Source organism: Gopherus flavomarginatus, assembly GCF_025201925.1.
Source record: "Gopherus flavomarginatus isolate rGopFla2 chromosome 13 unlocalized genomic scaffold, rGopFla2.mat.asm SUPER_13_unloc_6, whole genome shotgun sequence".
NCBI classification, from domain to species: Eukaryota; Metazoa; Chordata; order Testudines; family Testudinidae; genus Gopherus; species Gopherus flavomarginatus.
This window is the reverse complement of record NW_026114614.1, coordinates 366,078-620,924: the sequence shown is the minus strand read 5'-3', so window position 1 is coordinate 620,924 and position 254,847 is coordinate 366,078. Positions and strand designations below refer to the sequence as shown.

Sequence of the window (254,847 nt, the reverse complement as noted above, 5' to 3'; positions counted from 1 at the left end):
ATTATAGTTAAAAGATGAGGATATCTGTGGCTGAGTGGACAAGTTCATGAAGTCCCAGTATCGGAACTGATTCTGCTGGTTTTAATATGATCATCACCGCTGAATCCTACAATGTGGTTTCTGAAAACCCTTGGTATTAATGGTATCAGTAGATAAGCCTAGATTATTCCTGAAGTCCATAAGTTGAGGAAAGGACTTGTCAGAGAACCTGGCTCAGACACTCCCCTTTGAGCAAAACAGTTGACATTAACCCTTGAGGAGAATAGATCTACAGTCAGGTGACTTCACTTACAGAAAAATGTTCTGGATGACAGAGTCCATGACAGTCCATCTGTGGTCTGCTTGTGAACTGTCTGTGGAGATGGTCCTAGAACACTTTATAATTCTGGCAGAAGCAGAGCTACTGAAATGATTTGATGACAAATGCACCGGTTCCAAAAACAGTTTCCTAGTGAAGAGGAAATGATCATGTTCCTCTCTGTCTTACAAAACATTACTACATTGCTGTTGTATTGAGTGGGAAGGGATAGCTGTGAATGCTAGACCAATAGCTCTGATTTCTAATCTATATAATAAGATTCCAGCATTTTAACTCTGAAGCCTACGTCTTGAGTCAGCATGAAGTGATGAACAGCAACAGCATACTTGAGAGCTTTTTGTTTAGAATATCATAAGGTGCAATCATTACTGGGATTCACTGTCTGTTACCATCTACTTTAAGTTCTCAGTCATTTTTGGCTTTTTTAAAAACAAAACACAGCTTTATGAATGACAATTGTATGACAGGATAGGTTATCAGCAAGTGTATTTATATGAAGGTGAGTCTCACGGGAAAACCAGAGGTCTTGGGTCTGAAGATGTCCCAGGGGAGTTCCCCATCCGAACACAGAAGCATGTACCATGAGCATCTTGGTAGGAAGCTATGGGCAAAACAGTGCTCCCTTCTTGCACATCTGGAAAGGGTGCTTCCGTCAATCTAAATAAGAAAGCTTCTCAAGAAACCTATACTTGAAGTTTTGAGGGGAAGGATGGAAGGAAGGAAAGAAGGAGTGGCCTTTGTATTTAAGGGTGCATATTTTGCCATCCCTGTGAAAAACTGCCCAAATGTGGCCAAGTTTTAAGTCTCTGGGGGGAAGAGTCAAAGCTCCTCATACATGTCCAGAAGAAACTTCAGATTTTTGCAGCTAAAATCCCCACAATTTCATCCACATTGGGTATGCTCAACAGTGTTGATGAACCACATGTGTATCGACATGATGCCAAGAGATGGAATTTGTTTTTCCAGTTTGCTTTTTAAAAATCTGGGAAATTATATATACAAAAAGCCATTTTAAAAGAACATTAAGGTTACAAAGTCAAGAGCTCAAAAGAAAGGAAACACCAGAATTAAAGGTGGCTTTTGCAATTTTAATTTAGTCCTACTGTATATATGTATCATAACAGTCCTTATTTATGATCACATACCATTTTGCCTCACAGGATTCTTTCTTCATTCAATGCAGAGTGGACCTGCTCTAAGGATACAGAGCTGCACAGTAAAGGAGACTGTCTTGTCCATGAAACCATCTCTGTGCAGAAGTCCCAGGAGCTTTGGGCAAAGACTGACTGATGTCTCCTGGTTCCATGACACTGTGGAAGTCAGTCTCCGCGTCTTGTCACAGCTTTCCTTATATTAGCTCCAAAGACTGGGATGCTAGCAGAGAACAACACACAGAAGAAATCTGGCACAAGGGTAGAAGAGGTATAGCTAAAACCCAGAGCTTCATGCGCAAGTCAGAACTGCCTCGATTTTCAGGAAGAGAACCAGCCCAAATGTCATGGACATGGGAGAGGACAAGGTCCAAAATATAGCTTAAATAACCCATAGTGTATGTGTTAGGTAAGAAGAGAATTTTTTTTATTGCCGTCAGTCTTTACTTAATTGCTGGGAAGTTTACAGCCGGCATTGAAATTATTTACAGAATGGATGGAAAGCTGTTCACGCTTAGCAGGCTGAAAGCCAAGAATAAGATTTCTACAACATCTATTGTGGAACTTCAGTATGCTGATAACAATGCAATCTTTCCCCCACTCTGAGAAAGATCTTCAAACTATCTTGAATGTGATTGCCGATGCTTACGTATGTCTTAGTTTCACTCTTAATATCAAGAAAACTAAATTACTCTATCAGCCCTCTCCAAATGAGGTATTACATGCCTCATCTATCAACAAAAATCAATGGAGCAGCACTGGAGAATGTTGGTCACTTCCTCTACCTTGGAAGTGATCTTTCATCCCAGGCAGATATTGATGCAGAAACTCAACATTGCCTGAGATGTGCCACTGTAGCTTTTTCTCATTTACGGCACAGGGTTTTTGAAGATCACAACATTTGAACAGACACCAAGCTTCTTGTTTATCAAGCCATTATTCTCCCAACCCTGTTGTATGGTCCGAAAATTGGACAACCGATAGACACCTCTTGAAAGTCCTTGAGAGGCACCATCAATGCTGCCTTCGTAAGATCCTGACGATCAAATGGGAAGAGGGGTGCACCAATATTAGTGTTCTGGAAGAGGCAAAGACCACAAGTATCAAGGCAATGGTCATCCATCAGCAATTCCACTGGACTGGTCACATTGTCCAGATGACAGACCATCGCCTCCCAAAACAGGTCCTTTTCTCTCAGCTGAAAGAAGGATACGGTAACATGGGTGGACAATAGAAGTGTTATAAGGACTTGCTGAAGGAAAACCTAAAAAAGCATAATACTGATATTGACACTTGGGAGACACTTGCCAGGATCACTTAAAATGGAGCGAAGTCCTACGTGATGGTCCTCTGCATTTTGAACTTGCTCGCCGACAAGCTGAATAGGACAAGAGATGCAGGAGGAAGGAGAGACTGGCTCCCAGTCATGGTCAACAGCCTCCTGCTGAGCCTGAAAGCATCTGCCCTCATTGTAATAGAGCTTGTGGTTCAAGGATTGGCCTTATTAGCCACCTGAGGCCCATAACTCCCACGGAAAATAATCATACTTGGTCATGAGTGACTGCCCATCATGTGGTAGGTGTATGAGGATAGAGCACCGGTTTGAGATCTCAGTATAAATTTTCAAGTAAAAATGAATTTGGTGGACTCATTCCAGATAGCAAATTAACACTTGTCCAAACACTACAGCCACCAAGCAGTCTAAAATGATTAGAAATCTGTAAAGGTCCAAAGAAAAAATATTTCACGAATGCTTCAGCATTAGGTGAGATGTGTGGGTGACAGTATGTTATATGATGGGCAAATTAGCTGGTGTTTTTTGAGATTTAACAAGCACTGCTTGGAGAAGGTTCTACTGTCTAGCCTGCTCTGGGTGGCACATCTTCCATGAGTGGAAATATGCAGAGGCCAAAATTCTCTAATAATTTTTGACAAATTTTCAATTACCACATTTACTTACTCATGCTAACACTTTCAACACTTGCATATTTTTCTATCACAAGCTTCACGAAACCAAAACTTTGAATCACTAATAGTTTTAATTGAATCATTAGTAGGCATACAATTCTGTCATGGTGGTCACCATTGTCATGGAACCCAGGAATTCTGCCATTTACTTCAACTCCACCATGAAAGCTCACCACCATTACAGGCCACGAATTATGACATTTATCCTGCTGCCATGCATTAACACCTCATTAGTTCATTTTGATCTAGTCCTCTTTGAATGCCCGCCACCAGTAATTCCATTATCCCTCAACCCTCTTGATCTCTGATCCCATTCTGGGCCCAGTTCCCCCTATCCCGGCTTGTCACAGGAGGAAGAATGATCAGGATGAGATGCAGCGGGCTTGGGCTGATCTCTGCAGAGCAACTGGCCAGAGCAGTGCTTTTCCTGCTAGGACGAAGGGGCTTCTCCAGACTAGGCCCTTGGAGACCGGGACCTGCCAAGTGAAGCACCAAGTGCAGGTAGCAGGTCCCAGCAACCAGCTAGGGAGGGAGATAGGAAAAGGGGGGAGAAATTGAGGTCCAGGGGACCTACAATAAGGAAGAAAATGGGAGCTGCCACCACAGGGAACCCAGCCCTGCCCTTCTAGGAGCTCTATGTTGAGTGATAGAGAGGACAGGGTATCCCCCTCCCTCACATTCAAGCGCTGATTAAGTTCGCTGGATCAATTTGATCTAGTCCTGTTTCAAAGAGGAAACAGGACTAGATCAAATTGAACCAACTAACTGTTAATCAGTGATTGAATTTTCAAAACAAGCTAACTGCTAATGCATGGCAGTGGGTGCACAAGGTTGCCATGATCATATGGTGAAGTTATCTATTTTTTACTGTGACTATGTGATGAATTATGTGTAATTGTACCATGACAACATCATATAATCATTATAAAAGGAATGATACCAAACTACCCTTGCATTATTATCTTTTTACAAAATGTTGTAGTAACTGCAATTATAGCATGCCACTAAAAACAGTGATTTAATTGACAACTGTTCATTTTAAATACAACCTTTGCTCACCCAACTAGCTGTTAGAAGTTAAAAAGAAATACTCACACAGGGAGGAAACAGTTCAATGTCTTTGTGGAGTGGTTTAATCCAATCTAGTGGAGCATTTTCTCCATTGCCATAATCGATATATAACACTTGTGCTTTCTTCTGTAAGATATCCACCTTTTTCACCAGTACTCTGTTCCAGGTCTACATGTGAACAAATGATATCCTGGATGTAAAAACACAACTACACACTCATTATATTCGCCACAAAAGGAATAAGTTCAGGAATTACTTTTATTCCACCACGTTGGCAACAAACTAAAAAATATTGATCAGTTCTGAAGTAACAACTGAACAAAAGATTCCTCGTATAGCAATAGTTTTAGGCAAAAGCCACCTGAAAACAAATTAGTTCTGTCACTAAGACAAGGTTCATTTCAAAGCAAAAACACATTCAGGATTCACAGCAAATCTGTGCCAAAGAAATTTCCACCTCCTTCCCCCAAGACAGACACCACGTATCATTACAATGCTTCTAACAGCCTAAGAGTCTGGTAGCATTGAGAAAAAGAAGAAGGAGGAGGAAAGAAGAAAGTGTAGAAGATGACGAAGGGGAGGAATAAGTTCTTTTACTAACAACAGAATTGCTGTCAGGCAAGTCAGGCCACACACCAGCTAAGACTCAGAAGTAAATGGGGAGGGTCAAATGACTTGCACAAAGGTTAAAAAAAATTGAGGTATAGCCTTTATTTGCAGGTTGTCCCTTTGTACTAATAGCAAGATAGTCCATCCTGGTAAGTATTTTGACTTGCTTAGGGTCTGTTTAAAAGAAAAAAAATTAAAAAAGAACTTTAAAAAAATACATGAAAATGATCTGCTCTTGGACAAAGAAAACTCTCTCAAAAGACAAGAATTTCTACAAAGCTGGAATTCAGAATGTCCAAGAGTACAGTATAAGCTACACCCACTTTCCAAATGCTACAACAGATTCATCACTCGAGGCAAGTGCTGATAACAATGGGAGTTACATGCAACATGAAACAGAGTATATAAAACTGAGTGAACACACACAACTTAAAAGGTATTTAAAACATTTAAATATTTACAGTCCCACATTCTTTTAAAAATGTTTACCAGGCCCCAAATAAAAGAAAGTTACCTGATCCAGAGAATATTTTGCAACACAAACTTCCCCTTTGATAGGAATATATTCCTCTTGGTTAACAATATTTGCATAACAATCTTTCAGTTTCACAGTAAGTTTGCTGATATGTTCTACAACTTCCGAAGAATAGACCTGTATGTAAAATTCACTTGGGTTCCTGAATTCTGTGACTGTACCCTGAAAAGAAAAGCCATACTAATAAAGTATCTAACATCAATAACTTACCATGTTTACTATTTAATGGACACACGAAGAGCATCTATATACTATAAATATTCTGTATCAGTTAGAGCTGTTAAGATGTATACTACTGATGCCAGGAATACCCAATTCTAGAATACCACCCACATCCCTTTTATAGCAGTTCCATCTACAGATGGAACAACTCTTAAAAAGATGGGCCAGGATTGCTATCCACATTTCACAGGTGAGGAAACAGGCATACAGTGGTCAAGTGACTTGTCCAAGAAATAGATATGAACAACACAGAAGATGCTGACAGTGAAATGTATCTATTTTCCAAAAATAAATTTAATCATGCAATGAGTGGCAAGGAGAAAGTACCTGTATTTCCATATCTTTTTTGAGCCCTAGATTTTGCAGGTCAGAAAGCATTATTTTCTTGATATCATCTTCTATCTTGTGTGCATCAACAGGTGTCACACTGCCCTATTTAGAAACGAATATAGGTGACTTCTAAATTGGAATTGTCTACATATTACCCACTTGAGGACAGCCATTTAAAGCATTTATGCTTAATTAATTTTCAAAAGTACTCAAGTCCAACTTTCAAAAGTTACTTAGGTACTGAAGAATTTAAGTCTCAGAGAAAATCAACTTAGCTGCTTTTGAAAATTTTATGCCTAAACACTATAAAGAGCACAAAGACGCTATCTTCCTTCAACTCTTCACCGCTTCCTCAGAATAGCAACTCTTCTGACAAGAGTAAGCACCGTTCTATACACAGTTGTTTGAAAGCACCAGGTACAGGCATACAGTTTTGAAGTCTAAGCCCTGGTCTACACTATGAGTTTAGGTCGAATTTAGCAGCATTAGATCGATTTAACCCTGCACCCGTCCACATGACGAAGCCATTTTTGTTGACTTAAAGGGATCTTCAATTCTATTTCTGTACTCCTCCCCAACGAGGGGATTAGCACTGAAATCGACATTGCCAGGTCAAATTTGGGGTAGTATGGACACAATTTGATGGTATTGGCCTCCGGGAGCTATTCCAGGGTGCTCCATTGTGACCGTTCTGTCTGGACAGCAATCTCAACTCAGATGCACTGGCCAGATAGACAGGAAAAGCCCCATGAACTTTTGAATTTCATTTCCTGTTTGACCAGCATGGCAAGCTGATCAGCACAGGTGACCATGCAGTCCCAGAATCGCAAAAGAGCTCCAGCATGGTCAGAACAGGAGGCACTGGATCTGATCGCTGTTTGGGGAGACGAATCCATGCTATCAGAACTCCATTCCAAAAGACAAAAATGCCAAAATATTTGAAAAAATTTCCAAGGGCATAATGGACAGAGACTACAACAGGGACCCACAGCAGTGCCGTGTGAAAATTAAGGCGCTCAGGCAAGCCTACCAAAAGACCAAAGAGGCAAACGGTCACTCCAGGTCAGAGCCCCAGATAATGTCGCTTCTGTGATGAGCTGCATGCAATCGAGGGGGGGGGAGCCCTATCACTACCCCACCCCTGTCCATGGACACCTGCAAGGAGGGAGTCTCATGCAACAGAGAGGAGGATTTTGGGGATGTGGAAGATGAGGATAGTGCATAGCATGCAAGTGGAGAAACCATTCTCCCCAACAGCCAGGAACTGTTTATCACCCTGGAGCCAATACGCTCCCTACCTTCCCAAAGCAGGCTCACGGACCATGAAGCCAGAGAAGGCACCTCTGGTGCCTTTGTAAATATAATGCATGATTTAAAAGCAAACGTGTTTAATGATTCATTTGCCCTGAAGACTTGGGATGCATTCGCAGCCAGTACAGCCCCTCCTTTTAAATGGCCAACCCAATGAGTGCTTGGTATGGGAAAGGAGGGCGCTGCTTTTGAAACCAATCCCACATGTTATGAAAGTTGAAGAAGCCAAAAGACTATGCCTTACCAGGGCTGCCAGCAAGCTAAATTCTGTTGCCCGGCCCCGTGTGTGTGATCTCTCACACCAAACAAGCAGGCCCTCAATATAAGAGGCAAAATGCCACCTTGTACCAAAAGTACATGTGCTATGTAAACAGCTCGGTTCACCGTGAAAGTGTCTACTCATTGTTCTCTAAAATCTGTCTTTTTAAATACTACTCTCTCTTTTTTCCTCCCACAGCTGCAAATGTTTCACTGCTCCCCCATCATCTCCACCCCAGAGGCTAGTGCAGATAAGGCAGCAAAAAAACCCACACTAGTGATGAAATGTTCTAAGCTCATGCAGTCCTCCTGCACTGAAAGAGCTCAGAAAAATGCGTTGAGGCAACCAATGTCAGAGTCCAGGAAAGCAGAAAATGAATGCGAGGACAGGAGGGATAAGCGAGATGAGAGGTAAAGGATGCGATATTGAGGCTACAGGGGGGATCAAACTGATATGCTCCAGCATCTGGTGGAGCTGCAGGAAAGGCAGCAGCACAGACCACTGCTGCTGCCCCTGTATAACCACCCATCCTCCTCCTCAAGTTCCATAGCCTCCTCACCCAGATGTCCAAGAATGCGGGGGCGCTCCATGCACCCAACTACTCCACCTCAGAGGATTGCCCAAGCAACAGAAGGCTGGCATTCAATAAGTTTTGAAGTGCAGTGTGACCTTGTCCTTCCCTCCTTCACCATCCCACCCGGTGCTGCCCTCCTCCCCAACCCTTCCCAGGCTACCTTGGCTGTTCCCCCCCCCATTTGTGTGATGAATTAATAAAGAATGCATAAATTTGAAACAATAATGACTTTATTGCCTCTGCAAGCAGTGATAAAAGGGGGGGAAGGGAGGGCAGCTGGCTTATAGGGAAGTAGAGTGAACCAAGGGGGCAGGTTTTCATCAAGGAGAAACAAACAGAACTTTCACACCGTAGCCTGGCCAGTCATGAAACCGGTTTTCAAAGCGTCTCTGATGTGCAACATGCCCTGCTGTGCTCTTCTGATTGCCCTGGTGTCTGGCTGCGCATAATCAGTGGCCAGACGATTTGACTCAACCTCCCACCCCGCCATAACTGTCTCCACCTTACTCTCACAGATATTGTGGAGCACACAGCAGTGGCAACAACAATTGGAATATTGGTTTCGCTGAGGTCTAAACGAATCAGTAAACTGCACCAGTGCGCTTTTAAGCATCCAAATGCACATTCTACCACCATTCAGTTGAACAGCTCCTTACTACTGTCCAGGCTGTACCCCTTAATGCCATGAGCCATGGCATTAAGGGGTAAGCTGGGTCCCAGAGGATAACTATAAGCATTTCAACATCTCCAACAGTTATTTTCTGGTCTGGGAAGAAAGTCCCTTCATGCAGCTGTTCAAACAGACCAGAGTTCCTGAAGATGCGAGCATCACGGACCTTTCCCGGCCAACCCAAGTTGATGTCAGTGAAATGACCCTTATGATCCGCCAGTGCTTGCAGCACCATTGAGAAGTACCCCTTGCAGTTTATGCACTGGCTGCCAGGGTGGTCCAGTCCCAAGATAGGGATATGAGTTCCGTCTATCGCCCCACCACACTTAGGGAATCCCATTGCAGCAAAGCTACCCACTATGACCTGCACATTTCCCAGAGTCACTACCCTTGATAGCAGCAGCTCAGTGATTGCCTTGGTTACTTGGATCACAGCAGCCCCCACAGTAGATTTACCCACTCCAAACTGATTCCCGACTGACCGGTAGCTGCAAGCTTCCAGAGGGCTATCATCACTCACTTGTGAACTGTGAGGGCTGCTCTCATCTTGGTATTCTTGCACTTCAGGGCATGGGAAAACAAGTTAAAGTTCCATGAAAGTGCCCTTACGCATGCAAAAATTTCGCAGCCACTGGGAATCACACCAGACCTGCAACACTATGCGGTCGCACCAGTCTGTGCTTGTTTCCTGGGCCCAGAGCCAGCATTCCACAGCATGAACGTACCCTATTACCACCATGATGTTCAAATTGCCAGAGCCCGCGCTTTGAGAGAAGTCTGTGTCCATGTCCTCATGATTATCGTGATCGCATTGTCGTCATCTCACTTGCTTTTGCAGGTTCTGGTTCTGCACATAACGCGCAAGGTGTTTACAATGCTCACAACAGCAGCGGTGAGCTGAGCGGGCTCCATGCTTGCCATGGTATGGCATCTGCAGGAGAGCAGAGTTGCAGCGGAAGCAGTGGATAACAACGGATGCCACAAGAATAGATATTTATACCAAACGACAAGAAGACCTGCGAGGTGGATTCATGGTACTAGGAGAGCAGCAGAAGCAATGGTTGGATGACAATGATTAGCAGTCTTACTGCACCGTCTGCTGAAAGCAGCATGGCATCTGCACGGAAAAAAGGCGCGAAACGATTGTCTTCCTTTGCTTTCATGGAGCGAGGGGCGGCTGACGACATGTACCCAAAACCACCCACGACAATGTTTTTTGCCCCATCAGGTAGTGGGAGCTCAACCCAGAATTCCTATGGGCAGCGGAGACTGTGGGAACTGTGGAATAGCTACCCACAGCGCAAAGCTCTGGAAGTCGACACTAGCCATGGTACTGTGGAGCACTCTGCCAACTTAGCGGGGACACACACAATCGACTGTATAAAAATCGCTTCCTAAAAATTGACTTCCATAAATTCAACTTAATTTCGTAGTGTAGACATACCCTACAAGAGCAGCAATTGCCTTTGGTATTGGATAACTTACCAATTTAAAAAAAAAGTAGGGCTGCTTTGCTTAAGAATTGAACATGACCTGCAAATCTAAATGAAATTAAATGCGACTTGGTCTTCCTGCAGCATTAGAAATGTAAGCAGAGTCAAGATGAGTGCTACCCTGACATCTGGTGGTGAATTGTAGAGAGTGTGGAAAGAATTTCAAGAATTTGCATTGGCATCCACCCCCCATTTAGCATAACCCCACAGTAGCCTGGGATGGTTATTTTAACAGCTCTGGGATCCCCAATTTCTTTGTTATTGGGGCAGGAGGAAAGAAAAGTTTGTCACCTTGATTGTGTGAATGTGGAGCTGTGGGACTGCTTTGTGACAGAAATGACTCAACCTCAGTTGGATGGTACTTGCTAAATATGAGACATGGGTTCCAAAACCCCATGAATTGAGAGAGATTGGGGACTGGTGTGTGTACCTAATGGTATGGGCCCCTTTTGAGGGCCTGGAAAACCAATTGCACATCCTCCTCTCTCCAATATTAAAGATCAGAGGGGTAGCCATGTTAATCTGGATCTGTAAAAGCAGCAAAGAATCCTGTGGCACCTTATAGACTAACAGATGTTTTGGAGCATGAGCTTTCGTGGGTGAATACTCGCTTTGTCAGATGCATGTCATGCTAAGAGTAGAGCTAAATTTTGATTCTATTAGGAGTCCATCTAGAGACTGCTGAGCTGAATTCATGTTGGGCCAATGGTGCACTAGCACCAGGGCTCCCCTACTAAGAGCTGAAATCACTGAAAGAGCTGAATTGAGATCACGGAGTGCTGTGTTAACGAGTGGGGGAGCCTGAAGACCTATCGTTAAGCAGCTGGCAGAGCAGAGCAGTTTGCAGCGTGTTGGAGCAGCCCATGGAACAGTGAGTGGAGTGAAGCGGTTTGCAGGGACAGCTGGAGGAGCGGCACAGCTGGTGTGGTGGAGCTGGTCATGGTGAAGGCTGCAGCAGAACTCCATGGAGAGGCAGAGCAGTTGGCCCTGGCCCATGTAAGGTGCCTCTTAACACCCTGTGTGGACTTCTCCCCCCTTTCCACCCAGGCTAGGGGGGGAGTAAAACTCTGTAGATAAACTCTTGAATTCTGGGGTGGCACTGACCAGAGACTTTCGGGTTGTTCGACTTTGGGGTGATTGGGCTTAAGACCCTAAGGGGGAAAGGACAGTGCCAAACGTACCTGGGGGTGGGTTTTTCTTGTTTATGGTTTGTGTTATAATCCTGTTTGTGATATTTCTCCAGTGGGATGCCGCACTGTTTCCTTCCTTTATTAAGAAGATTTTGCTACACTCAGACTCTGTGCTTGCAAGAGGGGAAGTATTGCCTCCTAGAGGCGCCCAGGGGTGTGTGGTATGTAAGTGTCCCAGGTCACTGAGTGGGGACTCGAACCGCTTATGCATTGTGTTATTGAAACGGAACCCCTGGATACTGAACCCGGCCCTTGTTGCTGCCAATTCAGAGGGGCAGAAGGGTTAAAGAAATAACATAAAAATAGGACTTGAAAGCTGCTAAAGCTCCAGTACAGTATGACCACATATGCCTTCTTTCCAAGTAGTTTCAAAAGGCCACATCGTCAAAAAGGTATATTAACTCCCACTGATTTCAATATAGATATCTAATTTGCTCAGACCATAACAAAATGGCACCATATTTAATTTGTACCTTTCTATAATATCATAAAATACTCTCTCTTCTGTACACGAGAAAAGGGAATCCAATAATAGCTTATCAGCCTACCCATATACTGGGATCCACATCTACTAAAGCTTTTCTTTGACATCCTATATTGTAAGATGCATTTTTGAATGCAAGAATAAAATGTATTAAATTTCCTTTGCTGTATTAGCTGGTAGTGCATATAGGATTTAAAGTAGAAAAAGTAAACAGAAAGCTAATCTTACTGGGAAGCGCAGATATATTTATACCCAATAGTTTGTACAGACTAGTTTCCCTCCATTTACCTTCCAAACAGGAAAAAAGTTATGATGGAAATTGGGTGAAACCTTGATGAAGCTGATGGCCATGACAGTGCTGTTCATTAATGATAAACTTATTTTTACAGTAAGATAACTGAAATAATAGGAGCAACTGCCCAAAACACAGACAATGTGCAAGGCCAGCTGAAATCTGAAATACTGGAGATGGAATACAAACACAAGGACTGGGTATTGTCTGCTGACAGAAGCAGCAGAAGAGAAAGCTAAGAGAGGGCTTTTTGACAAGAGTGCTAGCTGGAAAGAATCCTGAAACTACAAGGAAAGAAAATGCCTCCTATTTTCTTACTTTGGGTAGCAGGACTATGTGTACATTCTAAAGCAACAGTATTGCATCAAAGAAATACCAGACTCATCAATTTCTCTTCCTAGTGGAAACAACGCACACGTTCCCAAATAATGGCTAACCGCCTAGGCTAAAAAGGGTAACAATATACACTGTGTTAGGAAACATCAACATGTACGTAATGTTTCAGATTTAGACATTTTATATTTGTCTCCCCTCCAATCAGAACCTCCACTACCTATGCCATCTATCATGCTCTCTCCTGACACAGGTAAGGTCCAGCAATAACTGAACTCTACTTTTGTAAAAAACTTCAGTTTTAACAAATATTTTGGAATGCTGTTTAGACTAGCTTGTTTGATTTGAAGCAACGGTGTATTTTGAAGCAATCAAAATTTCTTAACTTCCTATTCTCTTCACTATAGTGAGTTGAGCATTAGTGTTTAAAAAATGTTACAGTAACACATTAAATTTAAATACATCTTTACTATATCCAACCTGCAGTGGGCTTCTCCAAAAACCAGAGCCAATTAAAATAAACGTTAACATTCTGTACCTTAAAATCAATGTTATTCTTAATTTCACCAGGCAACTTGGCATTATCTTCACTTTTCTTTAAACTGAAATAAAGCAGTTGATTAAACTATTAAAGAATGTCACAACAGTATTCAAGAACAAGAAAATAAAGAATCAAGCCATTTTAGTAATAGGTACTTACAGCAAAGTGAGTTAAGTGTTGTAAACATATGAGTATCACTCTGCATCCTAGATCCTCAATAAAGACTGCTTAATAAAGTAAGGTAAAGGCCATCTTACTTTATTTTTTTAAACCATACTGCACAACTGGTACCTAGCAGTAACAGTTCTTGCATCTGAAATCAACTGGGGGAGGTTTTTAAATGCATATTTAATATACACACATGCTGAGGTGTGTCTCACTTTTTGTAGTGATACATTTTTAAAAAAAAAATTTGATTATTTTACTTTCTTGACATGAAAATTAATGCAACATCACTGCTAATTATTAAAGAAAGGATATAAACTTAAAACAAATAATCTGGGTCAAAAAGTTCTGATTACACTGAAAAGCAGCAGTGTGGTGTACCAGCTCCTCTATGAAACTTGTCTTCTCCAGAATCTCAGCTCTCTTTCTTCTTTAAGTCTCTAGTTATGGTTGTAAAAAACCTCAAAACACTAAATGAGAGTATAGACTTGACCTCAAGTTAATTGGCAATTAACAGGTTTGTAAAGGTTAGTGTGGATGCTCCCCAAAGGTCTGTTCCAGGGTACAAATCTTTGTTCTTTACCTTGACTGAATCCCAAAGTAAAGGGCAAATGTTTGCATCCATGGAACTCAGTGGTGAGCTGGAGTCGGTTCACACCGGTTCGCAGAAACCGGTTGTTAAATTTAGAAGCCCTTTTAGAACCGGTTGTCCTGCGCAGGACAACCGGTTCTAAAAGGGTTTCTAAATTTAACAGCTGGTAAGCTGAAGTGATCCAGGAGCATAGCTAGCGGGGGAGCTTCCTGCCCAGCTCACTTCTGCTCTGCCGCTGCCTCCCTGGGCCTGAGCACGAAGCCGCCACTTGCTTCTCAGTCCTCCCAGGCTTCCCACGCAAACAGCTAATTCGCAGGAAGCAGGGGGGGCCTGTGAGCTCAGGCTGACCCAGTGCTCCAGGCGCTGTGCGGCGGCAGGGCAGGGATTCCAGGGGGCCATCAGGAATGAGAGGAGGGGTTGGATGGGGCAGTGGGGGGCAGTCAGCGGACAGGGAAGGAGGGTGGATGGGGCAGGAGTCCCGGGGGGCGGGCCATGACCCCCTTGCAGGGTGAGGGAACCAGTTGTTAAGATTTTTGCAGTTCATCACTGATGGAACCCCTCCCCTCTCACAAGACAGCAAACATCATTCTTGGATGAAATTCTATCCCTACTGAAGTCAATGGCAAAACTCCCATGATTTAAATAGGGCAGGATTTCATTCCATGTAACCACAGTTATTGCACATACCGAAGAGTAGAATAAAGCAAGCATGTAATAGATTTGAACTTCTTCTAACACTATGTAGCAGCTGAAAATAGAGGTAGCACCATAGTGACATGTACGCTCTGGCTGCAAAAATTTATATTAATCAGGTAACAAGAGGCAGAAAAAAAATTCAGCTTGACTCTTCCCACCCCAAATTAATTTGCAGTGCTGTAACCTACAAGAGAGAAGTTTTCACTTGTAAACTCAGCAAATTTTATATTTAGCCATTCAGGGACAGTATAAAGCTGTAAGAGGTCATTTTCAGTCACCTTTCTGAGCTCTTTTATTTTAAAAAAAAATTCCAGCCCTCTCCTGCCTCATTTTCTTATGATGTTCTTTTTTACAATGATGTGGAATATCTTTCAGTATAAGACCAAGCAACATAGATCTTCTAAAAGTATTTGAATTATAGTTAAAAAAAATTAGATTTAAATCAAGAGTAATTCTCATTTGCCTATTTTTAAGATTCTCTGAGTTACAAGATATTGCTTTAACATCGTAAACTTACTTTTGTTTAATTGGCTTGCATACAATACCATGTACAGACCAATCTTTCTTCTGGCAGTCTGTAGAGCAATAATATGTCTGTTTACATTGAGAACATCTCAGGTCTCCTAAAATTAACAACAATAACAAAAAGTCAGTATTGTGCCTAACTTAATGAAGGGAAGAGGCACAATGTCAACAAAAAAAAGTCGTTTGCAGTGCTGTATCTGTGTTGGACCCAGAATATGAGAGGGACAAGATATATGAGGTAATATCTTTTATTGAACCAACTTGTGTTGGTGAAAAGGACAAGCTTTCAAGGCTCGAAAGCCTGTCCCTTTCATCCACACAAGTTGGTCCAATAAAAGATTATCTCATCCACCTTCTCCCTCTCTCAAAAAGAGCTGTCAAGTTATAGAATACGCATTTATTATTAACTTAATACACCATTATCTTTTTGTTTTAGAAGACCAGCCTGTACTTTGTTAATTTTTCACTTAAGCATTTGCTTTTTCATCTGTGTGGTATCACTGAGGATTTTTCAAAGCATGGACTCATTGATTGATTTGCCTGATTAATAGCTTTGTCTGATGCTTTTGAAATCCTTGCTATTTATATGTTTTACAGAATTACTATGCCAATTTAAAATTTCACTTTCTTTCAAAGTGAAAGTCTGGGGAAGATGGCTTAATATCTACATTTTTATAAGAGCGTTTTGCACATATATACTTGATAGCCTAGTCCAACTTGAGTACTGTGTGTGCAGGCCTAAAGGATAGTAATAAAGGCTTACCATACAGACCACAATGATGACAAGTAATCATCCGAGGGGTCAGCATTAACGAATTAAATAGTTTTGAATCATAGCTTATAGATAAAATATTCTCAGGGGAATTCTGTATCTTTTTGTGCTTTGTGTGAAGCAAGTCAGAATTGGAGCTCTGTAAGAGAACACAAATCTCAAATAATATTTTTTAACAGGAACTCAAAGCCCTAAAGCAGTAATAGTCCAATACAGAATACCTACAATTCTAGAACTGCTTACCCTAGTACAGAAAAGTTCTCAAAATCCCAAAGCACATATTATTTTCTTTACAAATAACTGCAGACAAAGCTACCAAATTAAGTAAGTTTTATTCTGTTAAGGTCCTGATCACACTTTAAAATTGCTACGAAAATTGAGACATTTAAAGCCGATTCTTAATTTTTTTAAACTAACACAGAGCTGTTTCACTTAAGCAAACTGTGGATCACGATCATTTAGGGGTACCATTTGATTAACAAGAGAAGATGCCAGGATCAACAGAGAAATTGAATAATTCTTTTCATAGTACAAATTTATCTACCTCCTAAATGCTTTAATCCAGTAAGAAATCTCAACCCTTTAAAATGTAAACAGTTTTATTCCTTCAGTAAAACAATTTATCTGTTTATAAACTTAAATAATTATGCCAGCACATCTGTTATGCTGCAATTGGGTTACAGCAATATTTTGGATTATCTATATAATAAGATTCACTCATTTTGACCCTAAGGGAGATACACTTACAATAAGCGGCATACAGTAACTCCTCACTTAATGTTTATTTTCCACTACATGCATCTGATGAAATGGGCTGTAGCCCATGAAAACTTATGCTCAAATAAATTTGCTAGTTACTAAGGTGCCACAAGTACTTCTGTCCTTTTCACTTAACGTTGTAGTTATGTTCCTGAAAAATGCAACTTTAAGTGAAACGATGTTAAACAAATCCAATTTTCCCATAAGATTTAATGGGAAAGCAGGGGCTTAGGTTCCAAGGAATTTTTTTTTTTGGGGGGGGTAAACAAAAGGCATTATATACTGCACAGTACTGTACTATGGTTGGGAAGTGCCCCTGGCATACCCGACACAGGAACAGCCCACTGCAGGCAAGGATGCTAGGAAACACCTTTGCAGCAGCAGCTTCCCCAGAGAAGAACAGGCGCTGACTTTGCCAGGGGATGCTCCAGGCCCACCTCTTCTGATCCCCGCTCCACTCCAGGCCCACCTCTTCCGGTCCCCGTTCCATCTCCTCTCCCAAGCACGCCGCATCCCCGCCCCTCCCCACCTGCCCCAAAGTTCTAACTGCCACCAAACAGCTGTTTGGTGGCAGTTAGAACTTTCTGGGAGGGAGGGAGAGGAGTGGAGATGCAGCGCTTCCCCACTCCTCCCTCCCTCCCAGAAAGTCCTAAGCACCGCCAGACAGTTGATGCTGGTGGGGGAAGAGGCAGAGAAGAGGAACTTGTGCAATACTCTCTTGTAAAGTCACTGCTTTTCCACAGAATCTTACAAGCAGTGGACAGAGCAGGCAGCCAAACAATGTTATAAGGGAGCATTGCACAACTTTAAGCAAGTATGTTCCTTAATTGAGCAGTGATGTAACTTTGAAACAACGTTAAGCGGGAGGACATTAAATAAGGAGTTACTGTATCTGTGCCATGCCAAGAGTGAGTCCTACACTATTGTGATATCAGAGAGAACAACTAATCATCACCCTTACTCTATAATTAATTTTCATGCTCTCATACAACCAATAAGATTGTTGCATGAGAGAGACTACAGAGATGGTATATTACTTGTCCTAACTAACACTTGCACAAAACACAACCCTCAAACACAAGTCTACACAAATAATATACACAATAACCCCAAATACACACAGGCCCCCACTGCAGCAAACACTCATTCTCCATGCACACAAACTCCTACCACAACCCTGCCCCAGATACAAAACAACTCCAAATATCACTCTGAAGCCAAGAATGCCTGTTGAGTCAGTATGCAGTGATAGAAACAGCTGCAAGCATATTTGAAAACTTTTTTTAATTTGGAATATCACTGGGATTCACAGTCTGTTACTGTCCAATTTTTAAGTTCTCAACCATTTTTGGCTCCCCCCGCCCAAAAACAAAAATTATGCCTATGCAACAGCATGGCTTTCATCTACTAGATTTATTTACGATTCTGTAATTAGACCATTTAATAATAATGTATCAGCAAATAATTTTACATTTCATTCTTACATCTAATTAGATAACAATTCAAACAAAATAGAGAGTAACAATAAGGGTCATGCAAAAGCAAACAAGTTCTCAAACTGCAACTTTGCCAGCTACTATCAGTATTGCGACAGAGTAAAGAGTAGGGGATTTCAGCTATGTCTACACTACAGACCTTACAGCTGCATCACCGTTAAGTTCTCCCGTGTAGCCGCTCTATGCCGACAGAAGAGCTCTCTCCGTCGGCATAATAAAACCATCCCCAACAAGCAGTGGTAGCTATGTTGGCAGAAGAGTGTCTCCTGCCGACATAGTGCTGTCCTTGCTGGTACTTCTGTCAGTGAAATGTTTTTTTCACACCCGGACCAACAAAAATTTTAGCAAGAAAAGTGCTATTGTAGACACAGCCTTCATATGCTATTTAATAACTCCTTATGAAAAAAGGTACGTACACAGCATTAGTTCTGAAAAAATGTCAGTTTCAGGTCTCACATGTGCAGGCCTCATGCACATTTTAGACATTTAAAATCAAAGACTTTACCTCACTGTAGCATGAAGGCTGGCCTACATACAGTTTTTTCAACAATGTAACTAAAATAGGTTGGTGGCAGTTTAACTTAAATCAGTACAAACCCTAGTGTGAACACTCAGATCAGTGAAGAACCAAATTAAGCTAAATCGAATAAAGACATTTTAAAAATCTTATTGAGAAAATGCTTTTAGCAAATTGATATTTGTCAATAAGTTAGGGAACATTGATTGTTCAGTGTGCCAGTGACTATGGAGAGAAAAAAAAAGATATATATTATAAGGAGAAGACAACCAATAAAAAGCAGAGCAAGACAACAGCTAGAAAAGAAGATCTACAGAGCACAAATTTTGAAAAATTAATAGAAGTGAGAAATAACATAACTAGCCCAGAAAGAAGGAATTTACAACAGACATGTACATTTAAAAGTAGGTATATCAAAACTTCTAATATTTGTCAGTTTTTCTTTTTTCAAAATTTCTACACTTTATTTCATGTGAATACAATAGTCATCTGACTGAATGGCCAAATGTTAATAGTTACTTACCTGCGTTAAGTTTGGACCAGCAACCTAGAGAGAAAACAAGATAGAGAAACTGGGTAATTCAGTTTTCCTACATTTCATGCACCTCAAAAACTTAACATTTATGACCTCTTCAAGAGTCTTAACATTTATGACCTCTTCGAGAGTCTTAACATTTTAGGACTCACATCAGTCTTACATTCTTACAAATTCAAAGATTATATTTAGTCCAGGATCTTTCTAGACCACTAGCCAGTGAAGAAATCAATTTATTGTCTTAGTGGAAAACAGATGGCCTTTAACAAAACAAGGGTCTTTTAAATTTCCATCTTTGTCAAGTCAGTGATTTTCAGAGGCATATTCAAGAAGCTACATTATAAGACAAATATTGATGGGGAGGGAGTTAAAGTGAAGCTCTCAAATTATGGCTTTAATTTTGACCAGCACACTGTATCTGATACTGTTAGAGAATCACTGTTCCAATGCCATTTTTTAAATTTGAGCCAGAGGTACCTTCTCATTAAAACGCTTAATATTTTTTCTGATATTTACTTGGCAGTTTATCGACTACCCGTAAATAACAGTGAAAATTTTGCTGAACTACTGGGCATTTATGTTTTAATTTATTTTTAATGTGAATTTTAAGTTTATATTTTATAAAGTACACAAATAAGGTCACTTGTAAGCAAGAATATTGCCTCTGCAAACAAAAACAAATGGTTAATTGTAAACTGAAATGTGATGCCAACAGGAAAAAATGAAGCAAAAATAAACACAAATGCAAATATTCTAGAAAGGCATAAAATATGGTGATCATTTGTTAGCATTATACAAGCTACCAATTTGGCACAAAACCCCAACTCACAGCATTTTCCTCCTTAGCTGAAGGTGTTAACAGCAAACTACTTCTATCGCTTATGCTTTCCACTGACTTTCCTAAAAACAAAGAATTGTTTACAAAATGGTCTGATTTCATAAAACCAAAGACAGGTGTAGTATTAACAGATTGTTTACAAAAAGTATGAGAAAGTTTCAAATAACATTTTGTCTAAGAAAACTGAAGATCTTCCATTTCTACAAATTAAGAGCAAACGAATATGAAAACACAAGTGCCACAGCTTTTTGTTTTACAGTTGACTAACAATTTTTGACACAAATCATTCTTACCAAAGATATCACTGAAACTCCTCATGTAATAAAAATGAGATCAGTCTATCACTTGAAACAAGACTTTGGATGAGTAATTAACAAAATCATGCACCCTTATCAATACAAATTATACTACTTAAGTCCATGGGTGTGACTTTAAAAGAGTATGACCCCAAACACAAGATTTAAAGAGAGACCAACTAAACATTCTGAAATGCCATTAGATGACCCATTATTGGAATAGAAATAATAGCTAAAATAACTGTTTCTAGTTTTACTGCACAGTTAGCCTAGGTGATTGGCACCCAGGTCTGAACATTCAGGTTAGTCTAGTCTGGATGTGAATGTCCTCACAGCAAAGCTATACCTGCATTACTGTTTCACACTATGTCTGCACTCACTCATATGCCTAGGAGGGGTATATCCCATGGTTCTTTGTGTTGAGACACTCAAGAATTATTTCCTAGGGCTTTCAATAATGGGAGAAGCCATTTATCCTTGTGGCCCGGGGGGTGAGAGAAGAAGATTGAAGGAAAAGCACTGGAAGATTATCAGCACTCAAATGATTTTGCCTGCATCCTCACTGCTCTGCCAGGTCTAAAAGCCTCCAGCAGCTCTGCAGGGCCAATTTTGCAGGGGAAAAATAAAATTCTGCACAAAACATTCCGTGCAAATTCTCAGTTACGCAGTGGTACAGAATTCTCCCAGGAGTATTGTACGCTTGTTGCTGTTTGAAAGACTTACACAAGCAAGGGGAAACCTCTAGTTATCAAGACATAAGCGGTCCCTGAAATTAACAACTTTTTAAAGTGACTAGATAACAATTTGATAGTTTCCCTTTAATGGATTTTATTCCTTAGTCAGATACATTTACAATTGTTGTGCATAATTTTTACATATATACATGCGTATGGCAAATTAATGTTATCCCATTACCAGGTACTCTATCTGTATTCAGACTGATGACCTTTATCAAATTGGAATTTTAGATTAGTGAGGAAGTTTACGAAATTAGTCTTTTCCCTCCCACCTGCACACTACATATATGGGCATGTTGTATAGTGCTACAAAAAGGTAACCCTTCACATAGCTTACCCTATTTAAAAGATGTTTTCTCTCACCTGTTAGTGTTCCCTTGCTCATCTTTGATCCAAACTCTTCCTTGTTAAAGTCATTTGCCACTCCACTCTTGCAATGAGAGCTAGCATCTCCTAAACCATTCTCATGACTATTAAAGAACTGTTTAGCTTGCTCACAAAATAAGAAGTTTTTGTTGGATAATCCAGAAGTTCTACCTCCAAGCACAGGGCTTTTCACCCAGAAGTTGGGGTAGATGTGAGGGCTTCTTAAGGATTCGTTTGGGGCTTTGATCTCCTTGCTCTTTATATGACATCGTCTGTTTATCTTGTAAACATTCACACCCAAATCATTCCCCGACATCCTACAAAGTTACTATTCTGTAATTACAAAAACCTAGAGGGGAAAAAAAGTAGTTGAAATGTGTTAAACTGAATATAGCATTCAATTCTGACTTCTAAAATACTTAAATATAGCTTAATTTTAAGGAAAAATTTAACAATGCTTATTAAACTAAGAAAATAAAGTATAAATGATTATCCTAAAAGAAAGGTGTATTAAGTTTCTTCCTTAAAATTTCACCATTTTTGTCATTCCTGACTGAGAATTTGTTAGTAAAGAACTCTCAAAGGGGTAGTGATGATGGACGGAACTAAATCTCTCTCTCACTGAGCTGTCCATATTTTTAGTAAATCCATGTCTATGTTAAGCTAATACTAACAGCATAATTCTGAGAAAAAAATGGAGACGTAACACTTAATTGTCATACTCCTCTGTTCTTAAAGGACTAGAGATAAACAACTGAAGGCAAGGGTTCTGAAGTATTACAAGTCGAAATATTAGGAAGAAAATCCAAATTCAATTTGGCAAGGATTATCTTGGGAGTATACTATACCAGACTCTGCTTTTCAATGATTTTTTTGGCATTTGGGGCTGGTCTCCATTAGAAAGTTAGGCTGACCTAAGTCACCTTATATGATCCTAGAAGTGCATGTGTCTGCACTCAAATTTATCTCCAGATGCCATAAACACACTGTTACAGCGACGCAGTATCACCACCTCCCTGAATGGCATTGAGCCATGGCCAACATACTGAGATTGACACAGAACAAGTGTAGACACTGCATGATCTATGTCGACCGTTACAGGCCTCCAGCAGCTGTCTCACAATGCCCAACAGTGACTGCTCTGGTCACAACTGTGAACTCCACTGCCCACGAGTCATGGAGACCAGAACCCACTCCTCAAATGTTTATTTTTTAAATGTTTTTTCCCAACTGTCCAGCTAGCAGCTCTCCCTTGTTGTGTGCAACTGCCCAACTGGTCACGCCACTTACACATTCTAGACACTCCTGTCTGGAGGCACTATGGTCTGAGGAAAAGAGGCTGTGCAGCCATAGCCACAGAGCAGTTGTAGAAATGTGATCATCTATGAAAAACTGAATAGGGGAGGCGGGCAAAGGGAAACAACAGGGATCAGCAACAGTACCACATGAAAATGAAGTAACTGTGGCAGGCATCCCACAAGGCCAGGAAGGTCACCAGTTAATCTAGTGTCTAGCCGCAAACTTACTTTTACAACTAACTACTTGACATACTTAGTGGAGATCCCACCAGCACCTTGCACAGCACTGCTAATACTTCGGAGGAGCCTAATGGAGACACCTGGTGCTAACAGCAAGCAGGAGGAGTATGGAGAGGGATCTGCAATGTGGCATTGGAGGCATCCAGCTACGTCCCAAGCTAGGACATGTTTGAGACTACACTGCAGTCTAGCCCAGGGGTCGGCAACCTTTCAGAAGTGGTGTGCCAAGTCTTCATTTGCTCCCTCTAATTTAAGGTTTGGCGTGCAAGTAATATATTTTAACGTTTTTAGAAGGTCTCTTTTTACAAATCTATAATATATAACTAAACTATTGTTTATGAAAAGTAAATAAGGTTTTTAAAATGTTTAAGAAGCTTCATTTAAAATTAAATTTAAATGCAGAGCCCCCCGGACCAGTGGCCAGGACCCAGGCAGTGAGAGTGCCACTGAAAATCAGCTCATATGCCGCCTTCTGCACACGTGCCATTGGCTAGACCAGGGCTAGGCAACCTATCTCGTCAGCTGAGCCTGTTGCAAGGGAAGGAACCTTGGGTAAATATGTGAATGCCTTTTCCATTACAATGTAAAAGTACAGATGGTGCCAGAAACCAACTTCACAGGACAAAGGTATGTACTTTTCGTTGTTTTACTTGTACTAGAAGAGGTAGCAATCCAACATTGGCAAGGCGGGGTTGGAGAGAAAGATATGTGGAAATGTTTATGTACACAGGGATATCCCCTGAATCCTCCTGAGAGATCTCAATGAAACTTCCGTGGATGTACTCTGCAATCCTCTCCTGAAGATTTCTGGAGATGGTAGTCTAATTTCTTCCTCTGCAATAGGACACTTTCCTGTGCCAGTCACAATGACTTTGGCAGGCATCATTGCTTTAAACAGGCTAACAGCATGCAGGCCCAGGAGGCTTTGGAATGCCAGCAGAAGCTGTGCTCTCTATGCCTTTGTTACCCTCAGAAGCGAAATATCAGCTGAAAATCACCACCATCTGTGGAAAATGGTGGCACTACTCAGTGCCATTGCCCTGCACTCATACATGGAAACAAGGACCAAAGTTTTATTGTTTCAGGCAATCAAACAATTCCCTCCTTCTCCCCCACATTTCCCTCATAGTGCATACTCACTGGGCCTTGGACCAGAGGGTGGTGCGGTGCCAAAGTGCTCCAAAGCTGGTGTCAATAAGAATGTTTCGTTTAAAACTTTTATGGGATGAGTTCTGAACATTAACTTTCACCTTCTGTTGTAACTAAATACAGTGATGAGTCTTTGTGTTTTATCTGTGGCTATTGCCGTTGCAGCCTTGTGGGACGTCCCCTCCTTATCTGTGAAACACCTGGCTCTGATGAGGAAGAGAAAGTAAAGAACATGGAAGGATATGCTCAACAAGATCCTGCAAGTCAGTGCTGCATCGGATTGTGAACAGAAGGCCTGGAGGGCGAATACTGCTGACAGTATGGAGAAAGAAAGAATGGATAGCAGAAAGGCCCAGGAGACATAGCAGGAAAAGTAGAGGGAAATGCACCCAGACATAATGGGACTTCTCCAGCAGCAAGCACTAACACTGCAGACACTTGCTGACCTAAAAGTTCAACAAGCATGGGCTCTCCTCCCTCTGTAGTCAATGCAGAACTCCATTTTAGCACCTCCCTACACCCTCAATGTTCCATTTGACATCAGAGGCTGCGTTCCTACCCCCACCACTCCATGCCAGGGGACAGTACAAACAGCCACAGCTTCACGTACACGGGCCACAGTTGCTGGATGTGTAGCAAAAATAGACTGAAATGGAGATGAATTTTCTTTTCCCTTGTTAAATCACTAGAGCAGAACTTATTTTATAAGTTTTCATTGCATTTATTTTTAATCAATTTTTGTTGCAAGTGGTTTTGATATACAAAACATTTTTTTTGAATATCTGCCCAAGGCTACTCAAAGCACCCCAATACTTGTGACTGTTCAGAGCAAAGGCTCTCATAGGATCAGTGACAAACAGTGTAATAGACCTCTACACCGATATAACACTGTCCTCCACAGCCAAAAGAATCGTACTGCGTTATAGGTGAAACCGCATTATATTGAACTTGCTTTGATCCGCCGGAGTGGTCCCCCCCGCCCCCTGGAGTACTGCTTTATTGCGTTATATCTGAATTCATGTTATATCGGGGTAGAGGTGTAATTATAAATGTGCAGCAAGCCCTGTATAATTAACAGATGCACTAACTGTATTAGTCATGTAAATGCATACCAAGTAACACATAATTCCTAACAGGCCCCAAAACTTCGTGTCCAGGTAGAGCACAATTCACCACACTACATTATGGTGGCTGAGGGAGTTAAAGTGCTCTTTCAAGGCCTCCCTCAGTCTCATAGCTCTATTTTGTGCTCTTCTAATAGCACTTGTGCCTGCCTGTTCAAACTTATCAGAAAGCTGCTCCACCTCTGCCCTCCACCCAAGCTGCAACTTCTACCCTTTTGCCTCACAGATATTATACAGGACACAACAGGCAGCTATAATCATTGGGATATTATTTTTGCTGAGATCCAGTCTTGGAAGTAAACACCAGAATCACTTCTTTCTACCAAAAGCACATTCAATTGTCATTCTGCTCCTGCCGAGATGGCAGTTGACTCTTTCCGTGGTGCTGTCAAGATGGCTGGTGTATGGATTCATGAACCAGTGAAGCAAGGGATAAACTGGGTCTCCCAGGATCAGTATTGGCATTTCAACATGGCCAGTGGTAATCTGTCAGTAGGGAAAGAATGTTCCTATTTGTAGTTTTCTGAACAGTTCTATGTTCTAAAGATGTTTGTGTCAAGCACCTTCCTTGACCAGCCAACATTGATGTCAGTTGGTGGTGATCCACTAACACTTGCATAACTATAAAAAAGTAGCTCTTTCTATTGATGTACTCTGTGGCAAGGTGGGCTGGAGACAAAATAGGAATGTGTGTGCCTTCTATCACCCCACTGCAGTTTGGGAGCCTCATTGCAGAAAATCTATTCATTTTATCGTGCACATTACCAAGAGCCACATTCCTGTGCAACGTAAGTCTATTAACAGCCCCCACTGTGGATTTTCAAACTCCAAAATGATTGTCCACTGACTGGTAAGAATCTTGCATTACAAGCCTTCACAGTCCAATCACCAACTGTTTCTCAACTGCTTGCAGCTCTTTTTCCACTCTCCACGAGTTGGAGCAAGATCAGCACACAGACAGAGGATCAGCCACTGCTTGCTATCCCAAACCTGCATTATGATCCAATCCCACTGGTCAGTGCTCATTTCTTGTGCCCAGAAGTGGTATTCAAGAATCTGCAGTTGGTCCATGAATGCCACCAACAACCTTGAATTAGTATTTGCTATGTCCCACAGCAAATTGTCCTCCTTGAAATGATTATGTCTCCCCATTGCTGCAGTTCTTCCTGTGGTTCTGAAATTACTGGAGGATCCTGTCATGCGTGTTGCAAACGCAATAGTGCATAACTGTGAGGGCTCCATGCTTCTATCAGAGATGGCAGACAGCAAGAAGTGCCACGTGGATTTACAGGATTTTTTTTTTAAAGATACAAAATGTATGGGATGCGGATAGTAATATGGGATGGAGAAAACTGCATAATGGGAACTTGACCCCTTGCTCCCAGTCATCCCTGCATGACTCGTTTCTATCCCACCATGCATTGTCAACATTTTCCAAAAGACAGTGGATGGAGGCAAGTGGCACAGTGCAATACCTAACCATAGTACACTGAGCATCGACACCAGCACACCTAGTGAGTACACAGTGCTTACACAAAGAGTCAGGTATGAGCACACACACGTGATGTGCTAACAGATGTATACATTCTCCAACAGAACTTATAATGACCAAAAATTTTGTAATCCACACCTGGCCTTGGGTTCCAGAAGTTAAAGTACAATGCAGTACTGCATTATTGTATATGATAAAGAATTTGCTAGTTGGAAATAAATTTGCAAGAAAGCCAAGTACTGTATCTCAGGATATATACAATGAACTACCAACACATGCTACATACAGTCCATACTGTAATTAGGTCTTCAAATAAGTAGTTTCTGAGCAGAAGCTACTGAAAACCCCTTGTCTCTGTAAGAAACAAGCTGCCCATACTAATTTAGCTCACCCTTCTTGTACAGAAGTAAAACTAAACCTATTACCCAAAGTGAGCAGCAAACTAAGCTCAATGGAATCCTAACAAACCAACATAATTTTATTCCTCAAGTATACAGTGTAATGAGACTAAGAACTTGTCAAAAGCCTTGATGGAAGCTATAGAACATTGATAAATACATGCAGAATTATTCATTCTTGTCCCTTTTAATAGCAGGGCTGCCCAGAGGATTCAGGGGGCCTGGGACAAAGCAATTTTGGGGGCCTCTTCCATAAAAATAAATTACAATACCATATTCTCATGGGGGCCCCTCTGGGGCCCGGTGCAAATTGCCCCACTTGCTCCCCACCCGTGGGCGGCCCTAGGAAAAATAAACCTTCTGCATCTCGGCACTAATCCAGTTTTGAGAAAACTTCTTTACAAGGTATCACTGGTTCTCAGCATCAGCTAGTGCTAAAAGGCACTAAAGCTCATTACAAGGGTTGGACAAATATGTGCCGTTAAAACTGTTTCTGGATCGAAAACTAGGGGTTTTTAAAAAGCAGAAAAAAATCATGGACAATGCCTGCTTTCCTTCAAATTTTGTTGTGTTTTTTTAATTGAAAAGCTGAAATTAGTCTGCCATAACCTGAATATGGTTTGGGGTTTCAGAAGTGTGTGGCCAAATATCTGCTGCTTGCTGTGTTTGATTGTTTAAAGAAACAATAAAAAAATTCTGCTTTAAAAAAAATCCAAAACTTTTGAACCAACTCAGCTTGTGACCAAATGCCTGAGCCCATCCAGTCAGAGATTTTTCCAGGTTTCTGATACTCTGTTGGCTTCCTTGACTCATATCTGTCTCCATAACAGCACAAGAAGAAGAATTCCACATGGACTCCTCCTGAGGGTCGAAATGACAGTCTGGACCTCTACATTGAATGCTTCCGCCAACATGCACAGGCAGAAATTGTGGAAAAACAACATCACTTGCCTCATAACCTAAGTCGTGCAGAACGCAATGCCATCCACAGCCTCAGAAACCACCCAGATATTATCATCAAAGAGGCTGATAAAAGAGGTGCTGTTGTCATCATGAACAGGTCTGACTACCAAAAGGAGGTTGCCAGACAACTCTCCAATACCAAATTCTACAGGCCACTTCCCTCAGATCGCACTGAGGAATACACTAAGAAACTGCAACATCTACTCAGGACACTCCCTACACTAACACCGGAACAAATCAACATACCCTTAGAATAACCCTGGTCGGGGCTCTATCTACTACCCAAGATCCACAAACCTGGAAATCCTGGACACCCCATCATCTCGGGCATTGGCACTCTCACTGAAGGACTGTCTGGATATGTGGACTCTCTACTCAGACCCTATGCCACCAGCACTCCCAGCTATCTCCGTGACACCACTGATTTCCTGAGGAAACTACAATGCATTGGTGACCTTCCAGAAAACACCATCCTAGCCACCATGGATGTAGAGACTCTCTACACAAACATCCCACACACAGATGGAATACAAGCTGTCAGGAACAGTATCCCTGATGATGCTACAGCACAACTGGCTGCTGAGCTCTGTGCCTTTATCCTCACACACAACTATTTCAAATTTGATGACAATATATATCTCCAGATCAGTGGCACCGCTATGGGCACTCGCATGGCCCCACAATATGCCAATATTTTTATGGCCGACCTGGAACAACGCTTCCTCAGCTCTCGTCCTCTCATGCCCCTTCTCTACCTACGCTACATTGATGACATCTTCATCATCTGGACCCATGGGAAGGAGTCTCTGGAAAAATTCCACCATGATTTCAACAGCATCCACCCCACCATCAACCTCAGCCTGGACCAATCTACACGGGAGGTCCACTTCCTAGACACCATGGTGCAAATAAGTGATGGTCACATTAACACTACTCTATACCCAAAACCTACCGACCGCTATGCCTACCTTCATGCCTCCAGCTTCCATCCCGGGCACATCACACGATTGTATACAGACAAGCACTGAGGTACAACCGCATCTGCTCTAACCCCTCAGACAGAGACCAACACCTACAAAATCTCCACCAAGCATTCTCAAAACTACAATACCGGCATGAGGAAATAAGGAAACAGATCAACAGAGCCAGACGTGTACCCAGAAGCCTCCTACTGCAAGACAAACCCAAAAAAGAAACCAACAGGACTCCACTGGCCATCACATACAGTCCCCAGCTAAAACCTCTCCAACGCATCATCAGGGACCTACAACCCATCCTGGACAATGATCCCATACTTTCACAGGTCTCGGGTGGCAGGCCAGTCCTCGCCCACAGGCAACCTGCCAACCTGAAACATTCTCACCAGTGACTGCACGCCACACCATAGTAACTCTAGCTCAGGAACCAATCCATGCAACAAACCTCGATGCCAACTCTGCCCACATATCTACACCAGCGACACCATCACAGGACCTAACCAGATCAGACACACCATCACCGGTTCATTCACCTGCTCGTCCATCAATGTAATATACGCCATCATATACCAGCAATGCCCCTCTGCTATGTTCATTGGCCAAACTGGACAGTCGCTACAGACAAGGATAAACGGACACAAAGCAGATATTAGGAATGGCAATACACAAAAACCTGTAGGAGAACACTTCAATCTCCCTGGCCACACTATAGCAGACCTTAAGGTGGCCATCCTGCAGCAAAAAAACTTCAGGACCAGACTTCAAAGAGAAACTGCTGAGCTTCAGTTCATCTGCAAATTTGACACCATCAGCTCAGGATTAAACAAAGACTGTGAATGGCTTGCCAATTACAGAACCAGTTTCTCCTCCCTTGATTTTCACACCTCAACTGCTAGAACAGGGCCTCATCCTCCCTGATTGAACTACTTCATTATCTCTAGCTTGCCTGTATATATATACCTGCCCCTGGAAACTTCCATTACATGCATCTGACGAAGTGGGTATTCACCCACGAAGGCTCATGCTCCAAAAAGTCTGTTAGTCTATAAGGTGCCAGAGGACTCTCTGCTGCTTTTACAGATCCAGACTAACACGGCTACCCCTCTGATACTTGACTCCATAACTTTGGGTTAATTTAGGTTAGAATATAAGAACTGCCATATTGGGTCAAACCAAAGGTCCATCCAGCCCAGTATCCTGTCTACCGACAATGACCAATGCCAAGTGCCTCAGAGGGAGTAAACCTAACAGGCAATGATCAAGTGATCTCTCTCCTGCCATCCATCTCCACCCTCTGACAAACAGAGGCTAGGGACACCATTCTTTACCCATCCTGGCTAATAGCCATTAATGGACTTAACCTCCATGCATTTATCTGTTTCCTACAGACTGGCTCCACAGGGTCCCTCACAAACTGGAGATGGTTACTGTGGGTTTGTCTTTAGTATAGCTTATGTACATACTCCACGAACTGAGCATTTGAGCTTGTTCCAAATCTGGGATGAGCCTATGTTGTGAAAACTGAAATGCTCAAAATAGCACAGGCATGTGAATGGATATAGGGTGTTAAAATTAAATTACCCCAGAGGTTCTCAAACTGGGGGTCGCTACCCCTCAGGGGATCACGAGGTTATTACTGGGGGCCGCGAGCTGTCAGGCTCCATTTCAAACCCCGCTTTGCCTCCAGCATTTATAATAGTGTTAAATATATAAGAAAGTGTTTTTAATTTATAAGGGGGGGGGTCACACTCACAGGTTTGCTATGTGAAAGGGGTCACCAGTACAAAAGTTTGAGAACCACTAAATTAACCCCTCTGGAACTTCAGGAAATGTAGGGGATGGGGGGTGGGGTCTCTCTTGGTAGGGTTGGGAAGGAGGTAGATGGTGTAGGATACTGCTCTTCCCATGTGATCCCTCCCCTAGTGGCTAATTTTAAATGAAGCTACCCTCCCCTGACATGAATCTCCCTATGGCACTGAAATTAAACATAGACTATGATTTGGCATTTGAGAAGTGAAAGGGATGGTAGCTCTAATGGAAAAGCTAACAGCTAGGCTCTTCTGCAAGCCTCAAACTGCTGAATGAGCTTTAGGGTAGGGAAGTTTGTGCCTCCCAAACAGCCTAGCCCTGCCCCCATCCGACTCCCACTCACTTCCTGCCCCCCGACTGCCTGCCCCCCTCAGAAACCCTGACCCATCCTGCTCCTTGCCCCTTCACCGTCCCCCAGAGACCCTCCACTACCACCCCAGGACCCCACCCCTTCTCCCTGTCCCCTGACTGCCTCAACCCCTATCACCCCCTCGCTATGTCCTGACAGACCCCTGGAATGCCCACGATCCAACTCTCCCGTTCCCTGTCCTCTGACAGCCCCCCGCAACCTCTGTCCCCTCCCTGTTCCTGGGACTCCCTGCCCCTTAGCCAGCTCCCCCGGCCCTGGCCCCTTACCCCTGGTTCCCCTCTCACTCAGACCCTCAGTGCACCCAGGAGCTTCGCTCGACAGAGGCAGCATGACTCAGGCGGGGCCTGAGCTCTGCCCTGCTCAGAGCCGCGTGGTCAGGGGGCAGGGCTGGTTGATCCACGCTGAGCTCAGCTTCCTCTGCTCAGCCTGAAGCTCACAGCCCTGCCCCTCACCACGTGGCTCTGAGCGGGGCGGAGGGGTGCTCAGGGGCCCAGCTGGAGCCACGCTGCAGCTGTTCGGGACGCTGCTGGATGGGCTGAAGCTCCGGGAGTGGGGAGGGGAGGAGACAGGGCTGGAGAGGGAGCCTCAGCCATGCTCGTGGGGGGCCCTGTGGAGCCTGGGGCAAATTGCCCCACTTACCCCCCCTCAGGCGGCCCTGCTTAAGTTTCAAAAAGTGTTGCAGTTATGCAAAGCTGAGTTGAACTAGTCTGAGAAACAGCCAATTAACTCTACCTTGCCAATGATTTAATGAGGATTAAGTACTGCATCTTGGATTAAGAAACTTGGAATATAAAAAAAAATTAAGTATTAGATAATTACAGACCCCTGCTTCTATACATTACATAGCATATCACTAAATTAACATAGCAAGGTGAGACGTTATAAATAACAAATATAGCAGCACTGAACAAGTTGTTTGGTTCACTGAAGCTAACATATTATACACAATTCAAATATTTGATCTAGCTATATTACTGACAATTCCTGAAAAGCTGTTTCTCCTACTTAGCCCAATGGTTTCTACTGCTTCACGCGCCTCCAATAAGAATGATATAAGCAAAACACTCCTCCTGCTAAGCATTAACATCCAGCACCCTAAATAAAACTGCCTGGCTTAATATTCACTGAATAGATTATAACACCTCAGTTTAACCTAAATAGAGCACACCCAAGGACATCATTCAGTTGACTTTAACTATAAAACTTTCCACTCTAGAGCAGGGGTAATCAATAGGTGGACCACAGGCCAAATCGAGACCACCAGATGTTTTTGGATGGACTGCAGAATCTTATTTTATCTAGAGTCTAAACCTTGACCAAGAAATTTAGACCTTGACAAAAAGATAATTGATTACCCCTGTTCTAGAGCATCTTTCATCAGAAGCTCAGGAAGCCCTGAAGTGCTAAAGAATGAAGTACCAAGAGATAAAAGTAAATCACGATTTTATAGATGGGAAAGGAATAACAGGAAAATCAACTTGACCAAGTTTACACAGGAAGTTAGTGGCAAAGCCAGAAACAACATTTCCATCAGTAGGAAATAGACACAATACTAGTCTAAAATCTAAAACAGTGTTCTTGATATTTGGCAACAGCACTGAGGGGAAGAGGCTGGTTTCTGGGGCAATGCATACAAATGGGAGACAGCTCTGTGTTCTATTACTACCTTTACTACCAGCTCTCTGTAACTCTTTAGGCAAATCACCTAAACTGGGAATTTCAGAAGGGCCTAAGAGTTTATCTCTGGGGAAAACTGACCAAGACAGCTATCATTACGGTAACCAGACAGCAAGTGTGAAAAATCAAGACGGGGTGGCAGGTAATAGGAGTCTATATAACAGGGGTAGGCAACTGGTGGCACGCAAGTTGATTTTCAGTGGCACTCATGCTGCCCGGGTCCTGGCCATCAGTCTGGGGGGCACTGCATTTTAATTTAATTTTAAATGAAGCTTCTTAAACATTTAAAAAAACCTTATTTACTTTACATACAACAATAGTTCAGTTATATATATTATAGACTTATAGAAAGAGACCTTCTAAAAATGTTAAGATGTGTTACTGGCACGTGAAACCTTAAATCAGAGTGAATAAATGAAGATTCGCACATCGCTTCTGAAAGGTTGCCAACCCCTGCTATATAAGAAAAAGACTCAAAAATCAGGACTGTCCCTATAAAACTGGGACACCTGGTCACCCCAGCTACCACAGAATAAAGCATTCTGCCATAGTGCCCCATATGGAGGCTCTTATTCTGGAATAAGAGCGCCTTTTCCCAATTTACCTTAATCCAGAAATTGAAAAAAGGCACTTGGGTTCTGGTATCCACATAGATGGTTACTCTGTATTAGCCAAAAAGCTTTAAATCTGCACCCCTCCTTGCACCCAAATAACTTCCAAATAAGCCCTACGAGAAGTACACGCCTCCTAATGATTTTCAATGGGAGAAGCATCCCTAACTCCCTTAGGCCCCTGGGAAGTCCCAGCCTCGCCCACAGGCCTCAGTTCCCGGACTGTACAATGGGAAGAACCATGCCCCTGATTCACAGGGTGCTACAGCTGGGGGGGGGTTGGTGCCCCTGTGCCTCCCCCAGGGCCCCACTGCCCAGCAGCCTGTGGGGAAACTGAGCCACGGAGCACCGAGCCAAGGACCCCAGCTGCAACCCTACAGCTCCCGCTCCCACACCCCACTCCTGGCCCTACAGTGCGCCCGAAGCCCGGACCACCGGGCTGCCCCAGCCCTCTGCTCACAGCGTCTCCCCTCGCGCCGGGCCAGCGGACAGAGCAGACCCCGCGCAGCGCCGTGACAGTTCACCAGGTCGGGGGCAGCATCTCCTCCTTCCAGCCTGCGCCCAGCCCACCACGTGCCGCTCCCCAACCGGGCCCCGCCCAGGCACCAGCCTCGCCGCCAGCCAGGCCCAGCCCCGACCCTGCCCGCCGGAGGCTGCCGCGGAGCTCGGGGATCCGGCCTCGGGCTCACCCCGGTGCCTTCTCCCAGGCTTCCGCCGCGTGCTCCGTCACCCAGCTCCCAGGATCCGGCCGCGGGGCTTCGGGGTCCAGCCCCCAGCGGAGCTCCGCTGCTAGTCCCTGGAGTTACACTGAGTTAAAAGTGATGCAAGGGGAGAAGGCAACAGGAGATGCCTTTGATGGAGAGATTAGATCATCATAAGACAGCCTGTGGCAGAACCTCTGGACTCAATTACTCTAGCTCATGTTTTCTTTAAATATTTCCCTCACTGTCACCCTTGGCCCCACAGTAGCCCTAACTCAGCATGTGTTGCCTTGTCAATAAATTGCTGTTCTTTGATGGTATCAAATGTCAGGTGATCTAATGAGCATGGAGGCTGTCTGCATGTAGAAGTGGCCCCGGTTTAACTGAAGGGGTGAATTTAAACTGATTTAGTTAAACCAGTGCAAATCCCAGTTTGGCTGCTCTGATTTCAGTTAAAGGCTATGTGTACACTGCAAAAATGGTGTGTTTTGAGTCCAGGATCAGTGTTGTGATATAACATTGAGTGGGGGGAAGGCACAGGTAGTTCTGACCTTAATGTAGCTGGTAGGGCTAAAACCTAGTTAGATATAGGGGTGACCTCAACTAACTACACTGAAGTATAAACTACAGTGCTTTGTTTCCACTAGGATTTTACATTGAGATAGCAATCTCGAATTCACTACATCTGTGTAAAGCCAGAACTTGTTTGCAGTGAAAACATCTGAGAGCAGCTTTTTCTGTTTAGTTTAAATTGCCTGGGAACAAGTTGAAATTCAACCAAAATAGGCTGCTCAAACTGAAATCAGATTGTCCACAGAGAACAGCTCATGGCTCTGCCCACAGTGGCTTGGGTCCCTGGGCAGCAGCTCTGGCTTCTGGCCTGGCCAGGGCCTCAGGGGATAGGAGAAGCAGGGGGCCCAAATGTTCTTTGTGCCCAGTTTCCTAATGAATCTTAACTTACCTCTAGGCATGCACAGACTGAGCCTAATGGCTTTTCCTACTTAGTGGGCGCAGTGGGTTTGGTGACTGGGTTCACACAAGGCCTGGCTCTGGTATCAAAGCTAACTGATTATTTTACAGCTGATCATAGGTTTGATTTATAATGGGTTCAGATGCAGTTAATAACACTGATGATGGCACCCTCCAGTCATTGTCCCGGCTGCAGTGCAAAAGTCTGTTTTTTGAACTTTTGGTGCCCTTTGTAATGCAACCATTTCTGCACTTTGCACCCTGAACGTTACCCAAGACTGCACTTGCATGTTTAGTCTGCATCCTATCCTATGCTGAATACTGCACACTACACTAGACTGCTGTATAAACTCACTGCATTTTGCTGAATCTTTTTCTCACACTACCACTTTCGCTCTGCAATCACATAACTGTCCTTACAACAGCACCCATCAACACAGCATCTCAGCGCCTTGCAAGAGTCAGCCAAGATCTCAATAGGCCAGTGGACCAATTTACCTGCTTACTTACCCCATGATAAATCAGTTTGCAATTTGCACTCTGCAACTTCAAAGTCCTGTATGCAAAGTAATTAATTGCACCTTCTAATTTATCACATCTCAAATAGTGATATACTGTCCTTGAAACAAGTGCTGGGCAATTTGGTCAAACAGCACTTTATCTTATTTTTTTAATGTATCAGTTGTTTTGCAGAAGAGTCCAGACGCCCCAGTCAAGATCAGAGCCCTATTGTGCTACATGCTGTACAACCGCATACCAATGCATGGTCCCTGCTCCATAAAGTTTACCATCTAAGAAGACAAAAATGTGTCTTCATTTTATATGGCACAATTAATATCATTAGGATGCCTAACTTCCTTGTGCATTTTCACCCCAGCAGTTAGGCATCAAAATAACAATCATGCACATACAATTGATTGTGGAATCACAACGCCATCCACCATTACAAGCATCTGCAAAAGTGAGGGCACAAAAGGGAGAATTGGGCTGAAAATCAGGTCCATAAAACTTACTTTTTAGTGAGGCTTACACAGGTAGCATTCCTACTGTGCTCCAAATAAAATCTGTACATACTGTATAAGGTCATATTTAAACCGTAATTATAACAGCAGAACATAAATATTGACCTAAATTTTCCCTACAAGCCTGGCTGTTCCTACGGTTTTCCACATTGTTAACTGTTTCATTTCTCATGTAAGAAAGAAATGGGTGAATCACAGGTGTGCATCATTTACTGTGAATTAACTCTTATTGTGGTGCCACAAGACAGGGTGGGGTGTGTGGGGGCATGCCTGGAAGTTACCACCATGTATTTTTGTCTTTCTGTCAAGGAGCCAAACCCAACAACTGAAGGGCCTCCTGCCACCAAAATGCCCCGTGAGCCTTGGCCCGGAGGTAGTCTGTGTCTTCAGCGGAGTGGGAGCCTTCAGTGCTGCCGAAGACACAGAGTGACTGAAGGGCCCGCCCCCCCGCCACCGAAATGCCACCGAAGACACGGACCACCTCCAGGTGAGTACAAGCACTGCAGCTCCCTGGCTTTGTCCCAGGCCCCCTGAATCCTCTGCACCACCCTGGTCAGTGCAGCTCTCATTTTGGTGTCACTGAGCTGAAGGGTAGGGGTGAATTCCACACACACATCCAGGAATATTGCCTTGTGCATCCAAAACTTCTGCAGCCACTACTCATCATTCCATACCTGCATAATGATGCGATCCCACCAGTCAGTGCTTGTTTCTTGGGCCCAAAGCTGGCACTCCACCATCTCCAGCTGCTTTGTGAATGATAACAACAACCATGAATTGTTTCTTTCTATGCCACACATCAAGATAGCCTCCACGGAATCGTCATGTTCCCTGTGGCACCTCTGGTGTCTCCGCAGATACTGCAGAATTAGGCATTCATGCTCACAGTGCTCATCACAATAATGCAGCTTCTCACACAGATGGCGGACCTGTGGGGTTTGCAGGGCTTTTGAAAAGAGGTGCAAAACATTATAGGATGCACATAAAATTATGGGACTGAAAAAACTGCATCATGGGGCATTGAAACCAGTGACCCGCGTGTAACCCTTTTGCCCCCATGAAGCATTGCAAAGCCTTCCGAAAACACCTTGTGCCATCGGCCACCAGTAGGGTGACCAGATGTTAAGGGGAAAATATCAGGACTGCCTCGGGGGGGCTTTTATTTTTTTTTTTACACTCACCCGTCCAGGAGTTTGGTGGCAATTTGGGGGAGAGCCCTTCAGTTGTGGATGGTCTTCGACGATATTTCGGTGGGTGTGGTAATAAACCTTGCAGCCAAAGACAGAAGCACTCACTGTCAAAATACCACCGAAGACTGTCTGCGACTGAAGGACTCTCCACCAAATTGCTGCTGAAGACCAGGAAACAAAATATCGGGACAAATGGCATGAAATATCCTTGGACCCAGGGGGCCGGCTCCAGGCCCCAGCACATCAAGTGTGTGCTTGGGGTGGTATGCCGCAGGTGGCACTCTGCCGGTTGCCGGGAGGGTGGCAGGCAGCTCCAGTGGGCCTCCCGCAGGCGTCCCTGTGGAGGGTCTGCTGGTCCCACGGCTCCGGCGGAACATCCGCAGGCACGCCTGTGGGAGGTCCACCGGAGCCATGGGACCAGCGGACCCTCTGCCGCCAGCTCTGCGGGAGAACAACCGGAGCCGCGGGACCGGCAAGTGGCAGAGCTCCCCCTGCGGCTTGCTGCCATGCTTGGGGCAGCAAAATGGCTACAGCCGGCCCTGCTTGCACCCGCCCTGAGCATGTTCCATGAGACCTCACCCATTTGTTCAGCAAAATTATTGCAGTTGTTTTCACTCTGTCCCTCCAGAACATTAGCTGAGTTCTATGAAGGCTAAGGACATTCACTAGCTTCACTATTAGCCTCTTAAGTGCCACACAAAGTGCAGCTGGGATCACATAGGTGCTCTTGACTTTATTGCCAATGGAAGATCAAAGTGATTGCTTTTTCTCAGATGTTGGCTACAGAGAACTTTTTGTACCCGTTTCCCCATAGGCATTAGATTTCAGTTGAATCCGCAAAAGATGCCGTCTCGCTCAAAACATGTTTGGGCAACTTTGGGTTTCTCTTAAATTGGATTTAACTGGCTACACTCCACAGCTGGCAACTCTGTCAGCAGCAGGTGCTAAATGTCACATTTCAGCAGCAGGCTGCAAGCAAGGATGTTCCAATAACTAGAGTTCTGTCTGATAGCACCAATAAAATAAAAAGTGTCAGCATTCCAGGTGCCAACCTCATTTTATATGAATTCAGAACTTTGCTGTAAAAATATGTTTGCAGCATGAAACTTAGGACATAGCGTTTGACCTAGGAGCACATTTTGTTCTGAAACATTTTAAATGGGTTTTGCACTGTGCCTTAGAAAATTTCCTGTTTTGTCTTCTATTTTCAGTTCATTTCCTCTCTTTCCCCCCTTTCCTTTCTTCTTTTCCCCTTTCTTTTACTATGCAGTATTTTTTTTTCCAGCTCAGTTTTTGTTTCCCTTTCTCTAGGCTGTGTCTACACAAGATAATGTTGTACCCGTTTTCCAGCCCCAATGTAGCTTGTCAATGAAAGTGGTGTTAATGGAGAAAGGCTGCAGGTGTTTTCAGCACAGTGTCCTGAAATCCAGGTCTACACATAGTGCTAAGAATGCTTCAGCATAATCTATTTTAGTGTTTACACTCTTTATCATATATGGCACTCTTCACCATAGTATCTGAGCACTTTCCAGTCCTTAATAGATTTTATCCTCACAATACCCCTCTGAGATAGGGAGGTATAATCCTCTTTTACAGACAGGGGATTGAGTCACAGGCTGAATTAAATGATTTGCCTAAAGTCACAGGAAGTCTGTGGCTGAGCCAGAAATTGAATCCAGGTCTTCCGAGTCCTAGTGCAATGTCTACTCTACTAGAACATTCTTCCTTCTCAGTACCTCTATCACGAGTAGATGGTCTAATCCATTCGTGGCTCTGTGGGAACTCAGAGAAGAAGAAGCTTGCGCTGGTAAGCTTCTGCCTGGGGAGTTGATCAAACACAGGCTGAAATCAATGGAAAGACTCCCACTAACTTCAGGGAAGGCTGGATTGCAGCCCTGGATATATGAGCTGCAACCATAGCTGATTGCTTTAGGGGCGGGGCTAGGAACAGGGAGGGAAATTGCATATTATCCAAAGTTGTGGTGAGGGGAAATGGCAGGATCATTCCAGGGTTTCCTTACCCCAGGACAAGCCTAGTGCCCCAAGAGTTTGGGAAGTGCTAACATCAGTGAGGCTTTTAAAAATATTTTCATTTCATACAAGCCTTCACAAACACAAATACTAACCTGAAAATCTTCATTTATGGCCTAAAAAGTACAGGATCTTATCAGTACATCCAGAAGATTAATCATTTCTATCTCCAAGATTTGTATTAATAAAAACAAAGCTGTCAATCTGAACAGCCTTTAAAACTACACTAATTAACACTATAGACTCTAAAATGGAAACATCTGAGAGGATGCAATTAACAAGAAAATTAAGTTCCCCGCTGGGGACATGGAGTTCTATCAGTATGCGAACTAATACAAAGGTCTTTCAGAGCATTCCAAGAGAATAAGGACAGGGCAAGAGGGTTTTTAAAGTGTTGTTAGTTACTAGGGGACTTTCCATAAATTGGATATTAAAGCTGGAAAAGGCAGGAAATGACAGTAATAAAGAGTAATGTTAAAAAGAAAACAGAGTTGGCTGTAGCAATAAAAAAGAGATGTTTGTAAAAGGGTGGGTCAGAGGTTCTCTGAGGGAGTGAGTACAGTGAGAGTACTGGAAAAAAATAAGGGTGATCCAAACAGTATCAGAGTAGCTGCAGGAAACAGAAAGGAACTGTGAAGGCCTGCTGTCTCTTCGAGCCTGTCTACACATGTAGTTTGCAACTCTCACTACATCCATTTATTATTTGTATTACATTACTGCCTAGAAACCCCAGCCATGGACCAAGACCCCATTGCGCTAAGTCAGTGGTTCTCAACCCGCAGGCTGCTCGCAGCACAGAGCTGCAGCCCATGTGATATCCTCAGGCTATATAGGTAGTGTGTTATATATAGGACCTCCCACCAAAGAGCCTCCAAAGACCTGGAGCGAGTGAAGGACCTGCCACCAAAGTGCTGCTGAAGACCCAGTAGGGAACCGGTTATTAAGATTTTGGCAGCTCATCACTATTCAGAGGTGCTGTGGACCTAGAGGTAGTTGTGGGTGGAAATCCATTGGTGGTTATGTGGGAGCTCTGAGAAGAAAAAGCTTGTGCTGGTAAACTTCTGCCTGGGAGGATTGATCCAATGCCATGTCTCGATCAATTTATTCATCAATAAAATAGCGATAATACTTCACTGTAGTTCAAGAAGGGTTCTGAGACGTAGACTATGTCTACACTATAAATAAAAGGTGTTATCTTAACTTAGCTTATAACTTGGGTTAAGTATCAGAGGGGTAGCTGTATTAATCTGGATCTGTAAAAGCAACAAAGAGTCCTGTGGCACCTGATAGACTAACAGACGTTTTGGAGCATGAGCTTTCATGGGTGAAGTGGAGCTCATGCTCCTAAACGTCTGTTAGTCTATAAGGTGCCACAGGACATTTTGCAACTTGGGTTAGTAGCTTGAGTTCAACCACAGGCAGCCCTGTAGGTCTCAATGAGTTAAAAGCTATTTTAACCTGAGTTAGTTAAGCCAGGTGACATAATCTGATTTAAGAACACACCTTTTTTTGTTTTTGCTGTATAGATATATCCCTATTTTTAATGTACTTTGAGTTCCTCTGATAGAAAGATCTGTAGAAATGCAACGTATTATTACTAGTTGTTAGGTAGAGAATGGAATATTGTGTAAACATCTTTTTGGCCTAACCTTTTTTGTTAGTTTGTTTGTTTGTTTCCTTTTGATAATGAAACAATATCTCTGAGCCAAAACCAGCATCATCCAAAAATGATTAAGGGGTAAATCCTGCCTCCTTCCTGCAATACAGAGGGCCTTTGTGTGCTGCAGAACAGATGTGGTTCCATTGCACAGGGAGAGAGCACATGAGTCTTTTACACTGTAAATTCTCTCTATAACTGTTTGTACAGCACCAAGCATAAGCAGTGATATATAAATGTTTTTTAATAATAATAACCTATTGTCCCCTAGTCTAAGGTTCTCATGGGTGATTTGGGAGTTATTCTAGCCCTAAAGATGGAGTAGAAGCCAGAGGGAGCAGCGAGGGTAGGAAGAGAATCCTTTCTGCCCAGTAATCCTACAAGGTGCCTTACTTTGTGCTATATCAGTAAAGGGTCCTAAAATAATTTTGTTCTAAATATCCTTACGTATGTTACAAATGGATCTTGAGATTACTGCAATTTAATAATTTAGGCAAATGTTCTCCTAAACTAAAGGCACTGCCAATGAAGGCAGAGTTGAGAGAGGTGTGAGAGTGAGAAGCAGAACGTAATGGAGCATTTCCTCGTTTCTAGAAGCTTGTGGGTAGAGTTTCTGACAAAGCCAATTTTCAGAGTAGCAGCCATGTTAGTCTATATCTGCAAAAAGAACAGGAGTACTTGTGGCACCTTAGAGACTAAGGGCTTGGCTACACTGGCACTTTACAGCGCTGCAACTTTCGAGCTCAGGGGTGTGAAAAAACACCCCCCTGAGCGCTGCATGATACAGCGCTGTAAAGCCTCAGTGTAATCAGTGCCGCAGCACTGGGAGCGCTGCTCCCAGCGCTGCAAGCTACACCGGTAGAGGATGTGGAGTACATGCAGCGCTGGGAGACGTCTCTCCCAGCGCTGGCACTCCGACCACACTCACACTTTTGGAATGCAGGGAATTCAAAGCGGCAACGCTTTGAAATTTCAAGTGTAGCCATACCCTAACAAATTTATTTGAGCATAAGCTTTCGTGGGCTACACCCCACTTCATCGGATGCACACAAGTACTCCTGTTCTTTTTATAAAGCCAATGTTCTTCTCAGGGATCTGTAAGGAGACCTTTATGGAGCATTTCCTGGTTTTCAAACATTTGAGTTGAGTGTTTTGAAATCCCACTTTCCAGAAAAATATGGGGAGGAAAAAAAACCAGTTCTACCACAGTAACTTTAAGTCTACCCTAATTAATTTTTTTAAAGAAAATGTATATGGTACATTTAATTCCAAAGATTCCTAAAATTGTTCATTTCAGCTTTGAATTACAGGACCTGAGGAGAACCACTGACTTCATAGGTATATAAAAAATGAAGGAACCATCTGTTTTCCTACAAAATTGTGGCAATTTTGCAACAAAAAAACTTCAAAAACAGACTCCAAAGAGAGAGACTGCTGAACTCGAATTAATATGCTAATTAGATACAATTAACTTAGGTTTAAACAGAGACTGGGAATGGTTGGGTCATTACACTAATTGAATCTATTTCCCTATGAAAAAAGAACAGGAGTACTTGTGCGGATACAAACTAACATGGCTGCTACTCTGAAACCTGTCATTATTTCCCTATGTTAAGTTCTCTTCACACCTTCTATGGGTCATCTCAATTATCACTTCAAAAGTTTTTTTTCTCCCGCTGATGATAGCTCATCTCTATTGATTAGACTCTTTCTGTTGGTATGCATACTTCCACCTTTTCATGTTCGCTTTATGTATAAATTTCTCCTGTCTGTGTGTTCCATTCTATGCATCCGAAGAAGTGAGCTGTAGCCCACAAAACCTTATGCTGAAATAAATTTGCTAGTCTCTAAGGTGCCACAAGTACGCCTGTTCTTTTTGTTTTCCTACTGTTACATGAAAGAAATGGATTGTTCTTCCAGCAGAGAAGAAGCAATTGCTTCTTTTGCCAGTTACTCTATTATGGTAAACATAGGTATTTTCCCTTAGGTAGTCAGCCAAGGTCGGTTTTTCAATTTATGTCTTCGTATAATTAATAAGTGCCATTTGTATAATTCCTTGCATTCCAAAAGGCTTTGTGGACCATATAAGAATCATTTTACCTACTACTGAAATGCAGTGCAGGCACATTTAGGACTGAATGCCAAGGCCATTTTATCAATCTATCTATGAACTTAGGGTCCTGTCTCTGATCTTACACCAGTGTAAATTCACTGGATAAAATTCCAGGCCCTCTGAAACCAGTGGCACACTGTCATTGACTTCAATAGGGCCAGGATTTTACCCATCAACTTCAACTAATTTACACTTGATTGACATCAATGTGTGAATCAGGCCTAGACACCAATGAGGGCATAGGGACTGATTGTGGGGAGTGAATGTAATTCTCTTTTGGGGTGAGGATAAGCTACTTTTATTATTTATTACTTGGCACTGATCCTGCAGGGACCTCTGCATGGGTGCCCATGTAGTACCACATCTAAATAAACGAGGGTCTACTCATGCAAAGCTTCTTGCAAGACTGGGGCTTTATACAACACAATAAGTATTTCACACTTTATAGAAAGCGATCGCTTGCCCCAGAAATACAAGTTAAAATGGGAAAAAAGGAAATAATGATGTAACACAGAGGAGCCCTGGTAAGAGACTGATCTTTGCTTTTTAACCCCAAGCACCTGACATGGGCTAGGACTACAAAAAGGTTAAATATGCCAATAGCCACAGACCAGTTACTCTTGGTATTTCAAAATACTACTTCTAATTATTTTTTTTTTTGAAAAGCCTTATGCAAAATTTCTGTAAGCGTGTATACCTATATATGAACAATGTTATCAATGCTTGATATTTGGTGCTTTTCCTAAAGCCCCATTGCTTGAATAAAAATAATTGCATGCAAATCTCAGATTTCTTTATTTTTTTCAAATAAGTTTCTAGCCCTTATGGTTGCAGAGAAAATCTTGATAATGTGAAGTGAGGGTACTCTAATGGCTCAGAAATCAGAAGGCAAATAAAAAGACCTCTGAAGGTTTAAAAAGCATGAGATTTTTTTAAAAAAATCATACAATCCTGTGATTTTTTTGAGCCCTGACTTATGTTTTTCAATGATTGAAGTTGGCAATATTGTACACACACAGGCTTAACTTTCCATATGGGAGTAGTCCAGATAGTGGCGGCTCCAGGCATCAGCGCTCCAAGCGTGTGCCTGGGGCGGCAAGCCACGGGGAGCACCGTGCTGGTCCCTGCAAGGGCAGCAGTCAGGCAGCCTTAGGTGGCTTGCCTGCGGAAGGTCCGCCGGTCCCACAGACTCGGTGACAATTCAGTGGCTGGTACGCCAAAGCTGCAGGACCGGCGGACCTCCCACAGGCAAGCCGCCAAGTCTACAGGACCAGAGACCTTCAACAGACAAGCTGCCGAAGGCTGCCTGCCTGCCTGCCGTGCTTGGGGTGGCAACAAAGCTAGAGCCACCCCTGGTTCCAGAAAACCCAATATGACACTGGCAGACCAGATGTCAGCTCATGCCAAAGCACAGGTCAATTCCCTTGTGTATTAGTATAGATCAAACTAATTGTTAAATGTATATGAATTTTTTTGTTTTTTAAATGTCATGAAAACTAAGGGGATGTTACTTGCATTGTTTGCACTTATCTGTATCCTGTTATAATGTAATAGCAAACATTTACAATGTGTATACCCCTGTAACTAAATAACCCATCAAACAATCCATCAAATGAGAAAAAAGCCTTGTGAAATGCAAATTAAGAACTTTTACAGAAAAATGTTAATTTCAAAGCAAGTGGTCACTGTGAATGATGATCGGCAATCAAAGACTCAAAATCATCAATCAAAATTCCTCACTCTCCATCATCAAAGGAAAAGCCCACATGGATGGTGACACTGTCAGCTTGTTTTCTGTGAGAGAAGCTATAACAATGGATTCAAGGAAAGATCCCTCATCTCTGGATTACAACTAGGAGTCCAGGGGAGCCTTAAATACTAACAGATTTATTTGGGTATAAGCTTTCATGAGTAAAAAAAACCCACTTCTTCAGGTGCATGGAGTGAAAATTACAGATACAGGCATAAATATATTGCACATATATAACTAGTGTGATATATGCCATAATGTGCAGCAATGCCCCTCTGCCATGTATATTGGTCAAACCGGACAGTCTCTATGTAAAAAGAATAAATGGACACAAATCAGACATCAGGAATGATAACATACAAAAGCCAGTAGGAGAATATTCAATCTTCCTGGACATTCAATAACAGATTTAAAAGTAGCCATCTTTCAACAAAAAAACTTCAAAAACAGACTTCAAAGAGAAACTGCCGAGCTACAATTCATTTGCAGATTTAACACTATTAATTTGGGTTTCAATAGGGACTGGGAGTGGCTAGCTCACTACAAAAGCAGTTTTCCCTCTCTTGGTATTGACACCTCCTCATCAGTTATTGGGAGTGGATCACATCCACCCTGACTGAAATGGTTTTGTCAACACTAGTTCTCCCTTGTAAGGTGGTTCTCCCTTCTCTTCATGTGCCAGTATATTTATGCCTATATCTGTAATTTTCATTCCATGAATCTGAAGAAATGGGGTTTTTACCCACGAAAGCTTATGCCCAAATAAATCTGTTAGTCTTTAAAATGCCACCGGACTCTTTGTTGGTTTTTGTGGCTACAGATTAACACGGCTACCCCTCTGATACTTGGCATCCTGGATTGTTTAGATTCTAATAGAGCAGAATGACTGAATGAGGAGACATCCCCAGAGTTATTCTGGGTAGCCTTAACATTGCTGCTACCATTTGGAATTACAAACTGACTCACCTGTGCATATATTTTACCTGCTTTAACTTCTCAGTTACACTCACTTCCTTTTCTTAGCTAATAAATCTTTAGTTAGTTTACTATAGAATTGGCTATCAGTGTTGTCTTTGGTGTAAGAGCTAGAGTGCCAGTTGGTCTGGGGTAAGTCACTGGTCCCTTGGGACTGGAAGCAAGCTAAATGTGATGTGATCTTTGGTGTAAGTGATCATTTATAACTAAGTCCAGTTTGTCTGGGTGGCAGGATAGACTGGAGCATCTAAGAGGACTGTTTGTGATGCCATGCTAAGAATAGCACTGGCTTGGTGAAAACTAATTATAGAACATACCCCCAGTTCGGGGTGTCTACCCTGTTTTCTGGCAGTCTTCCTTGAGCTGAGCCACTCCAGACAGCCTGATACCAGCAGGACTATTTACATTTCTCAAATTATTCACAGGACAGTGTGGGTTTGGGGGCATAGCATGCATGATATAGAGACGAACCATCAACATGTGAACATACACCGCTACCTCGATATAACCCCACCTGATATAATACAAATTTGGATATAATGTGGTAAAGCAGTGCTCGAGGGGTGGGGGTGGGTGGGCTGCGCACTCCAATGGATCAAAGCAAGTTCAGTATAACATGGTTTCACCTATAACAGGGTAAGATTTTTTGGCTCCCAAGGACAGCATTATATTGAGGTAGAGATGTACTAGCTAGCCTTAAGTATCTGAATGATATATTTTTAAGCTTTGTCCATCTCTCCCTCTATTCCTACCCAATTGTTGCTATCACTAGTTGTCTTTGTCTGTATTTTAGGTCCTGATACTGCAAACACATACACGCATGCTTAAATTTATCCAGTAGAACTACATATGTGCATAAAATCAAGCAAATGTGCCAGCATTCTCAGGATTTGAGCCCTTGACTAGAAACCCTTTGAGTCCCTGGGTCTGCATCTCTTTTTATTTTCTGAAATCTGTCCGCATGATGTTAGCTCATCTTTGAGCATTGAGTGTATAAATAATATAAAAAATAATAATCATAACATGCAGAAAAGACAGCGAGAATGAGGACTGAAGGCAAGATGACCACAGAGGCACTTGGGAAGCTAATGGAGGTGACTTGACAGATAAGTTTATCTTTAATGTTGTAGTTATAGAATATATGTATTTTTTTTTTAATTGTGGGCACAAAGTTGCAACCCTAAGCAGGTAAGTATTCCTTGAAGCCAGTGTGATCGCTGTTTAATTAAGAGTTGCAGGTTTGAAATCTTAGTGAGCTTGATTATAAATAATTAGTGGTTAGGGCACTAATCTAGGACTTGGGAGACCTGGGTTAAAGTCCATACGTTGCTATCTGGGTAACTCACTTAGCCATTCTCAGTTCCCTATCTGTAAAATGGGGATAATAATATTTCCCCATATCACAGAGGTGTTGTGAGGATTAATTAATTAAATATTACGAAGTGCTTTGAGATTGATCTATATAAGAGCCAGGTATTATTATTCTTACTAATTTTAGAATGGATATTAAACCTCATGCTTCAGGGCTTGTGCCAATCTCTAATCATAAGACACAAGGGTGAGACCTAATGTATGGGGGCAGGTTTTCCCACATCTGCCTACTGCTGGGTTCTCACACCTTCCTCTGAAGCACCTAGCATAGGCCGCTATTGGAAATAGGGTACTGGACTGGACTAGACTTTAAGTCTGATCTAGTCTGGCAATTCCTATGTTCGTAATACATTTTGTATGCTTTTTAGGCCCTGATTCTGCAAAATACTTTGTATCTGCCCGACACTGAAGTCAATGGGCTTAGTTATAGTTAAGAGTCAGAGGGGTAGCTGTGTAGTCTGGATCTGTAAAAAGTGACAAAGAGTCCTGTGGCACCTTATAGACTAACAGATGTATTGGCGCATGAGCTTTTGTGGGTGAATACCCACTTCGTCAGATGCATGTGATTCACCCATGGAAGCTTATGCTCCAATACGTCTGTTAGTCTATAAGGTACCACAGGACTCTGTCGCTTTTTATAGTTAGGTGTACACTGAAGTAGTTTGCTGAAATGGGGCCTTAGTTTTCACGAGTGCACGTTGGGACTGTGAGATCATATAAACCAATATCGCAGCAAAGGGGACTGAGATACTCAACAGCAATAATGAATAACGCTGTAAAGGAGTACTAAGAAGATACTAAGGCTTGGTCTATGCTACCAACTTATGTCAGTGTAACTGCGCCAGTCAGGGGTGTAGATTTTCCACACCCCGAGCAACATTGTTACACTGACCTAACCCTCAGTACAGACAGCCCTGTGTTGACAGGAGCGCTCCTCCCATACCTACGGCCTCTCCGGGAGGTGGCTAAAGTACACTGAGGCCTTGGCTACACTGGTGTAAGCAAAGTCAGGATGAGCTCTACCCTGACATCTGGTGGTGAATTATGGGAAGTGTGGAAAGAATTTCAGGAAGTGTGAAATCTCAGATATTTGCATGGGCACACCCAGCATAGCCCAAGGCAGCCTGGGATGGTTATTTTGACAGCTCTGGGATCCCAAATTTCTTTGTTATTGGGGCAGGATAAATAAAGTGTTGCCACCTGATTATGTGAATGAGGAACTATGAGACTGCTTTATGACAGAGAAGTCTCAATATCAATTAAGTGACACTTGCTAGACAAGGGACATGGGTTCCAAAACCCAGTGACTTGAGAGAGGTTGAGGATTGGTGTGTGTGCCAGATGGTATGGGCCCCTTTTGAGGGCCTGGAACACCAATTGCACAGCCTCCTCTCTCCACTGTAAAAGAGTAGAGCTAATTTTGCTTTCCATTAAGAGACCATCTAGAGACTGTTGAGCTGAATTCATGTTCAGCCAATGGTGCACCAGCACCAGCGCTTCCCTACTAAGAGCTGAAATCACTGAGTGCTGTGTTAACTAGTGGGGAAGCCTGAAGATCTATAATTAAGCGGCTGGCAGAGCGGAGCAGTTTGCAGCATGTTGGAGCAGCCCATGGAACAGTGAGCGGAGTGAAGTGGTTTGCAGGGACATTTGGAGGAGCGGCACAGCTGGTGTAGTGGAGCTGGTCGTGGTGAAGGCTGCAGCAGAACTCCATGGAGAGGCAGAGCAGTTGGCGCTGGCCCACGTAAGGTGCCCCTTAACAACTTGTGTGGACTTTCCCCCCCGCCATTTCCACCCAGGCTGTGGGGGTAAAATTCTGCAGATAAACTTTTGAATTCTGGGGTGGCACTGACCAGAGACTTTCGGGTTGTTGGTCTTTGGGGTGATTGGGCTTAAGACCCTAAGGGGGAAAGGACATTGCCAAAAGTACTTGGAGGTGGGTTTTTGCTTATAGTTTGTGTTATAATCCTTTTTGTGGTGTTTCTCCAATGGGATGCTACGTTGTTTCCTTCCTTTATTAAAAGGATTTTGCTACACTCAGACGCCGTGCTTGTGAGAGGGGAAGTATTGCCTCCTAGAGGCGCCCAGGGGGGTCTGGTATGTAAGTGTCCCAGTTCACTGGGTGGGTGCTCGAGCCGATTATGCATTGTGTTATTGAAATGGAATCCCTGGATACTGAACCTGGCCCTTGTTGCTGCCAACTCAGAGGGGCAGAAGGGTTACACTGGAGAGTTGCAGCGCTGGTGATGGCTTTACAGCGCTGCAACTTACTCACCGTCCACACTTGCAAGGAACATACAGCGCTGTATCTTCCTGACTACAGCGCTGCATGTACTCCACCTCTGCCGGGGGAATAACGACTGCAGCACTGGTGATGCAGCACTGCTCCACCAGTGTGGCCACCAAAAGCACTGTTATTGGCCTCCAGAGGTATTCAGAGGTATCCCAGAATGCCTGCTCAGCCAATCTGCTCATCAGTTCGAACTCTACTGCCCTGGCCTCAGGTGACCCGCTCTTTAAATTCCCCAGGAATTTTAAAAATCCCCTTCCTGTTTGCTCAGCCAAGTGTGCAGTGCAATCAGTGAATCTTTCCAGGTGACCATGCCTCCACACGCCAAACGAGCCCCAGCATGGAGCAATGGCGAGTTGCTGGACCTCATCAGTGCTTGGGGGGAGGAAGCTGTGCAGTCACAACTGCGCTCCAGCCATAGGAATTACGATATCTATGGGCAGATATCAAGGGCCATGCTGGAAAGGGGCCATGACCAGGACACGGTGCAGTGCAGGGTTAAAGTGAAGGAGCTGCGGAGTGCCTATTGCAAAGCCCGCGAGGGAAACCACCTCTCCGGTGCTGCCCCCACGACCTGCCATTTCTACAAGGAGCTGGACGCAATACTTGGAGGTGACCCCACCGCCAATCCGAGGACCACGATGGACACTTCAGAGCAAAGGGGGGAGGCGGAGGCGGAGGGGGGAAGGAAACCAAGAGTGAGGGTACTGGGGTGGGGGGAGACACCCCAGAGTCCCAGGAGGCATGCAGCCAGGAGGTCTTCTCAAGCCAGGAGGAAGGCAGCCAGTCGCAGCAACCAGTACTTGGTGAAGGACAAGCAGAGGAGCGGGTTCCCAGTAAGCGGCTTTTATTTTCAGGATGGAAATGTTTCGGGAGAGGAGGAAGGGTTAGAGCTGCATGCATGCATGCCTAGATGTAGAATAGCCCATTGATGTGGTCTATCACGTTGCGGTAATCGGCCTCAGTAATCTCTTCAAAAGTTTCAGCCAGAGCGTGGGCAATGGGCTTGCGCAAGTTTACAGGGAGAGCCACTGTGGTCCTTGTCCCAGTAAGGCTAACACGTCCGTGCCACTGTACCGCGAGGGGTAGGGGGACCATTGCTTCACACAGGCAAGCTGCATAGGGACCAGGGCAGAATCCGCATTGTTGTAGAAGACCTTCCCGCTCTTCCCAGGTGACCCACAGCAGCGAGATATCTTCCAGGATTAACTCCTGTGGAAAATGTTGGGAGAGTGTTCAGTATAGGTGCCCCCTGCAGCTGTTTGCTTTCTCCAATGCACAGAAACCCCTGCACAGCCCTGAAGCAATCATTCCCCCTTCCCAGGTGACCCGCAGCAGCGAGATATCTTCCAGGATTAACTCCTGTGGATAATGTTGGGATAGTGTTAAGTGTAGGTGCACCCTGCAGCTGTTTGCTTTCTCCAGTGCACAGAAACCCCTGCACAGCCCTGAAGCAATCAGTCCCCCTTACTCACCATTTCGGGGCTCCTGTGGGTTATGTGCGCTCTCTTTGATATGGGAAAATTATGCTAAAGTGAAGACTATAAACTCCTTCACTGTATGGGAATAACTATCTGAGATATAAACAATGCTGCCTCTGTTAACTGTTGCCTTTTTTGCCTTTCCTCAAGCGACCTTGATTTCTCAGCTGCCCGTGTTATCAACAGCTCAAAGACTCCAAAACCTGTGGAAGAAGCTGCTAAAAAGCAAAGATGACTTGCTGCAAGCAGTTATGGATCACTCTGCCAGAGAGAATAAAAAACTGCAGGACTGGAGGGAGAGGGAAAGGGAAAGCAGGATCCGCCAGAGAAATGCAGCAGCCAGGAAGAAAAGCACAAAGCAGCTGATAAGCATTCTGGCGTGCCAAGTGGACTCTATCCAGGCACTCGCAGCCATGCAGGCAGAGCACTACCGCGCCGACCCCCCCATCCCAAAGCTCTTTCCCTTGTGCCCCAGTGTCAGCTCCAAACCCCCTTCCCCAGCATCCAGGTTCTTACCTCCACCAGCTGCCTCCAACACCTGTACGTTCAGCAACCAGCCCTGAGAACTACGACCCTTACCCTCTGCACTCAACCCCCATCACCATGCAGTATAAGCATCCTGAAGTGCAGCAGTCACTGCACAGCACTCCAGACAGGACATATTCAAACCTGTGACTGTACAGTTCCCCACCAAACCCCCCTGTCCTTTCAGGTTCCCAAAATGTTGTGTGTCTGTCAATAAAGTTATTTTCTTTTCAATAAATGAATTCTTGGCTTTGAAAACAGTCTTTATTATTGCAGAAAGTCAAAGATACCTAAGCCCAGGAAAGAAACAGGCACTACAAATCAGCTTAGGAAAAACAGATTCCTACTAACATTGTAACCACTGCACTTCACTCCCGTGCAAGGCATCAAACATTACTGTTGGTTTTCAGCCTCAAATTCCTCCCTCAAGGCATCCCTAATCCTTGAAGCCCTGTGTTGGGCCTCTCTAGTAGCCCTGCTCTCTGGCTGAGGAAATTCAGCCTCTAGGCATTGAACCTCGGAGGTCCATGCCTGACTGAATGTTTCACCCTTCCCTTCACAAATATTATGGAGGGTACAGCACGCGGATATAACCGCAGGGATGCTGCTTTCCCCCAGGTCTAGCTTCCCCCATACAGAGATCACCAGCGCTCTTTTAAACAGCCAAAAGCACACTCCACAGTCATTCGGCACCGGCTCAGCCTGTAGTTGAACCAGTCCTCGCTCCTGTCAAGCTTTCCTGTATACAGTTTCATGAGCCAAGGCATTAACGGGTAAGCAGGGTCTCCAAGGATCACAATGGGCATTTCAACATCCCCTACTGTGATCTTCCGGTCTGGGGAAAAAGTCCCTGCCTGCATCTTCCAGAACAGGCCAGTGTTCCGAAAGATGGGTGCATCATGCACCTTTCCAGGCCAGCCTGTGTTAATGTCAATGAAATGCCCACAGTGATCCACAAGCGCCTGGAGAATCATAGAGAAATATCCCTTCCGATTAATGTACTCGGATGCTAGGTGGGGTGGTGCCAGAATAGGAATATGCGTCCCATTTATCGCCCCTCCACAATTAGGGAAACCTATTTGTGCAAAGCCATCTACAATGTCCTGCACGTTCCCCAGAGTCACGGTTCTTCTTAGCAGGATGCGATTAATGGCCCTGCAAACTTGCATCAAAACGATCCCAATGGTTGACTTTCCCACTCCAAACTGGTTCCCGACCAATCGGTAGCTGTCTGGAGTTGCCAGCTTCCAGACTGCAATAGCCACCCGCTTCTCCACTGGCAGGGAAGCTCTCAATCTCATGTCCTTGCGCCGCAGGGTGGGGGCGAGCTCCTCACACAGTTCCATGAAAGTGGCTTTTCTCATCCGAAAGTTCTGCAGCCACTGCTCGTCATCCCAGACTTTCATGATGATGTGATCCCACCACTTAGTGCTTGTTTCCCGAGCCCAAAAGTGGCGTTCCACGGTGCTGATCATTTCCGTGAATGCCACAAGCAATGTCGTGTTGTATGCGTCAGGCGACTCGCTATCATCATTGGACTCCTCATCACTTTGGAGCTCAAGGAATAGCTCAACTGCCAAACATGATGTGCTGGCGAGACTCGTTAGCATATTCCTCAGCAGTTTGGGCTCCATTTGCCACAGAAATTGCGCTGCACAGAAACCGTTGGGAGAGTCACAAAGGCGCCAAATGTGCACAGAAAAACAGGGACTGCTGGGATGTGAAGCGAGGCATCATGGGGCATTGGGACAGGAAGCAGAATGACCCGCATCCTTCCATCCCCTTCCCACAACCCACGGCTCCAAAATGGGGTGAGATGCTCTATGGAATAGCTGCCCATAATGCACCATTCCCAACACCGCTGCAAATGTGGTCACGCTGCAGTGCTGGTAGCTGTCAATGCGGCCACACTGCAGTGCTTTCCCTACACAGCTGTACAAAGACAGCTGTAACTCCCAGCGCTGCACACCTGCAAGTGTAGCCAACCCCTGACAGGAGAAGCGATCCTGCAGCACTGTAAATGTAGACAAGCCCTGAGGGGGGTTGTAGTTTCTCCTTCATATGGCACTGGAGCCTGAAACAGTTGCCAGTGGGAGGCATCCCCCAGTCGGATTCGTGCTGCAGTTCAGAATCATCACAGGCCTTTGCTAGCTTCAGGGCTTGTGACTGAGGGTATGGCTACGCGGCACCACTTTGAAGTGTGAGTGTGGTTGGAGCGCTGCACGTAAAAAACATCCTCTACGGGAGTAGCTTGCAGCGCTTGGAGCAGCGCTCCCAGTGCTGCGGCACTGATTACACTGAGGCTTTGCAGCGCTGTATCTTGCAGAGCTCACGGGGGTGTTTTTTCACACCTCTCTGAAGGATCAAATTAACTGCCCTCCCCCTTCCCCCCCCCGGAATTTCCTGGCGGCCCAGAGACAGTTCAACTCCCCCCCCCGCATCCCACTGACCTTTCCCTCCCTCCCAGCTTCTGCCCCCCGCCCAACACCCCCTCCTCCCAAAGGGACCCCCCCATTCTAGCGGGCTGGGGAGGATCCTGCTGCAGCTCCACTGAGGCACAGGTGGCTCCGAGGCTTCTCCGAGGCTCCCCGGGGCAGAGTCACTTTCCCACTCTCCCCCTGGGCTCCCTCACTCCCTAGGGGCTCCGGGCCGGGGCTGGGGCGGGCAGAGCCCGGGGCTGCACAGGGGGTGGGGCCCAGCTGGAGGAAACCCCCCCCCGGCCGGGCCCCCCCGCACAGATCCCGCCCCCCAGGGGAGCAGCAACGACTCAGCCCATTCCCGTCTCACGTGGAGGCGGCAGCACCAGCTTTGTTCTACCGCCCACAGCTGGGCTCGCACGAAGGCCCCAGGGCAGGCCGGGAGATGTAGTTCCTGACTCTCCTGGGAGCGGAAGTGACGTCATCGAGGGAGGCGGAGCCAGGCTGCGAAGACGCATTGGGCGGTGTGGCTTTTCCTGGCTCGCGCGGGGCCGTTGGAGACTCTCCCGGGGCCGGAGAAGGGTTTGTGCCGTTTGAGCTCTGGGCATGCTCAGATCGCGGCGGGAGAGCCCTTCATTAACCCCTGCGTGCCTGGCCTGGGCTCCGCCTCCACTGCGGAGCTGCAGCCTCCACGACCTGGAACGAGCCCCAGGGGCGGGGCTGGGGCGCGACGGTGACTCTGCCCCAGTGTCCAGGGGTGACGTGGCATTTCGCAGAGCTGGGATTTGCTCCCTGGGGGGCCGAGAGGGCAGCGCCCGTGGGGGGGGCTCGGAGCTGTTGTCCCCGCAGGAGCCCAGCGCCCCCCGGCCTGGCCAGACTCTGCCCTCGGGCCCCACGGGGGGTGCCGGGGGGAGGGGCCCAGCCCCACTGGGGTCCCTGCTTAGGGCAGGGCAGGTGCTGCCGGGGGTGTGAGACCGGGCTGGGAAAGGGGTTGGTGGAAAATGTCTGTGCAGTCCGGACATGGCCCGGGGGGGGGGGGGGGGAGAAGAGCAGGTGACCCCCGAGGAGCAGAGAGAGAAAGGGGTGGGGCTGAGATCACCTTGGATTTACCACTGCCCCCTCCCATGGGGACACTCCCTCCTCTCCCGTCCTGCCCCCTTTCTCCCTGGAGAGCAACGAGCAACACTCATGGTGACCCCCCCTTTCCCTCAAATCCCTGAGAAGTTTCCTGTTCCCCTCCCCTGATTGTGCTCCATTTTCTCTGCACTTTGCCAATGGCCAGTTCAAATCTCAGGTTTGGGGTGTTTCCCCCCCATTTTCACCTGCAGTGATTTGTCCTTGTGTAGGTGGGAAATCGTTCCCCCGAGTGATTTCTGAACTGGGCAGAGGGTTAATGGGCAGCGGCTGGGGGAGCCCTGAGACAGGGACACCTCTGGGCTTGGGGGGGGGCCCTCTCTGCTGGCAACAGGGCATGGAAGGGCCAGGAAGGGGAGGGAGGAGCAAGTGTCCCCCATAGAGAGGGTCCAGCCCCAGGCTGCTACCAATAGCACATTCCTACACCAGAGCCGGGGGTGAGGGAGGCTTTCTCCAGCTGAGACATATCTCCTGGGCAGCCCTGGTCTCTGCCCGCACCAGCCCCCCGGGCTGGAGCCCCCTGGTGAGTGAGAGACCCTGGTGGGGGGGAGGAAGCCCTAGGCCCTGGCAGGAAAGTGACTCTCTCCCCTCAGATCTTATTGTTTTTCTCTCATGTTATCAAATACGTGATATTTGATATAGTCATATAAAATACCCTAAACATTTGTCCCGCTTGTCTCTAGTTGTCCATTTCTAATTGAATATGCCTTGAGATTTTCTCATGTCTCTCTAATTATAAAATACTGAAAAAATCTCCGATTTATACCTTTTTTCAGATTCTTGAATATGAATATAAAATGTTTGCAAATGTTGCCCATTTTCTCTTTATTCATTTATCAGATATTCATGTGAAACACTCAAATTTTACCTCCTCTCAACAACTGATATAAAATCCCTCTGATTTTCCACTTTTCTCTCTATAATTTGCATAATGGATCCAAAATCCCTCAGATTTCCACCCTTTCACTTTCATTTCTGAACACTGATCTCAGATCTCAGGTTTTCCCTCTTTCTGTGTCATTATCAAATGTCAATTAAAAATCCTCTTGAGTTTTGGGCTCTTTCCCATGGTTTCTAAATCCTAACAACTTGTTTCTTGAGGGCAGAGCTGAAAGTAAGCCAGTACGGAACACATCGACTTCCATGGCAGCGATTGAAAGATAAACACCAAGGAGGTGTCGGGGCTGGTCCGAGAGGCGCTGATACCGCACCGCCTGGTCCTACTCGAGCTGCTTCGCTGCCTTGGCTGCTGGCCCAGATGAACCAACTGGGCCTGTCCAAGCAGATCACTCCCAGCTGCTTCCGAGCCCTGGCCAAGCGCTGCCTGGAAATGTCCCGTCAGCCCAAGCTGGAGCCCCCTGGCCCTACTTCTGCTCAGCAATATCCTGTTGTTACCACTCTTCAGCCCGGCCCGGCCACCCTGGATTTCTTCTACCCACAGCTGCAGCTGGGGGTGACTGTGCCGGTGCTGGTGACCCAGATCTCCGACCCGCACCACATCTATTGCCAGCTGCAGAGCCTTTCCCAGGAGATCCAGCACCTCTCGGACTCCTTGCACCAGATGTATGAGACGGCGGCCAGGCAGGAGCAGGATCCGCTCCCCAAGCTGGGCTCCCCTTGCGCCGCATGCAGCATAGTGGTACCGCACGCTGTTGCTGGAGATCTTCCCCGAGGAGCAGAGTCGGCTGATGGCCCATGTGATCTGCGTGGACCACGGCAGGAAGGAATTCGTCACCAGGGCTAACCTCTGCTGCCTGCCCGTGGAGTGTTTCTGCATGCCAGTAGTGACCTACCCTTGCGCCCTGCAGGGCATCTCGGACGGGGGCTGCGGCTGGTCCCACTCCCAGCTCAGCGGGCTCAAGGCTCTGCTGCTGGGCAAGGCGGTGAGCGCCCGCATCGAAGCCTACAATCCCTTCGAGCACCTCTACTACGTGAACCTGTATGGGGAGAACGGCCTCAACCTGAACTGCCTCTACGGGGTGCAGACCCACTGTCTGGCCCACAGCCTGCTGCAGGGCAGCCAGGGAGCGCAGGAGCAGCCGGAAGAGGAGGATGCCGCCCCTCCTAAGGAGCCGGGGCCGCTGCCGGACACACTCCCTGCAACTGCGGCTCCGAGGGACCCGGCTACTGCCCACCTGCCAGGCGTGCGGGTGAAGGGGGGAGTGTTCTTCCATGCATGGGTGTCCTTCATCAGAGACCCGTCCGAGTTCTGGCTGCGGCTGAAGGAGAATGCCTACTATCCGGCCGTTATCACCAGTGTGCTGGGGCTCGGGGTGGAGGTGCACCTGGTGGATAGAGGCAACAGGGAGATCTTGAATTCGGATGAGATGAAGGAGCTGCTACCTCAGTTCAGGGAGCTGCCTGCTGTAGCTCTGAAGTGCTGTTTAGCAGATGTCTGTCCTCTGGGAGAGACATGGAGTAAAGAGGCTGTGGCTCACTTTAAAAGGACAGTGCAGAGCAAAGAGCTGGTGATCCGGGTGTTGGGTATGCAGGGTGACAAGCATGTGATTGAAGTTCTTGATCAGTCTCAAACAGGGGAGAAAAATATAAGCAAAATTTTGTCCCAAGGAGACTATGCAAAATTCCAAGGGGCTGATATTCCAGAGACTCTTCAGAAGTTATCTGCTCAGTCTCTGAGGCAGGATCCCAAAGAACATGCTGGCAAGGGGGAGCTAGTGAGTTCAACATCAAGGAAGAGTGGAGTGCAAACCAAAACAGTAAGAGACAATATAGCACTGAATCCCTCTATGCCTTTGACAGTCAAAGACCAGCCTACTGCAGAAACTTGCCATTTATCAAGTGACTCAGTTCCTGATGAAAAAAAAATTAAGGGAAACCTAAATCTGCCCTCCTCTCTTATACAATACAACTTGGAAATAAAACCAGGATCTCCTTATGAAGGTCAGCTGGAAGTTGGTAGTACAGTTCAGGTGGTAATATCGTATGCTGAAAGTCCTGGCTACTTTTGGTGTCAGTTGAGTAGAAACAATCAAGAACTTAAGTCATTAATGGCTGAAATTCAGGATTATTGCAAGACGTCAGCACAGCCACATCATTGGGCAAGTCAAGTGTGTTTAGCCAAGTATTCAGAGGACGAGAAATGGTACAGAGCTTTGATTATTTCTGTAGAGAATCTCCGCTCAATTAATGCAAACTTTCTGAAATTAAAGGCTCAGGCTTTCAGATGCAACCTTTACAATTTAATCCAACCAAATGGTCAGGATCCTTTTGTTTAGGATGAAAAAGCAATCCTAGCTTTTCAGGAGTTTGTTGATCTCAGGGCAGATCATTTGGAACTGAAGTGTACAATATTTGCTCTGGCTGCCATAAACAATAAAGAGCTGTTTAATGTTGTGGATTTAATTACGCCTTTTCAGAGTGTGTGCCATTTTTTAATAGAGAAAGGGTTGGCCAGACCTGTACCACCTCAAAAACCTCTGGTATCCTCCTTTCAGCTACACTCTTACTATTATTCTCCGCATGACATCAAAATTGGAAGTGAAGAAGAGATTTATGTAACACATGTTGACAATCCATTGAAATTTTACTGCCAACTTGCCAGAAGTGCAAATGTCCTAGAACAGCTCACAGATAACATTGGTCGACTAGGAAAAGTACTGCACAGTTTAAAAATGTCACAAAACCCTGGAAACCTATATCTTGCAAGGTATACTGACAATCACTGGTACAGAGGAGCAGTTTTGAAAACCAAGCCTAATAAAGAAGTCTTCTTTGTAGATTTTGGGAATACACAGGTGGTAAAGAAAGAAGACTTGATTCCTATACCCAATGATGCATATGATATCTTGCTTTTGCCAATACAAGCCATAAAATGTTCACTATCTGATATCTCTAATGTACCAAAAGAAGCTACCACATGGTTTGAAACCACTGTCTTGGATAAGCCTTTAAAGATGACAGTGGTAGCAAAAGAATCTGATGGAAAGCTGATAGTTGAACTATATGATGGCAATATTCAAATTAATGCAAAAATGAAAGAGGATTTAAGCTTAGCAAGAAATAGAGAGTCTAACAAATATGTAGAAAATGAAACTCTACACTCTAAAAACATTAATGCCAAAGAAGAGAGGAATGAAAACATGAAGTCATCAGCAACATACATGAGAGAGTCCGAGACTAAAACTTGGAGATCTGAAATCCAAGGAGAAGAGTGCAATACCAAGACCACTTTTGTATGTAAGGATGTAAAACACTTCCAACCTGCTGCAAAAAGAGAGTTGTCAAACAAGTTTCTAGGATCTGTGGAAAGATTTAACAGTAATAACGTTTTTCCATCAGCAAGTACTTCCTTAGTAGGTAAAGAAGTAGGTGAAAATAAATCTTTTCCCTTTATAAAGAAAGAGATAAAATCTGATACTGTTAAACCTGATGCTGTTAAAACTAGAAATCAAGGAGAAAATAGTACACTTTTTCCACTTAAAAGCATATGTGACTTGCCTCCAAGGAACTTAGTGCCTGGTCTGAAAACTTCAGTATACATTTCTCATGTAAATAACCCTTCAGATTTTTATATTCAATTAGCAAGTGATGAGCCTCAACTTAACAATATTTCAGAAGGATTAAACAATGAAACAGGAACAGAGGGTCTCGGTCAACAACAGGTACAAGTAGGAGACTTAATTTGTGCTGTTTTTTCAGAAGACGGCTTGTGGTATCGAGCTGTGGTAAAAGAGAAACTATCTGATGAACAGATAAGTGTACAATATATAGATTATGGCAACACTTTCGTAGTTAATATTTGTGAAACAAGTAGGCTGCTTGAAAAATATTCATCAGTTCCAATGATGAGTATTCATTCCTCATTGTCTGGAGTTCAGTCTAAACAGTTTACAAATTGGACAGAGGAAGCAGTGAGTTATTTTTCAGAAAGAACAAGTGAAGTTCAACTAAACTGTGAATTTGTAGAGAAACTCAAAGACAGATGGGAAATTGTTCTCTATGACGAGAAAGGTATGATAGCAGTGGATTTGATTGATGAAACCTTTGGAGTGAGAGAAGAATCTCAGTCAACAGATGCACTTGACAGAAGAGAGAGTGGTGCTGATGTGTCAAATCAGTGTGAACCTCTGCCTTTTGATGAGAACAATAAAGCTTCTAGTATAACTGACACTAAATCACTCTTCTGGAAGACTCCAGAGGTAGCTCAGACTGTAGAAACCTATGTTACTGTTGTAAAGGGCCCAGAATACTTTTGGTGTCAGATGGCTGACCCTTAAATTATAAACTACTTAGAAAAAAAACTCCAGGAAACTGGAGAACTTGAAGTAAGCAGTGTGGATGAGTTCAGATGTAGTATTAGAAGTGGTGATATTTTCATAGCAAAGTATAGTGAAGATGGAAAATTTTACAGAGCAAAAGTTAGCAGCATAAAAGATAACAACCTAACTGTCAGACATGTGGATTATGGATCTGAGGAACTTGTTGGCAGAGAGATGATTAGACAAATTCCTGATCAGTTGCTTACAATACCTATACAAGCTTTTCCATGCTGTCTATCTGGATTTAATTCCCCAGAGGGTTCATGGAGTAATGAAGCAGAAGACAAGTTCTATGACATGACTGCAGACTATTTACTAGCGGTCACAGTAATGGAAATACAAAAGGATAACTCTTCTGAAATTCCCTTATCTGTTGTTAAAGTGGAATGTAATGAAAAAAACATCAATGAAGAGATGAAATGTTTTTGGAAATATAACACTGACACAGGGCCACCCAGAGCATGCCTGCGGGAGGTCCACAGGAGCCGCGGGACCGGCAAGCAGCAAGGCGCCCCCCGTGCAGTGAAATTCTAGAGCCAGCCCTGTTTGGCGGCGGGGGGCCCTTCCGTTCCGGGACCCACCGCCGAAGTGCCCCGAAGACCCGTGGCGGGGGCCCTCCGCCAGCGAATTAACACCGAAGTGGGACCCGCCACCAAAGTGCAACGCGCTCTTCAGTGGTAATTCAGTGGCGGGGGACCCCTGCCGTGGGTCTTCGGGGCACTTCAGTGGCGGGTCCCGGAATGGAAGGGCCCCCCACTGCTGAATTACCGCCAAAGACCGGGTTGCACTTCAGCGGCAGGTCCCGCTTCGGCGGTAATTCGCTGGCGGGGGGTCCTTCCCCCCGGAGCAGAAGGACCCCCCGCCGGCAAAGACCAGGAGCGGAAGAAGCTCTGGGGCCCGGCCCCGCAAGAGTTTTCCGGGCCCCCTGGAGCAAGTGAGGGACCCCGCTCCAGGGGCCCCAAAAAACTCTCATGGGCGCCCCTGCAGAGCCTGGGGCCTGGGGCAAATTGCCCCTCTTGCGCCCCCCCCCCCGGGCGGCCCTGCACTGACATGACTTTGGCAAACAATCAGAACGATTTCAGTGAAAGAAATGAGGGTCCAGGGACAGATAATACAGATGCTGTTTGCCTTGAAAAAGCTGTGACTTCTACTGGAGATGCCAAGCAGGAAAATAGTGCTCTGCAGGATGCTTTACTTTGTGCGGAACCATTCCACCTGACAGACAAGGGATGTCAAAATACTGCAGAAATTGAAGAAAAAGTGATTCTCAAAACTGCTAATGAGCATCAGACCAATTTTGAAATACTTCATAAAGCAGAGACTCCTTTGTTTTGCTATCACTCTCTTTTTTCCATAAAGATATATGTAGAACCAAAAACATCTGAACCACAGCTTCTTGCCAGTAGTGAAACAAAGGACTTAGATCTTGAACTCAAAGCAGAGATGTTAGAATTATCACTTGAAGTACAGTCTTTCCTGGGTGAAGAAAGAAAAGAGCTGTTGGAACTTCCATCAGCTGAGGTGCAGCCTTCCCTGGATGAGAATGTGAAGCTGTTGGAAATGAAGCAGTTACAAATGCACTCTGTACTTGATGAACTAAAAAAGCTCTTACTGGAACTAGAGTCACTCGAAGGGCACCCTTCCTTGGTGACAAAACAAAAGAAGAGGTACTGGAACTGGAGTCACTAGAAATGCAGACCTCCTTGACTGATGAAACAAAGGAAAAAATGTCAGAACTGGAATCACTTCAAGTACAGCTTTTGGATGATGAAACGAGGGAGCTAATGAACCTGAAATCACTTGAAGTGTCACCTTCATTTAGTAATAGAGAGAAGTGGTTGGAAATGGAGTCATCACTTGAAATACAGCCTGTATGCGGTGATGAAAGAGGGGAACTGTTTGAACTGATACCATGTGAGGTACAGATTTCCTTGGGAGAAGAAACAAAGGAGAGAGTGGATTGGGACTTGGACTTGCTTGAAGTTCATCAAGTGAAAGCTGCACCAACTGAGTTGGAAGTGGAGTCTTCTCTAGTAAAAACTTTACATAGTAATGAAGCCAGGAAGGAGCTGGAACCAGAGATGCACAAACCAGAGATGCACAAAGTCCAGTCTTTGCTTGGTTCGGAAAGAAAAGAGGTATTGGAACTGGTGCCATCGGAAGTGCAGGCTTCTCTTGATGATGAAACAAGGAAGGACCCGTTAGAATTGGAACCATCTAATTTAGAGCTTTCTGTAGATAGTGCAGATCAGCTTTCATTCGCCAAAACCGACTTAAAAAAGCAGGTGTCTACTTGCCCTGTAGAGCTGTATGGTGTAGGAAAAGCTGATAGCAGAGGTGAAAAATGTAAGAAATGGCTAACTTTGCAAGAGAAGAGTTGTGCGGAACAGATGAAACCAGACTTGCATGAATTGTTCGGAGAGTATAAAACTACTCTTGTCATTGGGGAGTCCTTGAGGCATAAACCATCAGATGAAGAAGAAATTGAAATAAGAGAAAAGCAGGATGCAACTTTAGCTGGTCATGGTGCAGGTATGTACCTTTAATTATTTTAAAGAACCATAGACTCAAACTGTACAGCACAGTAACAGTTTGTTTAAAAAAATCAGTTGCACATGCAAAATTTAGCTTAATTTTCTATATAATTATTTGACTTTGGGTGTGTTTTGGAAAAGAAATTAATTGTAATGTTAAGTCTATATTTTAAGATTAGGTGGGGGGAGGGGATTGGGAAATGAGGACTGTGAACAGAGTGTTGTGGTCCATGAGACACTCTTGATTTAGATTTGTTCCACCCTTAAAACCTCTTAAATTCCTGGCTTTTAGTAATGAGTTAGCACTGCAAATGTCTCCTGTAAAATTCATCCATTACTAACTCTGACAAATAGGAGTAGTTTCTTACCTGCAAACAGAGACAGAAAAGGCAGCAGGCGGACAGGCAGCTAAATACGTTGACAGTTTTTAATCAAGTCTAAAACTATTACAGCAAATTTTGGTGACATTTCAAATCTTGTAGAGCAAAGTGAGCATGCCTGTAATCTAGAGGGATTTGCTGTTGGCTCCAATTGTGTGGTGTGGTCATGTCTGAAGTGGTATAAGACTCATATTTTGGAGATATCTGATGAAGGCACCAAGGTAAGTAGGACTTCAAAGCTCCCTCCATGTGTAGAAAAGATTCCATGTATATTAGAATTGCTTTGGTTGCTCCACGTACATCCCATATTCTCCAGACTCAGATTACTAGAGGGGTTCCAGTTACAGAGATTAAAACAGCTACAGTAGAACCTCAGAGTTACGAACACCAATGTTAGGAACTGATCAGTCAGCCACACACCTCTTTTGGCACTGGAAATACACAATCAGGCTGCAGCAGAGACCAAAACGAAAAAACCATAGCAAATACAGAGCAGTACCGGGTTAAACGCAAACTACTAAAAAATAAAGGGAAAGCAACATTTTTCCTCTGCATAGAAAAGCTTCAAAGCTGTATTAAGTCAATGTTCAGTTGTAAACGTTTGAAAGAACCATAACGTTTTTTTCAGAGTTACAAACACAAACGACCTCCATTCTCAGCGTAACTGAGGTTTTACTGTAGTTAGCATTGCTTGCTGCTTCTGGATTTCTAGAATACATAGTTGCAGTTGCCTCTTGTATTGGGAGATTGACTTAATGGAAATTCACTTGGTAAGTGGATGCCAGGAGGTGCCAGTGTAAAGGTTTTCAAGAACTTTCTATTAAATCTTTGTTTCCTAGTTTGATTTTTGAATGGTTTTGAAAAGTAGCTGCAGATGTCTGATTATACACTTTAGATGAATAAATGTCTAAACCAGAAACCGAACACTATATACTCTTTTCTCCCTTTCATTTTACAAGGATTGTCTACTTAGTGTTTTACATGATATGATATGACAGTTGTGGACTTTTTTCCATTAATGTGTTCTGTTGTGTTCTATGTATTCTGTATAACGGGTAATGCCTGCTAGACTAAGGTTAATGTCTTATCTGTGCAGGATTTGAATCTCTCTGCTGGCCATGAGGAGATAGTGAATCCTGAGAATGTTTGGAATGGCATTCCTGAAGTGACTAAGAGTCCATATGAGGTACAGTGTTATAGCTCTTGGTAAATATTTGGGGAAACCTAGTGGAGATAAAATATCGAGTGTCTGGAATTGAGAGTTGTAATCTTTGTGTGACCATGAGGGATGACACCCACACCCATCCAACCTTAATCTGGAAAATCTGAATGTTAAAGTTCATCAAACTGCCTGATACACTGTAGCATCTACGTGACCTCTGTGGCCCTCCTTTTTGAAAACCTGAAGAGTGGAGTATAACTGGCTAGCCCTCAGCTAGTTATTTTGATTAGGAACATTGTTTTGGGTTGTGTGAAATCCAGTTCCAGAAAACAGGTAATATTGAAAGTGAATAAACACAGTCTTAGGCAGAAGAAATATCAGCAAGTGCAGAAACTGCTTATTGCTGTCAGACTTGGCAGTTTTGAGTAATGCTATTGGTGCATCAGTTCTTACAATATAGTGCTAACAAAGAACTTAAAGAAACATTGCACAAGGAACAATGTGAAATATTTCATAACTATTTAGTAATAGAAATGATCTTAAAGAGGTCTTGCATTTGTATTTTGCTTTGAGGACAGTGCTGTTATGGCATTACGTCCAGGAACCTAATCTTGAATTATGCCAGAGTCATTTGTCACAGATGCTGATTATTATGAAGACGGTGGTGGAATCAATTTTCTTCTTCTTCATTCCTGCAATAGAAGCCTGGCTTGAAGAAATAAGATGGACACAAAGCCAATTCTAGTGGGTTGAGATAGGAAAATAATTTTCATACCTCAGCATGAGTGAATACCTGAATGTTAATGTAAAAATGAGTCTACTTTTAAATCAGATGCAGATACAAGAAGTCTTTCAGCAGTTGTGCTTTTGTCCCTTTCAACAGAACCTGTGTTTTTTGTTTTTGTTTTAGGCAGATAGCTTGCACTCCTTATCAGCGGAGGGCTCAGAGTTGAAAGGTAGAACTTCAATTTTACTTTCTAAACTCCTGCCATATGAAGAGTTCATTGTTAGTTGGATGTTAAGTACCTGTCTTTTGATTCAAAAGGCTAAAAGCATGATATTCTAGTATATTATAAACAGAATAATTTCCAGCTGTGAAGTGCAACTGGACTAACCGGTAACAATAGAATAATTTTTTGGGTTCTTCACTAGCAGGTACAGCGCAGGCAGTAACAGTGCAAGACTCTCCATATTGCCTTGTCTGGAAGGACTATCCCTAAGGGGAAATAATAGTTCTGTTTTCATGCCTGGTCAAATCCTTGGCCTTTCTGCTGAGTTGTACCAGTTGTGACTTATCTCTTCAGTACTTTTCCACTTGGAGAGTTGAACTGTGATCACCAAGTCAGGTCTTGTAGGCCCCCAAATCTTTGTAAAGTGGTAGTGACTGTCACATGAAAGTCTTTGTATCCATTACTGATCACCTGAGGCATGTGGTCTCTTTGTAGCTGTTCTCTTATTTTTGTTCGTTCTTACAAAAAAAAGTACAAGAAAATTTATGTTCTGTTTTTTCTCTGAGATGATGGGGTTTAACTTGCCAACCTGTAGACTGATACTAGAAATTAAAAGTTTAGCTGGTGATACTTTCTTCCTGCCTTTTTAAAGTGCCTGAAAAAGCTATTAGCTAATCTGCTTTTCGCATTTGAGTCAAAAGTAATAGACCTTCCTACAAGCAGCACCGGTTTACTTAAGTTTGTCTGGTTTATTGCCAGGATTCTTTTTTTCAGTACTGTAATGTACACATAGAGGATGGCAACCTACTACTGCTATCAGGCACTCCATTAGTTCAAGTGACAGAGATCTGTGGTGGATTGAAAGGTTCCAACACTGCTTATTGACACCTAGATGGATTACATGCCATGTGAAGGCATTTCTGCTTTTTTTTTTTTAGTTTGTTTTCTGAAAACCCAAGAAATTACACATACAACTACATTGAAAAAATTATTGAGGCTGCAGTGTCAAGCCCCCAAAAGTGAGGAAATGCCACGATTAAGGTGCAACCTTAATTTGGCCCCCTTGTGCATATGCATTCTGACAGTCTTTAATTACATGATCACAAATTATTTTTTCCACAGGTCCTTTGCCTCATTCAGTGTACAGGATGGTGTTGCTCTGGGGATGAATTAGGATTGTGTAGTAAAGGAGACTGTTGTCTGTAAGGTCCTGCATTATTTCTTGCAGAAGTTGAAAGGTGTGTAGTGAGAAGCATTGCAGGAAGAGAAAGTGGGTCTGGTGATCGAGGGAAGTGAATGCTACCCTAAAGAACCGGATTCTATCTTTGCCTGTGCCATAGATTTCCTATGTGATGCTGGGATTACACTGGGATGCTCTTAAACCAAACTTTCTGCAGGCAGTCACTAATTGTGGTCCTCATTTTCTGGGTGCCCAAACTGAGGCCCTGGTTTCTCATGTGTTGATTTCAGTAGGAGATGTGAATGCTCAATAGGAGCTATGCTTTCAACTTGTAGAGTGCTATATAATGATAAGTATTCTGAAAAATCAGAACCTAGGTGGCTGAGGGCACCCAAAGCTAGCTAATACCTTTGACCTTATTCTCTGTCTCAACTCCCCATGTGTAAAATGGGGATATTACCACCTCCCCGAGAGTGCCATAGATGAATTAATAATCCTGTCTTCAGAGCAGGTATGAATAGTGTGCATTATATTAGGATAAAATAAAATATTGAATATCCGATCTTTGAGCACCATCCATCCTGTGCATAGAAAGAAGCAAAGGTCCTGTTATCATGTAATTAGATGGTTAGAATGCATATGCACAAGGCGTGCACAGGTAACCATCATGCTGGCATTTGCTGACTTTTGAGTGCTTGACTTTGTAACTGTAATATTCTATTAATCATTTTTCTGTGTTTACAAAAAAATTGTGTGTGTGCATATGAGAGAGCAAGCAAGCTCTCATCAAGATATCTTAGAGTCAGATGTGTATATGTCTGCAAATGGCGGCCGATTCCCTTTCACTCAGTCCTGTTAATGACTGTTTTAACTTCAAAAAACCTTCAGATACAAACTGATCTATCCGCAGAGTGTCACAGTATCTGAATGTCTGCTACAAACTGTACATGTTACCAGAATCAACGTTTTATCAATAAAACACTATCTTAAACTACATTTTAAAAGATCCACTATGACTATCATGTTCCACCTGCAGGTGGAATGGATTAGCTCTTAAACTGAACAATACCACACAAAAATGGAGACTGTCTTGCAAACATTGCACACTTGCATCCAGCTGAATCACTTCACCTTTGACTAAAGTTCCAGCTGCCTTAGTTAATAATTATTCATTGTACACAGTAGTCTTTTGAATGTGTAATCGTTGGGGTAAACTTAGTACAGGACCATGAACTAGACAAAGTTGGTCTGAAATTGTACTACAGTCTTTCAGACTACCAAAAAACGTACAGGTCACACTCTTTCGTGACTGTTACTGCGTAAGTATATTTTTGGATCTTCATGGTGCTATTCTTACATCTGTCTTTCTTTTTCTTCTTTTCCTAGAAAAAAGGGCTAGTTGTGGCTCTGATGTAATGGTCCATATATGTAATTGATCCATATATGTTGTCCAGCAGTCCTGAAAATGCCACTGAGCAAGGCTTCTAGTTCACAAGCATCACGTGTTGGAGAAGAAAAGTCTTATGAACATGACTTTCCTGAGATTACGGAGTTGTACATTGTAGAAGTATTTTGAACATGGTTTTCAAGCAGCTGACCAAATAATGTCTAACTAGTATGCCATATTTCTATAATAGCACTTCACACTTGTATAAGACAACAAAATGCCTACATGGAATCTGTAGATGTTTTCATAGTGCTGGCATCTAGCTTCTTAAAATTGTGCTGCCTTCATTTAAGTGAGTATTTGGGCAGACCTTGACCAGTGGAGTTTCTGGTATTGAATATTTTAGTCTGTTGCACCAATAGTTGCAATAACTAGATTGTTAAACTTTTTGCATATGTAGATTGCTTAAGCTCTTTATTTCTATTGGAACTATAGTTGATTTAAATTTTTGTGTTTACTTAAATGAAGCTTATTCAGATGTATACAAATGGCTGTACATTATGCAACCCTGCTTTCTGATGAACACTGAGATTTCTTTGTTAGAAAAGCTCTCGTAAAAAAAATTAGAGGATATTTTGCACCAGTTGCTTTGAATGTTTTGTCCTCCTTTATGGTAAGTAATATTTACTTCAGTTTGAACTCTGCATTTATACAACTATGCTAACTATGGAACAAGCTGGAATAAAGCTGATGCTGGTTCATTGTTATCTTGTCTTGAACTTTTAGATTTCTCCACTACATTACTTTAGTGTATAAGGGACAATTCCTTAATCTATAATTAATTGACTACAATCTGTTGGGTGAACACCCTTTTTAAAAACAGGACCAATAAGTACAGAGCACTCCAGGAATATTAAACATAAGAACATAAGAATGGCCATATACTGGGTCAGATGAATGAGTCCATCTATACTCCTGGGGCAATGCTGCACTACTGCGTGAATACAGAATTCATGTCCTCTGCAGATTTCTTTGCTTCCCCACAGAAAATGACAGGTAAGCCAAAAGAGTGGTCATGCAACCCTCCTCAGCAGTGCAGACATGTTGTTTTTGCACCTGGAGCAATTAGCGGAGAGGTAAGTCACCTTGGGAAGGGGCTGGGCACACCCCAGCCGCTGGCTCCTACCTTGTGCTGGGCTCAGCTGCTAGTCCTGGCTGGGCTGAGGAGGGGAGGCCAGAACTTCCTCTTCCCTTACAAGGTGCCACTGGGGTCAGGTCAGACTCACCCCCAGAAACTTCCCCTTACTGATTGCAGGAAATTCTGCACCCCCTCTTACTGCTTACTCCTATTGCTCATCCCACATGCATCCAGACCCATCCCTACCTAGAACCCCACCAGAATCCCCTGCACTCAATCCCCCCCCCCGCTGAGCCTCATCCCCTGTATCCAGAGCCCTCCTGCACCTGAACCCTCTTTCGCCACTGCTGAGCTTCACTCCTCACACGTGGGCCCTGCCGTCAAGGTCCCTCCCCCCTGCAACCAGACCCCCACCCCCTGCACCCAGACTATCTCCATTTTCCCCCTGCACCCAGATTATCTCCATTTTCCCCCTGCACCCAGTTGCCCACCCCATTGAGCCCAACCAGCTGCACCTGGACCTCCACCACACTAAACCCCACTCCTCCAGCATCACCTACAGAGTCCCATTCCCTTTGCACTCAGAACCCCTCAACAAGCCCCTGTGTATCCAGATCCCCCACCACGCCACCCACACCCAGATTACCCCGCACCTGCATCCTCTCACACTAAACCCCTCCACATTTGGATCCTTCCGGACTGAGCCTGCTTGCCCCACACCTGGATCAGGGGCCAGGGCTGGGCATATGTGAGAGACTCTCCCTCTTGCTTACTATTTTGGTGCACCTGGCTTGGAGGGACAGGGCCCTAGGGTGTTTGTGGGGCAGGCCTGGCCCCTGCACTGTCAGAGTTGGGTCAACCTCATGGCCAAATCTGTGTTGGGGGTGGGGTGGAGGCAGCACTGCAGGTTGATCTTCTACTTCCATGCAGCACAGTGGACTGTGCTCTGCACTGCCATGCTGGAGCCTCCATGTATGTTTGTTCACAAATAAAATATGCAGAATTTTAAAATATTGTGCACAGAATTTTTAACTTTTTGGTGCAGAATTCTTTCACTATATCTAGCTCAGTATCCTCTTTCAACTTTGGTCGGTGCCAGATGCTGCAGAGGGAGTGAACAGAACAGGACAATTTGGGTGATCCATCCCCCATTATCCAGTTCTAACATCTGGCACTGTTCTAAATGTTTCCAAACACTGCAAATGTGTATGCAAAAGTACTGACTTGCTTGTTCTCACTTTACAAGTAGGAACAAAACCTTCAAATAGAATTGTAAGCACAGTGAGTGAAATACACTTTTTCTGTTGCATGTGTGATAATTGCTATGGAACAGAGCAATTTTCATTAGATATTACCATTTTCTCCTAAAGGCAAAGGCATGCTGCCATGCTATGAGTAATATGTCAGAATTCTCACAAGTTAGATTAAGATGAAAACACGTTTTGTGCCATAATCAGGTAAGGTAGATTCTCCACAAAGCTGTTGGATTTTTCCATGGAATTATGATTTAGGAACACAAATCCCATTGACAGTCACATGATACTGGAATCCGTTTTAAACCTGATGCTTTTCCATTTAGGAGGAGGGGTGGGAACCCAGAAAGACAAAGGATTCCCGCCTTGGGCCAATGCTATAAAAGAGTGTGGAGCAGAACAAGGGAAGCTGCCAGTCATGAGAAATCCCCTAGCACCACCTGAGCTGAAACTAACAAGAACTGTGCCTGGGGAAAGGATTGTGCCCAGACTAGGAAGGAGTCTAGTCTATTAGAGAATCTTATTGGAACCTCTCTAAGGGTGAGATTTGCCTGTATTCAGTTTCCAAATGTAATAGGCTTTGGTTTGTGTGTTTTTGTTTTATATTTCTTGGTAACTTACTTTGTTCTATTATTACTTGAAACCACTTAAATCCTATTTTTATACTTAATAAAATCACTTTTGTTTATTAATAAACCCAGAATAAGTGATTAATACTTTGCAGGGAGCAAACAGCTGTGCATATCTATCAGTGGTGCAGAGAGTGCACAATTTATGTGTTTACCCTGTATAAGCTTTAGACAGAGTAAAACAGATTTATTTGGGGTTTGGATCCCATTGGGAGCTGGGTGTCTGCGTGCTGGAGACAAGAGTATCTGCTGAGCTGTTTTCAGTTAAGTCTGCAGCTTTGGGGTGTGTTGCAGCAGGTTAGTGTGTCTGGCTCAACAAGACAGGGTTCTGGAGTCGCAAGCCATCAGGAAAAACTGGTTCAAAGACAGTTTCAGCACATCAGTTGACAGTTCCAAGGGGGTCTCTGTGACCAAACCCATCACATTCTCCTGCTGGCAAAGAGCGGCTTCATGGGAGACCTTACAGCAACACAGCTGTAGCGGTACAGCAGTGCTGCTGTAAGGTCTGTAGTGTGGACATAGCCTACGAGTACTATAGCTACTCCTTGCCACAGCTATGAAAACAAAACTGTCAGATGATGCTTTCTAGAGAAGATAGAAGGGAAAGGACAGTGGCTGATCATGCAGATAGTATTGTAGCTATAGCATTCTAAATATATCAACCAGGAAGTACGGGGGCCAATTACTGGTGCCAAATAGCAGGGTGGGAGCAAGGGGAAGGTGACAATGCCATGGGCAGAACTGGGAATAGACCATCTCTAGTAGGTGGTAATGTAGCTGGGGAACTCGTGTACATAACACAAATAATGACTGCTTGGCAGTCTCAAAAATGAAATTTTATCACAGCAGTGGGGCTAATGGCCTATCCTAGGTCACTCCACAGATTCTCTACTGAGGGGGAACAGTACTCTATCTGTGCAATAGACATGGTCTTAAAGCTCTCTTCCTCTTACTGCTAATGGCTCTATGAAAGGAGTTCAGTTGTCCTTTGCCAGAATAGTGATTCTGTGAGGGGGGAGATGTTTATTTGGGGGGAATTAAAAAGGAGAGCTCCTGAGGTCTAACAGACACAGAATAATCCCTTGAGGGGAAGGAAGCACACTTTTAAGTTGGAGATAATGTAGCTTAAAAATAAACTTTTCTATTTCCCTTTGTACAGCAAATTCCAGTTCAAGAGCTTGTTTATGGTTGAAAACATAGATTTGTATTGGAGTGGCACGCACAATGTCAGAAAACTGCAACTTGTCCTGGAACTAGGCTACAGTTTTCTTATAACATGTAAAAAAGCATCCCTAATAGTAATAGTGCATGTCACAATATGGTGAGATGGCATTTGTACAAAGCAGGAAAATGTATATAAACACACAAGAATTACTCTTAAAAATGAAGACTATGCTGCCTCAAGAGTTGAGTATCCATGACCCGTAGTAAATTGTTCCAAAGGTTAATTACCCCTGTTGAAAATGCATGCATTATTTCCAGTCCAAATTTGTCTAGGTTCAGCTTCCAGCCACTGGATCATGTTTTATCTTTCTCTGCTGGACTGAAGATCCCATTATCAAATATTTGTTCCACATGTAGATACTTATAGACTGTGATCAAGTTACCTCTTAGCCTTTGTTACGCTAAACAAATTGAGCTCCTTGAGTGGTGGTGGGCAAACTCCGCCCCATCAGCATAAGCTGATTGTGGGCTGCGAGACATTTTCCAGACGTAGACTGTCCGCAGGCACAGCCCCCTGCAGCTCTTAGTGGCCACGGTTTGCCGTTCACTACTTACTGTCCTTGAACCTATCGCTATAAGGCATGTTTTCTAATCTAATCAGTCTTGTGGATCTTCTTTGAACCCTCTCCAGTTTATCAGCATCCTTGTTCTGTGTGTCACTGAAGGAATACCAACCCCTTGTGTGGGCTTCTTATGTTCTTTTCCACCCCATCACCTTTAGGGCCTTCTGTACGAGTGGATGGGTCAGGAATTTTTAGAATTTGTCCTAACTACTGGCTACAGAGGTGTTCTCTGCTTAGGAGAGATGAAGTTCTCAAAAAGGACTCTCTTTTTATGGTCATGGGCAAGTCACATGACCCAGCTCCACAGAAATATTTAAGCACCTAACTTCAATTGAAGTGATTTGTTAGTAGTCCGGGGAAGTGGCTGGGGTATGCAGATCCACTGGTCACAAATCCCACCGGGGTGTTGCACAGTGGGCTGCAGTTGCTACTCTAGCTCCCAGTCTCAAGGCCAGGTTACACAGATACTATGGTGATGGCCACAGGATAAGAACCTATATATATCTTGCATCTTTGGTTGGATTACATGGGAAGTCTGTATTGATTCTGTGCACAAAGCCCTTTGCTATGATGCCAGACTTTTATATGAAGAGATTTCAAAACGAAAATACCTTGCATGGTAAATACTTCTGGTGAGGTTGTAATAACTGGCACCACTACATTCCTACAGGTAAACGACCAACTCTGGTTAGAAGCTGTCATAAACAGATAGTTAAGAGTTAATAGAACAGAAGTACTTCATATCTCTTTTGCCTGTAAAGGGTTAACAAGATCAGTGAGCCTGGCTGTCACCTGACCAGAGGACCAATCAGGGGACAGGATACTTTCACATCTTGAGGGAGGGAAGTTTTTGTGTGTGCTGTTAGATTTTGGTGGTTGTTCTCTCTGGGTTCTGAGAGTGACCAGACGTGCAACCAGGTTTCTTCCAAATCTCTCAGATACAGGCTCTTATAAGTTCAGAATAGTGAGTACTAGGTAGATAAGGCGAGTTAGGCTTATGTTTGTTTTCTTTATTTGCAAATATGTATTTGGCTGGGAGGAGTTCAAATGTGTATTTGGCTGGGAGGAGTTCAAATTGATATTTTGCTGAAAAGATTTTAATTTGTACTTGTATACTTAGGCTGGGAGGGTATTCCCAGTGTCTATAGCTGAAAGACCCTGTACCTATTCCATTTTAAATTTACAAAGATAATTTTTATTGTTTTTCTCTCTTTAATTAAAAGCTTTTCTTGTTTAAGAACTTGATTGTTTTTTATTGTGGTGTGAGACCCCAGGGGACAGAGTCTGGATTCACCAGGGAATTGGTGGGGAAAAATGAGGGAAGGGGGAGAGAAAGGTTAATTTCTCTCTGTGTTAGGATTACTTTCTCTCTCAGGGAGAGTCTGGGAGGAGGAGAGGGAAGGAGTGGGGAAGGTGAATTTTCCCCTCTGTTTAAAGATTCAAGGAGTTTGAATCACAGTGATCTTCCAGGGTAACCCAGGGAGGGGAAGCCTTGGAGAGGCAACAGTGAGGGAAAGGGTTTACTTTCCTTGTGTTAAGATCCAGAGGGACTGGGTCTTGGGGGTCCCCGGGCAAGGTTTTTGGGGGACCAGAGTGTACCAGGCACTGGAATTCCTGGTTGGTGGCAGTGCTACAAGTACTAAGCTGGTAATTGAGCTTAGAGGAATTCATGCTGGTACCCCATCTTTTGGACGCTAAGGTTCAGAGTGGGGAATTATACCATGACATGGTGTGCAGCGGGTGGGAAGATAGATAGATAGAAATCAAAAAGCCAGTGAGGTTTTTATTTCTCTCCCTGCTAGCTATCTGCAGGCAGACTGAGAGGTTTGGGTGTAGAAGCAAAAGCCAGTAGGATTTTTTCTTTCTCTTTCCCTGCTAGCTGTGTGTAAAGCAGACTAGAGGAGATTGTGTTAAAAGCAAAGGTCTGCAAGGTTTTTTTGGTCTCTCCCTTCTGAGTACTCTGAAGGCAGAGGCATTAGGGTTTAACAAGGATCTTTGTTAAACAAAGGGACTCCAGTTGTGAGTCACCATACACCAGCAAAACACATTTGCAAATGAATGGTTTTTCTCTTTCTAACTCTGTTGGGAATAGCTAGGTAGAAGGAGTTAAAAAAGACTCTGTTGCTAAGCAATCCAAAGAAGGCAACAGAAAAGCAGCATTTCAGGCAGTAAACAGCTGAGGGCGCCCCAACACAAGAAAGCAGAAACCATGACTACCAAGGACACCCTGAAACAGGAACGGGCAAAACTGGAGGCAGAGGTACAAATCAAAGACACAGACCACAAGTGAGACATGGAAAAGAAACTACAAGAACTAGAAATAAAACAAAAAGAGATGGAGCTGAGAGAAAGAGAAAGAGAGGCTGCCCACAGGAGAGAGCTGGAGATAAAAGAAAGAGAGGGAAGAGAGAGAAAAAGGGAGAAAGCATGAACTGGAATTAGCGCAGGCTAGGCAGCATGCTCCAGCCAACCCTAACAACCCTTCTCCAGTTACTGTTCCACATCCCAGGAAATTTCCCACCTACAAGGCAGGTGATAACACTGAGGCCTTCCTAGAAAATTTTGAAAGGACCTGCCATGGGTACAGCATCTCTGAAGACCAGTACATGATAGAGCTGAGGCCACTGCTCCGTGGACCCTTAGCAGAGGTGCTGGCTGAAATGCCTAAGGAAAACATGAACGATTATAAACTTTTTCAAACCATGGCCAGAATCAGAATGGGGCTAACACCTGAGTATGCCCGTCGGAGGTTCAGAGCCCTAAGGTGAAAACCAGATGTGTCATTCACCTGACATGCCTACCACATTGGAAAGAATTATAATGCCTGGATATCAGGAGTCAATGTTAAATCTCTGGATGACATGCACCTCCTAATACAATTGGAGCAGTTCTTAGAGGGTGTTCCGGAGGAAATAGAAAGGTACATCCTAGATGGGAAGCCCAAAACTGTCACCGAGGCGGGGGAGATTGGAGCCAGATGGGTGGAAGTGGCAGAAAAGAAAAAAGCTACTATCAAGGGGAGCAAATATCACAGGGGTCATACCGATAATAAACTCTATACCCGAGGGCAACCCAAGACCCCACCTACAACCCAAGGAAAGCCACCGACTCTCTATTCTCTCACCTCACCAATCTCCAGTAACCCATCTCGGCCCACTGACCAGTCAGCTGAGCAATGCTTCAAGTGTAATGAACTGGGACATATAAAGGCCAAGTGTCCCAAGAACCCCAACCGAGTACAGTTCATTATATCTCCATCACTCCAAAGATCCCCAGGCCCAGATGCCTCTCAAATACCCTCGGAGCGAAGGGAAATTTTGAGAGTGGGCGGAAAGAAGGTTATCGCGTGGAGAGACACGGGGGCACAAGTGTCAGCTATCCACCAATCCTTAGTGGACCCCAAATTCATCAACCCAAAGGTCCAAGTAACAATTTACCCCTTCATGTCACAAGTGGTAAACTTGCCTACAGCTAAACTGCCTGTCCAGTACAAAAGCTGGTCAGGAATGTGGACTTTTGCAGTCTAACAATTATCACATCTCCATGCTACTGGGGGAAGACTTGGCCAACCAGGTAAAGTGGGCCAAGAGGGTGGGAATGGTTACACGCAGCCAAGCCAGGCAAGCTTCCAGACCCATCCGTGTTCCTAAGCCGTCCACAGGGGCCCCGTCTGTATTACCAAAGACCCAGATACAGGTAGTGGACCCGGATCCCCTGCCAACGACTGCAACAGCCACAGTACTTCCAGTCCCAGACCCGGACCTGGAAATGCAACCAGCACCAGAACCATTGCCAGCACTTGCAAACGCATCTTCAACCCCAAAGCCAGAGGGCGCCAGCGAGCCTGAACTGGCAAAAGCAGCAGACAACCAGACCCAAGAGGCTCAGCCAGAGCCTGAAACACCACCTGGAGCACCAGCGGAGAGTGGTTCACCAGCCACGGAAACAATCGCATTACCTACATCACTTCCTGAGGGACCAAGCCCAAGTCCACAGTCTAAGGAAGAACTGGTGTCCACAGCCTCCAGGAAACAGTTCCAGACTGAGCAGGAAGCAGATGACAGCCTTCAAAAAGCTTGGGCGGCAGCACGGAGCACCCCACCACATCTCAGCTCTTCTAATCGATCCCGGTTTGTTGTAGAACAAGGGCTTTTATATAAGAAGACTCTTTCTGGTGGACACCGGGAAGACTGGCATCCACAAAAACAGTTGGTGGTTCCAACTAAGTACCGGGGGAAGCTCTTAAGCTTAGTCCATGATCATCCCAGTGGCCATGCTAGGGTGAACAGAAGCAAAGACAGGTTGGGAAAGACCTTCCACTGGGAGGGGATGGACAAAGATGTTGCCAAGTATGTCCGGTCTTGTGAGGTGTGCCAAAGAGTGGGAAAACCCCAAGACCAGGTCAAGGCCCCTCTCCAACCACTCCCCATAATAGATGCCCCATTTCAGCGAGTAGCTGTGGATATTCTGAGTCCTTTCTCAAAAAAGATCCCCAGAGGAAAGCAGTACATACTGACTTTCATGGACTTTGCTACCCGATGGCCAGAAGCAGTAGCTCTAGGCAACACTAGGGCTAAAACTGTGTGCCAGGCCCTAATAGACATTTTTGCCAGGGTAGGTTGGCCCTCTGATATCCTTACCGATTCAGGGACAAATTTCCTGGCAGGGACCATGAAAGAACTGTGGAAAACTCAGGGGGTGAATCACTTGGTTGCCACCCCTTACCACCATCAAACCAATGGCCTGATGGAAAGGTTTAATGGAACTTTGGGGGCCATGATACGTAAATTTGTGAATGAACACTCCAATGACTGGGACCTAGTGTTGCAGCAGTTGCTCTTTGCTTACAGGGCTGTACCACATCCCAGTTTAGGGTTCTCACCATTTGAGCTTGTGTATGGCCACGAGATTAAAGGGCCATTACAGTTGGTGAAGCAGCAATGGGATGGGTTTACATCCTTTCCAGGAACTAACATTCTGGATTTTGTAAGCAACCTACAAACACCCTCCGACACTCTTTAGCCCTTGCTAAAGAAAACTTAAAGGATGGTCAAAAAGAGTAAAAGGCCTGGTATAATAGATATACCAGGGAGCATTCCTTCAAGGTAGGAGATCAGGTTATGGTCTTGAAGGCACAACAGGCCCATAAAATGAAAGCATCATGGGAAGGGCCATTCATGGTCCAAGAGCGCCTGGGAGCTGTTAACTACCTCATAGCATTTCCCAATTCCTTCCTAAAGCCCAGAGTGTACCACGTTAATTCTCTCAAACCCTTTTATTCTAAAGACTTAGAGGTTTGTCAGTTTACAGCCCAGGGAGGAGATGATGCTGAGTGGCCTGACGGTGTCTACAAGGAAGGGAAAAGTGACGGTGGCATGGAAAAGGTGACCCTCTCCACAACCCTGGAACATCTGCAGCGGCAACAAATCAGAAAGTTGAGGCACACTCCCTTGAAAGTTCCCCAGAATCAACTGGTTAAAAATTGTCCTTACAATGTGAAGAATCTTGTAGTTTTACATAATTAGTGGCATATGTAAGGATGCATGTGTTTATTAATCTGTTTATTCTAAAGTTCTAGGGAAAAATCACTGCCAGTGTGGTTCCACACTGTCAGCAATTTGGGGGGCGTGTCATAAACAGATAGTAGGAGTTAATAAAACAGAAGTACTTTATATCTCTTTTGCCTGTAAAGGGTTAACAAGATCAGTAAGCCTGGCTGTCACCTGACCAGAGGACCAATCAGGGGACAGGATACTTTCAAATCTTGAGGAAGGGAAGTTTTTTGTGTGTGCTGTTAGTTTTTGGTGGTTGTTCTCTCTGGGTTCTGAGAGTGACCAGACGTGCAACCAGGTTTCTCTCCAATCTCTCTAATACAGTCTCTTATATGTCCAGAATAGTAAGTACTAGGTAGATAAGGCGAGTTAGGCTTATGTTTGTTTTCTTTATTTGCAAATATGTATTTGGCTGGGAGGAGTTCAAATGTGTATTTGTATGCTTAGGCTGGGAGGGTATTCCCAGTGTCTATAGCTGAAAGACCTTGTACCTGTTCCATCTTAAATTTACAAAGATAATTTTTACTTTTTTTTCTTTCTTTAATTAAAAGCTTTTCTTGTTTAAGAACCTGATTGTTTTTTTATTCTGGTGAGACCCCAGGGGACTGGGTCTGGATCCACCAGGGAATTGGTGGGGAGAAAGGAGGGAACGGGGAGAGAAAGGTTAATTTTCTCTCTGTGTTAGGATTACTTTCTCTCTCAGGTAGAGTCTGGGAGGGGGAGAGAGAAGGAGGGGGGAAGGTGGATTTTCCTCTCTGTTTTAAGATTCAAGGAGTTTGAATCACAGTGATCTTCCAGGGTAACCCAGGGAGGGGAAGCCTGGGAGAGGCAATGGTGAGGGAAAGGGTTTACTTTCCTTGTGTTAAGATCCAGAGGGTCTGGGTCTTGGGGGTCCCCGGGCAAGGTTTTGGGGGGACCAGAGTGTACCAGGCACTAGAATTCCTGGTTGGTAGCAGCGCTACAAGTACTAAGCTGGTAATTGAAACCAGCTAGGGCAGACACAATCTAACTGCATCTGCACTATGGATATTTTCCAGCACCCCTGACCTACAGGGCTGTGGTGGCAGCAGTGTGTAGTGTCGACTTGGCCTCAAACTAAAAATTAACCTTCTTCTTGGGGATTTTTCCAGGCCTCCTACTCGCTCTTGTAGCCTGGCTCTGAACCCCACTGAATTCTGTACTATCCTGTTGCGGGGGTGGGAGCGCGAGCAGGATTGTGCCACGGACAGGAAGGGGTGTTGAGAGGTCTCTAGTCCAATCCCCTGCCCTGAAGCAGCACTTAGTATTATCTAAACCAGGGGTTCTCAAACTGGGGGTTGGGACTCCTCTGGGGGTCTTGAGTTTATTACGGGGGGGTCATGAGCTGTCAGTCTCCACCCCAAGCCCTGCTTTGCCTCCAGTATTTATAATAGTGTTAAATATAAATTAAAACCACTTCTTTTAATATAAGGGGGGGTTGCACTCCAAGGCTTCCTATGTGAAAGGGGTCACCAGTACAAAAGATTGAGAACTACTGAGCTAGCCCGTTCTCAAGAGGTGTTTGTCCAACCTGCTCTTAAACCTCCAGTGAGAAGCACTTTCAGAGGGGTTGCCATGTTAGTCTGTATCAGCCAAAACAACGGCCACCTTAGAGACTAACAAATTTGAGCATAAGGTTTTGTGGGCTAGAACTCACTTCATCAGGTGCATGGAGTGGAAAATACAGGAGCAGGTATAAATACATGAAAAGATGGGAGTTGCCTTATCAAGTGTGAGGTTTTTTTTTCAGTGAGATTCTGTAACTTTCCTAGCTAATTTGTTCTACTTCTCAAGTACTCTGACAGGTAGGAAGTTTTTCCTAATGGTCAACCTAAACCTCTCTTGCTGAAGTTTGAGCTCATTACTGCTTGCTCTGTCAGTGGTTAAGGAAAACAATCTATCACCCTCCTCTTTATGACTGTGTTTTATGTACTTGAAGACTTATGTCCCCCCTCAGTCTTCTCTTCTCCAGACTAAACAAAGCCGGTGTTTTCAATCTTCCCCCACAGCTCATGTCTTCTAGACCTTTCATTATTTTTGTTGCTGATCTTGGCCCCTGTGTGTGTGGGCAATGCCCAGCTCGACGGGGCCCTGATCTCAGCTGCCGGGTGTCTGGGGGCAGTGCCCGGCCCAATGGGGCCCCAATCTCGGCCACCGTGTGTGTGTGTGGGCAACACCCGGCCCGATGAGGAGCCAAACTCAGTCGCCAAGTGTGTGGGGGCAGCACCCGGCCCGACGAAGCGCCGAACTCAGTCGCCAAGTGTGTGGGGGCAGGGTCTGGCATGACGGGGGTGTGTGGGGGCAGTGCCCGGCCCGACAGGGCCCAGAACTTTTTTGCCAGGTGTGCGGGGGCAGCGCCCCGCCCCACGGGCCCCCAATCTTGGCTGCAGACGGGGTTTGGGTCAGCGCCTGGCCCAACGGGGCCTCGATCTTGGCCACCGGGGGTGTGTGGGGGCAGTACCCGGCCCGATGGGGACCCAAACTCAGTTGCCGTTTGTGCATGGGCAGCGCCCAGCCCGGCGGGGCCCCAATCTTGGCCGCCGGGTGTATGTGTGGGGGCAGCACCCGGACCGATGGGGCCTCGATCTCGTCCGCCGGGGGTGTGTGGGGGCAGTAGGTGAACCCCAGCCCCTAGTTCAGCATGCCCCTTCTGCTTCACCCCTGCGCCATATGGCTTGCCCCACAGCGCCCTGGTGGGGTGGCAGACCCCTCCCCCTCAGCTCCGGAGAGCCTGGGGAGCGGCTGGTGTGCTCTTCCCCCCACGTGTGAGCCGGGTGGTGCAAGACCACTCCCACCCCCCTCAGCGTGTCAGCTGGGTGTTGCAGTCCTGCTCCCCCCCAGGGTGTGAGCCGGGTGGTGCAGTCCAGCTCCCCCCCCAACGTGGTGCGGTCTGCCCCCCCCCCCAGCACAGGGCCGGGAAGCAGAACGGAGCCAAATATGTATAGGCCCCGCCCCTTTCCCTGATAACCACACCCCTGTCCCAGCTGCGCTCTGTGAGCGGGTTTCTGGTGCGTGCGGAGCTGCGACATCAGCGACCATGGAGAAGCCGAGGGAGGCCGCCCAGAGCGAGGGGTGAGGGGCAGGGCGATGCGTTCCCCTCCATCCCAGAGCCACCTACGGGTTTCTGCACCCAATAAACCCCGGATGCTCCATGGCACCTTCCAATCCATAGACCCCTGGCCCCCATGGAGCAGCCCAGCCAGGTCCTCCAGTCCCTCCCGGGACCCCCCTCCACCCCATAACCCCCCACATTGCTTATGGGACCCCTTGCACCCAATAGCCCTCCAGTGCCCCATGAGAACCCCCAGCCAAGGAATCGTCAGTCCCTCCTGGGACACCCCCCCAAAACCCCCCAAGTCACCTATGGGACCCCCTGCACCCAATAATGCTCCAGTGCCCCATGAGAACCCTGAGCCAGGGAATCTTCAGTCCCTCTTGGGACCCCCCCACCCCCCCAAGTCATCTATGGGACCCCCTGCACCCAATAATGCTCCAGTGCCCCATGAGAACCCCGAGCCAGGGAATTTTTAGTCCCTACTGGGACCCACCCCAACCCCACAGGTCACCTATGGGATCCCCTGCACCCAATAACCCTCTAGTGCCCCATGAGAACCCCCAGCCAGGGAATCTTCAGTCCCTCCTGGGACACCCCCCCAAACCCCCCCAAGTCACCTATGGGACCCTCTGCACCCAATAACCCTCTAGTGCACAATGAGAACCCCCAGCCAGGGAATCTTCAGTCCCTCCTGGGACCCCGCCCATAACCCCACAGGTCACCTGTGGGATCCCCTGCACCGAATAGTCCTCCAGTGCCCCATGAGAACCCCCAGCCAGGGAATCTTCAGTCCCTCCTGGGACCCCCGCTGTACCCCATAAACCCCCAGTCCCCAACAGGATCCCCTCCTCCACCACATAGACTCCCCCGACCATAGACCACATGACCCCTCTCCAGCCCCATACAGCCCCAGCCAGGAACTCCCTGCCCTTCACAGGACCCCTCTTCCTCCATGCCATAGACCCCTCAACCATGGGCAACCTACTCTCCATGGAACCCTCTCCTCCATCCCCAGAGACATTCTTTCCCTCCATCAGAACCCCCATCCAGCCCCATAGACCCCCTGTCCCACATGGGAACTATCCTTCCAGCTTCATAGACTCTCCTCCTCCATCCTCACCAAGCCAGGCCACCTCCTCCCACAAACACCACATTTGTCAGCCCCTTAGTCAGGACCACCCTCCCCCGCACTCCCCTTAAGGAAACCCATCCTATCCACACAGCCATCTCAAATCCTACACATACTCAGACTCTCACCTTCCCCACAGAGAAAGCCCCCCCTCAAATTCATATGCCCCACAAACCCCCATACAGACCACTGCCCCTTTCTCTACATACACCCATTTCACCCCATAGCCGCAATCCCCCATCTCCAGAATTCCCATTTGTTGGAGGGGGTGATATCGCTCTCTCTATTACCCTCTTTTCTGTTCTCCCCACAGCTCCCTCCAGCCCAGAGAGCCCAGCCCCACAGGGCCACCCACCTCGGACCAGGCCATGGTGGAGATAATGCCCGTTCTGCCCTCCTACCCCATCCCCATCTTTGCCACACTTTGGATCCTGGATCACCCATCCACCAGGGGCCTGTCTTCCATCACAGTGCCTATCCGGCTGGATTCCCTCACCTTCCTGCTCAACCACGCACTCCTGGGGGCCTCCGTGGCCAGGAGCCAGATGCCTCTCTCTGATGGCCAAGGGCTACTGGTCGGAGGGCATGGTGGAACTATGCCACATGCAATAGGCAGCAGGTGCCCGCCACACTACTGCTGCAGCCCCCAGTGGCCTTGTGCCAATCCCCTGCAGCCCAGTGGCACCCAGCCACCTTCGGTGGACTTCTGTGGGTCTGGACCCATGGGGCAGAGCAGCACTCATTCCCAAGAGATATCCCGGCACTGTGCTGATTGGCAGAACTCCTTCCCAAGATGGAATCAGCATGGGTCTGCCTTGGCTATGGGGATAATCGGTGAACAGGGGGGCAGAAAGATTTTATTTGGCCCTTGGGGGGCTGGAATCCATGGGGCAAGGTGGGCTCCACCCCATAGAAGGCAGGATTTGGGGGTTCATGGAATGGTCCAGGGCTCAGGTTATGCACCTAGGAAGCGGAACCAAGATGATCACCCATGGGGCAGCCCACAGACCAAGAGATGGTGTCATGATATAAACCCCCACTCTGAACCTTAGCGTCCAAAAGATGGGGTACCAGCATGAATTCCTCTAAGCTCAATTACCAGCTTAGTACTTGTAGCGCTGCCACCAACCAGGAATTCCAGTGCCTGGTACACTCTGCCCCCCCACAAACCTTGCCCAAAGACCCAGTCCCTCTGGATCTTAACACAAGGAAAGTAAACCCTTTCCCTCACCTCTGCCTCTCCCAGACTTCCCCTCCCTGGGCCACCCTGGAAGATCACTGTGATTCAGACTCCCTGAATCTTAAAACAGAGAGGAAAATTCACCTTCCCCCCTCCTTCTCTCTCCCGCTCCCAGATTCTCCCTGAGAGAGAAAGTAATCCTAACACAGAGAGAAATTAACCTTTCTCTCCCCCTTCCCTCCTTCCTCCCCACCAATTCCCTGGTGGATCCAGACCCAGTCCCCTGGGATCTCACCAGAATAAAAAAAAAACAATCAGGTTCTTAAACAAGAAAAGCTTTTAATTAAAAAAAGAAAAACAGTAAAAATTATATTTGTAAATGTAAAATGGAATGGGTACAGGGTCTTTCAGCTATAGACTCTGGGAATACCCTCCCAGCTTAAGTATTCAAGTACAAATTAAAATCCTTTCAGCAAAATACAAATTTGAACTCCTCCCAGCCAAATACACATTTGCAAATAAAGAAAACAAACATAAGCCTAACTCGCCTTATCACCTAGTACTTACTATTTTAAATCTATAAGAACCTGTATCAGGGAAATTGGAGAGAAACCTGGTTGTAGGTCTGGTCACTCTCAGAACCCAGAGAGAACAACAACCAAAAACTAACAGCACACACAAAAACCTTCCTCCCTTAAGATTTGAAAGTATTCTGTCCCCTGATTGGTCCTCTGGTCAGGTGACAGCCAGGCTCACTGAACTTGTTAAACCTTTATAGGCAAAAGAGACATGAAGTACTCCTGTTCTATTAACACTTAACTATCTGTTTATGACAGATGGTCTAGCGGATGGCCGGAGAGACGGGACTCTGGAGCAGAAGTAACTGAGCCAGCCAAAGCCGCGGGGGAAGATTGGGAGGGGGATTACAAGGGGTCCGCCGCCCGAGGGAGTGTCTTGGAGGAAGCCATGTCTTCCCAACCCAACCTCCCAGCTTCCCAAGGAGAAGAAGACTATGAAATGGAATATAAAGAGTCCAGAGAGCCCCCGAAGTCAGCACCAGCCATTCCCCCTCTTCCAGATGTGGCTTCGAAGGCTCAAACAGCTCCCCTCCAGGAGAAGACAACTCCCGTACCACCTAGCTGTAGAAGCTTGTGTCTTTCCTATCTCGAGAACCTCTTCACTGACCTGTCCAAGAAGTCTAGCACTATCTCAGATCCACGCCTGAAGAGACAGCCCCACGGGGACGCTGCTGAAAATGGGATACGTCCCCCAGAAGAAGGAGGACAACATGGCCAGGTGTCTGCCAAGCTTGGTGATTTTTCCCATCCAGGCATGTGGACCCTTCTGCTCTGCCATGGAGAACGAGGACAGATTGTGAGCCCTGGGCCATGGAAAGGCTCATGTCTGTTCCTAAGCTGGGATCTTGTGGTTCTCCTGTTAAACTGCACATGCGTTGACAGCTCCACCAGCCTGCTGGGCTCAGCCCAAAGGCCACAGCACTGGGCTGGAGACAGTTTCAGCCAAGGGTTGGTTTGTTAATAACCAAGTTCTTTCTCATCCTTCAGACCCTCCATCCATTCCTTGCCTTCTACTCATGATCTTCCATTCCCAACCTCTGTCTTTCTCTGTCCAAAGATTTTGATGTTGAATTAGGTTTAAAACTGGGACGTGCCTAAAACACAAAAACTAGATCCAGATTTCTGTTGTTTGTTTCTCTTAATTTGTTTCATTCCAAGATTTGGTTTAAAAAAAACCCTAAATGCTAAACCCAAATCCCATATATTCTCCCCTAGCAGATGGCCAGTTCATGGGGGTTTGTATCATTTAGTTAGAAACTCGAAAGTTTGCTTTTGTGCTCAGGTTAGAAAATGAAGCTCGAATGAGTGCCCCATATTCTGATAATTTACAATGTGGTTTATGACTTTATAAATCCCCCAGATGGCAAATACTTAGCATGTGCTTAGCGGGCGTGTTACCCAGGGCACTCAAGTTAACTCCTGCCTAAATTTTCAAGATTAGGGCCTACATTTTTAACCTTGGCGATCTGGGGATTAGTCCTAGGTTTAAAACCCGCCCCAAATATCCCATATATTTTTACCAATCTCCCTACCCCATCCCTGATTTTGTGTCATCACATTTGGAATTTCTCAAGATTTGTGGTTTTCTTTCTAGGTTTAAAAAAAAAACACCCAAAGAACCAGGGTGTTTTGAAGTCTTACTACAGTTGCTCACCTGAAAGTGTTAAGTTGTGCTTGTAAATGCTGTTGGATTTTGAGTTGTTTGAATAAGTTGAAATGTTTCTCTGTTTGGCAATGTTTGTCTCTGGGGTGATTTAACACTTTGAATCCAGCTCTCTGTATCAGTCTGTATTGACCTGCTAGCTACACCGGAAATCAGAGCGTAAAGTGGAGGGTTTGACTGATTGCTAAACTATAGATGTTAGACATGCAATACAGTTTCTCTCGACTCTATGAAGATTTAAAAAGTGAATTTAATTTATCACATATGCTGTATATGTCATATCTGCAATGTAACTTCTGTGCACTACAAAGGAAAAAATTGTGAATTTGACTTACTACATTTATGGTTTATCAATCATTCAAATTGCCCATTTTCACATCTGTGTATACCAGAGAAATGTTATTGCACTTAGAACGACATAAAGGTTAAATTTCAATATGATTGGTTGTGTATATGACATACAGATGTAACAATAGAAATTTGCTAGTTTAATCTATATAGCTCAAACGTTATATTGCATATGATAGAGAGAGGGAGCACAGAAAAAGTGTATTGCTATTATCTATATGAAAAATAATTCTACCTAAAACAATTTCTGTGCCATGTGTAGAGATTAAAATAGTGAATTTGAATTATTGCATATATATTTATTTTAGTATTATTGCATATGTACCCCAGACAAATTATATTGCACATAGAACTATATCTTGTGATATGTGTAAATTAAAATGTTAATATGTATGACTTATTGCAAATATGACATAGATGCATTAATGGAAATTCACCATTTTATTCTATCTAGTATATACATTATATCACATATATGATATATCTAGCACTGAAATTATATTGCTATGATCTCAACATATATGCAATATAATTTCTGTGCTATGTAGAGATTAAAAAAGGTGAATTTGACCTATGCATAGACATATTGCATATATTAATTGCATATTATGTCATCATATATCTGCAATCAAGTTTCCCATTTGAATATATAGCACAGAGAAATTATGTGTGATATGTGCATCTTTAGCAATAAGTAAATTCACTGTTTAACTCCTTGTATAGTGAAGAGAAATTATATTGCATATGTGAATATATATTCCGGCAATGGCGTCTGACCTCAAAGAATGATTCATCAAAGATCCATGTGTATGAACACCAGGGAGCATTATTATTGGATTATGGCTTGGGGGGTTATTTTTAACAGAGGCCATGAGGTGTTCAGAGCAAAAGATGCTTTCAGATTCATCATGAAACCTGTCCCTTTGAAATCCAATGAGAGAAGCGTCACCCTTTGGGTACGGTGTTTGGCAATTTTTTTTTTTTTAAAAAGCATTGGGCTCATGCATGTGGTTTGCGTCAAGAAACAGCCTCAGATCTTCAGAGCAAAAGCCCAAGAGTTGAATTGGGTCTTTTATATTGAAAGGGGACCAGTGTTGGATCTCTCAGTATGGGAGACGGCGACCACAGTGGGACCCCCAGGATGTGAATATTGGCTATGTTCCAAGGAGGCTTCATAATAACTGTAACTGAATGTAACTTAGGACCGGTTGGCATTTGTTGAGTTCTCTGCAGTTGTGAATAAAGGTTTTGTTCCTATTTCAGCTGTGTTGTGGTTTGAGGGATTATATTTTGGTGTGACTTTACTTGGAGGATTTGGGAAAGTTAAAGGATTGGAGAATGGGACATGGGGCCTTTCCCCTCTAGGGGGCACTGGCTCTGATCCAGCCCCAGGATGAGGCCTGGCTGGCTCAGGAGTGCCGGAACTGAGGTGAAAAACGGCCTGTATTTTCAACAGGCCAGTTCCTATAGAAGCAGCAATAGACTTTCTTGGAGTGCTGGCTCCTGCATAGCCCATCACTGAGCTGGTCTCTCTGAGTAGCAGGGAGAAGCACAAGTGTTTGGGATCAAATTAGCACCGTACAGAGAAAATTGAAGAGTATCAGGAAGGGCTCTGTGCCCGACTCCAGAGGGGCTGCATCTCAGCACCAGGTGAGGGATCCCAGTGTAAACCGCCTTCACCCCAGGAGTGGCTGCCTCTCAGCACCAAGAGAGAGAACTCTGTATGAAACCTGGACACCTTTCTCCACCACTCTGTCTGGCCACGCAAGGCTCTCAATGGAACTGACTGAGTTGTCAGGTTGTGTTGAGCGTCCCTTGGGGCAGGATTGCTGGAACTGCAGATCCAGGATTTCTCAAACCACCTGCTCCCTGCCATGCCCATCCCCCACCCCCCTCCATATCCATCCCCTGGCGTTAAGTCCTTGTAGTAGGTGATTTACATCAGTGGGAGCTACATTTTAGTGCAGATGCTTACAGAGTTAGGTCGACACCGGGGCGGCTCTAGGCATTTTACCGCTCCAAGCATGGCAGTCAGGCTGCCTTCGGCTGCTTGCCTGCGGAGGGACCACTGGTCCTGCAGCTTCATCCTGGGGTGGTGGTTGTGGGGATGGTGAGGGGACAAGGAGCAGGATGGGTTGGGGATTCTGAGGGGAACAGTCGGGGGGCAGGAAGTGGGTGGGGGTCAGATAGGGGGCAGGTCCGGGCTGTTTGTGGAGGCACAGCCTTCCCTACCCTAAAGCTCATTCAGCAGTTTGAGGCTTGCAGATAGCTATTTAACACAAAGAGCCAAGCTTTTATCTTTTCCCTTAGGGCTACCATCCCTTTCACTTCTCAAATGCCAAATTATAGTCTACATTTAATTTCAGTGCCACAGGGAGATTCATGTCAGGGGAGGGTAGTTTCATTTCAAAGTAGCCACTTTGAATTAACAGTGATAGAGCCAGGAGAGCCACAGGGAGAGATCACGTGAGAAGAGCAATATCCTACACCACGTACCTCCTTCCCAACCCTACCAAGCGAGACCCCCTTCCCCTGCATTCCCCGAGGCTCCAGAGGGGTTAATTCAGTGGTTCTCAAACTTTTGTACTGGTGACCCCTTTCACATAGCAAACCTCTGAGTGCGACCCCCCCTTTATAAATTAAAAACACTTTTTAATATATTTAACACTATTATAAATGCTGCAGGCAAAGTATGGTTTGAGGTGGAGGCTGACAGCTCACAACCCCCAGTAATAACCTCATGACCTCTTGAGGGGTCCTGACCCCCAGTTTGAGAACTTCCGGGTTAATTTAATTTTAGCACCCTGTGTCCATTCGCATGCACGTGCTATTTTGAGCATTTCAGTTTTCACAACATAGGCTCATCCCAGATTCTGGAACAAGCTGAAATGCTCAGTTCATGGATTATGTACATAAGCTATACTAAAGACAAACCCACAGTAACCGTCTCCAGTTTGTGAGGGTCCCCATGGAGCCAGTGTCTAGGAAACAGATAAATGCATGGAGGTAAAGTCTATGAATGGCTATTAGCCAGGCTGGGTAAGGAATGAGGTCCCTAGCCTCTGTTTGTCAGAGGGTGGAGATGGATGGCAGGAGAGAGATCACTTGACCATTACCTGTTAGATTCACTCCCTCTGGGGCACTTGGAATTGGCCACTGTCAGTAGACAGGACACTGGGCTGGATGGACCTTTGGCCTGACCCAGTGTGGCCATTCTTATGTTCTTACATTCTAACCTAAATGAACCCAAAGTTATGGAGAGAGATATCAGTAAAGGAAGCCAGCAGAGTATCTGAAACCTGGGAAAATCTCTGACTGGATAGGCTCAGGTGTTTGGTAACAAGCTGAGGTGGTTCAAAAGTTTTGGATTTTTTTTCAAGCAGATTTTTTTTCATTGTTTCTTTAAACAATCAAACACAGCAAGCAGCAAATATTTGACCACACACTTCTGAAACCCCAAACCATGTTCAGGTTTTGGCAGACTAATTTCAGATTTTCAATTAAAAAAACCACAAAAAATTTTGAAGGAAAGCAGATATTGTCCTTGATTTTTTTTTCTGCTTTTAAAAACCCCCTAGTTTTTGATCCAAAAAAAGTTTTGACGGAAAATATTTGTCCAACCCCTTTAATGAGCTTTAGTACCATTTAGCACTAGCTGATACTGAGAATCAGTGATACTTTGCAAAGGTGACTTGAAAAGAAGTTTTCTCAAAACTGGGTTTGTGCTGAGATGCAGAAGGCTTTTAAATGTTTATTTTTCCCAGGGCCGCCCGGGGGAGGGGAGCAAGTGGGGCAATTTGCCCCGGGGCTGCAGGGGTCCCCACACGAATATATATATATTTCGTTTGAATATGCTACCATGGTACCTCATGGGAGTTGTAGTTTCGTTTCCTCATGTCTCCATTCTCCTCTATGGGCTGTGCTCCTCAGCTGAGCTATATCTTCCATTATGCACCATAGCCAGGGACTCAGGTTATATATTGCCTCTGCTCAACAAGAGGAGAGACTGTAGTGCATTATGAGAGATGTAGTCCAATCCTGAAGCCTAACCTATTTAAATGGAAGCAGGAGGTACCACCACAGCATTTCTGAATCAAAATACTTTGATTTCCCCCTACCCCTCGAAAAGGACACATTTCCACAGAAATCACTTCCATTTTCTATCTAGGCCTAATATTCATGTAAAAAAGGGCTAAACAATAAAGTAGACATGCAACATCTTCTGCTACTGCAAGGACAGGTATCAAGTGACTATTGTTACTAGGGTGACCAGGTGTCCGGAACACCCGGTTGAAAAGGGATCCTGGCTGCTCTGGTCAGCACCACTGACTGGGCCGTTAACTGTCCAGTTGACTGTCCGGTAGCAGGCTCCCTGCTAGCATCTATGCTGTGCGGCTCCAAGGAAGCAGCCGGCATGTCCCAACTCCAGCTCCTAGGCATAGAGTCAGCTAGGGGGCTCTATACACTGCCCCCACCCCAAGTGCCACCCCCAGGGAGCAGCACCTGTGGATGGGGCAGCGTGCAGAGCTGCCTGGCCCTGCCTCCATGTAGGAGCCAGAGGAGTGACATGGAAAGCGCCATCTGGAGAGCCTGCGCCTCTGAATCCCTTGGCACCCCAACCCCCCGCCCCAGCCCTTATCTCCCTCCCACTCTCCGAACCCCTCCATCCCAGCCTGGAACCCTCCTTTACCCCACACCCCTCATTCCTAGCCCCACATCAGAGCCTGCACCTCCACCCAGCGCCCTCACACCAATGCATCCCAACCCCTGCCCCAGCCCAGAAACCTCTCCTGCACCCTGAAGCCCTCATTTCTGGCCCCACCGCAAAACCCGAACCCCCAGCCCAGACCTGTACCTCCTCCCCAACCTCAACTCCCTGCCTCAGCCAGGAGCTCCACCCCCAGCCCGGAGCCCCCTCCTCATCCCTGGCCCCATCCCATAGCCCACACCCCTAGCCAGAGCTCTCATCCCTTCTCACATCCCAGCCCACTGCTTCAGCCTGGATCCCATTCCTGCACTCTGAACTCCTCATTTCTGGCCCCACCCTGGAGCCTGCACCCCCAGCCCTCTGAGCCAGCCCGGTGAAAATGAGTGAGTGAGTGAGGGGGGATGGAGTGAGCGGGGCCTAGGAGAAGGGGTGGGGCAGGGGTGTGGCCTCAGAGGAGAGGCGGGGCAGGGGGCAGGGCAAGGATGTTCAGGTTTGTGTGAGTAGAAAGTTGGCAACCCTAATTGTAGCTGTGACTATGCAAATAAGATAACGGAGAGTTACTATGCTAATACTTGTGTTAAGCATGCCCAACAGTGGCCTGTGCAGAGTCAAGCTGAGAAGAAAGCTCATGTAGTTAATAGAAGTGATGTGCCCCTCTCTGACCAATCTACCTCCTGAGTGCTAACTAAATGTTACAACTACTGTAAAGGGGCCTTTTAGTTCAGTGCACAAACTCCATTATAAGCCTAGATATACAGTACTAACATCTGTTCTGAGTCACACCAGTTTACGTTGGAGTAATTCAAATTCTTTATGTAAAAGCATAATAAAGATCTGCTGTCAGATGTTACCACAGGAAGGTGCAAAGTGCATTGGGACCAATGCCCACCAGGAGAATTCAATGTAGGTGGTATTTCTTCCACTTGGGTCACTAGGGGAGTTCTGCTAGCTAGTGGAGGCAGCTGAGGAGATGTGCTGATTCATAGCATCTCTCCATCCCCAAATGCTTTGGCAATACGCCTTCCCTGGCCTGCAGTGTACATTTTTTGCCGGGTGGCTGAGGGGTTCTGGTGCTATGTGCTGCTGCATTCCTACTCCCATCATTTTACTTTCCATTACAGGAACCTATGCCAGGACTATGTTGGTGGAAGCTGGCACAGGCCCTAGAATAAGTTCCCAGAGAAGACTGTTGAAGCCTAAGGCATAAATTAGTACAAAACGGAGCTAGATTTGTTTCCTTAGAAAAATGGGATTAAGGGTTGCAATTATGCAAGAGAAAAAACCACCTAGACAAGAAGGTACAATTACAATAGGCCAATTAAAAGCATCTATGTGTTTGGAACAGTAGGCTTTTTCCTGTTCCTAAAAGTTCTATACCGTGGGCACAAGTTAGAATGCTGCAAAAGGGACCACAGTTTCTGGGTAATTGCTTAACTGTCTGAATTGACATATTAGTTCTATGTAAAGGACATTTTATAAAATATTTGAGAACATTAGGAACAACTGAGAACATGAAGAGTTGAATTCATCCCTGCTTCATTCCAGTTTTATGTCATTAGTGCTCCAGTGATTTATCATTCAGGACGTGTGTAACATACCTCTGAGAGAGGGTGAACTGGAGTGGGGGGGAGAAATGGTAGTAATAGGAAAAGCAACTGAAAGGAGGATGTATGTTAGAGAGTGGGACATGCTGTATATTGCATGTTCCTGTTAATTTCTGCCTGCTATGCCTCTCATTGCACCCCTTACTGTATACATTACACTTACGTTGCACATCCATTGACTGCCAAGTCACTGCCAATTACTCTAATTTATCCCTTCCATCTACTTACAAATATTTTCTGGCCAGCTGACACCATCATTTATGTTATTTGGCCTAGAGACCGCCCTGAGAGTTGGGTTTACTCCAGAGGGAGGGATGGATAGATTCTCAGCTGGTGTAACTCAGCATAGCTGCACAGAGCTAAGGCTCTAGCCCTGAATTTGACCCTCATATCTTCCTGCATTTAATTTTGCTTTAAAAGTGGGGAAACTAATGCTTGAGCTCATGGACATGTATCTTTTGATAAGCTAGGAAGTGTTTTACTATAAAAGATCAAAAATAGACACTTAGAAATCAGGATATTTAATTTTGGAAGCATAACTTTCTGCTTGAGTAACTTTCTTGCAAAGCTACATAAGGGAAGAGACTGGAAACTTGTCATTATATGCAACACCTACTAAAGCACCTTGCAAATTGTGCTATAATAGGATTGTGGACCAGATGAATTTGGCTGATCTTCTAGGCACAGCAACTCTGAAAAATATCCATTATCAAAATTCTCCATCTGCTGGATACAGGTTGAAAGGCAACCATTGTAACCTTTAGGAACTGTCCAGCATTATTTAAGATACAGAACTTCTGTTATGGTGGCGCTCAGGGGAAGCAGATTTAAAGGAAAACCACAATTAATATAATTACAAAGAAGAAGAAACTTAGAAGCATTCATATATTTATATTTGACACAAACAGTAAGCCACCATCTTGCCAGTCTGCTGATTTACGCCTTGATTATGCCATTAAGAGACAGCATGTAAGAGTGAGTACAGAGGTCCACATTGTGGTGGAAGTCTTGAGAGAATTTTTGGCCAGTTCAAACATTATCCCTTATGGGGCACCATCTGGCTTTCTTTTGGGGGAGCCTAGTGCTAACTGTGACATAAATCTTGTGCAGTACCTGTACCTCCCAGCCTTGCTGTAGCTTGCCCCTCCACAATTTTGCACTTGTGTGCAGAAGTCCCATGCTCATGGCTAATTTTAGAAATATTTATCTCAGTAGGTGAGTCTAGAGCTCCTGCACTTCTAAAATTACCACCTCACTTCATGTCTCTCTGAGCCTGTGTTCTGTCTTTGTTCATAACACACTGTAGAACCCTAACCACAAGATAGAATTAGAATCCACCAAAGCCTAAGATTGCTATTCTTGAAGTAATGTCTTCAAAGGAGTTGCATGGGTGTAAAGGAAGGTAGAATTTGGCCACGAGTTTGAAGTGAGGGAGCCTCCTGTTAACGTCTTTGCAGAAAATACCCATCCAGGTGATAGCAGTCATAGGCATTAGATGTCAATATATCTGAGCACACTTCCATTACATGTTTGAGTACAACACTGCTGCACCTCTCTGGGTTGTAAACTATGGCACTGTTTGCTTTCTCATCACACCCTCTTCTCCTTACCTTCTTGTGTTTGTAGTAGCGAAGGCAGCCATCATGTTTCAGCACAAACCATCTCTTCCTCCAGCCCTTCCGTATCCCTGAATGAGTTCGCTTGTGCAAATATCCTCGACACGTTGGCCTGGGAGTGTTGGGGCAGCGGTTAATGTCTGATCCAACCAAGAGAGTCAAGAAATCAGGGCCCGAAATTTTTCATTACAAATATTTGAGAGTGGAGAAGAAATGGAAATAACAATTAAACTAAACTAAAAAGTGTATCCTCCTTCCTTGTAGAAATATAAAACAAGGAACAGAAAAAAAAATCTGAACTCATTTTGTACTGGAGACAGCACTGTATCTTCAGGACCCAGTTTCCAAAGAAGCTCCTGAAGTTAGGCCTGCACATTTTTCACATGTACCTCAATGAGGTTGCAAAGCCTATATTTGAGGGGAAAAGCTGGTAACTGCATATATACCTGAAGGTGACACTTCTAAGTCCAAATCCAGATTTGTGTACAGAAATGTTAATTCACACAGAAATGTTGTCAGTGCAGCTTAGGAAGCTCCTGTCAAACTTTAGCTTTATATCTCCTTAATATGTTCCCTGGGATTCTTTCTTTGCATGTAGGGATCCTCCTGGATTGCCACAACTTCTGTCTCAACCATCCTCCAGGCTATGGAGTACTGGATAAGAGCTCCATGTGCACTGTCCCTGCCCTCCCACCTGCTCCTTAACTGGGAGATGGGAATTGCTCAAAAGGGATGTTAGACTGCTAGGCTAGCTGAAAATACATTTTCATGATCAGATTCTCCTAAGCTATGCTATGATACTATTTTACAATAATCATAGAATACCTTGATGCTATCAGCACATGCATGTATTTACCCCCCAAAGACCTGAAATCCTTATTACACAGATGGAACTTCTAAGCAGCACCAGGACAGACAGCAATCCCTAAAAAAACCTTGAAAACTATGACTATGACACATTTTCATTTGCAAAATGTTTGCTGTTAAGGCTGCATCTTTTTATGGTGACAGTTGATGTTGGAACTACTGCTGTTAAGCCAAAATTCAGACCATGGAGAGTTTTCTTGGGTGAGTTAAACACCCCTCCACCTCATGAACAGGAATTTATCCAGGAAACAGCTGGTGCACACTTAAATTTTACAGTATGAATCAGTCCTCTATATTGAAAGAACTTGCTATGTGTCAAGATAATTTTGACACTGTTTTGTAAAAACATTTCAATTTCCTGAATTTTCCTTGAGCCTCTGTAAAAATCATATGTGGGAGAATTAAGAAGACTACAGCAGACTGACTATCCACATGCAAACATGGATGTATTTTGATTTTAGTCACTACCGTTACAGGAAAAATATGAATGATGATTATAGACTCATAGACTCTAGGACTGGAAGGGACCTCGAGAGGTCATCGAGTCCAGTCCCCTGCCCTCATGGCAGGACCAAATACTGTCTAGACCATCCCTAATAGACATTTATCTAACCTACTCTTAAATATCTCCAGAGATGGAGATTCCACAACTTCCCTAGGCAATCTATTCCAGTGTTTAACTAACCTGACAGTTAGGAACTTTTTTCCTAATGTCCAACCTAAATCTCCCTTGCTGCAGTTTAAGCTCATTGCTTCTTGTTCTATCATTGGAGGCTAAGGTGAACAAGTTTTCTTCCTCCTCCTGATGACACCCTTTTAGATACCTGAAAACTGCTATCATGTCCCCTTTCAGTCTTCTATTTTCCAAACTAAACAAACCCAATTCCTTCAGCCTTCCTTCATAGGTCATGTTCTCAAGACCTTTAATCATTCTTGTTGCTCTTCTCTGGACCTTCTCCAATTTCTCCACATCTTTCTTGAAATGCAGTGCCCAGAACTGGACACAATACTCCAGTTGAGGCCTAACCAGCGCAGAGTAAAGTGGAAGAATGATTTCTCGTGTCTTGTTTACAACACATCTGTTAATGCATCCCAGAATCACGTTTGCTTTTTTTGCAACAGTATCACATTGTTGACTCATATTAAGCTTGTGGTCTACTATGACTCCTAGATCTCTTTCTGCCATACCCCTTCCTAGATAGTCTCTTCCCATTCTGTATGTGTGAAACTGATTGTTCCTTCCTAAGTGGAGCACTTTGCATTTATCTTTATTGAACTTCATCCTGTTTACCTCAGACCATTTCTCCAATTTGTCCAGATCAATTTGTTTCTGCAAAATGCTGTGCCCTGAAGTCACCTTTCTGTTGTCCATACTATATCTGGGGCACCAGTAACAGAGATATTGCTAATAGGTGCATAGAGCCAGACTGTGAATTTTCCCCATGAGGAAACATCAGCCATAAATAGCATAATGGGGTCTCAGAGGCTGCTGTTAGCAGCCATCTCTCTTTCAGGCAGAGTCCCAGAAGCCATGTCACAGAAAGTGCTCATTGGCACCTGGCATTTTAGCTCAGGTTTTAATGATAGTAGAGGTAGATAATAGCATCATCTAGGGCAGGGGTCGGTAACCTATGGCATGCGTTCCAAACATGGCATGTCAGCCAATTTTGAATGGCACGCGGCTGCCTGCTGGGACTCCACGTGCCATTAAAAATCCCGCCGACGCAGCAAGCTGCGGGGTCCGTGGTCCCGCACCGGAGCGCTGGCTGAGCGCAGCAAGCCGCCGTCCCGTCCCCCACCTTCCCCCAGAGCCCTGCCGCCGCCCACACAGCGCTCTGGGGGCTGGGGCTGTGCGCTCCCGCAGGACAGCGTTTGGCTCCGTGGGGAGGGAAAGATGCTCCCCACTCACCTGGAGCCCTGCTGCCGCGCGCACAGCGCTCTGAGGGGCGGGGCGGAGCAGGGCTCCGGATGAGCTAGGAGCCTCATGGTAAGGGGGCCGGCTCTGGGGCTGCGGGTTGGCTAAGGGGTGGGGGCAGTCAATGGACAGGGAGCAGGATGGGATGGTGGTATACTGGGGGGTGGTTATGGGCGGGGATCACTGGAGGGGGCAGTCAGGGAGCAGGGTGGGTTGGATGGGGGGGTGGTATACTGGGGGCTGTTAGGGGAGGGGATCTGTGGCTGGGGCAGACAGGAAGCGGGGGGTTAGATAGGATGGTGGTATACTGGGGGGTGGTTAGGGGCGGGGGTCTCTGGACGAGGCAGTCAGGGAGCATTGTGGGTTAGGTGGGGGGGTGGTATACTGGGGGGTGATTAGGGGCGGGGATCTCTGGAGGGGGCAGTCAGGGAGCAGGGTGGGTTGGGTGGGGGGTGGAATACTGGGGGGTGGTTAGGGTCAGGGATCTCTGGAGGGGGCAGTCAGGGAGCAGGGAGGTTAGATGGGGGGGTAGTATCCTGGGGGGTGGTTAGGGGTGGGGATCTCTGGAGGGGGCAGTCATGGAGCAGGGTGGGTTGGGTTGGTTGGAGGGGTGGTATACTGGGGAGAGATTGGGGCAGAGATCTCTGGAGGGGGCAGTCAGAGAGCAGGGTGGGTTGGATGGGGCATATGAGTCCCGGGGTCTGTTTGGGGGGTGAATAGGGGTCAGGGCAGTCAGGGGACAGGGAGCAAACAGGGTCCTGGGGGAGCAGTTAAGGTGGTGGGGTCTCTGGAGGGGGTGGCCAGGGGACAAGTATCTGGGAGGGTGGGATGAGTCGGGAGTTCTGGGGAGACTGTCAGGAGGCAGGGGTGTGGAGAGGGGTTGGAGCAGGCAGGGAGCAGGTGGGGGGGTTGTATGCGTCCAGAGTTCTGGGGATCCTGTCAGGGGGCGGGGAGCGATTAGATAGGCACGGGAGTCCAGGGGGTCTGTCTGGGTGTGGGGGTGTGGATAAGGGTTGGGGCAGTCAGGAGACAGGTAGGGGGTAGGGTTCTAGAGGGGGCAGTCAGGAGATAAGGGTCAAGGAGGCTTAGATAAGTGGTGGGGTCCCAGGAGGGGGTTGTTGGGACAAGGAGTGGTGGAGGTTGGGGATTCTAGGGGGGGTGCAGTCACCCAGCCCTGAGCCCTGACCCCCCCACACGCACACCCAGCCCTCTGCCCTGAGCCCTGTACCACCCAGCCCTCTGTTGACTCCTTGACCCCCCCATGACCCCAGCCCTGACTGGCACCCCCACACATTACCAGCCCCCCTACACTGAAACCTGCACCCCCCTCACATGCCCCCAGCCCTCTGCCCTGACTCTAGCACCCCCAGCCCCAGCCCCACCCACATCCCATGCACCCTGCACATCCCCACCCCCACTCTGAGCACCAAATGAGAGCCCCTGCACCCTCACTCACATTCCCACCTGCACCCCTCACACCACATGGGAGCTGCCCAGGTAAGTGCCCCTACACCCCAAACCTCCTGCCCGAACCCTGAGCCCCCGCCTCCATTCCAGCTCCTGGCCAGACCCTCCACCCCAGCCCTGTGCTCGATCCACTCCCATTCTCAGCTCAGTGCAGAGAGAGGAAAAGAATGGGCCAGAATCAGGGAGAACGAAGGTACCCACTGTATGTGGACAGGGCCGGGACTCGGCACACCACTTCTGAAAGGTTGCCGACCCTTGGAGTAAAGGAATGTGCAAACCAATGAAGCCTTAAATGTCATTTGCAGCCTCAAGCCTTGTCCCTGTGACAGGATCTCAAGGACAGACAGAAATGTTACCCAGTGTCAGGAGGAGAGAGGAAAGCACTTCCCCTCGTGTATTTCTCCAGGCTGTTGTACAAAGCAGCAGAGGTGCTTTTTGGCATTTTCTATTACTGATTTTTTTCATGTTGCTGTGGGAGGAAAGACTTAGACCTGCCAACTTTTTTACCTGTGAATGTGAAGTGACCCAATGATGAGTTAACAATGATGCTGTTGCATAGGATCTGACTGGAACTGAAAAACAAAAAGCCCTTAAAGTGGAACTCTTGGGTGAACAGAATGATCTGATTTGTATTCAGCCTCGGAAGGCAATAGATTGTTACATCAGTCAGAACAGCCTGGTTTGTTTTGGTTTGTTTCACTGATTGGTTGTTTTCCCTGATAAATTGCAGAGGGTTCAGAGAAGAGCCACAGGAATGATTAAAGGCTTGAGCAGGGAGAGAAGTTTAAAAAGAAACTGAACGTTTCCTGCTTCTACTGGCTGTAATTGCTAGTGACATTTTCCTTCTCTACTCCAGGGTCTCTCTGCTACCAGGTTTTGAGAAAGTCAGTGCCGCTGCAGACTATTGCAGAGCAGTTTGATTAAGCTGCAGGACTCACAATGCAAGAGTGCACCTGCTGTAGCACCTTGACCGATCATGGGCTAAATCCTGCGGCCCTGGCAGCCCATCATAACCTCCCACTGATGACGATGGGAATTGAGCCTTTGTAACTATCTGCTGGTACCTGAGGTCTCAGATGTGAATTAAACTAGGGGCAGATACAGCTCCAGCCAAACAAGTGAAGGATGTAAGTCAAAGAGCAAAGCTAGCCCTTGGGATCTGCTGCAGTCCCATAACCACAGCTGGAAGGGAGAAGAGGGAAAACGCCTGGAGCAGCCCCGAGAAAAGGAAGTTTGTCAGTGAGATCAGTTGCAATAAATGTGAAATAAAGGAGTGCTTTCTCCTCTGTGCTGACAGGTTTGAATTGTGTTACTTTGAGATAAAGCTTTAAAATATCCTTCTCTAATTTCAGGATGGGTCTGTAACCATAATCAGTCTCTGTAGAAGTGGGACTTTCAAAATTCCTCAGGAATTTAAGGGGTTGGGTTCACAGTTGGTCATCTGAGGCCAGTGCAGTAGAGTTCAAACCAAAGACCAGAGAGGTGAGAACAGGGATTGTGGGACAACTCCCGGAGGCCAGTCACAGCACTGTAATCAACCAGGGGGTCTACACTGGCACCATGGTGCTGTATCCCTGGTGCAGAAAGCTGTACGCCTCTCATTGGGGTGTTTTGTTTACAGTCCTGCAACAGTGCAGTTTCTGTCCACTAAGTGGCTTGGCAGTGTGAACACCTCAGACATTACACCACAGAAATCTGCTTTACTGTGCAGAAACTTGCCAGTGTAGACAAGGCTGTAAAGAGCTTACATAAAAATGAAAACCTGGTCATACTAGGTCAGACCAATGGTCCATCTAGGTCAGTGCGCTGCCTGAGAGTGACCAGTGACAGATGCATCAGAGGGAATGAACAGAACAGGCTTGTTGACCTGCAAGATAAGGGTCTTTCACCCTTACCTATAACTTCACTGTTGTCGATTCCTACTTATCCTATTTCACCACACCTCCCCCGAGGTCTCTGGGCAAATCAGGTGTGACCCACTCCTTTGATACAGACTGTCCCAATCCAGATGAATTGAGGCAGACTTTGGGCCAATGTCAGTTTGGAAAAGGTCCGCTTAACCCAGCAGGTTTCTCAAAGCATCTGTTGTGGTGAACTGCATGTAGTGTGGATGTGTGAACCCCAAAGATATCAAACATGAAAGAAACACAAGACCAGTTCTGAGGAGGTTTCCAGAGCCAGATCTGAGGGTTAAACAGCTGTGCTCAAAAGGACCAGGGGACTCAGCACCTATAAAAATAACTGGTTTCAAAAACAAAACAAAAATTAAATGAAAAAAAAACCCAAAAAAACAATCCAGAAAAGCTCCCATCACACATCCATCACTATTATAGATTTTGACGTCTTTTGCCTGATGTGACATCTTTTCTTTGCAAACAAGAGATCTGGGGACCGCTGTGGCTGTTACCCTCTAACTGGGTAAAAGGTTACACATCTTGTCTTGAGTAATTTTCTTCTTCACAGAAGATTTATTCTAAAATTTATCAAAATAAATTCCATTTGAAATAGTAATAAAATAATTACAGTCTATTCTGAGTCTCTATTCCCACCCCCACTCTAATTCCTTTGGAGTGAGAGTTTAGTTTCACGATTAGTCATCATTTCCTAGATAGTAGGAGGGGGCAGGGAGAGAACTAGAAGAAAACCTGAATTATATTGTAACACTGAAAGTTATCACAGAATCAGCCTATTACGTTACACTAATTAACTTCATGTTTAATTTCATTGTTGCTGGTAACAATTTAGACAATGGTTACAAAATATAAAATACAAAATATATATATAGGGCAGTTCTCTCTTAATTCCCATTTCCACCCACTCAGATTTGTATGAAGTCACATTCTACAATAACCTAGGAGCCTTCCACTTCTGTGAGTTCACTTCTCCCTGGGGCTTCTCCCATGAGTGTGGGTGGAAGGGGTCTCACACTATGTGGGAAGGCTGCATCATGAGAAAAACCACCTGTGCTCTATTTTCACACTTTCTGGTCTTTCAGAGTAGCAGAAGGTGGAGAAGTGACACAAATGCATAAGACTTAAGAGCAAAGCTAAGAGAGCAAACCACAGACTCTGGACTCAGAATTCAAGTATTCTGCAGTCTGAACTTGGAATCTGATACATTCCCTCATTGGCTACCATCATTTGCCCAGCATGGAAGTGCTTCTTGTCCAACAAGGCAGCCAGTTTGGGACCCATAGGCATGGAATGGCTCTGAAGAAATCAGCTGTTTCCCTCTGTGCTTCATGAAACTTTGGATCCAAATGGTAAAAGACAGTTGTGCCCAATTTCATCATGGCACCTTTTAGGAGTGTGACCAATGCCACTTAACTAGGGAGCAGGGTTCTAAAAATAATTGACCTGGGCCACAGGGCCCCGTAGCTTCCATCTCAGGGGTGAAAATAAATCACTAAGTACCTGCAATTTCTACTTGAGTCCTTATCAAACCTTTGACCTTAAGTATAAAATTACTTCAAGTGTCTGGAGTAGAATTTTTCACCAACCACACAACATAGCAGTAGTGATACTGAAGTATAACTCCCCCAAACAGGCCCTTTGATTTCTTTAATCTGGTGGCACAGATTTAAACTAGAGACTAAATTCAGGTGTGGTTTAGAATCCCTGTAAGACAAATGTCAGGTCTCTATTAGAAATAGGTCTCTTTCTGCAGCTATATCACATTCAACACAGATTCCATTTTCTACACATTTGCAGCATCTCCCAGGATGAGCTGAACAGAAATGTCACTTCCATTTTCCCATCTCTACTTAGACAGGGATTTCATTGCCCAAATAATAGACAACATGCAGCTGATTAGGAAGGAGATATCTTCAGGAGCGACCTCCTGCAGGGCCTGGGCCACAACGGCTTTGGGAGCCCAATGCATGGGTATTGTGCTGAGTTACATGCAGGGCCAGCTCTAACATTTCTGTTGCCCCAAACAAACACTGAGCGCTGCCCCCCCCAGCGTGACGTCGCTCTGCTCAAGTCCCCACCCCCCCAGCGTCGCGTTGCCCAAGTCCCCGCCCCCGAGTGTCGTGTCACTCTGCCCATGTCTCCGCCCCCCAAGTCCCCGCCCCCCAAGCGTCGCACCGCCCAAGTCCCCGCCCCCAAGCCTCGCGCCACCGAAGTCCCTGCCCCCTCAGCGTCGTGTCACACCACTCAAGTCTCCGCCCCCCAGCGTCGCGCCACCCAAGTCCCCGCCCCCCCAGTGCCGCCTGTCCAAAACAAAAACAACAAAAACAAACGCTGATCTGTCCCCTCCCAAAGTGCTGCCCCAAGCATGTGCTTGGTAGGCTGGTGCTTGGAGCCGGCCCTGGTTACAAGTCATTTACTAGGGAATCTTTTTCTCAGACCTTTAGAAAAAAGATTGACGTAACCAACTGAACAACACAGGGATTGGGATGGGGAAGGGGAATAAGGGAATCTCTCTGACTTACACTAACTACCTCTGTTGTTACAATGGGTGAAATGACATTTTTCCCTATCCCTGCCCTGTTCCTGCTTTTTGTTATAGTTCAATATATTTTAAGTGTGGAAAATGATAATAAAAATATCCGCTGTCCAGCACAACCTGGAGAACTGGGAATGAAACAATTTGTTCCCAAGGGAGAACTTGATGACTAACAATTGCTTTGAAATGGGAACAGTATAACTGTGATGCTCAGGGTTTGTTTAGACTAGGAAAAGTGATGGAGTTTAGGTCAGGTCAAGGGGAAAGCTAATGCCAACCACTGCACTTGGGCTGCATCTGCACTACAACTTTTTACATTGAGATCACTAACTTGAGCAGCCAACGCCATGTACAGTCCTAGTGGATGGAAGGCACAAGTAGTTTTTGCCTCAGTGTACCTTGTTGGGATTAAACCACTCTCCCCCACCTGGAGCTAATGTACATTCCTGGCAGGAGGGACACACACTCCTGTGACTCAAAAGGAAAGGAGCTGATAGAAAAAATCATAGGACTGACCCCAAAGAAGGATGAACTGCAAAAGGCGGAAGGCAACTTATCTGATGGATCTGAAAGACCATGGTGAAGATGATGCAAAAATCACTATGTGGGAATTAGCAAATGTGATATTTTTTTAAAAAATTTTTGTCCAACCCTAGTCAAGGGATTTATTACAATTATCTCTTATGTGGATTTTCTGATGTCTAATGAGGCTTGAGCGCTGATTGAAGCTTTTCCCGCCCTCAGAGCATGTGCAGGGCTTCTCCCCTGTGTGGATTCTCTGATGTAAGATGAGGCCTGAACGATTAAAGAAACATTTCCCACACTCAGAGCATCCATAAGGTTTCTCACCCATGTGGATTTTCCTATGTCTGATAAGGTTTGAGCTCTGATTAAAGCTTTTCCCACACTCCATGCAAGTGTAGGGCATCTCCCCTGTGTGGATTCTCTGATGTGCGATAAGGTTTGAGCTCTGATTGAAGCTTTTCCCACACAGCGCATGTGTACAGCATCTCCACTGGGTGGATTCTCTGATGTCTGATAAGGTGTGTGCTCTGACTAAAGCATTTCCCACACTTGGCACACGTGTAGGGCCTTTCTCCTGTGTGGATTCTACGATGTGTGTTCAGGGCAGAGCTCTGAATAAAGATTTTCCCGCACTCTGAGCATGTGTGGGGCACTTCTCATGTGTGGATTCGCTGATGTGAGATGAGGCCTGAACTATCGATGAAGATTTCCCACATGCAGTGCATTCATAAGGTTTCTCACCTGTGTGGATTGTCTGATGTCTGATAAGGTGTGAGCTCCGATTGAAGCTTTTCCTACACTCATGGCATGTGTAGCGTGTCTCTTCCAAGTTGATTCTGTTGCTTGTTATAAAGTCTGAGAGGCTACTAAAGTTTCCCTCTGGCCTCCCCTGAGTCTCACAGGCTTTTGTTTTTTTCTGAGAGTGCACAACTCCTGGAAACTTTCCTTTGGATCTTCCTGATAAAGATCCATGTGGTTCTCCTTGCTCAGCATCTTCCTGATGGGGCTTCTCCTCCTCATTCTGACTCACCATCCCATCACCTGAAGGGAGACAGGGAGAATCCAGACACAGGTCACTACCTGCACCAGAAAGAAAAAAAAATCTCAGAGAGAGGAATGGAAAAAGGGATGAACAATCCAAAATATGTGTGGAAGAGATCAAACCTATTAGAAGCTGATTTTCCCCAAACCCTTCCCCAGAGGAGAGAGGAAGGGATCAGTTTTGGTCTGCATCTCACGAGAACACTCAGGAGAAAGTGAGATAGGGGAGCGACCTGCTGCCAGTTGTCACTGATGGCTTCCCTCTTATTCTAACTGACATCTGTCATAATGATTCCACATGTGCAGGGAACAATCATGAACTTGGAGAGCTCACAGGGTCTTTGTAGGGCATCTCAAATGTTTCCTGCATTCCCACACAGTTGTTGAGTTGGTTTAACCAAGTCCTCACCTGGGAAGGCAGCTCTTGGAAGCACTTCTTTCTCAGAGCCCTGGAGGTCTGGGACCCACGGCTCTTCCCCTTGTTCCAGCTGTGAGATCACATCAGGTTTGGAAACTGGAAAACCAGAGAGGTCAGTAGAATTTGGGGGATACTTGTCACAAAGAATAGTCCATGGTTTTAACTCCCAGCTATATTGTTAAGCAATAACATCCCAAGGCCAGCTTCCTTGGCTCAAAGTGGCAGGAGAGTTATGATTATAAATCATATTCATTACCTTAGTGCCTAAGGACCAACTAACAGTGGGTCTCCATTGTGCCAGGACAAGTACAAACACAGAATAGTAGATGGCCTATTCCCTGAAGAATTTACAATCTAAATACACAAGAGAGACACAGAATGAGGGAATGGATAGAACCCCCTGTTAGAATAGAGATATTCAGGCCTGCCTGTAAAGCCTATACTTTAAGAACTTAGGTGTATTTTTATCACTTAGCTACTTATAGGAGTATGAAAACAAAGAATCAAAATCACTCTCTGTATTTTTAAGGGCCTTCTCTTACCGTGACTGTCTGAGGCCTTGTTCTTACACTAAGGCTTTTGGCTAAGCAGCAGGGGCAGCCATAAGCTGGGAAGCGAAGGGTCACATCCTCACATCCCAAACCAGTCACACTGAAATAAGGTGCTATTGGGCTGTTAGGAAGATGATCCTGTCCTGATAGTGCCCATCACCACCAGATAAAGAAACAGATCTTAAGATGTTTAAAGAAAACTTAGTTTGATAGCAGCCTGTTTGGCAAGAAATCACTTCTCAATGCTTGTGGTTGTGAAACCCTCATTTTTGTATTGTTTTATCGTTATGGCCACCACTTTTACAATGTTAATCAGTCTGGTTCTCTAACTGTTTTTCTCTGCTGTATAATTAATTTTGCTGGATGTAAATTAATTGGGGTAGTGGGATACAATTGGTTAGAGAATTATGTTTCAATGTGTTAGGATTGGTTAGTTAAATTTCAGTACAATGATTGGTTATGCAAAGGTATAGCTGAGAATATTATTACATAAACTGAGTCAAACAGGAGGGGGAACAGGAACAGGGAACGAGGACACAGGGCAAATGCTCTGCGGCATCAGAGCTGGTAATGGGGACATGGGGAAAATGCTCTGTGGTGTCAGAGAGGGTAAGGGGGTGTCATAAACAGATAAGTAAGAGTTAATAAAACAAAAGTGCTTCATATTTCTTTGCCTGGAAAGGGGTAACAAGAACAGTGAGCCTGGCTGTCACCTGACCAGAGAACCAATCAGAGGACAGGATACTTTCAAATCTTGAGGGAGGGAAGTTTTGTGTGTGCTGTTAGTTTTTTGATTGTTGTTCACTTTGGGGGCTCAGAGGGACCAGACGTGCAACCAGGTTTCTCTCCAATCTCCCTAATACAGGTTCATATAAGTTTAAAACAGTAACTATTAGGTAAATAAAGCAAGTTAGGCTTATGGTTGTTTTCTTTATTTGCAAATGTGTATTTGGTTGGAAGGAGTTCAAATGTGTATTTGGCTAAATAAAGTTCAAATTGGTATTTTGCTAAAAGGATTTTAATTTGTACTTGTATACTTGTATACCCAGGGAGGGGAAGCCTGGGAGAGGCAACAGTGAGGGAAAGGGTTTACTTTCCTTGTGTTAAGCTCCAGAGGGTCTGGGTCTTGGGGGTCCCCGGGCAAAGTTTTGGGGGAACCAGAGTGTACCAGGCACTGGAATTCCTGGTTGGTGGCAGTGCTACAGCTTCTAAGCTGGTAATTAGCTTAGAGGAATTCATGCTGGTTCCCCATCTTTTGGACGCTAAGGTTCAGAGTGGGGAATTATACCATGACAGGGGGACACAGGGTAAATGCTCTGAGGTGTCAGAGTGGGTAAGGAGGACTCGGGGAAAATGCTCTGCAGTGTCAGAGTGGGTAAGGGGGACACGCCGCTGAAGACCCCAGGCCCCCTGAATCCTCTGGGCAGCCCTGGGTGACAGTCATTCCCTTGTCTCTGTCGGGTATTCCATTGATGTAGGTTACTCCCAGCCAGTCCTTAATGACCCATTCATATCACCCCATGACTGCTACGTGACAAAACACCTCACGTCTCCTGCTCTTTATAATCATAGCAATACCAATCACAGCAGGAAACTGAGGTGTGTATTGGCATCACACAAGTATCACCAAAAGTCCCACCTCTATCTCAGACACACTGCTTACAGCCCCTGGAGAGAAAGCAAAGCACGGGAACTGGACATTAGTTCTGCAAACACAGTGGAGGACAAACTGCAATCTTCACACACTGGTCAAAAAGGAGAGGCATGTGGGTCCCTACCCATAGAGAGGGGCTGGCTAGAGGCCTGATACCTGAGGGGTCATTCCTTGAGCAGACCATGGAGGCAGGTGAAAGGCTTAGCTACCCTGAACTGTGACATTGCAAAAGCACATTTTGGGGCATTAGGAAATCTAGTGACTCAGGTGTAATGGGAGGGAGAATTAAACTCTCCCAGTGGGAGGAGAAGGCTGGGGAATTAAACACTAAAATTCAGGAGCAACAGCCTCTAATTCTTCTGGAAAAGGAGAATGTGAGAAACAAGAACTGGGCCATGCAACCTCAGGAGGGACAGGCTCAAAGATCCAAGGAGCCTGTAGGGAAGACAGTTTGTAACTGCTGGAGATGGGGAGATGGGGACAAGACTCTCTCCAAACTCTCACTTTTCTTGACCCCGACCTGATTTTACGATCTATGACCTAGTCTCACGTCTTGAGGGCAATTTTATACCCGCTAGAGGTTCAGATGTCATGATCAGAGTATTGCTTATTAGCTTGGAACATGTGTGGAGGGGCAAGGAGGTGAACATAAAGAAATGGGTTATTAAGGGCAGGTCAACACGACAGCTGGGATTGACACTCTGAGATCGATCTAGCCATGGTCGATTTAGTGATACAATTTAGTAAACGTAGCCTAAGCTTGCTACAGTTCAGGGCCTTATATTAAGCTGAGGCTTTGTGAGAGTGGTTATGCTGAAGTCTGGGATTTACCTGAGGTTTGGGTAGGGATTCAGGGTTAAAGGTCTGGGATCCCCCACAGCTCTAGATCCCCAAACCTCTCCTCCCTCCCACTGACCCACTCAGCCCATTTCCTGGGTGTCCTTACTCCACACTCCCCGCCCCTTTTCCCATTACTCGCAGCCAGCACCACCTCCCAGCACTTTGGGAGCATCTTCTGTTCCCTCCTCTTCTCTCACTACCTCGTCCCTCCCTGCTAGTCTATGGGAGATAAGGAAAAAAAAGGAGGGCAAAGAAACTTGTCACAACTTGGATGATGAATAAAGGTATAAAGTTATTACTGCTTACGTTCTTTGGAGACCCCACAGCTTTTAATAACTCAAGGGACAGGACTCCTTACCCAGCAAGACCACGTTCTCATAGTTCTCCTGTATGACATCCCTGTAGAGGGCTCTCTGAACAGGGTCCAGCAGAGCCCATTCCTCCTTGGTGAAATACACAGCCATCTCCTCGAAGGTCACCGGTCCCTGAAAGAGAAAGAGTCCAACACTCAGGACCTGCTGCCCCACTCACAACCCCACTATTCACGCAACAGCAGCACCAGGTAAATAGAAGCTCCGGGAGGCACATGTTAACACAGTCCCACCCCACCTTGCCTAGAGCGGCCAAGAGGCATCAGAGGGTGGAAAGAGAGAACCTTTGTGTCTCCCAGCTGACAGACGGAAGCAGGGTTATCTCATTTATCACATAGCTAATAGCCAGAGCTTAATATAGGAGATGGGGCTGCCTTTGGACCCTGCTGGTGGCTCCCTGGTAGGAATCCCAACACTCTCCAAATAAAATATATGGAAGAAAAGGGAAGTCAATAGTAAAGAATCTTAAGTTAGAAGGTCAGAATTGTAGAAAGTTGGCAAGGGAAGCTATCAGAAATCAACCAATGAAAAAAAGAAGGAAGTTTTTAAAAGTACAAAATTAATTCTAACAATGGTAGTGGTAAATTACTAGATGGAAATGGCAGAATTATCAGAAGTGGTAAAAGTGTTCAATAAATATTTCTCTCCTGGATTTGGAGAAAAACAGATGATGTACTCGTATCATAAGATGTTGACGCTGACAGTCTTTCCATTCCAAAAGTAACTCATGAGGACGTTAAACAGCAGCTATTAAAGTTAGATGTGTTTAACTCAGTGGGTCCAGATAACTAGAGTTGTGAAAGACCTGCTGGAGGAGCGTGGCGGACTGTTAATGTTGATTTTAATTAGGACATGAAACACTTGGGAAATTCCAGAAGACTGGAATAAAGCTAATGCTGTGCCAATATTTCAAAAGTATAAAAGAGATGACGCAGCTAATTACAAGTGTGTCAGTCTGAAATCGATACTGGGTAAGAGAATGGAGCAACTGATACTGGATTTCATTAATAAAGAAAGGAGGGTAATATAATTAGTACCCATTAAAAAGGTCTAGACACAATAGATCCTATCAAACTAACTGGATATCCTTACTGGATGAGATCAAAAGTTTGGTTGCAGCTAATAGTACTGATGTAATATATGTAGGCATATGAGTTGGTTCAGCACAATATTTTGACTAGAAAGATACAAAATACACACAGCATACATTAAATAGATTAAAAACTGGGATTTTAAATAGGGACCCATAGTCGAGTGGATTTCTTTCTAGCGGGTTCCCACAAGGATTGGATCTTGGCCCTGTGCTATTTAACATTCTTATCAATGACCTGGAAGAGAATATAAAATCATCACCGATAAAGTTTGCAGTTGCCACAAAGACTGGGGGTGGGGGTAACTAATGAAGTGTCAGTAGGTTCAGGTTTCAGCACTGGGAGTCTGGGAAGTTTTCCTAGCCCTGGATGGAGGCTTATTTCCTGTTCCACAAAGAGGGGAAGTTTCATTCCCAACACTTGTGCCTTGACATTAGAACCTATCTGACACTATAGCCCATATTCAGCATAGTGGCAGGATTATAATATGATTAGGACATGAGGCATTTTGTACAAGATGAGTCATGTGCGGTGCCACTGGAAAAGTTTGATTTGCTGAGTATGATTATCCTACCTGTATGCATGGATCATGTTTGTATCTGAAGTTATGGATATTGACTCTGTATCTGTCTTTCAAATGTGCTTACTCTGGGTAACAGCCACAACTAGCCTTTCAGGTACAACAATGAAGAAGCCAGACAGTGCTGATGGCTCAGCAACAAAGACATGTGACCAGACCACATGACAATGAACTTCATTTTGGTACCTGTATTTTTCCACAAAGTGGACTGGGAACTGAGTTTAGAACAAAAGGTTCCTGCCAGATGGAAAAGCTACATAAGGTGGAGTGTGACATCATCTCTTGGCCTCATTCCCCACACAAGAGAACTCCTGGAAGCACCTGAGGAACAAAGACTGAAGTGGGAGAAGTGCTGGCCCAGGGTAAAGGGATTTCTAGCTTGTGTATGGAAACTTGGTGGACTGCTTGTAGCATCAGTCAGGGTGAGAAATTCCTAATTAAAATTCTATCCATCTAGTATGTTAGGCTTGGTTTGAGTTTTGGTTATTTGCTAAGTAATCTGCTTTGATCTGTTTGCTAACACTTATCGCTGGCAAATTGGCTGTTGTCTTCTCCCTTTCCTTGAGTGGCTTAGGTAAAGCACTCAGGTAGCTTAGTTGGATGTCTGGCGCCACCTGCTGTCATGTTGGGTGATAACAGGCCCTGGAGAGGCTGGCTGAATCTCCAGCAAAGCAGCGAGAGAAGGGCCAGCCCAGCTTGAGGGTTAGAGGGCACGGTGGTTCCCAGAAGTCCTCCAGACTGCACCCCGGGGTGACAACCCATCACACCCTAGAGTACACAAGTCTCAGTAGGTTTGTCACATCCTGTCCCCTCCCTTTCTCCACCCAAGATATTTCCTGCCTCCCACCACCTCTAGCAGCTCCCACCAGTGGTGAGCTCCAGCCAGTTCGCATGAACTGGTTGTTAAATTTAGAAGCCTTTTTAGAACTAGTTTTAGAACGCTCCACCCTCCTTCTCCTCCTCCTCCCCTGCTTCACGCAAATCAAATGTTTGCAGGAAGCCTGAAACAAGCAGCAGGCAAGTAAGCCAGGCCGGGGGGGAGACGGTGCATGCGGCCCAGTCCAGCTCCACCTCAGCGGCTCCCCCTGGCCCCGGCCGAGCTCCCCAGCCGGGTCCCGGCCAAGCACCCCTGGCTTAGGCTGGTCCTGGCCGAGCGGCTCCGACCAGGCCCAGCTCGGGCCTCGCAGCACCGGTCCCAGCCGAGCAGCTCCAGCCCGGCTCGGGGAGTGGGGTCCTGTGGCACCAGTCACGGTCCCAGCACAGCTGACCCGATCCTGGCCCCAGGCAATATGGTAAGGGGGCAGGGAGGGGGTGTTCAGTGGGTTGTGGAGGGATGGATAGGGGTCGAGGCTGTCAGAGGGCAGGGAACAAGGGGGTTGAATGGGGGCAAGGGCCCCAGGGGCCAGTCAGGAAGGAGCAGGGGATGGATGAGGTGGTGGGGGGCAGTCAGGGATAGAGAGAAGGGTTGGTTGGATGGGGCAGGGGTTCCAGGGGGACATCAAGAATGAGAGGAGGGGTTTGATGATGCGGCAGGGGGTAGTCAGGGGACAGGAAAGGGGGGGATGGGTCAGGGGTCCCTGGGGGTTGTCAAGGAGCATGGGGGGGGTTGGATGGGGCATGACCCCTGGGGGGGCATCACCCCCCCCCCATGAGGTGAGGAGGAAGGAATCTGTTGTTAATATTTTGGCAGCTTATCACTGGCTCCCACCCTCCTATACATTTACTGCTTCTCTCCCTCCAAGCAGAACCCACCACCAGCTCCCTGAGAATCCCTTACCTGAGCCAGCTCCATTGAAGCCATTTCCTTCCCCCTGGGAGGATGGGATGATCTGGAGCAAAACGTGGACGTTATTCTGTAGCCTGCCATTGTGAGAAGGGCAATGCGAGAGAATTCAGACAGGGTTTCTCTCCTTTCCACATGTTGATTCCCCTCAGGTTTTTCCCTGCTAATGGACATTCGAGGTTCTGCCACACTGGGAAGCACAGAGTGACCTTATTCCAATATAGGCCTAGCCCCCTCCTACCAGGGTGTAACCCTCTGACACATGGTGAAACCCTCCCAGCAGCTGAGTCTCTGTGTTACACTTATCAAGTTTGCGGGCGATCTGGGAGAGGCTGCAAGGACTTTGGAGGATAGAACTGAAATTCAAAATGATCTGGACAAATCGGAGAAATGGTCTGAAGTAAATAGGATGAAATTCAATAAGGACAAATCCAAAGTGCTTCATTTAGGAAGGAACAATTAGTTGCACACATACAAAATGGGAAATAACTGCTTAGGAAGGAGTGCTGTGGAAAGTGATCTGGGGGTCATAGTGGATCACAAGCTAAATAGGAGTCAACAATGTTGCAAAAAAGCAAGTATCATTTTGGGATGTATGAGAAGGAGTATTGTAAGCAAGACACGAGAAGAAATTCCTCCGCTCTACTCCGTGGTGATTAGGTCTCAACTGGAGTAATGTGTCCAGTTCTGGGTGCCACATTTCAAGAAACATGTGGACAAATTAGAGAAAGTCCAGAGAAAAGCAACAAAAATGATTAAAGATCTAGAAAACATGACCTATGAGGGAAGATTGAAAAAAAACTGGGGAAGGCTCAGAGGGGACATGATCACAGTTTTCAAGTACATAAAAGGTTGTTACAAAGAGGCCGGAGAAAAATTGTTCTTCTTAACCTCTGAGGATAGGACAAGAAGCAATGGATTTAAATTACAGCAAGAGCGGTTTAGGATGGAGATTAGGAAAAAAACTCCCTGTCACAGTGGTTAAGCATTGGAATAAATTCTCTAGGGAGGCTGTGGAATCTCCATCATTGGGGATCTTAAAGAGCGGGTTAGACAAACACCTGTCAGAGATTGTCTAGATAATATTGAGTCCTGCCTTGAGTGCAGGGGACTGGACTAGCTACCTCTCGAGGTACCTTCCAGTTCTATAATTCTAAGAATCAAAGGCCAGAGAAGAGCAGAATCAAAGGCGTCACTCTGGGGGATTCTCCCTGTCACTGTTCCCAAGGCAGATCTCTCAGGTTTACAAAGCTGTTTGATGCTCCAGCCTTTATACAGTCTCTCCTGGCAGTGCCCCTTTCATCAGCAGGGCCTAGTTTTAGCTTTTGGGAAGCGTGACCCCGCGAGCTCTGAGACTGGGCCTCCTTGCCGTAGCACATCTTGTTTCTTTCTGTGGCTCCTCAGTGAGTCCAAATGAATAGATACTCCTCATAGAGACTGTGAACAAAAGAGCGGCCCACTGTGTCAGAGCAATGGTCCATGTAGTTCAGTGGCCAATGCCAGGTGCATCAGAGGGAATGAAGAGACCAGGTAACCATCAAATGATCCATCCCCTGTCACCCATTCCCAGCTTCTGGCAAACAGAGGCCAGAGACACCATCCCTGCCCATCCTGCCTGTGACACTGGCAGATGAGGTGTCCCGCTCTTGCAAAGACCCCCATGTCTTCATTGAACAAGGACAAACACACAGTGGAATCAGTCTGACTCACCTCTGTTAGTATTTTTAAAACAGGTATTAGGATTATAAGAACATATTTAGACTTTATTGAATGCTTTATTGAGTTGCTGCCTGGGTTAATATCTGATTAGTTGCATTGTGAGCCTCTGTGGCTCTGTAAATCACCAGACAGGAGAGAGACTTTACCTAGGTGAAGTGCTGATTGGCAGCCGAATGCATTACACACTGCCTGGCAGGAAAGGTCCATCAACACCAGAGAGACTATTATGGGATGTTAAAGAAGACACAAGGCTGTTGTTGTGCTCTTGACTTCCCATTAGCTGAGTTTGCAGTTCAGAGCACATGGTAGGAAGGGGATGAAAAACTCCATACAGAAGGAACTGATTATCTGTATGCTGCTTGGACTCTGGGGGGCAAAGTTTCTAGGCAGAAGCACAAGATCCCCAGCTGATTAGCCGGGGTTAGTCCTAAAGAATATGTAGAGCTTGCTTATTATAGAAGCTTCTATTACCTTTTGAAATTTAAGACTGGAACTTGTTTGCATCTGGATGATTAGCTGCTGTGACAGGGCAAGGCAGATGGCTCTAGGAAAATAGTGAGAAACAGGTATGTTAGCCCCAGGCTAAACAAATCCCTGTTACCATGGTAACCAAATGACAGTTGTTCCAGGTTAATCGAGACACCTGGGGCCAATTAATATCCTTCCAGAAAGCTGTGGAGACAGCCAGGTTGATTGGGAGACCTGAAGCCAATCAGGGGCTGGCTGAAACTAGTTAAAGACCTCCCAGTTAGGCAGGTGGGGGTGCAGAACAGGAGCAGGGGGAGCGACTGAGCAGTACACACCAGATCAGACACAAGGAAGGAAGCCCTGAGGTAAGGGTGAAGTGGAGCCTGAGGAAGAAGAACAGGGAATTGTATGTGTCCTGTTTCTAAAAGGTCAGATACCACAGCTGATACTATTAGGATCTCTGGGCTGGAGCCTAGAGTAGAGGGGGGTCCTGGGCTCCCCCCTTTGCTCCTCTGATTAATCACTGAGACTGGGAGACAACAGAGACTGTGCAAGGGAGGGGAGCTTTGCCTCCCCTCTCTTGCTGGCTTACGATGAAAATGGCTCAGTGGGCTGTGACACTCTTCCCTAGAGAGAACGGCTACATGGAGGGTCACAGTGAGCCTCTGAGGCTAGTGAAATCAACCAGGAAATGCAGGGCCTATGGAGACAAGGACAGAGCTTTGTCACACTGCTTCAACTTTGTAAGCAACTCTCATTTCCTTTCAAATAAATTTTAATACAGGTTACGACAGGACTGGCTACAAGTGTTGTTTTTGTTGGGTGATCTAAGAGTCATCTGACCTAAGGAAGTGACTGGTCCTTTGGGACTGGCAGAAACCTGAACATTGCTGTTATTCATGGGGTACTCAAATGTGAAGTTGTGGAACTATTAACTAAGGTTTGTAACCTGTCCTTTAAATCGGCTTCGGCACCCAATGACTGGAAGTTAGCTAACGTAACGCCAATATTTAAAAAGGGATATAGAGGTGATCCCGGCAATTACAGACGGGTAAGTCTAACGTTGGTACCAGGCAAATTAGTCGAAACAATAGTTAAGAATAAAATTGTCAGACGCATAGAAAAACAAACTGTTGAGCAATAGTCAACATGGTTTCTGTAAAGGGAAATCATGTCTTATTAATCTATTAGAGTTCTTTGAAGGGGTCAACAAACATGTGGACAAGGGGGATCCAGTGGACATAGTGTACTTAGATTTCCAGAAAGCCTTTGACAAGGTCCCTCACCAAAGGCTCTTACATAAATTAAGCTGTCATGGGATAAAAGGGAAGGTCCTTTCATGGATTGAGAACTAGTTAAAAGACAGGGAACAAAGGGTAGGAATTAATGGTAAATTCTCAGAAGGGAGAGGGGTAACTAGTGGTGTTCCCCAAGGGTCAGGCCTAGGACCAATCCTATTCAATTTATTCATAAATGATATGGAGAAAGGGGTAAACAGTGAGGTGGCAAAGTTTGCAGATGATACTAAACTACTCAAGATAGTTAAGACCAAAGCAGATTGTGAAGAACTTCAGAAAGATCTCACAAATCTAAGTGATTGGGCAACAAAATGGCAAATGAAATGTAAAGTGGATAAATGTAAAGTAATGCACATTGGAAAAAATAACCCCAACTACACATACAATATGATGGGGGCTAATTTAGCTACAAGAAGTCAGGAAAAAGATCTTGGCGTCATCATGGATAGTTCTCTGAAGATGTCCACGTAGTGTGCAAAGGTGGTCAAAAAAGCAAACAGGATGTTAGGAATCATTAAAAAGGGGATAGAAAATAAGACTGAGAATATATTATTGCCCTTATATAAATCCATGGTACGCCCACATCTCGAATACTGTGTACAGATGTGGTCTCCTCACCTCAAAAAAGAGATTCTAGCACTGGAAAAGGTTCAGAAAAGGGCAACTAAAATGAGTAGGGGTTTGGAGAGAGTCCCATACAAGGAAAGATTAAAAAGGCTAGGCCTCTTCAGCTTGGAAAAGAGGAGACTAAGGGGGGATATGATAGAGGTATGTAAAATCATGAGCGATGTGGAGAAAGTGGATAAGGAAAAGTTATTTACTTATTCCCATAATACAAGAACTAGGGGTCACCAAATGAAATTAATAGGTAGCAGGTTTAAAACAAAAAAAAGGAAGTTCTTCTTCACACAGCGCACAGTCAACTTGTGGAACTCCTTGCCTGAGGAGGTTGTCAAGACTGGGACTATAACAATGTTTAAAAGGGAACTAGATAAATTCATGGTGGCTAAGTCCATAAATGGCTATTAGCCAGGAAGGGTAAAGAATGGTGTCTCTAGCCTCTGTACATCAGAGGATGGAGCTGGATGGCAGGAGAGAGATCACTTGATTATTGCCTGTTAGCTTCACTCCCTCTGGGGCACCTGGCATTGGCCACTGTCGGTAGACAGATACTGGGCTAGATAGACCTTTGGTCTGACCTGGTACGGCCATTCTTATGTTCTTATGGGTAAGGCAGGGGTTCTCAACCATGAGTCTGGGGCCCCCTGGGGGGCCATGAGTAGCTTTCAGGGGGCTCCTAAGCAAGGCCAGCATTAGACTCGCTGCGGCCCAGGGCCCAAACTGAAGTCCCAGCGCATGGGGCTGAAGTCTGGGCCCCTGAGCCCCACCACTCAGGGCTGAAGCCGAAGCCTAAGCAATGGAGCTTTGTGAGGGTGTAGGGCCCCAAGAAGTTGTCCTGTTTGCTACCCCCTAACACCAGCCCTGGCTGTGATGTTATTAATATAACCTGTGACTGTACAGTTCATTGGTGCAACCACTGTTTGATATTTGCAGCAAATATTGTACAAAGGTTGTCATGTAAGGTGTCTGTGAAAAGGTTATAATTTGCTGCTGATGGTATACTACCTGTATGGGTGTATCATTTTTGCAGTCAAAGTTATGAATATTGGCTACGTTCTTGCACATCAATGTGTTTTCATTCTGAAGTAACCTTAGTAAAGCATTAGGTCAGCTTCTTCAGAAAGGAATTTGCAAATCAAGTGCCCAATCAGGAAACACTTAAAGGACCTTGGGGAAACACCAATCCACATACCCTGGTGGGCCGGGCCCATTTCTTTACCTGCCACATCCATAGGTCAGCCAACTGCAGCTTCCACTAGCCATGGTCTGCCATCGCAGACCAATGGGGGATGCAGGAAGAGGCGCAGGCTGAAGGATGTGCTGCCTGCCACTTCCCGCCGCCTCTATTGGCCTGGAGTGACAAACTGTGGCTAGTGGGAGCCGCGATCGGCCAAACCTGCCAACATCACAGGTAAACAAACCGGCCCGGCCTGCCAGGGTGCTTACCCTGGTGAGCCACGTGCCAAAGGTTGCCGATCCCTGAGCTAAAATATTGAAGAGACAAGTCAGTTGAAAATATAGTGGTGCAAGAACAAAGTAACATCGCTTCCCATTGCTACACAGCTTCCAGCTGCTGGAGGCTGCAGTCCCCTGTGGTTAACATGGTTATTGGGCTGAAATCTCCCCTTGGCCAGTCAGAGACAGACACGTACCTTTGTCGCTCCCCAGCTCCCATTGCAGCATCTCTAGGGGAAGGAGAAGATGGGAGAGGTGAGAATTCAGGCCCTCGCATTCATGGAGAAATCCCCATTGCTTATTAATGGAACTGCTGTTAACTACGAGATGGTGACAGAGATCAGAGGCCGATAACGCAGCCGCTGCAAACAGAGCCAGCCCCACAGGGCTGCTCCATGGGGAAGGGTGACTTGCTGCGCTGGGCTCTGAGATGGAGCCCAGGATCAGTGACATCACTAGAGTCCCTGACTTCTTCCCAGGGTCAGGGTTGCTCTAACCAGAGGAGACGCCACCTCCAGATTCCAATTCACCTTTGAATCCCAGCAGCACCTCCTGCAGCATGGCACTTTTCAGAGAGAAATCGCTGAGTCTCTTCTCCAGCTCCGCAACCGACGGCTGCTGGGGAAAGGAGGGGTGAGAAATAGGCCTGATCCCCAGACCCTGAGCCCAGGAACCCCCAAACTTTACAAAACCTGGATCTGAGCTTTGTAGCATGAGATAGTCAATGTCAGGGTGAGTCACCTCAGCTCTGTGCTCCCCAGAGAGACAGGAAGTGGGGAGACACTAGAGCAAGGAATGGAGACATTGTTCAGGAGCTTTCTCAGGGACTCTCTGGTTCTGTGGGGGCAGAGCCACCCCCTACGCTGGTTTACTGCAGGAACAAGGGGCACCAGCACGGGGATTACGTGGAAAGGGAGGAGAGACAGACCAAAGAGTAGGCAGGTCCTACGTGCTGACAGTGGCCACAGACAGAGCCCAGGGCTCCAGCAGAGAATGAACGTGGGCCCTTTAATGCCAAAACCCTTGAACCCTTCAGCTGAAGCAGTAACCCTGGGGCATCCAGCTCATTGGGCAGAGATGGCCACATTGCCCTGTCCGTTACGGCCAATGGTCCAGGGCACCAGGTTAGGACTCTGCGCCCTGCTCCATTCACAGCAGAACACCCACTGCTCTCCATGGGACACCCACGTACAAAGAAAAAGGGGGGAATCTGCCCTTCAGATGGGAAATAAAATTTTAGTTCTTAGTATTTTGCCAAGTCTTTGTCTGTAACACTCAGTATCACTCAGGAGGAAAACAGCCCCCTCCTGGACATCCCTGTAGGGCCCTGCTGCTTCTTCCCTGTGTTTCCCTTCCTTTCCCACCTTCCTTTCTCCATTTCTCTCTCGCTTCCTTGTCTTTGTGTCTCTCCTTTGTTCTTCCCTCCCTACAGCAACCCCCTATTCCCACCCCACAAAGGCTTCACTCCTGCCCCCTCCCCATTCCATCTGCTCGAGCGATCCGCCAGGAAACACTCCTGCAATTTCAGTTGAAACCTCGATGACATTAACAGCGGACAGGAGAGTTCACGCTCTCAGAGTTACAGCTTCAGGCCGCTGGCAGCCCCAGCAAGGCAACACTGTCTCTGTTTACACTGGGGAGGTGCTGAGGGCCAGCAACTCATTTTAACGAGATTTTGCACCCTCGGAATACGTGACGTGGCCACATCAGTCCAGGAAACAGGCCTGGTCTGTCCCATCGGCCCTGGCTCTAGCAGCCCTGCTGTGACTTCATGAGCGATCAGACAGTAACTGGCTCTTCTCCTACCCGAGTCAGCCACTAGGGGAGACAGAATCACACGCTCCAAGGGCAGGGGGTAGCTTCCTATTCAGTGCAGTTATCAAACCTAGCAGCCCATGAGAGGGAGCGAAATGGAGCCCAGAACTTACCTACCCTCAGTGCTCCCAGCACCCTAAAGAGGGAGAGAAAGAGGAGGCCATCAGGGGGAGTGTCGCTGTGTGGGGAGGCCTCCTGCTCTGCAGGAGTCACTATTGAAGCCTTGGGTAGTAGGGGAATTTCAGGTTTACATTCCCAGAGCAGCTGCCCCCCACCAGGAACTTTCCCCTACGCAGCCCCAGAAATCCCTGCGGTCACGTCACCACTGTGGAAAACTTCTCCCCGGGCACTTAACAGGCCAAAGATATTTCTCTGCATTGAGAATCAAATTCCTTCCAGTGCTGAGAGACCCAGAAGACCCCTGGCCCCATTAAACCCATTAACCTGCCGTGAGAGGGGCCTTAGGCCTGGCTCGGGACCTCAGCATGGTGGGGGAGGGGATTTCACCCTCCAAGTGCAAATGCAGACAGACATTTCCAGGAGAGAAGGTCTTGGGGCTGAAGCATCCAGGACTCCCAGGGTCCATCCCTAGCGCCGCTGCCAGACTCAGTGTGACCTTGGGCAGGGCTCTGCCTCTCCCTCTGCCTCACTTTCCCCATTTGTCCCAGAGGGATAATGCCCCTGACCCCACTCTGTAAAGTGCTTTGGGGTCTAGGACTCAGAAGCACCTATAGAAACACTGCGTATGATCATTGCAATAACAACCTGACCTGCAGGGATTGGCTCAGCGGCTGCTGCCCCTTCTCTCCTCCCATCTCGCTGAGCAGGGAAATCTCCCACGACAGGTTGCAGATACCCTCATCCCTTCTGTGGACAATGGCTCTCTCTAGCTCCTCCAGCCAAGACAGCAGCCATTGCTCCTGCTCCTCCAGAAACCCTCGCAGCTCCTTCCACTCCCAGACAATCTTCTGCCTCTCGGCTTCCGTCTGTTTCTACAACAGGGAGAGGGAAGCTCAGAAACAGAGGAACACAGAACATAAGAATGGCCAGACTGGGTCAGACCAAAGGCCCATCTAGCCCGGTATCCTGTCTTCTGACAGTGGCCAATGCCAGGGGCCCCAGAGGGAATGAACAGAACAGGGAATCATCAAGTGATCCTTCCCCTGTTGCCCATTCCCAGATTCTGGCAAACAGAGGCTAGAGACACCATCCCTGCCCATCTTGGCTAATAGCCACTGATGGACCTGTCCTCCATGCGCTGCTCTAGTTCTTTTTCTAACCCTGTTAAGTGTCGTGGCCTTCACAACATCCTCTGGCAAGGGGTTCCACAGGTTGACTGTGTGTTGTGTGAAGAAATACTTCCTTTTGTTTGTTTTAAACCTGCTGCCTATTCATTTCACTGGATGACCCCTAGCTCTTGTGTTATGAGGAGGAAATAACACTTCCTTAGTTACTTTCACCACACAAGTCATGATTTTATAGACCTCTACCATAACCCACCCTTAGTCATCTCTTCTCCAAGCTGAACAGTCTCAGGCTTTGTCTACACTGGCACTTCTCTCCTGCCAACAAACAGCAGCTACGCTGTGTGCCTGTTAGCAGCATGGCTGTAGTGGCACAGCTGTGTCGCTAAAAGCTGCGGAGTGTAGCCATAGCCTCAGTCTTATTAATCTCACCTCAAACGGAAGCTGTTTCATATCCTTCATCATTTTTGCTGACCTTCTCTGAACCTTTTCCAATTCCAATGTCTCTTTTTTGAGATGGGGCGATCAGATCTGCACGCAGGATTCAAGATGTGGACATACCATGGATTTATATAGAGGCAATATGATATTTTCTGTATTATTGTCTATCCCTTTCCTAATGATTCCCAATATTCTGTTTGCTTTTTTGACTGCTGCTTAAGATTCAGTGGATGTTTCCAGAGAACTATCCACAGTGACTCCAAAATCTCTTTCTTGAGTGGTAACAGCTAATTTAGACCCTATCATTTTATGGGTATTTGATATTATCTTTGCCAATGTGCATTACTTTGCATTTATCAACATTGAAATTCATCTGCTTGGTAACTGGGGAAAATCATAAAGGCACTTCGAGGTGGGTGGCAGAGTTATTTACCAGAACATGAGATCTCTTGTGGTGAGTGATGGGAAGTTCATCTATCCTGGGAAGGGAGGAGGGTCAGCGCCAGGGTGAGCTGTATATCACCAACAGGAGGGACTTCTCCCCAAAACCTCATCAACTTGCACTGAGCCAAATTCTCCATCTCTGCAGCCCACATTTCATCTCCTCCCCCCACTCCATCCTCCCCAGGAGCTAGAAAGGATCCCTGGTCACTGTGACATCCAGACAGCCTGTGGGTAGGGGCTCCGGGCTAACACAGACTGACCCTCTCCTGCCCAGCAGCTTCCTGCATCCTAAGGGCATCATGTTACCCCTGTGTCTGACCCTGCAGGCTCCCTGGGCTCCAGTGGGGATGGGTCCCTGGCTGAGGCTGGTAGGATGGGCCCTGCATTCACCAGCTCATTCTTATGCCAGGCAAACCTCAGTGGCGGGGGACGGGCTCTGGGCACCTACCAGCAGCTTCTCGCTTTGCTGCTCTTCCTCGGCTTTGGCTGCTTCTCTCTCTTTTTCCAAAGGGACCAGACACTTTTGTGGTACCTCCTGGAAGAAGCAGGGGAGAGAGGGTTAGAAACTGCTGCAGACCTCCCAGCTGCCAGATTTCAGGGCCTATCCTTCCCTGCAGATGCCTGTGCAGGGTCCCTGGGACTCAGCCTGAGAGGAGATGGTGAAAGAGGGAGCAGCTTTTCCAGAAGAAACCGCAGGGCCCCAGGCTGCAGTGACAGGGCTGCAGCCCAACCCCCAGCTCCCTGGGGCCTCACCCACATCCCAAGCAGCCAACTTCAGACAGTCCCTCACTTTCCCCAGCTCCAGCCCCCAAAGCTCCCGCAGGGCCAGATCTGAACATGGAGACCCCCAAACATCCCCAACCCCCAGTCCTGACTTCCCAGCACACCCCAAACTCCCAGCTCCCCCACAGCCCTTATCCCCAGCCGCTCCCCTGCCCCCGGGCCCAGCCTGGGCTCTGAGCTCTGCAGCCGAGCCGCGCTCCGGCCCCTCCTGCAGCTCCCGGCCCAGCCGCTCCCGGGCTCACCCCCCCACAGCCCCGGGCAGCCCCGCTCCAGCCGCGGGGAGCTCGGAGACCCCCGGGCAGGGGGTGAACCAGGCAGCTGGGCCCAGCCCCTCCCAGCCAGGGGTGTCCGCCCCACGCGTGTCCCCGCCCGGCCCCACGGCGCTGCCCTGCGAGCTGCAGGGCTGAAGCAGCCTCCGCGCTCCATTCCCGGCCCCGGCCATTGCCCTGCTGGTGGCACAAAGCGGCGGGGGCCGGGCTGGGGGGCAGGAAGGGACGGCCCCTCCCCGGGCCTGGCCCTAGCTCCGCACCCTTTGCAGGGAGGTTGGGACACATGGGGAAGCGGAGACCCGCCTCAGCCTGGAGGGGGGCAGGAGAGGGGCTGGGGCTCCCCAGGAGAAAAGGAGGAACAGGGGCTGGTGCTGCTGAACCATCAGAATAAAGAGCCCCGGGCTGAGAATGCAGTGAGCACGTGTCAGTTCAGTGCTGGAGATGGGACCCAGCACGTGTTAATCACCTGCCTCTAAAGCGTTTAAAGCCCCTGGGCACAGCTTGCCAGGGCACAGCTTGGGAGCTGCACTGGAAATACATCCTGCAGGAAATCCCTTCCCCTCCCCCTCTGCTAGCTTGTGTTTTGTTACAGCCCTGGAAATAATCCCGCTGCCTGCGTGTGTTGCAGAGAATAGAGGAACAAATTCTCTCCCTGTTCACCCTTCCCCAGCCATGAAAGGAAGGAATAAACCGCCAGCAGCGCCCTGCCCCACAGAGACCACTCCTGTAAGGAGAGAGATGTGCAGTGACTAGGGGTCCAGCTCAGCGTCACCAGGTTTATATAACTTTTGGTGATGCCCATGTGAAAGCTGGCTGATCCCCCTTAATAGATTACAAGCGGCCAGTAGGTGGGGGTGGGGGAGTAAGTACTGCTCATGGACACAGTAGCTTGCATTTTTGCACTCTCTCTTTTCCTCTGCCTCAAGGCAGGAAGATCCTGCTCCTAACCAGTTAGTTCTACTTAGATAAGGAAAACATGAGACTTTACACTTACCAATCAAGTATTAACACGCAAGGGTCTTTGTCTGAATGTGTATAAAAGGTTTGTGAAATTTGTGTAAGACAGAGTCTTTTGTACCAAGGTACAGGCTCTCCTTTTTCTGCAGAATAAAGCATTTATCCTTATCCCTGTCAGGCTGTTAATTGGCTCTCAGCTAGGCAGACCCAATATTTCGGTAACAGTTTCTCGTGACCCAGATGGGACTCTCCTAGCTCGGACATTGGACTCCAGACGGCTGCGGTGAACTAGGAGCTGCGCCACTGGGGTGCTTAACCCCTCTTCTTCACTTCTCCACAGCCCCTGGGGTTCATGATCCGATAAGGTGAGCCCTAATAGGATAAGGAAATACTATCTGGTTCTGGTTAGAGGCGGGCCTCTTATCTGGTTATCTGGTTCTGGTTCTGTTCTATTTAACCAGTTACTGTTGTTTTTCTGCTCTGTATACATTTGGACGTTAGGAGTGTGGGTGGAACTGGTAATTCCTCAGAGTGGAAGCCATGTTTGCGAGGAAGCTCTGAGGTTGTATTGAGATCCTTCTGTCCCGTCCCCTGTAGCGGTCAGTGTAATAGAAGTAGAAAAACCTGGATTAGACTGTAATTCCCTCTGTTCTCTGTGTAATTCTCTTTTCTGTTTGAGTGTCAGCAGACAGATTGATGGGTCTCTGGGTAAACCCTCTAAAGCGGTTTGAATTATATGTTAAGTAAATGGCCTTTACCTGGTGTTCAGAAAGGAATGTCAAGAGGAAATTGAATAGTTAAATGCCAATGGACTATGCGTTTTTGCCCAGGTGGCAAGCCTCACGAGTGAGGACTCGGGTAGTCTTGTAAGTAAGAATGTTTAAGGAAAGACACCAGAAAGGTTGGGGGCTAGTTGAGAAGCCCATCCTCCTAGCTAAACTGGTAGTGGAACAAGTTGGTGCCCATGGAAGGGGCGGTTCAGCGAGAAAAGCAGGATCAGGCCCAGGCGGGCAGGCAACAGACAGAGAGATTGGAAAACAGGTTGGAAATTCTGAGGGTATAGTGGAAGGAAGGAGTAAGTAAGTGTAAGCATGGGGATTTCAAATACCCAGGACAATATCTTGAAATGGTGATTTGAGTTGATAAAAGTGGCTGTTGGGAGACAAACGAGTGATTTAAGGAAGAGTGAGAAGTTAACTCTGTAGTTGCTGGAGGGAACAGCAGTTGAACTTAAAATGCTAAAGAGGAAAGTTCTTGGTGTCTTTGAAATGTTTGTAAATACATTCAGGAAAAGAAATTATTAGATTGCAATCATTTGGCTATGAACAATTTAGCTAAATTAGCTAAAGATATATATATATATATATAGTGCTATGTAATTAAAATTTTATTAGGCTCTAAAGGGCACTATAAGTGGTGATGTTTTCTTTCAATGTTTGGAAGCAGGAGTTAAAAGTAAAAAGCAATCACAATTCTGGTAAAGTTAATTATGTCCCTTTTAAGGTAAGAATATTTAAGCTGTGGATAGCTTTGGATCCAAAAGCAAGCCAGAAAGCATCTGTATTAATGCGAATTATCTAACTAATAAGGTAGAAGCCATTGAAACCTGGGCTGCCTATGAAACTAATACAAGAAAATATGGGGTAATTCCTCTGTTTTGCCTGAAATCAACAAGGCTTTTTGTATATTTAAGTAATGATTGACTGCCCAGAAGGGGCAGACCTCTGTTTTTTTGTCTTTCAGATAATCAGAGAAAACTGATGCCAGCTGAACAGCATTCAACATATCATGCATTTACTGGCACAATAGAAATTATGTTTTATGTTCTATGTTCTGTCTTGTGGTGTTTGTCTCCTCGCTGAAATTGTTGTGTTTAGTGTTTTCATGGGATGGTCTGGTTTGAAATCAGGCAGAGGGGTTGGATTGGAATGCAGATACTTGTTTTATTCAACTTGGGATACAAAGTGTTTGGATAAATCAGGAAAATGTGATATACTAAATTCTAACACATTTGCTTAAGTAAAAAAAACAGAAACTCCATTGGCCAAATCTTTTAATTAAAAATTGTTATTAAAATTTTCATACCAACAGTTTTTGGAAGCAAGGACATGAAAGGTTAACCCACTTCCCATATTGTACATGGGATCCTTCTGGCTACCTCAGATTTCTAGCCAGAGGGCTGGGGATGGTGGGAAGCTATTGGACTAAAGGTTGTACTGAATGAACTCCTCAAAGTGGGTGTGCTTGTCCTGGCTTGTTGCTCCAAACCTCTGTAATAAAGTTATTTTAGTGAAAGGGTATATGTGGCATACATTAAATAATAAGACTAATGTACTGTATAATGGCAATGTTTATGTGTTCGTTGTTGGGAAAAGGTGTATGAGTGAAGAGTGAAAGTTTCCTTTGTAGGTTAAAAGAAGTCAAAAAGGGAAAAGGAAAAAAGAACAGAATGAGTTAACTGGAAAGAAAAAAAAATAGCTAGCAGACTGTAGATAAGACACTGACTCCATTCAAGGACACTGCTCACAGCTAAGACTTGGCTATAAACCAAGAAAAAGGGGGGGCGGGAGGCTTGAATGTGCCCAAGCAGCTATGAGATCTGCAAAACACTGCCAGGCACTAATGAAATGTGTTAGATTTCTTTTCTCACAGGTAAAGAAGCGCTACCCAAAGAAACTAGCAGCCCTGCCACTCCTTGGAATCAGGAGACTGGAATGTAAAGGTCCACCAACGAAAGACTGCTCTGGCTCCATGCTGGAAAGTCCTGATAACTACCAACACCTGTGAAGTGCCAAAGACTGACTGCTTGGACCCATGATTCTTACTGCAAAAAGACCCCTCCACATCGGGAGAATTCTCCTACTGATGATTAGTCTATTTCTCCTTCTAGCTCCACTGTGCCTTCTGGACAGCAGGGAAAAAGTACCAGGTGAAGTGCTAGTAACCTCTCCCTTGTCCATTGACAGATCTACTGTGCCTTTAAATTTTTCTAGAAGAATCGATACCATTGCAGGGTAATGTGCTGGTAACCTCTTCCCTGTAGAACGCTGAACCACGACTGTTTCGGGGAACAAGAAGGAACACTCACTCCACTAAAATTGCCAAAGTCCAGGGATTCCTGACTAGAAAGGACATTAAAAACTGACCCTGGTGAAGAAACAAAAAAATCATACACTGGCAGAAAAAATTTGTGGGACCCATGCTTGGGATTGTGATATTAATTGGATTTTGGGGTTTGTTCTACAGGCTGCGCCCTGTGTTCTGGATAAATCCTTCAGTATGTATTGCTCTCTCTAATTGGATTTAAAATGACAGGTACCACAGGAACCTTGTTGCCCCTGCCATCTCCCCTGTTACTTTGTAATACACCCCCTCCTAGGCTATTAATGTCAATGCCTCTTGAAAGTACCTGAGATTAGTTAAAGGTATACAACCGACAGATGTGATATAGTACTACACCAAAGAGATATGTATTAGGATATCAATGGACTGTGATTAATACAACACTAGGGGCTGCCATTAGATTAGCACAACAGAGGGCCTGGGTTATTTCCTCTGGAAGAAGAGGGACCTGACCGGATCCCTATGGGATGGGGCCAATAGCGCAGCAGCCATTTGGAATATTATTAAAAGCCAAGAACATGATAAGAAATTGGGCCAACTAGAAAAGGCCACTAGCCTTATTTCTGGAGCTCAGTTAACCCAAGTACAGGCTAGAGTTGGTGAGTTACATGTTATTTCCACCCTTAGTTCTTTGACCCAGAAGTTACTAACAGAGATGCTATTGAATATCACTGAGGCTGGGAAGGCATTGCAGTGGGATCTAGTATGTTTAGAAATTCAAGATTTCCTGAATGACCAGCTGATGGCCATTCGGAGTGATCTTAAGCACCAGACTTGGCCCATTGCCCTTACAGACACATCAGGAGTACCATCTGATCTGTGGTCATGGACAAATATTTGAACACTTTCTTAGTGGAAGTGTGGACATTCACAGTGCTTCTTCCAAGCATTTGGACCAGTTGGGGGGAGTGCGCTTCCACATACCGAATCCTGACAGGTCCATGGAAAGGATGCATGTGGGACTGGATTATTCACCAAGACATCTGGGAAATTAGACCACCTGGTATAGCTAACTGATTTATAGTCAGTGCCCCAATCCCTTAGTTGTCAGACAAACAAGATTCCATTCTTTGTCCGTGCGTTCATTCCTGGGTTGGGGTTAGCTGAACTAGAGAAAGCAGTTGCAAATATTTCTGCAGAGCTTAAAAAAGCGGCTAATGCATTAATAGACGCTTTTCAAAATTTACAAAAAGAGATTCATGAAGTAGCAAAACTGGCTTTGCATTCTGGCTTAATTGAACAGGATTTATAGGCTATTAAGAACGCTGCTGTTATTTTTCATGCTGTATCTCTTAATCACACCTTTAATTTTGAGGACCTTCTCCCAGTCCCTGGCTCATGGTTTACTGGCCATTTCCTTACAATTGTTAAATGGATTATTTTCTGCCTGTTCTTCCCATGTATTGTTTGAATAGTAATACAATGTGCAAAATGTCTGTATAATGCTGTAACCAAAGGTTCTGCTGTCCGTAAGACAATTCAGTACCTACCTCTTCAGCTTGATCATAAATTACGTAACGGGCCTGGCAATCTGGGCTTGCCAGGCCCAAAGGGGGGATTGTGAAAGCTGGCTGACCCCCCTTAATAGATTACAAGCTGCCAGTAGGTGCGGGGGAGTAAGTACTGCTCATGGACACAGTAGCTTGCATTTTTACACTATCTCTTTTCCTCTGCCTCAAGGCAGGAAGATCCTGCTCCTAACCAGTTAGTTCTACTTAGATAAGGAAAACATGAGACTTTACACTTACCAATCAAGTATTAACACGCAAGGGTCTTTGTCTGAATGTGTATAAAAGGTTTGTGAAATTTGTGTAAGACAGAGTTTTTGTACCAAGGTACAGGCTCTCCTTTTTCTGCAGAATAAAGCATTTTTCCTTATCCCTGTCAGGCTGTTAATTGGCTCTCAGCTAGGCAGACCCGATATTTCAGTAACACCCAGAACGGGTCCAAGTCCTGCCCTTCCTTCCTCACCCCCCACACCCATAAAGCTCTGGGAGGGAGTTTGAGTACATGAGGTGCAGGCACTGGGATGGGCAGGGGGTTGGGGTGCAGGGGAGGCAGGGGGCGGACCCCGGGAGGGAGTTTGGATGTGGGCCCTGTGCTGGGCCTGGGAGTTGGGGTGCAGAGGGGGCAGTGGCAGCCTGTGGGAGTGAGTTTGGGTGTGGGCAGGGTGGGGGATCTGGGCTGTGGCAGAGGGTTAAGGTGTGGCACCTATCTTGGGCAGCTCCCGAGAGTGACCCACACCCCCATCTGGCAGCATCTCCTACATGGAGGAGGCCTGGGGGGTGTGGGTCTCCTGGAACCACTGCCCGCTAGCACCACCCCTGCAGCTCCCATTGCCGCAGTTCCAATGGCAGAGTTGGCACTTGGGGTGGGGGCAGTGTGCGAGAGACACACCCCACTGGGGCCGCAGGGATGTTCCAGATGCTTCTGGGAGTGGTGCGCTGTGCAGAGATAGGGTGGGCAGGAATCTGCTTTAGTCCCGCTGTGCTGCCGGTAGCGGTGGCAGGAGCCCCCGGGCCCTTTCAAATCACCCAGGGCCAGCTGCTCAGGCTTTCTGACTTTCTGATGGGGAAGCAAAGGGAAGGCACGTGTGCCCCTCATAGGCAGTTCCGGGGAGTCTTTTTGGGGCTCCTGGAGTAGGCAGCAGAGAGGTGCAGCCTCACCACCGAGTCTGTTTCACTGTAGGAGAGTGGAGGCTGCAGGGTGATCTCCCAGCTCCGTGCATCCAGCAGCCTGTGCTCCCCACTGCCATGCTGGAGCCTCCACATTTATTTATTGACAAATAAAATTTGTAGAATATTCAAATATTGTGCAGAATCTCCTCAGAAGTGAGACTGACTCAGGAACCTCCTCGGAGTTTCACTGCCTGGTTAACCACTCAGCCACCACACCAATGCACAGAGAGTGCCAAGCCCTACTGCTATGTGGGGCTTGGGGCTGGGGTCGGGTCATACACATTCAGACTGTCCGCTCCCCCTGCTACAAACTGCCGCTGATTTCCCATTTAGGACATTAGCCATTACTGATAAGGTTTGTTTGTGTCCTTTTTTTTTATCTCATTGTTAGGTATAAGAAGTATAAATTGTTTAATATGTTCAATTAGTTGGTTAATAAGATGTTTATGAAGTAAATCACTAGCTTTAAAATAAGTTCCAATATGGAGCATATGAACTATTGACCCCTGGACTCCATCTCTGAGAGGGGACTTGTTTACCATCAGGACACAGGCTCAAACCAGTCCAAACTGGTTATTCCCGCCAAAACCAGCCCTCAGCGTTCCATCTCCTCAGAACTTTTCCCGCCACAAAAGTGATATAAGGATGTGATCAGTGCCTGCACGGGGCTGTGCACCCCAGTGACGGCCCGTCCACAGTCAGGTCTTCACAGCGCTCCCGAGCTGGAGAGTGAAGAACCCCCTCAGTCCCACCGTGAGACTGAGGAACAGGAGGCCTGTCACCACCATTCCTGCCATCCTGAATTCCTGGTGTCCAGCATCCCAGAGGGCCTCCCTGCCAGCGACGAAACCCAAACGTCGTCCGGACTCCCCAGTGCTCCTCCTCAAGGGCTCTAAATCAGCCGGAGAGTGGAAGGTCCTGGACGTCGCGCCAGCACGTGGGATCCACTGCACCTGAACAGTGGGGAAAGGTGTTTTCCCCCATTTTCACCTGCAGTTATTTGTCCTTGTGTAGGTGGGAAATGATCCCCCTAAGTGATTTCTGAACTGGGCAGAGGGTTAATGGGCAGAAGTTGGGGGGGCCCTGAGACAGGGACACCTCTGGGCTGGGCTGGGGGGGCCACTCTGTGCTGTCAACAGGGCATGGAAAAGCCAGGAAGGGAAGGGAGGAGCAAGTGTCCCCCATAGAGAGGGTCAAGCCCCAGGCTGCTACCAGCAGCACATTCCTACCCTGGCCGGGGGGGACTTTCTCCAGCTGGGACCGGCCTGCTGGGCAGCCCCGGGCTCTGCCCGCACCAGCCATCTGAGCCGGAGCCCCCCAGTGAGTGAGAGACCCCGGGGGGGCACTGGGTCTGGGCAGGAAAGTGACTCTGCCCTGGGGAACCTGGGAGAAACCTCAGAGCTGCCTCAGCCCCAGTGGAGCTGTAGCAGGATCTGCCCCTGGCACCACTGGGATTTGGGGGGCAAAGACTGGGGCTTGGCTGGAAGGATCCACTGTGGTGTGGGGGGAGATGGGGGCTATCAGGTAGAGAGGGGAGTAGCTGGAGTTGTAGGGAGGGGAAGGTCAGTGGGACGCGGGGGGGGGGCAGGTGTTGAACTGTCTCTGTGCAGCCAGGAAATTCCTGGGGAGGGAGGGGGGAGAGGAGTTAATTGGATCTTTCCCCTGTTTGTGCCACTTGTCTCTCACCCCTGATACAAATTATCTGTAGTTCTGCCCCTTTTCTCTCTCAGTATTTCACATGGGGCTATAAAATCTGGGGCAATTTTCCCCCCTTTCCTCTCAAATGATCAGCTCTCCCATCTCCCCTGATTTCCCCCATTCTCCTCATGAGTATCAAATGTCAGTTTAAAATCTTCTCTAATGAAGGGCATTTTCCCACCCATTTTATGTGCAGCAATTTGTCCTTGTTTAGGTGGGAAATTGTTGCCCTGAATCATTCCCCAAAACATGGCTGCCCCTGGAGTGGGGATGGGATAGCTCAGTGGTTTGAGCACTGGCCTGCTAAACCCAGGGCTGGGAGCTGACTCCTTGAGGGGGCCGTTTGGGGATTTAGTTGGGGATTGATCCTGCTTTGAGCATGGGGTTGGACTAGATACCTCCTGAGGTCCCTTCCAACCCTGATATTCTATGAGATGCCTGTTCTCTGCCAGCAGGGAAGGGAGGTGCACGTGTCCCCCATGGGGACTGCCCAGATCCTCGTTTCCCAATCCCAGTTGTTGCCCCCTAACTACCAACACAGTTGCCCCCAACCATCAGTTGCCAATCACCTGTCCATCCCCCACAGCTGCCCCCTTCCTTTATCCAGGGACCTTTCAGTACCCCTTCCCATGCCCTTTTAATCAGCTCCTCAAAGGGCTCCCTGCTGCCCATGGGAATGGTGGGGGTGGGGGTGGGGGGAACCATTACTTTGTGTTTATGTATTGGACAGTCATATAAAATCCAGTCCAACAGTCCCCCTTTTCCACTAGTTCGTTAACAGCAATATAAAATCCCCTCAGATCTTGGTGTTTTTCTCTCATGTTATCAAATACGCAGTTTGTGACACATTTTCAGTGCAAATCTCAAAGATTCATATAAAATAACCTAAATATTTGCCCAACTTCTCTCTAGTTGTCTATTTCTAATTGAATATGCCCTGAGATTTTCCCGTCTCTCTAATTATAAAATACCAAGAAAATCTCAGATTTACACCTTTTCTCAGATTCTTGAACCTGGATATAAAATGTTTGCAAATGTTGCCCATTCATGGGAAACACTCAGATTTTACCTCCTATCAACAACTGATATAAAATCCCGCTGATTTTACACTTTCCTCTCTCTAATTTGCAAAATGGATCCAAAATCTCTCAGATTTCCACCCTTTCTCTTTCATTTCTGAACGTTGCTTTCAAAGCTTAGGTTTTGCCTCTTTCTATGTCATTGTCAAATATCAGCTAAAAATCCTCTCGAATTTGGGGCTGTTCCCTGTGTTTCTAAATCCCAGCAACTTCTTCCTTCGAGGGAACCTGTTACCCTGAGTTCTTCTCCATCCTGGGTGTTGTGGGGGGTTAAATTGCCCAGAGATCATCTTTCCTATCTCCTTTGCGAATCATTTGTTCCCTTCTTTATCTCTGTTAAAATGTTTGGCGAAGAAAGAGACCAGCCAGATATTCAATATATATCAAAGCCAGAGGCCTCCCCCTGTTTGGGGATCAGTGGTTCTCAGCTGGTAACAGGAGAGTTGGCTGGACACTTTTCTTTTCTCCAGCTGGCACGGGATGAGGAGGTCACTCTGAGTGCAGTGTGAGTTGAGAAGTATCCCAAACCCCATGACAAATGGCCTTTGTGCGGGGTTGCTTCCCGCAGTGCTAAGATGTAGCCACCTCTGGGGTGGATCCATGGTGGCCATTACACTGCTCTACAGCCAAAATGCTTCTGAAATAAATGTAGTCCAACTTTACTAATTCTGGGTCACTGAGAAAGAAAATGATGCTTTAAATTGTTGATTGGCTCTAGTTTTCAAGATATGCTATTGGGTCAGTATATACGACCCTTGACTTGGGAATGGGGGAGGATAAGTGAGTTATAAAGGGAAGGGATCTCAATTTAAACCAGAAATGACTAAAATACATCTTTGACTGGATCTATGAATAAATCTATGACTGAGTTTGGACAGTACTTGCTTTTTAGGCAAAACAATGAATGATGCAATCTGAAGCTGATATTGCATCATACATGATATGAATTGCATCATGTTATTCCTAGAAGTCATGGATGATGCAGTCATAACGAAGCTTACATCACTCTGCTGAACAAATTGCCCTATATCAGCTCTAGAAATCATACAGTGCCCTGCTCTCTTATTTGTCAGTGTTTGATTTTGCAAAGGGACACATTTCTGTTTAGCCAAAGTGAGCAGAGATGCCTTGTACTTGTGTGAACAGTGCAGATAACTTCTGCTATGTTTGTGGTGAAGTGACTTTTGCATCACAAAAGTACAGTATAACCACTATGGTTAAGAAAGCCTATCCCCTTTATTTTGGCTGCAAAATTGGAGATCAGGACAAGAGGTGGGCCCCACACATATGCTGCAAAACTTGTGCAACAAATCTTCGCCAGTGGTTGAACAGGAAAAGGAAATCTATGCCTTTTGCAATGCCAATGATTTGGAGAGAGCCAACAGATCATACCAGCAATTGTTACTTCTGCATGGTGCCTTCAGTTGGGAAAGGTGTGTCAAAGAAGAAAAAGTGGACTGTGCATTATTCAAACATTCCATCAGCTATACACCCAGTACCCCACGGAGAAGGACTGCAGGTTCCTGATGCACCAGAATCATTCTCACTTGAGTCAGATGAGGAAGAGGAAGAGGATGAAACTTCTGGTCCTGAACCATCAATGTCACAGGACCAACATTTTCTCCCATCCTCCTCCTCGGAACCACACCTCATAACACAAGGTAAACTGAATGACCTTGTCAGGGATTTGGAACTACTCAAGAGTAAGGCAGAGCTGTTGGGCTCCAGACTACAGCAGTGGAATCTCCTGGCAGGCTATCAGGGCAAATGGAGCCCATCAGTGCTTGCAGACTATTGCTGGACAGTGACAAGAAATGCTCCATTTAATGAATATAAGAGACAAGCCAAGAAGCACCGAGTAGACACTGAATAGGACTAAACTATGTACATAATAGTTTTTTGCCTTTTGTTTCATAATAAATTTTATTTATATAACCCTTTTGCTGATTTTTAAAGTGTTACATAAACAGGACAGGTGAAATATTATCATGTAAAGCAACCATAAACACATGAAAAGATCTAGGTTTACAATTTATGATTAAAACTCTACTATCTACACAATATACATAGACATAAAATGTAAAAACTTAAATATCTTAGAAACAGTAGCCAATCAGTTGTTTTAATTGTCATATTTGAATTCAGCACATCAAAATACATAATATATAGCACATTTTATCTTCCATTCTCCTGTTAAAGAAACACCCACCAGGGGTCCGTCTGCCTGTGTGACTGGCAAGCAGGGGGTGGTGATAACTTTCTATTCACTTATCAGGCACTGTGAGGTAACAGTGTTGCTGAGTGGGAGTGGGGCTTTGTGGGGAGGTAGCAGCTGAAGGGGGATTGTGGTAGGGGGAGGCCTCTGGGTGGCTGGGCAGGGGGTACCCTAGTTAGGTTGGGGGGTTCTGGAGATTTGGGGCTTCAGGGGGTGGTTGTGATGTGCCCAGCCCTGAGGCTATGGGTCCTGGAGGTGGGTATCGCTGGGGGCCTGTTGTCTGCAGAACAGCAGGGATGGGCATCTCTTGCGGAGGCGGGACAGAGGGTTAGAGGGAGCCTGTCGCTGTGCCGGGGGCTTTGTCTGGGCTTCCCTTGCAGACTCCTGGGATTGCTGCCATACCCAGTGCACAGTGTGTGTGTGGGAGAATCCCCGGTGCTAGGCCAGGGGGTGCCACTGTAAAGCATCAAGGGATCCCTCAGGGGGGAGAAGGGGGTGCCAGGCAAAAGGGCAGGGCAGAACCTTCTGAAGTGTAGGGGGGGGATCCTAGGCAGGCAGTGAGAGACTGAGTTCCCAGTGGGGGGGGGTCCCTTTTGGGGAGTCTCTGGCTGTGGGAGTCTCTTGGTGGGGGGAACCCTTTGGGATTCCCAACCTGGCAATGAAGATCTGGTGTGGGTTCTCTGGCCGATTGGGGCTCTGAGGGGTATCTGAGGTCCCTGGTCAGGGACTTTGGGGGCTGGGTCCCAGGAAATATCTGGGGGGCACTGGCTGGGGCTCTGGGGACTGCTCCTGATCCTTCTTCTCTCTAATTAGCTTATGCCAGAATCCTGGCTCCAAGCACTGCCTGATATTCCCCGGCCAGGCCCAGTCACAGTGATAACTTTCTAGCCACTTATCAAACACTGTGAGGTGAAATCACAGATTTTTGCTTTTCTTCCCTCTTGAAAACTGCAGGAACTTCCAGTCCCCTTGAGAAAATGCCACCCCGCCCCCTAGTCCTTGTCCTAGATCTGAGGGTGAGAGAGATGGGAAGGGGGTCAGCACTGCCACACGATGGTCTCTTCCACAGCATTCTGGACTCATTCTTTCTGAACTCTGGTTTCATTGAGACCATTGTTAATCCAGAGTCACTGTATAGAAAGACAAGGAGTGACTCCAGATGGACAGTGGGACAAATGAGATCAGCAATTCTCCCCGTGAGGAGGGGCTCTCATTAGCTGCTCTCCCCAGAGAGCTAAAGGAGAGAAGCGACTCAAACGCTCTGTCCCTCTCTGCTCAGGATATTGGGGTTCAGCTTCTGGGTCAGAGGCTGCAGCTTCCATTGTGATCTGGGAGACCAGACTTAGCAGCTGCTGCTCCCCCAGGTGAGGCTCTGTGCTGGGAGGTGACCTTAATTCAAGCTTCTTCTCTGCCCGGCCCAGGGGATGACTTTCTCCAGCTGGTCCTAGCCCCCTAGGGCAGCCCTGGGCCCTGTTAATACTAAATTCTGAGCCAGTTTCCAGGTAACTGAAAGACCTCAGGGAAAGTGCTGGGGACTGGCAAGAAAGTGACTCTGCACAAACAGCCCCTCCTCATTTCTCCTCCCAGGAGCAATTGCCAGGAGAAGATCCAGCCATGGGAGAACAAAGCCCCCAGGAATGGGACTTTCCCAGCCAGAGGGGCAGGGAGAGAGGACAGGAGAAGGTGAGACTGAAAGGGGCAGTGGGAGAAATGAGTTGGGGGAGAGATTTCCAACTCTCTAGTCCACCCAGAGACATGTATTGCTGCACCCCTGGGCAGAACCACTTTCCAGTGAACAAAACAAGGATCAGACAGAAGAAAAGTCAGTTCCTGACTCCATATTCCCCCAGCTGGGGTGTGGCTGTCGTGGGGTCAGTGTCCGAGGGAATCCCCCACAGTGACTCCTTTGGTTCTGCTCTTTTCTAGCCTTGTGTTCAGAGACTTTGTTACGGGGTGAGGGGAGGGAGAAGGGAGGTTAAAAATGTCTCTGTGGTCTTAGCCTGGCAGGAGAGGCCAGGTCTACACTGTAATAAACAGATTGAGCATTTCCCAGCATGGCAGAATCTAGGGTGTCTGTCTGCAGGGAAAGGGCCTGGGGGAATTGTGATGTGAAATGAACTAAAACTGGTTCTGAAATGCCCACAACTGCCCTTATCCCCCAGACAGGCTGCAGAATGTCGTCCATGTTTTGCTCCAGCTTATCCCAGCCTGGCATGGAACAGAGAAGAGAAATGGCTGCAGTGGAGCCAACTCAGGTAGAGATTATTGGGGGGTTGCTGGTGGGTTCCCGCTGGAGGAGAGGGAGAGCAAATACACTGTAGAGGGGAAGGTTTGCACAGTCTGGTTTGGAGGTTGGAGCGGGGCAGGAAATTCACAGGGTGGAGAAAAGGAGGAGGCCAGAGTGTGGCAAACCTGCTGGAGTTATTTAGTAAGTGGCCTAGATTCTAGGAACAGATCCAAGAGGTTCGGAGGTGGAAATGCCCTAATTTGTGAAGAAAGAAAATAGCTCACCTACATGGGGCTGGTAAAACTGACCAGATTTCTAGTGCTGCAGCCTGACCTCACTAACCAGCAGCTGCTGTGAGATATGAAGGGGGCACCCATGAGTCAGGCTTATTGGAGCTGCCTCTCCCTTCAAATCCAGCTCCTCACAATGAGGAAGGTGTTGGGCTTCCTACCAGAAAGCTGTCCCTGGACCCTGCTAGGGGCTCCATCTCCTGTATTGGTCGGTGGCTAGTAGGTGTGTGATGGACCTGCCGGGAGAGAGAAGCGGTCCTCTCTTCATCCCCTCACCCTGGTATTTGCTGGATACGCTGAGCGGGGTGGGGGTGGGACTCTGTTGACTGCGATCCACCCAGAGCTTCCATTTGTTTCGCTCCTCTCTGCCACAAGCAGTGGAGCTGTGAGTGGGGAAAGAGGTCCTGAGTGTTGGACTCTTGCTATTTCAGGGGCCGGTAACCTTTGAGGAAGTGGCTATGTATTTCACCAGGGAAGAGTGGGATCTGCTGGATCCCGCTCAGAGAGCCCTCTACTGGGACGTCATGCAGGAGAACTATGAGACTGTGACCTCGCTGGGTAAGGGTTCCTGTCTCCTTGGTTCTTGGAAGGGGAAATGAAGAGTTAAGGTTCATGCCAGCCCCACAATGCCATCTCTACTCTGTCCTGTTTCAGCATCACCCCAACATGCCAGTGACACACACACTACCAGAGACCCTCCCCTGCTGCAGAACACTTTGGGAACAGAGAACAGGAGCTGTATTGCACAGTGTCAGATAGCTCCAGTGAAACTGGGGGTTAGGTCTGGCATAACTGTTCCATACCCCTAATCATTTTTGTTGCCCTTTTCTGAACCTTTTCCAATTCCAATATATATTTTTTGAGATGGGGTGACATCTGCATGCAGTATTCAAGATGTGGGTGTATCATGGATTTATTTGCTGTTTTTACAAATATGATATATGATATATTCTGTCGTATCTATCCCTTTCTTAATAATTTCCAATATTGTTTGCTTTTTTTTACTGTTGCTGCACATTGAGTGGATGTTTTCAGAGAACTATCCACAGTGACTCCAAGATCCATCTCTTGAGTGGAAACAGCTAATTTAGACCCCATCATTTTGTATGTATAGTTGGGATTATGTTTTCCAGTGGGCTGCACTATGTGCTATCCTGTCATCTAGTACTGCTGAGATCCTGCATTCAGTAATATCCCTGCCCTTCCTGTTCCTTTTCTCCACTGAACCCCACCATTCCATGCTTCCTGTTCCCAGCTTCCCCAGGACTCTCTCACTGTCTCTGAACCTATCTGTCAGCAAGAAGGGACACTTGATACCCTGCCCGAGCAATGGTTACTTTCCTTGCTGTTGCCTCTGGGAAGCTAAGATCTGACTGATTCCCTCAACTTACAGCATGTTTTAGTGACCATCATACGACACAATTCTCAATAACTTCATTAATGATACACATGTATGGATAGAGAAATGGTTTTCAGCAGATCATAACCTTTCCCTTGATACCTTACAAGGCATGCTTTCTATGTAAGATCACGATTATCTAAAAATGAGGAATATGAGGGTTAGAGTACACTTCCCTCAGGTATAGAATGTCATAGACACCCACACACATTTTAGTGGTGAGCGGCTCTGGAGAGAGAGGAGACCCCAGTGAGTGGGCAGCTGGGTAAATAGACTAAAGTTGGGAGGAGAAACATTGACGTGTCCAAGGTCACCCAGGCTGTCTGTGACCGAGCTAGAAATAGATCCCAGTTCTGGTGCCACTGTACTGCTGTTTTGGGCACTGAAGGTCTCTGCCACATTTGTGTTTTAGGCACTGGTGCAAACCCTTCATATAGACAGAATTTTCACTAGTGCACTCTGATTGGCACTGGTGCACCATGTCCCAGTTTAAAGGTTTGAGGTGAGGTGGGAGAAGCAGTGACCTCCCTGAGGCCTGGGGCTGGTTGAACAGTGCAACTGGTAAGGGAGGGGCAGCAGTGAGTGCTGGAGGTATGAGCCAGGAGCACAGCCCCACAGGATTGGACACTGACTTCTCCTGACCATGACACACACATCCAGCTGTGTGCAGGGACCGCAGCTGAGCTGTCCTGCCAAGACAGCCTGTGCATCCATGGATAAACAACTTCTTCCTGCAGCCTAATACAATGGGGTCTAGGGACGTGCTTGGTGACCTTGGGGAAGTCACAGCCCCTCTCTGTTTTCCTCCTACCCATTGTCTACTTGGATTGCGATCTCTTTGGGGCAAGGACTCTCCCTCTCTGTCTATGCAGTGCCCAGCACAATGGGGCTGCTGATCTCAGTCAGGTTCTCTGCCATGCGCAGCACGATGGGGCCCTGATCTCCATCAGTGTCTGTGCAACGCAAGGCAAAATTTAAAGAATCTCAGACTTTAAGGCCAGAAGGGACCATCATGATCATCTGGTCTGACCTCCGGCACATCGCAGGCCACAGAACCTCACCCACCCACTCCTGTAATAGACCCCTAAGCTCTGTCTGAGTTAATGAAGTTGATCATTATTTGAAGACTTCAAGTTACCAAAAAATCCACCATTTACACTAGTTTAAACCTGATAATGACCCAGGCAATGTTCATTACTGCAGAGGAAGGCAAAAAACCCTCCAAGGTCTCTACCAATCTGAGTCAGGGCAAAATCCCTTCCCATCCTCAAATCTGGCAATCAATTAGACCTTGAGCGTGTGGGCAAGACCCAGCAACCAGACACCTGGGAAAGTATTCTCTGTAGTAACTCAGAGCCCTCCCCATCCAGTGTCCGATCACCGGTCTTTGGAGATATTTGCTGGTAGCAGTTGCAGATCGACTACATGCCATTGTAGGCAGCCCCATCATACCAATCCCTCCAGAAAGGTGTCGAGCTCAGTCTCGAAGCCAGTTTGGTATTTTGCCCTCACTGCTTCCCTTGGGAGGCTGTTCCAAAACATCACTCTGATGGTTAGAAACCTTCGCCTAATTTCAAGCCAAAACTTATCAATGGCCAATAGCCATTTGTTCTAGGGCCAACATTGGAGCTTAACCTAAATAAGTCCTCTCCTTGCCTGGTATTTATCCTTCTGATGTAGGTATAGAGATCAATCATATCTCCCCTCAGCCTTCTTTTGGTTAGGCTACACAAGCCAAGCTCTTTGAGTCTCCTCTCCTAAGGCAAATTTTCCATTCCTTGGATCATTCTAGTACCCCTTCTCGGCACCTGTTCCACTTTGAATTCATCCTTCTTAAACATGGGAAACTGGAATGGGCCACAGTATTTCAGATGAGGTCTCATCAGTGCTTTGTATTACAGTACTAACCTTCCCCTGTGTCTACTGGAAATACCTCGCCTGATGCATCAAAGACTGCATTAACCTATTTCACAGCCGCAGCTTTTTGGCAGCTCATAATTATCCTGTGATCAACCAATACAACTAGGTCTTTCTCCTCCTCTGTCACTTCCAACTGATAAGTCCCCAGCGTATTGCAAAAATTCTTGTCATTAGTCCCTAAGGGCATAATTTTGGAGTATTAATTTTCATCCCATTTCTGTTACTCCAGCTTTCAAGGTCATGCAGATCTTCTTGTTTGATATTCCTGTCCTCCTCCATATTGGCAATACCTCCCAGCTTTGTGTCATACTCCCACTTCTTATGCCAAAGTCACTAAAAAAAGGTTGAATAACATTGGTCCCAAGACTGACCTCTAAGGAACTCCACTAGTAACCTCCCTCCAGCATGACAACTCACCATTCAGTACGTTGTCTCCCCTGCAGCTAATTCTTTTTCGACCCTCCAGTTCTCATATTAATTTCCTTCTTTTCCAATTTAGTGTGAAGTTTGCCGTGTGGAACTGTGTCAAATGCCTTACTGACATCCAGATAGATTAGAGCTACTGCATTTTCTTTTTCCAAAAAAATTAGTTACTTTCGCACAGAAAGAGATCTTGTTTCTCGGACATGATCTACGCAGCTGAGCTCCAATGTGTTTATAAGTGAATGAAAAGTTTCTACATTAAATACATGGCGGGATGGTAAACGGGGAAAATACACAAGGGCCTCTACCCAGTCCTGTTGATTTCTTGTCCCAACCTCCCATGAGTTCTGGCCTCTCAGTCAACTCGACTCCCAGTCAGGGCCAGTGCAACCATTTAAGCAAACTAGGCGGCCGCCTAGCGCACTTAGTGGTTGGGGGTGCCTAAAAGCCCTCTCAGGTGAGGAGGTGGAGTGGAGGTGAGCTGAGTGGGGGCGCGCGTGGGGGGGGCGCACAAGGGAACAGCTCCCCACCCCAGCTCACCTCCACTCTGCCTCCTCCGCTGAGCACACAACCCAGCTCTAAGTCTCCTTCAATCAGTGCCACAAGCCTGGGCCGGGAGGAGAATTAGAGCAGCGCCGGAGTGCTCAGTGGAGGAGGCAGAGCCGAGGTGAGCTGAGGTGGGCTACCCAGGCAGGGTTAGCTGCCATGCTGAGGGGGAAGGGGGAAGTCTTCCCAGGCAGGGTTAGCTGCTGTGGTGGGGGTGGGGAGGAAGGAAGTCTCCCCAGACAGGGTTAGCTGCCATGGCGGGGGTGGGAGTGGGGAAGTCTCCCCAGGCAGGGTTAGCTGCCGTGGTGGGTGGGGGGAGAGGAGGGAAATCTCCCCAGGCAAGGTTAGCTGCCGTGGCGGGGGGGGAGGAAGGAAGTTTCCTCAGACAGGATTAGTTGCCGTGGTGGGCGGGGGGAGAGGAGGGAAGTCTCCCCAGGCAGGGTTAGCTGCCGTGGCGGGGGGTGAGGAGAAGGGGGAAGTCTCCCCAGACAGGGTTAGCTGCTGTGGCGGGGAGGGAGGAGAAGGGGGAAGTCTCCCCAGGCAGGGTTAGCTGCCGTGGCGGAAGGGGAAGGGGGAAGTCTCCCCAGGCAGGGTTAGCTGCCGTGGCGGGGGTGGGGAGGGGAGAACGGGAAAGTCTCCCCAGGCAGGGTTAGCTGCCGTGGCAGGGGTGGGGAGGGGGGAACGGGAAAGTATCCCCAAGCAGGGTTAGCTGCCGTGGCGGGGGGGGGGGGAGGAGAAGAAGGAAGTCTCCCCAGGCAGGGTTAGCTGCCATGGCGGGTGGGGGAGGAGAGGGGAGAAGTCTCCCCAGGCAAGGCTAGCTGCCGTGGTGGGGGAGAAGTCTTTTTTTGTTTTTTTGCAGACAAATTCCACAGTGTGAAGAGAATTTATTATGCGCTTTACTACACAAACCCATACTGAATAATTTTAGATACAGACTGAACAAGAGCACCTGTCTTCTAGCTCCAAGAATGATAAGCAAACGAGTTCTTGCTTCATCCTAGTTTAGGTTTGTACCACTGTCACTAGCAATCTTGTTTTGTTTTTGGAGATGAATTCAGGAATAATTCAATATATCTGTGCTGCACGTGTGACCTATCCTTGGCCAGGCAGGGTTAGCTGCCACGAGGGGACAGGGGAGAGTCTCCCCGGATGGTGTTAGCTGCCATGGGGGGACGGGGGAGAGTCTTCCCGAGTGGGGTTAGCTGCCATGGGGGGATGGGGGTGGAGAGGGTTTAGCTGTCGTTGGGGGGGTAGCTGCTGTGAGGGGGGCTTCCCGGGGGTGCTGAGTTAGCTGCCGAGGGGGGGCCGGGTTAGCTGGGGCAAGCGCAAGGTGGAAGTTTCATCTAGGGCGCGAAATTTCCTTGCACTGGCCCTGCTCCAAGTCACACATCAGCTGTGCCCTCTTCCAGCCTAACCTGTTTCTACTGCAGCTCTTCATCCCCTTCATCCAGGCAGGGGGTTGGCGCTGCAGCCCCTAAGGCACCTGCATTAATCACTATCTCACATACTCGGGCTATTTAGATTTCAAGGAACGGTAGCCCCCATGTTACCTCATCCTCCCCCACGTGTCTCTGCTCATGTGTCAGAGTGCCACCTTCTGATCAGAATGCCACTGGCCTCAGCAGAGCTCCCAGTCAGGAGCTGCATCACGATGGGGTTACGGTATGGAGAGTGAAATACATCACAAGGAGGGTGTAATTATCCTGAAATGAAACATTACAGTCCAGGAAGTGAAAGAATTCAAGTACTTCATTACTTAAAATTATGCTTGAAAGGATTGGGCTGTTATTAATTGCTGTAAATGTTGATTTCACTGTACACAGACACAGATGGAAAAATATTTATATAGGTAATATACAGAAATGCTTCTGGAGAAAGTCGAATTTGATTTAAGGATATTTACACTGTATAATTTGAATGTGACTGACAATTTGTTTGAACAATTATAAAGATTTAGATTTTGGAACCTCAGCAGTTACTGTAATTAAATAATTGTTGTCTGATGACCCCCATAACTTCCCACAGCTCTGAACACTGAAATTCTAAACACTGAAAAAGGGGCTTAAAAATAAATATTGCTCTCTATTGAAATTAAAAGAAAGAAGTAGACAAAATGAATTTTGCCAAACCCACGTAACAGCAATTGCAATACAATAGGGGATGGAAATTCACAGCTAAGGCACCAACCTTAATTCTGCCCTGTAGTGACACCAAGCAATCGCCACAGGGCAACAAATTAGGCATTTTAGTATATAAAGTCCTGGATTCGATTATACCAATTTGTAAAGACACATGAGATCTTTTCCTCAGGATATCACTGTCACTGGGTTGTTTCTTCCATTGGTAATTCCCAAAGTGAACAGATTAATAACATTTTATCAGTTATGAAGTGGCCATTTCAGATTTCTGGGGAATGTCTATTATTTTGCACTAGAGGCCAGGTCCTTGGAGAGACGGAACCTTGGTTTCATTTTAACTTCTCCATGCTCAGCAGCTACTGGAATTTGGTTCAAACTATTTACATGTTTCCCTGCCCTGTTCTTAAAAGTGCTGCTTTAGAAAGTGGGGAAGAGCAGGAACTGACTGCAGGATCAATAGCTGAGCCTCTTAGATATTTATAGCTCACTGGAAGGAGGACGGGGATTGGTGGGTGTCTGGGGATTTAATAATAAACACACAAATATCATTGTTCTTAATGAATTTTCATCTTCTAATTCCCATAACCCACTAATTATCCCTGGCTACCCCTGGGAGCGTGGGGAGGGAGAACTAGTAAACTCCTGTGGCCAGTGTGGAACCAAAGGCACAAGGGTCTTTCTGTGGCCGGCTCAAAGTCACCCAGAGTGAAATTCACTTCACTGGATAAATCCCTAGTTGCTGAGCTCTGCAGAGGGGTGGGGAGGTGAATTCCATCCCCCATTCTTGAGCATGAACCCCCCTCCAATTCTCACCCTGATCTCAGACACTACACCAATCTTCCCTTGCAGTGATGGACCCACTTGATGCTGCCAGAGCCATCTGCCATGGGACCTGGAGAGGGCAGAGAATCAGCTCCAGAACTGCTCCCCTGCCCACAGCCCTCAAGCTGTGCTGGAGTTGCTCTGGCTTTCCAGTCTGCAGATGGTTCTAGCTGTACCCAGCCCGTGCACCCACCACACAAAAACTTTGTCACAACACACTTCCCAGGCTGGGGAAGGACCATTTGGGGCTGGCTGCAGTCTCCCCTTGCTGCTGTGAGGGGAATGGGGTGGTCCCTCATATAGGACACAAACATCCCAGGGGCAGAAAGGATATGTAGTTTCTTCCAGAAGTTTGAAATGTTTGGTTTAGAGTCCTGAGCTCTGTCTTCCTGTTTGTCTCCTTCTGCCACTTTCAGATCTCTTGGAGAGACAAGGTGGCTGAGGTAATTTTTTTTAGAACCAATTAAAAATATCTTTTTACCATCCTGGGACCAACATGGGTACAACAACTTTCCCCTTTGTACCCCTTCCCCATCTCACCTCCCCCTCAGCTGAGACTCTCCCAGGTGTCAGGAAAATAAGGGTTCAGTCCTGTAACTGGATTGGGTCTTGCCAGCACTAACTGGAGTGAAAGCCTGTGTGCATTAATGACAGCAGCAGCTCTGGGACTTGGAGACATAAGGAGAAGAATTGGGAATGAGCAGGTTTAAGTTTGTGCTGGGTGTGAGTTACTCATGTGGGAATTCTGCACCACTGTGTACACACAGAATTCATGTCTGGTGCAGAATTTCTTTTTTTTTTGGCTTGAAGAAGATACATTCTGCCTGAGAAGTGCTGCAGTTCTGCCTTTCACCTATCAGAGGCCCTTGCGGCACCAGAACAACCAGCATTCAGTTGGGTTTATCTTAGTGGTAATTTGTTGCTCTGAGCTATACCCCAAATGGGAAGAGAGTTAGTGGGTGCAACTTGGGAGAGTCCTCAGACATGGCTGCCTCAGGGGGTGGGGACAGAGTGGTCATTCTCTACTTGCAAGAGGGTGTGGAAGGGGCCCAGGAGGAGCAAGTGTCCCTCATGGAGACTGCACAGCCCCAGGTTACCCAGTTCCCGACCATTCTGCCTCCAACCGTACCTCAAACCTCTTCACCCTTCCAACTATCAGCTGCCGGGTGTTCCCTTGCTGCTACCCCTTCCTGACTAGCAGAGACCATCTAAGCTCTAGCTCTTTCTCCTTGCCTCTGAGAGTTGCCTTGCCCAGGGCTTTGCTGCCTGTCATCGGGCAAGGGTGATGCTATGCTGGAGATCCATCACTGAAGCAGTGGCAGCCTTGACCCTCCTTGAAAGTTGCCGGGATGCTGACGTGCACTGGAGGAGAATGGGGCTTAACTGAGTCCACAGACCATTTGGCCCACACTGTGTCACTATAAACCCTGCTCTGCATTGCTGCAAATTGCTGCTGGTGGCGTTGTGCCCGTAAGTCTTGGGGACTCTCCCAAGTTGCACCCACTAACTCTCTTCCCATTTGGGATATAGCTCAGAGCAACAAATTACCACTAAGATAAACTCAACTGAATGCTGGTTGTTCTGGTGCCGCAAGGGCCTCTGATAGGTGAAAGGCAGAACTGCAGCACTTCTCAGGCAGAATGTATCTTCTTCAGCCCTGTGCCCGTAAGTCTCTTTAACGCTGTCTCCAGTGACTCGAAGCACGAGCACCAGCCTCAGGCAGATGGGTAAGCAGCAGGGAACAAACCCCAAACTGGGTATGAGGTCTGTATGGAGATTTCACTAACCAAGTATGCAGTGTAAACGCTTCAGGCTCTGTAACAGCATTAACATGGAATCACAGACAGTCCCCTTGGGTGATCCCATATATCACACCATGCTGGTGAGCTCACCTTTGTGACAGATGGTCCCTTGCACCAGGGGTTCTCAACCTTTTTCTTTCTGAGCTGCTCTCCGAACATGCTATAAAAGCTCCATGGCCCATGTGGGCCACAATAACTGGTTTCTGCATATAAAAGCCCATAATAGTCTCTCTGGTGTGGATGGACCTTCCCTACCAGGCAGGGTGTAATGCATTCGGTTGCCAATCAGCACTTCACCGAGATAAAGTCTCTCTCCTGTCTGGTGATTTAAATAACCACAGAGGCTCACAACGCAACTAGTCAGATATTTACCCAGGCAGCATCTCACAAGCATTCAATGAAGTCTAAACACATTCTTATAATCCTAATACCTGTTTTAACAATACTAACACAGTTGAGCCAGACTGATTCCAGCTATACGTTTGTCCCTGTTCAATGAAGACATGGGGGCTTTTGCAAGAGCTAACACCTTATCTGCCAGTGTCACAGGCAGGATGGGCAGGAATGGTGTCTCTAGCCTCTGTTTCCAGAAGCTGGGAATGGGTGACAGGGGATGGATCAGTTGATGATTAGCTGTTCTGTTCATTCCCTTTGAAGCACCTGGCAATGGCCACTGAGCTAGATGGACCATTTGTCTGACACAGTGGGCCACTCTTATGTTCACAGTCTGTATGAGGAGTATCTATTCATATGGACTCACTGAGGAGACACAGAAAGAAACAAGATATGCTGCAGCAAGAAGGCCCAGTCTCAGAGCCCAGGGTCATGCTTGCCGAAAGCTAAAACTAGGCCCAGCCCATGAAAGGGGCACTCCCAGGAGAGACTGTATAAAGGCTGGAGCATCAAACCACTTTGTAAACCTGAGACAGCTGCCTTGGAGACAATGACAGGGAGAATCCCCCAAAGTGACTCCTTGGATTCTGCTCGTCTCTGGCCTCTGATTGTTCCTTTCAAAGTGGAGTACTTTGCACTTGTCTCTACTGAATTTCATCCTATTTACTTCAGATCATTTCTCCAGTTTGTCCAGATCATTTTGAATTTCAATCTAATCCTCCAAAGCATTTGTAACCCCTCCCAGCTTGGTACTGTCCGCAAACTTGATAAGTGTAACAGAGAGACTGTTACTGGGAGGGATTCACCATTTCACAGAGGTTTACACCCTGGTGGGAGGGCACTAGGCCTGTACTGGAATCAGGTCACTCTGTGATTCACAGTGTGCCAGAACCTAGAATGTCCATTAGCAGGGAAAAACCTGGAGAGATCAGCTTGTGGAATGGACAAAAGCCCAGTCTGAATTCTCACACCTTGCCCTTTTCACCCCAGCAAGCTACAGAATAACGTCCATGTTTTGCTCCAGATCATCCCGTGCTCCCAGGGGGAAGGAAATGGCTGCAATGGAGCTGGCTCAGGTATGGGATTATCGGAGAGCTGGTGGTGGGTTCTGCTTGGAGGGAGAGGAGCAGTAAATGCATATGAGGGTGGGAATTGCTAGAGGTGGTGGGAGGCAGGAAATATCTTGGGTGGAGAAAGGGAGGGGGTAGGATGCGAGAAAGCTGCTGAGACTTGTGTACTCTAGGGTGTGATGGGTTGTCACCCCGGGGTGCAGTCTGGGGGGTTTCTGGGAACCGCTGTGCCCTCTAACCCTCAAGCTGGGCTGGCCCTTCTCACGCTGCTTTGCTGGAGATTGTCAGCCTCTCCAAGCCCTGTTATCACCCAACACGACAGCAGGTGGCGCCATGGATCCAACTAAGCTACCTGAGTGCTTTACCTAAGCCACTCAAGGAGAGAGAGAGAGAGAAGACAGCAGCCAATTTCCCAGCTCCCCAACCCTTCACACTTGCTGTAGTATAAATCCAGAATTATACCATCTTATAGTGCACAGGGATCTCTGTAATGTAAGCTCATTAATATAGTTCCCCTTCCCCTTGATATGGGACAGATGTGCACAACAAGCTTGTGCTAACCAAGCTGAGATTTTCCCCAGACACTTCACTTAAAATACGCTGGTTAAGATAAAGCATAAAACAAGTTTATTAACTGCAGAAAGATAGATTAAGTGATTATAAGTGATAACAAACAGATCAAAGCAGATTATTTAGCAAATGACCAAAACTCAAACTAAGCCTAACATACTAGATAGACAGAATTTGCATTAGCAGTTTCTCACTCTGACTGATGGTACAAGCAATCCCCCAAGTTTCCATACACAAGCTAAAAATCCCTTTATCCTGGGAGCAGCACTTCCCCCACTTCAGTTTTTGTTTCTCAGGTGTTTCCAGGAGTTCTCTTGTCTGGGGAATGAGGCCAAGAGATGATGTCACACCCCACCTTATGTAGCTTTTCCATATGGCAGGAACCATTTGTTCCAAACTCAGTTCCCAGTCCAGTTTGTGGAAAAATACAGGTACTAAAATGGAGTTTAGTGTCATGTGGTCTGGTCAGAAGCTCTGCTGCGTCATAGTACCCATGACTAATAGGCTGGCTGAAACATTCAGAGGAAGGCTAAGCTCTTCCATAGTCCATTGTCTTTGTTGATGAGCCACCAGCACTGTCTGGCTTCTTCATTATTGTACCTGAAAGGCTCGTTGTGGGTGTTACTCAGAGTAAGCACATTTGAAATACAGATACATAGTCAATATCCATAACTTCAGATACAAACACGATCCGTGCACACAAATAGGATAATCATATTCAGCAAATCATAACTTTTCCAGTGATATCACACATCTTGTACAAAATACATCATAATTATGTCCTAATTATATTATAACCATACCACTATGATGAATATGGGGGTGTTGTGTCAGATAGGGCCTATTTTCAAGGCACAGGAGTTGGGAATGGAAATTCCCCTCTTTGTGGAACAGGAAATAACCCTCCAGCCAGGGCTGGGACAACTTCCCAGACTCCCAGTGATGGAGCCTGAATCTACTGGCACTTCAATTAGTTACCACTGTCAGGGACTTTAACCCCGACGGCAAAGTTTGTTGTTTGACCGCGAGAGAGACAGGCAACACCAGCAAGGTTTGATTAAAAGCTTTTTATTGACAAGTGCACGCATCAATAGAGAGCAGCTTGTCTTCAGAGAGAACCAGCCTGCTTTTTACATCTTAGTATAAGCCTATATAGACAGTTTCGTTGCGTTATAAATTATTTACTGGAGCAATTCACCCCCTTCTTTTAACAACTAGAAACTAGACACCTTTAGTATACATGCATGCCTAAAGTTAAAAATGTAGGGGAGTTAAAAACAAAGAACAAAACCAGGGAGTGAAAACAAGGAGGCTGGGAAACTAGGACTCTTATCAGTTCTTCGAAGGAGCTGCCCGAACACAGCACATTTGGTACTATGCCAGGAATGCAGCTTTTTTTTTATCTCACTTTTTCCCAGCGCTTGTAAAACATGCTGCTGCTTCTCAGTGTTTTTCACTCAGGAATTACCCACAAACCTGTTAGCCTGACTTTGGTCAGGTTGGCATACCTGGTTTTGTCTGCTATATCTTTATTCAGGCCTAACACCACCAACCCCAATCTTTGTGGCAACTGCAAACTTTATCAGTGATGATTTTATACTCTCTTCTAGGTCATTGATAAGAATGTTAAATAGCACAGGGCCAAGATCCAATCCTTAATGGAACCCACTAGAAATAAATCCACTCGACCATGGTTCTCCATTTACTATCACAGTTTTTAATCTATTTAATGTATGTCATGTTTATTTTGTATCATTCTAGTTTTATTAGTAAAAATATTGTGCTGATCAAGTCATATCCCTTACAGAAGTTTAGGAATATTACATCAATAGTACTAGCTGCAACCAAACTTTTGATCTCATCCAATAAGGATATCCCATTAGTTTGATAGGCTCTATTTTCTCTAAACCTTTGTTAATGGGCACTAATTCTATTACCCTTCTTCGATTCTTTATTAATGAATGAAATCCAGTATTGGCTGCTCCATTATCTTGATAAGTATAGATGTCAGACTTCAGATCTTTTAGAAAGTCCTGGATACAAGTTATCCAGACCTGCTGATTTAAACATGTCTGACTTTTAATAGCTGCTGTTTAATGTCCTCATGACTTCTTGTCGGAATGGAAAGAGTGTCGTCGTCAACATCTTATGATACGAGTACATCATCTGTTTTTCTCCAAATCCAGGAGAGAAATATTTATTGAGGACTTTTACCTCTTCTGCATTATTTTTGATATTTCTGCCATTTCTATCTAATAAAGTACCATTGTTAGGATTAAGTTTGCACTTACTATACTTTTAAAAACTTCCTTCTTATTGTCATTGATTGGTCATTGATTTCTGGTAGCTTTCTTTACCAGTTTTCTACAATTCTGACCTTCTAACTTCTATTCTTTACTATTGACTTTCCCTTTCTTCCCTATATTTTATTTGGAGAGTGTTGGGATTCCTACCAGGGAGCCACCAGCAGGGTCCAGAGACAGCCCCATCTCCTATATTAAGCTCTGGCTAGTAGCTATGTGATAAATGTGAAGACCCTGCCTCCGTCTGTCAACTGGGAGACACAAAAGTTCTCTCTTTCCACCGTCTGATGCCTCCTGGCTGCTCTAGGCAAAGTGAGGTGGGAGTGTTAACATGTGTCCCCCGGAGCTTCCATTTACCTGGTGCTGCTGTTGCATAAATAGTGGGGTTGTGAGTCAGGCAGCAGGTACTGAGTGTTGGACTCTTTCTTTTTCAGGGGCTGGTTACCTTCGAGGAAGTGACTGTGTACTTCACCAGGGAAGAGTGGGCTCTGCTGGACCCCACTCAGAAAGCCTTCCACAGGGATGTCACGTAGGAGAACTATGAGAATGTGACCTCACTGGGTAAGGATTCCTGCCCCTGTGTTCTTGAAAGGGAAAATGAAGAGTGAAGGTTCATGCCAGCCCACAATGCCACCTCTACTCTGTCCTGTTGCAGCATCACCCCAATATGCCAGTGACACACACACTACCAGAGACCCTTCCATGCTGCAGAACACTTTGGGAACACAGCACAAGAGCAGTATCACATAGTCTCAAATATCTCCTTTACTCAAGTAAAACTGGGGGTTAGGTCCAATATAATGAACAGAAGCTTCCTACCCCCGGCCTTCTCTCAAACACTGAGCCTTCTCTATCATATATCACCAGATATAATAGCAATAACAGGATATAGCAACAGATATAACAACAACAGGAAAGGCCAAATATGGAAAACTGATTGTTCAGCTTGCTTTGATCTGCATCATATTTTGCAATATATTCTAAATAAGGTAATTAACGTGCAACATATGCGTCATTGTTTGTGGGTTTAAGCTTTAAAAGGCTTGTGTGATTTTTAACTCAGGGGGACAGTATTCCAATAGCTGTTGCCCCCTGAGCACCGTTAACCAGGAAAAGAGCCTCAGGCTGAGCTGATTCTTCTTCGTGTGGTTGTTCATGTCCATTCAAAGTAGGTGTGTGCGCACCGCGTGTACACCAGCTGGAAGACTTTCACCTTGCAATGTCCGTAAGGTTGGCCCCGGCGCCCCCTGGAGTGGTGCCACTATGGCGCTCTATAAAGGGGCCCGCTGATCCTCCACTCCCTCAGTTCCCTCTTACCACCGTTGACGGCTAGCTGGAACTTCACTTGCTGAGAGTAAGTTTAGCAGTGTCCCATTCTCATGTATATAGTCCGTGTATATAGTTAGTCTATCTAGATCAGTTGTACATAGTTCTTTGCTGTTGGGCCCCCCTACCTCACCCTCTCGTCGCCCCACCGGGGCATGCTCGGGTCTCCTGGCTTTAAACTCTGCAAGGACTGTGGAAAGTTCATCTCAAAGAGTGACCCGCACTCTGCTTGTCTGCGGTGCCTCGGGGAGAGCCACCAAAGGGACCAGTGCAGTATTTGCAGGGGCTTCCGTCCCAGAACTCAGAGACAGAGCACAAAGACTTACAGTTCTTCTGATGGAGGCTGCCTTGTGGCCACCTTCGGATCTGGAGCCGACCGATGCGGTGCTGAGCATGTCATCGTCTGTGTGGAGCACCCTGGCACCAGCATTAGAACTTAGGACCCAGCCCAAATCCTCCAAAACCCGGCACCGGAGGTAGTCGGCCTCAGTGCGGCACTGCTCGCCCTCCCTGGTGCCCGCTAAGAAGAAGAGGCCGGTGAGGGAGCGATCACCCTCCAGGACCTCCACAGGCCGACGCCGTCCGCTGGTACAAGCGAAAAGGCTGGGCTACAGCCCCCGGCTGCTCCGTCAACTCCTGCACCGGAGAGTGGGCGGTTGAGTCCGGAGCGACCAACATCCCTGGACCTTAGCGGAGATATGTGTCCCCTCTCAACGTGGGAGGCATTTGAGGCAGCCTCAGACTTGCTGAAACTCCTGGTGCTGGCCTCCCCGCATCGTGGCAGGGAGTTGCCAACCATAGCCCGTCCCCCAGTACAGTCAAGGGGTAAGATGGCCATGCTGTTGCCTCCCTCTCTGCCCCGTGCCACCTGGGCGGCACCGGACCAGAAAGACAGCTCCCCACTGCCTCAGCGCCGCTCTCCAGCGATGATGGGTGCTGCTCCCCCCAGGTCCTGTTATTCAGAGACCTCAGAGTCAGAGGTGGTCTCCTACCACTCCAGTCAGTTGCGGAGCAAGAGGTCGACTTCGAGGGTGAGCCACCAAGTCGGCCTCAGTCTCCTCGGCATCGATGGCCCCGGTGCAGTTGCCTCCTCCACCGGAACCGTCGCCGGGCAAGGGTGTGCCACATCTAAGTTCAGCATCCCCTAACCAGGATCGGCACCGGCAGCAACCACAGTTCGGGTTCAGCAGGTGCCGCCAGACATGCCAAGCTGTTCATTGACGACCCTGGTACCAGCCGCAGTGCCGCATTTGGAACTGGCACCAGCCCCGCAACCCCTGTACCGTGTGCTGCCAGACCCTGAAGGGCTGGAAGCGCCAGAGGACAGGCCAATTCAAGTGATTTCCTCCTCTTTTTCCCCGGATGAGGTGGTTGCAGGCACGGCCACGGCACTGGCCCTAGAAGACACTAGGATCCTTCAGCAACTGCTCAGGAGAGCAGCTCAGAGCCTTGCAATCCAGGCTGAGGAAAATGAGGTGGACGTAGATCTGGTAGTGGACATCCTGGCTCCCTCGGGACCATCCAGGGTGGCCCTACCATTGATCAAGACCATAGAGGACATGTCCTGCATCTTATGGCAAATGCCAGCTTCATTGGTCCCTAATGCCACGAAAACAGAGAAGCATTATTTTGTGCCCTGAAGGGGCACGAGCATTTGCACACTCACCCTTCCCTGGACTCCCTGGCGGTGGACGCGGCTCTGGGGTCATCCCCAGTTAGACCTGTTTGCTTCAAAGGAAAACAAGGAGTGTCAGCAGTTTTGCTCCCTCTGGGGCCATAGCCTGGGGTCTCTGTTGGACGCCTTCCTCCTGTCCTGTAGGGAAGGGCTGCTCTACGCCTATCCTCCGATTACCTTGACACAGGGTAATTCTCAAGATCCATAGGGATCACACCCATGTAATCCTGATAGCACCGGCGAGGCCGCGCCAATGTTGGTACACGTCGCTCCTGCACATGTCCACCTGGGCGCCCCTGACGATGCCCTTACTGCCAGACCTGATCACGCAGGACCAGGGCTGCCTCCACCACCCGAACTTGCAGTCACTCCACCTCACAGCCTGGATGCTCCATGGTTGAACCCAGTGGAGACGCAGTGCTCCCAACAGGTCAGACAAGTGCTGCTCGATAGTAGAAAATGTTCGACCAGGGCCACCTACCTGGCCAAATGGAAATGCTTCTCCATCTGGTCCGGTCAGCGTGGGCAGGAGCCATTGCAGGCCCCGATTCCCGTTATCTTAGACTATCTGCTCCACCTGAGACAGTTGGGCCTTTCCCTCTCCTTGGTTCGAGTTCACTTAGCGGCCATCTCGGCTCTCCACCCAGGAGAGAGGGGCACCTCGGTGTTCACAAACCCACTGGTTGGTCATTTCCTCAAGGGCAGGGACAGGCTGTTTCTGCATGTCCGTCAGCCAGCTGCTACCTGGGACCTCAACCTGGTCCTCTCCGCCCTCACGGGGCCTCCCTTAGAGACCCTGGCTTCATGCTCACTGCTGTACCTGTCATACAAGGTTGCTTTCCTCATAGCAATCACCTCGGCCAGGAGAGTATCGAAGCTCAGGGCGCTGACATTCGAACCCCTGTACACTGTCTTCTATAAGGACAAGGTCCAACTTAGACCTCACCCGGCTTTCCTCCCCAAGGTCGTCTCCCAATTCCACATGGGACAAGATAACTTACTACCAGTGTTCTATCCAAAGCCACACTCTTCCAGTAAGGAGCGGAGGCTGCATTCCCTGGACGTCCACAGGGCCTTAGCCTTTTATATTGAATGGACAAAGCCGTTTAGACGGTCGACCCAGTTCTTCATCGAGGTGGCGGAAAGAATGAAGGGGCTCCCGGTCTCCTCTCAGGGGATCTCGTCATGGATTGTGGCTTGCATATGGGAATGCTATTGTATAGCCAAACTCCCAATTCCTCCGGTTACAGCCCACTCTACCAGGGCACTAGCCTCCTTCGTGACATTCCTGGCTCAGATCCCGACTCAGGAGATTTGTAGAGCTGCCACGTGGTCCTCCATCCACATGTTCATGTCGCACTATGCCATCACGCACCAGGCGAGGGATGCCGCCGCCTTCGGTCATGCAGTACTCCAGTTGGCAGTGACCTCCGACCCCACCACCAAAGGTTAGGCTTGTGAGTCACCTACTTTGAATGGGCATGAACAACCACTCGAAGAAGAAAAAATGGTTACCTACCTTTTAGTAACTGTTGTTCATCGAAATGTGTTCTTCATGTCCATTCCAATACCCACCCTCCTGCCCCTCTGTCGGAGTGCCGGCAAGAAGGAACTGAGGGGGTGGAGGGTTGGCAGGCCCCTTTACAGGGCGCCGTAGTGGCACCACTCCAGGGGGCACCAGGGCTGATCCTATGGACGCTGCTAGGGGAAAATCTTCCGACTGGCGTGCACGTGGCACACACACACCTACTTTGAATGGACGTGAACGACACATCTCGAAGAACAACAGTTACTAAAAGGTCGGCAACCGTTTTTTCAAAATCAATCGTGTGGTCGTTTTCCAAAACAGCTTCAAGAGGGCCTTGTGATGAAATGTAAATGTCTTCTTCACACCTTCCCCCTGCAGGAGAATGGCTGTTTGACCAGCTGTTTGCCTTGCTGTCTCTGAGGAACTGGTCTGTGGGTGTTCCCCAGAATTGTAACTTTTTCAGTAATCTCATACTGTCAAATCTCATAATTGTACATACAGTGTTACTACACGTTTTAACAGGAGGATAATATTCAGTAGGTTATGCGTTTTCAAATGACACCTCACAAGCCATACTGTGTACAAAACTAATCATAATTTTCTAGAAGAGTGAACACAGGGGTATAGACTGACAGTGTCTGTGCGTGTGTTCCCAGCAGATATGTGGGTATTTCAATCCCTCATAAGCATAGTGTTTGGCATCTTCAAGGACCTGGGGAACTGGTCCTGGGAATTCACTGGTTTACCAAGTGTGACACTGTATGGAATTGTGAGACACTTTGGTATTAATAATAAAATAATAATATAATCTGATCAAATTAAAATGAATCGTGCTAGATATGCCATGTAAGGTGTCAGTGAAAATGTTATGATTTGCCAAGTATGATAATTAAGTTTCTCTGTTTGTCTCACCTTTGTATTGTGAGTTATAGATCTGTAGGGTATATGTGTATTTCCAGACTTGTGCAGTGTTTCTGGGTGACACCCCCAGACGTATTGGCATCAATACTGCCTAGCCTGTTTGATGGCCCATTGAGGGTCATCAGCTGTACAATGAGCCCATGGAAAGGACCAAGGGGATACACCTATTGAGTGACATGATGATGTGGCTGACCCTTTGGGGTCAGAAGAACACTTTGTTTTTGTGAGCAGAGTTTTTAAATAACCTCTCACTGTACTAGACCTAGCTGCTGATTGGGAGTCAGACAACTGGGATGCAATAAAGGGGGCTGTGTGATTTCTTGTTTCAGCTTCTTGATTACCCACGTGGGGGATCAGAAGCACAGTTTGTGACTGGTTGGTGAATTTAACTTCATTGTTAACCAGCAGTTTTGAGAGCATCTGCTCTCCCTTTTTCAGCCTGCCCTGATCTTGGCATTTTCAGTGAGAATTGCACCTGGCCCACCAGATCACACTAAACACTGAAGTTAAATTAACAGAATGTTGTTGTTTTTTTGACCAAGTCTTATGAACTCAACTGAAGTCCTGTGTTTTCTTTCATCTGAGCAGGGTTTCTAGTTTTCCAACGTGATGTGATCTCCCAGCTGGAACAAGGGAAAGAGCATGGGTCCCAGACCTCCAGGGTTCGGAGGAAAGAGAGATCCTGAGAGCTCCCCCCACAGGTGAGGAAAGATTAAACCACCTCAGAATCTGTAAGTGCCTGAAGGAAACATCTGGGATGCCCAACAAAGCCCTTGGGGAGGTCTCTCAGTTCATTATTGTCCCTAGCAGGGCTCGCATCCACAGGGTAAATATAGTTCATGGCTTCCTGTAGATCCTAGCAGACACCAGGCAGTAGCTTCCTCCCTTCCCCCTGCATATTTGGATGGGATATGAAGGCTGACTTCATCCCCCTCCTCTCTCCTATTTGGGGGAAGAGTTTGTGGGAGTTCAGTGCCTGATTTTTATTTGACCTGTCTTCAGCACTTGTTTTTGTTTGGTCTTCCCCTTTCCACCCGTTTGAGGTTTTTGTCTCTGTCACAGCAGATGATGCAATGGCATGTGAGAAAGAGGAGCAGAATTCTCAGCCTGAAAATGTTGAGCCAGTGGGTAAAAACAGAACATTATCGCTGTAGCAGGGTGGATCCCTGCTCCTGCACTGAAGGGCTTAAAAGCAGCCCTGGGAAGGGTGCCGTAGCTGGAGCCAGAAGCCACGCCCCAAACTGAGCCACAGGCTGTATAAGGCGGCAAGGGAGTCAGAAGCAGAGTCTCTCTCTGACTTGAGAGGGAGACAGGCTTGGCTGCTGGGGAACTCACCCAGGGGACAACAAGTCCCCAGGTTGCAGGGCCTAGTTCTAGGCCTTGCAGGTATTGGGCTTGCAGAGGGGCAGCTGGAGGGTGGGTAAAAGCAGCCAGTCCAAACCCCTTGTTGCCTGTGATGATTGGCTAATACACTGCAGTCTGCCCCAGGGTGCGGGGGCTAAACAGAGACTGGCAGTAGCTACGACTGAGGCAAAGTGGGGATAGTGCGGTGCGGTTCCCTTGAGAGGGGGGAGACCCAGTTAAAGAGGCACCGAGGTCCAGGGAGGGGTCCGGGGCCAGCGGAGAACAGGTGGACCACTGGCCTGCAGAGGGTACTCCGGGCTGGAATCAAGCCAATTCCCTGAAGCAACCAGCAGGAGGCGCCGCGGAGGTGAGTCCACACGTTTACAATCGTAAAGATTGAAAAGGAATGTGTCCAGGAGCCATGAGGAGGGAAAATCCTGGGAGATTCAGCACAGACTAGAAACAGAGCAAGGAAACCAGCCAGGGGAGAAAGCGGATGAATTTATTTCCTCTTGGGGAACTCAGAAGGTCCTCATGGAAACCACAACCCAGCAGGATATCCTCAGGCAAAAGAGAAAAAATACACGCACTGAGCACGGGAAAAACTTCATTCACAGATCAAGTCTTTCTGTTCATCTGAGAATCCACACAGGTGAGAGGCCCTATGAATGCAGTGAGTGTGGAAAAACCCTTCTCTTGGCACTCAGCCCATGTTAGGCATCAGAAAATCTGCAAGGGAGATCAATGCTGTAAAAATCTCTAGGGCTATCACTACTTTACTTTTCCTGATTCACACGTAGTAACTTTTAAAGCTTTTTGAACTTTTTGCAGCACCATTATCCCTCAGCTTGACCAGATGAGTGGCCCATTTTTGCCTTTTACAGTTCACCCTCTTTTGAGATGGACACATTTGTCCTTTCTATTGTCCCACAAGTAATTAGAGTGTGCCCTTCCTATGAGGAACCAGGGAGCATCACATTTATACCATTCCACTTATTGCAAAGTTATTGTTAGAGTCACCAAAGATTGAGATTGTATCATTGCCAGTTGTTCTCACGTTGCTCTGGGTTGTGCTGAAGAGCAGATATATTGGAAACTTTTCAAATTTTATATGTAAATGAAGAGGAGCGGGAAAAAGTGTCCTTTCAGCCTCTGTGACACTGGAAGAATGTGGTGACACACAGAGTCCCTCCTTCCCCATCACCACAGAACTCTTACCTTTTGTCTGAGCCATGCAGAGTTTATCTTCATCACATTCTATCCATTTACTTCTCAAAATGTCATGGGATGAAGCATTCTCCATTGTCTGTGCTTGCAGATGTTTTGACTTCTTTAATCCTATATCAGAGTCGCTATGACTGAAGATGAAAGTGTCAAAGTCCTGGGAGAGGAATTCGAATGGATCCCAAATACAGTGTTATTATTTGGAGTTTAAATCCCAGGTTCCATCTATTGTAAAGCCACTTCTCAGAAGTGGCTGTTTTTCCCTCATTATGGGAATGCTAGGATACTAACAATTTTGTAAATAACATAACTGATTATTGAGACAGGGATGAGAGGAGCAGGTTTGAATGTATCAGAGGACAATGTGGTGGGAGAATATCTTGTCCTGATTCTGAATAATCAGATGTAACCTGCTCTGGAATTTCACTTGACACTTTCTTTGTAATGTATTCTCTCTATGTGATGTGGGTTTCTATCTTTCCTCAAGGCTGTTTGGTCACCCGATTGGATATTAGTTCAGTTTGATAGGATGTAGCTCAGATTTATTGCAGAATTTAAGACAATGACCCTTTGCTAAAGTCCTCATTTATGATTTCAGCTTTGCTTTTTCCCCATCCCTCCATAATGACATGGAGACAGTTGAAGTGCAGTTCTATCAACAGGAGAGAACTCTCCAATTTCCTGGATAGGCTAACAAAGAAACAGCAGTGATTTAAAATCTCCCCTCAGAAATGGTGAACAACAGCAGAACCCCAGCTAACTGAAGGAAGTGCATATGATCACAGTGTATTTCAGTCGTTTAAGGCAATATTGTCTCCGATGATCTGGGAAGAGAATTCCACGGTAAGTGGTTTTGAACTAGGCAAAATGCCCATGGTGTTTGGTTCCCAAAGCATTTGTAACCCAGACCCTACAGAAGATCTCTCCTAGCTAAACCTGTGCCATGGGAAATGCAGCCTTTCATGACACAGATGTTGAGGAAATAGAAGTGGAATTTTTGTCGAATTTATCCTTTGTAGGTGCTAAAGATGTGTATAAAATGAAACCAGTGTTGAAAATGTAATATCTTCAGAAAAATAGCCATTTTTTAATAGAATCTCCAGTTCTGGTAACTAACAAAGATTCTGATCCAGGCCTTTATCCAGTCCCTTTCCTGGACCTGTGCCACTGAATTAAAGAAAAGCTGGGCATGTTTCAGGAAGCCATTCCTCATTAACACTGCTGAGATTTTAAGTGATTTTGTAAAGGATTCTACTTCAGATAAGTGTAAATTTACCCTATCCAAGACCAAGGATTTGGAAAGAGCTGAGGTTGAAAGAGTCCACACCCAGTTCTTGGTTTCCACCCCAGTAAAGGAAGCTATGGTGACCCAAGGACAATTGTTTGTACAACTCCACTTCCTAGTTCAGTGTCACTGATTACACTTCCAAAGTATGCCAGAGTTAGATTGAGAACAGTCATCCTTCACTGTTTGGATGCAAAGAGAGAGTGCTTCATAGGACATTCCTTCCCTGTGGATCCCAAACTGGCTGCCTGAATGGGTATCAAGGACTTTCAGGCTGTAGAAATGATGGTAACCAATGAGGCAATGAATTTGTCAGCCTCCAATTTCAGACTTCCGGATACACGCATGTTGAGTCCTGATACTATGATTTTGTGTCTGACGCTGTGGCTACACAATTAAGCTGATGTTAGCACAGCTGCACCAATGTAGCTGCACTGCTGTTGCACTGCTCTAATAGATGCTCTAAGCCAATGGGAAAGAGTTCTCCCATCAGACTTGATTAGTCTAGCCCCTGCAAGCAGCGGTGGCTATGTTGGCAGGAGAAGCTCTCCCACTCATATAGCACTATCTACACAAGGGGTTAGGGCTGTGTAACTACGTTGCTCAGCTGTGTGGATTTTTCACACCCCTAAGCAATATAGTTATCCCGATAAATGTCTTCAGTGTAGATCAGAGAGGTTGCTCTTGTGTTGTATGCATTTACATTACTTCTCTACCTCCTCCTACTTTGAAAGATTAAAAAGTGTGAAAAGAGAGGTATTTTTCTCCATGATGCAAACATTCTGACATAGAAGACCCCTTCTACCAACACATATGGCAGAAGATCCTGAGATAGATGAACTCACAGAATTGGTTGGGACAAACCACAATAAGAACAAGGGTTCAGTTGTTGGCAATGGGGATTAAAAGAAAACTAACATATGACAAGAATTTGTGATCTTTGAATATGTTATTGTTACCCATTAAAATGAAATTATAGGTGAAGTTATTGGTTAAAGAGTAAGAGACTTTGATAATCTGAATTATTTTGGAAAACTGAAAGTTGTCCTGTTTGTGTTTTGTTAGTCATACAGGAAATGATGGCTAAGCTTGAAAAGTTAATTTGATTTAATTTACCCTGGTTCCTCAACTGTTGCTACAGCTCTAGTACTGATCAATCCAAAGACTGAGAGAAATGGAGAGTTCCAACCATTGTCCTTTTAGTATCTTATTTTTCCTCTGTTTTTTGTGCTGGCCTCTCTCTTCTATCATTTTCTGCCTTTGTTTAGTTGGTAACAGTTGGTTTCCATCACTCACATTTGTTTGTTTAAATCTGTCTGTTTAAATACATTTTTTGCTTGTTCGATAACTGTACTCAAGTGCTGTGTGAGATACAGTAGCAATGGTCCACAGTAAAACTAGTAACCTGAGATACTTCGGGAAGAGAGGATCTGGGATTTCACCAAGTATCTGGTGATCCGGGCTGGACCCCAGAGAGGGACACATTGAAGGAACTCAGGGGTTAGGGTGGCTGCTGTAGCTCAGAAGAGGGTCCTTGAATTCCAGCAGGCTGGTGAGTTTGGTCACTAAAATCCAGCTGCCAAGTGCAAAACTCTCTCTTCCTTGTGGCAGGTGGCAACAAGGAGACTCACAGTCCTCAGTACCCTGAGAAGGGTCACAATGTGTCTTTATGTTGATCCACCTGTCAAATTCACATAGGGAAAGCTCCCGATAGCACAAAACCATGCCCTATGAAATCATGGAACATATGCTTTTCGCTCTGTGAAAGCATGTAAAGAATCCAAGCGCTGGAGGACAGGGTTTGGGTCCAGAGTGACCTAGACAAATTGGGGGATTGAGCCAAAAGAAATCTGAGGAGGTTCAACAAGGAGAAGTGCAGAGTCCTGTACTTAGGACGGAAGAATCCTATGCACTACCACAGACTGGGGACTGACTGAGTGAGTGGGGATTTGATAGCAGCCTTCAACTACCTGAAAGAGCAGCATTGTGGGCTTTCTCCTAGCCACTTTTGTTGGGCTAGGCAGGCGTCCTGGAGGCCTTTCTAGAAGAGACTTGGGAACTGAGTTAGAAAAACTAATGTGAAAACCAGAGTCTCAGGTTTAGATTCATTTTTTATAATATTAAATCTTCAATTCTAGTGTCACAGTCAATACAATTGCTTCAAAGGGAAGTTTTGCCCAAAGAGAGTGGAGAGAAAACACTTTTCAGAGTTCAAGAGAGACAAGGCGAGTGAGGGTAAGAGCTTGTAGAGGACCAACCTCTGTTGGTGAAAGAGAGAAGCTTTGGAGCTAACCTAGCACCCTTCTTCAGTTCTGTATAGCCTGAAAGGTTGTCTCTTTCATAAACGGCAGTTAGAACATAAGAACAGCCAGGAGCGGCATCAGGGTTTCTGGCACCCTAGGCAGAATTTGGGGGTGGGGCAGCATTTTGCACACTCCCCACGTGGTGCACGTGAGCTTCCGGTTCTGCTCTTGTCGCACCTCTGAAAAAGGACCCTCTGCCAAAATGCCGCAGGCGACAGCGGCAGTCACTGAGCTGCTCAATTGCCTGCCACAGTTTTCTGCAGCATGTTGGCAGAAGGTTCTTCTTCGGCAACGCAACAGGAGTGGAACCCAAAGCTCCCGCGCGCCCCGAATCCTGGAGCTCTAGGATTGCTTAATGGAAGCACCAGCCCTGAGAACAGCCATATTGAGTCAGACCAGTTCATCTAGCCCACTGTCCAGTCTTCTGAAAATGACCAATGTCAGGTGCCCCAGAGGACCCCTGGGACCAACATGGATACAACACCACCGCAACCAAGTTTAAAAGTCAATGCACATGGGAGAAGCATCTTGTGTTTCATTCCTTATGTGCTAGTCCCATCGTGTTGCCATCTCCTTTTCTTCCTTTCTGTTAAAAGCTTTGGTGTTTTGCACAGAAACATTATTTCCCCAGGAGAGACCCAGGAGTGGGGGGCTGCATTCCTGTACCAAACAGTCACTAGAAGGGGGCAGACAACGGCCTTTAGGACGAGGCGTCCGTCACTGTCAAAAGATCATCTCCCTCCTGCAGGTCACAGGCAGCCTGAATTTGTTCCTTATCCTCCCAGTCTGGGGGCTGGAATCAGCACTATCCAGCCCCTTCGTATGTAGCAGGAACAAACACAAACCTGGTCTATAAAACAAGCTGTCCCCTTCCTTCTCAGGGAAGATTTTTCTATGAGTGAAGTTGAGCTTCAGTTCCCCTCTCCTGGGGGTGAGGCCAGCTCCCAATGAGCTCTGCTTTCACCTTTGCCCCTTTTCAGTCACTTTGGGATCCTAACTCTGCTCCCAGCTGTCAGTCAGCTTCCAGCCCATCCACCCTGCTCACTAGCTCCATGGTCAGGTGTCACCCCCTTTGCCAGCACACAGAGCTGGCAGGAAAGCTACTCCTGCCAGATGTGTTGGTGGGATAGCGGTGAGCATAGGTGCCTTCCAAGCAGTTGATCTGGGCTTGATTCCAAGCCAATACCATAATGGCTTTTCTCTTCTGTTATTTCCTCATCTGGAAGTTGTTTAATTTCAGTTACAATCACATTATCAACAGAACGAGACAATAAATGTGTCAAAGTCCAGCAGGTCATACAGGATGGAGGCATACAAGGGGCTAGAATGTGTCATTTGAGAAAGACAGAACACTTGGAAACCTGCATCTCCCATCCCCTGGCCTTCCGTGTTACGATTCCAGCTCCGTGAGCTGTTTGTATGATGTTCCTGCATGACAGGGAAATAACGTTTTGAGTCAGTTTTTGCTCCTGCAGATTCCTTTGCAGTTACAATTATAATGACATGAACAAAAGGGAAGCAAAATAAAAATAAACCCCAAATTGCAATACAGGTGGGGAAAGAGAAGATCACGGTTAAGCTAAACACGTCAAAATAAAAATTAATACTAAAAGGGAAGGGGGAAGAGATCAGGTACGTGGAGATCCCCTTGATATTTGAACTCAAATTGTTAGAATCAAAATTCAGACTTGACACTGTGGAAAACCTGCAACTACCCAGCTCTGTGAACACCTGTGATGAGCAGGATAGAGTTGGAACACCTGTTCTGCTTCAATCATTTATTGTCTCTCTTTGTTCTCTCCTACTTCTCCCCCCAATTCCTCTTCTCCTCTTGCTCCCTCTCCCCCTGCCCTTTCCCAGTGGCAGCAGCTCGCAGGGCTTCTCCCCTGGTAGCTGGTGCTCATTATCAATCAAATAAATCAACACGCTTCTACCTGCAAGTGGATTTAGCCCAGGACCCTCAGAGTCAGCAGCTGTTATACCCCCAGTGAACTCTCTGGTCAGGTGTCCTAGTGCTAGAAGCCTCCTGTTTAGATCCTAAAATAGCTTTTTTGCCCTCAGGGGACTGAAATTTTGGACCGGACATTGTAGCTCCACCGCTTTTTATTGAATTGCTTCAAAACAGCAAGTGTAGAAAGCCTCCTAAGTGCCAGGCTCTCTGCCACGGAAACAGCTGCCCCTGCTCTGCAGGAGTCTGCGCGTTCCACACAGCAACGTACAAATGCTCCAAACTGAAGGGGGATCAGACAGTGATGGTAACACAAATCTTCTGAGTATTAACCCAAGTCCCTTCCTTTCTTTAACCCAGGACATGCCAGTCACCTGTCAGCCATGGCGTTATCTTCATCTTCAAATACCTCTCAGGACATTTCACAGAGGAATTGAAACCCCCTCCCCCAAATGTACCGTACCTACCCCTGGACACAGTCTGGTTTTATACTCTTAGAACTTTTTCTCTTCAAACTCCTTATTCCAATCTATGGGCCAATCGCTGCATTTCAGAGTTTAGACTTTACTCTCATCACCCTCGAATGGCACTTTCCATGTGAATTAGACAAAGCAAGTGGGGGAAGCACCATGGCTAATGAAAACCGATGCTTTGGGTGAGGCTTGAACTCATAACTCCAGCAGTGTGCCTCCCTCACTAGGCAGCTGCATCCCTGTAGGTGCTTCATAGACAAGCTTAGGAAGTAGACAGTTACCTGTGTCTGTGATTAACAACATTGGTGGCTAATTAAAAGGCTGATGGTTCAAACCCAGGTGAAGATAGAGGTGTTTGGTTTTTTTGTGAAAAGAATCAAATACATTTTTATGGGCAGGAAAATGCCTCAATTCTGGTCTAGCCTCATTGGACTAGCATAAGTAGTACCTTTGCCAGATGCATTGGTTGTATAGTGGTGAGCATAGCTGCATTCAAGCAGTTGACCTGGGTTCAATTCCCAGCCAATGCAGTGAGGTGCTGTTTTCTCAGCTGGAAATTAGTTTAATTTCAGTCACATTGTATCAGTTTATCAATGGAATGAGAGAATCAATATCCTGCAGGTCATTAAACACCCAGGGGAGGAAGAAAGGGGCAGGACTATACAGTGAGCAGGTGGAGTCATCCTGGTATTACAATGTTTGGTTTATTTTTTTTCCTTTACTTCCCTCTCCTTTTTAGACTCAGAACCTTTAAGGTCAGAAGGAATCAGTGTGATCATGTAGTCTGACCTGCTGCACCTTGCAGGCCAAAAGATCCCATCCACCCATTCCTGTAAGAGACCCGGGAGGGGAGGCAGCTCTGTGCTCTGCCCCTACCCCACGCAGCGCATGGAGGCCCTCTGCTCCCCTCCCCCCATGAGTGTGCAGAGATGTGCCAGCAGCACTGAGGTGGCTCCCTGCCCACTCTGCCTCTGTCCCGCGGTGCTGCTCCCAGAAGTGGCCGGCATGTTCCAGCATCCCCTGGGGCGGGGGGGGAGTGTCTCCATGTGCTGCCTCTGCCCCAAGTACCAACTCCACAGTTCCCATTGGCCAGGAACTGCAGCCAATGGGAGCTCTGGGGGCAGCGCCTGCAGGCAGCAGCACACGGAGACTCACTGGCCCCGCCGACCTGGGAGCTGCTGCCGCAGGGTTGTGTGTACCGGTCACTTTGGGAGCTGCAGTGGCCGGGGTAAGCGCCACCCCTCCTGCACCCCAACCCCCGAGCCTGCACCTCACACCCAAATTTCCTCCCAGAGCTTTGTTTGTCTTACTTTCACTCAGAACCATCCTTCCTCTCCTGGGCTGCAAGTAGCCATCTCTGGGAAGCCAAGAGACAGACACAGGATTCTACCTCCCAGCAGCCAACTGCATCTCCTCAGGCTTTGCAGAACGAAGGGTGGTGCTCTACTAACCCCACTTAGCCGCACTGAGGCACTTAGCTTCTGTCCTGCCTTCCTCAGCTCGACTTTCCTCTTTTGCCCCATTCCTGCCTCACTTCCTCCTTTGGCAAGTCACGTAGAGGAGGCCAGCAGGAAGAGCCGGTTTCCACCGGCCAACCTCCAAGGGCAGAGGAGACCAAGGTACAAGGCTCCAAAAGGTGACTGGCTCAGATCCTCTAGCTTTCCCCTGCTGATGCCAAGGCTGCTTCTCAGCTCATTTCCCCACCCTCTGTCCTGCAGAGGTTGGGTTTATCGCAGGGACACACCAGTGGCAGCAGTAGGTGCTTTGCTAGACAGTCAGGGAAGCTGGGAGAAGTAAGCGATTACGTTTCTGCCTGGTTTCGAGCCAGAGACCTTTTGCGTGTTAGGCAAACGTGATAACCACTACACTACAGAAACTCTGTCACAGGGCTCTGCCCCTCCCTTCATAAGAATGGGCATACTGGGTCAGACCAAAGGTCCATCCAGCCCAGTGTCCAGTCTGCCAACAGTGGCCAATGCCAGGTGCCCCAGAGGGAGTGAACCTAATAGGCAATGATCAAGTAATCTCTCCCCTGCCATCCATCTCCATCCTCTGACAAACAGAAGCTAGGGATACCATTCCTTACCCATCCTGCCTAATAGCCATTCATGGACTTAACCTCTATTAATTTATCTAGTTCTCTTTTAAATCCTGTTACAGTCCTAGCCTTCACAACCTCCTCAGGCAAGGAGTTCAACATGTTGACTGTGCCCTGTGTAAAGAAGAACTTCCTTTTATTTGTTTAAAACCTGCTGCACATTAATTTCATTTGGTGACCTCTAGTTCTTGTATTATGGGAACAAGTAAATAACTTTTCCTTATTCACTTTCTCCACACCACTCATGATTTTATAGACCTCTATCATATCCCCCCTTAGTCTCCTCTTTTCCAAGATGAAAAGTCCTAGTCTCTTTAATCTCCCCTCATATGGTATCCATTCCAAACCTTAATCACTTTAGTTGCCCTTCTCTGAACCTTTTCTAGTGCCAGTAGATCTTTTTTGAAATGAGGAGACCACATCTGTACGCAGTATTCAAGATGTGGGTGTACCATGGATTTATATAAGGGCAATAATATATTCTCTGTCTTATTCTCTACCCCTTTTTTAATGATTCTCAACATCCTGTTTGCGTTTTTGACTGCCGCTGAACACGGCATGGTCATCTTCAGAGAACTATCCACGATGACTCCAAGATAACTTTCCTGATTATCTGTAGCTAAATTAGCCCCCATCATCTTGTATGTATAGTTGGGGTTATTTTTCCCAATATGCATTATATTTATCCACATTAAATTTCATTTGCCATTTTCTTGCCCAATCACTTCATTTCGTGAGGTCTTGTAAGGGTGCCCGGCCGGGGCTCAACCCTCCCAGAGGAGGAGGGGAGCCACACCGGCTCGCTACACACTGTCAGAGTCTGCCCTTTTGGTCAGGGCCAAGCGACGCTGCACAGTTGCTCGGGACTCCGGACTTCTGCTGCAGGGCAGAGTACACAAAGTCAGCTCGGGGCCTCAGGCCCTCAGTCCCGGGGCTGAGGGCTGCCTCGCCCGAGGCTTGGGCAGCTCGAGCCCCTTGCTGCAGGACAGAACAGTGGCACAGTTTAAAGGGGCCCAGCCCTTGGGTCGGGCGGGGCACCAAATACACAGTTATAGAGGCTCAGGCCCTCTTGGCTCAGGGCTGAGCAAACAATACTTCAGGCTGCTCAGGTCCATTGGTGCAGGACCGAGCACTGGTACAGTTTAAGGGGGCTCAGCCCTTGGGTCAGGCGGGGCACCAAACACGGACTAATCTGAGTGGCCTCCTCAGGCCAGGGGGAGGGGAGGTTCTGCCACCCTTCAGAGGGTGGCAGGGGAACGCAGGCCCTCCCACTCCACTGCATTCCAGCCCGGGGCCCTAGTAGCAGCTATCACCGCTAACCGTCAGTGGGGTTCCTGACCGCAACACACTGACATGGGTTCCAGTACACTTGCAGCCTGACTGAGGTTAGCTGCCCCCGGGCCACTTCCAATCTCCTCCTCTGGGCTTACCTGACCGGTGGCGTCGGCCCCTGGGAAGTCCAGTAGCATGGGCCCCTCCCAGCTGGGGCTGGGTGGTAGGTCCAGCAGTACACCTCTGGGAAGTCCGGCCAGACCTGCTCCGGGGGTTCCTCGGGGTAACAGTAGGGAAGGGGCGATTCCAGCAGTCCCTCCTCATAATGGGCACGGGGAAGCTCTGGCAGCTCCTCGTCGTAGCAGGCACGGGGAAGCTCCAGCAGCTCCTTGTTGTAGCGGGTGCAGGGAAGTTCCAGCTAGTCCAGGCAACCACCCTGGGCCTCAGCAGCTTCCCAGTCACGAGCACCCTCTGGCAGGTCTGCTTCTGACGGCGGCTGGGCTTCAACTGAACGCCGCTGGTCGGCTTTTATACTTCCAGGTCGTCTCCTGACCCTCTGAGGGGCAGGTCCAGTACCCTGTGGCCCCGCCCCTTCCGGCAGGGCTCGACTCTCCCGGAGGAGGAGGGGAGACACACCACCTCGCTACAGGTCTCTTTGAAGTTCTTTCACAGTCTGCGTTGGACTTAACTATCTTGAGCAGTTTAGTATCATCTGCAAACTTTGCCACCTCACTGTTTACCCCTTTCTCCAGATCATTTATGACTAACTTGAATAGGATTGGTCCCAGGACTCACCACTGGGGAACACCACTAGTTACCCCTCTCCATTCTGAACATACCAATGGGCGAACCTGGAAAAAGTGGTGGCAGCCCTTTGATGGGTCAGCTGGTAGAGCAAAGGACTGGAGCCAGCACTCAGGAAGTCATCCTTACGTTGCCCTTCTGACTCCAGCTTGAAGGACAGCTTCATTTTCTTCCCCTTGCTGAGAAAGAGCAAGAGAAGAAAGAAAGGTCAGGTGAGCCAACTCTTGTTTCGGAGCCACCCACTGAAAATTGAAAAATTAAAAAGGAGAGCTGGTAAAAGGCTTCAAAGCCCACCAGGCCCAACCTCTCTTCTAATATGGCAGAAAAGCCACACGTCTCCTGTCTAGATAGGGAAGCCTATGGCCTCACAAGAAGTGCAAGGTCATCATGTTCAGCCTCAGCAGCACTCGTGCAGCAGGGGGAAATACATGACTGAGGAAATTCACTGTAGCCAAAAGATAGGTCTTGAGCATCACAGCTTTGTCAGTAATTACAAGGTCCACTTACACCACCAGCTGAGCCATTACTCACAGGCCAGCAACTGCTTCTCCCAATTTTCATTCCCCACCATGTCCCCAACCGAATGCTAGAAGGCCCAGCTCATCAACCTGCCCACTCTTGCAGCCCTCCTCTTCTGCCCTGACTGATAGGGAGGAATATTGAGCCTTCCTCCCTTAGGCCCTTCAGCATTCCTGGGGAACACCAACACTGCCCAAGTGACTTTGGGCCAGTAGGTGAACCAATAAGGCTGCCTCCTAGGCCAGGCTGCAGCCCAGCTTCAGGACTCAGAGGAAATGGAGCTCCCATCCCTACCTACAGGACTCCAGGCATGACCAACCTTTTGGATCAAACGTCCCCTCTTGTGCTCAAGTCACAACAGCTAGCAGGCAAAAGACAGGCTCTCATGGCATTTGAGAGAGCAAGATAGAGCCCTGGAAGACCCAGCAGGGTTAGGTGGCACGTGAATTGCCCTCAGATCCCACCAAGACTTCAACTCAGATTGCAGGATTCAAAGCCCTGAGTTCTGGCCCTTACACCATGGGACTAATAGGAAACCCCCAGACCTGTGCTTAGTTCTGATGTGGGTGACCCTGTGGGGGCAGCTCTGCATTTGCTCACCAAGTTGGCATGCAGCAGTTTGCTGCAGCTCCCAGAGGCTTTTCTTAATCCAGACTGAGAGGCCAGTGGGCATGTGAAGAAGTTGCCCCTTCAGTCTCAGGCAGTACATGACCCTTCCTAGGGGAGGCCAAGTCCTGGGGAGAAAAAAAAAAGTGATTTTAAACAACATCCTAAAGGGATGCCTTTTTCAGAGAATACCACAGGTGGACACGTTCCCTCTCCATCTGACCAGGAACTTGAACCCTGGACCATCAGATTTGTACATTATGGCCTACACTTTGCATCATTACAACAGGACCTCAGAGTTATATTTCATATTTCTAGTTTCAGATACAAGACTCATTGGTTCATACAAATAGGATGAACACACACAGTAGATTATAAGCTTTGTAATGGTACCTTACAAGAGACCTTTTGCACGAAGCATATTCCAGTTACTTTATATTGACACTCATTAGCATATTTTCATAAAATCCTATGGAGTGCAACTTCACAGCAGGGAAAGGGTTTTACTGCGGCAGCTGGAAGCAGTTGAGTTTCATGTTCAGGCTGTGGTATGAGTTCCTTCAGGTTTCTCGTAAGCACCAGGGCCCTTAGCGGGTGCTCTCAATACAGAAATAGCCCAGATACGATAAAGTGATGGGAATTGCATTTTCCTTTTTTATTTCTGTATTTCCAATGACATTTCTGTTTGTGATTTCATTTTGCTTTGTATAACTGTGTTTTCTCCTGGATTTGATATTTAACTACAAAATGAATAAGGCCTCAGGGTGCTGGATGGAGGAGCAGGCTGGGGCTAGGACTGCTAAGAGAGCGAGAGTCTCAGGTTTTCTGTATTGTTTCCTGCCCTTATTTTCTGACTAGTTTCTCTTCTGCATGAAATTTGGCTGTTTTATGTGTATGCCTGGCTAGTCCAGTTGGTAGAGCATCTGACTTTTAACCTAATTGCCATTGATGAACCTATCCTCCATGCACTTCTCTAGCTTTGAACCTTGTTGTTTGCGATGTTGTCATATTCGTGTTGGTCCCTGGATGCAAGATATGGGGCAGGGAGGTGGGGGCTCACATATAATCTTTCAAAAGACCAAGGAAGGGAGTGTTATTTACTCCTCCTCATAACACAGGAACTAGGAGGGGTCACCAAATGAAATGAACAGGCTGCAGGTTTGAAACCAAGTATTTCTTCACACAATGCACAGTTAACCTGGGGAACTCTTTGCCAGAGGGTGTTGTGAAGGCCGAGACTAGAACAGAGCTCAAAAAAGAACTAGAGAAGTGCATGGAGGACAAGTTCATCAATGCCGATTAGCCAGGATGGGCAGGGATGGTATCTCTAGCCATTGTTTGCCAGAAGCTGGGAATGGGCAACAGGAGAACCACAGGGCAATGACAAAGCTGGGGGTAGCCAGGTTGTCACGGGTGAGTAGTTAAGGGGATGCACTAAAAATCCAGAGGAGTCACCCCCCTCCTGTCCATCCCCAAGCAGCTTTGAATCTTGATGACTGATGCTGAGTTTCCACTGCCTCAGCATCCTCAACCCTCACTGGAGGCTGGTGTAGAGTCCTTAGATCCCTGTTCGTATTTCATACCCCAGCTGATGCACCATCCCTGCCCAGCAACTCACCATCTGCCCCAGGAGAACCAGCTGGTGGGCTGCATCCCCAGGCAGACAACTTATACCACTCCCCTCAGAGCAGCAGCCACAGCTGTTGGCAGCTAATCCCCACCTAAGGCTTTGAGGAAGGAGCTGGGGATCACTAGTTATTTCTTCCGTACATTGAGTCTCACTGTGTTTGAACACACTTCTCTCTAAAACTGAATTCAATTTAGAGCCACACCCCCCATTTCTGCTTTGTAAGAGCCTCATTCCTTTACAGAAAACATAAGAACAGCCGTACTGGGTCAGACCAATGGTCCATCTAGCCCAGTGTCCTGTCTTCCAACAGTGATCAATGCTAGGTGCTTCAGAGGAAATCAACAGAACACGTAATCATGAGGTGATCCATCCTGTCACCCATTCCCAGTGTCTTTACAGTTGTGAACACAAAGAAATATTTGGGGACCACTTGCAGCTACTCAGAATCATAGATTAGGGTTGGAAGAAACCTCAGGAGGTATCTAGTCCAACTGCAGGTCCTTTTCTGCAGAACTGCTGCTTAGCCAGTCTGGTCCCAGGCTGTAGCAGTGCAGGGGATTCTTCCTTCCTAAGTGCAGGATTCTGTACTTCTCCTTGTTCAACCTCCTCAGATTTCTTTTGGCTCAATCCTCCAATTTGACTAGGTCACTCTGGACCCAATCCCTCCTCTCCAGGGCTTGGATTCTTTACCTGCTTTCACAGAGTGAAGAGCACATGTTCCATGATTTCATAGGGCAGAGTTTTAGGGCTATTTTGAGTCAGGAAGCTATGCTATAGGGAGCTTTCCCTGTGTGGATCAACATAAATGCACATTATGACCAGTCTAAGGATGCTGAGGGCTGTGAGTCTCCTTGTTGCCACCTGCCACTACTAAGGAGGACTTTTGGCAGCTGGATGTTAGCGACCAAGCTCACCAGCCTGTCAGGTACTCAAGCACCCTCCTCTGCACCACAGCAGCCCTGACAGTTGACAATAGAGGCACCTTAGCCCCTGAGTCCCTTCAATGTGACCCCCTCCGAGGTCCAGCTCCGATCGCCAGATAGTCGGGGTATGTCTATACTACCTGCCGAATAGGTGGGCAGCGAGCGATCCAGCGGGGATCGATATATTGCATCTAGTGTAGATGCAATACATCGAGTGCTCTCCTGTCGACTGCTGTACTCCAGCTCGGTGAAAGGTGCAGGCATAGTCTACCAGGAGCTGCAGCAGTCGACTCACCACAATGAAGATACCACGCTAAGTTGATCTAAGTACATCAGCTTCAGCTACATTATTCATGTAGCTGAAGTTGCATAACTTAGATCGATCCCCTCCCCTAGGGTAGACCAGGGCTCAGAAAAATCCCAGATCCTCTTTGTCCAAAGCAATGGTACCTCCCAGGTTACATTTTACTGTAGCCCATAGCTACTGTATCACACACAATACTTGAGCACAGTTAACAAACGAAAGTTTCTTTACCAAGGAACAGAGATTTAAACAGAAACAAATGCGAGTGATGGAAACCAACCGTTACCAACAAAACAAAATCACAAAATGCAACCTACACTTTTTAATAGCTCCCTTCCCTATCTAAGTAGACTGAAGTCTGAAGTGACAGTCTATTGCAGTGATTGCTAGTCCCTAGGAGCCATGCCTCTGCCTTTCTTGAAGCACCACTGCTCAGTAGTGATCTCCTTGGTGAATGGACCCAGCGTGTTTCTCTCCACCCCGTCATAAACTGAATCAGTCTTTTGTGTGTATTCACAGAATGGACCATTTCCTCATTGTCATATTGTCCTTCTCACTTCCACAGGGTTTCAATGGCTATAATTATCTGATAGTTTTCCATTGGCTTTTCTGGGCTGGTGCAAAGGTTGACAGTGCAGCAATACAGCGCATAACTGGCTAGCAAGGGACGGGTGACAATTCCCTCCCACTTGAATGGGCTGTCCCCAACAAGACCTGTGATTGGGGTGACTCACTTTCATGACAATAGCATATGGGCATAATTTTCCATATACTTACATGACTCCTTCAACAGGACTCACACACACCTCTTGCAGTGATCAGGAGTAACAATAATTCACAAGCTTTCACTAGAGATCTCACTGCTATGCTTCCTGGATAAATATCAAAAAAAAGTAGTGCATTAGACGTGATGAGTTTGTCAGGTCTGAGACAAGAGTGTCTTGTGAATTACTTTGCCCTCTTTGCCAATTGGCACCAAAGAGCTTTTATCACACATGCATTGAGCTACACAGTCACACCCTGATAGAACAGAAAGGCCAACACAAAAAACAGAGAGAGGAACAAGAAGATACTAAAATGACAATGGTTGGAACTCAACATTTCTCTCAGTCTTTGGACAGATGGGTACTAAGAGCTTTTCCCTCAGTTGAACCAGGTGATTGGATACCTGGCTCAGCCCTCCATACTAGCAGCTCTCTCACATACAGGGAGATGGGTCAAAATTGGAATTGATGTCATGACTTGATTCTCAAAGGGGATCAATCTGTTTCAGGCTGTGTCTACCCTTCAAACACTGGAAATATTCTTCTGACAACCTAACACTGTCTACACTGGGACTTAGGTCACATTAACTACTTCTCTCAGAGGAGTGGATTTTTCACATCCCAGAGAGATGTGGCCATGTCAACATAGCTTTTCAGTGTAGACCAGCCTTTGGATGGCTTTTTGATATGAAAGGCAATGGACTTCAGCCTTTTCCTTGATATTGATGGTTGACAACTGCAGCTTTCCTACCTGCTGGACACATCCTATGACAGATGTCAGGCCTCTCCTTTGCAAATTAGAGAAGTGGGGAAGTCAGTGACCCTTACAGTGTAAAGGGGTAAAAACTTATACAATTTGTCTCCTCGAGTAGTTTTCCTTTTAATAGAAATTGACTTTGAAGCTAAACAAAATATGTTCTATTTGATATACAAAAAAATAAAATCCATACAGGCCCAATATTCTCTTACACACTCTAACACCTATTCTCCCACCCCAACCTTTGGAGTGAGGTTTTCTACCAGAACTCCTTACACTACAGGGGGTAAACTAAATCAAATTAACTTTTGAAGATTAGCCATCATTTCCTGTACAACTAAAAAAAGAAAAAAACAAGACAACTTTCAGTTTTCGAAAATAATTCAGATCACCAAACAATTAGTGTCTTACTCTTTAACCAATAACCATCTATAATTTCATTTTCATTGGCAACAATAACATTCAAAAATCACACATTCTTGTCATATATGTTAGTTTTCTTTTAATCTCCATTGCCAATAACTGAACCTTGGCTCAAGTTGTGGTTTGTCCCAACACTTCTGAGAGTTCATATATCTCTGGTTCTTCTGCTATGTGTGTTGGTGGAAGGCGTCTCCTATGTGGGAATGTTTGCATCATGAGGAACTCTTTTCACACTTTAAATCTTTCAAAGTAGTAGGACGTAGGAGAGAAGTGATATAAATACATAAAAACAAGAGAAAACTGTCTGGTCTTCAATACAGACATTTATTGGTATAATTATTGCTCAGGGATGTGAAAAATTGAGACAGCTCACCAACGTAGTTACACAGCTCTAATCCCCTGTGTAGATAGCGCTACATCAGCGGGAGAGCTTCTCCTGCCAACATAGCCATCTAACACAATATTGACTTAAATAACTGAACTACATTGTGCTCATATGCACTTCCCTCAGTTAGTGTTGTTCACCATTTCCAAGTGACAACTTTAGCAAATGCTCATTTGTTTTAAATTCTCCAATAAATCTGAGCTGAACTAATATCTAATTGTGTGACCACACAGCCATCAAGGAAGACAGAAACCCAGATCACAGAGAGATAGAGTACATGACAATGAAGTGTAAATTGAAATTCTAGAGCAGGTTACATCTAATTATTTAGAATCAGGACAAGAGATTCTCCCATCACATTATCCTCTGATTCATTCAAACCTGCTTCACTCAGCACTGTCTCAATAGTCAATTACGTTATTTACAACATGTTTAGTATCCTAGCATCGCCATAATGGGGGGAAAAACAGCCACCTTGCCAGAACTGGCTTTACCAATAGATGGAACCTGGGATTAATCTCAAAATGATAACACTGTATTTAGGATCTATTTGAATTCCCCTTCCAGGCCTTTGATACTTTCATCTCGAGTCATAGCAACTCTGGTATAGGATTAAATAAATCAAACCATCATCTCCAAGCACGGACAACTGACAATACTTCATCACATGACACTTTGAGAAGTGGAGGGGTAGAATGTGATGATGATAAACTCTGCCTGGCTCAGACAAAAGTAACAGTTCTGCAGTGATGGGGAAGGAGGGAATCTCTGTGTCACCCCATCTCCTTCCAAGTCTGGATCTGTAAAACATGACAAAGAGTCCTGTGGCACCTTGTAGACTAACAGACGCATTGGCGCATAAGCTTTCGTGGGTGAATCCCCACTTCGTCAGATGCATGTAGTGGAAATTTCCAGAGGTGGCAATAAACATGCAAGCAACGATCAGGCTAGAGATAACAAGGTTACTTTAATCAGGGAGGATGAGGCTCTCTTCTAGCAGTTGAGGTGTGAACACCAAGGGAGGAGAAACTGCTTTTGTAGTTAGCTATCCATTCACAGTCTTTGTTTAATCCTGAGCTGATGGTGTCAAATTTGCAGATGAACTGGAGCTCAGCAGTTTCTCTTTGAAGTCTGGTCCTGAATTTTTTTTGGCTGCAGGATGGCTATTTTTAAATCTGTGATTGTATGTCCCGGGAGACTGAAGTGTTCTCCTACAGGTTTTTGTATATTGTTTATGCTCCAAAACGTCTTTTAGTCTATAAAGGTGCCACAGGACTCTGCCGCTTTTTATATCTCCTTCCAGTATCACAGAGGCTGAAATGACACTTTTTTCCAGCCCCTCCTCCTCTTCATTTAAATGTAATATGAAAAGTTCCCATGATAACGGCTCTTCAGCACAACCCACAGCAACGTGAGAACAACTGGCAATGATAGAATCACCAGTGATGCAGATTGTAACAATAACCTTGCAATAGGAGGAATGGTATAAATGTGATGCTCCCTTGTTTCTTATGGGAAGGGCACACTCGAATTACTCATGGGACAATGGAGTTGATAGAAAGGACAAATGGGTCCACCTCAAAGAGTCAAACTGCAAAATGCAAAACTGGGCCACTCATCTGGACAAGCTGAGGGATATCGGTGCTGCAAACAGTTCAAATAGCTTTTAAAAGTTACTCTGTGGGAATCAGGAAAAGTATTAAAGTATTGATAGCCCTAGAAGGTTTTATGGTGTTGATCCCCCTTGCAGATTCTCTGATGGCTCACACGGGCTCAGTGGCAAGACAAGGTTTTCCCACACTCACTGCTTCCATTGGGTCTCATACCTGTGTGGATTCTCTGATGGCTCATAAGCTGCTGGCGGTGAATGAAGCTTTTCCCACACTCACTGCATTCATAGGGCCTCTTCCCTGCATGGATTCTCTAATGTCGAGAACGGACTGAGCTGCTAGAGAAGCTTTTTCCACACTTACAGCATGTATTTTTCCTCTTTCCCATGAGGATTTCCTGCTGTGCTGTGGTTTCCCTGAGGCTCTTCTGAGTTCCCCGACAGAAAATAAATGTACCTACTCTCTCTCCTTGCTGGTTTCCCTGCTCTCTTTCTGGTCTGTGCTGAATCTCACAGGAGTTTCCCAGCTCATGACGCCTGGACACATTCCTTTTCGATCTTGGCGATAATTCTCTGTGTTCATCCACTTGCTCGACATTTTCCTGCTGAGAATTCTGCTCCTCTTTCTCATCTACCATTGCATCACTTGCTGCCATAGAGACAGAAACCTCAAACAGGGATGGAAAGGGGAAGGCCAAACCAATACAAGTGCTTGAGAGAGGTCAAATAAAAACAAGAACTGAACTCCTTCAAACTCTTCCCCCAAACAGGAGAGAGGAGGGGATCGATTCAGCCTTCACATCCCATCCAAATTCACAGGGGGAAGAACGGAAGCCACGGCCTGGTGTCTGCTAGGATCTACAGGAAGCCATGAGCTATGTTTACCCTGAGGATACGACCCCTGCTAGGGACAATAATGAACTGAGAGATCTCCCAGGGGCTCTGAAGGGCATCCCAGATGCTTCTTTCAGGCACTTACAGATTCTGAGTTGGTTTAATGTTTCCTCACCTGTGCGAGGAGCTCTCAAGATCCGTCTTTCCTCTGAACCCTGGAGGTCTGGGACCCATGGCTCTTCTTCTTGTTCCAGCTCAGAGATTATATGAGGTTTGGAAACTGGAAACCCTGTTCAGATGAAAGAAAACAAAGGAGTTCAGTTGATTTCATATGACTATGTCATAAAAACACTATTAATTTAACTTCAGTGCTTAGTGTGACCCAGTGTGCCTGGGGCAGTCCTCACTGAAAATGCCAAGATCAGGGCAGGCTGAAAAAGGGAGAGGAGACGCTCCCAAAACTGGTGGTTAACACGGAAGTTAAACTCACCGATCAGTTACCAACTGTGCTTCTGATCCCCCATGCTGGTTACTGAGAAACTGAAAAAGAAATCACATGGCCCCCTTTATTGCATTCCAGTTCTCTGACTCCCAGTCAGCACCTAGTTCCAGCCCAGTGAGAGGTTATTTAAAAACTCTGCTCACATGAACAGTGTTCTTCTGACCCCAGAGTCAGCCACGTTACCAGGTCAGTATAGGTTTGGATCTTACCCAAAATACTATGATGCTGGCCAATCCTTAGCACTTAAACTAAAGGTTTATTATAAAAGAAAAACAAAAAGTCAGTTGTTAAATGGGAAAGCAATCAGATATATATATTTCTGAATGTATCTGGTTCTTAGCAGTATTGGTGAGTTTCTGGCTTGAAAGGTTCTCTGGTACACATCCACATTATTCTGTTCTTTGTTCAAGCCTTCAGTTTGTAGAAAAGTTGCTCCAGAGGTAGGAAGGGGGATGGAAGACAAAATGGAGATGATGCAGCTGCCCTTTATATTCCTTTTGCCAAGTGGCTTCTACTTCCTGTGTCCCAAACATAAGCTTCACAGCACATGGCATGGAAAAGCCTTGGAGGTATCAGTACACAGGCAAACCCTGGCATGTCTTGCTGACTCAATAGATGTATCCCCTTAATCCTTTCAATGGGTTTATTGTATGGCTGATGACCCTGGTTGGGCCATCGAACAGGCTGGGCAGCGCTGATGCCAATATGTCTGGGAATGTCACTCAGAAACACTACACAAGTCTGGAATACAGATATACCCTACATATCTGTAACTCATAATACAAAGATAGAAACAAGATCGTCATACTTGGAAAATCATAACATTTTCATTGACACCTTACATGGCATATCTAGTACAATTTATTTCAATTTAATCATATTGGTATTTATAATAAAATAATAATAATATAAAGTGTCTCTCAATTCTATACAGGGTCACTTTATAAACCAGTCAATTCCCCAGGACCAGTTCCCCGGGTGTTTGAAGATGCCGAACACCTTGCTTGTGAGGGATTGAAATACCCATATATATATGTTGGGAATACAAAGACAATGTGCAAGTCTGTAAAAGCAGCAAAGAATCCTGTGGCACCTTATAGACTAACAGACGTTTTGGAGCATGAGCTTTCGTGGGTGAATCCCACTTCGTCGGATACACGTCCAGACTAACACAGCTACCCCTCTGATACTGTGCAAGTCTGTTCCTCTATGTTCACTCCTCCAGAAAATTATGAGGAATTTTGTTCATAGTATGTGTCTGTCATGGTACAATTCCCCACTCTGAACCTTAGTGTCCAAAAGATGGGGTACCAGCATGAATTCCTCTAAGCTCAATCACCAGCTTAGAACCTGTAGCGCTGCCACCAACCAAGAATTCCATTGCCTGGTACACTCTGGTCCCCCCAAAACCTTGCCCGGGGATGCCCAAAACCCAGTCCCTCTGGATCTCAACACAAGGAAAGTAAACCCTTTCCCTCACCGTTGCCTCTCCCAGCCTTCCCCTCCCTGGGTTACCCTGGAAGATCACTGTGATTCAAACTCCTTGAATCCTGAAACAGAGAGGAAAATGCACCTTCCCCCCTCCTTCTCTCTTCCCCTCCCAGATTCTCCCTGAGAGAGACAGTAATCCTGGCACAGAGAGAAATCAGCCTCTCTCTCCCTTTTCCATCCTTTCTCCCCACCAATTCCCTGGTGAATCCAGACCCAGTCCCCTGGGGTCTCACCAGAATAAAAAAACAATTAGGTTCTTAGACAAGAAAAGCTTTTAATTAAAGAAAGAAAAAACAGTAAAAATTCTCTTTGTAAATTTAAAAAAATGGAATAAGTACAGGGTCTTTCAGCTATAGACACTGGGAATACTCTCCCAGCCTAAGGATTCAAGTACAGATTAAAATCCTTTCAGCAAAATATAAATTTGAACTCCTTCCAGCCAAATACACATTTGCAAATAAAGAAAACAAACATAAGCCTAACTCACTTTATCTACCTAGTACTCACTATTCTGAATCCGTAAGAGCCTGTATCGGAGAGATTGGAGAGAAACCTGGTTGCACGTCTGGTCACTCTCAGAACCCAGAGAGAACAACAACCAAAACTAACAGAACAGCACAAAAACTTCCCCCTCTCAAGATTTGAAAGTATCCTGTCCTCTGGTCAGATGACAGCCAGGCTCACTGTTTTTGTTAACCCTTTCCAGGCCAAGAGATATGAAGCACTTCTGTTCTATTAACTCTTACTTCTCTGTTTATGACAGTGTCAGGGCTGAATCCCCACTCTGTCACTCTGAGTGCAGAAAGTAGGGGCCCGCCAGGATTCTAAAAATTAATTTGTCCCACTCTAGGCTTGTATTAAAGCCCCAAAGTTACAGCTTTTCTCTGACCTTGGCTTGGTAAATACTGCCACCACCCAAATGCAAAAAAAACCCAAACCCTTGGACCCAGGAAGGAGCACTTGAGAATTCTTCCCTCTGGGGCATCCTCAAGCCCTTTCACCTCCCCTCCGGGAAAGAGCTGAGAAAGAAAACAAACGAAATTAGCTGTCGCTCCCAGATAATCAAAGAACATGCACAAACCTCTTCGGACACCAAAAATCCAATCCTGTTCTTAAAAGAGGTAAATTTTATTAAAATTGAAAAGGAAAACAATACATCTGGAACTTAAGCTTTTGCTAGATCTTAAAAGAAACAATGTAAGTCAAAATACCTTTCTTGGGGGGTCAGCTTAAATCTTACAAGCAAACAAAAACATCTGAGATAGCACAGAGGAAATCCGAAAGCCAAAATAAAAAATAAACCTGATTCTGTCTGTCTAAACATTCCCTAGCCAAATCATTTCTTCTAGGTATGGAAGATGAATTTTCATACCTGCTTCAGGCCTTACACAGCATTGCTACTCCGTGTCGCCTTCTCCAGAGAACAGACAAAGGGAAAGTTACTTTCCCATTTAAAAAAGTTCTAGCCTTTCCATAGGCTCTTTTCATCAGGTGCCCAATATTTTTCTTTTACTTGTTGGCTTGTTAACCCTTTAGAGATAAAGCAAGCAGATAACTTGCATCAACAGGGATTTTACAGCCAACTGGCTGGCTGTGTGTTGATAAAAGGGAGATCCCTCCCTTCCCCTTCATTCATCACTGTATGGTTTGTGAGGTAACATTTGAAGAGACAATCTACTGAATATCCTCCTGTTAAAATGTGTGGTGTCACGGAGTCACCGGGCGATGCTCTGGAACTGCTCCCCACCAAGCCAGTCAGGACTTTGGGGAGCCTCCTCTCCCTTGGAGCAGACTTGTTCAGGGCAAGAAGCTCACATGTCTTCACCTCCTGGGTCTCTCCTTGGAGCATTCAGCATCCTCTGCCCCTCCGTGCGCTTCCCACAGCGAGTCCACCCCAGCGGGGTCCTGGGGAAGCCACCGGGTTCTGCACCCCCACTTTGCAGTCAGACGTGACTCTCAGCCAGCCAGTAAAACAGAGGTTTATTCAATGACAGGAACAGGGTCTAAAACAGAGCTTGTAGATACAGCGAACCGGACCCCTCGGCTGGGTCCATTCTGGGGGGCAGTGAGCCAGACCCCCAGGTCTGCCCTCCACCCTTGACCCCAGCCAGCTCCAGACTAACAACCCCTCCCAACCCCTCCTCTCTGCTCAGCCCCTTTCCCGGGCCAGGAGGTCACCTGATCCCTTTGTCTCCAACACCTTCAGCTGGCACCTTTGCAGAGGAGGGGCCCAGGCCATCAGTTGCTAGGAGACAGAGTGCCAGGCATTTAGGTGCACTGGCCCTTTGCTCTGCCAGATACTTAAGAACTGCCATGGGGACACTGAGGCACCAACACAGTATTCAGAACAAACATTAAGAAATTTCCCAGTTCGTCACATCTCTCCCCCCTTCGAGACCGAACTGAGCGAGGTCACTCCTGCCAGTGACCTGGGGAAGTTCGAACCCACCAGCGTTCCCATGGATGCCCCAGCATCTCTCCCGTTCCTCGGTGTGAGTTACACCAGGACAGTCCAGTCTCACGCCCTCCCTTAGGTCGAGTGTGCTTGATGGCACTTGCAGGCCGCATGTGGGAAGGTTTATGCGGCTTGAACCCTTTTGCTACCCCAATACCTCTGGGGTCCAAACTGGGATGGGGTCTTCTCCCAGCACTTAAGAGCCCCCATCTTGGCCTTGGCCAGCTCTGGGCTTGGGCAGCCGCTTCCCACTTTGTGGCCCAGACACAACTCCTCTGCCGTCCCCCCTTACACTTTCCAGCTTTTAACGTCAGTCCCACCTCCTTGAGGCAGCCCAGCCCCCTCTTCACCTGGGACACCTGTTCCTCCCAGGTCTGGCTAAAGATGCACATGTTATCAGTGTCTGCCAGGGCCAAGTTCTCCATCTCCCTCCGCTTGTCTAGAATCTCCCCAGGCCTAGGCATGGGGTGGGCATCGGACACTGTGATGGCTTTAAGCTTCTGATAGCCCCATAAAACCAGATCTTCCTGTCTCCCTTGGGGATCAGCCCCATGGGTGAGGCCCATGGGCTGTAAAATGGCTGGATCCCATCTAAAGCCAGGATGTTCCTGACCTCTCTCTCCAGGATCTGGGTTGCTTTCCCAATGACTCTGAATGGGGAACACCTGATGGGGAGATTGGCTCCCACCTCAGGGAAGAGATCCCCCCGGGGGTCTTCCCCCTTCTCCATCCAATCCTCCCTCTTCAGGTCCAGGGGTCCCCTCACTCTCCTCCCATCCAGCAGCTCAAATGGGAAGAGCCCTGTGGATTCCTGGAGCACCACCAGCTGCCGCCCGATTCCCCCCAGTTCTACTTCCCCTTGGGGAGCCCATTCCCAGTACAGGAATCCCTCCTCCTGCAGGACTCTGTCCCTGCAGCCTTCCCCACGGAGGTTTGCAGCGCTGTGGCCAGCAAGTTCCCTCAGCTTCTCCCAGGAGGGATCCTTTTGCAGCTCGGTCTGGGATTCAGCAGCTGGGGCAGGAAGTGGGACCTGCTCCCTCTTGCTGGCTGGGCCTGGGGTCGCGGCCCCCCTGAGCCCTGTCCCTGGTAGCTCCCTCCCTGCTGTGTAATCACTTCCCAGCAGCACGTCTGGACCAGGCAAACCTGTTTGGCAGCTGACCTGCCCTGCCCGGGTGTCCCCCCACTCAGATGGGATCTCAGCTCCCCCCGTGCTCAGCGCTGCCCTTGCTGTCCCAGTGGGGACAGGCAGCGAGCTCTCTGCTCTGGTCACAGCATCAGAGCCAGTGTGAGCCCCCTCTCCGGTGTGCAGAGGGGCGGGGAGCATCTCTCCCTCCCACTCAGCCCTAGGGGGCTGGTTACAGGTAGGCAGGTATCCTGAGCCCTGCAGCCCCTCCTCCCTGCCAGCAAGGTTATTTGCATTTTCACTGACCATTTCCATCCTAGCCCATTGGTTCCCTGGATTTGAATTCAAACCCTCGGCCGTTACAGGAGCGGGGCCTGGATCCTGTCCCATGGGGAGACAGTCACCTCCCAACAGGGCCTCGCAGCCGATATCCTGGAGAACCCCAACGACCAGCCAGCCCGACCCCTCCTGGGTCTGCACAGGGATCTGGGCCATAGGCAGGGCGAGGGGCTTCACCCCAGGGAACTTCACCCAGGTCCCACAGTCCCTCAGCATCTGGGGCTGCGCCACCACAGTTCTCTCTGTCCCAGGGTCTCGCCCCCACAGGCGTGTTTCCCCACTGACCCCTGGGCAGCCTCTATGTCTCTCTGCTCCACCATCACCAGTCCACGCTGCTGCTGCTTCTCCTGCTCTTGCTCTCTCTCACGGTCCTCTCGCTCTCTCGGGCTCTGCTCCCATCCCATCCATCTCCAATCTCCTGATGGGGAGCCCAATCGTGAAGATCCTCGTCTGATTGGGGACCAGACTCCCGGGGATGCCTGGCTGATGCTCCAGCTGCTCTCAGATCCTCTTGTAGCCCCATCTGGGCCAGGAATCTGCTCCTCAGAGCGGTCCTCCTCCTCCAACTGCACGATTAACTGTGCCTTGGTGAATTTCCCCATGCGTAACCCTCTCTTTGTGCACAGGATCACAATGTCCTTCTCAAGGAGATGGTGATAGGCCATCACTTCACCATTCCCAAGTGGCTCTGGACTCACAGGCCTGTGTGCTCTTGGCCCCCCCATGGTTTCTAGGAAGAACCCCTGGTGTGCCAGCCCTTCTCGTGATCACCACCTCTTTGCCAGGGTCGAGCTGCAGACTCCTCCGCCCCTGGGACTGCTCCTGCAATCCCTAGGGGAACCCTGTTACTGCAAAAATCCTTCTCTCTCCCAGGGTCGAGCGGCAAGCTCCTCCGCCCCTGAGACTGCTCGCTGCAATCCTCAGGGGGACCCTGTTACTCCAACAGTCCTTCTCGCTAGTCACACACTTCCAGAGGTTAACTGCCCCCTGAAACCGTCCCTCTCTGAGCCTTCAGCACGCCTGGTCCTCATTATCCCTCCTTTGTTTTACTGCTCCCCAGTCACTTACTGCAAACAGCGCCATTCCCAGGGTGCAGTACGTCCCGCCGCTGCCACCAGTTGTCACGGAGTCACCGGGCGATGCTCTGGAACTGCTCCCCACCAAACCAGTCAGGACTTTGGGGAGCCTCCTCTCCCTTGGAGCAGACTTGTTCAGGGCAAGAAGCTCACGTCTTCACCTCCTGGGTCTCTCCTTGGAGCATTCAGCATCCTCTGCCCCTCCGTGCGCTTCCCACAGCGAGTCCACCCCAGCGGGGTCCTGGGGAAGCCACCGGGTTCTGCACCCCCACTTTGCAGTCAGACGTGACTCTCAGCCAGCCAGTAAAACAGAGGTTTATTCGATGACAGGAACAGGGTCTAAAACAGAGCTTGTAGATACAGCGAACCGGACCCCTCGGCTGGGTCCATTCTGGGGGGCAGTGAGCCAGACCCCCAGGTCTGCCCTCCACCCTTGACCCCAGCCAGCTCCAGACTAACAACCCCTCCCAACCCCTCCTCTCTGCTCAGCCCCTTTCCCAGGCCAGGAGGTCACCTGATCCCTTTGTCTCCAACACCTTCAGCTGGCACCTTTGCAGAGGAGGGGCCCAGGCCATCAGTTGCTAGGAGACAGAGTGCCAGGCATTTAGGTGCACTGGTCCTTTGCTCTGCCAGATACTTAAGAACTGCCATGGGGACACTGAGGCACCAACACAGTATTCAGAACAAACATTAAGAACTTTCCCAGTTCGTCACATGTGGCAACACTGTATGTAAAGTTATGAGATTTTACAGTATGATGTTACTGAAAATTTGCAACCCTAACCCTAGGTTCCTCAGAGACAGCAAGGCAAACAGCTGGCCAAACAGCCATTCTCCACCAGGGGGAAGATGTGAAGAAGACATTTACATTCCATCACAGGGACCACTTGAAGCTCATATCTATGACAACCTGTCACCATGACTCAGCTGAGAACTGAAGTGGTTTCTAGTACAAAGGACTGAATTATAAAAAGAGATGAGGAAAATGCACAAGACTCTCTCTCTCTCTCTCTCTCCCCCCTTTCCTTCTGCTCATGACAACTCCTGAAGAACTGAACTTGGGCAGCAGGGGCAGATTATTGGGAGTCCTGGCTGAAAGGAAAGCCAGCCTGTCTCAGTAGATGGTGAGAGAAACATTTGTTTTAAATCCCTTTTAGCTCATTAAGTTAAACATTAGTTTGTGATTTATTTTGCATTTCTTTTGTAAACAATTCTGACTTTTGCGCCTCATTACTTGAGGCCACTTAAAATCTTTTTTTTTTTTTTCCAGTAGTTAACAATCTTGGTCTATGGTTTTATTAACCAGTGTGGTTGGATTGAAGTGTGTTGGAAACTCCATTTGGGATAACAAGGCCAGTGCATGTCATTTTCCACTGATGAAATAACAGACTTCATATGAACTTGCGTTGTTCAGTAGCGTGCTGGACAGTGCAAGATGCACACTTCTGGGGGAAGTCTGGGACCAGAGAATTTTCTGGGGTTCTCCGGTGGGGTATTGTAATTCATGCATCCCTGACTAGTAGCACTTAAAACTGTGTAGCTGGGAGCAAGTTACATGCTGTAGACTGTGAGTTAACTGCCCAGGAGTGGCTGCTCTCACAGTAAAGCAGTGTAAGTCACCCCAGCTTGGGGAACTGAGGGGACACAGCTGTTCAACAGTCCAGATTGTACTGTACTTAATGTCACAGACACTCAATTTCAAAGTCTCCTACAACCCACAGAAAGTAAATCCACGTCCCAGAAATAGAAACTCCAGAGAGAGGGCAAGTCTCCCTGGCACTGCGTCTTGCTGACAGACAGATCCAGAGAAAAAGAGAGAGTCCCAGGGAAGCTGGAAACATAAGTGTGAGGCTCAGTGGAGAAAGAGAACAGGAAGGGCAGGGATATTATTGAATGCAGGATCTCAGCAGCACTAAATGTCAGGATAGCACATATTGCAGCCCATTGGAAAACAATCCCAAGTATACATATAAAATGATGGGGTCTAAATTAGTTATTTCCACTGATTTATATAAGGGCAATAAGATACTCTCTGTACTATTGTCTATGCCTTTTGAAATAATTCCTAACATCCTGTTTGCTTTTTTGACTTCCGCTGCACACTGCTGGATGTCTTCAGAGAACTATCCATAATGACAAAAAGATCTTTTTCCTAATTAGCTGTAGCTAAATTAGCCCCCATCATACTGTATGTATAGTTGGGGTTATTTTTTCCAATGTGCATTACTTTACATTTATTCACATTACATTTCACTTGCCATTTTGTTGCCCATTCACTTAGTTTTGTGAGATCTTTTTGAAGTTCTTCACAGTCTGCTTCGGTCTTAACTATCTTGAGCAGCTTAGTATCATCTGCAAACTTTGCCACCTCACTGTTTACACCTTTCTCCAGATCATTTATGAATAAATTGAACAGGATTAGTTCAAGGACTGACCGTTGGGGAACACCACTAGTTACTCCTCTCCATTCTGAAAATTTACTATTTATTCCTATCCTTTGTTCTCTGTCTTTTAACTAGTTCTCAATCCATGAAAAGATCTTCCCTTTTATCCCATGATAACCTAAGTTATGTAAGAGCCTTTGGCAAGGGACCTTGTCAAAGGCTTTCTGGAAATCTAAGTACACTATGTCCACTGGATCCCCCTTGTCCACATGTTTGTTGACCCCTTTACAGAACTCTAATAGATTAGTAAGACACGATTTCCCTTTACAGAAACCATGTTGACTATTGCTCAACAGTTTATGTTTTTCTATGTGCCTGACAATTTTATTCTTTACTATTATTTCAACTAATTTGCCTGGTGCAGACGTTAGACTTACTGGTCTATAATTCCCAGGATCGCCTCTAGAGCCCTTTTTAAATATTGGCATTACATTAGCTATCTTCCAGTCATTGGGTACAGAAGCCGATTTAAAGGACAGGTTACAAACCATAGCTAATAGTTCCCCAATTTCAAATTTGAGTTCCTTCAGAACTCTTGGTAAATACTATCTGGTTCCGGTGACTTGTTACAGTTAAGATTATCAATTAGTTCCAAAACCTCCTCTACTGACACTTCAGTCTGTGGCAATTCCTCAGATTTGTCACCCACAAAAGGTTTGGGACTCTCGCCAACATCCTCAGCCATGAAGACTGAAGCAAAGAATTCATTTAGTTTCTCTGCAATGACTTTATTGTCTTTAAGGGCTCCTTTTGTATCTCAATCTTCCAGTGGCCCCACTGGTTGTTTAGCAGGCTTCCTGCTTTTGATGTACTTAAAAAACATTGTTATTACTTTCTGAGTTTTTGGCTAGCCCTTCTTCACAGTCCTCTTTGGCTTTTCTTATTACATTTTTACATTTAATTTGGCAGTGCTTATGCTCCCTTCTATATAACTCACTAGGATTTGACTTCCACTTTTTAAAAGATGTCTTATCTCTCACTACTTCTCTTAAATGGTGGTTAAGCCACTGAGGCTCTTTTTTAGTTATTATTTTGTGTTTTTTAATTTGGAATATACATTTAAGTTGGGCCTCTAATATTGTGTCTTTGAAAAGTGTCCATGCAGCTTGCAGGGATTTCACTCTAGTCATTGTACCTTTTAATTTCTGTTTAACTAACTAACTCATTTTTGCATAGTTCCCCTTTCTGAAATTAAATGCCACAGTGCTGAGCTGTTGAGGTGCTCGTCGCACCACAGGAATGTTAAATGTTGTTATATTATTGTCACTATTTCCAAGTGGTCCTGTTATAGTTAGCTCTTGGACTAGATCTTCGCTCCACTCAGGACTAAATTGAGAGTTGCTTCTCCCCTTGCGGGTTCTTGTACCAGCTGCTCCAAGAAACAGTCATTTAAAGTATCCAGAAATTTTGTGTCTGCATTTTGTCCTGAGGTGACATGTACCCAGTCGATCTGGGAATAACTGAAATCTCCCACTATTATGGAGTTCTTTATTTTGATAGCCTCTCTAATTTCATCCTCACTATCTCTGTCTTTGACAGGTGGTTGGTTATATTCTTATTAGAGCATGGAATTACTATCCATAGAGATTCTATGGAACAGGCAGTTTCATTTAAGATTTTTACTTAATTTGAGTCTACATTTACTTTAACGCACAGTGCCACTCCCCTCCCAACTCCCACCACATCCCGAATATGACTGCTCTGTCCTTCCGATATATTTTGTACCCTGGAATGATTGTGTCCCATTGATTGTCCTCAGTCCACCAGGTTTCTGTGACGCTCATTATGTCAATATCCTCCTTTAACACGAGGCACTCTAATTCACCCATCTTATTATTTAGACTTCTAGCATTTGTGTACAAGCACTTTAAAAACTTGTCACTCTTTATTTGTCTGCCCTTTTCTGATGTGTCAAATTCTTTTGTGTGTGAAGGCTTCTCATCTGATCCGGCCCCTACTTTATCCTCTTCCAGCCTCTCTTGCTGACTGAACTAGAAAAATCTCTATCACTAGATTCTTCTCTAAGACAAGTCTCTGTCCGATCCACGAGCTCCTCTGCAGCCACTGGCTTTCCACCCTTCTCTTAGTTTAAAAATGTTCTGCAACCATTTCAATCTTAAGTGCCAGCAGTCTGGTTCCACTTTGGTTTAGGTAGAGCCCACCCTTCCTGTATAGGCTCCCTCATCCCCAAAGTTTCCCCAGTTCCTAATAAATCTAAACGCCTCTTCTCTATACCATCATCTCATCCACGCACTGAGACTCTGAAGCTCTGCCTGTATACCTGGCCCTGCAGGTGGAACTGGAAGCATTTCTGAGAATGGCACCATAAAGGTTCCAGATTTTAGTCTCTTTCCTAGCAGACTAAATTTGGCCTCCAGGACGTCTCACCTACCGTTCCTTATGTCATTGGTGCCTACATGTAACACGACCACCAGGTCCTCACCAGCACTACACATAATCTATTGAGATGCCTCGAGAAATTAGCAACCTTTGCACCAGGCAGGCAAGTCACCATACGGTTCTCCCAGTCATCAAAAACCCAGCTATCCTTGTTTCTAACTATCAAATCTCTCATTACTAACAGCTGCCTTTTCTTAATGCCTGGAGTTCCCTCCCCTGGCAAGGTAACCTCAGTGCAAGAGGTTACCCCAGCACCATCTGGAAGGAGGGTCCCAATTATGGGAAGGTTTCCCTCTGCTCCCATTGACTGCTCTCCTTCCCTGGGCCTTTCATCCTCCTCAACAGCGCAGTGGCTGTCTGACCAGAGGTGGGAGAAATCTAGTGTCCCAGAAAGCCTCATCGACATACTTCTCTGCCTCCCTTAGGCATCTCCAGTTCCACCACCCTGGCCTCCAAAGCCTCCACACGGTCTCTGCGGGCCAGGAGCTCCTTGCACCGAATGCACACATACGCCACCCGCCCACAGGGCAGGTAATCATACATGTTACATTGAGTGCAATAAACAGGATAGCCCCCACTCTGCTGCTGGGTTTCTGCCCACAGTCTCTCTTACAGCTATCTAGGTTAACAGGGGTTTTGTTTCAATCAAGAAGTTTGTATTATAGCTTAAATGTTTTAAAGAATGGCAAGAGAACCTCACCCCCTTCCCACTCCCCTTCCAAACTCCCTCACGAAACTCCCTGTTAGCAGCCCTGGTCGGAAAGCTCCCTAGTCGCTTGCTCACCGCTTTACAAAGCACTCCCCTATCACATACCTCCCCACCCCTAGCCCCTGCTTCAACCACTCAGGGTAGGGGGCTGGGAGCACCCCCATGACCCCGGCCCACCCTCCCAGACCCCAGCCCTGACTCCTGCACCCCCTCCCACATACCAAGCCCTCATACCCCATGGTCTGATTCCTTCACCCCCCAACATACATCCTAATCCCCACCCTGAGCACCAAATAGGGGAGCTCCTGCACACACACTGACATTGCCATCTGCACCCCTCGCACCAAATGGGAGCTGCCCAGGTAAGTACTCCACATCCAAATGTCCTGCCCCAACCCTGAGCCCCCTCCTGCATCCCAGACCCTGCATCCCAATCTCCAGCCAGCTCCTGCACCCCAACTCCCTCCCAGACCCTGCACCCCCAGCCCTGACTCCTGCACCCTGAACACCCAGCCCTCACTGACTCCTGCACCCCATCTCACATCCCCAGCGCTTACTCCTTCATCCCTCTCAAACACACCCCAGTTCCCTGCCCTCCCTGATTCCTGCACCACCCATAACCTCTTCCCCCCCCCACCCTCATGCTTCTCACACACCCTTAACCCTAACTCCTGCACCCCTCCCAGAAGCCTCCTGACCACCCTGACTCCTGGCCCCCCACTTGCATTGCTCGCATGATACAGGAGCTGTCCCAGGTAAGCGCTTCACACTCCAATCACCTGCCCCAGCCCTGAGCCCCCTCCCACACCCATCCCCTCCTGGCCAGACCCTGCACTCCAACGTCTTTAATTTCTTTCTTTTTTTTTATAAAGGGCTCTTATCCAAAGTGCTTTACAATAGTTGGCTAATAGTACAAACAATATTTGGAAAGATCATTAAGTGGTGCACTCAGATGCTCAGCGATTTTCAAGTGGTCTGTGGAAAACTCAGTTAGACGACAAAAACAATCAAGGTACCTCACTTCATTCTCATTTACTTCCTATTACTTATAGGAGGAGGAGGAAGAAAAAAAAAATGAAAAATGGGGGTGGGAGGGATTTAAGAGAATGTTCTTTTTCTTGCCTGGGTCCCAAGGAGGGACCCCTAAAATGAAGCTGAGCACAGGGCCCCAGTAACGCTAAATCTGCCACTGAGCTTCCTTCTCTGGGTACCCCCAGCCAGCATTCAAGGACGCACGGACTGTCTATGTGATAAGTAACCCTGGACCAGCAGCTCTGACTCCAGTAGCCTGCTCATTACACTCCAAGCATAATTGTGCTCTGGGTGGAGAAGGCTCAGGGTTTGAGAGGCCAGAGGTATAAAGTTTCTGCTGATTATGCCGCACCTAACCCTCAGTTTTACTTGAGCAAACAGGAGATATTTGACACTGTGCGATACGGCTCCTGTGCTCTGTTCACAGAGTGTTCTGCAGCAGGGGAGTCTCTGGCAGCGTGTGTGTCTCTGGCATATTGGGGTGATGCTGAAACAGGACAGCGTAGAGATGGCATTGTGGGACTGGCGTGAACCATCTCTCTTCATTTCCTCTCCCAAGAATCAAGGGGACAGGAACCCTTACCCAGCGAGGTCACTTTCTCATAGTTCTCCTGCATGACATCCCAGTAGAGGGTTCTCTGAGCAGGGTCCAGCAGAGCCCACTCTTCCCTGGTGAAATACACATTCACCTCCTCAAGGGTCACCGACCCCTGAAAGAGCGAGAGTCCTACACTCAGTACCTGCTGCCCCACTCACAAGCACCCCATACATGGGGGACAGGAGCCAAACAGAAACTCTGGGTGGATTGCAGTCAGAGTCCCACCCGCACCCTGCTCAGAGCATCCAGAAAACACCAGGGTGAGGGGACGAAGAGAGCCCCTCCTCTCTCCCAGCAGAGCCATTACACACCTACTAGCCACAGACTGATTCAGAAGATGGAGCCCCTAGCAGGGTCCACGGACAGCTCCTTGGTAGGAAGCCCAACATCCCACCCATTCTGAAGAGCTGGATGTGAAGGGAGGGGAATCTCCCCTAAGCCTCACTGGTGGGTGCCCCCTTCATATCTCACAGCAGCTGCTGGTTAGTCAGGTCAGGCTCCAGCACTATGAGTCTGGTCAGTTTTCCCAGCCCCATGTAGCTGGGTTATTTTCTGCCCCACAAACTAGAGCATTTCCACCACCGAACCTCCTGGGTCTGTTCCTAGAATCTAGGTCAGTTATTTAATAACCCCCAGCAGGTTTAGCACTCCCCTATCCTCCTCCCTTTCTCCACCCTGTGCATTTCTTCCAAACCAGACTGTGCAAACCTTCCCATCGCCCACATATTTACTGTCCCTCTCCCCTCCTGGAGGAACCCACCAGCAACCCCCTGATAATACCTACCTGAACTGGCTCCTCTGCAGCCATCTCTCTCCCCTGTCCAACGAGAGGACGGGATGAACTGGAGTGAAACATGGACATTATTCCGCAGCCTGGCAGGGCGAGAAGGGCAGTTATGAAGGTTTCAGAACAGGCTTTAATTCATTTTACAGCATGATTCCCCAAGGCCCTTTCTCCACAGACAGACACCCTAGAGTCTGCCATGCTGAGAAAGGCTTCATCTCTTTGTACAGTGTAGACCTGGCCTCTCCTGCCAGGCTAAGCCCACAGAGACATTTTAACCTCCCTTCTCCCTCCCCCCATCCCGTAACAAAGTCTCTGAACACAAGGCTAGAAAAAGGCAGAACCAAAGGAGTCACTGTGGGGGATTTCCTCAGACACTGACCCCACGGCAGCCACACCCCACAGGGGGAATATGGAGTTAGGAACTGGACTTTCCTCTGTCTGATTCTCATCTTTTCCACAGGAAAGTGACTCTATCCAGGGTGCAGCAATACATCTTTCTGGTCAGATTAGAGATCTGGAAATTTCTCTCCAAACTCTTCTCTCCCACGGCCCCTTTCAGTCTCTCTTTCTCCTTCTACCTCCTTTTCCCTGTCCCCTCTCCCTGCCTGTCTGGTAGGAAAGTCCCATTCCTGGATAGTTTGCTCCCCTATGGCTGGATTTTATCCTGCAATTGCTAATGGGACAAGAAATGAGGAGCGTCAGTTTGTGTAGAGTCATTTTAAGGCCAGACCCCGGCATTTCCCATTCGTTCCTTTCAGTTACTTGGAATGTCTGGCTCAGAATTTAGTATTAACAGGGCCCACGGCTTCCCTAGGGAGCTAGTACCAGCTGGACAAAGTCATCCCCTGGGTCAGGCAGAGAAGCAGCTATCATTAAAGTGACATCTCAGCACAGAATCTCGCTGGGGGAGCAGCAGCTGCTAAGCCTGGTCTCCCAGATCACAATGGAGGCTGCAGCGTCTGACCCAGGAAGCTGAACCCCAATATCCTGAGCAGAGAGAGACAGAGCGTTTGAGCAGCTTCCCTCTTTTAGCTTTCTGGGGAGAGCAACTAATGAGAGCCCCTCCTCACAGGGAGAATTGCTGATCTTATTTGCCCCACTGTCCATCTGGAGTCACTCCTTGTCTTTCCATACAGTGACTCTCAGTGACACCAGATTTCAGAAAGAATGAGTCCAGAATGCTGTGGAAAAGACCATCATGGGGCAGTGCTAACCCCCTTCCCACCTCCCTCATCCCCCAGATCGAGAACAAGGACTGGGGCACAAATTTTCCAGATGGAACCAGAAGTTCCTGCAGTTGTCAAAAGAGGAGAAAAGCAAAATCTGTGATTTCACACCAACAGTGTCTGATAAGTGGACAGAAAGTTATCACAGTGACAGGGCACGTGACTGGGGAATGCCAAGCAGTGCTTGGAGCCAGGACTCTGGCACAAGTTGATCAGAGAGAAGGATCATGTTTAGTAGAAGTTCCCAGAGCCCACAGCTAGGGGCCCAGGCAGGGTCCCACCAGATATTCCCTGGGACGCAGCCCCCAGAGTCCCTGGCCAAGGACCCCAGATACCCCTCAAAGCCCCACCAGCCAGGGAATTCCCACCAGACCATGACTGTCAGGTTGGGAATCCCAAAGGATTCCCTCCACCAAGAGCCCCCAGCAGCCAAGGACCCACCTACTGGGAACTCAGTCCCTCACTGCCTGCCTAGGACCTCCCCCACCAGCAGGATCTGCCCTGCCATTTGTCTGGGAACCCCTCCTCCACCCAACAGGACCCCCTGATGCTTTACAGTGGGACCCCTCACTCTGCTTCCCTGGCATCCCCTGACCTAGTGCCAGCGATCCCCTCTCCCAGCTCTGCGCACGGCAGTGCTCCCAGGAGCCAGCAGAAGCCCAAACAGAGCCCCTGGCACAGCACCAGGCTCCCGTTAAACCCCTGTCCCGCCTCCCCAAGAGACACTCACCCCTGCTGTTCTGCAGCCACCAGGCCCCCAGCAATACCCACCTCCAGGACCCATAGCGTCAGGGCTTGGCACATCACAACCACCCCCCAAAATCCCAAACCTACACAACCCACCAACCTGACTAGGGTACCCCCTGCCCAGCCATCCAGAGGCCTCCCCCTACCACAATGCCCCTTCAGCTGCAATCTCACCACACAGACCCCCCCCCGAGCAACAGGGTTACCTCACAGTGTGTGATAAGTGGATAGATAGTTATCACCGCCCCCTGCTGGCCAGTCACACAGGCAGAGGGAGCCCTGGGAGATGCCTCTTTAACAGGAGAATGGAAGGCCTAGAGGGCAAGAAAGGTCCATGGCCTGTCACTAGCAAATAATGGTCACCATGATCCACCCCAGAGGCAGTAGCATAGCTAGCGAGGTGCAGGGGAAGTGGCCGCTTGCCCCGAGCGCATTTTGCAAAAGCTGTGCCTTTCCACGCAGCCAGCACTGGGCTCCGGACTCGAAATCCGGAGCTAGGTTTTGCATGTGCCGCCGCCAGCTGGCTCTGGACTCCGCACTGCCCTCCCTCATCCCCATCCCTGCAAGCTCGCTGTGGGGCTGCAGGCAGCTGCCTGGCTCTCCGGGGATGAAGAAGAGGCGGCTACCTAAGCCGGGCTGGGCTCTGCCAGGAGGGGAAGAGGAAGCAGCGCAGGCCCCCCAGCGTGGTGGGGGGCTGAGGTGAGGTCAGACTGGGGCTGGTTAGTGGTGAGGCCAGGGCAGGGTGAGGGGCGCTGTGCTCAGCGACCCCGGGGTTGGTGCGCCCCTCCTGGCTGGCCTGGCAGCACGTCAGGTCCCTGCCGCAGCTAGGGGCCAGTGCCAGGTCTCTTTGCTGGCGCTCGCTGACTCTCGGATCTCTCCAGCAGCCCAGGTGGGAGACTCCATTTCTTGCCCGCAAGGGGTGGCGGTGCCACCCATAGCGAATGGTGGCCTCAGAGCAGGGCCCTGTGGATGGAGGTGAAAAGAGGCTCTGAGGGGGGGAATGCCTGTGGACGCTGCTCAGCGCTTTGCTGCGCTCATGACACTGGCAGGGAAGCTTCATGGAGCCCCAGGGATGTAATATGTCTCCATGATGCGGACCCATCACACGTATCCGCGTTGTGTATGAGAGTGAATCTGGGGACAGCTCACTGGAACTGCATAAGTGCTGCAGCTCTCGGGGAGCGGGGTACGGGGAAGGTCACTAAATCAGTACAGATTTTGTTTTCTGGCTGAATGGATATTCGAGTCTATAACATTATAGGTCCCTTTGAGATACATGCTGTAGAGCTGAGGGTAGCTTAAATTCATGAGACTGTTGAAGACAATAGTCAGGTCCTCAGAGGCTCTACATTCAGTTTCTTCTCCCTGTAGCTCCACAATTTTCAAGTCCTCTCCCTTCTCTGAAGTACTTCACATAGCTGCCGTTACATTAATTACAAGGTGCTCAGAACCCCTGCTATTTTCATAACACCCCCTGCCAATAAGGCAGGAAAATGCGATTCCTGTTTTACCAGCTGAGGAACTGAGGTACAGAGATATAGAGATGAAGCGCAGTGCCCAAGGTCACACACCCTCTGCAGCGGACAAGGAACTGAAGCAAGATCTCCAGACTCCTAGTCCATAACCTTAATCACAATGCCATCTTTCCTGCCACTCATATAAACTGTCAGTTCCAGCTTTCTGAGGGTGAGATGATCACTAGCTGCATAGCCCTGTGCCTCTGAAATCCCTACACTGAGGGCAGATCCATAGAAATCCCTTGTTTAGGGACAGGTTCATTTTCTTCCTACACCAGTTGGGGTCTACCCACTCCATCATATTACAATTAAAATACCCCTGAAAGAAAGGAACACTTAGCCTTCTTAAAATAGCATTAAAACAAATCTAAAGCTAGAGATACAAAGATTCAGCATTAGGGCTCTTTCTTCCATCCTTCAGTCACCTGTTGACCCTTAGTATTATGCCATAGGTGATCACATGCTATTCTGAGACCGTTACAATATCTCTGTACAACAGGGTGAGCTGAGGTTGAAGTGGCAGCTGGGTAGCTTTGAGTTTCCTTGCTTTTGTTAATTTCACATGTCAATTGTAACATTCATTCAAGACTTACTCTTTGCTTTTATAAAAAAAAACACATCAAGAAATGACATTACAGCCAAAGTTCCCCCATCCTTGATTCTTTCTGACCCTCTTCTCCCAAATTTGGATGATTTTGAAGAATCAGGCCTTCTGTGGACTATGCTGTTTGTGCAGCACTAGATCATGTTAACATTCTGTATAATCCAGTACTAATCATCTTAGTGATACTGGCACTATAAGGGGTGTTACAATTGCTCAGAGCTTAAAAACAATTTTATAGCTTTTTCTCCCCTTGTGCACCAGTTCCAATTAGGCCAAGGGAACCTTATGAACGCACAGAGGTTCTGTTTAGGACTCAGCCCAATCCTGACAACATGCTGTCACCCCCACAAAGAATCTGGGAAAAATGTCCAACTTACACTCACTCTGCTTTGTCCTGTCTAACTAAAGAACACAATATTCTTAAAGTCTAGTACAGCCTCCTAAGGCGATTGTCTGTGCTTGTTGCTAGGGCCAGTCTTGTCCTCTTCTCCTCTCCTGATGTCAGTGTAGATGCAGACAGCGCAAAATGTACTACAGTCATATAGTATCTCAAATGCACAGCTGCATTTCAATGATCTGAGGTTTGAAGAACAATGTAGAACTAGCTATTTTATGGCATGTCTAGATTTCATTCCTATAGTAACAGAACTGGTGATAGGAAAGCAGAAATAGGTTTGGGGGTAGGAGTGTGTGAGAGTGGGAGTGAGATTAGTAATTTGATATATTGGGTGGCGCCTTTTTTATGTGTTCACTCTCCCTGATGTTAGAACCTGGCTACGCCAACGCCCAGAGGTGGCTACATCTTAGCACTGTGGGAATCAACCCCTCACAGAGGCCATTTGCCACGGGGTTTGGATACTTCTGGACCCACGATGCACTCAGAGCAACCTCCTCATTCCGTGCCAGTTGGAGAAAAGGGTCCAGCCAACTCTCCTGTTAGCAGTTGGGGGCCATTGATCCCGAAACAGTGGGAGGCCTCTGGCTTTGATGTGTATTAAATATGTGGCTGGTCTCTTTCATCAACAAACATTTTAACAGAGACAAAGGAGGGAACAAATGATTCTCAAAGGAGAGGGGAAAAGATGATCATTGGGAACCTCCTGCAACTTCCAGGATGGAGAAGGACTGAGGGCAACAGGCTCCCTCCAAAGAAGGAGAAATTGCTGGGATTTAGAAACACGGGGAATAGCCCCAAACATAAAAGGATTTTTAATTGACATTTGAGAACAACAGAGAAATGAAAGAGAAAAGGTGGAAATCTGAGACATTTTGGATCCATTTTTGCAATTTAGAGAGAGGAAAAGTGGAAAATCAGAGGGATTTTATATCAGTTGTTGATAGGAGGTAAAATCTGAGTGTTTCACATCAATATTTGTTAAATGAATAGAGAGGAAATGGATATAAAATGTTTGCAAATGATGCCCATGTTCAAGAATCTGAGGAAAGGTGTAAATCTGAGATTTTCTTTGTATTTTATCATGAGAGACAGGGGAAAAAATCTCAGGGTATATTCAATTAGAAATAGACAACTAGAGAGAAGTGGGGCAAATGTTTAGGGTGTTTTAAATGAATCTTTGAGATCTGCAGAGAAAACATGTCACAAACTATGCAACTGAAGGTGGAAAATCGGAATTATGGATAGACCGGGGGGGGGGGGGGAAATCAGGGGAGATGAGAGAGCTGATCACTTGAAGGAGGCGGGGCAAATCTTCTCAGATTTTATAGCCCTGTGAGATACTGAGAGAGAAAAGGGGCAAAACTAGAGACAATGTGTGTCAGGGGCAAGAGGCACATACAGGGGAAGGATCCAATTAACTCACCTCTCCCTGCCAGCCACTTCTCCCCTGAGAATTTCCTGGATGCCCAGAGATAGTTCAAACCTTCCTCCCCCCCACAACTCTGGCTTCTCCCCTCCCTGCCCAACACCTTCCACCCCACAGGGACCCCATGCAGGACCCCAGGCTCTGCCTCCCTCTCCCCAGACCCCGGGCTCTGCCCCCCCCCCCCCCATCCCAGCAGGTGCAGCACTGGAAGTCTGGTCAGTTTTCCCAGCTCTGCCCAGAGGGTTGGTTTCTCTATCTCCTGTTTCACAAATTAGGGAATTTTCTCTCTCAACACCCAAGTGTTTGTTCTGAGGATCTAGACCCACGTTAAACAAGTCTCAGCAGGTTTGTCACACTCTGTCCCCCTCCCTTTCCTCACCCAGGGTATTCCCTGCCCCCTCCAGCCCTAACTCCCCAGAAGTTGCCACCTCTTCAGTATTTACTGCTCCTCTCTCTCCAGCAGGAACCCACCAGCAACCCCCCCCCCCCAATAACCCCTACCTGAGAAGTCTCCACTGAAGCCATTTCTCCTCCCTGTCCCATGGGAGGCTGGGATGAGCTGGAGAGGTGGGCGTCATTCTGCAGCCTGGCAGGGCGAGAAGGGCAGTTGTGGAGGTTTCAGAACAGGCTTTAGTTCATGTCACATCATGATTCCCCCAGGCCCTTTCCCCGCAGGCAGAGATTGTTGATTCTGCCATGCTGGGAACCTGCTCAGTCCCCAGAGTGCAGCAAAGACCTTGACCCTGTCCTCCAGCATCCCCCCCCCCCCCCCCACAGGACTAAACCCACCAAGCCATTTTCAACCCACCCCCCCCCCCCCCAACAGAGTCTGAACCAAACCCTGGAACAGACCAGAAGCAAAGGAACCCCTTTGGGGAGATCCCCCTGACACTGCCCCCAGGGCAGCGCACTCCTACAGCAGGGGGACAGGGAGAGTCAGGGGCTGGTTTTCCCTCTCTCTGCTCCTCACCTTGTTCACAGGGCAGTGACCCTGCGCGGGGATGCTGCAGTGAGTGTGCCGGAGGCGGGTCAGAGAGCTGGAAATCTGCCCCCACTCTCTAATTTCTCCTCACACCCTCTTCCATCCCTTCCCTAGGGCCCTGCCCCCCGGCTGGGAGCCGTGGTCACCCTCCCATTCTCGGGGGGGTGTCTCTCTCCGTGGCTGCCCCACTCCGCCCAAGCGGGGAAGGGGCACCAGGCAGGGAGACCCGCTTTACCCACCCACGTTCCTGGGCACAGCAGAGAGCCGGCGGGCGGGTCAGACTCGCTGCTGGAAGGCTCCTTCTGGCCTTAGCGCTGCAGCAGCTCTGGGCCCCCGGACACCCGGGGAGGGGGCAGCGATGGGGGGGCGCTGTGCAGAGGCAGGGACCTGCCCAGCCCCAAGGGCTCCGTCACCTGGAGTCTCCGCAGAGTCCGGGGCGGGGCCCAGCTGGAGAAACCCGGCCCCCTGCACCGACCTCCCCAGGAAGCAGCAGCGGCTCAGCCCGGCCCCGGCTCACATGTAGGCGGCAGCAGCTGCTTTATTCTCCCGCCCCCAGCGGGGCTCGCACGCAGCATGAGCGACTTCACCTGCTGACCCCTCCCTACCCTCGCCTGGAGAGGCCGGAAGCGGCCCTGGGGCAGGCTGGGAGATGTAGTTCCTGACTCTCCCCGGAGCGGAAGTGGCGTCGGGGGGAGGCGGAGCTGGGCTGCGAAGGATCGTTGGGAGCTGTGGCTCTTCCTGGCTCGCGCGGGGCCGTTGGATCCTCTCCCGGGGCCTGAGCAGGTTTGTGCCGTTAGAGCTCTGGGCATGCGCAGATCGCGGTGGGAGAGCTCTTCATTAAGCCCCCCCGTGCCCGGCCCGGGCTCAGCCCCCGCTGCGAAGCTGCAGCCTCCTGTTGCTGGAGCGAGCCCCGAGGGCGGGGCCAGGCGGTAACTCTGCCCCAGTGTTCGGGGTGCCTGGCATCTCGCAGCGCCGGGATCTGCTCCATGGGGCCCCACGGGTCCCTGCGTGGGGCTGGGCGAGGGCTGGGGGGGTGAGACCGGGTTGCGGGGGCTGGGAAAGGGGCGGGGGGACATGGTGGGAGGGGGAAGAAGAGCAGGTGACCCCCCGAGGAGCAGTGATTTGTCCTTGTGTAGGTGGGAAATGGTTCCTCCGAGTGATTTCTGAACTGGGCACAGGGTCAATGGGCAGAGGCTGGGGGAGCCTTGACACAGTGACACCGCTGGGCTGGGGGGGGGGGCACTCTGGGCTGGCAAGGGGTCGTGGGAAGGGCCAGGAAGGGGAGGGAGGAGCAAGTGTCCCCCATGGAGATGGCCCTGCCCAGTTTCCCAGTCCCAGCTACTTCCCCTCCCCCACCTGCCCAACCCAGCAGCCCCCTCACCTCCCCTGCTAGTCACATTTCCAGACCCCACAGCCAGTGACTTTCACAGTCACAGCCAGCGACCTTCTGACTCCAGCCTCACTCCTTTCACCCAGGGCTCCCTGCCAGCCATGTGAATGTGAGGCAAGAAGAATCCGTCCCATTCTGTTGTTGATTTAATATCGCTGTATAATCCCCTCCAATTTCCCCTCTTTTCTCTTGAACTGTTGAATGGTGACATCAAATCTCCCCACATGTTGATGTTTGTCCCTTATATTGGCAAATAGTTAGTTTTTGCCCCATTTTTTCCTCAGTTCTGAAATACTGATATCAAATTCTCAAAAATCTTCCCGCTTTTCTCTCCAGGTGTGTGACAGAGATCAGGGCTCTTATCGTACCGAGCGTGGCCCTGTTCTGCCAGGTGCTGCGGAGACCCCAACTGAGATCTGGACCCTGTTCTGCCAGGCACTGAAGAGACCCCAGGTAAGATCAGACCACACTGTTGTCCAGGTAAAACTGAGACCTGCACCGAGATTACGGTCCCCCTTGTGCCAGGCAGCGCACGACTGTGACCCAAACTGCTGCATTCATTGTTCTGAGCACTTCAGAGACCTCGACTAAGATCTGTGTCCCCGTTGGGTCTGGCATTGCACTGACCCTAACGAAGATCACACCCCACCACTGTATTGTGCACTGCACAGACCCTGACAGAGATCTTGCCCCCACATTTTGCCAGTTGCTGCTGGGGCCTTAAACAAAATCAGGGCTCCTGTAACGCCGGGAGTTGCAGAGTCCCCAACTGAGATCAGTCTTCCTGTTGTGCACGGCTCTGCACAGACACTGAGCAAGATCAGGGTCCCCATTGTGACAGGTGTGGAAAAGACACCAAGGGTATCTCTACCCTGCTGTTAAAAACCCCCAACTGACTCAGGCTCACCAGGCTCAGGCGAAGGGGCTGTTTAATTGCAGTGTAGATGTCTGGGCTCGGGTTGGAGCCAGGCTGTAGGACCCTGCAAGGTGGGAGGGTGCCAGACCTTGGACTGCAGCCCCAGCTGGAACATCAACACCACAATTAAACAGCCCCACAGCCTGAGCCATGTGAGCCCGTGTCAGCGGGCACAGGCCAGCCACCGGTGTCTGACTGCAGTGTCGACATGCCCACAGGGACAGGCCTTGCCACAAAAAGCTCAAAGGCTAAATAGGTCAATGGTGGGAGGCGACTCTCCATTTTACAGATGGGGAAACTGAAGCTCAGAGAGCTGAAGTAATTTGCTCAAGTTTATATGGAGAATTTGTGGCAAAACAGGGAACTGAACCCAGATTGTTTCAGTTCTTGCCTCTCCCCTTATCCACAAGCCCAGCGTGTGTGTATACAGCGTTGTTTTGGCCTGTGTTTGTCTTGCACTGACTTCCAAGGGAGACTGTGGAATTTCCTGCATTGGAGGTTTTTAAGACCATGTTAGAGATACACCAGTCTGGGAATGTCTAGAGATACTTGGTTCTGTCTCAGTGCAGGAGGCTTGAGGAGACCACTTCTCAAGATCCCTTCCAGGCCTACATTGAAATAATTCTCTTTTGTGCTGTGTCGTGTTCTACACTGAGCTGTTTTGCATGGTGCCATTTGGAACTGTGATTGCACCATGTTGTGTTGCATAGTTTTATGGTGCATTGTTTTGCTTCAGTATGTTTGGTACCTGTGTTGTGTTGGTTTGAGTTGAGTTCATTTTCTTTGTGTAATTTTGGCCTAGGGTGTATTAGTTAGCATTGTGTTATTTTCTTTTCCTTTTGTATTGTCATTTTATGCTGTGGTTTTTGTTGTGGGTTTTTTTTTTCTGAATTGCCTAACATTATGTTGTGGTGGGTTGTATTCTGTATGTTGTGTTTTATACGTATATATTTCATAGCATCCTAGAAATGTAGGGCTAGATAGGACCTCAAGATGTCATCAAGTCCAGCTCTCTCTGCTGAGGCAGGACCAAGTATATGTAGATTATCTCTGGTAGAGCTTTGTCCTACTTGTTCTTAAAAACTTCCAGGAAAAGAGACTCCACAGCCCCCCTGTGACGTTATTGATATAAACTGGGACCATATAGAACATGGGTTGCAACCAAGGTCCTGTAGCAGCACCAAATCCTAGGTAAAGGGGGTCATATAAGGTGTCTAAGACCAAGTTATGAGTTACTGATTATGATTATGCTGTCTGTATGTCTGTATCATTTTGGTAGTTGAAGTTATGAATATTGGCTGTATGCTGTCTGTATTGCAAACTTGTGTTGTGTTACTGGGAAAGATCCCAGACAAGTTGGTGTCAGCTCTGTTTAGCCTGCTTGATGGCCCATTAAGGACCATCACCTACACAATTGTCCCATCGAGAGAAGGCAGTTACGCCCTGTGACTCAGCAGGGTGTACAGAAACTGGCCCATGTGACTGCAAACTCCATTTTGCTGTAACTTTCCACTGCAGGAACAAAGGAGTATTCTTACACTTGGAAAATCCCATATAAGGCAGAGGCCTCATCTCCATTTTGTCTTCAATCCTGCTTCTTACCTCTGGAGGGATTTTGCTACAAGCTGAAGCTCTACACAAGGGACTGAGGACCCATCCCAGCGGGGGATGTTCTCCAGAGACTTGATTTAAACCTGCAATTTACTCCATCATTGCTACAAACCTGAACTAAGAACTTTGCCATTACTGTATGTAATTGATTCCATTTAACCAATTCTAGCTCTCATCTCTATCTTTTTCCTTTTATGAATAAACCTTTAGATTTTAGATTCTAAAGGATTGGCAACAGCGTGTTTTGTGGGTAAGATCTAATGTATATATTGACCTGGGTCTGGGGCCTGGTCCTTTGGGACCGAGAGAACCTTTTTCTTTTACTGGGGTGTTGGTTTTCATAACCATTCATGCCAGGACGGGTGGCACTGGTGGTGATACTGGGAGACTGGTGTGTCTAAGGAAATTGCTTGTGTGACTTGTGGTTAGCCAGTGTGGTAAAACCGAAGTCCTTTTTGTCTGGCTGGTTTGGTTTGCCTTAGAGGTGGAAAAACCCCAGCCTTGGGCTGTGACTGCCCTGTTTGAGCAATTGGTCCTGAATTGGCACTCTCAGTTGGGACCCGCCAGATCCACAATGTCACAGTGGCGTAGTCGTGCTTGGATCCACAGAACCAGGTCAATTAAGCTTTGGGTCAGAACCCCACACTATCCAAATTTGAATATTGGAATTGAGAGTTTGGTTGGTTAAAGATCAGTGACCATAAGCCAGAAAGCATCAGCAAAAGCAATGAAACTGCAAGCCCTGATGGACAGACTGAAGTTTGAATATGAGCAAAAACTGGCAGAAACTCGAATGAGAGAGAAGCTAGCCTTGGCCCAGCTGGAGGAAGAGGCTGCTGAACGGGAGAGAGAAGCTGCTGAAAGAGAGAGAGAAGCTGCTAAAAGAAAGAAGGAGGCTGATGAGAGAGAAGAAAGAGCTCGTAAGGGGCGTCTGGAACTGCTGGCTGCTGAGGAGAAAACTCGACAGGCAACAGAAGATGCAACAAGAAACTGCCAGACTTCAGCTCCAAGTCAAAAAACCAAGGGAAGAACAGCAGAAACTGTATCCTCTTGAAAGTCCAGTTTATAACAATTTTGGTATGTTGTATAACTCTGAGCAGTTGTCTGGGTGTAACCAAATGTACTCCAACACTGCCACCTTTTATGTCAATGCTGTTACTGTGGGTTCAGTAGAAGGTGGGTCCATAAATTGTGCCAATGCTGTGTATGAGAAGGGTAATGAAAAATTCATAGAGAGTGTAAAAGTCAATGGTAAAAGCTGTTTAGGGCTAATGATGGCATCTAACATCACTCTTGTTAAAGCAGATCTGGTCAAAGAGGAAGATTATTTACCAAATCAGAGTGTGAATGTTGTGATCCTCTATGAGTTTACTGTCCGTGTGCCTTTAGCCAGAATCCACCTCGAATGGAATGGGGCTAAGCATGAAGTTATAGCTGGGGTAAGGAAGTTATTACCTAAAGATCTTTTAATTGGGGAAAATGTTAAAGCTTTGTTCAGTTCAGGTAGCCAGTCACAGGACAGGAATGATCTTACACCTGTGTCTATTGTGGGCAATGGTTTGCCTGAGGAGGGTTGCTCCAAAGGTTTGTCTGTGCAAGAAAGCAGTGTGTCTATGAATGAAGTTTCTGAATGTCTGTCTAATGTCTCAGAAGTAAATCTGGAGTTAGATCAAGAGCAAAAAGATCTCATTGGGGAGGAAAATGTTTCTCAGGAGCAGATTAAAGTAGATGGTCCGGTGAAAACCCTAACTGAGGGAGGAAAGGGTAAATTTGTGATTGGTGATGGATTGGTGGCTAGTGCAGCTTGTAAAAGTGAACCTAAAATGGGTAACTGTGATTTGCTGGAAGTAGCTCACTGTAGTGAAAAAAGCAGCAGCTTATCTGTTGGGAGTGGCAATGTGCATGGTAGGAAAAGTCTGGATAAGCCTAGGCAGCCTTGTGAGCTGATGGCTTTGTCTAGTCAGCAGTTTGGGAAGACAGGGATAGTGGAAAATGAGTGTCCCTATCCCTTACCTGTTTCCTGTGTGGAGAAATGTGACAGTGAAGGAAATGTGCCTGTGTCTGTCAGGGGTATTAACTTGCCTATGGAGGAAGCTACCCCGGTCTCCAAGCAGTTGTCTGTGAACCGCCCTGTGTGCTGGGACAAGGGAAGTGAGATCCCAAGCTGTGTGTCTGGTAAAGGAGAATGTGTCTCCGGCTCTTCTGTATCTGTGCAGCAGACAGAAGGTGCCTTTCAGCGTGTGATGGTTGAGGGTAATTCAGTTGTCTCTGAGTTGGCTGTAAATACAGCTAAAGCCCAGGAAGGGAATGGTCCTAAGTTTGTGTCTGCTGGGGAGAATGGCACTGTAACTAGGTTGCATCCAGTTAGTGTCGTAGCAAAATCCCAGAGACCAGACAATTCTGGTGCTTGTAATTTGCCAGTTGCTAATGTGTGGTTGGAAAAGGATGTAGCAACTCTGTCTGATCAGGGTGATACCCTAGCCAGGGCACAAGGAGAGCAAAAAGGTGATTTAATTGTGTTACCTACTGACAGTTTAACAACTGGTAACAAGGAGGAAATGATTCCTAAACTTGTGTGTGTTGAGCCTGACAAGTTGCAAGTTGACAGTGACTATAAGGAAAGTTGCAGAGGGAAGGAGAGTACCTCTAACCTTTTATCTAGTGAGTCTATAGGTTTGCCTGAAAGGGGATTGTGTAGGAATCTGCCTGATGAACCAGAGGTAATTCTGGATGTAAGTGAGACCCAGAAACAGTCTGTGGGGGCTCAGAGAAGTGTTCCTTTAGAGCAAGCCCTAGGTGAAGAGGGTAAGGGCAGAATGTCTGAGAGGGATGAATTGCTGCTTAGAGAAGCTCATAGGGAAAGGAATTCTCAAGATAACCTGTGGAAACAGTTTGGTACAGCTGAAGGGTGCAAAAGTGATGTAATCAAGGAAGTTTCAGTTCCTAACAGCCAGAAATTTTCTGTTGTGAATGGATCCACTGACTTTCCCTTTGAAAGATTCAGTGTGGATAGCTTTAAAAAAGTCTCAGATGAAGTAAAAGTTGTTAAGGAATTTAAAGAGCCCTATGACCAAGTGCCTGGGTTTGGCCAGCTTATTGGGAGGACAGTGGTGTTGGGACAGGAATGTTTCCATGCTGATTCTGTGAGTGAGCAGTCTGTGCTTCAGGATCTGAGAACAGATTGGGTTACTGGTGTTTCAAAGCAGAATAGTTTTATGGATAAAGGCTTAAGGATGCAGGAAAGAGAAAGCAAACTCTCACTCTCAAACTCTTTGGATTTGTGTGGTATCTCTGTAAGACAGAGTCCAGCCTTGGAATTGGTGGCAGCTAAGAAGTTAAAAGATGATGTTTGTGTTGATGCAAATTACCTGACTGGCAGGGAGAAGAAAGACTTGCTAATAGCTGTTAGCAAAGGAAGCCCATCCCATCAGCCAGTAAATTAGGTTAAGCAAGAAAGATCAGGGTTTGATCCTGCAGAACAAGGAGGAAAGAAAACTGAAGTTTGCAAAGGGAAGCCAAAAGTTAACCCTAAAATGCCCAAACTCCAGTGGTATTGAGCCAAAGGTGTGGCATAACCAACATAATTGTAAATGGACACTTGCAATGAATTTATTGTTATTGCTAATGGTGATTTTTGTACTAATGTGTTGCTATTACCGAGAATTGTAAGAATGTACAATGTGCCCAATCCTTTGGAAAGTCCCTTAAACGTGTTGAAAGCAGTACATGAGAACACACTTTATGTTAAAAGGCCTTGTTTTACTGATGTTTCGCTGCTAGTGCCTGTAAACAGTATTGAAACTTTTCACAGGGGAAAAGACATTCCAGACCTGATGTACACAAGGAAAGGGGAAACCGAGGCACACTACCATATGGCTTTCATGGCTAAATACCAGAATTCCTGGACTATGAACAACATTAATATCTACATTGGTTTAATGTTAATTTGGTTCCAAACATTTGCCAGAGCTTGTAAAGATAAAATAGCTAGTTTCTTTAGCTCTTGAAAAAATCATATGAGACATACCAGAATCCTGCTGCAAGAGCAGATCCAATCCACTATTGTTCTAACCAAGTTTGGCCTTAAGTTTATAAAGAGATTCAATCATGTTATTGAACATGACTTTGATTAACCATTTCTGTTATACACTGTTATGGCTTCTAACCCAACACTAGCTGTAGTGAGACAGACCCAGGGATGGGGAGCTCTTGGGATGCAGTCAGTGATGTCTGTGTCATCCCTTCCTGCATCAATTCTGCGTTGGGGGTGTGAAGTTATTGATATAAACTGGGACCATATAGAACATGGGTTGCAACCAAGGTCCTGTAGCGGCACCAAATCCTAGGTAAAGGCGGTCATATACGGTGTCTAAGACCAAGTTATGAGTTACTGATTATGATTATGCTGTCTGTATGTCTGTATCATTTTGGTAGTTGAAGTTATGAATATTGGCTGTATGCTGTCTGTATTGCAAACTTGTGTTGTGTTACTGGGAAAGATCCCAGACAAGTTGGTGTCAGCTCTGTTTAGCCTGCTTGATGGCCCATTAAGGACCATCACCTACACAATTGTCCCATCGAGAGAAGGCAGTTACGCCCTGTGACTCAGCAGGGTGTGCAGAAACTGGCCCATGTGACTGCAAACTCCATTTTGCTGTAACTTTCCACTGCAGGAACAAAGGAGTGTTCTTACACTTGGAAAATCCTATATAAGGCAGAGGCCTCATCTCCATTTTGTCTTCAATCCTGCTTCTTACCTCTGGAGGGATTTTGCTACAAGCTGAAGCTCTACACAAGGGACTGAGGACCCATCCCAGCGGGGGATGTTCTCCAGAGACTTGATTTAAACCTGCAATTTACTCCATCATTGCTACAAACCTGAACTAAGAACTTTGCCAATTCTATATGTAATTGATTCCATTTAACCAATTCTAGCTCTCATCTCTATCTTTTTCCTTTTATGAATAAACCTTTAGATTTTAGATTCTAAAGGATTGGCAACAGCGTGATTTGTGGGTAAGATCTAATGTGTATATTGACCTGGGTCTGGGGCTTGGTCCTTTGGGATCGAGAGAACCTTTTTCTTTTACTGGGGTGTTGGTTTTCATAACCATTCATGCCAGGACGGGTGGCACTGGTGGTGATACTGGGAGACTGGTGTGTCTAAGGAAATTGCTTGTGTGACTTGTGGTTAGCCAGTGTGGTAAAACCGAAGTCCTTTTTGTCTGGCTGGTTTGGTTTGCCTTAGAGGTGGAAAAACCCCAGCCTTGGGCTGTGACTGCCCTGTTTGAGCAATTGGTCCTGAATTGGCACTCTCAGTTGGGTCCCGCCAGATCCACAACGTCACACCCCCTTGTAAGACTATTCCAGAGCTGAAGTACCTCAGCTCTGGTGACACCCACACAGATTTTAGTGGTGAGCAGCTCTGGAGAGAGAAGAGACCCCAGTGAGTGGGCAGCTGGGTAAAGAGACTAAGGTTGGGAGGAGAAACATTGATATAGCCAAGGTCACCCAGGCTGTCTGTGACAGCTAGAAATAGATCCCAGTTCTAGTGCCACCGTACTGCTGTTTTGGGCACTGAAGGTCTCTGCCACACTGGTGTTTTAGGCACTGGTTCAAACCCTTAGTATGGACAAAATTTACACTAGTTCACTCTGATTGGCACTAGTGCGCCATGTCCCTGTTTGAGGGCTTGCCGGAGGGAATGTGGGGGACGGGACAGTGACCTTACAGAGGCCTAGGGCTGGCTGAACAGTGCAGCTGGTAACTGAGGGGCAGCAGTGAGTGCTGGAGGTATGAGCCAGGAGCACAGCCCCACAGGACTGGATACTGACTTCTCCTGACTCAGGACACACACCTCAGCTGTGTGCCAGGATTGCAACTGAGCTGTCCTGCCAAGACAGTCTGTGCATCCATGGATAAACCACCTCTTCCTGCAGCCTAATACAAAGGGGTCTGGGGACCTTTCCAAGCTGCGGGAGATGTGGCTCTGGCGTTACTGGGATCTGTTCCTGGCTCTGTCCTTGACTTAGTGACCTTGGGTAAGTCACAGCCCCTCTCTGTTTTCCTCCTATCCATTGTGTACTTGGATTGTGATCTCTTTGGGACAAGGACTGTCCCTCTCTGTGCAGTGCCCAGCAGAATGGGGGTGCTGATCTCTGTCAGGGTCTCTGCCATGCGCAACACGATGGGGCCCTGATCTCCATCAGTGTCTGTGCAATGCAGGGCACAGTTTATAGACTCACAGACTTTAAGGGCAGGAGGTAGAGGTGTTTTTCAGATGAGGTCTCATCAGTGCCTTGTATAACAATACTAACCCTTTCATGTGTCTGCTGGAAATACCTCAGCTGATGTATCCTAGGACCGTATTAACCTGTTTCACGGCTGCATCACATTGACAGCTCATAATTATCCTGTGATCAACCAATACACCCAGGTCTTTCTCCTCCTCTGTCACTTCCAATTGATAAATCCCCAGCTTATTGCAAATTTATGCACTTGGGGACTAACAACTAGAATTTGTGCACTATTCATTTTCATCCCATTTCTATTTCTCCAGCTTTCAAGGACATGCAGATTTTCTTGTATGATTTTCCTGTCCTCCTCCATATTGGCAATCCCTCCCGGCTCTGTGTCCCACTCCCACTTCTTGTGCCAAGATCACTAATAAAAGTGTTGAGTAAGATTGATCCCAAGACTGATCTGAGGAACTCCGCTAGTAACTCCCTCCAACCTGACAACTGACCGTTCAATATGACCCCCTTGTAGACTCCCCTTTAACCAATTCTTTATTGACCTTTCAGTTCTCATATTAATCCCCATCTTCTCCAATTTAACGAATAGTTTCCCATGTGGAACTGTATCAAAAGCCTTACTGACATCCAGATCAGGTTTCTCTGGCACAGTCTACCTTTTGTAACACCATGTTTTATTTATTTATAGTGCTGAAGGCTGGGAGGGACTGTTAGCAATAAGCTGAGAGTGGCCATGTGGAGGTGAGGGAGGGGATGGCAGACAGTGGGGAGGCCGGGGGGATGTGGCATTGGTGGTGTATCTGGGAATGTGTTTTGTAGGAGTCCATGTCTCTGCTCCCTGTGGCCGTGGTGCCTTCCGTACCAAAGCAGCACATCAGCAGAGCAGACACACACACCGTAGCTCTGCGTGGAACACGCAGCGTTCGCTGCGAGACGGGCTGGGCGATTTTTCAGGGACCCAGCTTGATATGCCTGGCTGGGGTGGGTTCAGTTGGACAGGGATCTGGGGCTCTGATAGTTTGCGATGTTCCTTTTTGCATAGTCGATTCTTCCCATTTATTGTTTTACCTCCACCTCTTCCTGATGTCACCCCGTCTTAACTTGCTTTTGTTATTTCACTTCCAGCTTTTAAATGGGATCTAAGAATTGCAAAGCTGAATGAAGGCTAAAACAAACAGAACCATTTGAATGTTGGCCCGTAGCTGGTAGAACTGTACCTGGTGAAGGTCGGCTGTAATTTCCTGGTTACCTCTAGCATTTTCTGGTGGGGCGGATAAAGCAACATCAAAGAGTCAAATGCGCGTTTTAGGACAAAAGGGCTAAATGCATGAGACATCAACTGACACCTAATTTCCATTTCTTAATGCCTAAAATTTTGACACTCCCTCACACCATCTTTTTTTTAAAAGCAATGCACAGCACAGTCAAGTTAATTAATGAAAGCACACCCATTATTGACTGCTTCGTGTTGCATGAGCATCTGATTAAGTACCTAATTAAAACTGTACCAATGGAAATGCATCAACCCAGCTTAGCTCCAAGGTGTTTAGATGGGAACGAAAAGTTTCTAAATTAAATACATGGCAGAATGGTTAATGGAGAAAATACACTGAAATGCCTCTACCCAGTCCTGTTGACGTCTTCTCCCAACCCCCCCATGAGTTCTGGCCTCTTGGTCAACTTGGCTCCCTGTCCCACTTCAGCTATGCCCTCTCCCAGCCTAAGCCATTTCTACAGGATTTCTTCATCCCCTTCATCAAGGCAGGGGGTTGGCGCTGCACCCCCTAAGGTGCCTGCCTTAATCAATGTCTCTCATACTGAGGCTATTTAGATTTCAGGGAACAATTTCTCAGAATTACTGACTCTGGGAGGTTGGAGAGAGGAGAGGCTGAGAGAGCGTTTGCTCTCACAGCCCTGTTCAACTCTGATAGCCTCCATGTTACCTCATCCTCCACCTTACCCCATGTGTCTCTGCTCATGTGTCAGAGTGTCATCGTCTGATCATAATGCCACTGGCCTCAGGAGAGCTCCCAGATAGGAGCTATATCACTAGGAGGTTACAGTACTGAGAGTGAAATACATCACAGGGAGGGTGTAGTTATCGTGAAATGAAACATTACAGTCTAGGAAGTGAAAGATTTCAACTACTTCATTACTTAAAGTTATGCTTGAAAGGATTGGATTTTTATAAATAAATTGCAGCAAGTGTTGATTTTACTGTACACACACACAGATGGAAAAATATTTATATAGGTAATATACAGAAATGCTTCTGGAGAAAGTGGAGTTTGATTTAAGGATATTTACACTGTATATTTTGCATGTGACATTGACAATTTCCCTTTGAACAGTTATATGATTTGGCTTTCGGAATCTCAGCAGTTACTGTAATTAAATAATTGTCGTCTGATGACCCCCATAACTTCCCACAGCTCTGAATATTGAAATTGCAAACATTGAAAAAAGGGCTTAAAAATAAATATCGCTCTCTATTGACATTAAAAGAAAGAAATAGACAAAATGGATTTTGACAAACCCACTTAACAGCAATTGCAATATGTTAGGGGATGGAAATTCACAACTAAGGCACCAACCTTAATTCTGCCCTGTAGTGACACCAGGCAATTGCCATAGGGCTACAAATTAGGCATTTTAGTGTATGAAGTTCCAGGTTACAAATCGGTATGGTCTAAAGACACATGAGATCTTTTCCTCAGGATATCACTGTCACTGGGTTGTTTCTCTTATTGGTAATTCCCAGAAGTGAACAAATTAATAACATTTTATCAGTTATGAAGTGGCCATTTCAGATTTCTGGGGAGTGTCTGTTGTTTTGCACTAGGGGCCAGGTCCTTGGAGAGACAGAACCTTGGTTTCATTTTAACTTCTCCATACTCAGCAGCTTCTGGAATTTGGTTCAAAGCATTTACATGTTTCCCTGCCCTGTTCTTAAAAGTGCTGCTATAAAAAGTGGGGAAGGGCAGGACTAACTGCAGGATCAGTAGCTGAGTCCCTTAGATATTTATAGCTCATCGGAAGGAGGATGGGGATTGGTGGGTGTCTGAGGATTTAATAATAAACACACAAATATCATTGTTCTTAATGAATTTTCATCTTCTAATTCCCATAACCCACTAATTAGCCCTGGCTGCCCCCGGCAGTCTGGGGAGGGAGAACTAGTAAACTCCTGTGGCCAGTGTGGAATCTAAGGCACAAGGATCTTTCAGTGGCCGACTCAAAGTCACCCAGAGTGAAATTCACTTCACTGGTTAAGGCCCTAGTTGCTGAGCTCTGCAGAGGGGTGGGGAGGTGAATTCCATCCCCCATTCTTGAGCATGGACCCCCCTCCAATTCTCACCCTGATCTCAGACACTACCCCAACCTTCCCCTGCAGTGATGGACCCACTTGATGCTGCCAGAGCCATCTGCCATGAGAGCTAGAGAGGACAGAGAACCAGCTCCAGAACTGCTCCCCCTGCCCACAGCCCCCAAGCTGTGCTAGAGTTGTCCTGACTTTCCAATCTGCAGATCGGTCCAGCTGTACCCAGCCTGTTTACCCACCACACACAAACTTTGTCACAGCACACATCCCAGGCTGGGGAAGGACCATCTGGGGCTGGCTGCAGTCTCCCTTTGCTGCTGTGAGGGGAATGGAGTGGTCCCTCATATAGGATCCAAACATACCCAGGGGCAGAAGGGAAATGTAGTTTCTTCCAGGGGTTTGAAATGTTTGGTTTACAGTCCTGAGCTCTGTCTTCCTGTTTGTCTGCTTCTGCCACTTTCAGATCTCTTGGAGAGAGGTAATTTTAGAACCAAATAAAAATACCTATTTGCTATCTTGGGACCAACACGGCTACAACAACTTTCCCCTTTGTACCCCCTCCCCATCTCACCTCCCCCTTAGCTGAGACTGTCCCATGTGATAGGAAAATAAGGGTTCAGTCCTGTAACTGGATTGGGTCTTGCCAGCACTAAGGGGAGCGAAAGCCTGTGTGCATTAATGACAGCAGCAGCTCTGGGACTCGACACATAGGGAGAAGAGATGGGAGTGAGCAGGTTATGTTTGTGCCAGGTGTGAGTTACTCATGTGGGAATTCTGCACCACTGCGTATGCACAGAATTCACGTCCAGCGCAGAATTTCTTTTTTTGGCTTGAAGAAGATATATTCTGCCTGAGAAGTGCTACACTTCTGTGTTTCATCCACCAGAGGCCCCTGTGGCACCAGAACAACCAGTATTCAGCTGGGTTCATAATGGTGATAATTTGTTGCCCCGAACTATACCCCAAATGGGAAGAGAGTTAGTGGGTACAACTTGGGAGAGTCCCAAGACACAGCTGCCTCTGGGGTTAGGGACAGGGTGGTCATTCTCTACTAGCAAGAGGGTGTGGAAAGGGCACAGGAGGAGCAAGTGTCCCCTATGGAGATTGCCCAGTCCCAGGTTTTCCAGTCCCAGACGCTTCTTCCCTCATCATACCCCAAACCTCTTCACCCCTCCAACCATTAGTTGCCAGTCTTCCCTTGCTGCTAGCCCTTCCTGACTGTCAGAGACCCTCTAAGCCAGTAGTGTGTCAGGGCTCAACCTTCTGGCTGAGTCTTCAGGGCACTTTCTTCCTCTCTCGGGGTACCATGCCACAGGGGCCCCACAAATCTACATTGCTTAGGCTTTGGCTTCAGCCCGAGGTAGTGGCTCAGGGCCCTGGACTTCAGCCCCATGCGCTGGAACTTAAGCTTTCTGCCCTGGGCCTCAGTGAGTCTAATGCTGGCCTTGCTTGGCCCCCACCCTGAAACCTAATAGTGGCCCCCAGCGGGCCCAGGACCCCTGGTTGAGAACCACTGCCTTACCCTACGAATCACAGCAACGTTCAGGTTACTGCCAGTCATAGAATCATAGAATATCAGGGTTGGAGGGAACCTCAGGACATCATTTAGTCCAACCCCCTGCTCAAAGCAGGACCAGTCCTCAACTAAATCATCCCAGCCAGGACTTTGTCAAGCCTGACCTTGTCCCAAAGGACCAGTCACTTACTGAGGTCAATTGAATCTTAGATCTCGCAACAAAGACAATACTTGTAGCCAGTCCTGTAATAACCTGTATTAAGACTTATTTAAAAGGAAACAGGAGTTGTTTACAAAGTTAAAGCAGGTAATCCTATAGATGCAGACAAGTTACAGTCTTAAATTTCAAAAGGTAATAGAAGCTTCTATAATAAGCAAGCCCTATATCTTCCTTAGGACTCACCTAAGGTAATCAGCTGAGGATCTCGTGCTTATGCCTAGAAACTTTGCCCCCCAGAGTCCAAGCAGCATACAGATAATCAGTTCCTTCTGTATGGGTTTTTTTATCCCCTTCTTGCCATGTGCTCTGAGCTGCAAACTCAGCTAATGGGAAGTCAAGAGCACAACAACAGTCTTTTGTCGTCTTTAACATCGCATAATAGTCTATCTGGTGTTGATGGACCTTCCCTGCCAGGCAGGGTGTAATGCATTCGGTTGCCAATCAGCACTTCACCTAGGTAAAGTCTCTCTCCTGTCTGGTGATTTACAGAGCCACAGAGGCTCACAATGCAACTAGTCAGATATTAACCCAGGCAGCAGCTCACAAACATTCATTAAAGTATAAATGCATTCTTATAATCCTAATACCTACTACTAACACAGGTGAGTCAGACTGATTCCACTGTGTGTTTGTCCCTGTTCAATGAAGACATGGAGTTTTTTGCACGAGCTAACACCTCATCTGCCAGTATCACAGGCAGGATGGGCAGGGATGGTGTCTCTAGCCTCTGTTTGCCAGAAGCTGGGAATGGGTGACGGGATGGATCATTTGATGATTACCTGTTCTGTTCATTCCCTCTGAAGCACCTGGCATTGGCCACTGAGCTAGATGGACCATTGGTCTGATGCAGTGGGCAGCTCTTATGTTCTTATGTTCACAGTCTATGTCAGGAGAATCTACTCATTTGGACTCACTGGGGAGCCACAGAAGGAAACAAGATGTGCTGAGGCAAGAAGGCCCAGTCTCAGAGCCCCCGGGGTTACACTTCCCAAAGGCTAAAACTAGGCCCAGCCCATGAAAGGGGCACTCCTAGGAGAGACTGTATAAAGGCTGGAGCATCAAACAACTTTGTAAACCTGAGAGAGCTGCCTTGGGGACAATGACAGGGAGAATGCCACAGAGTGATTCCTTTGATTCTACTCTTCTCTGGCCTTTGGTTCATAAAATTATAGAACTGGAAGGGACCTCGAGAGGTCATCTAGGCCAGTCCCCTGCACTCAAGGCAGGACTCAGTATTATCTAGACAATCCCTGACAGGTGTTTGTCCAGCCTGCTCTTAAATATCCCCAGTGATCTAGATTCCACAACCTCCCTAGACAATTTATTCCAATGCTTAACCACTCTGACAGTTAGGAAGTTTTTTTCCTAATCTCCATCCTAAACCGCCCTTGCTGCAATTTAAGTCCATTGCTTCTTGTCCTATCCTCAGAGGTTAAGAAGAACAATTTTTCTCTGGCATCTTTGTAACAACTTTTTATGTACTTGAAAACTATGATCGTCTCCTCTCTGAGTCTTCTCCAGACTAAACAAACCCAGTTTTTTCAATCTTCCCTCATAGGCCATGTTTTCTAGACCTGTAATCATTTTGTTGCTCTTCTCTGGACTTTCTCCATTTTGTCCACATCTTTCCTGAAATGTGGCCCCCAGAACTGGACACACTTCTCCAGTTGAGACCTAATCAGTGTGGAGTAGAGCAGAAGAATTAATTCTCGTGTCTTGCTTACGATACTCCTGCTAATACATCCCAGAATGATACTTACTGTTGCAAAAAAAGCATAACTCTGTTGACTCATATTCTGCTTGTGATCCACTGTGACCCCCAGATCCCTTTCCACAGCACTCCTTCCTAGGCAGTAATTTCCCATTTTATGTGTGCAACTGATTGATCCTTCCTAAACGGTGTACTTTGCATTTGTCCTAACTGAATTTCATCCTGTTTACTTCAGAACATTTCTACAGTTTGTCCAGATGATTTTGAATTTCAGTTCTATCCTCCAAAGTCCTTGCAACCCCTCTCAGCTTGGTATCGCCCGCAAACTTGATAAGTGTAACAGAGAGACTCTGCTACTGGGAGGGTTTCACCATGTGTCAGAGAGTTACACCCTGGTAGGAGGGGGCTAGATCTGTACTGGGATAAGGTCACTCTGTGCTTCATAGTGTGGCAGAACCTCGAATGTCCATTAGCAGGGGAAAATCCTGGGGGGAATCGACATGTGGAAAGGAGAGAAAACCTGTCTGAATTCTCTCACCTTGCCCTTCTCGCCCTGGCAGGCTACAAATTAAGGTCCACGTTTTGCTCCAGATCATCCCATCCTCCCAGGGGGACGGAAATGGCTGCAATGGAGCTGGCTCAGGTAAGGGATTCTCAGGGAGCTGGTGGTGGGTTCTGCTTGGAGGGAGAGAAGCAGTAAATGTATAGGAGGGTGGGAGCCAGTGATGAGCTGCCAAAATATTAACAACAGGTTCCTTCCTCCTCACCTCACAAGGGAGTCATGCCCCCCCCGGGTGTCATCCCCCATCCAACCCCCCCATGCTTCTTCTCACCCCCTGGGGACCCCTGACGCATCCTCCCTATTCCCTGTCCCCTGACTGACCCCTGCCGCCCCATGAAACCCCTCCTCTCATTCTTGATGCCCCCTTGGAACCCCTGCCCCGTCCACCACCCCTTCTCTCTGTCCCTGACTGCCCACCACCACCTCATCCAACCTCTGCTCCTTCCTGACTGCCCCCTGGAACCCTGACCCCCATTCAATTCCCTTGTTCCCTGCCCTCTGACCGCCCCAACCCCTATCCACCCCCCCACAACCCACCGAACACCCCCTCCCTGCTCCCTGCCCCCTTACCATACTGCCTGGGGCCAGGACTGGGTCCGCTCTGCTGGGACCGTGACTTGCGCTGCAGGACCCAACTCTCCAAGACGGGCTGGAGCTGCTCGGCCGGGACTGGTGCTGCGCGGCCCGAGATAGGCCAGGTCGGAGCCGCTCAGCCGGGACCAGCCCGAGCCAGGGCTGGTCCAGCCCTTACCCCGGCCTGGCTTACTTGCCTGCTGCTTGTTTCAGGCTTCCCACAAACATTTGATTCGCGGGAACCAGGGGAGGGGGAGGAGAAGGAGGGCGGAGCGTTCAGAGGAGAGGGGGAGGTGAGCTGGGGCGGGGGCCGGGTGGACAGCTGCCCGAGCCTTTGTTAAATTTAAAAGCTTTTTTAGAACTGGTTGTCCTGGAATAATTTAGCAACCGGTTCATATGATCCGGCTGGAGCTCGCCACTGGTGGGAGCTGCTGGAGGTGGTGGGAGGCAGGAAATATCTTGGGTGGAGAAAGGGAGGGGAGAGGATGTGACAAACCTGCTGAGACTTTTGTGCTCTAGAGTGTGATGGGTTGTCACCCCAAGGTGCAGTCTGGGGGGCTTCTGAGAACCACTGTGCCCTCTAACCCTCAAGCTGGGCTGGCCCTTCTCACGCTGCTTTGCTGGAGATTCAGCCAGCCTCTCCAGGGCCTGTTATCACCCAATACGACAGCAGGTGGTGCCATGCATCCAACTAAGCTACCTGAGTGCGTTACCTAAGCCACTCGAGAGAGAGAAGAGAAACAGCCAATTTCCCAGCGATAAGTGATAGCAAACAGATCAAAGCAGATTATTTAGCAAATAACCAAAAGCTCAAACCAAGCCTAACATACTAGATGGATAGAATTTGAATTAGGAATTTCTCACCCTGACTGATGCTACAAGCAGTCCACCAAGTTTCCATACACAAGCTAAAAATCCATTTACCCTGGGACCAATACTTCCCCCAGTTCAGTCTTTGTTCCTCAGGTGCTTCCAGGAGTTCTCTTGTGTGGGGAATGAGGCCAAGAGATGATGTCACACCCCACCTTATATAGCTTTTCCATATGGCAGGAACCCTTTGTTCTAACCTCAGTTCCCAGTCCAGTTTGTGGAAAAATACGGTACTAAAATGAAGTTCATTGTCATGTGGTCTGGTCACATGCCCTAGCATGGCTTGCTGAGTCATAGCAGCCATGACTCATAGGCTGGTTGAAACGTTCACAGGAGGGGTAAGCTCTTCCACAGTCTATTGTCTTTGTTGATGAGCCATGAACACTGTCTGGCTTCTTCATTGTTGTACCTGAAAGGCTCGTTGTGGCTATTACCCAGAGTAAGCACATTTGAAAGACAGATACAGAGTCAGTATCTATATCTTGAGATACAAACATGATCCGTGCATACTGGTAGGATAATCATATTCAGCAAATCATAACTTTTCCAGTGACACCGCACATGACTCATCTTGTACAAAATGCCTCATGTCCTAATCATGTTATAATCCTGCCACTATGTTGAATATGGGCTGTAGTGTCAGATTGGTCCTAATTTCAAGGCAGAAGTGTTGGGAATGCAACTTCCCCTCTTTGTAGAACAGGAAATAACCCTCCAGCCAGGGCTGGGACAACTTCCCAGACTCCCACTGCTGAAACCTGAACCTCCTGACACTTCATTAGTTACCCCCATCCCCAGTCTTTGTGGCAACTGCAAACTTTATCAGTGATGATTTTATATTCTCTTCCAGGTCATTGTTAAGAATGTTAAATAGCACAGGGCCAAGATCCAATCCTTGCGGGAACCTGCTAGAGAGAAATCCACTCGACCATGGGTCCCTATTTAAAATCCCAGTTTTTAATCTATTTAATATATGCCATGTGTATTTTGTATCTTTCTAGTCATAATATTGTGCTGAACCAACTCATATGCCTACATATATTACATCAGTACTCTTAGCTGCAACTAAACTTTTGATCTCATCCAGTAAGTATATCCAGTTAGTTTGATAGGATCTATTGTGTCTAAAACTTTTTAATGGGTACTAATTATATTACTCTCCTTTCTTTATTAATGAAATTGTGTATCAGTTGCTCCATTCTCTTGCCCAGTATCGATTTCAGACTGACACACTTGTAATTAGCTGAGTCATCTCTTTTATACTTTTGAAATATTGGCACAGCATTAGCTTTATTCCAGTCTTCTGGAATTTCCCCAGTGTTCCAAGTCCTAATTAAAATCAACATTAACAGTCCACCACGCTCCTCCAGCAGGTCTTTCACAACTCTAGTTATCTGGACCCACTGAGTTAAAAACATCTAACTTTAATAGCTGCTGTTTAACGTCCTCGTGAATTACTTTTGGAATGGAAAGACTGTCAGCGTCAACATCTTATGATATGAGTTACATCATCTGTTTGTCTCCAAATCCAGGAGAGAAATATTTATTGAACACTTTTACCTCTTCTGATAATTCTGCCATTTCCATCTAGTAACTTACCACTACCATTGTTAGGATTAATTTTGGCCTTTTAAAAACTTCCTTCTTATTTTCACTGGTTGATCATTGATTTCTGATAGCTTCCCTTGCCAACCTTCTACAATTCTGACCTTCTAACTTAGATTCTTTACTATTGACTTCCCCTTTCTTCCATACATTCTATTTGGAGAGTGTTGTGATTCTTACCAGGGAGCCACCAGCAGGGTCCAGAGACAGCCCCTTCTCCTATATTAAGCTCTTGCTAGTAGCTTTGTGATAAATGTGATGACCCTGCTTCCGTCTGTCAGTTGGGAGACACAAAGGTTCTCTTTTTCTACCCTCTGATGCCTCCTGGCTGCTCTAGGCAAGATGAGGTGGGACTCTGTTAACATGTGCCTCCCGGAGCTTCCATTTACCTGGTGCTGCTGTTGCGTGAATAGTGGGGTTGTGAGTGGGGCAGCAGGTCCTGAGTGTTGGACTCTTTCTCTTTCAGGGGCCGGTGACTTTTGAGGAGGTGGCTGTGTATTTCACCAGAGAGGAATGGGCTCTGCTGGACCCTGTTCAGAGAGCTCTCTACGGGGATGTCATGCAGGAGAACTATGAGACGGTGACCTCGCTGGGTAAAGAGTCCTCTCCCCTGGGTTATTAGAAGCTGTGGGGTCTCTAAAGAACCTGAGCAGTAATAACTTTATACCTTTATTCATCATCCAAGTTTTGACAAGTTTGTTTGTACCCCTTTTTTTCCTTATCTCCCATACACTGCCAGGCAGCAGGGAGGGAGGAGGTAAAGAGAGACGAGGAGGGAACACAAGAAGCTACCAAAGCGCCGGGAGGTGGTGCCAGCTGCGAGTAATGGGAAGAAGGAGAGGGGAGTGTGGAGGAAGGGCACCCAGGAAGTGGGCTGGTTGGGTCAGTGGGAGGGAGGGAAGGTTTGGGGATCTAGAGCTGTGGGGGATCCCAGACCTTTAACCCTGAATGCCTACCCAAACCTCAGGTAAATCCCAGACTTCAGCATAACCACTCTCACAAAGCCTCAACTTAATATAAGGCCCTGAACTGTAGCAAGCTTAGGCTATGTTTACTAAATCGTATCACTAAATCGACCACAGCCAGATCGATCTCAGAACGTCAATCCAGGCTGTAGGGTTGACCTATCCTTAATCACTCGTTTCTTTATGTTCACCTCCTTGCCCCTCCACGCATGTTCCAAGCTAATAAACAATGCTCTGTTCATGACATCTTACCTCTAGCGAGTATAAAATTGCCTACAAGACGTGAGACTAGGTCTTCGATCATAAAATCAGGTCGGGGTCAAGAAGAGTGAGAGTTTGGAGAGAGTCTTGTCCCCCCTCTCCCCATCTGCAGCAGCCACAAGCTGTCTTCCCTCCAGGCTCCTTGGATCTTTGAGCCTGTCCCTCCTGAGGTTGCATAGCCCAGTTCTTCTTTCTTACATTCTCCTTTTCCAGAAGAATTAGAGGCTGTTGCTCCTGAATGTTAACGTTTAATTCCCCAGCCTTCTCCTCACACTAGGGGAATTTAATTCTCCCTCCCATTACACCTGAGTCACTAGATTTCCTAATGCCCCAAAATGTGCCTTTGCAATGTCACAGTTCAGGGGTAGCTAAGCCTTTGATCTGCCTCCATGGCCTGCTCAAGGAATGGCCCCTCAGGTATCAGGCCTCTAGCCAGCCCCTCTCTATGAGTAGGGACCCACATGCCTCTCCTTTTTGACCAGTGTGTGAGGATTGCAGCTTGTCCTCCACTGTGTTCGCTGGACTAACGTCCAGTTCCTGTGCTTCGCTTTCTCTCCGGGGGCAGTGTTTCTGAGATAGAGGTGGGACTTTTGGTGATACTTGTATGATGCCAATACACACCTCAGTTTCCTGCTATGATTGGTGTTGCTATGATTGTAAAGAGCAGGAGACGTGAGGTGTTTTGTCACGTAGCTGTCATGGAGTGATATGAATGGGTCATTAAGGACTAGCTGGGAGTAACCTACATCAATGGAATACCTGACAGAGACAAGGGAATGACTGTCACCCAGGGCTGCCCAGAGGATTCAGGGGGCCTGGGGTCTTCGGCGGCATGTTTCCCTTATCCGCTCTGACACCACAGAGCATCTTCCCCGTGTCCCCCTTACCAGCTCTGATGCCGCAGAGCATTTACCCTGTGTTCCCGTTCCTGTTCCCCCTCCTGTTTGACTCAGTTTATATATTAATATTCTCTGCTATACCTTTGCTAACCAATCATGGTACTGAAATTTAATTAACCAATCCGAACACATTGAAACATAATTCTCTAAACAATTGTATCCCACTACCCTAATTAACTTACACCTAGCAAGATTAATTATACAGCAGACAAAAACAATTAGAGAATCAGACTGATTAACATTGTAAAAACATTTGTAACAATACAAAAATGAGGGTTTCACAACCACAGGCATTGAGAAGTGATTTCTTGCCGAACAGGCTGCTATCAACTAAGTTTTCTTTAACTATCTTAAGATCTGTTTCTTTATCTGGTGGTGATGGGCACTATCAGGACAGGATCATTTTCCTAACAGCTCAATAGCACCTTATTTCAGTGTGACTGGTTTGGGATGTGAGGATGTGACCCTTTGCGTCTCAGCTTATCTCTGCCCCTGCTGCTTAGCCAAAGGCCTTAGCCTAAGGACAAGGCCTCAGACTTTCACGGTAAGATAAGGCCCTTACAAATACAGAAAGTGATTTTGATTCTTTGTTTTCATACTCTTGTAAGTAGCTAAGTGATAAAAATACACCTAAGTTCTTAAACTATAGGCTTTACAGGCTGGCCTGAATATCTCTATTCTAACAATGGGTTCTATCCCTTCCCCAATTCTGTGTCTGTCTTGTATATTTAAATTGTAAATTCTTCAGGGCATGGGCCATCTACTATTCTGTGTTTGTACTTGTCCTAGCACAATGGGGACCCACTAATGTAGTGAATATGATTTATAATCATAATAACTCTCCTACCACTTTGAGCCAAGGAAGCTGGCCTTGGGATGTTACTGCTTAATAATGAGCTGGGAGTTAAAACATGGACTATTCTTTGTGACAAGTATCCCACAAATTCCACTGACCTCCCTGGTTTTCTTTGCCTGCATTAGAGTTTCAAGTTTCCAAACCTGATGTGATCTCACAGCTGGAACGAGGGGAAGAGCCGTGGGTCACAGACCTCCAGGGCTCTGAGAAAGAAGTGCTTCGAAGAGCTGCCTTCCCAGGTGAGGACTTGGTTAAACCAACGCAACAACTGTGTGGGAATGCAGGAAACATTTGGGATGCCCTACAAAAGACCCTGTGAGCTCTGCAAGTTCAGGATTGTTACCTGCAGATGAGGAATCATTATGGCAGATGTCACTCATGGCTTCCCTCCTATTCTGACTGACAGCTGGCTGCAGGTCGCACCCCATCTCACTTTCCCCTGAGTGTTCTCGTGAGATGCAGACCAAAACTGATCCCTTCCTCTCCTCTGGGGAAGGTTTTTGGAAAAATCAGCTCCTGATAGGTTTGATCTCTCCCACATGTATTTTGGATTGTTCATCCCTTTTCCCATTCCTCTCTCTCAGATTTTCTTTCTTTCCGGTGCAGGTAGTGACTTATGTCTGGATTCTCTCTATCTCCCATCTGGTAATGGGATGGTGAGTCAGAATGAGGAGGAGAAACCCCATAAGGAAGATGCTGAGCAAAGAGAACCACATGGGATGTTATCAGGAAGATCCAAAGGGAATGTTTCCAGGAGTGGTGCACTCCCAGACAAACCAAAAGCCGTGACTCAGGGGAGGCCAGAGGGAAACTTTAGTAGCCTCTCAGACCTTATAACAAGAGACAAAATCAACTTGGAAGAGACACACTACAGGTCCCATGAGTGTGGGAAAAGCTTCAATCAGAGCTCTGCCATTATCAGACATCAGACAATCCACACAGGTGAGAAACCTTGTGAATGCTCTGAGTGTGGGAAATGCTTCATCGATAGTTCAGCCCTCATCTCACATCAGCGAATCCACACAGGAGAAGCGCCCCACACATGCTCAGAGTGCGGGAAAATCTTTAGTCAGAGCTCTGCCCTGAACACACATCGTAGAATCCACACAGGAGAGAGACCCTACACATGCTCAGAGTGCGGGAAAGGCTTCAGTCAGAGCACACACCTTATCAGACATTGGAGAATCCACACGGGAGAGATGCCCTACACATGCGCAGAGTGTGGGAAAAGCTTCAATCAGAACTCACACCTTATCAGACATCGGAGAATCCACACAGGAGAGACGCCCTACACATGTGCCGAGTGTGGGAAAAGCTTTAGTCGGAGCTCACACCTTATCAGACATCGGAAAATCCACACAGGAGAGATGCTTTATACTTGCACTGAGTGTGGGAAAAGCTTTTATCGGCCCTCAAACCTTATCTCACATCAGAGAATCCACACCAGAGAGCAGCCTTATATGTGCACTGAGTGTGGGAAAAGCTTCATTCACTGCTCTGCCCTTATCAAACATTGGAGAATCCACACAGGAGAGATGCCCTACACATGCGCTGAGTGTGGGAAAAGCTTCACTCAGAACTCACACCTTATCAGACATTGGAGAATCCACACAGGAGAGAAGCCCTACACGTGCTCTGAGTGTGGGAAAAGCTTTAGTCGGCACTCACACCTTATCAGACATCGGAAAATCCACACAGGAGAGACGCTTTATACTTGCTCTGAGTGTGGGAAAAGCTTCATTCACTGCTCTGCCCTTAACAGACATCAGAGAATCCACACAGGAGAGACACCCTACAGATGCTCTGAATGCGGGAGAAGCTTCAATCAGCGCTCACACCTTGTCACACATCAGATAATCCACACGGGAGAGACGCCTTACACGTGCACTGAGTGTGGGAAGAGCTTCAATCACCACTCTGCCCTTATCAGACATCAGAGAATCCACACAGGAGAGAGGCCCTACACATGCTATGAGTGCGGGAAAAGCTTCAATCAGCGCTCACACCTTATCAAACATAGGAAAATCCATATGGGTGTTGCCAGCACACAAAGTGCCAGAGGCCAAGCAACAGCAGTTCGTGGCCCAGTGTGCCTGGCTTGAATAAACACACCAGGGTGGAGAAGCAAACAACCAAGTTTATCTGAGCTCAAATAAGGTGCAAGGAAGAATACAATCTCAAATTCTGCACACCGCACGCAGGCGGGGCACAAGTATTTATACCCCTCTCTTGTATCTTTCTTTCTATGCTATTCATTGTGTGGGCTACTTTCTCATGAACATGACCTTGACCATAACATCTGCTTTTCGTCTATCTTATTTAGTATTAGCAATGTCTAGTATTAACTGTCCCTGCTAACTATGGCCTTATTGTTTTAACAGTTAGCTTATAACACTGGTGGTTACAGTCAGCACATTAGTACAGAAAGTTACAGTCAGCATTTTAGTACAAAAGGTTACAAAAGTTTAGTGAGGCTAACACACAAAGGCTTCTAACATGGAGGTACTTTGGTTCACATAGGCCTTAAGCAAAGAGATTTCTACCTAGTGACACCAACAACTCCCTCCTTTGAGAACACTCAACAAACTTTTGGCTGAGTTTTCTCATATTCAGAGGACAACATGTTATTAAGTATAATGATGTCAGGGTCCTCCATGAGGGGATACATAGGGGTTTCTGGAGAACAAGAGGTACAAATTTTATGGACAAATCTTTACAGCAAATAAGCAAAAGAAGAGTAACAATACACAATACCACACCAGTGAGCAGGAGGCGAATTAGCCCTGTTCCCACCCATCCAAGATTGGGCAGCCAACTAAAGATGGTATCAAATAAGGAGGGAGCCTGTTCCAGGGCCTTCCACTGGTTAAAAGCCTGCTCGGTGGATAAAATGTGCTTACTGATGTCCTCCGCATTTTCTGGGACATATGTACAGCATTATTTCCCAGTAAGGGCACATAGTCTGCCCTGTGAAGCCAGAACATAATCCGGAGTTTGGCGGTTTATAAGGCCAGCAGTTGGTGCTGATAAAGCTCAGAACTGATGCTTTTTTCTATGGCCAGGGTGTCACTGGCAAACTGAGTGAGGAACACAGAGAGTCTTCGATAAAGTTGGGCTAGTTGTCCCACCCCATATGATGGCAGGAATATCATTCCAAACCTATCTCCTTGACTGATAGACTCGATGGTGGCGTATAGGGACCGCTGATACCTGGGGCGACCTGAGGGGACCTGGGCCAAGACACGGAGAGGAGGAGCAAGATAGCCTAAATAACAACTTCCATGCCAGCCATGAGGAAGCCATTTATAGGCACTATTACCACAGACCCAGAACGATTCACCATAGCTAACCTTTCCATTGTTACCTTTTTGGTCCCGTAGGGTGGCATTTGTGGTGAGACCGAAGGTTGCACTGCCAGTCTGCCGACCGGTGGCATTCACTAGAGGGACAGTGAAATTTATACCATTTATACCAGGACCAATATAGAATCTACACATACTATTTCCTGCAAACCAGGTATGGTTACTTGTACTGGTTTGCTGAAAGCATATGAGACCAGCGGGTGGAGAGCGCAACTGAATAGGCTGGGGCTTAAGAGTACTATTATCATGAGGAGTCCAAGAGCCATTGTGTAAACCATAAGGGGCCCCTCTGGTACAATTAAATCTTAAACCTTCATTGTTAGAGGTGCTGTTTTTGGTTATCATCCACCTTTGACAGAAGTCTGACCAATTTTGGGGAACAACTCTCCAGGGTAACCCAGCAGCATGATGTGGGATTTGGGCACAAATCCAGCAGTTGGAGAAATTAAACTCGTGGGCAAAAGCAATTTTCAGGGCTTCAAAGGTGTTAACAGTAAAATTTTAGGAGGGTTGGGACCCCAACTGGCATGCAGTTGGGCTATCCCAACAGGGAGGAACATGGCCCAAAGGAGCCACAGAAAGCTTAAAATCCTAGGTCACCAAAACCCCAAAGAATAAGAAGGACAACCAGAAGACATATGAGAAACAAAAGGACCCATACCGCTAGGCGAGGCCGTTCTTGCGAGAACAGACACAGCCAGTCTTCAGGGTTCTCCCTGGGAAGGGAATTAGGGCACCCAAAGGGGAAACACTGCATTTAACACTTAACGCTGATGAAGGTGGAAATAATATTGGGGCTCCACGGCCCTGTACCCAAGCAGGACCGAGTCTCACAGGAGGAAAGGAGGGTGATAAGAATCCATGAACCCTTTGGTTGGGGCCCCCGTATACAAGGACATGCACTACCCACCGATGTTGAAGGGGGCAGTAGTATGGCCAACTAATAGGGGAGATGTGAGACTCTACAGGAGGGCTTCCACCATGTAGGGCCTAAGAGACTGAAGAGGGTTGGGTTTGGCCCTTCTGTCGTTTAAACAATAGTTTCAGTCCAAGATCAGTATTATTGGGATCACTGGCAGGCTGAACAGTCCACTGGTCCGTTGACGATGGAACGGGTACTTTCTTCAGACGGTAGTGATGAATCCAGGTCTTGTGCCCCTCGACCTTGGTCGCCGTGTAGGCAACAAGCAGGACTGTATATGGTCCCTTCCACCATTCCTGCAGGGGTTCGTCCATCCAGGTACGCACGAGCACGGAGTCGCCTGGCTGCAAGGAGTGGACAGGAGCATCCAATGGAGACGGCTATAGATCTTTGGTATACCTGTGAAGAGAAGAGAGAACAGCAGATAAAGAGCACATGTACTGTGATAAAAACCCACACCCTATTTCCCACTCCCCTGCCAGAACTGGTGTACCACTCATAGGCCATGCCATTCTGTCATGGTATAATTCCCCACTCTGAACCTTAGCGTCCAAAAGATGGGGTACCAGCATGAATTCCTCTAAGCTCAATTACCAGATTAGTACTTGTAGTGCTGCCACCAACCAGGAATTCCAGTGCCTGGTACACTCTGGTTCCTTCAAAACCTTGCCTGGGGACCCCCCCCAAGACCCAGTCCCTCTGGATCTTAACACAAGGAAAGTAAACCCTTTCCCTCACCGTTGCCTCTCCCAGACTTCCCCTCCCTGGGTTACCCTGGAAGATCACTGATTCAAACTCCTGGAAGCTTAAAAACAGAGAGGAAAATTCACCTTCCCCCCCTCCTTCTCTCTCCCCCTCCCAGACTCTCCCTGAGAGAGAAAGTAATCCTAACACAGAGAGAAAAGTAGCCTTTCTCTCCCTCTTCCCTCCTTTCTCCCCACCAATTCCCTGGTGGATCCAGACCCAGTCCCCTGGGGTCTCACCAGAATAAAAAGAACAATCGGGTTCTTAAACAAGAAAAGCTTTTAATTAAGAAAGAAACACAGTAAAAATTATCTTTCTAAATTTAAGATGGAATATGTTATACAGGGTCTTTCACTATAGACACTGCGAATACCCTCCCAGCCTAAGTATACAAGTACAAATTAAAATCCTCCCAGCCAAATATACATTTGAACTCCTCCCAGCCAAATACATATTTGCAAATAAAGAAAACAAACATAAGCCTAACTCGCTTTATCTACCTAGTACTTTCTATTCTGGACGTATAAGAGACTGTATTAGAGAGCTTGGAGAGAAACCTGGTTGCACGTCTGGTCACTCTCAGAACCCAGAGAGAACAACCACCAAATTCTAACAGCACACACACACAAACTTCCCTCCCTCAAGATTTGAAAGTATTCTGTCCCCTGATTGGTCCTCTGGTCAGGTGACAGCCAGGCTCACTGGACTTGTTAACCCTTTACAGGCAAAAGAGACATGAAGTACTCCTGTTCTATTAACCCTTAACTATTTGTTTATGACACGCCCCCCAAATCGCTGACAGTGTGGAACCACACTGGCAGTGATTTTTCCCTAGAACTTTAGAATAAACAGATTAATAAACACATACACCTTTACATATACTACTAATTATGTAAAACTACAAGATTTTTTACATTGTAAGGACAATTTTTAACCAGTTGATTTTGGGAAACTTTCACGGGAGAGTGCATTTACTCCTTGATTTGTTGCCGCTGCAGACGTTCCAGGGTTGTGGAGAGGGTTACCTCTTCCACGCCACCGTCACTTTTCCCTTCATCATAGACACCGTGAGGCCATTCAGCATCATCTCCTCCCTGGGCTATAAACTGACAAACCTGTAAGTCTCTGGAATAAAAGGGCTTGAGAGAATTAACGTGGTACACTCTGGGCTTTAGGGAGGAATTGGGAAATGCTATGAGGTAGTTAACTGCTCCCGGGCGCTCTTGGACCGTGAATGGCCCTTCCCATGATGCTTCCATTTTATGGGCCTGTTGCGCATTCAAGACCATAACCTGGTCTCCTACCTTGAAGGAACGCTCTCTGGTATGTCTATCATACCAGGCATTTTGCTCTTTTTGAGCATCCTTTAGGTTTTCTTTAGCAAGGGCTAAAGAGTGTCGGAGGGTGTTTTGTAGGTTGCTTACGAAGTCCAAAATGTTTGTTCCTGGAGAGAGTGTAAACCCCTCCCATTGCTGCTTCACCAAGTGTAATGGCCCTTTAACCTCATGGCCATACACAAGCTCAAATGGTGAAAACCCCAAACTGGGATGTGGTACAGCCCTGTAGGCAAAGAGCAACTGCTGCAACACTAGGTCCCAGTCATTGGAGTGTTCATTCATGAATTTATGTATCATGGCCCCCAAAGTTCCATTAAACCTTTCCACCAGGCCATTGGTTTGATGGTGGTACGGGGTGGCAACCAAGTGATTCACCCCATTACTTTCCCACAGTTCTTTCACGGTCCCTGCCAGGAAATTTGTCCCTGAATCCGTAAGGATATCAGAGGGCCAACCTACCCTGGCAAAAATGTCTATTAGGGCCTGGCACACAGTTTTAGCCCTGGTGTTGCCTAGAGCTACTGCTTCCGGCCATTGGGTAGCAAAGTCTATGAAAGTCAGTATGTACTGCTTTCCTCTGGGGGTCTTCTTTGGGAAAGGACTCAGAATATCCACAGCTACTTGCTGAAATGGGACCTCAATTATGGGGAGTGGCTGGAGAGGGGCCTTGAGCTGGTCTTGGGGCTTTCCCACTTTTTGGCACACCTCACAAGACTGGACATACTTGGCAACATCCTTGCCCATCCCCTCCCAGTGGAAGGACTTCCCCAACCGGTCTTTGGTTCTGTTCACCCCAGCATGGCCACTGGGATGATCATGGGCTAAGCTTAAGGGCTTCCTCCGGTACTTAGTTGGAACCACCAACTGTTTTTGTGGATGCCAGTCTTCCCAGTGTCCACCAGAAAGAGTCTCCTTATATAAAAGCCCTTGTTCTATAACAAACCGGGATCAGTTAGAAGAGCTGAGAGGCGGTGGGGTGCTCCGTGCCGCCACCCAAGCTTTCTGAAGGCTGTCATCTGCTTCCTGCTCAGTCTGGAACTGTTTCCTGGAGGCTGAAGACACCAGTTCTCCCTTAGACTGTGGACTTGGGCTTGGTTCCTCAGGAAGCAATGTAGGTAATGGGATTGTTTTTGTGGCTGGCAAACTGCTCTCTGCTGGTGCACCAGGTGGTATTTCAGGCACTGGCTGAGCCTCTTGGGTATAGTTGTCTGCTGCTTCTGCCAGTTCAGGCTCTCTGGCACCCTCTGGCGTTGGGGTTGAAGATGTGTTTGCAAGCGCTGGCTTCAGTGCTGGCAATGGTTCTGGTGTTGGTTTCGTTTCCAGGTCCGGGTCTGGGACTGGAGGTACTGTGGCTGTTTCAGTAGTTGGTAAGGGATCCGGGTCCACTACCTCTGTCTGGGTCTCTGCTAACACAGACGGGGCCTCTGTGGATGGTTCAGGAACAGGGATGGGTCTGGAAGCTTGCCTGGCTTGGCTGCGTGTAACCATTCCCACCCTCTTGGCCCACTTACCTGGTTGGCCAAGTCTTCTCCCAGTAGCATGGGGATGAGATAATTGTCGTAGACTGCAAAAGTCCACATTTCTGACCAGCCTTTGTACTGGACAGGCAATTCAGCTGTGGGCAAGTCTACAGCTTGTGACATGAAGGGGTAAATTGTCACTTGGACCTTTGGGTTGATGAATTTGGGGTCCACTAGGGATTGGTGGATAGCTGACACTTGTGCCCCTGTGTTTCTCCACGCGATAACCTTCTTTCCGCCCACTCTCAAAATTTCCCTTCGCTCTGAGGGTATTTAAGAGGCATCTGGGCCTGGGGATCTTTGGTGTTATGGTGGTGTAATGAACTGCACTGGGTTGGGGTTCTTGGGGCACTTGGCCTTTATATGTCCCAGTTCATTACACTTGAAGAATCGCCCAGCTGACTGGTCACTGGGCCAAGGTGGGTTACTGGAGATTGGTGAGGTGAGAGAATAGGGAGTCGGCGGCTTTCCTGGGGTTGCAGGTGGGGTCTTGGGTTGCCCTTGAGTATAGGGTTTATTGTCGGTGTGACCCCTGTGATATTCGCTCCCTTTGATAGTAGCTTTTTTCTTCTCCGCCACTTCCACCCATTTGGCTCCAATCTCCCCTGCCTCAGTTACAGTTTTGGGCTTCCCATCTAGGATATACCTTTCTATTTCCTCAGGAACACCCTCTAAGAACTGCTCGAATTGTATTAGGAGGTGCATGTCGTCCAGAGATTTAACATTGGTTCGTGATATCCAGGCACTGTAATTTTTTCCAATGTGGTAGGCGTGTCAGGTGAATGACACATCTGGTTTCCACCTTAGAGCTCTGAACCTCCGACGGGCATGCTCAAGTGTTAGCCCCATTCTGATTCTGGCCTTGGTTTGAAAAAGTTTATAATTGTTCATGTTCTCCTTAGGCATTTCAGCCGCCACCTCTACTAAGGGTCCACTGAGCAGTGGCCTCAGCTTTATCATGTACTGGTCTTCAAAGATGCTGTAGCCATGGCAGGTCCTTTTAAAATTTTCTAGGAAGGCCTTAGTGTCATCACCTGCCTTGTAGGTGGGAAATTTCTTGGGATGTGGAACAATAACTGGAGAAGGGTTGTTAGGGCATGCTGCCTAGCCTGCTCTAATTCCAGTTCATAGAATCATAGAATATCAGGGTTGGAAGGGACCTCAGGAGGTCATCTAGTCCAACCCCCTACTCAAAGCAGGACCAATCCCCAGACAGATTTTTACTCCAGTTCCCTCAATGGCCCCCTCAAGTATTGAACTCTCAGCCCTGGGTTTGGCAGGCCAATGCTTGCTTTCTCTCTTTTTCCTTCTCTTCCCTCTCTCTTTCCCTCTTTTCCCTTTCTCTTTCTTTTGTCTCCAGCTCTCTCCTGTGGGCAGCCTCTCTTTCTCTTTCTCTCAGCTCCATCTCTTTTTGTTTTATTTCTAGTTCTTGTAGTTTCTTTTCCATGTCTCGCTTGTGGTCTGCATCTTTGATTTGATCCTCTGCCTCCAGTTTTGCCAGTTCCTGTTTTAGAGTGTCCTTGGTAGTCATGGTTTCTCCTTTCTAGTGTTGGGGCATCCTCTGCTGTTTACAGTCTCAAATGCTGCTTTTCTGTTGCCTTCTTTGGCTTGCTTAGCGACAGAGTCTTTTTTAACTCCTTCTACCTAGCTATTCCCGACAGAGTTAGAAAGAAAAAAACCCACTCATTTGCAAATGTGTTTGGCTGGTGTATGGTGACTCACAACTGGAGTCCCTTTGTTTAACAAAGATCCTTGTTAAACCCTAATGCCTTTGCCTTCAGAGTACTCAGAGACCAAAAAAAAACTTGCAGACCTTTGCTTTTAAAACAATCTCCTCTAGCCTGCTTTACACACAGCTAGCAGGGAAAGAGAAAGAAAAAATTCTACTGGCTTTTGCTTCTAAACCCAAACCTCAGTCTGCCTGCAGATAGCTAACAGGGAGAGAAATAAAAACCTCACTGGCTTTTGGATTCTATCTATCTATCTATACCACCGCTACCACCATGTCATGGTATAATTCTTCACTCTGAACCTTAACGTCCAAAAGATGAGGTACCAGCATGAATTCCTCTAAGCTCAATTACCAGCATAGTACTTGTAGCGCTGCCACCAACCAGGAATTCCAGTGCCTGGTATACTCTGGTCCCCCCAAAACCTTGCCTGGGGACCCCCCAAGACCCAGTCCTTCTGGATCTTAACACAAGGAAAGTAAATCCTTTCCCTCACTGTTGCCTCTCCCAGGCTTCCCCTCCCTGGGTTACCCTGGAAGATTACTGTGATTCAAACTCCTTGAAGCTTAGAACAGAGAGGAAAATTCACCCTCCCCCCCTCCTTCTCTCTCCCCCTCCCAGACTCTCCCTGAGAGAGAAAGTAATCCTAACACAGAGAGAAAATTAACCTTTCTCTCCCCCTTCCCTCCTTTCTCCCCACCAATCCCTGGTGGATCCAGACCCAGTCCCCTGGGGTCTCACCAGAATAAAAAGAACAATCGGGTTTTTACACAAGAAAAGCTTTTAATTAAGAAAGAAACACAGTAAAAATTATCTTTCTAAATTTAAGATGGAATATGTTACAGGGTCTTTCACTATAGACACTGGGAATACCCTCCCAGCCTAAGTATACAGGTACAAATTAAAATCCTTTCAGCAAAATACACATTTGATCTCCTCCCAGCCAAATACATATTTGCAAATAAAGAAAACAAACATAAGCCTAGCTCGCTTTATCTATCTAGTACTTACTATTCTGGACATATAAGAGACTGTATTAGAGAGATTGGAGAGAAACCTGTTGCACGTCTGGTCACTCTCAGAACCCAGAGAGAACAACCACCAAAATCTAACAGCACACACAAAAACTTCCCTCCCTCAAGATTTGAAACTATCCTGTCCCCTGATTGGTCCTCTGGTCAGGTGACAGCCAGGTTCACTGATCTTGTTAACCCTTTACAGGCAAAAGAGATGTGAAGTACTTCTGTTCTATTAACTCCTACTTATCTGTTTATGACAGAGTGCCAAAGGGTTCATGCATGAGTCTGCGTGGACAGTAAGTATACTGCATGTTTGTGAATTTGTTGTTTCTGTAGTGGGTTTGAAATTTTGATAAACAGACCTCACTGCTCCTGTTTGTCATGTCCTATGAAGACAGCTTATTCGGGAGACTAACTTTTTAATGCGCTGTGAGTGCCTTGGCTCACAACTTTTTTTTGTGTACAATATCACAGCAGTGGCTTCAACTAAAAAGGTTTCTGAGATGTAACTGCTAGCTTTTAAAAAATTCTGAACATTTGTATTTATCCAAGTCAACGGTTTTGTCTAAAACTTGTCTCACTAGAATGGATGTGTTGCTCTTTGTTCACTGTTTTTGTGCTAGAATGGGTTCACTTAGATTGCTAGAACACCAGACTTGCACTGTAATTACATACTGAGCTGTCACATCTGTATCTTGTATGGACATTGTAGAAGCTATCCCAATTAAGTGCATTGTAAGGGTCCTCTGTCGGGCGAGGGGTCGCTCTTCATCCTCCGGAGTGCCTGAGAACCAGGCCGCCTCACTACACAACAGTTCAAATCTGTAAGTCTCTAAAGCCCAAGCCCTGGCTCAGGGTGGGGCAACACACACGGGTACAGAGCTCAGGCCCTCAGGCAGGGGCTGAGCAGGCAGTATAAGTTCTATAAATCCCAGGCCCTGGCTCCGGGCAGGGCAACAAACACAGGGACCAGTTAACAGCAGTTAAACAGGCCTCCTCAGGCCAGGGAGAGGGGGAGTCTGCCACACCTGGAAGGGTGGCAGGGGGTGACGCAGGCCCTCCCACTCCACTGCGTCCCAGCCCGGGGCCCTAACAGCAGCAGGCAATCTGCCGCTGTGTCAGTGGGGATCCTGGCCACAACACATTGACATTGGCTCTGGGTCTGCTGCAGCGAGACTGGGGTCGGCTGCCCCCGGCCACTTCCACTCTCCCCCTCATCGGGTACCTGATTTGTTGTGGTGCCAGCCGAGGGGTCGACTACCATTGGCTCTTCCAGGTGAGTGTCTCTGGGCGGGCCCCGCGAGTCCGTGGGGTAGGTGGCCACTGGCAGGCTCGGCCAGTCCTCCTCCGGGTAGTGGGAGTGGGGCAGGCTCGGCCAGTCCTCCTCTGGTTAGCGGGAGCGGGGCAGGCTCGGCCAGTCCTCCTCCGGGTAGCGGGAGCATGACAGGCTTGGTCAGTCCTCCTCCAGGTAGCGGGAGCGTGGCGGGCTCGGTTAGTCCTCCTGTGGGTAGCGGGAGCAAGGCAGGCTCGGCCAGTCCTCCTGCAAGTAGCGGGAGCGGGGCAGGCTCGGCCAGTCCTCCTGCGGATAGCGGGAGCGGGGCAGGCTCGGCCAGTCCTCCTCCGGGTAGCGGAAGCGGGGCAGGCTCGGCCAGTCCTCCTGCGGGTAGTGGGAGCGGGGCAAGCTTGCCAGTCCTCCTGCGGATAGCGGGAGCGGGGCAGGCTCAGCCAGTCCTCCTCCTGGTAGCGGGAGCGGGGCAGGCTCGGCCAGTCCTCCTCCAGGTAGCGGGAGTGGGGCAGGCTGGGTCGGCCACTGCCTTCTGCTGCCTCCCCAGAGGGAGCTCGGTCGCAGACGTCCGGCCTTCCTGATGGCTGGTACCTTACTGAGCTCGGAGGGCCCGCCTTTGTACTTCCGGGTCAGCACTTGACCCTTTGCGGGGTGGGCTCAGAGCCCCGTAGCTCCACCCAGTCCGGCCTCCGGCTGGGATCTTTGTCTTCCGGGGTGCCTGGGAACCAGACCGCCTCACTACATGCACGCATTGGCCTTCAATGCTGTTTCCATACAAAATGTAGTTCTGCCCAAAAAAATGGATCTCTCAAGGGCATGAGATGCCATCATTGCTCTTGTTGAAAAGGAAGATCTGTTGTGGTAGAGGGGAGAGTACCATGGCTTGTTTTGGAGGTGAGGTGAATTGCAAAGAACAGTCATTTTAGGTACTGCCAGAGAGAATGTAGCTAAATTACTCACTGCAATCATGAAGCCAATGTCTTGCTATTTGAGCAAAATAATTTATTTCATATATTGAAATGGAATAATTCAAATGGGGTTTAATATTTCCAGATATTCTATTTTTCTTGAACACAAACATTATACTTTTGGCACATACGCAGTATTTGTGTGGGGAGGGCACAGGAAGAAGTAAATGACTGTGCTCGTCTCCAAAATTATTTTGTAAAACATCACTTTTTAAATTCTGGAGTGATGGGAAAGGGTGAGGGTAGCTGTAGAATGGGGTTAGGTTTTTTTTTTGGGGGGGAAGAGGAATTGTAGTTTTGGGAAGCATATCCGTGGTGGCCTGTACAAGAGGAGGGTGCTGCTTATGTGGAGCTGAAAGAAATATAAACAGTTTCGTATGTGACCCTGTTCAGCACTGGAAGTTAGCCCTCTGACATCACAAGTGCTGTGTGAATGAGCTAGTATTAATGGCCAGACTTCTGGTAGGGTAAACATTACAATTCACAGCTCAGAACTATTTCCATTCTCCGATTCCTTCTCTAAATTTGGATAGCCATAGCACCAACATGCTTTTAAAAACCTTTATTTTAAGTACAAGTCACTGAAAGGGTGTAATTCATAAATCGTAGGCTTAAAAAAAAAGGGGAGGGGAGCAAAAAATGGTTGAGAACTTTCAAATGGGATGGTAACAGACCACACCTACCAGGGCTGATTGAACCTGATGATGAAAGAGCCCTCAACCATACTTGTAGCTACTTCTGTTGCTTCACAGTGACACAGGTTTAGGATTCAGAGTGACACAGAGATAATCCTGGCATCTTCTTATGAGATTTATATGGATCCACTCACAGTGGGTAGCATTAAAGAACCCTTATCACTTTAGGAATTAAAAAAATCAAATCAGACAAGCTATAGCAAGCCAGTATCTCTTCAGAGTTCTGCACAATGTACAGAAGCCCCTGCATCCAAAACTCTACTCCTCTTCCTTGTAAAGACACCTAAAAATAAAACCCTGTTCTTCCACAGTTTTCTCTCCGACAGTGCTAAGATGCGTTAGCCAGTGCTTGGAGTGTCCAGTGATGAGTGTCCAGCTAATTTACAGTTGAGCTAACCTCAAGTAGCTGCTTCTGCAGTTTTGTTGTGAACCATCCTGAAAGTCTGCTGCTACTGGACAAGTAAGGAAGTCTGAGCAAATACTGTTAAATGTTGGTAGCCAAAGTCTCTCTCTCAAACACTAGAAGTGGAATGGTGTTTTCGACTTAGAAGTGTTCACAAAATAGCAATGGGAGATTACCTGAGATGATGCTGTTTATAAAGGCTTTATTATCATAGAATCATAGGGTTGGAAGGGACCTCAGGAGGTCATCTAGTCCAACCCCCTGCTCAAAGCAGGACCAATCCCCAGTTAAATCATTCCATCCAGGGCTTTGTCAAGCCTGATCTTAAAAACCTCTAAGGAAAGAGATTCCACCACCTCCCTAGGGAACCTATTCCAGTGCTTCACCACCGTCCTAGTGAAAAAGTTTTTTCCTAATATCCAACCTAAACCTCTCCCACTGCAATTTGAGACCATTACTCCTTGTTCTATCATCTAGTACCACTGAGAACAGCCTAGATCCATCCTCTTTGGAATCCCCTTTCAGGTAGTTGAAAGCAGCTATCAAATCCCCCTCCTCATTCTTCTCTTCTGCAGTCTAAACAATCCCAGTTTCCTCAGCCTCTCCTCATAAATCATATGCTCCAACCCCCTAACCATTTTTGTTGCCCTCTGCTGGATTCTTTCCAATTTTTCCACATCCTCCTTGTAGTGTGGGGCCCAAAACTGGACACAGAACTCCAGATGAGGCCTCGCCAATGCCGAATAGAGGGGAATGATCATGTCCCTCGATCTGCTGGCAATGCCCCTACTTATACAACCAAAAGTGCCATTAGCCTTCTTGGTAACAAGGGCACACTGTTGACTCATTTCCAGCTTCTCGTCCACTGTAACCCTTGGATCCTTTTCTGCAAAACTGCTGTCTAGCCACTTGGTCCCTAGTATCTAGCAGTGCATGGGATTCTTCCATCCTAAGTGAAGGACTCTACACTTGTCCTTGTTGAACCTCATCAGGTTTCTTTTGGCCCAATCCTCTAATTTGTCTAGGTCCCTTTGTATCCTATCCCTACCCTCCAGTGTATCTACCACTACCCCCAGTTTAGTGTCATCTGCAAACTTGCTGAGAGTGCAGTTCATGCCATCCATTAATAAAGATATTGAACAAAACGAGCTCCAGGACTGACCTTTGGGACACTCTGCTTGATACCGGCTGCCAACTAGACATGGAGCCATTGATCACTACCCATTGAGCCTGACGATGTAGCCAGCTTTCTATCCCACCTAATAATGGGATTAGGTTGATGGCCCTGCCATTAACCTGTCAAATGCAGTTATGCGTTTGCTGTTTAATATGAAGAAAGTTAAACTTTCCTTTTGATTCTGATTTGAATAAAATACTGGTGTCTCTGGGCATTCCAAAAATCTCCACCTACTTACTGAACCCCACAGCAATGTAGTAAAATGGGCCAGTGGGGAGAAGTACATCCCTAAGATTTTCTATAGTGCCTATCATCATAGGTAAATTAGATTGCACAATAAGGTTGCAGCTCATTAAGGCTGGTAACAGGAAGCTTTGCTTGCAGTATTTCTCAAAACTTTTATTTTTAGTTTGGTTATTGTGGAAAGCTCTAGCTGAAGAGCAAGATTCTCTGTCAGACTCTGGAGTAGTCTTGTATAATTTCCTTTCACTGCACGTCCATGACATGCTTCATCTCTGGCTCCCTGTGCTGCTTCCATAGCTTTGTGGATTACGCCCTTCTGAGAGAATGCAGCTGTGTGGGTAGACTATGGCTAGAGAGAAGGTGGCTAATGTCTGGCCCAGTTGATGATTTTGAAGATCAGGAACCTACTTACTAAAAGATGAAATGCAGCATCTTCACAGCAACCTTGCCCAAAGACATAGCATGAAGAATGTCCTATCCAACTGGAACAGCAACAGCAATTCAGCTGGGCCAAAAGTACTTCTCTGTGCAGGAATCTGACTCGGAGGGTGGGATTTTAACTGTTAGGTATGGGCAAGTGACTTAGGCTCTCAGGTGACTATTTGTGATCAGGACTTCATTTTGGTCTCATTTGCAAAGATGTATCAGGCTTAATAAATCCATTTGTATCTTTAAAAATGGGTGGGTTTCTGGTCAAAGGAAGATCAGCCTGGTGACCTAACTCTCAAAGTTGTTACTGGGTCTGATGTGAGAGATGTTTTTTTGGCAGCAGCGGAGACCAAGATTCAGTATCTTAGTCCCATGCCTCTTAGCAAGCAAAAACACTTCAGACCTGTAAATTGGCCATTAATTTTGGTAGGATCCTGGAAATTAAAGTAATTAAGCCTTCTCAGTCTTTAAAAAAGGTCTTATCTTCCAGGAGAGGAAGTCCTTTTGCTACTTCATATCCCACGTATCAGGGGGGTAGCTGTGTTAGTCTGGATCTGTAAAAGCAGCAGAGAGTCCTGTGGCACCTTATAGACTAACAGAGGTATTGGAGCATGAGCTTTCATGGATGAATACCCACTTCATGCATGCCATGCATCCGACAAAGTGGGTATTCACTGACGAAAGCTCATGCTCCAGTATGTCTGTTAGTCTATAAGGTGCCACAGGACTCTTTGCTGCTTCATATCCCACCTGGACTTGGGAGATAGTGGTGTGCTAGTCATGTGATTCACCTGAGAGAAGAGGAAGGCAAAATGGGATCAGGCTTGGCAAGTGAGAAGACGTCTTTTGCCCAGAATAGGAAGATAGACTGAAGTCTGCAGATAAGATAACAATTGGGAGAGTGGTAAATAATGAAGACAAGTCATTGATTCAGAGCACTCTGAATCACTTGGTAAACTGATCACAAGCAAACAACATATGTTTTAATGTGGCTGAATGTGTACACCGAGGAACAAGGAACGCAGGCCATAGTAGGGCCTCTACACTGGGAAGCAGGGACTCTGAAAAAGATTTGGGGGTCACGATGGATAAATAGCTGAACATGGGCATCCAGGCCAATAGAACTGAGGCAGTTCTGGGATGCGTAAACAAAGGTATCTCAAGTAGGAGCAGAGAGGTTATTTTACCTGTGTATTTGTCACTGGTGTGACTACTGCTTGAATTGTGTCCAGTTCTGGTGTCTACAATTCAATAAGGATGTTGATAAATTGGAGAAGGTTCAGAGAAGAGCCATGAGAATGATTTAAAGGGTTAGAAAAGATGCCTTCTAGTGATAGATTGAGCTCATTGAGTCTATTTGCCTTAACAAAGAGAAGGTTAAGGGGTGACTTGATCACAGTCTATACCAGGGGTCTCAAACACGTGGCCCGTGGAGCTATTTCCTGTGGCCTGCCAAGAGGCCCGTGCCCGCCCCCCGGCCTACCTCCAGGCCAGAGGTGGGCAAACTACACCCGCGGGATTTCCCCCTCAAGTCCCGCTCTGCTCCGTGAAGCGGCTGACATTACATCCCTGCGGAGTGGGTGGGAGAAGCAGTGGGCTCCATGTGTTGCCCTGGCTTCTAGGCACCACCCTCCCCTCCACCTCCTGCAGCTCCCATTGGCCAGGAACGGGGAACTGCGGCCAATGGGAGCTTCGGGGGAGGTACCCGGAGGCGCGGCAAGCAGTGTGCGGAGCCCTGCGTCCTCCTCCCCCTGGGGCCTCAGGGACATGGTTCCAGCTGCTTCCTGGAGCAGAGCGAGGCCGGTGCCAGCAGCCTGCCCTGACCCCAGTGTGCACCGCTGCCACCCCTACCTACATGAGGAACAAATATTTGATAATGAGCTCTTCAGTCTAGCAGAGAAAGGTCTAACACGATCCCGTGGCTGGAATTTGAAGCTAGACAAAGTAAGACTAGAAATAAGGTATAAATTTTTAGTGATAAAAGTGATTAACCACTGGAACAACTTACCAAGGGTTGCGGTGGATTCTCCATCACTAACAATTTTTAAATCAAGCTGAGATGCTTTTCTAAAAGATCTGCTCTAAGAATTCTTATGGGGAAGTTCTCTGGCTGGTGTTATCCAGGAGGCCAGATCAGATGATCATATTGATCCCTTCTGCCCTTGGAATCTATGAATCTACAGTAACTGAGTTGTGGCAGTCAGGGTGAAGACACCTGAGGTGGGAGAATTGGAGGGATCTGAACCCCAAAGAATAAGCAATTGAATCAACTGATTGTGTACTCTATTGTAGTATAAAAGTGTATTGAATAAGGTCTCTTACAAAACCTGGTGACACATTAGTCATAAATATCATTGTGCGATGTATGTATGGGTTGTGTATAAACAGTTGTGTATGTGTACTGGAAATATGGTCTTAAACTATGTTTTGGAGGCAAGTCTGCCTTACACAAAAGAATGTTGATTTACCTATTAGGGTCAAGCTCTGTAAGCCATAGACAAAGTTCATGTACATATAAGGTAAACAGAGCAATCAAGCTACCAAATGGCTGAGGAAACAGCTTTGTGAGCACATGGGGGGACATGAGAGTCTGAACCCCCAAGATGTCTTCTTGGCTCTTGAAGCAAAGACAATGGACTTTGGGAAACATGAGGGGAACAAAAGAGGCATTCTAGTTACCCATCACTTTGGAAACAGCACCCTCTGATTCTGTGAATGTTGAATGCTCTAGCTTGAAGGGCTGGAGATGCTGGTAACTTGAGGTAAGTAAGAAAATTTCTCAGGCAAAGATTGTAACTTGCTGAGATTAAGTTTCAGTCACTAGAAAGCTGGTTTGATTGTTTGTAACCAGACCTGTCTCTCTTTCTCTTTCTTAATATCACTTAAATCTCTACTCTCTATTAACATTCTTTGTTATACTGAAGTAAGGAGTGAGTCCTCAGCTAATCTAACAGGCTGGGGTGTGCACTGTCTTTTTCAAAGCAGTGAACTTCCTACTGCCTGTGAGCATCCAGCGAGAGGGACTGAGTGGTGCAGAGAAAGATCTCTGGATTCACCGACTGCTACCTGTGAGGCAAGGTTTGCACTGGCGGAGTCTCGAGGAGCTTGCTGGTGAGGCAGACACGTTAGTGTTGCATGGAGGTGACACCATCTAAGCCCAGCAAAGCTCTCTCTTCTTGAGGCAAAGTGGTAGCCCAGTGGCTTACGGTTTGGGGTGCCCTCAGCAGTGTGCCCAAGTGGCATAGTCAGTTGCAGGTTTTCCATGCGGCTGGCAGGTTGGTTGAGGTTCACACTTCAAGCCTTGGTAAACTAGATTGTGAAGTGATTCAGCAGGAGAAGGCTGGGAACAGTCAGGAAAGGTTAGTTTTGTTGTTCTCTTCTGTTTTATGTCAGGTAAAGGAAACCCAACAAAGGAAAGCAGCAGAAAGGGCAGGAGGATTAAAGACACATTTTCTGAGTTTGCCAAGGAGCAGCTAGCAGAGCTGTGTGCACAGCTAGGCCCATCAGCTGCTGATCAGAAGTAAATGAGGCAGAATAGGGCACCTGCTCCAGACTGGTGGCCACTGGGTCCCTTTTCTCCTACAAGGCTTGCAGGGGGCCAAGCTGACAGTTCTCCAGCTGCTAAATTTTCTGAAGATTCTGTCTGCACTGAGCATGCACTTGTGTGTTGCTAGGACTGTGCATGCACCATCTCCCCAGTGTGACTGAGCGTGCTCCAGCTCAGAGCTGCAGGAGCTGAGCAGGACTTTCTTTGCACTGGCTTCTCCCAGCTGCTAGGGGCAGCTTGAGAGGATATCCTCTGGGAATGAGTCAGGGTTGTGTAGCGACGGAGGCTGTTGTCTGAAAGACCCCGGTCTCATTGGCTGCAGAAGGTAGAACATGAGGCAGGGGATAGTAAGACTGGTCCCGTGGAGAACTGGATTCTATCTCTGCTTCTGCCACTGAGTTTTTATTTGATGCTTAAGTCACTTAAAACAAACTTTCACTGGTGGCTCTTAACTGTGTGTTCCTCATTGTCTGGGTTCTCCACCTGATGTCTCATGTGCACCATGAGTCGGTGGGAGCTCCTCTCTGACCATAAAGTGCTACATAATTCTAAGTTATCTGGACAATCAGGCTTCCCAGGCTGGGCACCTAAATTCACTGTCATTTCTGCCTGTTGTGATTTTAATCTCTGTGCCTCAATTCCCCATGTGTAAAATGGGGATAACATGCCCTCACCTCAGTAGAGTGTTGTGAAGATTATTAATTTATTACCACTTGCAAAGCACTAAGATGCTATGATAAGTGCACCACAGAAAAGTTGAGGAGGAAAGGAAGACTTCTCTAGTCAGAGCAGGGTTTGGCTGTGTGATGCACAGATATGTTTTGGAGGCCAATGCAAGGGTATGGGGAGCAATAGCTCAGTGGTTTGAGCATAAGTCTGCTAAACCCAGGGTTGTGAGCTCAGTCCTTGAGGGGACCACTTAGGGAACTGGAGTAAAAATCTGTCTGGGGATTAGTCCTGCTTTGAGCAGGGGATTGGACTAGATGAGGTCCCTTCCAACCCTGATATTCTATGTAAATAATGCATGGAGTCCTAGGTTGCATGGAGGAGGATACAAAGAAATATTGAACAGTGACCTGTTCAGGCAACACTGTCCATCCTGGGCAGCAAAAACTAATGTGATAATCAAAGAATATCACAATGCATATGCAAAAGAGTATTGAATTAAGGCAACAAGGGCTTTTTTCTGTGCAAATTGACTCTAATTCAAGAAGCAGCTAGGGCTGAAAATGAATCCTTATGTAATACATAGCTAAAAGATAGGGGGAGATATTTATTCCAAATTGCCTTGCTCCTATTTAAACCACTTAACTAGTAGTATATTATTTCTGATAGACAACAAAACGATTCCATGATGTCATGCCTACCTCATCCTTTAGGTAATCCCCAGAGAGGACAGGAAGTGTTCACAGAACAGTATTAAAAGATCACTAACCTGCACCACCCTGAGAAAAGGCTTCACCTGGCTATGCCCGAAGGAAACTGTTTAATAACAACTAATCTAAGGCCATAATTTTCTCAGTAATCTTATAGAAAACAGTCCTGTCCATGAAACGTAAATAAAAATGAAATTGGAGGACTGCAATTGTCAGTGGTACTTACTCAAAACCCATTTACTGATTAGAAGCTGAATAATGTGGATAACACTTCAAACAAATGTCTTCCCTTCCATTTGGCCTAACAAAATTTGCTCCAGTTCTAGACCAGACCTGCTTCTAGCAAGAACCTGAGGAAAAATATACAATACTGCTAGGGTTGCCAATTTTGGTTGGATGTATTCCTTGAGATTTCATCTCATGGCATAATTTTTAATTTAAAAATAATCTTTAATTCCTGGAGGCTCCAGGCCAATCCTGGAGGCTTGGCAACCTAAATACTACAGTCAGATGTCTGGTGCCTGGCTCAGAAACTCTTCCCATTACTTCTGAGGACTTGCTGAATCTTGAACAATGATGTTGATATTTCCATGCCAGTGTCTGAACTTGCCCTCTTTAGTCTCTAACAGAAGGCCCTGTGGCTCCCAGCTGGACAAGGGGGTCTGTGAATCTTCAGCATCCCCTACTGACCACAGTTCTCATTGCATCCCTTCAAGTCAATACCCCACCCCCTGCTGGCCCCCCACAGCGACACCCCACCCCCGCCACCTCTCGCAACCCACAGCGACACCCCCTCCCCGCCCCACAGCGCCAGTCCCTGCCCCACAGCGCCCCCTGCAGCTCCTCCACCCCCTTCTGGCCCGCCACAGCAACACCCCATCCCCATCCCACCCCCGCCCCACAGCACCCCCTGCAGCTCCCCTGCCGCCTCCCGTTCCCCACAGCAACACCCCTTCCCTGCCCCACCCCCGCCCCCTGCAGCTCCCCACAGCTACATCTCCTCCTCGCCCCACCCGCGCCCCCTGCCACCCCCTCACTCTGAGCAGGGGAAGCGCGTCCAGTGCCCGCACAGCACCCCGGCCCCACAGCTCCACCAGCTCCGTGATACAGGCCTGGATGTCCTGGGTGGCAGTGGCGTCCGGCATCTGGGGGGAGGGAGCGGGACGGAGCCCCCCAAATCCTCCCCCTCTCCGTCCAGCCTCCCAGGATGCCAGGGTCCCCTAAGTTCGCTCCCCACCCGGACACCTGGGTCTCCTAGGGGTGCTCCCCACACCCCCGCCCAGATGCCAGGGTCCCTTCGGGGTGCTCTCCACCCCCCTGGACGCCGGGGTCCCCTAGGGGTGAGTCCCTGCCCCCCCGCCCAGACTCTGGGGTCCCCTTGGGGCACTACTCACTCCTCTGCCCAGATGCCTGGATCTCCTCGGGGCACTCCCCACCGCCCCCGGACCCTGGGGTCCCCTAGGGCGCCCCCCCCGCTCACCATGGGGCCGAAGGTCAGGGTGCAGATGGTGTGACACGTCTGCAGCGAGAAGTCCTGGGCCGCGTCCACAGCAGCCCCCCACATAGCTACGGAAAACCTGGGGGGCAGAGACAAGTCAAGTGGGGGCAGCACCCCAGGCCTGTGACCCCCACCCCAGCCAAGGCGGGTCCCCGGTGGAGGGGCCAGGGCAGATCCGGGTTCCTGAGGGGGGATGGGCGGGAAGTGAGATGTTGGGGGGGGTCCCTGTTGGGGGGGTCTCCAGGGTGAAGGAGCCCTATGGGGGATAGGTGATCCCTGGGGGGGTCCCCAGAGGTGAAGGGGGGTCCCTTGGATGAAGCACGTCCCTATGTGGGGTGGTATTTGCCTGGGGTTAGGGAGTCCCTGGGGGTCCCCAGAGGTGAAGGGAGGGTTCCTGGGAAGAAGGGGGTCCCTATGGGGTGTGGGAGTTCCCTGGGGTTAGGGGGTCCCCGGGGGCAAAGGGGGGTTCCTGGGGGATCCCTGGGATGAAGCGGGTCCCTATGGGGGGTGGTATTTCCCTGGGGTTAGGGGGTCGCTGGGGGGACCCCGGTGAAGGGGAGTTCCTGGGGAGTGTTCCTGGGAAGAAGGGGTCCCTATGAGGTGTGGGAGTTCCCTGGGGGTTCCCCAGGAGTGAAGGGGGTTTCCTGGGAGCAAAGAAGGAGTTCCTGGGGGGGATCCCAGGGGTCCCTAGGATGAAGCGGGTCCCTATGTGGAGTGGTATTTCCTTGGGCTTAGGGGGTCACTGGAGGGTCAAAGCGAAGCCCTCACCTGGCAGAGCGCGGCTGCCTGGGCCCCCAGAACTGAGTCCAGCTGCAGGCTTTGGGCGTGGGCCAGGGCTGAGTGAGCCGCTTTGCGCTGCAACCGCCAGCTGGGGGTGAAGTCGCCCAGGGACAGATCGTGGCCCCCCAGGGAGATGAGATCCACTGCGGGGGGTGGAGGGGAGGGTTAGTGACCAGGCGGGGAGAGACTCCCCACCCGAGCCCCCGGGACCTGCCCATTTCCCGTTCCAGCGTTAACTCTGGACCCTACTGATGGCAAAGCCCAGGGGAGTTGGAGCTTAGAGAGCTGGAGGAGTGGCTGTCCCCCCCAATACCTTCATGAACAGCCCCCCCAACCCTCTGGCAACACATTCCCCCACCTGCCCACAGCCCCCCCCAAACCAGCCCCAACTCCCCATCTCAGCCCACAGCCTCCCATTACCAACAAAGCTTGGGAGGCACCCGGCGAAATCGGACCATTTCTGGGTCAGTGCCTGGCGGAGGGACTCCACGCTGTTCAGCACCAGCACGTCTGGGGGCACAGGCAGAGGGGTTAATGGGGGGACCCAGGAGGGGAGGGAACCCCACCCGGGACAGAGCAGGGAGGTGGTAAGCCCAGGGGTGAAGGGGGGAAGGAAGGGGGCCCAGTGGGAGAGGGGGGCCAGGCACAAGGGGGAAGGAAGGGGGCCCGGTGGGGGAGGGTCCAGGCACAGAGGGGAAGGAAGGGGGCCCCGGGGGTCTGGTAGGGGGTCCCGGCCCTGCTCACCCTTGGCCCTGAAGCAGAGCCGGTAGGCGGGCCTGTAGCGCCCGGCAAGCTCCAGCAGGTGCAGGAGCAGCTCGGGGTGCAGCACGTGGGGCAGCCCCCCCAACCAGGGGCAGGGCCCAGGGGCCAGGCAGGGCGCTCAAGCCACCCCACCCCCCGCTAGCCTCCCACCTGCCCCCCAGCATGGCCAGGGCCAGCAGCACCAGCAGCAGGTGCAGGTCGGCTATCAGCATTGCTGGGGCGTGGGGGCGCCGGCGGGATATAAAGGCCCCGAGTCCTTCGTCACGGGGCCTTGGAGAGAGAGGCGTGACGCAGGGTGTCCCTCACTTCCGACCCTCAGACCCCTGCTCCGCCAGTGCCCCTCAATCACCACCCACACCCCCCCAGTGCCACCGATGCCTTTCACTCCTGACCCGCAGGCCCCCCAGCACCACCGGTGCCCCTCACTCTCAACCCGCAGCCCCCTGCTCTGCCAGTGCCCCTCACTCCCGACCCGCAACCTCCCGCAGTGACACCAGTGCCTCTCACTCCCGACCCGCAGCCCCCTCCCCAGTGCCACCAGTGCCCCTCACTCCCGACCCACAGCCCTCTTCTCCTCCAGTGCCCTTCACTCCTGACCCGTAGCCCCCGGCTTGGCCAGTGCCCCTCACTCCTGACCCGCAGTCCCCCCCCAGTGCCACCGGTGCTCCTCACTCCCGACCCCCAGCCCTCGGCTCCGCCAGTGCCCCTCACTCCCAACCCGCAGACTCCGTGCTCCGCCAGTGCCCCTCACTCCCGACCAGCAGCCCCCAGCCCGGCCAGTGCCCCTCATTCCTGACCAGCAGCCCCCTGGGTTCCCCCCAGCGAGGTCTGCTGGTGCTCCTCACTCCTGACCCACAGCCCCTCCAGCGCCAACGGTGCCCCTCACTCCCAACTCACAGCCCCCTGCTCTGCCAGTGCCCCTCACCAGGGCCAGCTTTAGGAAGTGTGGGGCCCAATTCCAACAGTTTCGATGGAGCCCCGGCAGGGATAACCAAAAAAAAAACCATCATTGAACATTTTTAAATCAAGATTGGATGTTTTTCTAAAAAATATGCTCCATAGTGCGAGCAACACCTGGTTTATTCTGGATCAGCTCACGCCTAGGACCCGGTCCTTGCCACAGCTGGGCGGCAGCTGGGGGCTCACTGAGGCAGGAACGAAAGGATAAACATGCAAGAAGCAATTTGGGGGGAAGTATTGGGGGACAGGATGGGATTAAACAAACACCCCCCCCCGGCCTGGGGTCCCTCTTCACAGCCCATCAACACCTGTTCAGTGTCACTGTTCAGCAGCCCCCTGCCCTACCCCAGAGCCAGCCGCGTCCTGGCACCAGGCAAGGGGGAGCCATGTAACCAGCCTCCCAACCCCAGTCTTGCAGAGTATAACGTGAGCTAATGGCTGTAAATTGAAGCCAGACAAATTCAGACTGACAAGAAGGCATCAGTTTTTGACTGAGGGTAATTAACCATTCAAACCATTTACCAATGATTGTAGTGGATTATCCATTACTGAACATTTTTAAATCAAGATTGGATGTTTGTCTAAAAAATATGCTCTAGAGATTATTTTGGGGAAGGTCTATGGGTTGTGTTACACTGGGGGTCTGATTAGATGATCACAATTGTCCCTTCTGGCCTACAGGTCATTGCCTGACAGGGCAATGGGGAGGGAAGACATCCTCCCTCTCCCAAGAGCTAAAGAGGGCCTACCATGCTGTTACCTTCCCCTGCTAGATTATTCTTATTATTATTTGTATAGTGATGGCTTCTGGAGACCCCAGTCAGGAGAGAGGCCCCATTGTGCTAGTAGTTGTACAAACACATAGATTGACACCCTTCCCCCATGAGTTAAGAATCTATGATGCAAGAAGCAAGGATAACAAAAGAACAGGGGCTCAGGAGAGGGTTAACAGAATAAGATCATGCAGTTCCATAGGTGAGCTATGTGTACAGTTTGATGGGGCTGGATCATTTCCAAGTTTTTTGTTTTATTAATAATTCAATAAACTCTGCTAGCTCTAATTGCCCTCTAGTGTAACCATTACTAGTTGGTTAGTGTTTTACAGGAATCTCAGTGGAGACGGAGAAAAAGGCCTATCAGGTTGCCTACTGACAGTGACAGAAGAAAGAAGGTACAGCAGGCTCTCCCTGCAATTGTCAGAGGGGGTAACAGGCTGTTATAGCTCAGGACCAAGAAAGCAGGATCACATAGGAGGAGCCATGGCCTCTTGGGGAAAGGAGTTTTGTGGGGAGGAGGATTGCAGGACCTTCCAAGGATGGGATTGTTCAAAGGATTATCCAAGCTACAGAAAAGAAAGCTGGACTCAGACCCTTTTTTGAAGTTTTCCCCCTCACTCTCTGTGAGGTTTGTTCAACTTTCTACACTGAGAATTCTACTTTATATGCAAACTTCATGAGAATGGTGACTGAAGGATGTTGCTCCCTTAGTGTAACTACCAGAAGTTAATCAGTCCTGACTAGAGAAATGAATCCTTTCTAGAGCTGTGGGAGCAAAGAGTGGGTGGTTGATGCAGAATCTGAAAATAAAAATAAACTCTGCTCCAGAGATTTCAGAAAGCCCATCCTTTTTTCTTAGAAGCATAGAATCACAGAAGATTATAGTTGGAAGAGACCTCAGGAGGTCATCTAGTCCAGCCTCCTGCTCAAAGCAGGAACATCCTCAACTAAATCTTCTCATCATAGACTTGTGTTTTCAATGTGAGCTCTTGTATCTATGGTGAAAATTTTGAAAAATAATTTTTTTTGGCAAAAAGTGCCTGCTTTCCATGGATTTTTTAAAAATTTTTTGTCAAAAAAAGAATACCTGAACCCCAAAATATTTCAGTTTGAATATGCTACTGTGGTACCTCATGGGAGTTGTAGTTTGGTTTCCTCATGTCTCCATTCTCCTCTATGGGCTGTGCTTCTCAGCTGAACTCTATCTTCCATTATGTACCATAGCCAGGGACTCAGGTTATATATTGCCTCTGCTCAACAAGAGGAGAGACTGTGGTGCATTATGAGAGATGTAGTCCAATCCTGAAGCCTAACCTATTCAAATGGAAGCAGGAGGTACCACCACAGCATTTCTGGATCAAAATATTTGATTTCTCCCCACCCCTGGAAAAGGAAACATTTCCACAGAAATCACTTCCATTTTCTATCTAGGCCTAATATTCATGTAAAAAATGGCTAAACTATAAAGTAGACATGCAACATCTTCTGCTACTGCAAGGACAGGTGTCAAGTGACTATTGTAACTAGGGTGACCAGGTGTCCGAAACACCCGGTTGGAAAGGGATCCTGGTGGCTCCGATCAGCACCACTGACAGGGCCGTTGACTATCCGGTTGACTGTCCGGTAGCAGGCTTCCTGCTGTGCGGCTCCCAGGAAGCAGCCGGCATGTCCCCACTCCAGATCCTAGGCATAGAGTCAGCTAGGGGCTCTGCACGCTGCCCCCACCCCAAGCACCACCCCCAGAGCTCCCATTGGCTGGGAACTGCAGCCAAGGGGAGCTGTGGGAGCAGCACCTGTGGATGGGGCAGCGTGCAGAGCTGCCTGGCCCTGCCTCCATGTAGGAGCCAGAGAAGTGACATGGAAAGCGCCATCTGGAGCCTGCACCTCTGAGTCCCCTGGCACCCCAACCCCCCGCCCCAGCCCTAATCTCCCTCCCACTCTCTGAACCCCTTGATCCCAGCCCGGAACCCTCCGTTACCCCACACCCCTCATTCCTAGCCCCACATCAGAGCCTGCACCCCCACCCAGCGCCCTCACCCCACTGCATCCCAAACCCTGCCCCAGCCCAGAGACCTCTCCTGCACCCTGAATCCCTCATTTCTGGCCCCACCCCAAAACCCAAACCCCCAGTCCAGAGCCTGTACCTCCTCCCACACCCCAACTCTGTGCCTCAGCCTGGAGCTCCACCAGCCCACAGCCCCCCCTCATCCCTGGCCCTATCCCATAGCCCACACCCCGAGCCAGAGCCCTCACCCCCTCTCACATCCCAGCCCACTGCTTCAGCCTGGAGCCCATTCCTGCACTCTGAACTCCTCATTTCTGGCCTCACTCCAGAGCCTGCACCTCCAGCACCCTGAGCCAACCCAGTGAAAATGAGCGAGTGAGTGAGGGGGGATGGAGTGAGTGGGGCCTACTAGAAGGGGTGCGGCAGGGTCAGAGCCTCAGAGGAGAGGTGGGGCAGGGGGCGGGGCTAGGATGTTCAGGTTTGTGCGAGTAGAAAGTTGGCAATCCTAATTGTAGCTGTGGCTATGCAAATAAGATAACGTAGAGTTAATATGCGAGTACTTGTGTTAAGCATGCCCAACAGAGGCCTGTGCAGAGTCAAGCTGAGATGACAGCTCATGTAGTTCATAGAAGTGATGTCCCCTCTCTGACCAATCTACCTCCTGGGTGCTAACTAAATGTTACAACTACTGTAAAGGAGCATTTTAGTCCAGTGCACAAACTCCATTATAAGCCTGGATATACAGGACTAACATCTGTTCTGAGTCACACCAGTTTACATTGGAGTAATTCAAATTCTTTATGTAAAAGCATAATAAAGATCTGCTGTCAGATGTTACCACATAAAGGTGCAAACTGCACTGGGACCAGTGCCCACTTGGAGAATTCAATGTAGGTGGTATTTCTTCCACTTGGGGCTCTACGGGAGTTCTGCTAGCTAGTGGAGGCAGCTGAGGAGATGTGCTGATTCATAGCATCTCTCCATCCCCAAATGATTTGGCAATACGCCTTCCCTGGCCTGCAGTGTACATTTTTTTGCTGGTGGCTGAGGGGTTCTGGTGCTATGTGCTGCTGCATTCCTACTCCCATCATTTGACTTTCCATTACAGGGGCCTATGCCAGGACTATGTTGGTGGAAGCCTGCACAGGCCCTAGAAGAAGTTCCCAGAGAAGACTGTTGAAGCCTAAGGCATAAATTAGTACAAAACGGAGCTAGACTTGTTTCCTTAGAAAAATGGGATTAAGGGTTGCAATTATGCAAAAGAAAAAACCACCTAGACAAGAAGGTACAATGACGATAGGCCAATTAGAAGCATATATGTGTTTGGAACAGTAGGCTTTTTCCTGTTCCTAAAAGTTCTATACAGTGGGCACAAGTTAGAATGCTGCAAAAGGGACCACAGTTTCTGGGTGATTGCTTATCTATCTGAAGTTGACATATTAGTTCTATGTAAAGGACATTTTATAAAATATTTGAGAACACTAGGAACAACCGAGAACATGAAGAGTTGAATTCATCCCTGCGTCATTCCAGTTTTATGTCATTAGTGCTCCAGTGATTTATCTTTCAGAAGGTGTGTAACATACATCTGAGAGAGGGTGCACTGGAGGGGGGGAGAAATGGTAGTCATAGGAAAGGCAGCTGAAAGGAGGATGTGTGTTAGAGAGTGGGGCTTGCTGTATATTGCGTCTTCCTATTATTTTCTGCCTGCTATGCCTCTCATGGCACCCCTTACTGTATACATTACACTTACGTTGCACATCCATTGACTGCCAAGTCACTGCCAATTACTCTAATTTATCTCTTGCATCTACTTAGAAATATTTTCTGGCCAGCTGACACCATCATTTATGTTGTTTGGCCTAGAAACCGCCCTGAGAGTTGGTTTTACTCCAGAGTGAGGGATGGATAGACTCTCAGCTGGTGTAACTCAGCATAGCTCCACAGAGCTGAGGCTCTAGCCCTGAATTTGACCCTCATATCTTCCTGCATTTAATTTTGCTTTAAAAGTGGGGAAACTAATGCTTGAGCTCATGGACATGTATCTTTTTATAAGCTAGGAAGTGTCTTACTATAAAAGATCAAAAATAGACACACTTAGAAATCAGTATACTTAATTTTGGAAGCATAACTTTCTGCTTGAGTAACTTTGTTGCAAAGCTACATAAGGGAAGGGACTGGAAACTTGTCATTATATGCAACACCTACTAAAGTGCCTTGCAAATTGTGCTATAATAGGATTCTGGAACAGATACATTCGGCTGCTCTTCTAGGCATAGTAACTCTGAAAAATATCCGTTATCAAAATGCTCCATCTGCTGGATACAGGTTGAAATGCAACCATTGGAACCTTTAGGAACTGTCCAGCAGTATTTAAGATCTAGAACTTCTGTTATGGTGGTGCTCAGGGTAAACAGATTTAAAGGAAAACTGCAATTAATATAATTACAAAGAAGAAGAAACTTAGAAGCACTCATATATTTATATTTGACACAAACAGGAAGCCACCATCTTGCCAGTCTGCTGATTTACGCCTCGATTATGCCATTAAGAGACAGCATGTAAGAGTGCGTACAGAGGTCTACATTGTGGTGGAAGTCTTGAGAGAATTTTTGGCCAGTTCAAACATTATCCCTTATGGGGCACCATCTGGCTTTCTTTTGGGGGATCCTAGTGCTAACTGTGACATAAATCTTGTGCAGTTACCTGTACATCCCAGTCTTGCTATGGCTGGCCCCTCCACAATTTTGCACTTGTGTGCAGAAGTCCCATGCTCATGGCTAATTTTAGAAATATTTATCTCAGTAGGGTGGGTCTAGAGCTCCTGCACTTCTAAAATTACCACCTCACTTAATGTCTCTCTGAGCCTGTGTTCTGTCTTTGTTCATAACACACTGTAGAACCCTAACCACAAGATAGAATTAGAATCCACCAAAGCCTAACATTGCTATTCTTGAAGTAATGTCTTCAAATGAGTTGCATGAGTGTAAAGGAAGGTAGAATTTGGCCATGAGGTTGAAGTGAGGGAGCCTCCTGTTAACATCTATGCAGAAAATACCCATCCAGGTGATAGCAGTCATAGGCATTAGATGTCAATATATCTGAGCACACTTCCATTACATGTTTGAGTACAACACTGCTGCACCTCTCTGGGTTGTAAACTATGGCACTGTTTGCTTTCCATCACACCCTCTTCTCCTTACCTTCTTGTGTTTGTAGTAGTGAAGCAGCCATCATGTTTCAGCACAAACCATCTCTTCCTCCAGCCCTTCAGTATCCCTGAGTGAGTTGGCTTATGCAAATATCCTTGACATGTTGGCCTGGGAGTGTTGGGGCAGCGGCTAATGTCTGATCCAACCAAGAGGGTCAAGATATCAGGACCTGAAACTTTTCATTACAAAGATTTGAGAGTGGAGAAGAAATGGAAATAACAATTAAACTAAACTAAAAAGTGTATCCTTCTTCCTTGTAGAAATATAAAGCAAGGAATGAACAGAAAAAAAAAATCTGAACTCATTTGGTACTGGAGACAGCACTGTACCTTCAGGACCGAGTTTCCAAAGAAGCCCCTGAAGTTAGGCCTGCACATTTTTCACATGTACCTCAATGAGGTTTCAAAGCCTACAGTTGAGGGGAAAAGCTGGTAACTGTATATATACCTGAAGGGGACACTTCTAAGTCCAAATCCAGATTTGTGTGCAGAAATGTTAGTTCACACAGAAATGTTGTGGGTGCAACTTAGGAAGCTCCTGTGAAACTTTAGCTTTTAATCTCTTAAATATGTTCCTTGAGATTCTTTCTTTGCATGTAGGGGTCCTCCTGGATTGTCACAACTTCTGTCTCAACCATCCTCCAGGCTATGGAGTACTGGATATGTGCCCCACATGCACTGTTCCTGCCCTCCCACCTGCTCCTTAATTGGCTGATGGGAATTGCTCAAAATTGATGTTAGACTGCTAGGCTAGCTGAAAATAAATTTTCATGATCAGATTCTCCTATGCTATGCTATGATACTATTTTACAATAATCATAGAATACCTTGATGCTATCAGCACATGCATGTATTTACCCCTTAAAGACCTGAAATCCTTATTACACAGATGGAACTTCTAAGCAGCACCAGGACAGACAGCAATCCCTAAAAACACCTTGAAAACAAGACTCTGACACTTTTTCATTTGCAAAATGTTTGCTGTTAAGGCTGCATCTTTTTATGGTGACAGCTGATGTTGGAACTACTGCTGTTAAGCCAAAATTCAGACCGATGGAGAGTTTTTCCTTGGTGAGTTAAACACCCCTCCACTCCATGAACAGGAATTTATCCTAGGAAACAGCTGGTGCACACTTAAATTTAACGTATGATCAGTCCTCTATATTGAAGAATTTGCTATGGTCCAGAAAATTTTGACCAGTTTTGTAAAAACATTTCAATTTCCTGATTTTTCCTTGAGCCTCTATAAAATCGTATGTGGGAGAATTAAGAATAACTCCAGCTACTGACCTCTCAACATGCAAACGTGGATGTATTTTGATGTTAGTCACTACCACTTACAGGAAAATATGATGATTTATTTATCACTGACAATTTTGTTTCTGCAAAATACTGTGCCCTGAAGTCACCTTTCTGCCTGTCCCATCTAGAATCTGGGGCCCCAGTAAACAGAGATATTGCTAATATGTGCATAGAGCCAGACTG

At 47.0% G+C, this 254,847-nt stretch overlaps 5 protein-coding genes and 1 long non-coding RNA gene across 6 annotated transcripts; 4 read left to right on the top strand and 2 right to left on the bottom strand.

Annotated features, from left to right (window-relative positions):
- Positions 1-13,176: 13,176 nt before the first annotated feature.
- LOC127041873 (uncharacterized) lies at positions 13,177-16,127 on the bottom strand. Its single transcript, XR_007771737.1, has 3 exons — positions 16,094-16,127; positions 15,323-15,428; positions 13,177-13,413 (listed from the first exon to the last, which is right to left on the bottom strand). It is a non-coding gene; the product is annotated as an uncharacterized LOC127041873 (long non-coding RNA).
- Positions 16,128-50,464: 34,337 nt separating this feature from the next.
- LOC127041864 (tudor domain-containing protein 6-like) lies at positions 50,465-68,353 on the top strand. Its single transcript, XM_050935656.1, is given in 11 exon segments — positions 50,465-50,521; positions 56,541-56,615; positions 56,618-57,015; positions 57,017-61,096; positions 61,703-62,298; positions 62,301-63,191; positions 63,676-63,794; positions 64,670-64,759; positions 65,646-65,691; positions 68,252-68,298; positions 68,300-68,353. Coding segments are annotated over 11 exon segments (6,453 nt in total).
- LOC127041863 (zinc finger protein 707-like) lies at positions 54,693-222,932 on the top strand. The gene is made up of 5 exons (XM_050935655.1): positions 54,693-54,828; positions 200,809-200,925; positions 216,614-216,665; positions 220,099-220,225; positions 222,739-222,932. Exons 3-5 carry the CDS (start codon positions 216,642-216,644, stop codon positions 222,930-222,932), a joined length of 345 nt encoding a protein of 114 aa, XP_050791612.1. The 5' UTR covers positions 54,693-54,828; positions 200,809-200,925; positions 216,614-216,641.
- LOC127041867 (uncharacterized) lies at positions 81,638-85,782 on the top strand. Its single transcript, XM_050935661.1, has 2 exons — positions 81,638-81,701; positions 84,830-85,782. Exons 1-2 carry the CDS (start codon positions 81,667-81,669, stop codon positions 85,530-85,532), a joined length of 738 nt encoding a protein of 245 aa, XP_050791618.1. The 5' UTR covers positions 81,638-81,666; the 3' UTR covers positions 85,533-85,782.
- On the bottom strand, positions 119,321-121,232 carry LOC127041870 (zinc finger protein RFP-like). Its single transcript, XM_050935665.1, has 2 exons — positions 121,115-121,232; positions 119,321-120,430 (listed from the first exon to the last, which is right to left on the bottom strand). The coding sequence occupies exons 1-2, from the start codon at positions 121,145-121,147 to the stop codon at positions 120,188-120,190; spliced, it is 276 nt and encodes a 91-aa protein (XP_050791622.1). The 5' UTR covers positions 121,148-121,232; the 3' UTR covers positions 119,321-120,187.
- A 334-nt stretch (positions 222,933-223,266) lies between the features above and the next one.
- On the top strand, positions 223,267-224,715 carry LOC127041861 (zinc finger protein 883-like). Its single transcript, XM_050935654.1, has one exon. It carries the CDS (start codon positions 223,267-223,269, stop codon positions 224,713-224,715), a length of 1,449 nt encoding a protein of 482 aa, XP_050791611.1.
- The last annotated feature ends 30,132 nt before the right edge of the window (positions 224,716-254,847 follow it).

Coding starts and splice junctions, on each gene's coding strand:
- LOC127041867 (XM_050935661.1), top strand. CDS start 81,667: ATGGAGAAGCCGAGGGAGGCCGCCCAGAGCGAGGG. Junction 81,702..84,829: donor GAGGCCGCCCAGAGCGAGGG/GTGAGGGGCAGG, acceptor TGTTTATGACAG/ATGGTCTAGCGGATGGCCGG.
- LOC127041870 (XM_050935665.1), bottom strand. CDS start 121,147: ATGATGAAGGATATGAAACAGCTTCCGTTTGAG. Junction 120,431..121,114: donor TGAAACAGCTTCCGTTTGAG/GTGAGATTAATA, acceptor TCCCTGTTGTAG/AAACAGACGGAAGCCGAGAG.
- LOC127041863 (XM_050935655.1), top strand. CDS start 216,642: ATGGCTGCAATGGAGCTGGCTCAG. Junction 216,666..220,098: donor CTGCAATGGAGCTGGCTCAG/GTAAGGGATTCT, acceptor TTTCTCTTTCAG/GGGCCGGTGACTTTTGAGGA. Junction 220,226..222,738: donor TGAGACGGTGACCTCGCTGG/GTAAAGAGTCCT, acceptor TGCCTGCATTAG/AGTTTCAAGTTTCCAAACCT.
- LOC127041861 (XM_050935654.1), top strand. CDS start 223,267: ATGGTGAGTCAGAATGAGGAGGAGAAACCCCATAAGGAAGATGCTGAG.